Raw genomic sequence first — 254,492 nt, forward strand, 5'->3', positions numbered from 1 at the left:
TAACAAATGAAAAGCTGCTTCATGAACCCACATGAAGACAAATATATACAGAGAATTTTATGTTGATACTAGAGGCCCGGTGCACGAAATTTATGCACTGGGGGGGTGGAGGGGTCCCTCAGCCTGGCCTGTGTCCTCTTACAGTCCAGGAGCCCTCAGGGGATGTCCAACTGACAGCTCCTACAGGGAGTGGGCCTAAGCCAGCAGTCAGACATCCTTAGTGCTGCCATGGAGGCAGGAGAGGCTCCCGCCACTGCTGCTGCACTCACCAGCCCTGAGCCGGGCTTCTGGCTGAGCGGCACTCCCCCTGCAGGAGTGCACTGACCACCAGGGGGCAGCTCCTGCATTAAGCGTCTACCTGCTGGTGGTCAGTGCACATCAGAGTGAGCAGTTGAGTGGCCTTAGCATATCATTAGCATATTATGCTTTGATTGGTTGAACGGCCAACTGAATGACCAGACACTTAGCATATTAGGCTTTTATTATATAGGATAATAAAGAGGTATCAGATTATGTAATACAAGCAGAAATAGACTGCCATATAATAAGGAGAACATACAGAAGGGATAGGTAATAAATGTATATTTTTTTATTCAATGGAAAGCAAATGTTCTGTGATAATTTCTTTCCAAATGAATGAATATTATTATGCAAATTCAGCATATCTGACTGCCCTGAATTTAGCACTCCATAATAACTTTACTCTTTGCATCTCATTGAGCACATCAAAAATCTGCATGTCTTATATTTGCAAAAATATATAATAGTACCACATTTTTTAACCACAGGAGTTTTCAAGAGTTCATTACAACTCTTTTCCAAACTTTTTATTATTAAAATTTTTATTATCAAATAACACAGCACTATTGTGTCCACTTTTAAATAAAAATGCACTGGAATATTTATCTGTGAACTCTTCATAAAGCAAGGAAGAAGAATTTGTTTAATCTTCCGCCTGACTTTACTAGTATATAACAGTTTCTACACTGTTGCATGATGGGAAAGGGCCTGACCTGCCAGTTCTTTATCCATATGATTGTGGTAAAAGCAGACATAACATTATGGCTCAACAGAACAAAGATGAGCATACAAAGTACATGGTTTAAATAATTCCAGAGCTTTTGGACACAGATCTCTTTTTTCAAGACACGAATCTCATGTAACCATAATCATGATTGGTGGTGGAGAATTTTAAAAACAGAATCTCCCCTAAACCCTCCAGACTTAGTTATACCACAGCTAAATCAGGTGATTCCAACACATGATTCACATCCCACAAAAAAATGGAATGTTTACAAAAGCAAGGCTCCCAAAGGACAAAGTAGCCTTTTCTCAAAATCCATCCAAATTTTAAGACAATATTTCTATGTTTTGACATAACTACCATGTTTCCTATTCTAAAATAAAAGGTTCATATAAACACACAGTTTTCACATCTAAGTATCAGGGTTCTGACATACATTAAATGCAACTTTGCCTTAGTAGATTAGGTCATGAATCAAGTCTATTACTATAGTGATGTGTACATACATATAATTTTTTATTATAGAAATTTTCAACTATACACAAAAATGTCAGAAGAAATAGTATAACAAATTCCTATGTACCAATCACCCAGCTCCAAAATTAATAGAGATGTTAGGGATTATGTTTTCAAATACAAAGAAAAGATTACATACCATCCTACCTTGTCCTGCCTACACCTGCAGCAAACAATAAACATCACCACCCACACTGAATGCTTTGCAGGATATGAGCTATTGATCTGCAAACATATTTAATTCCAACCTGAGATGAATAGGGCTAGTAGCTGCACAGAACAATTCTCCTAACTCCCTTGTATAATGCAATTGATGCTAAAAATTCATGTTGACTATTTAAAAATCTGATTTTTAAATGTTTTATTTTACTATTACAAAGCTAATACATTTTCATTTTGTAAAATTGGCAAATATAATCACAAATTTGCATATGCATAGATATTTTATTATATTATAAAATAATTGCTTATTTTCTTTATTGTGATAATGGCCTTTGGGTAAGTAGGAATATTACTTTATTTTTAGGAGATTCATAATGAAGTATTTGGGGAGAAATACTATAATGTCTGCAATTTGCTTTCAAATGGTTCAGTAACATTGTGTGTGTGTGTCTGTGTGTGTGTGTGTGTGTGTGTGTGTGTGTGCAGATCCTGGGTTGGCAAATTATTTTCTGCAAAGAGCCAGCTAGTAAATATTTTACACTTTGCAAACCAAAAGACAAAAATCAAAAATATTCTTTAGATAGCTGTATAACCAGTTAAAATGTTGTTGTTTAAAAATTTAAAAACCCTTCTTAATTGGGTCTGTACAAGAACAGGCGATGGGGCGCTGGCTGGGTAGCTCAGTTGGTTAAAGCATCTTCCCAATATGCCAAGTCAAGGGTTTGATCACCACCTGGTTAGGGTATATACAAGAATCAACCAATGAATGCATAAATAAGTGGAACAACAAATCAATGTTTCTCTCTCTCTTTCCTCCAAATAATTAAAAAAACAAACAAACACGTGATGGCCCAGATTTGGCCTTGGTGATAGTTTGCCAACTACCAATGTAGACAAATGGATAGACAGACCATCCTTATCCCAGCTCTGTGGAAAATTCACCAAAGTTGCTTTGGATGTTTTCCTTTAATTCTACTGCCCTCTAGTGTGGAGGAAAAAGAATTCTGTACTCCATAAAAAAAAAAAAAGAGAGAGAGAGAGAGAAAGTGAGTATGTACTATTTGCTTACTTATCTGGATTCAAAGTCTGTTTTACTGCAGAATAAACTTTTGAAAACTATACCTACCATGATCTTCTTGCTTTACTTTGGATGAAGTAAAATTTCTAATAAAAACGATATTTTTATCAGTCTTCACCTGGAGACTATTTTGCTAAGTGAAATAAGCCCATCAGAGAAAGACAAATATCACATGATCTCACTTATATGTAGAATCTAACAAAATAAACTGATGAATAAAATAGCACCAGTGGCATGGAAACATGGAATCTCAGAGAGAAGGGGGGGGTGGTTAAGAAGAGATTAATCAAAGAACTTTTATGCATATATGCATTGCCCATGAACACAGACAATAGGGTGGTGAAGACCTGGGGGGGTGGAGGTGGGAATTTGGTGGAGGGGAACAATGGGGGGAAGTAAGGGGGACATCTGTAATATTTGCAAAAATAAAGATTTTTCTAATACTTCAAAAATTAGACTGTATTTCACATTACCCTGAAAATAAGCTAGGTGATAAGGCTTGGCTTTCCCAGGGACCCTCTCACAAAGGATTCCTCCAGCTGCTCCTTTCTCTACAGTTGAGTACTCAGGTCTTTGGCAACGTGTGACAGGTTAGAAAAAGGGGGTTAAAAGAGGAAAAGAAGCAGAAAGTCAAAGGAAAGAGGAAGAGAATAAGACAGGGGTGTGTGTGGATGATAGAAAAAAATAATAGACTAAAAAATGGAGTACAGAACAAGAAAAAAAAGTGTAAAAGAAAACCACTCAACGTTAGAATAGGAAGTCCAGGAGTCAAGAAAGAGAAAAACAAGGGGGGAATGTCAAGGATCCAAGATGAAAAGAGGAAAGGAAAGAAATGAGAAGGCAATGAGTTGTGCTGGTCAGTTGGTTGTTCATTGATTCACCTGAGGAGGAACCACCAGGCCAGGCCCACACACCTTGGGCAGTTTGCTCAACCCTTCCAGTCCCCACATCCCACCCCACCCACACAGCCACTGCTCCCCACCCTATTGTGTTCTTTCCCTGATGCTCACAGCCTCCTTTTTCACAGGATAATTGGCTTATTCGTTATACAAAAATGTAAGCTCCAAGAGGGCAGAGAATTTTGCTTTTTTCCCCGTTTTGTGCACTGGTGTATCCCAAATGTCCAGAGCAATATCTTGCACATATATGACATGCATTTAATAAATATTTATTTAATAAATGAAGAAATGGTGAGGGCACCTGTAGAAATGGACCAGAAGATGTATTTGCAATGTTTGTTTTGCTGTGTGTTAGGGTCACCGAAGAAGGATCACATGAGGCCAAAAGGGGTAAAGTATTATAAATTTACTAGAGGCCCAGTGCATGAAATTCGTGCACGGGGGGAGGGGGATCCCCTCACCCCGACCTGTACCCTCTCGCAATCCGGGACCCCTTGGGGGATGTCCGACTGGCAGTCAGACATCCCTCTCGCAATCCAGGACCACTAGCTCCTAACCACTCACCTGCCTGCCTGCTTGATTGCCCCTAACCACTATGCATACCTGCCTGATCGCCCCTAACCACTCACCTGCCTGCCTGATCACCCCAAACTGCTTGCCTGCCTGCCTGATCACCCCTAACAACTCTGACTGCCTATTTGATCACCCCTAACCACTCGCCTGCCTGCCTGATTGCCCCTAACCACTCTGCCTGCCTGCCCGATGGCCCTTAACTGCTTGCCTGCCTGCCTGATCGCCCCTAACCGCCTCTGCCTCGGCCCCTGCCACTGCAGCTTTGTCCAGAAGGATGTCCGGAATGACGTCCAGAAAGTCGTTTGGCTGTCCGGTCTAATTAGCATATTATGCTTTTATTATTATAGATTATTATAGATTATTACATCTGCTAGCAGAAGGACTGAGACCAAAATGGCATCTGTGGGGCAGAGTTGGAGGAGTGGGATATTTATGTGTCTTGTAAGGGTCAGCCAAGGTAACCAGGTGCAGGTGGAGGCCAGGTGGAGGCGGTCCACTGGAAACTAGGTGAGGCAGTTTAGTGGAAGCCAAAATACAGGACAATTGCCAGAAGGGGCAAGAGCCCCAAGCAGAGCATAATGGAGCCTAACACTGTGTGATTATGATACCTTTTCTCCTGTGCACAGCACATTTTCATTTGCAGGCTGCCACCAGTTTTTAACATATATTTCTGACTATAGACTGAATCTTGTGTCTCCCCAAAATTCATCCATTGAAACAAATACCCAATGAGATAGTATTAGGAGACGGGGCCTTTGGGAGGTGCTTAGGTCATGAGGTGGAGTTCTGAAAATGAGATTAATGCCCTTATAAAAGAGACACCTCAGACAGAGACCCCTTGCGTATTCCACAATGTGAGGACACAATGACAGAGGGCCCTCACCTGACCATACTGGCATCCTGATCTCAGACTTCCAGCCTCAAGAACTGTAAGAAATACATTTCCATTGTTTATAAGCAATCCAGCCTATGGCATTTTGTTATAGCAGCCCAATTGGCCTAAGACACTTCCCTTCTGAGGAGACAAGCACTTCTTAGAAATCACTGGTTATAGTTCCACTCAAGTCAACATTGCTTCTGAAAATCAGATTCTGAAATCAGAAGCAAAGATATCGATAGGAACCATGTAATTCTACAATCAAATCACTTTTTAGAAACCACAAATCAAATTACAGAACATATAGATCCTCACTTCAGGCTAAATCATGGAAAGAAAGTTCTAGAGCCAAATAAAGCAAGTTATAAAAGGTTGTTTTCCTTTCTTTCTATTGCCTTTTCTGTTTTCCATCTCAAATGATGTTCCACTCAACCTTCAACATTACCAGATATTTTACAATGAATATCCAATGACAGTGTAAAATACTTCAAATAATACAAAGGCAGCAAAACAAAAATGCCCAAATTTTAACATGAACTCACCTCCATGATTACATTTCCAAAGACAGGCTGAAATCCTTTGACCTTGGTCAATTAACGTAGGAAGACATTAAGATTTAACATTTTCTCCTCAGATTTGCTGTATCAGAGGAATCTTCTTCTCAAGTACATAATCCTGAAAGCAGAAAGACAGTGGATTGTGGATCCAGTAGCACAAAAAGAACTTTTAGGAACAAGCCAGAGGTTTGAGGCACCATCAACAAGCAATGCTTCCAATGGAGGAGCCATTAAAATGGTGCCCAGTGACTGACAAGCACTCCTTCTTGAATGCTATAACTGCTTCTCACCTAAGTAAAACAATTTATTCTACATTTTCCATTCCCCAACTCTGTGCTCAGGAAGATGCTAGGACTATCTATGCATCTTCAGGCCATTCCCAGCACTATTGGTGCAACAGGTACCAGCTGCCACATTGAGGCTCTAAAATTAAAGAACAATCAGTTAAGGAGAACCATGATGGCGGTGTAGTCAAACGCCTGAACTCACTGCCTCCCACAACCACACCAAAGTTATAACTAAAATACAGAACAACCATCATACAGAACAACCATCATCCAGAACTGGCTGAATGGAAGTCCTATAGCTAGAGAAGTAAAGAAGAAAGCACACTGAGACTGGGAGGAGAGGCAGGGGCACGGAATGGGAGGGAGATTTTTTAATTGGGAGGGATATTGCCTCTGCAGAGAGCACCCGGAGGAGCAAGTGGTCCCAGCCCCACACCAGATGCCCAGCCCAGGGTCCCAGAGCTGGGAAAAGAAGTCCCTGTGGGCAATAAGAACTACAGGCTGTAAAAACCAGTGTGGATTGGGGCTCAGTGACACCAAGGCTGCTGGAGACCCAGGTGCTCCTCTTAAAGGGCCAGCACACAAACTGAATTGACAAGGTCCTTCTTCCTCTGAGCTCTAGCACCAGAGAGAGGCTCTGGGAGACCCAGACACATGCAAGGAGAAACTGGACTGTCTGGCATTGGGACAAGAACTCGGGGGCACTTGTAGCAGTCATTGTTTCCATGCTGGGACCTCCCCGGTTGCAGGGCTGACTGGAAGCCATTTCTGTTTGCTCCACCCTGGTGATTCCCTGAGACCCTGCCCCACCCAATTTACAACCCTACCCAAGCTGTGGGCAACAGCTTTGGAATATGAATGGCCTGTCCTTTCTCAGGCTAAAACCTGTCAAACAAGCTACAGCTGGGTCAGGGAGCCCCAAACCTATCAATAAAAAGCGCAAGACCCAGCACTAGCACCAGCCTGCCTTACTTCACAGCTGGGCCTCTTCTGGGCACTTCCAAACACAATACAAAGAGGAGGAATCTGCAGATCTCTCTGAAGCTCCTGCTGGGTGGCTCAAGGAGTGGCTGACTTTGCACCTCATTGGAGACCCAAGAGCCAGTGTTGCCAGTGGTCAGTGTCAGACCATATCATATTACAACTCTACACATCCATAAGCGACACACTCAAGGTGCAGATTCAGTGAGCACCAAAGCCCCAATGAAACAAGTCCTGCTCCATAAGGATGTCTCCTACACAGCAGTCCTCCCACTATAGGCTCAGATGGTCCCCTCAGCCAATGGCCTGAGTAACACCAACAGCAATCAAGGCTCAACTACAACAGTAACACCAACAGCAATCAAGGCTCAACTACAACAAGACTGTGCACACAGCCCAAAAAGGGGTGCACCTAGAGTAGCGGTTGCCAACTGGTGGTCCGCAGACCACTGGTGGTCCATGAGGTCCGAAAGGTTCACGACCGCTGACCTAGAGTGTCAACCTCAGGTGATTGGGGAGGCTGAGCCACTGGGCCCTATAGAACACCTACTACACAAGGCCACTCTATCAACTCAAGGAGATTTAACAGCTCTACCCAATACATAGAAACAAACACAGGGAAGCAGCCAAAATTCAGAGACAAAGAAACATGTCACAAATGAAAGAAATGGAAGAAAGCAAACTACTGAATATAGAGTTCAAAATCACAGTTATAAGGTTACTCAAGAATCTTCTAGAAACCTCTAAGGGTCTTAGTGAGACTTTCAAGGATCTTAGTGAGAATGCCAAAAAAAATGGAAAAGGACCAGACAGAAATTAAGCATACACTGACTGAAATAAAGAATAATATACAGAGATTCAACAGTAGACTATAGGATCCCAAGAATCAAATCAATGATTTGAAATATGAGGAAGCAAAAAACACCCAACAGAAGAGCAAAAAGAAAAAGAATCCAAAAATATGAAGATAGTGTAAGGAGCCTCTAGAACAACTTCAAGCATACCAACATCCAAATTATGGGGGTGCCAAAAGAAGAGAGAGCACAATATTGAAAACCTATTTGAAGAAATAATGACAGAAAACTTCCCCTACGTGGTGAAAGAAATAGACTTGTAAGTCCAGGAAGCACAGAGAACCCCAAACAAGAGGAACCCAAAGAGGACCACACCTAAGACATATTATGATTAAAATGCCAAGGGCAAAAGACAAAGAGAGAACCTTAAAAGCAGTTAGTTACCTACAAGAGAGTGCCCATATGACTGTCAACTGATTTCTCAACTGAAACTATGTAGGCCAGAAGGGAGTGGCAAGAAATCTTCAAAGTGATGAATAGCAAGAACCTACAACCAAGATTACCCAGCAAAGCTATCATTTAGAATTGAAGGTCAGATAAAGAGTTTCGCAGACAAGAAAAGGTTAAAGGAGTTCATCACCACCAAACCAGTATTATATGAAATGCTGAAGGGTATTCTTTAAGAAGAGGAAGAAGAAAAAGATAAAGATAAAAAATATGAACAACAAAGTGGCAACAAATACATATCTATCAACATTTGAATCTAAAAATCAAACGAATAAAAAATCTGATGAACAAAATAAACTGGTGAATGGAATAGAATCAGGGGCATGGAAATAGAACAGACTAACGATTCTCAGAAAGATAGGGGTGTCGGGGGGGGGGGGGGCGGGAAGAGATTAGACAAAGATCTTATATGCATGTATGCATTACCTATGGACACAGACAATAGGGTGGTAAGGGCCCGGGGTGGGCAGGAACTGGGTGGAGGGAGACTATGCGGGGGAAAAGAGGTACACCTGTAATAATCTCAACAATAAAGACTTTTAAAATTAAATAAATAAAACACTGTTCTAACCAAACACTGAATCTGGAGGTTTGATCCAGCCCAGAGGCCACCAGTTTCAGCCTTCTGCCATCACTACCCTTGGAGATTATTTGGTTTCAGTGACCATTCATATGTTTGACACACAATTCTCTCTCTTACTCTCTCTCTCTCTCTCTCTCCCCCCCCCCCAAACACACACACACACTTCCACACAAAGAACAATGAGCAGTTGAAGTATTTGCTGACAGCGAAGTATAGTGAGATGGGCAGTGGAAGAAAGTAGTTATAAATCCCAACTACAGCCATGTGGCCAGTTGCAGAGATGAGAACTGTAATAATTATGAATATTTTTCTTACTTTGTTATGGGTGTGTTTATATATGGATAGTAATCAAATTTTTTTGTTTTCTTTTTTCTCTCTTATTCCTTTAACACCTAACTTAAGATGCATGAGTAATAATTACCTTTATATCACAGCATTGAAATCATAGGACATCAATGAGAAGAGTGAACTTCATCCAGGACTTCACATTCTCTTGTGGGAAATTGGTTAGCATGTTTCAGTTATATGTGGGGAGAAGTTGTATGATATTAGTATGCCTTTTATTTTCTTTATTTGGAGATTAAGTATAGTTTAAGATGTATCTGGTGCTAAGTTGACAAGGGGTGGTCTATGATGGTCTTTTTGATATGCCAACTTGGCTAGGCTACAGTCCCCAGTTAACCAAACATGAATCTAGGTGAAGGTATTTTGCAGATGTGATTAAAAGCCACCAAATTTTAGGTAATCTGAATGCAACTCATTCAGATTAAAAGTCTATAAAGGAGGAAGGGGAGGAAGAAGGTGGAAGAGGAGGAGGAGGAGGAGGAAGAGAGGAAGAAGAAGACGAAGGGAGAAGGAGGAGGACGAGAAGGAGGAGGAGGAGGAGGAGGTGGAAGAGAGGAAGGAGAAGACGAAGGGAGAAGGAGGAGGACGAGAAGGAGGAGGAGGAGGAGGAGAAGAAGAACAACAACAACAACAACAACTAGTAGTAGTAGTAGAGGTAGTAGTAGTAGAGGAGACAAGAGAAGGAACGAAAGGGAAGGAAAGGAAAATCAGCCTAACAAGAAAAAACAACAACCATGCAATAGCACATCACATCAGTGAGAGAAATCTAAATGAAGAGTAACTCAAAACAGTGGCTTAGAACTCTAACTTATACCAGTATAGCGTTTTCAAACAAAAACAATGAATTTCTATAGAAATGACAGGGCAAAGGAAAGCAGTTTTAGGCTTCCAAGGATTTCAAACTGTGGGAAGGTAAATCTATGAGAGGAAACTAATGAAGTAAGGTTTGCTTGCAGATTCCTCTAGTGTCTCTGGGTTAGTAAGACTCTATTTCCAGTAAAAGGAAAAGTTATACTATGCTTTTAGGCAAAAAAAAAAAAGGGGGGGGGGGGCTTTTCCTGCATTTTCTGCTTCTTAATTGTTTTCAAAATAATTTTTTTCTGTCAAAGAGGCATAATTTGGAGTAATATATTCTGCTTTCCTTCACAGAAAAAGGGGTAGCAAAGAAAGGATTGAGGATAAGGGTTTCACTCCCCACAAATTGAATACATTTTTTTAATATATTTTATTGATTTTTCACAGAGAGGAAGGGAGAGGGACAGAGAGCCAGAAACATCGATGAGAGAGAAACATCCATCAGCTGCCTCCTGCACACCCCCCATTGGGGATGTGCCCGCAACCAAGGTACATGCCCTTGACTGGAATCGAACCTGGGACCTTTCAGTCTGCAGGCCAACGCTCTATCCACTGAGCCAAACCGGTTTCGGCTGAATACATTTTCTTTATATAAAATTCACGTCCCTCTTTCTTTGTTTTTCACTGTATCCAAACTGATGAACATTTCCTATCACCAATCCAGGAACTTGCATGGGAGGAACATATGAGTATTCCTTTGAAGTCTTTTTTTTTTTGCTCTAAAATTTCATGTTGCTAATACTGTTGCTTCTGTTTCCACTTCTCCCAGAATCCCAGCAATTTAAAAGCTAACAGAAGACTGGAGTGAATGCTTTGTACAGATAAAAACTTGACAAATTAAAAAAAAAAAAGGCCTTTTCTCCTGTGCCAGGTAATCCAGGAACTCATCTGACCTGAAGTTCCATCTATTTATCTGAATCCAGGGTCTGCCTGGACTGCAACATTCCTATGTGGATGGAAGAAAAAAAAAAATACCAGGAGTGACACAGCCCAGGAACACACTGCACCAATAATAATTTTGCAACAAGCTTCCCATATTGTTTTTACTTCATGAGTCTGCCTGCAAATTCAGGTTTCTCTGGTTCATCTCCTTTGTGTTAGTATTTATTTATTAAAGTGAAATGATCACATCTTCATTTTTTTTCATGCCAGGATTAAAGCTCAAAGTTACATTGAATTGTCTTCACTTCATGTTGTTCTCCAGGTATCTGGGTTCATCAGAACTCATATATTTCTCTGAGACTCATTAGCTCACTCTCTCTACCATGCTCCCAAGCAGAGAGAGAAAAAGAACTCTGTGTCCCCACCCCCACATAAAAAGCCATTTTCTCTTTGCAAGCAACTGCTGTATTTTTTCAGCTGGCATGTCCTAGATTATTCTAAAAAGAGCAGCAGCATGAGAAATATAAGAACAGATCATTCAAAGACTCCCTGACAATGCACAGCTCACAATTAGAAATGCAGGGGTAGGCGGAACATCTGTATTCTGAGTCATTCCAATTTTCTAGAAAGGAGAAGGTCCTTAACCCTCCTTCTGCATAAGCTTTTGTGGTCTATAAGCAGGCTCCAGAACTGGTTCACTGTGTGCTGTCTTTTTTTTTTAATCCTCACCTGAGGCTATTTTCCATTGATTTTTGGAGGGAGGGGGAGAGACAGAGAAAGTAACATCAATGTGAGAAAGACACATCATCGATTGGTTGCCTTCCACAGGTGCCCCGATCAGGGTTGGGAACCACGCCTGTAACTGAGGTACGTGCCCTTGACCAGAATTGAACCTGGGACCCTTCAGTCCGCAGGCCAACACTCTATCCAGTGAGCCAAACCAGCTAGGGCAGGTGTGCTCTATCTTGAGACTGCAACAGACTCCCTCCCTACTCTCACACAAGCTCCATGTATTTTGAAGTCATCTTAAATATTGATTGCCTGCAACCAAGAGTTTTAAAGTACATATTTGAGTAATGAATAATGTCTATGCAAAAGCAACGTGTGTGTGTGTGTGTGTGTGTGTGTGTGTGTGTGTGTGTGTGTATTTGGGGGAGAAAGAAGTAAATAACCTTTAAAATCCCATATTGGTTTATGACCTTGGTTCTCTCAGGCCTGGAATAATACAAATTTAAGAGATATTCCCCTTTGTGGGAAAAGGTCCTAGGAAAAAGTGAAAAGGGAAGTAGATATTTTTTCTAGAAAACAGTAAAAACAGCTATTCCAAAAGAGAGCTGGTTGATTAATGAGTAACAAAAAGATGCTGACAAAAGAACAGCAAGACATTGACGAGTAAAATCAAGAGCTCACAGCAGTTAAGTCAGAGCCAAGTTCACCAAAGTGTTTTTAGGAGTTACTGTTTCTTCTTGTGTAACTCCAATTTCACTGTTTATACAGAGACATGTCAACATATCTGTTGACTTAACAAAACACAGATTTTCATTCCTCACCCTTCCCCCCCGCCCTACCAGCCATGGTACACAGTCTGACATTTAGGCTCATGGGCTTTGGTGTTGAGTCAGAGGTTCAGATCCTGCTCTTTATAGCTGTGTGTCTTAGAACAAGCTTCTTACCCTTAGTCCCAGTTTCCGCACCTATATGATGGGGATGGTATGTCTGTCCATCTGGGTCAAAGGGCAGTTGTAAGTAATGATGAAATGATGCAGGTAACCACCACACAACAGCTCTTGGCACACAAAACGAGCTCAGTGACTGTTGGTGTGGAGTGGGATGGCAGACTCACACTTAGGAACACCTGGTACAGAAACCAAAGCTCTCAGGGTCTGGACACTAAAACCTCAAACTCTAAAGTGACAACATCATCATGTGAAATCTGTACAAGATTGCTTTGGGTGGAGAAATACAACAAAGCCTGAAAAGAACCAAGGATGACAGAAATACCCACTTTGAAAACTTAAGACACACTTAACTGCTTGTGAAAGAAAGATGACATATTAAGGTCAGGACTCCTTGAACTGATCCTACCTGGTAATTCCAGAAATTCAAATGCCCTGCCCTGAATCTGATTTTGTCCAAGTGTCCTCAGAGGAACTCTTGAGAATGGTGTAATTGCTTCTGTTATTTTGCCTAAGGGTAGAAATGGGGAGAGAAGGGAGTGTCTGGAAAGTAATTTTAGGACGGACATATGCTAGGACTGCAGTAGGAGAAATGCATCTCAGAGCACAGAAAGCATGTCGTTATTCACACTTCCTCTCACCCTCCCTTCCACCAATCTCTCTCAAAATGGCATGGGCCAGGGCACTGGACATCCTTCAAACTTGACCAGAAATTATCTCACTCTAAGATAAGATAATGAAACTGTATCCTTTTATTATTACTTACTTTAGTAACTGCCACTAGAATTCTTCTTGCACAAGATTTATCCTTATGGGGAAAAGACCTGGGTAAGGACCACTTGGGAAAGGGGAATACCTGTGGGGTCATGGATGTTGACTGGCACCATGGATTCTACAAAATCACCCAGTGTAGGATGAGTTGCCTGCGACACTCCTGAAGAAGAAGAGGAACAAGAGTCAGGAGGGAGAAAGAGAGAAGAAAGAAGAGCACATGAAATGATGGGTGGCTGTGTTGTGATGGAGGAGACAACTCCTCAACTTCTCACCAAAACCCCTAAACTCATGAAGCTTAGAAGTGGGTTGCAAGTATGTGTGGGGTTTGTGTCTGAGTTGACAGGTTACCAAACAGAGGATATACATGCAGACCAAGGAGCTAGAGAGCAATGCAATCAAACATACATCTACTAAAGGCTCCAAATATCATAAGCAGATACAGAAAGGTGAAAATAAAACCTACTGAAGATGCTAAGGATGAAAGTGGCCTGCTGAGCATAGGAAACTGCCTGTGCTCAGGCATGCATGCAACCACACACACCAACACTCATTATAAATATTGGTTGAACTCCTACAATGTGCCAGGCACTGTACTAGGCTGTGGAACACCATGGTGAGCAAAGCCAGAGTGTGGAAGAGACAGACATTGATCAAGTAAGTGCACAAACATGTGTAAAGTTGCAATTGTGAGGAGTGCTATGAAGAAGGAGTACATGGTATTATAAGAGAACATAAGAGAGCCCTAGCTGGTCTGGCTCAGTGGTAGAGCATCAGCCCGAGAACCAAAAGTCCCGGGTTCAATTCCGGTCAAGGGCATGTACCTCAATTGCAGGCACCTCCCCAGCCCTGGCCCTGGTCAGGGCTCATACAGGAGGCAACCAATCAATGTATTTCTCTCACTTTCCCTCTCTCTTCCACTCTCCCTAAAAATCAATGGAAAAATATCCTCAGGTGAGGATTAAAAATAATAATAATAATGAGGAGGAGGAGGAGGAAGAGAAGGAAAAATATCAGAGAGATTGGCCCAGGCAGAGAGACCATAGCTTCCCCAAAAAGCGATGCCCAGGCAGAGAGACCATAGCTTCCCCAATAAGTGATGCCCAGGCAGAGAGACCATAGCTTCCCCAATAAGTGATGCCCAGGCAGAGAGACCATAGCTTCCCCAATAAGTGATGCCCAGGCAGAGAGACCAGAGCTACCCCAATAAGTGATGCCTGAGCACAGCACTGAGAGATGAGAAAGGTTAAAAAAAAAAAAAAAAAAAAACAAGGAGAGAAAAGCAGCCCAGGAAGAATGTGTGTAACAGCCCAGGATGACAGGTTTGAGGACTGAAAGAAGGCAAAGTGTGGCTAAGGCAAAGACAGCCTGGGGAGAATGGGCAACATGAAGGTGGAAGGCAGGGAGGGACCAGGCTCCTCAGAGACTGTGGACCCCAAGATGGAGTCCGTCTTTATCTCAACAGCAGTGGGAAGTCATTGAAGGGAGACTGACAGGAACCCCTGCCCCGCCCCGCCCTCCCCCCCCACAGAGAAGCCTGAAAATGGTAAATGAGACCCCTGTTTACACTTTATCCCCACTTTTCTAGGCATCTCCATTGACTATCCATCTGGCTTAGCCTGAGTAACTGAGCCCAAAATCAGGGAAAAAAAACCACAACAAACCAACATTTAATAAACACTGTTAACTCAGTTATTTTATTTAAATAATCAGTATTTTTAAATGAATTTTCCATCAGCATACAAGAAAAACAACACCACCACCAATTCAGACCCACCATTGAAACACAAATGCCCAGTGTATACTAGTAAATTTATATTAATTCAGTATTTAATGTTTAGTTACTTAAAAAAATACTGGATTAGGAGTCAAATAGCCTGAGATGTAATTCTGACTCAGCCACTTGCTAGTCACGTGATCTTGGATAAGTCTCCAAACTTTAGTCTCATGTATAAAAAGGGGTAACAACTTTTGCCCAACAGATCCTACAGAATTAAAGTGAGAGCCTTGTCCAGCTGGCCTGGTTCAGTGGTTGAGCATCAACCTATGAACCTGGAGGTTACTGTTCGATTCCAGGTCCGGGCACATGCCCGGGTTGCGGGCTCAATCCCCAGTGTAGGGTATGCAGGCGGCAGCCAGTCAATGATTCTCTCTCATCATTGATGTTTTTATATCTCTTTCCCTCTCCTTTCTTCTCTGAAATAAACAAAAATATATTTTTTAAAAAATAAAGTGAGAAAAAAATAAAGTGAGAACCTTTTATAAGAGCAAAACAGCAAATAAAGATATTATTATTAACTTTCCTCTAAATTGCAGAGGAAAATACACAACATATTCCATTCAGATAATGTTTCTTTTAACGTCACATATCTGTTTTGCAATATTGTTACAAAATAATGCTTTATCTTGAAAGTCACTGCCCTCTAATCCATTATAAAACTACTTCTTGTGTACATGAAACCACCCAGAGGGAGATTCTTTGAAAAAGATTTTTTTGTTTCATTTATTTTAGCACAGATAAAAGATTCAGTTCAAGTATTATCACCAAAGTTTTATATTTACTTTTTAAAGGAAAAGGACATATGAAATATGCTCAATTCATAAAAAGAGAAGATAATGTTAAAACAGTATGAGGTGCTATTTTTCACCCATCACATTAGCAAAACGTAAACTCCTGTAGAAACAATCTGTTGGACAGATTTTTGGAAAACAAACATTCTCATTCACTACTGGTGGGTACAAAATGGAGAGGAATTGGGCTGTATCGAGCAAAACTACATGTGCATTTCCCCTTTGGCCTAGAAATCCCACTTGTAGGAATTTACCCTAAAAATACACCTCTGACAATACAAGAAAGCACAGGAATAGGGTTATTCATTGCAGCATTATTTATAATTGCAAATACTGAAATATTCCAAAGGCCCATACATAGGAGTTTGGTTAAATAAATTATGGTACATTTACTTAATGGAGTACTAAACAGCTGGAAAACTAAAAAACAAAAAACATTTCCATGAAATGACAAATTGATTTCCAGAATATATTATTAAGTGGGGAAAAACAAGATACTAAAGATTATATGTAGCATGCTAGATTTTGTATATATTTACATAACTGTATAAAATATATACTCATTTATTTTTACAAAACACAGAAAAGATAAACATAAAACAAATTAATCTGGTTACCTAAGGGGGTTGGGGAAATGGAATAGAAGAGATAGAAAGGGGAACTGTTTGAATATAATATTCTATATAGCTTTGGATTTTGAACCATGTTAGCATTTTACATATTCAAAAAATTAAATTAAATCAATAAGATTGGGGGTAGGGGTGGAAAGACCTACAATTGCAAAGAAAAAAGAATCCAAAAAACCTTTTGAACATAAAGTATTCTGACTATACACTTTCAGTGGGATATATTCTAAGGACAAAAAAAATATCTTGAACTTTACTTGGTAGGTTTGTTTTGGGTAGTAATGTGGTAAGGCAATTCTGAAACTGCTTTGTGTATATTGCAGGATTGAGCAAATGAGTAGACATACTGATGTTTTGAGGAAGCAGAGAGTTCATTGTGGCAGAACAAAGACACAAATATGGAATGGTGCAAGGAGAGGAAGAATCCTCTCCTACTGAACTGGGTATCAGTTAGAGCTATCATGAATTAATGGTTTTTAAAACATGTTCCCTAGTTCTATCCATTGAGAGAACCTAAAAGCAATTTTAGCCTAGAACAATGAGTACACATGGAACCCAGGTTTCACTTTCTAAACAGTATTGGGAAAATGCCTATTTTAAGGTCAACCTGGGATATCTTGTGCCAGAAATTAGGGAAGCACTCAAAACTGAGGAAGATATAAGAACCAGTTTAAGGGGCTTCCTCTTGCCAAATTTGGAACAATTGGAGCATCAAAATAGATACTGACTGGAATGGATTATAACACACTTAATAAAATAGAATCCATGAGCTCACATTGGCCTTAAAGAGAAACTTTAAAGAAAATGGGAGACCCATGCCCAGCTCAAATCGGGACCAAGGTAACAGACAGAGACTTGGCCGACAGCAGCTGCCCTCTCACTGCAACAAGACTTGTTTGAGTTGTCTTGTACCCATGGTGTGGGGAAGTGGGTTTTTGATATCTAAATCCAGCCTAGCACCAGGAATGCTCAGGGCCTACTCAAGAAGGCAAATAATCCTTTCCACTAATATTTACAGGGTAAAATAAGATTGTTGTTAGAGTATTAAATTTGACAGTAAAATAGTAGTCAAGTTTACAGAGTAATTTAAATTGGCTAATTGAAATAAGCAAATATTCTAGAAAAATTGATTGTACTGGACAAAAAGCTGTTCCTAAAGTATTAACAAAAATTTTTATTGGTAGTTCATCTCATGGTAAAATTGCATAACATGTAATGAACCTAAAGCAGACATATTTTAGCGCAAAAAATTAAAATTTAAAAGCTATCAAGACTACATCATAAAATTTCCAAAAGCCTCCTAATACTTAAATAAAAAAAGGGGGGGGGGATAGTAGAAGAATATCATGTAAGGAAAAATATCCTGTAAGTAAATTACATTCTAGAAAATTTTTACTTTATAAAATTAACTTTCATTTGTAATGCTAACAGCAAGACACCCATGAAAAACACACATGGTGTCAAAACAAGCCAAAGGAAAATCGTTTGGGCAAAAAATGAAAAAGGATCCCAAGTCAAATTTATAGAAAATATTCCTTTATTAACTTTTGGTCGAGAATATGTATGTATATTTTCAGAAAACAACTCCAAGACCATGTGGATTCCTGCAACAGAGAGGAATTGACAGGACTGCTCCAGCCATGAAGACAGAAGAGAAACAGTCCAGAGATGGAAGACGCTGACGACGCCTTGCCATACTAGCAGACAGCAGCTGTGTGTCGCTGAAGGTTGCCCAGGACCAAACCAGAGAGGGTCAGACCTGCATCACCACCATTTGTCCACCATCCAGAACTGAAATATCATTGCTGACATGTACACATAAGGAACTGTTTGACATTGAAATTGGGACTCAAAAGAACTGTTGGCCCAGAAAGAAACTCACTACAGACTGATTCATTTGCCTCTCAGCATAACCATTATTGCTTGTCTCATTTTCGGCTCTTATAAGTGTATTTCTTGTATCACATGATCTCACTTATCTAGGGGAAATAATGAACAACATAAACTGATGAACAAAAACAGACCTGGAGGAAGGGAAGCATCGATCAGACTGTCAAACCTCAGAGGGAAAGTAGGGGAGGGTGGGGGAAAGGGGGAGAGATCAACCAAAGGACTTGTATGCATGCATATAAGCCTAACCAGTGGTCATGGACAACAGGGGGGTGGGGGCATATGTGGGGAGGGGTTTGGGATGGGAATGGGGGGATGAGGACAAATATGTGATATCTTAATCAGTAAAGAAATTTTAAAAAAGGAAAAGAAAATGGGAGAAAGTGAAAGTCCTCCTTTATATAAGAATGCCAAATAATAAACACAGGAGGGATGATAAAAATAGAAAATCGCCATTTCACAACTACATAGCAATATTTGATTTCAGGAGTTAATCATTAATGGATGCTAAAACCATTGGGAGAAAGATGGGGGGACAGAATATTCACACAGCCCAAAGTATCACAAGTTATTTATTAATTTCAAATGAAAAAATGAATGTTTATTAATGGAGAAATATGGTAGATATTATCTTAACCAAGTGATCAAACTTATCATTAAAAAAACATTGCCACCTCATATGTCCTCTGCTGTACTACACTGAGATGTGTGATACAACATCACCTATATAGTATTCCTGCCAAAAAAATGTTTAATGAAGTCGAACCATAGGGAAACAATCAACTGCAAAAGAATGGGCCCAGACTCTTCCAAAATGTCAACATCATGAATGGGGAAAAATTGGCAAGCAGTGCTACATTAAAGAACACACACACACAAAAAAAAATGCAATGTATGAATCTTGCTCAAATCTTCAGTAAAAATAAGTGTTAAATTAAAAAGTATACCATTATTGGGACAATTGCAGAACTGCATGTTAGGAAATAATACTGTGTCATGTCCAAATGTCCTGAGTGTGATAATTACATTTGTGGTTGCATAGGAAAATATTCTCAGTTTTGAGAGATATACATTAAAGGTTGGGGGGTTTAGCTATCTAGATGTCTGCAACTCTCAAATGGTTCAGCCAAAAAATACACACATGCACAAAGGAAGAAATGTGACAAAATGTTAAAATTGGTGAATTATGTAAATAGTACATGGAGCCAAAACCGGTTTGGCTCAGTGGATAGAGCGTCGGCCTGCGGACTGAAGGGTCCCGGATTCGATTCCGGTCAAGGGCATGTACCTTGGTTGCGGGCACATCCCCAGTAGGGGGTGTGCAGGAGGCAGCTGATCGATGTTTCTCTCTCATCGATGTTTCTAACTCTCTATCCCTCTCCCTTCCTCTCTGTAAAAAAATCAATAAAATATATTAAAAAAAATAGTACATGGATGTTCCTTGTATATTTCTTGAAATTTTTCTGTAGGTTTGATGTTTTTTCCAATACAACATGGGCGGGGGGGAGGAGAAGAGGGAGCTGTTTACCAGTATACAGTCACTGCAAGAAGACAGCACAGACAATCTGACAAGCAGCCAATATAGCTGTTGGGTGGATCCTCACCAAGAGTACAAGCGCCAGCAGAAAGGTTCCGGGAGATACTGCAGATAGCCAATTTGGGCAACATTATTCGTTCATTCACTCATTCATTACAGGGTGCCCAATTAAATTTGAATTTCAGATAAACAACAAACAGTTTTTCAGTGTCTCCCCCTGGGAGGCACCATGGACTGTTCCATACCCAGGGGACAAGGGACAACAGGACAGTTCAAAATTAGAGCCATTTCTATTCCTACTTACTATTTTTATTTCATCAAATTCCACTCTGTTTACTTTTATTTTTTTAATCTTTATTTTTGAAAGTATTACAGATGTTCCATTTCTCCCCCCATTGACCCCTTGTAGCCTGCACCCCCCATCCCTCCCAGCCCCCCATCCCAAGGACGGTTGGCAATACCTGAGGATATTTTTTATTGTAAGTGAGAAGGATGGGATACAGAATAAAATTTAGGTCCCTTTAGGAAGGACAAAGGTGAGAATGGATAGCAGCCAACAACATCATTCCACATCTATTAGGTTTTATATCAAACTCAAAGCTGTATGCACCCTAACTGACTCAAGGAAGTATTCTAACTCAATTATTTGAGAATTGGGGCGGGGCGGGGGGGAGATTGGGGAGAAGAAAGCCATTGTGAGGATGTTGAAAACTTTAGGCAGATAGTGAAAGAGGAAAGAAGGGTAGAACATTTTAAAGTTTCTGAGTTTATTTTTCATATATATGTAAAAGCCAAGCGACCTGAACAACAGAACAACCAGAATGACTGGTCACTATGACACACACTGCAGCAGCCAACTGTCCCATCGGGGCCCTGATCAGGCCCCCCTAACCACCCTCTGCTCCTCCCCCTGGCCAGTCCCACCCCCAATCGGCCCCCATCAGGGCGGGCCAGCCCCCATTGGGGCAGGTCGGCTGGACCTCACCCGTGCATGAATTGGTGCACCGGGCCTCTAGTCCTCTAATAAAATTAGACCTCTGTCAGAGTACTAATACACCGTAAGAAGAGAGGGGAATCAAATGTTAATGACAAACTACTGCTGTAGAGCCTAGTTTGTCCTCCTGGATGAAAACCTAACCTGTAATAAACCTAACCAAAGGAACCTCACAGGGTGATCTGATCACAAGTTCCTAACAGAGGAGGTCACAGTAGTTAATCACATCCCAGGCCCATAAAAGGTTTATCTTTGCCTTAAGCAAGCCCTGTTCATTGTTTTTATGCATCTAGGTCAGTGATGGGCAACCTTTTGAGCTTGGTGTGTCAAACTTCGCCAAAAAACTGAGCATAACTCGGGTAGTGTGTCACTTTGAGGAAAAAACATTATTTCGCAAATGTTTCATCCTCAAGAGCAGCAAATGTTTCATCCTCGGCATGCGGCCGCCTCAGCGGCCGCGTGTCATCAGAAATGGCTACGCGTGTCAGTGCTGACACGCGTGTCATAGGTTCGCCATCACTGATCTAGGTTAACACACTTGAAAAGCCTCTTTTTTAGACCCCTGTGAAGCATAACCACCCTGAAGAGAGAACATATTCTTATTAACTATCCTGTAATCCAATCATAGAGATTTCCCTGCCTTACTTTTCCTCCACATTCATGTACTAATCTTCTTTACCCTCCCTCCTTAATTCCAAATGTATAAACGGAACTGCAAACTGTCATTCTGGGGAGCATTTTTCTCCCTCTGAGGAGAACTTGCATCCAGATGTATCCTCTGCTTGGTTCAAATAAACTGTTACAAAAATTCTCCAAAAGTTTGGATGTTCTTGCATTGACATCCTGCATCTTTCATTCATTCCACAAATATTTCTAGGGAGTCTACCATGAGCCAGGTAATGTTCTAGGTCCTAGAGGATATAATGATAAAATTGGCAAGTCTCTGCCCTTGTTGAACTTTTCTTATGGAGTAATACAGGCAAGAAACAAATAATCATGACAAATCCAGACCAAGTGGGGGGAAGGCAGAGGAGACAGCAATTTAAATGAGTGGTAAGAATTGCTCTCATTGAGCCGAAACCGGTTTGGCTCAGTGGATAGAGCGTCAGCCTGTGGACTCAAGGGTCCCAGGTTCGATTCCGGTCAAGGGCATGTACCTTGGTTACAGGCACATCCCCAGTAGGGGGTGTGCAAGAGGCAGCTGATCAATGTTTCTCTCTCATCGATGTTTTCAACTCTCTATCCCTCTCTCTTAAAATCAATAAAATATATTTAAAAAAAAAAAAGAATTGCTCTCATTGAGAATGTGAGCAAAGGTTTGAAGGAGATGGAGGTGTGACCAATACAGACACCAAAGGAAGGGAAAGCTTTCTAGGCAGAGGAAATAGCCAGTGCAAAGCCCTGGCATGATGAAGGAATTGCAAAAAGGCTAGTATAGCTTGGGTGGAGTGAGTCAGAGGAATAAAGAGTGCAATCAGCTGAAACCGGTTTGGCTCAGTGGATAGAGCGTCGGCCTTCGGACTCAAGGGTCCCAGGTTCGATTCCGGTCAAGGGCATGTACCTTGGTTGTGGGCACATTCCCAGTAGGGGGTGTGCAAGAGGCAGCTGATCGATGTTTCTAACTCTCTATCCCTCTCTCTTCCTCTCTGTAAAAAAATCAATGAAATATATTTTTTTTTTAAAAAAGGAGTGCGATCAGAAATAAAAGGAGGGGCTTTGTAGCCATTTTAAGGACTTTGGCTTTTACTCCCAGAGAACTGAAGAGCCACTGAGGGATTTTGAGTGGGAAACAGTAATCTGGCTCAGATCTGAGCATGAGTTTTCTGGCTACAGTGTTGAGAATAGATGAGGAGGGCAAGGGTGAAAGCTGATGATTGCAACAATGCATCAGAGCCATGGTGGTTACTAACATCAGGTTGGGAGCAGTGGAAGTGGTGAGGAGTCAATGGACTCTGGACATAGGTAAAGGGGGAGCCAATATAATTCACTAAAAAGGTGAATAAAAAGCACTAAGGGGAAAAAATTGGCTGACAAAGCTATGAACACAACCTCTGCACTTCTGACTCCATGCCCTACAGGAAAAACAGCACTGGCACAGTGTTTGTTAAAGGTTAACTTGTCAAGAGGTGCCACAATGTTAAGCTTCTGGTTCAAGAGAGAAGACACATTATAACATATGAAGCAATATTAATGTCCTCTGAACCAAACAGGCCCCAAATTTCTGCTCCAAGTTGTTGGAAAAATGTCTAGACTGTGACGCAACCACACAAAGAATCTGAAAAACTCAATTCCCTCTAGTAACATTAAAAAAAAATTTTTTTTAAACCAAACTTTTCAACTTAATTTTAAGAGTCCCCACAACCAATGTAAATTGCCATTGCAGTATAATATAGACAGAGGTATAGTAACTGTCAATAATCTTTGGTTAATATTGCATCTTGTTTTAGAGAGCCTCATTTATCCTCAAGATGACTCTTGTTAAAGAACAAAATTCAACTGAATAAATCTGAAGGTCTAATTGGTTTATTAATTGATTCATGAGTCAGTCAGCATCCCATCTAGCAACTAGAAGGGCACCTCAAGGAGTTGTACAAAATGGAAGGTTGGACAAGACAGAAAGATGGTAGGTAGGACAAGAAAGGTAAAAGAGTGGATTATTTCAGGCAAGATCACCTTCCCTTAGGGAAGGGCAGGGGGGTCTTACTGGGCATATTACTTCCTTAGTGCTGATCAGGAAATTTCAAATTGAATTAAAATTCCACTCCTGGGAGAGGCTGAAACTGAAATTAATTTAGGTATTAAGTCTTGGTGGGGCTTACCACAGTGACTGCATTTTGGGTCTGCTATTTCTTTTTAACAAACTTCAAAGCAAGTTTAGAATAAAAGTTAGGTTTTTGGAGATGCATTGAAGAAAATGCAAGTAAAAAATATTTTAAAATCCTTAAAAAGATGTATCTTCTATTGCTCCTCTAGAACTTTTCCTAAACCAGGTCTTGTGTGCAAGAATTACTCCACTGGGTGAGGCAACGCTACTGTCCCTTAATAAATGCAATCATGTATTACCAAGCTCCCTTTGGACTCTAGGAAAGGCACTGTCCGCCTGTCAAACAGATAACTGGCTTGATTCCCATGTATTTTTCAGAACCAAAGCATTTGGATATGGCATGGATTAGATGACTTAATATTTGTAAAGCCCCCAGACCAGTTCCTGGCAGGAGCCAGTACGTATGGGTTCATAATGAAGACCAAGGCCTCACAGGATCTCGTGAATTTAAGTTTAAATGTTTTAAAGCAGAGCAATCAAAGCTATCACATTTTCTCAACGCTCTGGGGTGTTTGCTAGCTCCAGGTGTGCAATTTTCGTTCAAAAATTCGAGTACATCTCTTGGGTCATCTTTTTAGATTACACGTATTCTTAAAAACACCGTTCTGTGTTGTTTTTGTTTAAGTAGAACTAATACGTACCCAATCTAAGAAAAGAAGCAAAGCATTTCCCTCGACCATACTGAGAGCTGGGTGAACAGCGGATGCTTCAACAGGATAGGCATTCCTACAGGACCGGCAACCAAGACCTCCTGGGACGTGACATCACTCGGAATTACCGGGAAAACATCAAGAGCACTATGAGACCTCAGACCCAGCAACCAGGAGCCTCCAGGGGCAAGCCGAGCTTCCGAGCCTACCCCGGCACGCGGCACGCGGCAGCGGCCGACCGCGGGCTCTGCGTCTCCCTCGGAGAACCAGGGCTCTCCTTCCTACGCTTCCCGCGTAGAGAGGAGACCTGGGCGAGGAGGGACGGCCCGCTCTCCCGCGAGTCTGCGCGCGGCGGCGGCGGAAGTGGGCGGGGCGCTGCGGAGGCAGGAGGGGCGGGGCTGAAGGCGGGCGGCCCTTCGGAAGGGCGCGCGTTTCCGGCGTGAGCGGCGGAGCTCTCCGGCGGGGGCGGCCCCCGTCTCCCAATCGCGCACAATGAGCCAGCGCTGAGCGCCGGAAGTGGGGCCGGAGGAAAACACAGAGAGGGAGCCCGGCCGGGACCGAAGGAGGCGGAGGAGCGCCGCGGAGGTGGTGAGTGTTTCGGGCGTCTTCTCCTCGCGTCCCTCCCCGACTCGCCTCCGGGGTGAGTCTCCGATAGGTTCTCCGGAACCCAGACTGGAGGGCGGGCTCCGCCCAGGAGTTTTACGTTGGCTTCATCCTCCGCTGGCCTCGGTCCCTGTTGCCAGGCCAGCGGGGACTGAGCGATCAGGTTCGAGCCCCTGTCTTCACTTTCGGTCAGACCGTGCGAGGGCCGCGGAAGGAGGGATTTCGGGGGAAGCACTCGGCCTCGGCCCCCTGGCCAACCTGGGGGACCTCGGAACCCATCGGGGAGGTAGGTCACTTCCTGCTTCCTGGTACCCGCGGTGGCTTCGTGGCCGGGAGTGCGGGGACGCTTCCTCTTTCTCCGCCTCCGGTCCCAAAGGGTGGAAACTGAGGCAGATCGGGGGGTGGGGCGATCAGATGGGGATCGTCGAGGGGAAATTGCAATTGGTGACCAAAAAAAAACACACACACACAAAAACACAACTTGTTTGGGGTGGGGAAGGAGGTCGGGGAAGAGTAGCTGGAGTTGTTTCTTGGTTGGAAACCCAGCCCCTTTGACTGGAGCGGAGCCTCGGTGCGGCCCCCGTAACCCAAGCGATCGAAGCCATCGTTCTGAATAGTGGCGGGGAGGTGAGCCGAGGTCCCGGGGCGCGGAGGAGGGACGGGGACGTGGAGTTGTAAAGACTGCTTCGGGAGTTTGCTAACAGTATGGGCTTGGGATGAAAGGTTGTTTTTTTTGTTTTTTTAAGAGAAGCGCTTTTGTCATATAGGTAAAACTTGGTATGAGTAACATTTTTTAATGCTACAGTTCTCGAGACTATAGGGAGCTTCCCTTAGTCACAGGTTTAATCTTCATGTTACAGAGTAGGTACTAATTTTCATGATGAACATCCTAGGATAAGCCTCCTAACTTCTAGTGTAACACACTGATTATTGGAATGTGATGGAAATTAGGGGGGAGGGGGGAGTTTCTTATGGGCTTTTGAGCATCTGTGCAATGCATGGGGTATTTTGTACACTAGGTGTGATACCTTGGTATAGTTTGATTTTCCCCCCAAAATGCTTTCTTTCAGGTGCAAAGTAAGAAAAGTGAAGTCAAAGACCATGGGAGATGCACCAAAACCTTATTTTGTGAAGCGTGCTAAAGACCGGGGAGCTATAGAAGATGAGGATTTCAGAAGGGGTCACCCTCAACAAGATTATTTAATAATGGATGATTATGCTAAAGGCCATAGCAATAAAATGGAAAAAGGCCTTCCCAAGAGAAAAATAACACCAGGGAACTATGGGAATACTCCTAGAAAAGGACCATATGCCGTTTCCAGCAATCCATATGCATTTAAAAACCCAATTTACAGTCAACCCCTTTGGGTAAATGACAACCACAGAGATCAAAGTAAGAGATGGCTATCAGATGAACTTGCTGGTAATTCGGAGAGTTGGAGAGAATTCAAACTAGGACCTAGAATTCCTGTTATGAACCGACCAAGAAAAGAGTCCTTTCAAGAAAGTGAAGATGGATATCGGTGGCAAGACGGAAGAGGCTGTAGAACTGTAAGGCGACTATTTCATAAAGACCCAACAAGCCTGGAAACAATGTCAGAAGTGGAAGCAGGAAGCCACGGTAATGTGTTGCAATTTGTCAAGTTAACAACCCAAAGTCAGCAAAGTCTTGTTTCTTTTTCATCCAGATGAGTTTTATTATTTTCAGCAATGCAGTTCAAGTTTTTCATAGTTTCTGCTTATTTAATATAATTATTTTAAGGATTGCAGTTGTGATAAGTGTATATATTGGTCCCTTTAAAAGTTTCCTTTGCCATAATGCTCATTTTACTTTAGTCAACATATTTCCTGTTGGTGCTTTTTACATAAGAGGGTGAGCATATTCTCCTGGAGACTATATCATAATTTCTGAGTGTGTGTATATAATTTCTAAATCATGTATCACAGTTTTGTATTTGAATAATATAAATGACAGACTGTGAAGATTTTAAAAATCTTATTTGATATAAAAGCACAATATAGACTGCACAGAGGGATAGGAGGGTAGTCCAAGATTTTTTTCCCCTCAAAAGTGAGCTTTACAAACGTATTGAGAGATATTAAGTTTAGAAGTCAGAAATACACATAAAAGCTTTACCTTTTAGTTTCAAACCAGAAGCCTATTTGGGTGCCCTACATGTTTGATAATAATTACCCCAAAGCGATTATACAGTTTTCTAAAAGGTGAATAGATTTTGTCCATGTCCCTGTGATATCTGTAAACAGGGAAATTGTTTTTATCTAATGGACAGTAATTACTAAAATGAAGTGAAGTCATACATTTGTAGAAAAAAAATAAAACTAATATTTAGTCTGCAAATGCAAAGTATGCTCAGAAAATTATTCTTGGAAAAATGGGCTATTAAGTTTGTTGACTTTGTTGTTGTTGTTAACGTTAATCCTCACCAAGGATATTTTTTCCATTGATTTTAAAGAGAGTGGAAGGGAGGGGAGAAACAGAGAGAAACATTGATGCAAAAGAGATACATGGATTGGTTGCTTCCCACATGAGCCTTACCAAGGTCAGGCCAGGGATCAAGCCTGCAACCAAGGTGCATGCCCTTGACTGGAATCGAACCTGAATCCCTTCAGTCTGAAGGCCAACTCTAACCACTGAGAAAACTGGCCAGGGCTGTCTGCTTTTTTTTTTTTTTTTTTAAGCAACTTAGTTATGTTCTCTTCCCCTTTTGAATAAGTTATGACCTACTAATTTTACCACCAAATTTATTCCTATTAATTTTACTACTGAAATCTGTCTTCTTTATATTCCCAGTCTGTAATTCTTCCTCATCTCTACTACCAAATCAGCCTACCTAAACCCTTTGCCTCCATCATCACTACTGGTTTGCTTCCTATTAAAAAATATATACTCAACTATGCCAATTTCTTCCTAAAAACTTAAAACACTTCCTGACTGACTATAAAATAATGAAAGAAATGGAGTGCTGGGCCTGGCGGGGAGTGAGGGAGAGGCAGTTGACACTTTTTAAATAGACTGATCAAGGTCGCCCTCACTGAGGTAGTGAGGGAGCCAGCACTGGGAATTTTTGAGGAAAACGTCCTCCACTCCCACCCCTGTGTAAAGGCTGTGACAGAGCGTGTACATTCCAGGAAGAGCAAGGAAGCCCGTGTGGCTGAAGGAAAGGAGGCCATATAGAATGAGTTGCAAACGAGCTAGCACTTTTACAGGTTTTGGTATTTTTTGTGTGTGTGTGTGTGTGTGTGTGTGTGTGTGTGTTTTAAACCTGTAGGACATTTGTCACCTGTACATTTAGAAGTCTTAGTAGGAAAAACATCATGTTCTATCTTTAGAGGGTCTTATGAAGGTATAAAATGGGAGAAAAGGTGTTATTTTATATTTTTTTTAAATAGGAAAAGCAAAAGAAAATGCTTTGAATCAAATAGCCAAAACAGAAAGAGGTATTAGGAATCAAATGGATGGGAGAGATCAAACCTTAGCCTCGGAAATCTTGAAGCTGTAAAGAACTTGAAGGAATTGTCCGTGGTGATATACCAAAGGTAGAATCACAGTTTTACAAAGCAGGAAGTTGTGGCTCAGAGAAGTTAAATTTATCCAGGCTTGTTGATGTAGAATGGTAGATGAGGAAGTGAAACTGAAATCTTGTACCGTGCTGCTCTGGCAGCTAACTCGGCATCGCTGGACGGGAAATCTGACAGGGAAACTGAACAGCATTGATGATGTCTGGACTTTCAAGTTGTGTTTTTCTTTTTAAAAGTTTGTGTGATTTTAAATATTTGTGTATTTCTGTGTCTGTGGGACATGGACATTTTATTTTAGTTACCAGTAGTTGGTCTTTTAGAAAAGAAAATTTGATGTTGAGCAGCATTATGAAAAGAAAGACTTATAGATCCATAGTTTGCAACCAGAAAGATATTAAAAGGGATTGTTTACATACCAAAAACCTCTTACATGTATTTGTGTTTCATTTTAAAAGAAGTTGATTTTAAGAGGTTTTGAACGGGAAATACATCTTCACTGTCTTTTTATTGAAAGCTCCCGTGTTTTCTCTCTGTGAAATACAGGTGTATTCTTTCACAAATGCTAATTAAAGGTCTTTTCAGTCTCCTTTTCTTGAAAATCTTCATACAGGAAATATTAAGCTTTGGTATAACATTGCTCACTGTAGAGAGAAATTTAAACTTTGCACTACACTCAGAGATTCCTAAAAAGGATTTCATTAAAGGAACTGAAATTTTCCTGAAATCAAACTTGTCTTAATAAGGAAGGGTCTTATTAAATGATGTGAGAAAATGTAGTGAAATTATCTCGAGTTGCTTTGTTTTTAATACTGTCTATTTTTCAGTTCTCCATTACCACTCACACTTCATCTCTCAAATATCCTAGGTTGCCAATTTATAGTATTTGGGACAGTTCCATTTTAGTAATCTTAGCTGGAAAACATCCACTCAAATACACATGTCCTTTATGAATGGAACAATGGTTCATATGCAAGTAAAATATGGGAAACTTAGAATACTGTATATAGAGAATGCATTCATATTACCAAAAAACTTGGGATAAGCCAGGTAGTCTAAGTAATTATGGAAATTTTTTTTAGCAAAACCCAGCTTTGCTTTCCTGATTCCCAACAGCTAGATTTTATTTGATCATTTTTACTCTGCAGGCCTGTGAGGTTCATAAGGTTATATTATCAGTACTGGTCTGTTCCAGTTGTGAATGAGTATGCTGCAAGAAGGGATTTTAATTAGTTCTTTTTAGTTTGTATATTGTTACAAGGCTGAATTTAAGAATTTCACCTATGCTTTAATCTCTTTTTCAAATCCCTTTGCTTTGACTTAGTCATGTGTCTCTGCACAAGTCACTTATTTTCCTGGACCAGCATTTCCCCCATCTGTACAATGGGAGTAATTTTAGCATCCATGACAGGATCACTGTAGGGATTAAATGAGGCAATGCCATATAAACTGCTTGCATTGCATCTGTTGCATAATAAAATACTCTGTAATGGTAGCTGCTGTTATCATCAGCATCAGACAAAACTTCTGCAACCACCTACTTCTCTGTATAAAAACAATAAGGAGTTAATTGTGTTCTCTGGAGGGAAATTGAAGTCATTCTTTCTAGAAAATGACAGCAAATATAGTTATATTTAGCAGTCTTTGTGAGTAGGAAAGAGAGGAGGGATTAAAAAAAGGAATTTGGTTCTATATCACTTAGTGTTTTTGACTAATATGGACTTTCCTAATGGGTATTGCACATATTGGTGTAAATCTCTAATGAGTGTTTGCCTAAGTGAGAAAGTTCTGTCCTGAATACTGAAATCAGATGCAATTTTTTAAAGTTGGTAATGACAAGCAAATTAAATGAAAATAGACATACCTTTAAAGTAAAAGAAGTGCCTATCCCAAAAGTTTAGGGCAGACCAAGAGTACTGTCCTTAAAAGATTTATATTTTAATTGGGAGTAGGGGGAGTATTTAAAAGCAGGTATTAAGGTGTAGACTGATTTTTTTCTTCCAATGAATACTTTTTACTATTTTGTTTGGTCTATGTTGATTGCTTTTAAAAATAAAACTGTATTTGTCCTAATACTTCTTTAATTTTGTTTAATTGCCACTTACTGTAGTACAGAAATTGTTGGCAGAATTTCACTCTATTCATCTTATGGTAGTTTGAACACAGTGCTTGCTGATTTCCCTTTAGAACTATTGGCAGGTAGCTTTTGTAAAATAAAGGTCCTATATCTCCCTTTTCTGATAATTTTTTTTTCAATTAACTGATTTATTGTACCTGCTATACAAGTAATAAGTTCCAGTGGAAACTTGACAGGAATTGCCTTATGCAGGGCATTGCAGGTTTCTATTTTCAGACTAGTTATTGATAAGCCATTTAGAAGCTCTATTTCCATTCAAGTCATTCAATCCATTTATCACAATTTTAATTGGAGAAATGAATTTAGCTTTAATTGCATGTGTTACTAATAGTTTCATTTTTCAGAACTTAAGGGAAGTTATGAAAGTTATTTAAGACAAATTTTTCATAAAGCAATCTCACAATCACCTTTAGTTTCACAAGTTAAAAGTTACACATTTTTTTAAAAATGACAGATTCATTTATTATAAGGATTGTAGAACAGCACAGTCTGTAAATAAGTGAGAATTAGTGTATACTTGCAGAAAATTTTTAGTTCAGCTGCTAATTGTTTCTTCCTTTGAAATGTATTCAGTGTGCATGCCATTGAAGAAGTGAAAATGAAAGTAAAGATAAAATGGGAAATGGTTGTCCTCAGTAAATAAAATTTTGGCTTAAACTTCTTGATATTAATGTGGGGGTACAATTATGTGAAGACTGAATTTTCACTTCAGATAAGAATGTAGTTGATTTCTGAGATCTTTGGAAATATATTTATTGTCCACCTGTGCTCTTAATATTGTTCACTTATGAAAATGAAAGTAAATGTGGATAGTTTTCATTAGAATAACAGGTATATTTACAAGTATCCTATATAATAAAGAGCTAATATGCAAATGGTCATCGTGCCCTCATGCTGGGGCCGGGGGACCTGAGGGCTGTGCCCCCCGCCCCGCGGGGCTTGATGGGGGGACCTGAGGCCACGCCCCTGGCACCAGGCCGGGGGACCTGAAGTTGTGCCCCCCTCCTGGCAGAGCTTGATGGGGGCGACTTGAGGCCGCGCGCGCGCACAGACACACACACACACACACACACACACACACACCCGCCCCGGGGCCAGGGGACCTAAGGCTGTGCCCTCCACCTGGCAGGGCTTGACAGGGGAACCTGAGGCCCTGACTCCTGGGGCCAAGGGACCTGAGGCCTCATCCCAGGGCCAGGGGACCTGAGACTGTGCCCCCCAGCCCTGCGGGGCTTGACAGGGGTAGAGCTGGCCAGGTCTGGTTCTCACGCAATTTCGAGGTGCAAGCAGTGTGTGGGGACTTGACTCTGGGTCCCGCGGCGCACCCCAGACTCTTGACAGGAAGGAGATTTTCATATACATTTTACTAATTTTCTTTTATCTCTGACACTTCCATTATAGGGAAAGGGCAAATAGCAATATTAAAATATTTCCTCTAATTAATTCTCTTTTAATGTGCACAAATTTCGTGCACCAGGCCCCTGTTATTAGAATATAGTAGGTACATGTATATTATGTATTATGATGATATATTAGGTATATTAGAACAGGTATACTCACCTTCAGAGGATACTTTCAGCAATATACCAAAAAGATGATAAAATCAAATTATTTGATTGAAGTAGAATTCCTTTTAAGTTTAAAAAACACACCTATTTCTATGGATTTATGTATCTAGATGAGGTGCTTAATGAATATTCAGGCATTCTATCCATGCCTATCCCTTTCCTTATGCTCTGTGTTCAGTTGTCATTCAGATATTATACGATTTCATTAATAAATATATAAATTCTGCTTTTCAGTCAGTTCTGTTATTTAATATCACCAATAATATTTTTTTCCTAACTTAAGAAGACAAGAAGCAGAAGTCCAGACCTAGGAAGCCACGGAGGACTAGAAATGGGGAAAGTGACCTGGACGGGGACTTGGAAGGCCCTGTGATCGATGAGTCTGTGCTTTCAGCAAAGGAGCTCCTGGGTTTACAGCAGGCTGAGGAGCGATTGAAAAGGGACTGCATTGACAGGCTGAAAAGGGTAACATCTTTTATTTGTTAGTTAAAATCCTTGTTTTGTTTAAACTGTGTTAGTAATTGGGGATATGTGCTTTGATGAATTAGATATCCTACTTTGGTTATTAGTATTGAAGCACTACAAGCTACAAGTGATAGTCAGTTTGATTTAATGAGTTACTTAAATAAAAATGACTATTAGGATAGTGATAGAGTGACAGTAACATACTAACAATTTTAAAAGTGGAGGGGAAGTCATTTTCTGCCTAATTTTTGTTGACTATAGTTTTGAGGATATATATCTATAAATCTCTTTAAATTATAGCGACCAAGAAACTACCCTACAGCAAAGTATACCTGCAAACTTTGTGATGTTTTCATTGAATCTATTGCATTTGCCCATAAGCATATCAAAGAGAAGAGGCACAAGAAAAACATTAAGGTAAGTTTAATGTAACCAAAACAAATGTTTATCTGTCAGTTGTTATTTCTTGTCTTTGTGACTTTCTTCTCCTTAATAACTTTGCTACCTATATTATTGAATTTACCCAAAATACTTTATGCTGCTCAGACATGTTTTGCTGGATAGTCTTATGAATTTCCTTAAGGACACTATGAAGATGAACAAAGTCATTGATAGGACTTAAGTATATGTCGTTATGCCAGTAATAAAATAATTTGTCATTGCTGTTTTTAATATTCTTTTTTAGCACTTTTTTCTTATTCCTGTCTTCCCTCTATTATCACTTTATGTGCATGAAGAAATGTTTGATAACATGAAAACTAACACAGCTAAAGTAAAAGGGAAGGCTAAGAATATTCTATAGTGTTGTCTTGGTAAATGGTAGAAGGTTAAAAACGTGTGTCATTTTTTAATCTCAACATTAATCTTAAAAGGAGAAGCAGGAGGAAGAGTTGCTCACTACATTACCCCCGCCTACGCCCTCCCAGATAAATGCAATTGGTATTGCCATTGACAGAGTTGTACAGGAGTTTGGGTTACTCAATGAGAACTTGGAACAGAGACTAGAAATTAAACGTATCATGGAAAATGTGTTCCAACACAAGTTACCAGGTATTTTCTAGATTTGTTTTTCTATTTAGCTAGCTAAAGGTACTTCAGTCATTTTTCCTACTAGTAATAATTTTCACCTAATAGAAATTGATTTGCCATGTCTTTATTTTTTGCCTGTTTTTGTTTTTCCTGACTTCCCCTGCGGAAGCAAAGACTTTTTACATGCATTGTCATTAAACCTGTTTTCATTACGAATTTCATTATGTGCATGTACTTTAAATTAAATACCCCATGTTAGTGGGGCACTATGGGACTCTTGTGTATATATTTGTTTACCATTCTACCTATTTAAATTGACAAAATATTTTGAGTTAAAGTAAAGAGAAGTATGTTGGAGTCAGTTTCACGTATCTGTGTCCAAAAAAGGTTCTATTTAATCACACTTAAAAGACTTATAATATCTAAAATGAGTTTTGCAACCTAATATGTAATAGATTTTGTGTATTGGTGAATTCATTCTCCATATTATGTCTGTGGAACCATGGGAAACTATTTTTTAGAATGTTCCTCAAGTGATTCTAAAATATAGCTAGGGTTGAAATCACTGTTTTAATTATTACCGTATTACCCATAGAACCATTTGTTCCACAGTAAGATCATTACATATAGTATATCATTCATATTCATACATGCTTTCATAAAAATAAAGGGCGAGAATCTGCTCATTTCATTATATAGGGACCTCATTCTTTATGTTGTAGATAGTTCCTGAAAAGTCACTTATAATTTTGATGTTTTTTGCCATAGACTTCCATTGTAAAATTGAATGTATTTTTTCCATGAGAAACTTTTAAAGCCCAAAGAAATCACTTAACTTAACCTGGGGGGAAAAACCACTAAGTTTCCTGATGAGAAAGGATAAAATTTTGGCACAATAGTGGTAAAACATTGAGTGGTAAATATAGGCCATATACATACTTTTCTCTTAAAAGTGAATCACATGTTGCCTACTGTTTTAAATTGTATCAGTTATATAATTATTTTTCAAAAAATTTCCTAAAGGGATTATATTATGTTAAATGCTGCTTGTTTATAATATGAGTATTCCTATTAAAAAACTTCAAGCTGAAGGTCATTTTTATGATTATTGGTTTATAGAAACACAATCTTTATAGTAAATTACACCTATGTGGCCTTTCTAAAAGGGGAAGTGTTTGCGTTAACTCTTTAGTATACTACCAGGTTTATAAATATAAAACAAAGTTAGCCATTTCTTTTTCACTTTCACATTTAAACATGTAAAAAATGATAGCAAGTATTTTTTGCACAAAATGTGAAATAATAATTTAGGAAATTTTTAAATGTTTTACAACTGAAAAAAGTAGCCCTTATGCTAAATCACTGTCAATGCAGTCTTCCATATTACATAAAATAAAATAAAATAAAATAAAATAAAATAAAATAAAATAAAGGAAGAGCAAAGAGTCACCCTTGCTATCCTTTGTTTATGCCAGACTTGAATAGTGTTTTGCTTTTGTGTATAGTTTTAATTGATGGTCCTATTTCTGAAATAACAGTGCTTTGTTATAACTTTCAAGAAATTTTACCTTATTTATGACTTTTATTTATTTACATTTTTTTTTTTTAGATTGTTCTCTAAGATTATATGGGTCATCCTGTAGCCAATTGGGTTTCAAAAATTCAGATGTAAACATTGACATTCAATTTCCAGCCATTGTAAGTACAAAATTAAATGTTGGAATTTTCATAGAGTGGTATGAAAATTCTTTTTTTCAAATGTGAGCTATATTTCAAATATGAATATAGTTTAGAGATTTTCAGATTTGTTTAAGTGTAATGGTGGCAGCTTTTTTTCCAAAAATTTCTATTTCTGTGTTCTTTTGCCTGTCTTCAGTTTTAGGGCATTATTTCAAATACTATATAGCTTTTCATACTTACTTTACTCTTTAGATCTTTCATACGTCAAATACTGGTATTCTTACCATGTGAATCTTATGGGGCTATTTAGGTTCAGTTAACTTGAAATGATTAAATTACCTTGGTAAAGTCAACTTTCCAGTGCAGGAAAGAATTTTAGATGTTAAGCAGTGTTGATATATAACTTTTATGACCTGAAAGCTTAATTTGCTTCTGGGTTTCCTCTTTTATACACCTACTTTATTAAAATAATTATGCTCTTTTTTTTTATTTTATTCCCTCCTATTATCTCCAGCCACTCAAAAATAATTATGCTTTTGAAGAACCACACCTGACCTAGCTTTCTGGTTTATATATGACTCAAAAAACTTTTGATGAGTCAGAATTTTAAAACTGGAAGGCACTTTAGTAGATTATACATTAATCCACTGGTGGTTACCATAGCCCAGTGTGTAGATGGTTTGTGTCAATTTAATTTACCTGGGTTGCTAGTTCAAATACAAATCCACCCACAGATGTTCTATTTCATAGCCTCTTTCTTTGCCATCCCAGGTACTATTGCTCCATGGTCAGCTGACCAATAGATTTTACTATTCTTTTAATCTTAAATTATGATTAGTAATTTATCAGCATAGCTGTTATTTTGATTCATTCATTCATTTAGCAAATATTCACTGAGTCTCATAGAGAGAGAGAGGTAATAGTGTTTACAGTATGTCAACTTCTAGCCACAACTTTTGAGATTTGCTGAGAGGCTAAGTAACTCAGGAATTAATTTGGAGTTAACTGTGTAGTAGGTCTCCTTTGCCCATATTCATCCTCGTTTGGTGCTCATTTCTCTGTCCCTAACCAATATAGTGATTAATTTCTTTACTCTGGTCGAAATGTGCTTTCTAATTTGGATAATTTCAGATGACTGTATATCATCTCAGTGAAGCAAAAGTACTTACAGATAATTTAATGTATTCATTGATCTATTTTCTAGATGTCTCAGCCAGATGTTCTCCTACTTGTTCAGGAATGTTTAAAGAACAGTGGTAAGACCAAATTCTTTCTACATTTTGCTTTTAAATGTTTCTTTTGTCTATAATTTGAATATATCATTTCTGAAACTTTGAAAATCAGAAGTCATTATTTAGCTTGATAATAATGTCACAATTTGTAAAGATTAAATGAACTTTAGACCAAGTCTAAGAAGACACAAAATATGTAAAATTTACTCTCGAGGGTAAAACTAAAGGGTAATCTGCTTTATACAGTGGTTTAAATTAATACTTTCTAATGGCAAATAGGTGTGACCCAACCCTGATTAATGAATCAACAAACGTTTGTTCCCAGATAGACTTGTCAGTTGTCCATATTTTAGAAGCTTTTGCAGCAATTTTGTTTGAATAGCCTACCCATATTTCTAATTATGTTATTCATATAACATTTAAACAGTCTAATTCAATAATATAGTCATTTTCAGTCACACATAGTTTTACAAAATAAGGGTTTTAAATTAACATGATTACTTAATTCTTGAATGTAATACTTTCTCCTTTTCAAATCATCTTGGAGCTTTACTTAATAATGGTTTTGAAAAAGGCTGAGCAGATAAATCACAACTGGAACTTGTACTTTATCTAGTTCTCTAAACAAAAGTATAATTAACCTACTTAACATTTTTGTCTTCTTTCCTCAGATTCTTTTATTGATGTTGATGCAGATTTTCATGCTAGGGTGCCAATGGTGGTGTGCAAAGAAAAGAAAAGGTCTGTTTCTTTAAGCTGTTTATATATTAAATATCAACTTGCCGAAAGCACGTGTATTTCACTAAATCTTTTTTTTCTATACTTCACTAAATCTTACGTCTAATTTCTAGAATGATAGAGTCCTTGTGTTTAATTTCATAGGCTTACTACAGCTTTCTCCCTAAACTTTTGGCAATTGATGCAAAGGAAACATTAATTTTGAAAAGAATAAAATTTTTTAAAAGGAAAAAATAGAGGAAGGAAGCATTTTGACCCATTTCAACATGGTAAAAAACAACTTCATCGGTTACTTGCTCAGATCACCTTTTGCCATCTTTTTTAGCAGCATTTTTAGCACTGCTAAATAGCAATTAGATGACTTCACCCATGTATTTCTCCCTCCATCTGGAAGTACTATCAGTACTATAAGTGGGTGGTTTATAGGCTGTAATGATTGTTTAGTAGGCAGATTTCTCCAACTCTTGGGAGAACACTTTTATACTTACAGATAGGAATTCATGCTCTCATTTGAAGTATTTTATAGTATTCCCTTATTTTCGTTTCCACACAAAATAGTTTTAATGTATGAAAGTACATAGTTTTTAGTTCTGAAAATAAAATTTACTCAGAAAGTGGCTGCCCTATTTTATTTTTATTTAAAAAAACAACAACAACACACTTTCTTAAGTGACCCATAAAGATTTAGTGAGTTTTGGATTTTTTTTAAACTTTATTTTTAAAGTACTTACTATCAATGTAAATTAGTTGTTGGCATAAAAGATACCTATATAACACTTTTTAATCTTTCTCTTTTTCCTCCCCATCCTCACCCCTGACCCCCACCAGTGGTCTTTTTTGTAAAGTGAGTGCAGGAAATGAACATGCTTGTCTGACAACAAATCACTTATCTGCCCTTGGAAAACTAGAACCAAAGCTGGTTCCTTTGGTGATTGCATTTAGGTACTGGGCAAAGGTAGGTCTAGTGCTTAAGTTTGTGAATACATTCTGTGTATGCATAAGCAGTATGCTTTGATTTTTGTATGGTTAATTTAATCTTAAATGTTTGGATGCATATTTATAAACACGAAGAGAGTAGGCATCTGAATATTGCAACAGAAATTTTTTAAAAAATATATTTTATTGATCTAAGAGAGGAATAGAGAGGGAGAGGTAGAAACATCAGTGATGAGAAAGAATCATCAATCAGCTGCCTCCTGCCTGCCTCCTACTGGGGATCGAGCCTACAAACCGGGCATGTGCCCTTGACCGGAATCGAACCTGGGACCCTCCAGTCCACAGGCCAATGCTCTGTCCACTGAGCCAAACCAGCTAGGGCGGAACAGAAATTTTAATGTGCACAGAAAGGGAAATTCATTGTTTCTGTTTCACTGTATAGTAGTATTGCTCAAAAGATTTATAGTGCATATTATAAATCAGATTTGTGAGTCAAATCCCAGAAGATATGGCCCAAGAATTTACATTTTAACTAGTTTGTGTTTTTTTTTAATATATTTTATTGATTTTTTACAGAGAGGAAGGGAGAGGGATAGAGAGGTAGAAACATCGACCAGCTGCCTCCTGCACACCCCCCACTGGGGATGTGCCCGCAGCCAATGTACATGCCCTTGACCGGAATCGAACCTGGGATCTTTCAGTCCGCAGACCGACGCTCTATCCACTGAGCCAAACCGGTTTCGGCCATTTTAACTAGTTTTATGAGGTGATTATAAGGCACAGGAAAGTTTGAGATAAAGCTTCATTTCTAGTAATATACCCAGAGACTCCAAAAAATGAAAGCCACTATCTGGCCTTGCTTACATTTTCATAATGTTTTAAATACAGTATCTCAATTAAAATGCCAGTAGAGCATTTAACATTGTCCCAAAATGTAAGGTCCCATCATGACTACAAAAATGAGTTGCTCTGCAGGTGCTTTATAGAGAAAAATCCAAAGCTTTACTGATTAATATATAGCAGTAACAATGCATATAGCCCTAACCAGTTTTGGCTCAGTGGATAGAGCGTCAGCCTGCAGACTGAAGGGTCCCAGGTTCGATTCCAGTCAAGGCCATGTACCTTGGTTGTGGGCACATCCCCAGTGTGTGTGTGGGGTGTGGGGGGAGGTGCAGGAGGTAGCTGGTCAATGTTTCTAACTCTCTATCCCTCTCCCTTCCTCTCTGTAAAAAATCAATAAAATATATTTAAAAAAAAAACAAAAAAAAACAGTGCATATAGTTCCTGTAGCTTGTGTCAAGGCTAAGCAGAGAGTTCCCCACTCTTAACTGGGTAAGTTGATAACTACAGTATGCCTTTTTTGAAAGCTGCCTCTTGCTTTATCACAAAATAGTCCATCCTTTTTATTTTTATTTTGATCCTCGCCCGATTACACACACAGAGGAAGGGAAAGAGAGAGAAACATCAATCAGTTGCCTTCTGTATGTGCTCTCACTGGGAATTGAACCAGCAACCTTTTGGTGCACAGAACAACGCTCAACCAACTGAGCCACTCTGGCCAGGCTAGACCATTGCTTTTAAGTTGTTTTTATTAGTGTTAATGAATCTGCCCACATTCTCTCCCCTGATCACTTATGTGGTCAAGGCAGTAGGTTAGGATGATGAGGGCTTGCACTTGGAATCGAACCATCGTTTTGATTTCATTAAGTGTTTTAACCAAGTGAATGGATTACTGTGGATGTGAAAAAAATGAAACAGCAAATGGTATTTTAGGATCCTTTACAAATATGTGTAGTTAACAAGATTAAAATGTTGAAATTAAAGCTGTTACTCAAAACCACAGTATGTGGTTGCTCCAAAAGTATAAGGACGTTTTACATTTTGTCACTGTGGTGTTTTATTTGAGGAGTAAATCATGTAATACAAGGAAAAGAAGTGACAGGTTTTAGACCAAATTATATAACAAGTTGGTACAAATGAAAGCTTATCCTCTTTTCTCTCATTTGTAGCTTTGCAGTATAGATCGCCCTGAAGAAGGAGGTTTGCCACCATATGTGTTTGCCCTGATGACTGTTTTCTTTCTTCAGCAGAGGAAAGAACCCCTTCTGCCTGTTTATCTAGGATCATGGGTATAAAACTTCAATATTCAATACCTGTGCATAATTTCAAAATCTAAAAATCTACTCAGAATTGACATGAATTTATTTATCCTATTGTGAATATTCATATATTTGCTGAAATGTTAATGTATTTGTTTACAATATGCTGCTCTATCCTCTTCTGGGAGAACTATTCTAAATTGAAGAAAACACTTGTGAAACACATATGATCCTAAGGGTTTCGAACAAGAGAATGTGAACCTGTAATAAATTTATCATTTGGTACACACTGTCTCTGGGTATAGTTTTATAATTTGATATAAGAATTGCTACTGATGCAGAACTTAGTAATCACCTCTTGAGTAATACTTTGGTACTATCTTTAAGAACAATTAAACTCTCTTTTAATACCGAGGTATTTATCTTAAAGTCTGTGTACACTTACTTTATAGAAAGTCTCACTTGGTGAAAAGCTAACTTTGGCACATTGGATATTTTAACTACCTTTCTTCTTACCATATGTAGAATTCTCATTATTTAAGGAACATTTACCAGAGTAGTAGTTATTTACTATGGATACATAGAGGGGCAGGGGGTAGTTTTTTCTTTACTTAATAGATTGAGAATAAAGCAGCATCCTTTATCTGCCAAGACCCAGGAATAAAGACTGAAGCAGAATAAGCCCCTTATAAACTCTGTCCTGGAATAAGGAGTTTCAGTCCACTTTGTGCCAGGTTGCCTAAGGGAGCTCTCTTTGTGCTTCTAGTACTAAAAGGAAAGAATTCAGGGCCTTGAGAAGGTATCTTTGCTAGACTGCTCTTCTCTGGTGGGAAAAAGAATGAGAGAACAAAGTCAACTCTTAGTGAATAACGCTTTCTGTCACACCCAAGTCTGAAATTCGAATGACTTGCCCCAGTTAAGCAGTTTCCCCCAATTAAGCAATTCATTGGAAGAAAGGAAAGTCTTCAACAATTGATCTTGGGAAAACTAGAGATCCGTAAATGAACATTAAATCTTTGCCTTACAGCATACCCTGAAATTAACTCAAAATGAATCAGAGACATACATGACATGGTTAAAACTATAAAATGCCCAGAAGAAAGCCTAGGAGAAAAATCTTTGCAGCCTGGAGATAGGCAAGGTTTTCTTAGGTAGAAAACTAAAAGTGCAAACCACATCTATAGAGAAAAATATTGATAAGCTCTTTAGAAATGTTTTACTCTTCAAAACCCAACAAGAAAACAAAGACATAAGCTACAGAATTAAAGAAAAACATTGAATATATAAATCTAACAGTCACCGCACCTCGTATTTTCTATAAGAGTGGTTTGTTCTTTCAGTCAGTTAGCAAGTCCTTATTGAGCATTTACCTGTGCTGGGCAGTGTTCTAGATGCTAGAGTTAGAGCAGTGAACAAAACAACATCCTTGTCCTCAAATTTCTTTATACAGTGAGGTGAGAAAGGTAAATAAGTGCATATCAAGTGGCAGTAATTTCTCTGAAGAAAAATAAAACGGGAAGGACAGAAAGTGAAAGGGAAGGATCTATTTAGAGAAAAAGATATTTGAGCAGAGCCTGAGTGCATTGAGGGAGAGGGCTACCTGATTGTTGGGGAAAGAACCTTCCGAGCAGAAGAAGTAGCAGGTATCAGCTGTGAGTCAGGAAGATGGGTCAGAGAAGAAGCAAAGAGCCAGATTATGTGGGCCCTCTCTTGGCCCTGGAAAGGGCTGTGAATTTCATTCTGAGTTTGAAGGAAACCATTATAACTGGGAGCAACATGATTTCTCTCTCTCTCTCTCTCTCTTTCTGGAAGGATTACTCTGCTAAACCAAAGAAGTAGTCCATTTGATACGGAGATACATTTGGGAAATAGTATACCACATCACCCCACTCCATAGTCATTGTATACATTAACCTGTTTCAAGGCTTATGATAAATCCCACTGTACACTCAAGAAACCTGTTCAGATTTGTCCACGTTTCTTAGACCTTTTTAGCCCAGACTTTTCTTTAGCAATTTGTATCTCAACAACATCAGGAGAAACAATTTCTTACATTTATTGACATTTACTCCATCCCATACCTGTATCTGAATCCTTTATTTCCATTATTTCATGTCACAACTATCCATGAAGGAGGTTCTAGTGTTACCTCTTTAAACAGAAACCTGAGACCTAAAGAAAGTCATGAGGGAGCTGAGATTTTTTTTCACTTTTTTTTTATTGGACTTATTGGGGTGACATTGGTTAATAAAATTATGTAAGTTTCAGGTGTATAGTTATATCATACATCATCTGTATATTGTGTGTTCATACCCCAGGTCAAGTCTCCTTCCATCACCATTTATCGCCCCCATACCCTCTTCTACCTATTCCCAGCTGAGATTTTATCCCAAACAGATTTACTGCAGAACTTGTGGCCTTGGGCCTGGGCCGTTTTGCCTTCTCTTATTTACTAAAGAGTTATTTCACAAAATCATTTATTTTGCAAATCAAAACTTTATTTTTTACTTCAAAAAATATGTTTTTAAAAAATTTATAAATATCTTAGAAAAATTTCATAACTGATACCTTTTACATTTTTAATGAACCATAGAGTGTTGTTATCTTTTCATTCCTTTCAGGATTAATGTGTTCTGATTGATATAAAATTGTTTCTACCTTATAATAATGTATGTCTAATTTTTCTCTAGATTGAAGGATTCTCACTAAATAAACTAGGCAACTTCAACCTAAAAGATATTCAGAAAGACGTTGTGGTCTGGGAATACACTGATAATGCCACAGGGGATGCAGACACAGCAAAAGAAGAGGCACAAAAAAAAATACCTGTTAAAACAGGACAGGTGTGTTCTCTTATTTTTAATTTTACCATCTCTTTTTAATTCTGTCATTAATTGTAGAGTTCATTAATTAATCAGTCCTCTCTTCTTTCCTCAATTATCTTAACTGTTTCATTGATGTTTCATTTCCTAGTCTGTGCAGTCCTTTGAATAGACGAATAATGAGAAAAGGTAAAATTCACATTAGATTTACAGTTATTGATGTAGTTCTGTGTGCAGGGTCCTATGGAAGATACTGAGAATTCAAAGCTAAAGCCTACCTATTCTCAAAGTACTTAGGTCTTAGATGGTATTATGAGGTTTAAACAGATGAAAAGTTAACCTCAGATTATTAAAATAACAATGAGTAATTATATGAACTTGTTTCCATCCTATTAGGGGTGGGCAGGGAAGTTTATGCACAAAGAAAGAATTGCCATTTGAATTTCCAACAAAAATCTGAGCAGTATAACTATACTAGTAATAAGAATAGGATTTCAGCCCTTGCCGGTTTGGCTCAGTGGATAGAGCGTCAGCCTGTGGACTGAAGGGTCCCAGGTTTGATTCCGGTCAAGGACGCATGCCTGGGTTGTGGGCTTGATCCCAGTGGGGGACATGCAAGAGGCAGCGAATCAGTGGTTCTCTCTCATCATTGATGTTTCTATCTCTCTCTCCCTCTCCCTTCCTCTCTGAAATCAATAAAAACATACTTTAAAAGGAAAAGAATAGGATTTTGCCCCAAATTGGGGCAGACCCCACAACCATATAACCCTTGGGGGTGACATAATAATATCCACAAATTACTTCTGAGACCAGGATTTTAATCCCAGCTTTACACCAGTAGGTCATGTCACTCTTCTAGTCCATGCCTAGAAAGAGGAGGTAATGGTGAATCATAGATACTCCAGTTTGCTTTCTGTAATCCTGGAGGGGTGAAGGGAAGGGGGAACCTGTCTTTCTCTGCTGCCACCAGCACAGCAACACTTTTATCTGTGTCCTATTTATGGTTCCAGTAGTGGATAAGAGCACAGGCTGTGGAGCCAGAATATGTGTATTTGTATCCCAGCTCTCCCACTTCCTAGCTTGTGTGTCCTTGAGCAAGTGATGTAATCTTTCTGTGGGCCCCAGTTTCCTCACCTAAAAATGGGGGTGATATTGGTACCCTCTCATAGGGTCATTGATTTATAAAATGCTTAACTCAGTGCCAAAAAAGAAAGTGTTCTCTACTTTAAAAAAACAATAATAACAAAAAAACCACTGAAGTACCACTAGTTTAGATAGATGAAAGGTCTCTTTAAGTTCCATAGTACAGTATTACCAAGTCATTTCAGTGAGATGCTTAAATCCTTAGTAATGCTGAATAAGCCATATGGATGAAGAGGTAAAATTTTATAAGGCTTTCGATTTCTGGGGGTTTTCTTTGAGTCCTCAACTATATAGAGTTTGGGACCTAGACAACTTCCTTTTTCAACCAGGTCTGCTTTGTAAATCCACCGGATGACTTTGTCTTATTAGATAGATCCTGTGTGGTTGAGATGTAGTAGGTATTAAAATACTCTACCACTTGTTTTGAAGCTTGATATAATAAAGTGCAATCGGGAACAAATTTATACCTTAGAAGGAAAAGCTATTACTATAAGTCCAATTAAAGACTGTATCTTTACATTTTTATGTTATTTGGAGAGAGTAATCATGCTGCCACTTCTGAAAGGGATATCTAAACTGTCAAAATTGCTTAGTGTGATTGAAATAGCACTGTACTGGGATTGGAGACTGTTCTCATTCTGCCACTGACATGCAGTGGGACCTTTGACAAGTCACGTAAACTCTCTGGCTTCAGTTTCTTCTCTTGTAACATACGGGAGTTGAACTAGATTACTTCTTAACAGCATCTTACAGTTGTGACTTTATGTTTCAGTGATAAATGGATTTCTTGTACTTAAAGATTTTATCTAAGTGAAAAAATACAGAGAGCAACCACGTCTGCTTTCCCTTGTTTCTGATTTAATCCTCATAACTATCCTGTGTTATAGGTGGTATCATCCCTACTCTGCAGATAATGATAGCGACCATTTTTTGAACATGTGTGCCAGGCACTGTGCTAAGCTCTTTTCAGACACTCTCTCACTCAATCCTCCCAACAACCCTATGAGGTGGGTACTGTGATCCCCATTGTTCACATGAGGAAACTGAGGCTTGGACAGCTTATATACCTTGACTAGGATCATGCACAGCTAGTATATGGCAGAATGGGATTGCAAACCTAAGCGTGTCTCATTCCAAAGCCAGTTCTCTTAGCCACTTTGCTATACTGCCAAATGAGAATGAAGAAGCTAAGTCACAGAGCAGTTAAGAACTATGAAGTGGCAGAATTAGTATTGGACACTTTTTTTTTTCCTATTCTAAGTCCTGTGTGCTTTCCAATTAATTACATTACAGTGTGTTCCAACTTGTCAAGAGTCTGTGAATGTAAAACTAGCAATAATAGCTGATATAGAGAGTTATTTGGCTTTCAAATTAATTTAAGATCACTAAACATTCCGTGAGCTTAAGTAGCTTCTCAGAGCAAACGAGGGGAGCATTTTTCCTTTTGCTCTATGCTTTTAGCTGCCGCCCATTTCTGTGTGTAACATTGTAAAGGTGTCCTCCAGCAGCAGGAACAGGGAGAGCTCTATGAAATTGATGCACAGTTCTCTCCACCTGTCATTAAAACTTCAAAACTAGGAGTACTGTCATTACATACAACTGCCTGTCTATTCCTATGATGATGACAAGGTTTTAAAATACTCTAATCCCAGCAGTGTAGTGAAAGAATGCTATTTTTCTACAAGCAAAATTAAAACTAGAATGCGATTTATCTAAATGGTTGTCAAATTCATATCTTTGCTAAGGTTTTTAAGATTTTTAAAAATTTCATGCTTTTGAATGCTAATTTTTCAAATTGTGCTGACATCTGAAATACCTGTGTTTTCTCTTTGTGATTAATAGGTATCATTAATATTTGATTTAAAACACCAGCCTTCAGTGCCAGTTGGGCAGCTCTGGGTGGAATTGCTTCGATTCTATGCTTTAGAATTTAATTTGGCTGATTTAGTGATAAGTATCCGAGTCAAAGAAATGATATCTCGTGAATCAAAGGATTGGCCCAAAAAGCGCATTGCCATCGAAGGTATCCCAAAATGTTTTATCTTTAATTCCTTTTTTATTTTTTAAGGTATCTGTCTAACAGCATGCTTTTTATTTCAGTCTCTTTTCAGTTCCTACATGTAAGGTAGGCCTGACCCCAAAAGTGAAATAGATAGGATCTTGGATGCATTACAGTGGTCATTACAAGTAACCAAACTTTTTGTTTTGAAATGTATTTTTTAAGTGAAGCAATAAGTGCATCTTAATTACTTAAGCAACTAAAATAATGGCTGGCTGAGTCCTTGCTTTCTTTGTAAATTTCTTAAAAACTTGAGCCCTTAAAAAGTTTTCTCCCAGTGATGTACGAATCCCCTTTCTTCTTTTAATGTCCTCATTTCTGTATTTTTTTAAAATATATTTTATTGATTCTTTACAGAGAGGAAGGGAGAGATATAGTTAGAAACATCGATGAGAGAGAAACATCGATCAGCTGCCTCCTGCACACCTCCTACTGGGGATGTGCCTGCAACCAAGGTACATGCCCTTGACTGGAATCGAACCCCGGGACCCTTCAGTCCGCAGGCCGACGCTCTATCCACTGAGCCAAACTGGTTTCGGCTCATTTCTGTATTTTTTAATTGAGTCATTTCATGAATTGTTGATGTTGTTTAGTTTTACAGAGGTTGAGGATAATACTTTTTCTCATGCAAAATAACATTCTTTGTTAGATTCCTCACCACAGAAAAGATAAGTTATTTTTAGAATATCTGCAGTAACATTTAGAACTTACTAATGAAAACACTTTTTCTAGTGAGGCTCATTTAATTGAAAACATTGTTTAAAAGACACACTGATGTGGCCCTGGTCGGGTGGTTCAGTTGGTTTGAGTGTCATCCCATACACCAAAAGGTTTCGGGTTCAATTCCCGGTCAGGGCACATACCTAGGTGCAGGTTCAGTCCCTGGTCAGAAGCAACCGTCGATGTTTCTCTCTCACCTTGATGGTTTTCTCTCTTTCTCTCGCTCTCCCCGTCTCTCTATCTCTGTCTGTCTTTCCTTACCTCCCTCCTTTCCTACTTTCCTCCCCTTCTCCCTTTCTCTCTCTAAAACATATCCTCAGGTGAGGATTAAAAATAAATAAAATAAAATAAAAGACACACGGATGTGCCCCGTAACTTCATTAAATGGACTAGCTCTTCTCAGCTTTTCAAAGTCAGGCAGTTGAAACCTCTCTAGAAATCTTAATTCTCCTCTTTTAAATATTTTAAAGAATCTCCTAAATGGAATTCTCTTATTTTTGCTTGATTTTTTTTCAAGCTTTATATTGCATAAGAGGGCTTGGGGTGTTTTTTTGTTTTTGATTTTGTTTTTGCATTTTGCATAAATTCTTTGTACAGTCTTGGGGATCTCACCTTTTAAACCCTCCCCTGCAGTTTCTCTGGCTCAGCTCTTCTGGCCAATTGCCTAACCTGCTGGAGTCTAGGGGAGGAGAAAAGATTGAGAGAAGTGGTGTCTCCTCCTGGTGCCTCCCTCTCGCCCCTGAATTCAGCTCAGCCAGTTCAGTGATGGGGCTTCCCAGGGCAGAAGAGTGGAGGTAAGCTGTACAAACCACACAGCCTGGCTGAGTGGGGAGGCAGAGCACTCAGCAGAACCTGGTAGAAAGCCCTCACTTCCCCAGGCACAAGAGCCACACTCAGGACATATTTTTTACCTCCGTAGTCACAGAACAAAATAGAGAAGGGGTACTGGTTCAGAACAGAATGGGTTCTCTTCATAGAGCAGATATTTAAGAAAACATTTCTTTTTGTTCTTAAACTCTAATCATCTTACTCCCCATCTCCAAGTTTTTAAAAGCATAGATAAGATACGTGCTGAATTTTATAATTATTCATTTGTTGTCTAATTTTATCTAGAGCAGGCTAATTTTAAAAATGTGTAATACAAATGTATGCAATGGATTTTTTTTTTCATTCCAGATCCCTACTCTGTTAAAAGGAATGTGGCAAGAACCCTAAACAGTCAACCTGTGTTTGAATACATACTTCATTGTTTAAGAACAACCTATAAATATTTTGCTCTTCCACACAAAATTACAAAACCTAGCCTTCCGAAGCCTCTGAGTACTGTTACATGTTCAGAACATTCTGAAGAAGTGGCAAAGGATGATCCGGATTTACAAGCAAAAAATGACAAACTAAAAAACTCAGTTGTTGTTCAAGGTCCCAGTGCTCCCAGTTCAACTGCAAATACCTGCAAGGTACAGCCAGTTACTCTTAAAGAGACTGCTGAAAGCCTTGGAAGCCCACCAGCAGAGGGAACAGGAAGCACAGACATCAGTGTCCAGCTGGGAAACTCAGATTGTATCAAGGTAGAAGTTACTTGTGATGATCATGAGGATGTTAATGTACACCATGGAGAAACTGGAAGTAAAGCTGAGAAAGAAAAAATTGGAAGGGAGGGCAAGCATCCTTTGACTGCTGATGCTCAAGATTTAAGCAGTAGCAAACATGGAGAGCCTCTCACCTCTGGTAGCACAGGAAATACTGAGACAGATTGCACTTTGGGTGTAGAAGGTTTCCAAAGCTCTACAGCTAAAGAATGCGATGGATTTGCTACTTTAGATAATAACATAGATGTTGATGAAGAAAGCTTAGATGTTGATGAACTAGAAGACTCTCTAAGCCACTTTGCCCCTTTAAGACGGGGCCAGACATCAGGAGTCATTCACTCTGATGAAGAGGAGGAGGAGGGCGTTACCCGAAAAGAAGAGGAGGACGATGGTGCTAATGAAGATGGGTTAGACAATGCCTACACCAGATCAGGGGATGAGGATGCCCTATCTGAAGAGGATGAGGAGGTAGGCGAGTCTAAGTATGAAGACTCGAAAGAATGTGGAAAAGATGTGGATGGAGCTCTACTAACAGAACTTAATAAAATCAGTCTTAAGGAGGAAAATGTATGTGAAGGAAATTCAACCATGGATCCATCTAACTTCTATGAATTTAGTAAGCTCACCTTCACCAAAGGCAAGGTAGGTAATCAGTGCCAGTCTTAGACATAGAACTGGGAGACTTGAAACAGTTGTAATACATGTGATTACAATTTTATATACTAGAACAGGGGGCTCCCCATTTGGTAGTGGTTAATGAGTTGGTCTACAACTTCAGCACTGGTCCACTTCCCTCCTTAGTCTCATGGAAATTTGCACAGGAGAAAGGGAATGCTGTTGGTAGTGAAAATGACTGCCTTTTCCTCTTGAGTATGCCATCTGGGTGTCCCCATCTCAGATAGCTTGGAATGGCTGCACTTTTTATTTTCACTAGAGGCCCGGTGCATGAATTCATGCACCAGTGGGGTCCCTCCGCCAGGCCTGCGGGATCAGGCCGAAACCAGCTCTACGACACCCCCCAAAGGGTCCCAGATTGTGAGAGGGCACAGACCAGGCTGAGGGACCCCACCGGTGTACTATCAGGGCCGGGGAGGGACCGCAGGAGGTTGGCCAGCCAGGGGAGGACCGTGGGAGGGCTCCAGGGCATGTCTGGCCCATCTCGCTCAGTCCCTATCAGCCGGACAGACCCCAACCGCAAGCTAACCTACTGGCCAGAGCATCTGCCCCCTGGTGGTCAGTGCACATCATACCGAATGGTTGAGTTGCCTTACCATATCATTAGCATATTATGCTTTGATTGGTCGAATGGACAACCAGATGACCAGACACTTAGCGTATTAGGCTTTTATTATATAGGAGGATTCCTGTGGAATGTGAAGAGTAGACTATGTACTTAAAAAAAAAAAAAAGATTTAGGGCCCCTTTATTTGGCAAATAAAAGTTTTATCTTAAGTCTTGTTTTGCTTTGCCCTCCTCCTGCAGTCCCCCACAGTAGTGTGTAGTTTATGCAAACGAGAGGGTCATCTAAAGAAGGACTGCCCTGACGACTTCAAAAGAATCCAGCTGGAACCTTTGCCACCATTGACACCCAAATTTACAACGATCCTAGATCAAGTTTGTATCCAGTGTTATAGTAAGTTGTTAACATTTCTTTTGATTTGTTAAATTTATGTTTTCTCGAGAGTCACCTGAATCACTAACCTTCTAGCTTCTTTATAGGGACTAAGTCTGTTCCGTTCCCCATTGTGTCCAATGTTCTTTGTCTCCTGTTCCATTTGGGATATATAATAAATAATTGTTAAAGACAGGAAGGAGGATCTTTAAAGGCTTAAGATTAGAGTACTATCATTTCCCAAGTGGTGTTTCTTGAAATGTGTTTCTAGGTACAGTTAATAGTGTCTTGTGATAAGAAGTATTCACGGGTCAAGTAGGGAATAACTCTACTTATTTACTGTTCCCTCAGAGAGCACAGGGCACAGTAGCATAATAAAAGCTTTTGATAAATGTTATGGTAAAGAATTTATTGAACTCTTTAATCCCACATTTCCAAAATTGAGCATAGAATACTTTTGGTTAACAGTAATTAGTAGCCTATGTAACAGCACTTTAAGAAGCATTGGTTTGGGGAAGCACTGGTGTGCAGAGGTTTAAATTTCTACTAAGAAGAATCTTTTAAAAGAAAGGGATGCAGCTACTTAGAGGAGAACTGGATGCATCACGGTGCTACATCTTGAGGTGTCTGTGTGCTAAAAGATGACCATTCTTAACAAGTGATTTACTTTTTAAGCCTTTTTGGATTTTATAACCTATGAAAGGAAATTGTAGGTTCTCCTTTAATATATATATATACACACACATACATACATACACACACACATGCTCACAAACTCGTGTGTGCGCCCTCTGGAAGAGTTCCCTGAAGGCTGCCCTTTAGAGAACCCTGGGTCTCTGAAATGCAGTATTTCTCAGATTACTTTCCATTTCAGAAGCAGTTCTTGGTGGTAGAATCTTTTTTTAAAGGCATCCTCTTTATTTTACATGTTTTCTACTGAGAAGACAAAAATTTAGGGTGGTTTTTTTTTCTGTAAGCCTATTAGGTTTCATATAGTTTTCAGAGAATGTGAACATCATTTTTTCTGAATGTTTCTCTTTATTTTAAACAGAGGATTTTTCTCCAACTATTTTAGAAGATCAAGCTCGTGAACATATTCGGCAAAACCTAGAAAGTTTCATAAGACAGGAGTTTCCAGGTAACTAACTTTTTACCTTTAAGAAAAGAAGGGTAGCGTGACCTTCCTTCAGAAAGCGTCCATGTGTTACAATCACATTAATTTTGAGAAAGAGAACGTAATCTTGCAGTGATGGGGACAGGGCTTCAGTGTGTGGCATGCCTAAGGTGGCCATTGTTCGGCTCAGTCCTAGCTTCCCAACAGAGAAGACAGCTGCCTGTGGGATTTCTCTTAGCAGATGCCTCGAAGTGAATTTCATTGAGGACTATGTTTAGAGTCAAAGTTCACACCTCTAAAAAGTCTATTTAGAAAGTGGTAAACTTACAGTATTAAATATGTTTAGGAGATTCAAATTTTCCTCAAAATGTCCTTACATTTTTTATTTTATTTTATTTTTTATTTTATTTTATTGATTTCAAAGAAGAAGGGAGAGGGAGAGAGAGATAGAAACATCAGTGATGAGAGAGGGTCCTTGATTGCTGCCTCCTGCATACCCCACACTGGGGATCGAGCCTGCAATCTGGCCATGTGCCCTAACTGGGAATTGAACCATGACCTCTGATTTATAGGTCAACATTCAATGACAGCCACCCTGACCAGGCAATATCCTTACATTTAAGAATAAAGTGGCACTTGGTAATCTTTCATGCCATGTAGAACTTGTATTTATTTAAGGTAAAGTTTGAAAGAAAAATATAATAAATGACTGATTAATAAGGACATAATTAGGTGATTAATATAGGATAGTTAACTGGGTATTTTGATTTATGAGAGGGACCTTTTGATCCAAAAATTAAATGTAATCAGGTAATTAGTTATTACTTTTCATATATCCCTAACAGGAACTAAATTGAGCTTGTTTGGCTCCTCCAAAAATGGATTTGGGTTCAAACAGAGTGATCTTGACGTCTGTATGACAATTAATGGACTTGAAACTGCTGAGGTACAGTGACCACATAAACTTCCATTTGCTGTGGCAGTGTGATTTGATAACTTTGACTGACAGTGTAGCTCGATGTTCTCCAAATTTATCAGGACACAGTCTGTTTGACCAAATATAGTAAGAAGTTTAGAGTGGATGTAAGGGTTAGAAAGTCTTATACTTTCAACCTGGAGTACAAAGTGAATTTGAAAGCAACTTTTGGGAATTCTAGAAAGCCAAGCCAGCCTCTCCAGTGTCCCATTGGCATAGCAGCTAGGCTTAGGTTAGAAAGCAGTAATGTGGGATAATGACAAGAGTACTGAACTTGTAGTCCAGTGACCTGGATTCAAGACAAACTTGGTTTTATCAGTCCCTATACATGTGGTCTTTGGTTGATAATCTGCAAAATGGAAATGGTAATTCTGGTCCTTTTGCTTCAGGAGATTGTTATGCACATCAGCCTGGATCATGTATGTCAGGAGTCAGCAAACGCTGTGGTCCAGAGGCTAAATTCTGCCCACTGCCTGTTTTGTAAATACAGTTTCATTAGAACACAGCCACACCCCTTCAGTTATGTATACTCTACTGCCACTTTCACTCTAACTGCAGAACTGAGTAGATGCAACAGACTATATGATCCACAAAATAAAAGGTTGGCCAGCTCTGGTGAAGATGAAATAAAAATACTGTGAAAGGTATAAAATCTGAGAAGTACCAAATCCCTACTCTTAAAAAGATATTTAGCAACAGTCCAAATACTGTATATCCACATGAGTGATGCTGCTGTTGCCCAAGATATTTTTATGCCTTTTCTTAGTTTCAAGTCTGTCTTTGAGGATGTATCTGATTTGGGAAAATAGCTACGTTATCTAGCCCAACTTTAGTGAATAAGGTAGATAAGTAATACTGGGATCGATACATAGAATGACTTTAATGTACATCATCAAGATGGAATTTTTACATGATTTATAAACTAGTTTTGAAGGCATTTCTAAAATAAAATTTCAGTGTATTGTGGGACATATATATCCTTCAAAAAAAAAAAAAAACCTATGTTGGAAAGGGTCAGCAGAAATATTTTTAAGTATGATCTATTAGAAATATTCATATTTGCTGTATGACTTTCATTTTGTACATTATATTTTTGTCTAGTCCTATGGAAAAATAATTTGAGCTTAATCACTCTCCATAGCAGTTCATCAGCTCTTAATGAAACTATAATGAAGGGCTACTCAGAATGAATTAGGGCATAGAAGCTCCCTCTTATTTATGCTGGCACATAGGGTACTTCTTGGTGACATAATTACCCAGAGGGTAAAATGGAGGTCCTCACTGGTTCAGAGACTTTTCTGGAGGCTCCAATTTCAGCCTCTATTGAGCCTCCAAAAGCAATTAGTAAGTAGGCTGTATTTGGGGGAAGGAGGTGTATCTTTAGGATATTTGCTATGTATACTAATTAATGCTCACCTAAAAGGGAAAAAAAAAAAAACGAGTTGAAATTAATTTCATTATTTCTGAAGGTAATAGAAACTATTTATAACCGCATTAGAAACCTATCTTCCATTTTTGGTTCAGTACTTTATGCCATTTTTGTTACAGGGGTTGGACTGTGTAAGAACTATTGAAGAATTGGCCAGAGTCCTCAAAAAACATTCAGGTATCTCTATAATTTTTTTCTAAATATAAATATAGATATAGAAATAGATTTATTTATTTACAAGCAAAAGTGTATTTAGAAAATCACAGAGGAAGAAATGAGCCATGGAGGAAGTGAGTTTAGCTGGGCTGCATGGGCTCAGGAAACAAGCTACAGAGGCAAAAGAATGGCCGTTGGAGCTTAGGAAAAGGAAAGAAAGAGACACGCCTAAAGGAAGAGGGCGCAGGCAGAGAGAGAGGAAGAGAGTCCTAAAAATATTTTCGTCTTTTTTTTTTCTTTTTTAAGAACCGACACCCCCCCTTTTTTTTTTATTCAGAGAGGAAGGGAGAGGGAGAGAGAGATAGAAACATCATTGATGAGAGAGAATCACTGATTGGCTGCCTCCTAAACTCCCCCTACTGAGGATGGAGCCTGCAACCTGGGCATGTGCCCTTGACTAGAATCGAACCTGGGCCCCTTTATCCGCAGACCTATCTATGCTCTATCCACTGAGCCAAATCAGTATTTTGCATAGTTAGAATTTACTAATGCCAATAAAACAGCATCATAGCTTATTTATATTATACTTGCAGAATTGGTGTCTTACTAATATTAGTAAGTATTAAATAACTTCTGAGGAGAGAGTGGGAAATTGTTGCATAGGAGAGGTTTGTGGAAAAGATGGGCTTGTTCTGATCTCAAATGATGACGAATATGATTTGAAAAGAATAGGAAGAGAGAGGTCTTTCCTTAAAATGGAATGTAGTATATTTTGGAGAACAGTGAGAAGATTGATACATTTAGAGAGGAGTTTCAAGTGGAAACTATGAGGAGGTAAGGTAAAGTCTGTAGATATTAAGAAGCCACTCAAGTTTCTGCAGGAGAGGAGGAACCCAATAAAAGCATAACTTGAGAGCTTTTTAGGCAACTAGCATTGTCTCTGTTGGAGGGTATAACCTAAGTGACAGAGCAGAAAGACCTTATCCAGGTCCAAGTAGTCCGAAAAGGAAAAGATCAGAGATTCCAAAGGAAAATGTCTTAGATTTGGTACCTACAAGTAGGAAATAAGGGTTCAGGCTGATGTCTGGGTATTTGGGAAATGGGAATATTTGCAGAAAACACTAGTGTGGAGGTGTTTAGTTTGCCATGAAAGTATAATCTCCAAGAGGTAGCACTCTAGTAAAAAACTAAAAATATGGAGTTGTCAAATCAGGATTGTAGAACAAAATAGAAGTTTTGCATTGAAAGCCTTAATGAGAGAGAAGTAGAGAAGCCAAGAAAGAGAAAGGTAGAGAGGCCAAGGGAATTGTTGTTCAGAGAAGCTGAGGACTACACTTTAATTTCTGTGTGTAGAAATGAAGGAAGGACACTGAAAAAGGAGCCATTGGGATAAAATAAACCAGGATGATGTGCTGTGAATAAGTCCTAGAGGATGGGTTTCTAAGTGTCATTAAGGTTAACAGTGTCAAGTTCTAGAATGGGAAGTAGGTGGAGAAAAGACTGTCTACTTTGGAGGCAGTATAGCAAAGTAGTTGGGGGATCTAGAATCAAACTTTCTGGTTTTAAATCTTGGCTCCCCCACTTGCTGGCTATGTGAGCTCAGAAAGTCACTCAACCTCATTATTAGCACTCAGTTACTCATCTGTAAAGTGGGAATAACAATAAAGTTAAGTTTACATCCATAATATATTGATAGCCTATCTAATAAAAGGGTAATATGCAGATTGACCATCACTCCAACACAAGATGGCTGCCCCATGTGGACACAAGATGGCCGCCACAAGATGGCCAGCAGGGGAGGGCAGTTGGTGGTGACTAGGCCTGCAGGGGAGGGCAATTGGGGGCCATCAGGCCTGCAGGGGAGGGCAGTTAGGGGTGACCGAGCCGGCAGAGGAGGGCAGTTGGGGTGACCAGGCCTCCAGGGGAGGACAGTTGGGGGAGGGGGGTACCAGGCCTGCAGGGGAGGGCAGTTGGGGGGGACCAGGCCAGCAGGGGAGGACAGTTGGGGGCAATCAGGCCTGCAGGGGAGGGCAGTTGGGAGGGACCAGGCCTTCAGGGGAGGACAGTTGGGGGGTACCAGGCCTGCAGGGGAGGGCAGTTGCAGGGGACCAGGCCAGCAGGGAAGGGCAGTTGGGGGGGGGGCACCAGGCCAGCAGGGGAGGGCAGTTGGGGGGGGCACCAGGCCAGCAGGGGAGGGCAGTTAGGGGTGACCGGGCCAGCAGAGGAGGGCAGATGGGGGTGACCAGGCCTGCAGGGGAGGGCAGTTGGGGAGGGGACCCAGGCCTGTAGGGGAGGGCATTTACAGGCAATCAGGCTGGCAAGGGAGCAGTTAAGCGTCGATCAGGCTGGCAGGGGAGTGGTTAGGGAGTGATCAGGCTGGCAAGCAGAAGCAGTAAGGGCCACTCAGGCAGGCAGGCAGACAAGCAGTTGGGAGCCAGAAGTCCTGGATTGTGAGAGGGCTATCCGACTTCCCCCTGGGATTGGGCCTGAACGGGCAGTCGGGCATCCCTCGAGGGGTCCCAGATTAGAGACAGTGCAGGCTGGGCTGAGGGACACCCCCACCCCGTGCACGAATTTCGTGCACCGGGCCTCTATATATAAAAGCCTAAGCAACCGTTACAACCAGTTGCTATGATGCGCACTGACCACTAGGGGCAGACATTCAACACAGGAGCTGCCCCCTGGTGGTCAGTGTGCTTCCACAGTGGGAGCGTCACTCTGCCAGAAGCTGGGCTCATGGCTGGTGAGCATGGATGTGGCAGTGGGAGCCTCTCCTGCGCAGTGGGGCTGGGATGAGCGGAAGCATTGCCCGGCCCCAGCTTGGGCTATTCCCCGGCCGGCTGCTGCTTCACACACTGCTGCGTCCTTTGGGGGGCATCAGACTGCTGGTTTCAGCCCAATCCCCATAGGCCCCATAGGTCCGACATCTCCCAAGGATTCCTGGATCGTAAAAGAAAGCAGGTCAGGCTGAGGGACCCCACCAGTGCACGAATCCGTGCACCGGGCCTCTAGTGTTCACATAATAGCTTCCATGCCCAGCTGTATTTAATGATAGTCTCTTTTTTCAACCTAGGTCTGAGAAATATCTTGCCTATTACAACAGCAAAGGTGCCAATTGTAAAGTTCTACCATTTGAGAAGTGGTCTGGAAGTGGACATCAGTTTGTATAACACATTGGTAAGATATACCTTCTAAGTGGCTTCTCTAGAGAGATTAAGGGAAACAGATATCTCTTAAGCCATTCATTCCATTGCATTCATTCTTTCAGTAGTTATTAGTGCTTGCTCTGTGCCTGGCAGTGATCTGAGGCTGGGGGTATAACAGAGAATTAAGTTAATGTTAATATTCATTTAAAATTAGGTCAGAGTGGCAGGCGCTTTTGTTTGGCTTGAACTTTTTTAATTTTGGAGTGTGTGTGTGTGTGTGTGTGTGTGTGTATCTGGTTTCACACTTGGTTTGTTTCAGGGCTTTATGGCACCTCTCTGGCCCCTAAGGGCAATGCCAGGGCAGGTTGGGGGAATCATCCATCAACTTATTACAGGAAACTTTTGTTTTATTTAAATTTTTTATTGTTGCAAGTATTACATATGTCTCCTTTTTTCTCCCATTGACCTCTCCCCAGCTGCTCCCACCCCTAGCACATGACCTCACCCTCTCCCCTACTGTCTGTGTCCATTGGTTATGCTTATATGCATGCATATAAGTCCTTTGGTTGATATCTTAAACAAATACACACACACACACACACACACACACACACACCCCTTTTCCCTCTGAGATTTCACTGGTCTGTTCGATGTTTCTATATCTCTGGATCTATTTTTGTTCATCAGTTTAAGTTGTTCATTATATTCAGGAAACTGATTATTTTAATAGCCCTTATTTTTTAGGAATGTCCACAGAAAGGACATCCTATCTAATAAAAAAATAATATGCAAATTAACTGTTACTCATCACAAAGATGGCGGCACTCAGTCCTCTCAGCCCCGCCGGAGTCCCCAAGTCCTGGGGGGAGGCCACTGAGAGCAGGCTGCGTGAGCGGCCTGGCAGAATGCTTGCTTCGTCACCACAGCAACGAGGCAAGCGTTCCGCACCTGGCCGCGGATGGGCCTCTGGGCCGTGGAAAGCCTCTGGGCAGCTTGCGCAGAGCAACCAGGCCCCACAAAGAGCTACTGGCGCACAGATTTGTGCACAGGGCGACTAGTCTATATATATATAAAACTCTAAGCGACTGTTTGACCGGCCGCTATGATGTGCAATGACCACCAGGGAGCAGATGCTCAACGCAGGAGCTGTCCCCTGGTAGTCAGTGTGCTCCCACAGCGGGAGTGCCGCTCAGCTGACTGACAGGCGCCAGATGCCTGGCTTATGACTGGCGAGCGCAGCTTCAGCGGTGCAAGCCTCTCCCGTCTCCACAGCAGCGCTACTGAGCGGTAGTGGCAGGTGCAGCAGGGCCAGGATGAGCAGGAGCGGTGCAGCGCCCTGCCTGGGTTTGGGCTCCTCCCCGGCCACCTGCCGCTCTGGGCACTACTACATCCCTCGGGATATCGGACTGCTGGTTTCGGCATGATTCGCGAAACCCAGTCAGACATCCCCGAGGGTCTCAGATTGCAAAGAGGGCTCAGGCCAGGCTAGGGGACCCCACTGGTGCACACTGGGTCCTCTAGTATTAACATAATGGAAATCATAAAATCAAATGTCATTTACAATTCTTAATTATAATCTCTTAAATTATTGAAGCTTATTTGGGGGGAAGAAATACTAGTTTTAGTCTAAGTATGTTTATTCTAAAATGAATTACAGTATAAGCCTTTTCAGAATATTCTAGCTTAAAACTTTTTATTCTAAATGATAGCCTTATAGTATCATTTTCTTTTTAACAGGCCCTTCATAACACAAGGCTCTTATCTGCTTATTCAGCCATTGATCCCAGAGTGAAATATTTATGCTATACCATGAAAGTTTTTACAAAGGTGAGTATGCTTTCAGTTTTACCTTATCAGGAAATTTTATTGCATCTTCAGACCTTGTTGAAAACATGTCTCTCTTATTTTAAAGACTAGCCATGTCAAAAGCTTCTTTTAACTATTTGGGAAGCCCTACTCTGCAAGCTAAAATTTTGTCTTAAATTTTACATGATTATCTGATCTTGCTATGACTAATTGTTCCACTACTTTGTTGGGTCCTTTGTTTTATTTGGGGTTGGTTGTTTTTTTTCTTATTTGGTTTTGTTGGCATATTTTAGCATTTGAAAATGTAATTATTATATTAATGCCCTGTAGAAGCACTTACTTTTAGTGATAATAGAGTAGCTACAAGCAGAAAACATTGGTAATCTTTCCTTTGTGCTCGTTTTCCTTCCCTCCAGATGTGTGATATTGGTGATGCATCCAGAGGCAGCTTATCGTCATATGCATACACACTTATGGTGCTATATTTTCTCCAGCAGAGGAATCCACCAGTCATTCCTGTCCTTCAAGAGGTATTAATAAAGTAAATTCTAGCCCTACCCGGTTTGGCTCAGTGGATAGAGTGTCAGACTGTGGACTGAAAGGTCCAAGGTTCGATTCCGGTCAAGGGCATGTACCTTGGTTGCGGGCACATCCCCATTGGGAGGTGTGCAGGAGGCAGCTGATCGATGTTTCTAACTATCTCTCTCCCTTCCTCTCTGTGAAAAAATCAATAAAATATATTTTTAAAAATAAAATAAAATAAAGTAAATTCTATTTCTTATCTGTAAAGCTGGGTGATATTTTGAGCCTTCTTCCTTCTCAAAAATTCTTTGGTTGTAGCCTAGCCAGCATGGCTCAGTGCTCAAGCATCGACCTATGAATCAAAAGGTCATGGTTTGATTCCCAGTGAGGGCACATGCCCAGGATATGGGCTCAATCCGCAGTGAGGGGGTGTGCAGGAGGCAGCCAATCAATGATTCTCTGTCATCATTGATGTTTCTATCTCTCTTTCCCTCTCCATTCCTCTCTGAAATCAATTAAAATATATTTTTAAAATATTCTCTGGTTTTGTAGTTAAAATTTCACCAATTTTTCTAAAAATTTTTGTATCAGTGCATTAAGTTTGTAATCCATACTAATAATTTAAAAATTAATTGCAGATATACAAAGGTGAAAAGAAACCTGAAATATTTGTTGATGGCTGGAATATTTATTTTTTTGATCAAATAGATGAACTGGTACGTATTATAATAGTAAAGATTTTTTTCTTACATCCTTGACTAAAAGTTAGCTATACTATGCTGTAGTATAGAAAGATGGTCAACAACTATATTATCATTTGCTATATTTATTTATATTATGCTAGTAAAAAAATAACAGCTACCATATACAGATGCTTCCTTTGAAGTTGAAAACATTTTTAAGCCAGGTGAGTTTTTAGGGACTATATCAAGGTTCTTTAATGCCTAATAATTTCAAATAATTTGATAGTTTTTTCCAAATAAACGAATATTTGCTCTGTGATTTTTGTACACAGCTTGGAAAGACTTAATTATCACCAAGGCTTTTTTAAAGTTTATTTCAAGATTCTTCCACTAATATGCATTCTGAGGTTTGATATTAAAACCCTGAGCTCTCCCTATCTCCAAGTCATAGGCTGAAGATTAATAAACTCATGTAGGTGGTATTTTAAAATGTAAAAGAAAAGTTTGTAATTACATATTTTGTGTATTTAAACTCTAGTTAATTAAGAATAAGTCCATATTTACGTCATAAGATAAAAGTGAATGATGACATTAACACTTTACTATAGGGCATGATATCCCTTGTTTTCTTCTGTTTCTAGCCCACCTATTGGCCAGAATATGGAAATAATACAGAATCTGTTGGGCAGCTCTGGTTGGGACTTCTTCGTTTCTACACAGAGGACTTTGATTTTAAAGAACATGTTATTAGCATCAGAAGAAAAAGCCTGCTTACAACTTTTAAGAAACAGTGGACCTCAAAATACATTGTTATTGAAGGTACAAATAAAATCAAAACTTAAAGTTACATAGAATGTAGAGTTTGAATGAGGAGGGCATTGTTCTTCATCTCTCCAGGAGGGCAGCCGGAGCCACTGATTTTCAACCTTTTTCATCTCATGGCACACATAAACTACTAAAATTCTGCAGCACACCAAAAAATATATTTTTGTTGTCGATTTGGCAAAAAATAAATTGGTATAATTTTGACTCATTCACATTGAATGGCTATTGTTGTGTTGGCGCTGTTGTCATGTTTTTATTTGACAGTCTCAGGGAAAAGAGATCAGGCCCCCTGACTAAGACAGGTATTGCATGTTTTAAAGTTCATGTGGCAACACATGGGTTGAAAATCGCTGCTCTAGGTTAAACTTTCATCTACCTATTGATAGTCTTATAATGTGAAAATATGTAAAATGAAAATCAAGTCACAATGGGTTGACCCCTCCCTCTCCCCCTCCCCCCAAAAAAGATTTTTGGAGTGGTTTTTGTTTTGTTTTGTTGTGTTTTTGCTTTCTTGAATATGTTTTTAAGCATTTACAGGAAATAATTAAATATCTACACATTAGGTTTCACTTATGAATTATCATGCGTGTAAATTTATTTTAAATCATTTATAAAGTATTTTGATTTAGAAAGTATGATTTATCCCCATTTATTTTATGAACCAGTTTATTCAGATCCCACATATATCTTTGACATCAGCAGCTTTCTATCCTTCCTACCACTTTCTGGATCATCTAACAAATACCGTAGTGTTCCAGAACACAACAGATATCCACTCATCTAAGATGTTTGAGTGGAAATATTTAAGATCGTATGGGAATGCTTATATGAAGCCTTAACTAGAAATTGAGATCCAAGTAGCTATTGCCTGTGTGTGTTTTAATTTATCACGTGAATGCGTTCTGTGATATCCATGATGAATTATTTTCTAAAGTAATCTTTAAAAAGCTTGTTAATTGGCGGGAACATTTAATTCTAAAATGTTTTAAATATATTTGTGACCTCTATATGCCTTCAAAAACTAGCATTAAAAAATGTCAGGCTAATGTTAGTCTTCTCCAAATAGTGTTTTCTTGTTCAAAATAAAGCAACTCCTCATAATGTGAAAGATTTTATAAGAATTCAAATATAAAGCAACACCATCTTTTCTGATGGACACTTTTGAGAAAAAAACTTGCCTTACAGTTAGGAATATATGTTACCTAACTATATAACAAATTTGAAGATCATTAAAAAGGTAGTTATTTAATACTTTTAATAATGATAAATTATGTAACACTTTCTTATTATATAAACCATTTATTGTATGAATAGTAGCATTTTCTTTTTGGTTATCTTATTCTCATTTTTTTTACTTAGATCCCTTTGATTTGAATCATAATCTTGGAGCTGGATTATCAAGAAAAAGTAAGTTAACTTTGTTTATAAATATTCATGTAATCTCTTTTTAATTCACCTACTTGAGCTCTTATTCTTTGCTTTTTAGTGACCAATTTTATAATGAAAGCATTTATTAATGGTAGAAGAGTATTTGGTATTCCAGTCAAAGGATTTCCAAAGGACTACCCCTCAAAAATGGTAAGCATCTGTTGGACATAAAAAAATAAAAACAATTCTGAAAGCCCGTATTAAACATTTGATTTGTACACATTACTTCAGTAACAACTTAAATACTCTGAATATCTGGTGAGTCTAGCCACCAAGATGAACAATTACAACACAAATCCCTAAAAACCCTTTCTAAAACATCCCACCTCTGAGACAGTTCATCAGGAGTACGGGAGAAATAGCCAGAGGTGGAGTTTGGTTGAGAAAATTTATAATTTTGGTGCTGCTTTTCCTTGGTAACACATATAGGTGGCATTGCTGTGCCACCAACATTGAGCTCCATGCCAGTCTCAGCCAAGCCGTTTGCACATGCCTAAGGGCATCCATATGAAGTCTGGACTTTCCTTTGTTTATTACTGTACTTGCAAAGAGTAATACATCCCTGTACTAGAACTGTCTGTTCTCATATAAACTAATGCTCAGGTTTCTATTGAGCCGCATTCATTAAAAACAAAATTGCATTATCAAGATAACATGTTTCAGTGAGAAAAAAGAGGGTTAGAAACTAGAGGGTTTTTTAATTATTATTATTATCCTCACCCGAGGATATATTTTACTGATTTTAGAGAGGAGGATAAGGGGGAGAGAGAGAGAAACATTGATATATGAGAAAAATATCAATTGGTTGCCTCCTGTCTGAGTATCGAACCTGAAACCCAGGTATGTGCCCTGACCAGGAATCGAACTGTCAACCCTTCAGTGCATGGGATGATGCTCCAACCAACTGAGCCACACCGGCTAGAGCAGAGCTAGAGGGTTTTATGTTTAAAATAAAGTTATTATTTTTCTGCATTAATCTTCTGAATACACTTTTAATGAACCTTAACTGTTCGGTGTGTAGCCATATTCAGCATTTGATTACATGTGTACATCTAGTTGTAGATATTGCTGTGGTAGTCTGTCAGTGCTTCTGAAACTTGTCCAAACATATCACTTGGGGATTTTGTTAAATGCAGATTCTGATTCAGGAGGACTTTGCATTTCTTTTTCTTTTCTTTTCTTTTTTAATATATTTCTTTATTGATTTCAGAGAGGAAAGGAGAAGGACAGAACGATAGAAACATCAATAATGAGAGAGAATCATTGATGGGCTGCCTCCTGCGTGGACAGCCCCCACTGGGGATCAAGCCCGCAAGCCAGGCATGTGCCCTCGGCTGGAATCGAACCTGGGTCCCTTGGGTCCGCAGGCTGACGCTCTATCCACTGAGCCAAGCCCGCCAGGGCATGACTTTGCATTTCTTACAAGCTCCCAGGTGATGCTGGTCCCCCACCTTAATTTCACTGGTAAAGAGACTAAAGTCCAGACCATTGTCTTTCCTTTCTTCTGATATTTCCCTCCAGAAGCCACTATGAAATAAAGCACAGCACATAGCCTCTTTCTTTTTCTCTATAATCTGTATATGCAAATCATGTTCCTCAGTTCATTAGGTGTTAGCTTTTCTTTTTTTAGAGCAGCGAAGCCTTTGTACCTGGACTCAGCTCCCCCCAAGTCCTGGGGAGCTGACTTCTGGGGAATGTGATGCTTTATTTAGAAGTGCTGGGGCCGAAACCGGTTTGGCTCAGTGGATAGAGCGTCGTCCTGTGGACTGAAAGGTCCCAGGTTCGATTCTGGTCAGGGGCGTGTACCTTGGTTGCGGGCACATCCCCAGTAGGGGGTGTGCAAGAGGCAGCTGATCGATGTTTCTCTATCATCGATGTTTCTAACTCTCTATCCCTCTCTCTTCCTCTCTGTAAAAAATAAAATACATAAAAAAATAGAAGTGCTGGGGAAAAGCTACCTTTGTGGTTAAGGATAAACAATGCTGCGTGATGAAAAGGACTACATAAAATTGGAGTTTAGGTAAAATTATCCTGATTTGACCTCATAATGGTTTTAGATTTGAAATTAATCAGTATAAATAATATTTACTAAGTTAATGATAATGTTGATGTTGAGATATAAGATACCTGATTGCTGTCGGGTTAGTTTTTGTGTTTTGATCTCATAATAATAGTTCATGTTTGTATATATTTATGTTTTTCTAGGAGTACTTTTTTGATCCAGATGTGCTAACTGAAGGAGAGCTGGCCCCAAATGATAGATGTTGCCGAATTTGTGGGAAAATTGGACACTTCATGAAGGACTGTCCTTTGAGGAGAAAGTAAGTAAATGTTCGAAAGTGGTGGTTTTGATTTTATGCTCTTAATGTACCAGTTTTTAAATGAGGTTCTGTTGTGACAGAAAATAAACTCATAGGAAATTCAGCAGTTCTCACATAAATTTAAGGTTTTTTATAATGAAAATGAGGTGATTTAAAATATGGCCTTACATACAGATAATGAGAATTGACTCCAGTGTAACGGTGACAGTCTCTCAGGCTTGGTCCCTTTTCCTAATTTTGGTCATGGCCCTAATTATTACTCAGTCATTTGGTTATTGGCCTCTCCAGCTGGGATGGAAGAGAAAAGAGGACAATAAAATGCTTCCCTTTTACAGCGGTGAGAAGTTCAGAATCATTTCAGTCAATGAAAGGTACAATTGGTTCCTTCAGGATGTCAATTACACTTCTAATGTACAATAACTGAGGTGTGCCACGTTGGGATTGGGACTCACTGACAGCGTCTCAGACTCTAAGACCCTTTCACTTGTACATCTTAATATTGCTATGGTGACCTACTCAGCTTGGTGACCATGCTTTCTTCTCTTTGCAAGAGGACAGAGGGACAAAGTGGATGCTCACTTTGAACATACTGTTTAGGGTGGTAGTACTTTTACTTGGATGATAATATGCTCATTTAAAAACAGGTTATCATCTCCCTGGCTGGTGTACTCAGTGGTTAGAGCATCGGCCCTGGCACCAAAGGGTCGTGGGTTTGATGCCCGGTCAAGTTCACGTACCTGGGTAGCAGGTTGGATCCTTGGCCCTTGTCGGGATGTGTATGGGAGGCAACCAATAATGTGTCTCTCTCACATCGATGTTTCTCTCCCCCCACTTTTCCACTCTCTCTAAAAATCAGTGGGAAATATATATTCGGGTAAGGATTAACCAAAAACAATAACAAAAATAAAACAGGTCATCATGTGGAATTTAAGGCTCTTATTTAGTACATATTTGTTTTTTACTCAATAATAATAGTCACTGGTCATAGGCAAGGAAGAAATGATTTTAATATTTTAAGACCCTAAATCTCCTTATATAACCATCACTTGCTTGTGAACCTATTTCCTTCTAGTCCCTTTTTTGGGCATGTGAATGAATGTATTTAAAGTTTCACGTCTCAAATTTCCAGTGTCTAGTAAAGAATGCTAAGCAGGCCAGAAAGGTTCTAAAAATCACCCCAAGGATAAGTTTCATTACATCAATATCAAGGAGTTCCACTAATTGTAAAACTGGTTTTAGAGCACTGGAGTAATTGTGAAAATGAAAAGGAAAAACACCCTTAACGCCCTGAGGTTGCTTCTTAGTAGAAAAGAATAGATTTAAGTTTGTTAAATTCTGCGGTTGCCCTCTAATGCCCTCTGTTTCTCGTTATTTCCTAAACCTGGAGTTATCTTATTTTGTTAGAATTCTGTTTGGATTTTTTTTCTACCAGTATTATGTCATTTTCTACAGAGTGAGGCGACGGCGAGATCAGGAAGATACCCTAAACCAAAGATACCCTGAGAACAAAGACAAAAGAAGCAAAGATGACAAAGAAGTTCAAAACAAGTGTGCAGAGAGGGAGGTGTCATCAAAAGAGGAGAGGCCCGTGCAGTACACGCCTCAGAAAGCCAAGCCGGCGAAGGCAGTTGTCGATCTGGGGAGAGAGAAGATGCTCAGGCCACCGGTGGAAAAGTGGAAGAGACAGGATGACAAAGACTTGAGAGAAAAACGTTGTTTTATTTGTGGACGAGAGGGGCACATTAAAAAGGAATGCCCGCAGTTCAAAGGCTCTCCAGGTATGCACACCAGTCACACTTTGATGTTCCCAATCACATCTCAAGGGAAATCTCCTTTTTAGAGTTCTGTACTATTAATTTCTTCAACAAATCTAATGACTCAAAAAGGTATTTTTTAAGAATGTGAGATTCCCTCCCCTCCTTTAATTCTGATCTTTTATAAGTCTTAAACACTTAATTCCTGGTTTTATTTAGAAGCTTATAAAAGTAATTTGGTTGACTTTTTAAATAAGATTATCAATAAAATGAAAACCTGGTCATCCCCAGTACCTAAAAAATGTAGCCTAAGTGACCATAAAACAAACTGTAACTTGAGCTTCGCTACTCAGTGTGGGCACTTTTGAAGTTGAAGCACTGCCTAGCCATGGAGGAGGCATCCGGTTATCTCAGGATGCCAAACTGTGTGTTCACTGAGCCACATGTATTTTTATTTAAATACATAACATGCACATGCGTGGAAAAGGGACTAGAAGGAAATAGGTTATACAGTTAATAGTGGTTCTAACTGCAGAGGAGAATTATGGAGGAGTTTCTCTTTGGATTTTATCATTAAATATTTTTCTGCAATATGTATGTTGATTATTATGATGCGGAAAAACACAAGTCAGTAGTTCAAAATCATCCATTATCTTGCCTCTTTAAGTTGTTGGATCTGAATTAACATATTATCTTAAATGGCTCAAATATCCATTGAAGGTACCTTTTTAACAGACTGGTAAGAGTAAGGGTGCCTTTGTGTATGTATAAGCAGTTTATACACTCACTTTTTTAGAACAAACCTGTGAATGTGGATGAAATATGGTTAGTTTAGAAAAGAAATCTGAGACCATTTTTTTAATTAAAATAGTACCCTATTTCTGTCCTCAATTGTATATGTTTGTGAATAGCATACAAAAGTTAGCACTGCTGATAGTTTCCTTAAAGTGTTCATTCCAGTGTTTATTGTTCCTGGAACACTAATAACCTCTTCCCCACTTCATTAAATCAGCAATATGGTGTCTCTTTCCTTCTTTTTTGTCTCTTTCTTTTTAAGACAAGAAAGTTATAGATCACCTGTACTTTCTTTTTCCAAAAAGAAGCTTTATATGCAAAGGAGTAAATTAATTATTGATTTTAAAACAGAGTTTAAAACATTTATGAAAGATACATCTTGCCCTACTTCTAAAGAATTCAGACAAACTCAAGCTCTTTTGCCCTAATGTGGGACAAATGCCAGAATAAAATGATTTTCTTTTTTTTTTTTTAATATATTTTATTGATTTTTACAGAGAGGAAGGGAGAGGGATAGAGAGTTAGAAACATCGATGAGAGAGAAACATCGATCAGCTGCCTCCTGCACACCCCCCACCGGGGATGTGCCCGCAACCAAGGCACATGCCCTTGACCGGAATCGAACCTGGGACCCTTGAGTCCGCAGGCCGACGCTCCATCCACTGAGCCAAACCGGTTTCGGCTAAAATGATTTTCTTTTATGATTATATGAGATAAATATAATTAAAAGAATTTAAAATAATAGCAATAACTAACATTCATTGAGTGCTTAATATAGACCAGGCACTATTTTAACTACATGGGTAATTTCATGTAATTTTCACTACAGCCCCATCAAATTGGTATTATTGATATCCCCAGTTTACAGATGAGGAAACTGTAAACAGTATAGATAAGATGTAATAAAGTTTTGCCACCGTTATTTTTGTAGGCCACCCTTCAGAGGAACTCAAGGTCTGTGTTACTAATAACTCGAAGCACATTGTCATTGTGTTCCTTTTTGGTACAATGCAGTGGTGAAGGAATGCCCCTGTGGTCCTCAGCATGATGGATTACTTCCTTCTAGCTAGTAGCAAGTTTTACGTTATCTACTAGTGAAGCTCTCAAAACAGTTAGAGCAGTGATTCTGTCAGGCTGGGACAGCAGCAAATCAGAGGGAGAGGGGACATCCTGGGGGGAGGTGGGTATAATCCAACCAAAGCAAAAGCTTTAGAGTCTTTACTTCAGAATGCAGTATGTACAGTTTAAGTCAAGTAGTCATATTATAAAAGTAAAATCAGAAGGGAAGAGTGGGGCTGGAGTGAGGTGAATTTCCTCCAGTAGCAATGAAAAATAATTAGCTGCTGCTTCCTATCTAAGAGTTAAGCTGCTCCCTCTCGTTTCTGCAAATACATTATTATTTTGTCCACACAATATATTCAGTGGAGCTTCTGTCATATCAACAGACAATCTTTCTGTGCACGTTTGAAAACAGGGCTACTGCTTTCAATTTAAAGTAGGAACAAAAAGTGCCGATTTCTTTCTTAGGTATGTTTAAGTCACATTGGGTATGTGGATCCCCTTCTTCACCTAGTACTTTGAGACCAACTGAAACATTTGTTCAGGTAAACCTAGCTCAGAACTAAGCAAGAAGGCCTTGCAGCATCTGTCTATTCAGCAAACCTTTACTGGGTGCTAGCAGCTCTGTGCCGGGTCCTCGAGGTGCTGGGCAGGCCCAGGCCCTGACTCCTTCCTCTGGCTAACCCCCCGGCTCCCTCCCTCTGCCCTCAGCACAGTGTGGTGAGGAGGCTTGCTGTGCCGGGGATGGCAGGGCATGCTTTAAGGATCCCTGCATATGTGTCTTGCTTTTCAGTAACTTGCAAAGTTCTGCCTCCCACATGCCTAATTTCAGCTCTCCTTGGATAAGGTTGCAGTTTTAAAGCTCTTTCGGATGCTATTCCTTTCAATTTTGTAAACCAGTGTATTTCATTTTTTAGGCAGTGCTTTTACATGAAGACAAAAAGAAACAAAAAGCAACTATATTTTTGAGTCCCCAGTCAGGTATGTGGGTTAAAAACAACAACAAATGTGTGTTATTTTACTTACTGCATAGTTACCACATGCCTTTTGAGACACTTCTTTTGAATAGCGGTTTTAACAGGGATTGGACATCAGAATCAACTGGGGAACTTACCCTGCCCCACCTTCATCTCCTAAGTCAGATTCTTCAAGGGTTAGGCTTGGGCCTGTGTATTTTTTTAATTTATAGATGATTCTTATACCATCCCTGAGAAGAAACCATAGTCTTGAATTATTTGTTCCTCTTCCATGCTTTTTGTTTCTGCTTTGAAATTGCCACTGTGTTGTCAACAGTGTAATCCCTTCATGGAGATTATTCACTGCACCAAAGTAAGGAAGGAAACTAATTGTCGGTCTGAACTCCACTCTCTCACTAAGTCATTTGTTCATTCCTTTAACAAATATTTAAGGCCCACACCCGCCCACCTGCTAAGTGCAGGGCATGGGTCTAAACACTGAGGATCAGCATTGAACCAGCATAGCCCCTTCTCTCATTCTCGTCAGAGGAGATACATAAATATTTCATGTGGTGACAGGTGTTAAGAAATATAAAGCAGGAAAAGGGAAACAGAGAATGTTGGAGAGGGAGGCGGCCTTTCTTATAAAGTCACTTCTAAATTGAAGCAAAGAATCAAGGAAGGGGCAAGTCATAGGAAATTGGAGTTCAACTGTTACAGCAGAACTACAAACAGTTTTTGTCCTCCAGGGTCACTGAGTGGAATGAGCAGGAAAGGGTGGTAAGAGGTGAGGTCAGGGTAGATGGTCTGGATCAGGTAGCATCTTCAAACATGATTTTTGAAGGTTGGATGACAAAGTATTAATCAGAGATGACACTATGATATTTGGCCTGAGCAACTAGAAGAATAGAGATTGAATTTTCTCTGCTGAAGAGCAAATTTGGGGGGGGGGGGGGGGCAGGCGGGGGGTTAGTTTTAGAAACCTAAGTTTAAGAAACTGGCTAGATATCTGTGTAGAGATGCCAAGTAGCCAAGTGGATATCCTACAAGCCTGGCCTTTAGAGCAGAGGTCCAGGCTGGAGAAATAAATTTGAGTATTATCAGTGTGTAATAGTATTTAAAGGCCTGGGTCTGAGTGAGATCACCTAGAAAGGAAATACAGATAGAAGAGAGAAGAGCATTTAGAGACTCTGGTAGAAAATAAAGGAGACAAAAAATGGTGATAGAGCAGAAGCAGCAAGAGAGCTGGGTCCTAGAATTCAAATGGAGGAAGTTCCTCAAAGAGAAGGGAATTGCATGAATTGCTGCTCATAGGTCTGCTGCAGCTGTAGACTGAGAATTAAGCACTGGACTTGGCAATGCAGAAGTCACTGGTGCCTTTGAAAAGAGCTGTTTCTTTGGCGTGCAAGGGAGAAAAACGTGATTACAGGGAGTTCTGGTGAGAAATGCTGGGAGAGGAATTGTAGGCAACATGACTTCAGCTACGGCGAAGTGTCAGGGCCGCAGGTCTGTGGACAGGTGCTGAAAGGGAGGGGACAATGGAAGGCTCTGCAGGCCTTTTTCTGGAGTTTCAGTCGTGCTTTTGAGTCTTGAAATGGAAGGGAGGAAACTGAGACAGAAAAGAAAAATAAAATAACTTTAATATACTAACTTTTTCAGCATTTTTAGTATGAAGGGATGAAACTATAAATTTGATGCAAACATGCTGACTTCTGGCCTGTTGATATCCTTAGTAACTTTACTTAAAAGTGCCTGTCAGTCTTTCACCTCTCTCCTTTCTCTCTCATCTTGTTCAGTAAAGTCTTTTTAAAGGAGGGAATTTATATAAGCATGTGTAGTCTTTTGAACTTGATTGTGTACTTTATGAGAAACGTTTTTGAAATTTTAAAACTTCATTAAGGTAACCTGACATTTTTGTACATCATGTCAACCCACATTTTGTATGCTCAGTTTGTATGTGTCATATTGCTAATGCCCAAACAACTGTTTGCCTTTAGATTGGAGAGTGTGAAGAGTCTAAGCTATCTCCCATGTATGTCAGTGACTGAGAAGTAGCACTCTCACGTCCTCAGCAGCCTCCTAAGTCCTGCAGTAAAGAGAGCTCTTCCCTGCTTCACCAGCCGGGTGCCAGGGCACAGTGATCTCACCTGGGAAGGCTAAGAAAGCTCCAGTGAGGAATGTTTGGTTGACTGTTAACAGGAGAAAAGTAAATGGAATTGTTATTTAACTATTTCCACTTCTGCCAGGGCCAAGGTCAATTATCTCATATAAAATAATCTAAAAAGAAATAGGCATTTATTTTTATGATCCGTGAACTTGATAGGTGGTGGGTTTTTTAATAGCATCAGAACTTTTTACATTCAAAATTTCAAAGGCATGGGGATTGAGGTTGGTACACAGAGTGAGGTCAGATGATTCAAAGAGAAGCACAAAGCTTCAAAGAATTGCCACCCTTACCCAAAAGAGGACTGGGATGCATGAAAGGTAAAGACACAGGAGGCTCAGTGAGAAAATTCAGGAGCAGCTGTTAGCTGGGAAGGTTTTGTAAGTGTTCTCAGTAGGATGCTTGGACTTATAAACCAAAAAAGTACTACTGGGAAAACCCCCAAAATCAAATAGAAGAGAAATGAGAATGGAGCCTATTGTGAGATGATCTGATTGACAAGGAGAGCAGCCATGAACGAAGGCTAAGGACGTTGACAGGCTGCCCCTGGAAGCAACTTTGATTCAACAAATGAAAGCCTGTGGGAAACAGACTCCACTGCAGTTTATGGGTTGTTTCTCAGAGATCCTCAGAGTTTGAGGGTCACAAGGTTAGCATATGTAAACAAGCCAAGAGTTGTTTTTATAAGGGTCAGCCTTGAACAGACATTTCCAAAACATGTTACATAGGAAAAACACTGATTCTTTCTTAGGTTAGATGTTCATTTGGCCAAAGATGAAATGTCTTAAGAACATCAGCTCTGCAGTCAGATTGCATGGTATATTTTCTAGCTTTATAATGGTGAAACACCTGCTTAGCCTCCACTTGCCTCAGTTTCCTCATCTGTTCTAAGGGATAATAATAAGAGAAATACCTGACTTGTAGGGATGTTGAGAAATCCATGTCAAAGCACTTACAACAGCCCCTGCATACAGCAAGAACAGAGCAGAGGTTTGTGGTGGGTGGTGATTCATTGGTATTTCTGCAGGGCTATGTCAACATTGCTCCTGCTAAAGGTTTTACACATCTTCAAAGTAGAATTTTATTATAATTTTTTAAGTGCTGGAGGAACACAGATGTTAGACATTATAAAATAGCATTACTGATTGACAATAAGTTAGGATTTCTGTAACTATCTTCTAAGTAAGAAACTGACACTTATAAATCTTTTGAGCAACTGTACTAGTAAAACTTAAATTTACTACAGAAAAAAAAAATTAGTGTGATACCAGAAAAATACAAATAACTGTTATAGGTAGCTAAAATCTATCCTTTCCAATAAATTAAACTCTTCAAGTAAGTACATGACAGCTGTTAAGACTACCAAACTTATTCATGATAAACTTACCCAAATTATATATGTTGTTCTGAATGTGAAATGTCTCAATTATAAGTAGTGTTAAATTTCCCCAAAGCTCTTCCTTCTCACCAGAGCCTGTTGATATGGACAGCCCCTACTCTTGCACATTAGCTGTGTTGACCTTAGGCAATAGGTTAACTTCTCTGAGCTCCAGATGTCTCGTGTATAAAATTGCAGAAGCACCATTTATCTGGCTGGGTGCTGAGAAAATGCACCCAGATTATAGTAAGCACTCAGCCACGTTCCCTGTCCTCTCCTAACACCTGTCTCCATTCTTTTTTTTTTTCAGAGAGGAAGGGAGAGAGAGAAACAATGATGAGAGAGACTCATTGATCGGCTGCCTCCTGCACACCCCACACTGGGGATCAAGCCCGCAACCTGGGCATGTGCCCTGACCGAGAATTAAACCATGACCTCCTGGTTCATAAGTTGACGCTTAACCACTGAGCCACGCCAGCCAGGCGATTCTTTTCCACTAGGCTACATATAGTTCTTAACCTCCTAAACGAGATAGTATTGAATAGAAAATTTCATGAATTTCCTTGCTCTTCATTGTTATTTCCCTCCCCCACATACACACGGCCAACACAGTGCCTTAGATGGTCTGTAAATTGTATTGATTAGAGGTATACTCACTTCGGAGGAACAATAGAGTGCGAATGGCTAAGAACATGAGCTTTTAAAGTCAGACATACTTGAGTTTGAAATCCAGCCCAACTATTTACTGGCTGTGTTACCTCAGCAAGTTTTGAACCTCTCTTTGCCTCAGTTTCCTTATCAGTTAATTGGGACTAGCACCTTACAGGGCAATAAGGATTAATTTCATATATGTAAATCCCATAGCACAGTATCAGGCACATACCACTCAATAAATTATCACCGTTCTTATTACTGTAATTAACAGGAGGTATCAACCTTGCTGTAATTTATCTTACAAATACTCTTATCTTCTTAATAAGATAAGAGTATTTGGAGATTAGAGAATCGTAGTTATAAACTGACTTTTTTGCATAAATTAATTACTCTGGCATAATTACGTATAACAGTTTATTCAGTCTGTGAATCTCAAGAATCTAACATATTTCTGATCCTTAATCCTCCCCCATTTTTCAAAGGAAATTACTTTTCTAAAGGAACTACCTGTTTCTTCATTTATTCTACTTTAATTCCATGGTTTGAAATCTTAAAAATTAAAGATGCTGTACTAGTAAATAGATTAATGGGTATCTTTTCTCCATCATGATGATGTGTACTTATACAATTTTTTTCTTTTTAATATATTTTTATTGATTTCAGAAAAGAAGGGAGAGGAAGAGAGAGAGACAGGAACATCAATGATGAGAATCATTAATGGGCTGCCTCCTGCACGCCCCACACAGGGGATCGAACCTGCAACCCAGGCAGGTGCCCTGACCAGGAATCGAACCATGACCTCCTGGTTCATAGATCGGTACTTAACCTCTGAGCCATGCCAATATTTTTTGAAACAGTGTGGAGAGATCTTGTTATCCGTGAATGTAAATCATCCTTTTAGATATCCAGTATTCTTGCTATTCCATTGTATCACTATATTATTATTTCTTTAATCATTCCTGATTAAGGGACTGTTTTCAAATATATAATATATCAATGTCTTCAGAACATTTTTTGATTTCATAATCTTTCACAACATATTGAAAGTTCATATATCTCCTTTATATTTTTAAGTTGATGTCTAAATTTTTCATCATATTGCAAAGCTTTTGTAATTTTTTGGGGTGTGGGGGATTATAAATACTGGCATTATAAAATACAACTTTTAAATCAGCCTTATATGTATCAAATGAAATATAAATATTATTGCAGAAACTTTACATCATTTCATTTTTTTCCTTGACTACCTTTGTTTCACTTCCACAGAATTTTATATTAAGACTGAAGGCCTAGTGCATGAATTCGTGCACCAGGTGGGGTCTGGCTAGCCCGCCCCGTTCAGGGTGGGGGGGCCAGTTGGGGGCAGGGCTGGCTGGGGGAGGGGCTGCAGGTGGTTGGCCCCACCCCCAATGAAGAGGGGCGGTGATCAGGGACAGGTCTTGTCTGCCCTGCCCCCTGGTCAAACTGCTGGTTGAGGGGACAATTTGCATATTAGGCTTTTATTATGTAGGATGATATATTTTTATCATATAATTCAAGCATTTTATTGATCACTCTATCATACTTATCTGAAATAAAAATATTTATGTAAATTGGAATTTTAAGCTTTTTCTTAAGTCCCAAAGTATAAAATTTTTTTCTAAGTTGTTTTTTTTTTTAATTCTCTATTGTTTAAAGTATTACATGAGTCTCCTTTTTTCCCCCATTGACCTCTCCCCCGCCATTTCTAAGTTGTTTTTACAACCATTAGAACAATGTGATTGATCAAAGCAAATGTTACAAATTTGGATTTAAAATTACTTTTTATGTTTACATACTAAAAATGACTGTCATTTAATGAGCAGATGGGATTTTTGCCAGTGCATTTATCTGTCTATGGACCAATACGACTTATTGCAGTAATGAAAATAGTGTTCTTTATCATTATTATCTCTAATTTTTGTATTTTTGTTTTTATGGTTGGTAAATATTGAGAAAACTTAGTAGTCTTTATGATAGCAAATTAAAAATAATACAAATTCTTTTGAGAGTTTGGGAGTGGAAAATGTATTATAACAATGACTCTTAATTATTTTTCATTCATTAAATGACCAAAAACCACATAGTAATGTAATATCAGAAATTATTCATGATGATCATCAGCTATTAATGTAATTTTACAAAAAACTAAAACTTTGGGGTTTTATTAGAGGCATTTGTGTTTATCACAAACCATCATTTTCTTTGCTTCCTTGCCTCCAGGTTTTTCCGCTCCAGGGCAGCATACCACTTTAAGATTTGGATGGTTAGGAGATATGCCTGTCTTTTGTATTATAGTGAAAGTAGGAAAAAAATTGTGAAAGGGGGTTGGAAAGAAAAATTGGTGTGATCTCTAATAACCTGCTCAAAGCCTTAGCCATGAAGGCATTCTCAGGAAGAATTCAGATAGAAATTGAGAGGCTGCAAGCAATTCTCTTAACACCCCTTCCCCACTTGTCTTGTTAAGTCAGCTCGGAAATACATATACCCAAGTTTGAAGATCACTATGTATATAAAACCCTATAAAGGATATTTGCCTAGGTATATATCCTCAGGATAAATTCCCAGTTAGAATGATGGGTTGAAAAGTATGTACCTTTCAACAGTGGTACCAGTAAGGCCAATTTATGATTGGCAATCCCAGAGAGTCATTCACACCCTCGCTTCATTGAGATACTCTTTTTTGTCAATCTGCTTGAATTTCTATTATACCATTGAATTCAACATTTTGTACATGTTTTCATTTGTATTTCTTCATGTTATATCTTTGCACTTTTTATTATAGTAGTCATCTTTGTTTTTAGTTCTTTCTACATAGAAATTCATTCATGCTTTGTCAAAAGTGTTACGTGCTTCACCACCTCCACCCCCAGTTTATTATTCTTTCAGCCTCATTTATGATTTGTTTTGTCATACAGACATTTGTTTGCTTGTTTGTTTCTTTTGTAGTTTGATTTCAAGCCAACTTTCCCGTATTTTCAAGTCATGCTTACACAATTTATGAATTTCATGGTGTTCATTTATATTTTACTTCTATTAGTTTTAAAGTATCTTCAGGTATGCTGAGATTTATGTTTATACTAGAGGCCAAGTGCACAAAATCGTGCACAGGTAGGGTCCCCAGCAGCTGCCTTTCATTCTGTGCTGCCCCCTGGTAGTCAGATCACATCATAGCAAGCAAGCAAGCAAACTCCAGGTCAGTCAAACTCCCAAGGGGACACTTTGCATATTAGGCTTTTATATAGAGAGATAGGAGGTTACATGTTTAGGTAATACATGAATAAAACTATTAGTACTATTAGAAAAGAATGGTTCTTAACACTTTGGGAAAAACAAAGACACACATAACAACTACCCATCTACTAGAGAAGTAGCATCATTTTATTTCCAATCCTTTTTTTGGTTAATTCTCACCCAAGGATATTTTTCCATCGATTTATTTTTATTTTTATTTTTTTGCCAGGAATTGAACCTGCAACCCAAATACATGTCCTTGACTGGGAATTGAATCTATGACCCTAGGTGCTCAGGCCAACATTCTAACTACTTAACTACACTGGCCAGGGCACATTTACAATCTTTTTTTAAATAAAAGATTAAAATAGTGAAAGTACCCTTTTACTACCACCCCCAGGTCGTCATATCCCCCTCCATCCTAGAGGCATCCATTATTATGAGTTGAGGGCTCCTTCAGTTCTTTGTGAAAGGTCATACATATGTATCCTTTAACATATTACCCCTGGTGAATTTTTAAATTTACATGGCATCATGCTGTATAAAGTGTTCTGCAACCTGCTTTTTCATATCTATTTAACAAAATGATTTTTAAATTTTAAACATATTGCTGTATTTTAAACATATTGCTGTATATAAATTTATGGTATTTTTTAATAGTATTCCATCATATGAATACAGAATATTGTATGTATCCATTACCTAGTACATGAGCATTAAATTGAGTCTGATTTTTTGCTGTTATAAACAATGTTGTGCACATTCTTGTGTGAATGTCCTTGAGTATAGGTGAGAGGTTCTATAGGGTGTGTGTGCTCAGAAGTCAAATTGTTTAGGTTATAGCATATATTATTAACTGTTCTATGGTATGGTTTTAATTAGTAATCCTCCTTTCTGAAACTATTAAAATGATGTCACTCTAGCGACTTGTCTGCATTTAAAAAGACTTGGACTAGGCTTATGTTTAATAGATCATGTTTCATATGCTGTAGACTTTTTTATATCTAGCCTAATTACTTAATTCAAAACAAGTGACCATTTCCAGTGTGAAAACTTTCCATGAATAATTAACCATAAGTAGCAATGTTACAGATTTCTTGATGAAGTGAGACTTATTTCATTTATGTTGGGTTTTGTTTCTTCCCCTCCTCTAGGTAGCCTTTCCAGTAAATATATGACTCAGGGAAAAGCCTCAGTGAAGAGGACCCAGCAGGAATCATGAGGGAAGGAAAATGCAGCGCTCTAAATGGCCACTCAGGCATTCCTAATCACTCTGAAAATTAGGTTCATTTTACAGGACTCAGCAGCATAGATCAGGCTTCAACTTAACATTTAAGGGAAATGTCAGATTTTTTTTTAACTGAATGAAATTCATAATAAGGAAAAAATTTTTAATGTAGTCTTACCTACCACAAATCCTCATAGATTTAAGGATTTTAATAGAAAGCCATGGTGTATGTATTTAAGCCAGGTTTAAAAAAAAAAGTAACGATGGGCCAGTATTCAGTGAATACAATTTCATGGTTTTTAATTCTTTCAAATCACACTAAAATGGTGTGCTGATAAACCCCAAGAAATTAATTCTTTCTTTCCTATAAATCCCTTTTTTGTTTTGAAGAGGGGAAATTATATTTATTGTTGTTTACTGAATTCTGTGTGAAAGTGTGTCAAATACGTGTGAACTGCTACTACTGTGTTTACCATTTACAAACCTTATTTTATTGATATTTGTAGAAGAAGTGATAACATGAACATGATTACCTGTTTGTGTGAGTCTTCCATGGATGAGCAATGCCAATGAGGGGCTTTTTGGTATTTTCCCTCTCTAATTTTAATTAAGTTGACATATATCTACTATGCTCCTAAAAATGAAGTGAGGAAAACAAGTAGTCTTGTTTGCTGCTAAAAACATTTTCAAAGGAAAAATGACAAATAAAAGTGCTTTTTACTTTTTATGATATTCAGAAATTAGGGTGGAGAACTTAAAAAAAAAAAAATCCCTGCAGATTAAAGAAGCCATCTCTGCCAATTATAAGTTTGCTTGGTGTCATTTTGGGTCTGACTGGAACCCTTATGGAACTGTTTCTGTAACTTCACACGCCTTTCAATAGTAGTACATGGTCAGAACTATGTTTCAGTTTGATTTTGAAATAAAAGCAAAATTTCAACCTGTAATTTTATCCACATCCCTTTCTAGTGAGAGTCCTAACCTTTATGAGGAAACTAGATCGGGAGTAAGGGCAGTACAGATCTGAGCCTCTTTATCTCGTGCTCCCTTTACTTGTGCTTATACTACTGGTGTTCATGGACACCCACTGTGTGGCAAGCACTAGGAATGCACAACTAGGCACAGATTTAGGAGAACAAATACGTAGAGGGAGGTACCAGAGGGTTTTGCTGGGCAAGCATTCCTAGATAGGGGAAAACTCAAAACATATATACCCATGGCCCTTCTTTAAAACAAATAACTTGAAAACATTCCAGCTAAAGGAGAATCATGTAAAAATTAACTTCAGAATTGTGATAGAAAGAATTAGTGATCATTCCTTACTCAATTTGAATGAATACAAACTCGTAAATTAAGTGGATTATGCAACCTGGGCTGAAACTCTGCTCTACAAGACCTTCTGTGGAAAGCCTATTGACGCTGCTGTCTTCTGGCATTATAGCAGAAGTCTGAGGCCAGCCTGATTTTTATTCCCTTGCAGGTTTTATTTTTCTGCTTTGAAGCTTGTGTGTTTATTCCTATATATTTTGTGTCAGTGACTTTTTTCTCAACCAAACCGAATCCAATGTATCTCCCTACCCAAGTTGTTTTTATTGTTGTTTTTTTATCCTCACCCAAGGGTATTTTTTGTATTGGTTTGAAAGAGAGAGAGAAACACATCCAGCTTCTGTACATGCCCCAAACTGGGATCCAAACCCACTACCTAGGTTTGTTCTCTGACCAGGAGTTGAACCCACAACTTTTTGATGTACGGGGTGACACTCCGACCAAGTGAGCAACTTAGCCAGGGCTTTTTTAATATATATACTAGTGGCCTGGTGCACGAAATTCATGCATTGGGGGGGGGGGGGTCCCTCAGCCTGGCCTGCACCCTCTCCAATCTGGGACCCCTTGAAGGATGTCCTACTGCTGGTTTACAGGGATCGGGCCTAAACTGGCAGTCGGACATCCCTCTTGCAGTCCGGGACTGCTGGCTCCTAACCACTCGCCTGCCTGATTGTCCCTAACCACTCTGCCTGCCAGCCTGCTCGCCCCCAACTGCCCCCCATGCCAGTGTGTTCACCCCCATCTGCCCCCCCCCATGGCCTGCTCACCCCCACCTTCCCTTCCCACTGGCCTGCTTGCCCCCAACTGCACTCCTGCTGGCCTGCTGTCCTGATCACCTCCAACTGACCCCCACTGACGGCCTGCTTGCCCCCAACTGTCCCCCCCCTGCTGGTTTACTTACCCCCAACAGCCCTGCCCCCCAACAGCCTGATCACCCACAACTGCTGTCCCATCCTGGCCTGATTACCCACAACTGCCCTCCCCTCTTGGCCTTTAACCGCCTCTACCTCAGCCCCCGCCTCTACCATGGCTTTGTCCAGAAGAACATCCAGAAGGTCTCCTGGAAGGTCTCCCAGTCTAATTAGCATATTTACCCTTTTATTAGTATAGATATTGATTTCAGAGAGAAAGGGAGAGGGAGAGATGGAAACATCAATGATGAGAGAGAGTCATTGATCAGCTGCCTCCTGCACTCCCCCTACTGGGAATCGAGCCCGCAACCCAGGCATGTGCCTTTGACCAGAATCGAACCCAGAACCTTTCAGTCTACAGGCTGACACTCTATCCACTGAGCCAGACCAGCTAGGGCTTAATCAATTTGAGAAAGTATCTATGTTTGTTTGTTTTTTCTCAAAAATCCTTTTGTCTTAATATTCCTCTCATCTTTTTCCTTCCTGCTAGGAAAACTTCTCAAATTTAACCTCCACATGACTAGCTTGATTTTTTTAGTGTCATTCTGCTGTTTGTTGTTTCTAACTAAATTTTTTCATTTCACTTCTAATTTTCTTGACTTATTCTCACCCATTTTCCTTTTCCTCTCATTTTAGCTTAATTTCATTGTCTTCCTTTTCATAGAAACCATGTTTTCTTACATCCTTTTAAGGATGTTGAAAGTTTCCTGCATTCTATTCTGATTTCCAAAGTAGACTCTACCCAGTGTACTATGCTTTTAGTTTGATTTTGAGCCTTCCTACTGGATCAGTGGGACAGTGACCAATATTTGCCAGCAGACCTGGAAAATTGATTGCCCTTGGGTTTTTGCTCCCTTCATTTGGATGCCAGTGTTAGCCCCTTCTCAACGCCCCTCAGGGACAGACACATCTGTCCCATATCATGTTCAGTTCCCTGAGGGTGGCTATCTTTTGAATGCAGCTGGCCTCTCTCTTAACAGGCTCTACAAATGCCCCACTACTCGGGTTCTTTTCTCTTTCTCTCAGGAACAAACAAAAATATGAAATCCATTTTTATAACCCCAATCAATACAAATCTCTTGCTCAGTGTTTACAGTACCAACAATGTGCACAAAGATGTTAATTGTTCTGAGATAACTTCAGTTTATTTTTTCATCTTAAAATGTATTTCACAAATGGTTCTGGGTTTTTTTTAATATTTCTCAAGTGGGAACATTTGTGAGTAGATAGGTCAAAAGGGTTCATCGTGTTTCAGGCCAAAAAACATTTTTTTTCGAAAAGCAAATAGAGAATTTAACAACCCCCCATAAAACTGTAAAAATGTGCTCCGTGCTTTTTACTTTGAAAGCAGGTGTGTATGGGCAGCAGTCAAGACTTGAGCAAACTTCACTTTGTGAAATTCTAGACTTAAAGGGGGCCTGGCTCTGCCAGTTTTCCAGCGAAGAGTGTGGCACTCCTCCTAACCTTTTGGCAGTTCCATTTCCCTGCATATAAAGTGGGAATCGTTCCTGCCCTTCCACTGTGTAGTGAGGATCAAGCGAGGTCTTATTAGGAAAAGACATTTTTAAATGTCTAGAACCCTGAAACTAAATCCTGAGGTGCATTATTGAACATTTCCCTATTGAAAGTTCTTAACCTACTAATAAACATCTAAAAATGGTTACAGCTTGCAATCTCCTTTAACAGTTCCCACCCCGCCTAATTTCCACATCACTGAGCAGCTCCTGCTCTGAGATAAAGGAGTGCACATATTTCCTCCTCATGAAAACTCTCTTAAATCCAATTTAAGGGACCTGCACCAGTTTTAAATAACATTAGGTATTACTGAACCACTGACAAATAGATTTTGTGATTTAGCACTTAACATGCAAAACACATAACCAAGTTAAAAACTAAGTAGTGTGTCTTAAAGGAAAGAAGGCTGTTCAATGTACACAGGGTCCTGAATCAGAAGACTTAGAGCTAAAATTTTAAAATAGCATCTGGTGAATTATATTAAAAGACTTGGAGTTTAAAGCATTGCTTGTAAAATAGCCGAACCAACATTCCTGTCCTATACAGCTCAAAGTTGTGAGGCTACTATGACAGTGTGCTAAGGGTTCTTTTAAAAGCTGTAATTTATAAAAATGGTAACAGGTAATCAGTTTTTACATTTTAAAGGGAGTTTACTTATATTTTTTAATAGATTGATTTTTAGAGAGAGGTAAAAGGAGAAACATTGATTTTTTTTTCTACTTATTTATGCATTAATTGGTTGATTCTGGTAAGTGTCCTGACTGGGAATTGAACCCTGAAACCTTGGATATCTAGACAATACTCTTAACTGAGTCACCTGGCCAGGGCCTTTTTTTTTTTTTAAACATTTTTATTAACTTCAGTTTTTCACAGCAAAATTGAGCAGAAAGTACAGTTTCCATAAGCCCCGACAAGCCAACCTCCCCCACTATCCATATCCTGCACCAGGGTAGGACATTTGTTACAATCCAAGAACCTAAAGGGACATACCGTTATCACCCAAAATCCATAGGTTACATTAGAATTCATTTTTGGTGTGGTACATTCTATGGGTTTAGACAAATATCTAATGGCATGCATCCACCATTGTGTCACACAGAATAGTTTCAAAATGTGTGGCATCTCTAAATATCCATTATTAATTAGCAAGTTTTACTGGGCACTGCAATGTGCCAGGCACTCCTCTAAGGGCTTTTCATTTGATCTTCACAATACCTGTAGGAGGAAGGACATGAGAAGTAAAATACCTTGTTCCTAAATCACCCAACTACTATCCCACCACACTTCTGTCTCCTAATCCCAATTTCTTCTAAGCTTTGGAGGTTAGGGAAAAAATAACTTAAACACTCTCTTATTGTCAGTACAATTGCATTTCGGTACCAGGGAGAAGGAACTATTTAACAGGATTTCTAACCAATCCTGTAGGCTCTAGAGCAGTGGTTAACCTTTCTAATGCTGCGACCCTTTAATACAGTTCCTCATGTTGTGGTGACCCCTAACCATAAAATTATTTTCATTGCTACTTCATAACTGTAAATATCTGTGTTTTCTGATGGTCTTAGGCGACCCCTCCTAAGACCAGTTGAGAACTGCTGCTGTAGAGCCTAAGACCATCGGAAAACAGATATTTACATTACGATTGATTAACAGTAGCAAAATTACAGTTATGAAGTAGCAACGAAAATAATTTTATGATTGGGGGTCACCACAACATGAGGAACTGTATTAAAGGGTCACGGCATTAGAAAAGTTAAGGTTGAGAACCACTGCTCTAGAGCAAGCATGTCAAACTCAAAAGCTAACACGGGCCAAATAAACAAGGTTTAAGTTTCTGTGGGCTGCAAAAAAAACAAAGCTTCAATTTTCATAGAAACGTAGGTTTATTTCAGTAGAGACATACTGAATACAAAGGGCTGAAATAAAAGTAATTAACGTGAAATAGAACATTTTAATAAAAATTAATATTTTCTTGAACATTAACTTACCAGACACTGAATAACTGCATAAATTAATAAACGTAAGGCAAATAAACCTATTTTTCTTGTTCTTCAAACGTGAAATATTTCCTGTGGCACACACCAAACAAGTCAGTCCAAGGCTCATGACGTGGCAATTGGCTGCTAACATATTCGCTGCCATTATTAGTGGAGAGAAATGGTGTCCCTACACGTAAGGCACGTAAAGGAAATGATTATAGCAACACGATTATAGTAATCAGTCATTATCAAACGTTGTAGTTCGTTATTAATAACTATAGACCCGGTGCGTGAATTCGTGCATGGGTGGGGTCCAGCCGGCCCACCCCAATGGGGCCAATCGGGCTGGGCCGGTGGGAGGAGGGGCCACCTCCCCCCCCCCCCAATGGGGCCAGTTGGCTGGCCGCAGTGCACATCATAGTGACCGGTCATTCCGGCATTCCAGTCACTTGGCTTTTATAGAGAGAGAGACCGAGTGCACAAAATTCGTGTACAGGTAGGGTCTCTAGGCCTGGCTGGCAATCAGAGCTGATCAGGGCCTTCTGGCTGCCAGCCAGAGTTTTCCTTCAGTCCACACTGCCCCCTGGTGCTCAGCGCACGTCATAGCGAGCAATCGAACTCCTGAGGGGACAATTTGCATATTAGGCTTTTATGTGTATAGATTATGTATAACAGGCAATGAGAGGAGATCAAAAATGGTGGCAGAGTAAGTGGATGCAGCACGGACATGCTCCCAGGAACAAACTGGTATTACAAGTAAAATACAGAAAAACTTCCTGATCAGTGGAAAACTCGCAGGAGAGAACCCTGATACCCGAGGACCGAAAGTGGAGACCGAATAGAGACTGGTAGGAGGGAGGGGTGGAGGCTCGAAAGGGCTGGCTGGGCACCCACAGACAGCAACTGAAGTTCTGAAGAGATATCTCAGGTGTAGGGGGTTGCCACTGATAACTCTGGGATCTAATCCCCAAGCTGGGTCTCCCAACAGAGATCACCAAACCTGAGGAGGGTAGCCATATAACATCTGGCTGTGAAAAGCAGCGGGGTGCTGTCTGCCAGGGAGTAAAAGCTGAAATCTTAGGCACCCCCTGAAAGGACCAACACACAAAATTCCCTGTGGAGCCACCCACCTTGTGCTCTGGCAGAGGGAGGGTGAAGTGGACTGGAGCCGTGAGAGCAGAAGCCAGGCTTGGGAACTCGGGGGATAGAGTTCAGAAGGCAGACACCCCAAGTTTCCTGGGCTGAGTCATTCCCTCACACAGTGGAGGACATCTTTCCCACATAGACATCTGCCTTGCCTAGGGGGAAAATAGTCCACACAACCTATTGGATAACACCTTTCCCTGAAGCCACTTAAGAGATGAAAAATAAGAATTAGTCTCCAGCCGTAACCAGTTTGGCTCAGTGGATAGAGCATCGGCCTGTGGACTGAGGGGTCCTGGGTTCGATTCCGGTCAGGGGCATGTGCCTTGGTTGCAGGCACATCCCCAGTGGGGGGTGTGCAGGAGGCAGCTGATCGATGTTTTTGACTCTCTGTCCCTCTCCCTTCCTCTCTGTGAAAAATCAATAAAATATATTTTTTAAAAAAGAATTAGTCTCATTAGTCTCCTGCAGAAGAAACTGCCCCACCCTATTGAAAATAACTTTCACCACACCTGGGGGGGGGGGGGCAGCATTTAAAGTTGGAATCCTATCAGTCTGTAGGCAGGGGCAGTCTCTGAAGGCTTTGAGTCTATGCCTGATCTAATTAGTCAGAATCAGTCTTGAACACTGTCCTGCACTAGAGATTGAGAGATGTAGAGGATCTACTTAATAATCACAAACCCAAAAAGAAAGCCAAAATGAGGAGACAAAGAACCTCCAAATGAAAGAACTAGAGAATTCTCCAGAAGAAGAGATAAATGAAGCAGAGATAAGAAATTTATTTGAATCAGAGTTCAGAGTAATAATGGTAAAAATACTCAACAGCATAAAAAAAGATATAGTAACTGAAAAAAGAACAGTCTGAAATAAAGAATGACACATCACAAAGAACACATTGGAAGGAATACACAGCAGAATAGTATAAGAGGATATTATAAAAAGTTATGAAATTTTTATTAAAACGTTTCTTACATACCATTATATTGGCTGGGCCACAAAAATACTCGTTGTGGGCCCCATGCGGCCCACAGGACGCAAGTTTGATATGCTTGAATTAGAGCATTAAACTAGGCTGCAAACACACTGCCCCGATTAGTTCTTTCCACATCAAAACCCTGAGCAAGAATCTATCCTCCCCAGCACCACTCCTCTTTCCCCTTTACTTCTAGCACTTCCGTGAGACATGGCCGTCTATCCTGATGTTCTCCCATCTGCTAACCGTGCTGTACGTCAGTCCTACCAGGATATCTCTTTCTTCCCTGGGCCCTCTGTTTACCAGGCTTCCTGTTAGTGCCTGGTGCCCAGGAATATTTGCTGAATTAACAGGCAGAATTAAAAGGCAGGGCCCCTCAGCAGCCACGATAAGGTCTGACAACACTATAAATGTGCGTATCCACAGAGCTGCCCAGTCACATTTTAGGATACGGTAATGTTCCAAAATCAACACCTGAAGCGAAAATTGCATTAGCTCCACCCTTCAACATCCCAGGCAGTCCAGCACGCAGGTTCGGGGGCTCTTTATTTACCCCGCGTCTCTGCGGTAAATTCTACGCTCCGAAAGAACAAGACATTCTTTCAAATGGAGAAACATCTGGTCCAGCTGTGCCGAAAAAGGAGACCGAAGCGTCTGGAGCTGTTTGGGTCTCGGAGCCATCCTGCCTGGAGAGCACCAGCTCCCGAGCTGGGCTGACTGCTCGGCGGCGTCGAGTGGTGGCGCACCCGGCCCAGTGGCAAGGGCCCGGGGCCCCGCGCCTCCGCGTCCTCAGTCCCGCTCCCACACCACGCCCCGCGCCCTGGCGGCGGCCACCTGTCTCCGGGCCCTGCCTGCCGAGTCAGTGCCCACGGCCCGCCCTCCGCCCATCACTCAGGCGTCCTGCCCAATGTGGGCGGGGCGGGGCGGGGCGGGGCGCGGCCTGAGGCAGCCAGCGGCGGAGCTTGTGGCGTCAATGCGCCGCTGTGTCCATGGAGAGAGGCTGAGGCGTCTGAGCTGCGGCCCAAAACATCAGGGCACCGGGACGGCCAGGATGTCGGCTTCGTTAGTCCGGGCCACCGTCCGGGCGGTGAGCAAGAGGAAGCTGCAGGCCACCCGGGCCGCCCTCACCCTGGTGAGTTTTCGGGCGCACGGCCTGGCCCGTGACATTGGTTCACCTCCGCTCCGCATGGGGAGGTCGGGGCGGCGGGGTGCACTGCGGCCGGGCGGCGGGGCCCCAGCCCGCTCCGCAGCTCTGCGCCCTCCACCCCTAGGCCGCCCCCCCGTCCTTGCTGGGAAAATAGATCCGGGAGGGGCTGCCCCGCCCGAGCCGGCGCCCCCCGGTACTACGTTTCCCATCGGGCCGCGCGCCGCGTGGGGGGGAGGGGCGGTGTGCGTGCGTGACCCCGGGGGTCGGGTCGGCGCGGCCTGCCTGCCGCCCAGGATCCCCCTGGGGGGCCTTGGGGGTGCTGTGCTCGAGGTCGTAGGTTTAGAGGTCGCACGGGACAGGCGCGGGGCATAGCTGGGTGCATAAAAGCAGAATTTACCCGTGAGGGGCTCGGGGAGGACGGAGGCTGGCGGACGGAGCTCAGCGTAAGTGTGTGATTGGCAGTGAGAGCGCGTTCCCCAAGCCCACCCCCTGGCTCCGAGGGAGGCTGCAGGGCACCGAGGGCTACTTCCTGGTGTCGGGGCGAGCGGAGGCTTTTCGGGACACCCTCTGGGTCCAGGCCGTTCTAGGCCTCTCACAGAGAACAAAGACGGAGCACGATCTCCACCCTGAGTTTGTTGACAGCGTTTTCTGGGTGAAAGGTCTGACACGCGCGGAGGGCACCAGAGGACAAATTCACTCAAAAGAACGGAGCGTTCCTGCCGACCCCCGACGCTGGGTTTGTTTTAACCCAAGGAAAACTCGCGTAACATGAACCATTTTAAAGTGGTTCCATTCGATGGCACTTGGTACCTTCGCAGTATTGTCCAGCCATCATGTCTGTGTAGTTCCAAAACATTTCATCCCCAAAGAAAACCCTGTCGTGTGCATTTGCAATTTGGAAAGATGCATTCCATTGGAAAGCTTATGATCGGCGTCCTTCTCACACACATCTCCCTCTCTTGGACTAAGGAGAAGACTTGGTTCAAGTATTGATCACCTAGATCCTAGGAAAATGGATTACTGTATTTAAGTGGAATCATGGATTCCAGTCAGTATAATGCCAGAAACCAGAAAATTCGTTGTTGCAAAATAGAAGAAAGTCATGAACAGGCAGAAGAATTCATTTTTATGATGGATTAATATTTTACACCATATTCTATATTACTTGTTTCCATACCACCAAGTCTGTGTTCATGTTTCAAAGATATACTATCGATTATTCGGATTGTCTAAGGTTTTGAAATCACAAGAACTAGAGGACATGACTCATACTTGGTGTCTCTTTTGAAGGAAACACAGTATTGAGAATGAAAAGTTTTTGCTACAAAGGAGAGAAACCCTATGGCATTGGATAAAAGTATGTTGCTGTGAAGTAGGTGAAAAAATGCATCATTTACAGTTCCTTTTTCCATAATTTTAACACGAAAAACAAACTGGAAATATTTTTCTAAAAGGCCAAACTATCTCACTCAAAGATGTTCCTTCACTTGAAAGAATGTCTTGTTCTGTGATATACGTATGAGTAGATTAAAAACCATCGTTATATTTCATTGAGTTTTAAGAGTCTCAAGGGTTTTTTTTAATTTATTTTTTATTGTTGAGAGTATTACAGATGTCCCCCATTTCCACCACCCTCCCTTAAGAATCTCTTAAGTTTTAATTCACTAACCAAATCTCAAGTGACCTAGTCATTAATTATACATACATTTCTTGGAAAGGCATGGGGTTCTTGAGAAACGCAGTGAAATGGGAAGACTGCTAGCTTGCAGCCTGTTGTTTAGTTGAAGTTTTTATACTATTTCCCAGGTTGATTTTACTTAAGTGCAGAGTTGCTGAAGTATGCAAATAGATTGAGAGCAAAGTGGGCCCCTTAGCTTCTGCCGGGAAGTTTTCTTCTAGTCCCAAATGTTCCCTGTTGAGTCATTCTGACTTGTTCTGGAAAGTTACAAGAACCATATCTTTCCCCTTAAATGAGTACTAAACTAGGGCACCCGTCATTAGTAGCACTTCTCCCAATGGAGTATATTTGGGATTTGCCTGACACAGAAAAATTGAGGGTTCCTCTTTTTACTAAGAGTTGAGAAAAAAAGAAAATATATTATTTTGTAAAACTAAATTAGGTCACTTCGAAAGTCACTTGGAGATAAAAAAAAAAAACCCTTGGGGCTGGTTGACAGCTTAGTGAACAGACCCCTCGCCTGAGTTTTGTTTACTTCATGCAGTGGTGCGTCCTCTACACCTTTGACCCACCAGCTTTAACCAGGGTTATACCTTGGGTTGTACTTGCAAAGAATATTTCCCATGGCTGTGCCTTTTTTGTGTAATTTGTCAGCTATCCTTTGCTTTTTGACAGTAATTCGAGTAAGTTCTTCAGGCCTCGTGGGAAGTATGACCATAAAAATTATGCAGGCTAGTTTTTATTTTCAGTCATTTAGAAGGGTAAATGAGCACTTCAGATTTTTTTTCATTAATATTTCTGTAACTGAGGTTGGAATGCTATGGTTTCCAAAATCAATAAAAGCCATAATTCTTCTCTTCGGCATTTCCTTCTTTCTCCCCCTGGGTACTATTCCCTGTCTTGTTGAGCTGCTTTCTTCCTGTTAGGATAAAATCGTGAGAAAGGGCCTTTATGGACACTGGTAGTGATTTGTTTAATTTTTTTTTTCAATGACATTGGTGATTTATGGACACTGGTAGTAATACGTTTTGTTTTTACAGTGACACACAAATATATATATATATATATATATATATAATATATTAATAACTGAAATCAAAGTTTCACTGCACTTTTAATTTTATCAACTGCAATGCATTGTTTTCTATTTTATGTTTGTTTTCTGTGTTTTAAAAATGCTAGTTTCGACCTTCTGAATTGGCTTCATGACCTTTATAATTTGGGTGCAGACTTTGCTTCACCATCCTCATCTGGCTGAGTCCCCACGGGGCAAAGCCGAAGAGCATACTCTGGGGCCATCCATTGGGTCTGCTCCCTCGGCACAGGCTTGAGCTCTGGCCAGAGCTCCTGCCCCGTCACAGGTCATTATGTCCACTCTCTGGGGTTTCACAAACCATGAAAATGTCAGTACAAAAAACTGGAGGACCAGCACAGCATTGCCAGCTATTGGAGCTAATAAAGTAGGAAGGACAGGATTTCATCGTCATAACAACAGCTGGCTTATATTTGCCACTGCTCTAAATGCTCTTCATGAATCCTGAAGAAGAGCGACTGTTATACCCATTTAAGCCAAGTAATGGGCTGGGACACAGCTAGGAGGTAGACCAGGAATGCCCAGGAACAGAGTTTGTCCCTAACAGCCTCCTCCTCAAGAAAGTGGAGTCGGTGATACACATGCAGTACGTTGTGATGTTTTTCTTATTTTGAGGACCGCTGGACTAGGTTAAAAGCATTTCTTCCCCCAAAACTCCTCCCTGTTCTTGTTACTATTATTGGTTAGCTTAGATACCCTGAAATACTGATGTAAGCCAACTTTAACATTGTTTTTAATATATTTATTTCAGAGAGAGGAAGGGAGAAGGAGAGCGGGATAGAATTATCAACGATGAGAGAGAATCATTGATTGGCTGCCTCCTGCATGTCCTCCTACTGGGGATCCAGCCCACAACTTGGGCATGTGCCCTGACCGGCAATTGAACCGTAACCTCCTGGGTCGATGCTCAAGCACTGAGCCACACTGGCCGGGCAAGCCAACGTTAGTATCTGAACATTTGGTGGGACTGGGATGCGAGACACACTCTGGGTTATTTGATGATGGTAGCACTCTTTCATCATCTAGGTATGCATTTTAATGGATTGAAACAGATTTGGGGTAAGCAAAAAGAGCAGTGGAGTTAATAATCAACAGGGAAAATGCCTGAAAGTTGGCTTTCCCAGGAGTTAACTTGATTCATTCATTGGCTTGTGAGCGCCTTCTGTGTGTCAGGCAATGTGCTTATTGCTGAGCATACAGTAGGAGCACAAAATAGATGCTGCCCAGAAAGATTGCATTTGTGATGTACGTAGATAGTACCATAGAGATTATGACAAGGAGTGGACCTTTACTGGGGGGAGCAAGATGAAAAGGCTGTTGCTAGAAGACATTTTAAAAATAAAGAGAATGATTGAGCCCTGGACGGTGGCTCAGTTGGTTGGAGCATTGTCCCATACACCAAAGGTTGCAAGTTCTATTCCTAGTCAGGGCACTTACCTAGGTTGTGAATTCAATCTTTGGTCCAGGTGCATATGGGAAGCAACCAATCCATGTTTTCTCTCTCTCTCTCTCTCTCTTTCTTTCTCTCTCTCTCTCTCAAAATTAATGAAAGCATATCCTTGGTGAGGATTAAAAATAAAGAAAAATAAAGAGAATTATTTTAATTAAGTACAGTTCATATGTTTGTGTATAAAATCCACAAGGTACCCTGGTGAGAATGGAACAAGACTAGAAAATACATAAGGCTTTGAAGAATGCAAATTTTGTAGCTAAAAACTTAACATTTTATTTTTCAGACACCTTCAGCAGTAAACAAGATAAAACAACTTCTTAAAGATAAGCCTGAACATGTAAGTAAAACCAGTCAAATACTTAGTAAAAAAATGAAGTTGTATTTTCACAATGAATTTGTCTTGTGATAAACAGTATGCTTCTGTTAATTAGGGGTTAGTTTATTTGAGCCAAACTGACAACATATGCCAGGGACCAAGATCTCAAACGCTCCCTAAATAAATCACATAATACAGCAGGATACTCAATGAAAAGGAAGTCACTCTCCCTTTTAAGAGGCAACTTCTTAGTGTCCTTTGGAGATAATCTGTACGTTTTATTTACCTAGACCAGGGTTTCTCGGCCTCAGCACTGTGGTTTTGGGCTGTGTAATTCTTTTTTGGGTTTAGATTGCAGGATGTTTAGTGTCATCTATAGTCTCTGCCAGTGACTCCACTTCACCCCTCAATTGTGACAACCAAAAATATTTCCCTGAGGGGAACCACTGGCCTCAACTCCGCTGTTAAGCTTGTGTGTGTATTTCTCCTCCTACTTAGGTGAGAGCATACCATATATGCTGTAGTTACACTTTGCTTTTTGCCCCTAATGAAATAGCCTGAAGATCTTTTCATATCTATCTATCTATAATAATAAAAGTGTAATATGCTAATTAGACCAGATGGCCAAACAACTTTCCAGACGAAGCCGGGGCTGCGAGGGCCAAGCCCCTTGCACAAATTTTGTGCATCGGGCCTCTAGCATATATTAAAGCCTAAGCAACCAGAAACAACTGGCTGGTAGCTATCACGTGCACTGACGCAGACCTTGCTGTTGGGGCCCAGACAGCCCCGAATCTGGTTCACCCGCACCTCAGACCCAGACAGGAGGGAGGAGGGAGCCCAATTCCTCGCAGAATCGGCTGTTGGTTAGCTTGCTGCTGGAACCAATCTCCGCGGTTCCTCGCCGCGGCCACCCTCCCCTCCCCCATCAGCCCCGATCGCCAGCCAGGCCTAGGGACCCCACCCATGCATGAATTCGTGCACCCAGCCTCTAGTCTTTACATAAAGATCCACCTCATTGTTATTCCTGGCTGCATTTAATAGTACAATCCATTGAACAAGTTTGATTTATTTAACCGGTTCCCCCATATTAAAGGTTTTTTGGGTTGTTTTCATTCAGTGCTGCCACAAACATCATTCAACAAATATTTAGTGTCTGTAGTATACCAAGCCCATTGTTCTAGGCCTGTAAGCGTAGCTTAGTGCATGTACATAGGCTTTATTCCTAGATGTGGAATTGATGAGTAAGGGGTGTGTACATAATCTTAATCTTACTGCATTACTAATTGCCTACAGAATACTGTAAATTACTTCCAAGACTGTTAACATTTACTGATTAGACTATAGAGTGGTTTCTAGATGCCATTGTACAACGTCCCATTACAATGGGAGTTCTATCACCTTCCTCCTATGATTATGTGCTAATGTATGTCAGTGTTCCAACTCCCTTTGGATACACTAATGACTAGAGTAGAAATTGACCAAATAAAACAAAAAATTAACTTTGTAGATTTGTTCATGGTGACATGAAAAGGATTGAGCAAGCACTTCATCAGGTGTCACTGTGGCAAAGTCAATCCCTTTTCCAAATTCCAGTTACCTAAAGCTGTACTTTCACATGCTGTTTAAGTGTCTAGATCCATTCTGATGGTTGGACTTCCTGCTTGCTAAGTTAAATACTTACGACTTGAGCTCCAGAACTTCAGCTAGACAATTTATTGTGTATTTATCATGCTGAAGATGTTAAACTACCTCCGAAGCTCTCTAAGCTGACACTCGGAAGGTGAATAAATCCGTGGCTCTGTCTCCTTGCTGTTGAGGACAGAAGAGACTAGTCTGAATGTTTTCGCTCATTAAAACTCCCAGGCAGCTTGACATTCTAACTCACACTCTTTACCAGTGTCTTCCTACTTCATGATCACTTTCCAGAAGCAAGCACATGTTGCTGCTTTTCCGAGAATCAACATCTGCTTAGTGAAATAATACTTTTTATGATGATATTTTTGTTATATACATAAATGAAAAAGCAGATAGGATCCAAGCATAGAAATTTTGTAGACATTGTTAGAAAATTACATTAAGGTAGACATTGGTATTTTAAAAGTGTTCTTTGGTCACTTTTTAAATTTCTTACATTTCTGTTGGCATCAGTCTTTTGCTTCGTGGTATTTGAGAATGTTGACACAGCTCTGCCATAGAATTAAGGCCCTGTTAGAGGCAGCATGATTGCCAGGCCTGTGGAACTTGGCGAACCTAACCATAGGGACACTTCCTGAGAACATCTCACAGGATGAGGTGGAGCAAAAGTGTTTTTGAGCAAGTCCATTTTTTTTAAGTTGTCATCTCTGCCATCAGATACTTTTCTTTTTCCTTTTAAAAAAAGTGATTCTTCTTCTTTTTTTTTTTTTTAATTAAAACTCCTTTACAATGTTATTCCCAGTGACTATAGTTTGGGTTTTCCCCTCTGTATTGTTTTCTTTGTACATAATTAATTTTGATTCTTTTGGGGCCACCCCCCAGTGTCATGATGATTTTTTTTCCTAAGTAAAATTTTAAAATACTTGCTTCCCATTCCACTTACACTTGCTAAAGGGCTATTTGATAGTCAGGAATCTAATATATATCTTTTAGCTTATGAAGAAGTGAATAATATCATATAGCCAGGACTTTTTAAATGTGATTGTTTAATCTGTACTATTTTAAAATTGAGTTTATATTTACAATTGTTTTTCAGGTAGGCGTGAAAGTTGGTGTCCGAACCAGGGGTTGTAATGGCCTTTCTTACACTCTAGAATATACGAAGACAAAAGGAGATTCTGATGAAGAAGTTGTTCAAGATGGTGAGTATTAAACTTTTTCTGGGCACTTTGCTTTGCCTAAAATGTTTCTCTGTATATAGCACGAAGAGTAATAATAATAGTAGGGATGGCATATAAAATGTTCACTATGAGGTAGACATGGTTTGAGAGACTTTCCAAATGAAAATGATACCATATTGTCCCCATTTTGCCAGTAAGAAAAACTGAGGCATGGAGAGAGTAAATAATTTGCATAGGGTCACAGAGCTAGTAAGTGGCCTAATGAACATTTGAATCCAATCAGATTCACGGCAGAGGCTGTGCTATGGTAGGTTATTGGATAAATGTGTTTATTTGTTTCAATTATGAAAGGTTATTCTGTGCAAAAAGTTTTTAAGATTATAAAACTTCAGAATGAACCAACTGCTTTTGTGTGAAGTCGCAGTTTTACATATATGTCAAATAAGTAATGTCATCTCATGCTTTTGAGGACTCTATAGTTTCAATTTTAATTTCCACATTAAAATTTTCAGGTCTTTAATTATATTTGCCCCCACTGCCTGCCCCTATGCAATAATCTGATTGAGCCTATTTGAAACAAATAGTGCTACAGCTTTGGGGGAACTTCAGTGCACATGGGTTTTGCAGTGATGGCTTTGTGCATCAAAAGTGTGCTGTTGGCTAGCTTTCCTGGATTCCTAGTGTGAGTTCATTTTATTAAATTGAATTTACTAACCAAGAAAGATACATGTTAATATTTTATTTTTAAATCAGTACATAAACTTAAACCCTAAATTTTCATCTTAATGAAGAGGAGATCTAATAAATATATATATGGTTATATTTAAATAATGACTTAATTTCTTATAAGAAAGAAAGCTTTCTTAAACTGATTGTATTTATGAAGATGCTGACTTCTGCCTACATAATTACTATGGGTTATGTTATTACTAGTTTTCTGACACATGCACAGAAGAACAGAATTGCTGCGTCTTAAACCAGACCACTCTGCACAGTCTTTGGTGTGTCTCTAGGTGTGGCAGAGTGTCGTGTGTATAGATGGCATTGCAGGGTTTTCATAAATGTATCGTCTCCATCTTTGCAAAATTCACTGAATATACACATTTTCTTTATGTTGCAAATTTGAAAAATGGGTGAAATATAGTGCAAGGCAAATTCTAGTTTTACATAGACTTGTCATGGAATTTGCTTGGGTACAACTTTCTGACCTAATACAGTTGTTTTTTACATCGGTTATTGTGTAGAAAGGGGACAGGAAACTCAGCACTGAATCCCTAGGAAACAATGGGAGATTCAAAAGCGCCCTGTTTGGGTTTTGTTAGTGTTACTATTTAAAGCTTACTTGAGCTTTGGCTCGGCAGGTTCTGTTGGTGTGCAGGCTTTATATGACATGTGTTTTCTTCTCCCCAAGGAGTCAAAGTGTTCATCGAAAAGAAAGCACAGCTAACACTTTTAGGAACAGAAATGGACTATGTTGAGGACAAACTATCCAGTGAGTTTGTGTTCAATAACCCCAACATCAAAGGAACATGTGGCTGTGGAGAAAGCTTTAATATTTGACTCCTCAGGACTGCTCTGGCTGTAAGCTCCAGGAAAGCTGTGGAAGAAATCGTGACTGTCACGTGCTTAAGGTTGACAATGCATGGCTGCCTTATGAGGAAAATAAACTGATGCATTTTGAAAATGAAGCCAGTGTGTTAGATTTCAGAAGTGGTATTTGTCTTCTTTTTAGGGGACAGAATATGAGAAGCCATCACTCTCTTTGGGTCATTTTTCTGATCTGTAAAGAAAAATAAATCCTGCCCTGTACTTAATTCTCTTGCATCCTTTCTGTTAGAACCAGTTTTACGGAAGGTGCCGGCCTGGGTGGATTTCGGGAAACACATTCTTAATAGGTGTGCACTCTGGATCTCCGTTGAATGGCTTGAATGTGCATCTCTAGGCCAGGTTGATGGTTCTTAAAATTCAGAGGCAGAAAGTCCTGACTGCTAGGTTGACATGGTGGTGCGTTGTTTTTCTACCCAAACTTGGCTCAGCCTTTCTCCATTTTTATCCAAAATTTAATTGTCAGATGCCTCATTTCCTTACCCTTTAGCAGCATCAGCCATTAGATGAAAGTGTCAAAGATTTCCTTGAAATACAGTGCAGAATGGTTTTGAGTGATGGCATCAAAAGGTAAGAAATACTTCGCCCACCATTTTTCATCCATTTTCTTTGCCACTCTAAACATCTGCTGAAGGTGGGATCTCAAACTGACTTAGATTCTTTCATTTGAAAGGTCTCCTACAAGCCATCTAGCCCACCCCCTCAATTCTATACCTTAGGAAGCAAAACCCCAGGGAAGGAGGAGGGCTTGTGCCCGCCTGCACATACAGAGCGGGGACCACCACATCCCCCCTTCCGTGCAGGTGACAGGCCAGCCCTGAGTGCCGAGGCAGGCAGCGAAGGTGAATGGGCAATCTGGCTTTCTAGCTGATTGACGTTTCGATAAGATTTCATATTTTTATTTTGAGTGAGAAGGATCTTATTTGTAAACCCCTCTATGTGAATGACCATGTTGCTTCTTTCGAAGTATGAAGCAGTGGTTTATACCTGCAGGGAAGACGTCGTAACCCAGAGCGCCCTTTTGGAATGTAGTGCATGTAGCAAAGCACAGGGGTCTCCCAAAGTTCCCAGGATGCAAATACTTTCTGGATCCTAAGTCCAAGTGCTAAAATTTTTAAATCTTAATATTTTAACCCAACATTTTTGTCACCAATTTTTCTCTTTAACAGTGTTCCTTTTGTAATTTAATTCTTAATTTTCCTGAGCTTGACATATTGTTTTATGAGATGCCATATGCTTTTTTTTGAAAGCCAAGTCTTATGAATTGAAGTAGCTAAGTTCCTTGATGTTTGTCGTATTTACTGAAATACCTGTCACAAATTGCACCAAAACCTAGAGCAGTTGCTTTATGCTCATGAGTTTGTATTAATATAATTGTCAACCCACTTATAATTTGTGCAATACTGAATGTATGTAGTGATTTGAGTTGTCAATAAAAAAATGTGGCCTCTTTGTGATCATGAAATTGCCTTTTCTTTTTAAGGAAGACGGGTTTGGGAATAATAACTGTTGTAGCTACTTATGAATAAGTGCCATACTTTTCTAACTAGTCTCCCTGCGGTCAGAATGTTCTCCACCTGATGGTGTTGCATTTCAGTTGCTGTGTTCTCCATGCAGTCCTTGACACAACCATTTCCAGTTGCTCTTGGCTCCACAGTCCTCAGCATTCCCTTCTTCACGCTGTCTTTCTCCTGGTCTCACTTTAAGGATCATCCACGTCATCAAAGCTGCTTCTCCAGCCTCCCACACAGATTTCTTTCAGACATTCTCGTGTGCCATCGTCCCTACCTGGAATGCTTTTTCAGGTCTGTCTTCCGAGTTTTGTGTTCACCTCCAAAAAGGAGCTTAACGGTTCACTTCAGGCATATTCATGAGCACCTGCTCTCCACTCGCCCTGAGGTTTCACAGATGACCAGAGACAGTCAGTCTCTGACCTCAAAGATCTTCGAGTTGACAAATAAGCCAGCAGACACCAATAAAGAAAATACGGTAAGTGTTGCTAATAGCTAGCGTTTATTGCAGACTTGCTACGTGCCCAGAATTGTTCTAATAGAATCTTCACAACACAGTGAAGTAGGTCTGACTTCTGTCTTTTGCGTAGATGAGAGCCTGAAGCACATCATAGATAAAGTAGCTGGCTAAGGTAACACAGTACGAGGCCAAGTCGATGACAGCCCATGGCGTCTGGCTCCAGCCCCGTGTTCCTAGCAGCGAGGCCACATTGCATGTCAAAACAAGTGCATTTGGAAGTATTAGCCGGACTGCCCCGTGGAGCTTGAAGAAGGCTGTGTGATGAGGCAGAGCGCAGGAAGCTACTGCAAAACCAAGCAGGACCTGAGCGAGGGACCCGTATGAGGAAGGCTAAGGTGAAATCAGTGGGACTCCATTAACAGACCAACCCGACAAGGCCATGATTTTGCACCTCTTGGCTACCCACACTAGCAAAACTTGTACTGGTGTTTTTTATTTTGGTTTGTCTCTTGCACAATATTGAAAGGATCTTGACACGAACTCTATAATTTTCTTTGCTATTCACCTAACACCAGGCACATCCTAAGTGTTTTGGCAAAATGATTCCTATAGCCGTTAGCAGCCATAACGTGTTCTGTGTCCTATTCATCCAAGCTCCACTCCAGACCCCGGGCGTCCTGTGTGACAGGTGGACCATCAGCTTTGTGGAGGGTTCTTGACGCAGAAGCAGAGCCAGAACCGATGGATTACCACAATTAAAAGCCCACGCTTCCACATCAAGGTGCTAACTGGACGGCTCGGGCCACTGTGGCTAACTACCCCGTGAAATGGTGGGGTGCTGGGCCACACTGCCACAGAGCGTGCACCTGCCCTCTGTCTCAGGACCCACAATGATTTTTTTTTTTTTTTGGCTTAAAACGCGTTTATTATCTCACATGCTGTCGGTCAGTGCTCTGGGCCTGGCTAACTGGGCACTCTGCTTCAGGGGCTTCCACAGGCTCAGTCAAGGTGTCAGCTGAGCTGAAGTTGTCTTAACACTCCACAGGGGAAAGGTTTGCTTCTGAACTCACGTGGTTCCTGGCAGGATTCAGTTCCTCATGGATTGTTGCACTGAAGGCTTTCCTTCTCCACTGTCTGTTGCACACATTTCAAGAAGCAGCCTGACACTTTCCCAGGTGCCATGTTTAAAAAATATTCTTAGTATACTGACAATCCAAAAATCACAAAGTGCTGACATTTCTCCAGGTGAAAAGTAAAGCTATGGCTTATTTTAATGTTGGCAAATTGGAGCCTGATTTTCTCTTCTTTAAGAGAATTTGTCAGGCAGAATGGAAGAGCTGAGGTATTGATTTGTAGAGCGGTTAACAGACAGCAGACCTGAAATACTAGTATTTATCCACTGTGGTCATTTCTTCCAGGAACACAAACTCCCTTGCCCACCTAGAGGCTTGTAGCAAGTCCAAACAAATTTAATGTTTCCATTTAATCAAGAGCTGTGAATAAATATTAGCATTTTAGGCCTGTTACTGAAATGGGACTTAAAATTGTCAGAACTGCCTTTTGGTTCCAGAATGATTTTTTTTCTCAACAAGGAAAGGGTGGAGCGGGGTTGGAAAAATCCCTACAAGATCAGATGTTCCTCACATTTCTAGGTTTCACTTAGCAGGAAATACCTTTAAAAAAAAAAAGCTTCTTGTCTCGTTTTTGGTGCCTCAGAGATCAGGAAATGCAAAGCCTGTGATGTTAAGCCGCCTGGCCCTTCCCTGCCGTCGAACAGCCTACAGAGCTCTTTAACCGTCAGTGCCCTGTGTGGCCCGGGCCGGAGAGACGGCATCAGCCTGCAGTAAGTACAAATTCGGCCGGCCTGCTGCAGGTCATGGGAGGCTGGCATGCAAAGGTGTAGGTCTGGGAGGGAGCTACCCCTGAATTTGAACCGTGGGTTCTGCCACTTTGTAGCCTGATGACCTGGCACAGGTGAGGTCACTTCTGAGCCTGCTTCCCTTCTGTAGAACAAGCTCAGAATGTGGGGAGACTGGATGAGTTAAGAGCACAGTACAGCATCCAGCTTAGATACGTTGTAGTTTACCCATGGATTGTCCATCAAAGCGAGAGTTTACGGAAATGAATCTCCACACAATTAGCGAGTTATTGTCCCATATTAAAATCGGGGGGGGGGGAATTTGCTATATTTCTTTCCAATGACTACAGTACTACAAATACAATCGTACAGAGAAATTGTATTCTCTTTGTAGCTGATTAGAGACTTCCTGTGGAGAGAAACCTGCCTTAATTGAGCCAAATCCGTGGGTCCGGGTGGACCGCACCAGACCTCAGAGGGAGAGCCAGGCTGGAGGTCTGCCCTGCCCTCAACTTCCTTTGAGATGCTCAGCCTAGGTTGGGGGTTAACTGTGGGATGGATGAGGTCAACTTCCTCCCTGGCTCTCCTGCGAAATCCTGGTTGAAGGCTTAGTCTGAGGAGTCTTACTAACGGTGGCTTGGGATCCAACATTCCCCAAGGCGAGAGCTTACAACCCTTATTTTTCTTATGGCCTTAGTACGTTACTTCATGGTTTTACTTCCAGGAACGAGTAATTCTCAAACTGATCACTGTAAAGTACCCACTTCTCCAGCGTTAAGGTGTAAGTAAGTCACTGGGGATCCTGTTCCAACATCCCTGATTCCAGGCGTCTGGGCGGGGGGCGGAGGATGTGCACACGCAGCCAGGCCCATGCTGTTGCTCTGCCCTCTGAGTGCCAGGGTTGCAAAGTATTTACCTCTGGGAGAGAGTGATTGTGTTACGTGACCACTTGTGCCCTCGTGGTGTTCAGGGTTTCTGACCAGCATGACATACCCAAGTTACCATCCTGAGATGACACCTCGAAGGCCAGGACCGGGCGGCTATAGCTCTAAGGGCTGATTTCCCCTAGGTGTTCTGAAATACTAAACATCTCGGGGACCCCATTTCCACTTACTAGCTTCCTTGGGGCTGGGGTCCCCAGCTCGGCCACCACTGCTTGAGCCTGCAGAACCAGGCGACCTGGAGGTCCCACCAGTCATTTTTATCCCAATGCTTTTGAACCAGAGTGTTTTCAAATGGAAAGACTGAGTTTGACACCTCAGGGACACAAAAGAAGGGAAAAGCCTTGCATGGCCTTCTTTTGACCGGCCACCTAAGGTAGTTGTTTTGGCAAAGTGTTTAAATGATTGCCACAAAATCCTCGAAAGGGGAGCCATTTAAGAGTGGGGTGTGGTGCAGAACACGGCTGCTGGGCTCCTAGAGCGTCAGCATGGCCATGCAGCCCCCCACCCACTCCCAAAGGGATCATCTGGGCAGATGCCGGAAGCACAGCTCTGTCTCCTGACTGATTCCCTCAATTTCTCCTTTGCACCTTGCCCCTATCTATAGAAGAAACACCTACTGATTAGAAATTATATTCACAATTCAGCTATTTAATGTTCGCTTTTTAAAATACATTTTTATTGATTGCAGATATAAGGAGAGAGAGGGAAAGAGAGACAGAAACATCAATGATGAGAATCATTTATCAGCTGCTTCCTGCACACCCCACACTGGGGATCGAGCCCACAATCTGTGCATGTGCCCTGACCGGGAATTGAACCATGACCTCCTGGTTCAGAGGTCAACGCTCAACCACTGAGCGATGTTGGCTGGGCTATTTAATATTCACTTTTTAAAAAAATTACCTTTCCATCCTCCACTCTCTACCCATTACCCTCATGCAGGAAGATAATCCCCTGACCCTTAATGTTACACAGCTGTTTATGTGACTTTGAGGATGTTCAGATGTCACAATGGACAGGTACTCATTAACTCAAAACTTAACTAAGCATTAGGGAGATGTCAGGTACCCTCCTAGACCATGAGGCTACTGGATGAATGGAACACAGCCCCTGCTCCCAGGCACACAGATTCATGAAAGAGATGGCCACATAAACAGATGATTATTAAGCAGGTGGTAAGTGCAGTGGTGAATAACGGGCATAATGAAGTGAAAAGCACAAAAAGTGAAGAGGAAGCCAGTATGGGCTGGGCAAGGAGAGGCGGGGTGAAGTGGGCAGTGGAGAGAGAGACAGGAAAGGCCAGAGCCAAGAGAGGAGATGGTGGCTGGGAGACCGTCCTTCCTTCCAGGAGGTCCCAGAAAGCTGACCCAGCTGGTGGGGACTGTGCCTGTACAATCTCCCTCTTCCTTTGGGGCCTTCTCCACTACCAGCCCCGCCTTCTCCCTGCATTTCTGTGCCTTCTTCCTTCCGCACCACATTCCCACAGGTGCGTGGCCCTGGCTTGGCTCTGCTCTCCCCACGCCTGGCGTCCTTCCTCCTTCTCCCTACATCCAGCCTTGAGCGCGTACAGCCTTGGAAAAGATTAGAGTCCACACGAGGAGCAGATGGAAAAATAGTAGAGAGCTTCCTCTCCCCCTCCCCAGAACCAGCGCCTGGGGACAAGCAGAAGAGCGCAAGATTTCTTCACACTACTCAGAACAGCACGCAGTTTAACGCATGAGTTGTTTATTTCTGGAATTTTCCGTTTACTATTTTTGGACCACTGTTGACCAGGGATATCTGAAACCATGGAGAGTGTGATCTTTCAATATAGAGATTAAAGTCTTTAATTCCAAGAAAACCTTCTTGAATTTTAATTTTAAATTTTTTCTTTTCCAGGATTTTGTTTTCCCCCTCTTTGGGATATCCAATTAAATATGTTTTATCTCCTTAGCCCAACCTTTATACCTATCATTTTCTCTATAAATAATTTTAAACATTTTTATTGAGAAATAATTTATATACCATAAAACTCACCCACTCAAAGTATACAGTGCAACCCACTAACCATCACCACAATCAATTTTAGGACATTTGTATCACTCCCAAAAGAAACCCCATACAATTAGCAGTCATTCCCCATTCCTTTATGCACCCAGATTCAGGCAACTACTCATCTACCTTCTGTCTCTATAGACTTGCTAATCCTATATATTTCATATAAATGCAATCATACAATATCTGGCCTTTTGTGGATGGCTTCTTTTACTTAGCATAAATTTCCAAGATTTATCATTATGGCAACAAACCATTCATTTCTTATCACTGAATAGTATTCTACTATATGGATGCACCACATTGTGTTTATCCATTCATCCGGTGGAGGACACTAGGGTTGTTTTCACTTTGGGGCTGTTATGAATAGTGCTGCTATGAACAGTCATGTACAAGTTTTTGTGTAGACATGTGATTTCTCTTAGATGTATACCTCGGAATGAATCTTCTGGTTATACGGCAGCTCTACGTTTGACATTCTGAAGAATTGCCAAACTGTTTTTCAAAGTCACTGCACCATATTTTATTCCCACTAGTAATGTATGACGGTACCAATTTCTCGAAATCCTTGCCAAAAACCATTATTATCTGTCTTTATTATAGCCATCCTAGGGAGAGTGAAATGATATTCGACTGTTGCTTAAATTTGCATTTTCATGATAGCTAATGACGTTTAGCACGTTTTCATGTTTTGTTGGCCATTTGTATATCTTCTTTGGAGAAATCTCTATTCAAATCCTTTGCCCATTTTTTAATTTATTTATTTGTATTTTTACTCTTGAGTTGTAAGTGTTCTTTGTACATTTGAATATGAATCCTTTATCAGATATATGGCTTGTAAATGTTTTCTCCCATTCTGTGCATTGTCATTTTCACTTTCTTCATGGTGTCCTTTAAAGCACAGAAGTTTAATTTGATGAATCCCAATTTATGTATTTCTTTATTCTTTTTGCTTCTGATTTCGGTTGTATATCCAAGAAATCCTTGCCTAAGCCAGATCACGAAAGTTTATTCCTATGTTTTCTTCTAGGAGTTTTTTTAGTTTTAACTCTTCTATTATGGTCTAGGATACATTTTAAGTTAATCTGTGTATGGATTAGGGTAGGAGTCCAACTTCACTCTTCTACACGTGGATATCCAATTGTCCCAACACCATTTATTTAAAAAAACAACAACATTCTTTTTCCCATTGAATTGTCCTGGCCACCTTATTTCTAGTTCCTGTTCCAATTTTGCTTTTGTTTGCCACAATAGCTAATTACCATTATGCTTATTTCCATTTTCTCTTCAGTTCTATTATGTTCTTACTTAGACTGACATAAAAGGGATATTAAATAAACATTCTGCTTGATTAAGTGGGGAGTCAGAGTGAACACAGATGCGATGAAGCATGCATATGAGCACAGAAGATTGTTTCAGAAAAATAATGAATTGCCCCCACTGGCTGAAACAGAGAGAACATGTATGGCCTTGTGATGACATAGAAATATGATTTGTAAATGTTTGGAATGTTTAGAAGCAAATTGTGGATAGTCTTTGTAAGTCTGGTCAAGAAATTTACATCTTATCCTAAAAGGAATAAAGAGCCAAGTTTGAAGAATAAACTAATGAATGGCTGGGTAAAGACATGATTTAGGATAGATTACTACTACTGCTGCTGTTACTACTACTACTACCACTAACAGCAACAACATGCAGGCAAGAAAACCGGTAGGCGATCTTTGTAGCAGTTCAAAGATGGGGTCAGTTAGGCTTCTTATCAGAATCATTGCAATGAGTTTGGAAAGACTAGAGAAGATACTTTCTTAAAATCAATTTCAAAATGAAAGGTTAAGAGTTAAGGTGGATAAAAATGAAGGCTGTGAAAACTGCATCAGAATTGATCATTGAGAACTCACTGTTATCTCCAAGATTTCAATTTTGGTTCATCAGTCAGGGTAGAAGCTCAATGTTGTTATACTGAAGATTAGATTATGAGAATATAAAAAATAGCAAGTACAGAGGTAAAGGCAAGCGTAATACCAGCCCAGAGTCAAATGTGGAAGAGGACTTAGGTGCCACTTATTGATGAGACCAATTGTATAGATTTTATGGCCATTTTTAACCCCTCAAAAAGGGATTAAACATAATTCCATCTGTAAAATGCCTGCAATCATTTGTGGCCCAAAGCAAATAATTTCAAAATGTTAATTATTGTTATTATTATCGTTTTTCTTCCAATTAAAAAAAATACATTTCCTGGGTAAAGAAGTGTAAGTTTTTCTTTAAATTACCTGGAAAATCAAAAATATGTAAGACAAACAAAAATCTATATGGGATTCTTTGAACTAATAATAAATGCCTGAACATATGTGTCATATAAGAATTTGAGGTGTTTCACAGAAAATATTCCATTGAAACATGATTAATTGGGCAGACCTGGAGTAAGGAGAAAACAAAAGAAAAATGGTAATGGTATAAAATTTAAAGTGTTCCACTTACAAAGTTTAGAAGATTTAAAAAGTGCTTCCCTCACCCTTGTTGGTTTGGCTCAGTGGATAGAGCGTTGGCCTGCGGACTGAAGGGTCCCAGGTTCAATTCCGGTCAAGGGCACATGCCCGGATTGCAGGCCCGATCTCTAGTAGGAGGCGTGCCGGAGGCAGCCGATCAATGATTCTCTCTCATCATTGATGTTTCTATCTCTTTCTCCCTCTCTGAAATCAATAAAAATATGTTTTTTTTTAAAAAGGTGTTACCCTATCCTTTGTATTTTATCTGACTTTTGCTCTTTCATTTCATCTTTCTTCATATTGATTTTTTAGGAATTCAAGAGTAAAATCCCAGCACAATGTTCACCAATACAGACGCTGATCCAAGTAAAGATGATGTGGAGGCCGAGTTTCCCAGGTGTTCGGTATGTCCTTCTAATGCTATAATATGCACAGGAGACTGTGCTTTCAAGAATTAGAAGAAGAACTATTAAGTACCCGGTGGCATGCCGTGGATGGGGGGCAAAGAGAACACAAACATTTCACTTCTGTGACTTCCCTTTCTTGGCACAGCAAAATACAGCTCCTCTGTGGGCAGGGGATCCTGAGTGCTGACTTGTGTTTGTGCTGTTGGTAATGCATTTGAAAGAGCCATTGACCAAGTCGGCCCACTTCCTATTTGTTGCTCTTGACTAGAATTGAAGGGAAACTGCACTGGGCTAAAGGACACAAGTTTGGGCTCTCACTTTGGCCTTTTTGGCCTTCCAATTCAATGACCTAAGAAACTTCTTGGGAATAATGGGATTAGCAGGCAGAATGCTCTAGAAAATAAAATTTTATTCCTTTAATACAGGATTTTAGATAGAGAAGGGGGACTCTCAGGGGACATTTATTGACTTTTCTGCCAACAATTCCTCCCAAACACTCCACAAATGTAGCCATTGGCTTTGGTAAAATATTCCAGTTAAAAAGGACAATTACAGCTTCGTCTGCACAGTGTTCCTAAGTATGCCAAGCCCCTCGGTCACCAGGATGAAGCTTTGATATCTAGATGATCTGGCTCCCTTTCTTCTTTAAAAGAAAGGTAGCCTTACCCAAAACAGACTTTGCAAACCCCCACAACTGCATCTCTCCATGGTAAGTCACAGAATTTTAGAGTGGAAAGATCTTAAAGACTTTGGAAACCAGGCTCATTTTGCAATGCAGCCTTTCAGTGATGTGTCTGAATACTACCCCTTTTGGGGAATGAATCTGAGACTTGTCCATCTGGTCTCTTGCCACCATTGACTGGGCTTAGCTAGGCAATAATATCTTCCAAAGATAGATGCTTCTGTTTGCATGGTTACTTGTTACGCTCTTTGTTTTAGGGTTTGCGGATCTGCCAGGCAATCACCATTCATCAATCTCATGACTTCCCACTTTTTTCCCATAGCTGCCAGAATTATATGCACTGGCTGAGAATGTTAATCAGGAGAGCAAAAAATCGAATCACCTAAAAACTCTTGGTATTTCACCAACTGAAGCACGGAAAATACTTAATCAAACCCTGAATATCATGTCACCCACTAGCAGAACAGATTTGGGAGAAGTTTCCAAACCTGTTTTCAAGCTCAAGGTGGTTAGAAAAGAGGAGGAGAAGCCACCATCGCTGACTGATCTCCTACACCGCAGCTTACTGACCGGCTCACCCTCTCAACTAGACAGGCTGGGGGAATCCCAGCAGAGACTTGCTCACTATGGGATCCCTCCTCCCATGCACACTTTTCCCTATGAGATTATCCTCAGTGACACCAACTTTTCGGGCGTCGCACGGAAGAAGTTTTCGAGTATCGGGAAATTATCCAGAATGAGCATTTCCAAGGTGAAGGCAGACAAGTTTTTATTTGAAGATAGAATTACTGAATACTCAATAATTGAACCAGGTATGCTAAACATGGTGGGAGGAAAAAGAGTGGAAATCTTACTAGAAAATTTGCCTAGATTTCTAGAGCTGAAAGTATCAAATATTGATCGGTGGGAATATTGGAGTTCCGGTGCTCTGCTGCATGTAAAAGCAATGGGAAATGGAGAACAGGGATTTATCAAACATTCCAGGGTCAAATCTCAGACTCATTCCCAAAACGGTGTATTTACACTTTTCTAAAATGAGCCAGTTCAGCTTGGACTCTAAAGCACCCATAACTATTTGTTTATTGTTTCATGAAGTTAGTCAAGTATTTACTGAATAATGACTTATGTTTCTTAAATATTTTGATTTTTCCTTCAATTGAGGGTGGGTTTTGTTTTTAGATTTTTTTTCATGAACCTTTATTTTTTCCAATTGTTACATCTCTACAAAGAGAAGGAAACTCTCCAGTTCTGATACTTTAATAAGGAAGTACCCATAAAAGTCCAAAGACCATATGGAGAAAGTCAATAATATGTAAAACATATGTTGGTAAGTTATAATGAAAAGAGCCATAGGTGACCTTCTCAAATATCACCAAACAGGGAGGATGGTAAAATTACCCATGAGAAATAGACCTGCTTGCTTGCTTGTACCAATTATTCTCTTTAAACTCCTCAAACTCATTTTGGCTCTTTGGCCTCTGGTTTTACATTCAATCCCCTGCCTTAGGCCTTGCTTCCCCTCCCCCGCAACTCCCCCAAGTTTACAATTTATTTAGTCATGAAAAGAATTGAAGGGAAGGGAAAGAGAAATGGCTGCTGAGTAGGGGAATATGCAGTGTATCTTGGCTGTGGTTCATTGGCTTCTTGAGGAAATTGCAACTACTAATGACTGTCCACACTGGTAGGTCTGAAAGAGAAGGGGAAAGAGCCAAATTTTAGCTAAGACACTGTACTCAGGGCTTATACCAGCATCTTGGAAGAAGTGACACTAGCCATGTAAACACTTCTCTTAAATCTTCCTCCTTGTTTCCACCACTCAGGAGGATCCTGCCCCCTGTTGACCTCAGTGCTCTGCAGGTCTCTCCACTTGCACATTCTTCATTTCCAAGCACCAAATGAGACCCTTGCTCTACCTGTGGTGACCCTGCAGGTTCCTTTCCAGCCCTGCTAGCCGGACCCACCCAATACCTAAGGTGGGCACCATAGGTTCCCCCTTAGTTTATAAAAGGCTTTCTACCAGAAGGGAGGAGACTCAAATTAATCAAAGGTTTATTCTGTCATGAAACACCTCTGAATCGCTGAAGGTGATTCTTTGAACATCTGATTCTTTTCAGAAAAACAATTCTTGGATCTAAGGGATCTGGAGTGGAAATATTACAAGGGGATCACAAAGTGGAAACGCAAAACTTCAGATGCATTTGCAAAAATACAGTACAACAGTGAGAAGAGGTTTGTAGAGAGCAAGGAGACACCTGGTATTGTTTTCCCACCACTAGTTCGTAGGTCTTTGGTCATTTATCCTCAAATTGATTTCCCACCCAATTTAACTTCTTAAGTGAAATATGTAGCTTATTGAAAATATTTTGGACGTAGATTTTGCTCTTAAGAATTTTGAATTTACACACAAAAATTTAAGAAGCAGATGCACCATGGAACATAGACCTGATTCTATATGATATGCACCTAAGGTCCAAAATTAAACCACTAATATGGAGTAAAAGATCCACGCTGACCTTCTAGGGTGTATATGAAGGAGAACACAAGTGAGAATAGCTCTATAAAATTTTTAAGCGCATGAAAAAGTCCACTATCATAAAAATAGTTGGTAAACTCAACAAATGGGAAAATTAATATGTGAGGCTATAGAGGCAATTTGAGAACTTCAAAATATGTTAACAGCTCAAAGACATGAGGAAGGAAATAGCATCTATGAAACAAGAATCAGAAGAGTTTAAAAAGAACAAGTTGGAAATCTTGGAAGTGAAAAACATAGTAATTGAAAATAAAATAATGACAATCCTCAATAAATTATATCAATGGTATACTGGATCTATCTGAAAAGAGAAGGGATTAATGAGTTGGCAGGTAGCACTGAGAAAGAAGTTTCCAGATCACAGCACCGTAAGATAAAGGAGGAAGTTATAAAAGAAGTTAAGGGTAATGGAGGGTAGAATGAGAAGTTCAGAAATATATCCAAGGGAAGTTGCAGAAGAAGATAAGGAGAATGGAGAAAAGATGACACTTGAAAAAAAACAAAGATCACTTTCTAGAAATGAAGAAACACATGAAAACTTGCATTGAAAAATCTCACTGAGCGATTAGCAAGAAAATAAATCTACACTTAGAAATGCCGTAGCAGAACCGAAGAGCATTTAGCAAAAAAAGAAAATATAACCTACAAAAGAGAGAAGATGGATGACAAACAAATGACAAAATGATGGTGAAACTCTCACTAACAACAGAAGTCAGAAGGTGAAGGTTTTATATACTCAACATCCTGAGGGAAATAACTGTCGATCTGGAATTCACCAACCAGCCAACTCTCTTTAAAAAGTAAGGGTAAAGTAAATACTTGTTAAAACATAGGAGAGCAAAAAAATTTTATTACCCTTTACTGAAAAAACTACTAGCAAATATAGACATTAGCAAGAACCCAGAGGGAGTACAAGAAAAAGGGGTGAGCAATTAAATTCTTAATAACATGTGATTGTGATTGTGTCGATATTAGAATATATTTCTAGATTCTATTTCCTAATATTTTTAAAATTCACCTCTATATAAGAGAAGTTATTCTGTGGTTTTCATTTTTTGCACCAATTTCAAAAATCAGATTTGGCTTCAGCATAGTGGATATCTTCAGCAGAAGGTACTGTCTAGGAATTGGTCTGAGGGAGGTTTCTGGGTTCTCACAATATTCTGGGTTTTTTAAATCTATCTACTCAAGTATGTTCAGTATGCAAAAATTCCTCAAGCCATACATTTAACAACTGTGAAGTTTTTTTTTTAATATATTTTATTGATTTTTTACAGAGAGGAAGGGAGAGGGATAGAGAACCAGAAACATCAATGAGAGAGAAACATCAATCAGCTGCCTCTTGCACACCCCCTACCGGGGATGTGCCCGCAACCAAGGTACATGCCCTTGACCAGAATCAAACCTGGGACTCTTGAGTCCACAGGCCAATGCTCTATCCACTGAGCCAAACGGACCAGGGCAACAACCGTAAAGGTTTTTTTTGTTTTTTTTTAAATATATTTTATTGATTTTCTACAGAGAGGAAAGGAAAAGGACAGAGAGCCAGAAACATCAATGAGAGAGAAACATCGATCAGCCGCCTCCTGCACACCCCCCACTGGGGACGTGCCCGCAACCAAGGCACACGCCCCCGACCGGAATCGAACCCGGGACCCTCCAGTCCACAGGCCTACGCTCTATCCACTGAGCCAAACCGGTTTCGGCGACAACAACCGTAAAGTTTTATCGTGCATGTTATACTTCACCAAAAAAGGTTTATAAGTTGTGTTACCTTCATGAAATGAATTGGGGCCCTAGCCAGTTTGACTCAGTGGATAGAGTGTTGGCCTGCAGACCAAAGGGTCCCAGGTTTGATTCCAGCCAAGGGCACATGCCTGGCCCAGGCCCTGGTCTGGGCTCATACAGGAGGCAACCAATTGATGTGTTTCTCTCTGTCTCTCCCTCTCTCTTCTACTCTCCCTAAAAATCAATGGGAAAATATCCTCGGGTGAGGAATAAATAAATAAATAAATAAATAAATAAATAAATAAATAAATAAATAAAATGAATTGGGGAGTTTTCATCTTTTTATTTGGGGCCATAGCCTTTTAAATAACATTGGAAATATTTTAAAGCTAGATCTTTAAAGTCTAGCCAGAACTTAGTTATAAAATCATCTAGTCCTGACATTTTTCTTCCTATTTTATTACGAAACTGTTTAAACTACATTCAACACTTAAGATTTTACCACACTCATTTCATCTATTCCTATTGTTGTGTTTGCTGTAGATGCTGAATTATTTTAAAGCAAATCTTAGGTTTCGGATCTAACATACTATCCTTACATACTTTGGTGTGCATCTCAGAAAAGTATCGACATCTTTCATAGCCACACTGCCATTTTTATACCAAGAAAAATTGTAAATCCTTAGTACCATCTATTTATCCATATTTGAAGTCCCCTTGTTGTCTCCAAACTATCTTTTTTCCAGTTGGTCTGTTTCAATCAGAATACATGCAAAATTAAGGACTGCATTTGGTCTCTCAAAGATTTTTTAATCTAGAGCAATTCCTCACTTTTTTTTTCTTGCAATTGACTTACTGAAGAAATTGGTCCATTGTCCTGTAGAAGTTTCCACAATCTAGATTTGTACCTCAGGGGGTCATTTAACTTCTTCTTCTATCATCCATATTCCTTGTAAATTGGATGTTTGCAGTGGCTTGATTACATTCAGGCTCACCTCTTTTTGCAAAGAATAAATTCACTAGGTGATGCTGTGTACTTCAGGTTGCCTCACCATAAAAGGCAAATTATATCTGGTTGTCCCTAGTTTAGTGATTGTAAGACTGAGTAATGCATCCAGGTGGTGACAGCCTGGTGCCTTTTTATAAAGTTCCCCCCCAACCTTTCATCTAATGGCTTTCATCCACAGATGAAAATGGTAGCACCCGCTGAGAGGCTCCCAGAGATCCCCACCTCCTAGTGGATACACCCTTGTGTCCCCTGAGAGTAGGCTAGACTTACGACTTACTGCCATGAAAAGAATGCATCATAGGTGATAGGATGTTACTTCAAGATTAATCTACAAAAAAAATAAAAATGTGCAGCCCTAGCTGGTTTGGCTCAATGGATAGAGAGCGTTGGCCTGCGGACTGAAGGGTCCCGGGTTCCATTCTGGTCAGGGGCACATGCTTGGGCTGTGGGCTCGATCCCCAGTAGGGGGCGTGCAGGAGGCAGCCGATTGATAATTCTCTCATCATTGATGTTTCTATCTCTTTCTCCCTTCCTCTCTGAAATCAATAAAAATGTGTTTTTAAAAGCACGTGCATTCTATCTTGGATGCCTTCTTTTGCTCTCACTCACTTGCTAGCTCCTAAGAAAGCCAGCTGCCATCGTCAGAGATGCCTTTCGGAGATGTCCATGTGTCAAGTAACTGTGGCCAATAGCCAGCAACAAGCTGAGATCTGCCAACAACCACATGAATGAACTTGGGAGCCCATCCTCCTCCTATACGCCTTGAGATGACTGCTGACACCTTGACTCTGACCTTGTGGGAGACCCTGAGCCAAGAGCACCCACTTAGGCCAGACCCAGCTTCCTCATCCACAGAAACGTGTGAGATAATAAACATTTGTTATTGTGAGCTGCTACATTTTGGGGTCATCGGTTACAAAGCGATAGGTAACTAGTACAATCATCTTTGCCTGGATCAGTTATTTTCATTAGGGTTTACTCACTATGATTTTCTAATTTTATTGCTTAGGATCCCCTCTTTAGTTGCCATTTTTCAGATTAAGGGGTTGATGTTCTAGTCACGTCCAAGGATGGACAAAGAAGTCTTTCTCTTTTTGTCTTTTACAAGTAGCATTGTGGGTTCATTGGTGTTTGTTTTGTTTTTAGTAAACTTGATTTTTAAGTATAATATCATACAGAAAATCGTAAGCTTGATGAATTATAACAAACTGAACATACCTATGGAACCACACCCAGGTCATGAAATGGAGCACTGTCAGCAAGCCCCTCTCTTGCACTTTCCTAAATTTTTACCCTCCTGTAACCAGTACTGACCACAGGTTGGTTTTGTCTATTTTTGCACTCTTTTATACAAATGTACACATACTGCACGGACTCCCTTGATCTGGCTTCAGTCAGCATTATGTTTGTGAGATGCGTTGATGTTATATATGTAGCAGTAGTTATTTATCCTCATTGCTGTTTAGTATTCAGTTATATAAAAAATAGCCTGATTTATGTGTCTGTTCTGCTATTGACAAACACTGGGTCATTTGAAGAAGAGTTCTAAATTTTAACTTAAATTTAAATTTGGCCTTCCAAGTTGTCATGAAGAATTATTGGTGAATAGCACACATTTTATTCAATGATTTGTTGGCTTAATTTATACTTTTAACTATTTAGATATCCAATGTGCGGGCCTCCATTTGTACTCCTCTGAGTCCTGTAAACGTTAGGGGATGGGTCTCTCTTTATAGAATTAAAGTACATGAACGCAATAGCACATAAGTTGGCTGGAGGTAAATGGAGTGAGAGGGTCCTAAGATAGAGTGAACTAATAGACATTGGTTTTCAATAAGTTGAGGATGTTTGCTGTAGTATGGAGGGTATCCACTAAAAGAACAGGGAGATCATGTATAATTAACAAGCAAATAGAGGAGGGAAAAGGAATAAAAAATATTTAATCAATCCAAAAGTAGACAAGAAAGTAAAGAAAAGGTAATATAGTTCAAGTGGGAAAAACAGAGTAAATAGTAAGATATTAGATATTGATATATCAACAATTAATTTAAATTTGAATGGAATAAATACTTCTATTAAAAGCCAAAGACTGTCAATCTGTATAAAAATAATTTCAATGGCATGCTGCTTACAAGAAACATAAGCTAAATATAATAATGAAAAAGGTTGAAGGTGCCGAAACTGGTTTGGCTCAGTGGATAGAGCGTCGGCCTGAGGACTGAAAGGTCCCAGGTTCGATTCTGGTCAAGGGCATGTACCTTGGTTGTGGGCACATCCCCAGTAGGGGGTGTGCAAGAGGCAGCTGGTCGATGTTTCTCTCTCATCGATGTTTCTAACTCTCTATCCCTCACTGTAATAAATCAATAAAATATATTTTTTAAAAAAGGTTGAAGGTGCAAAGATGGAAAAAGATGTATCTTCTAAACAGTAACTGAAAGTTGTTATATCTATACTACTATCAGACAAAGCCAAATTTAAAAAAAAAGAAGCATCATTAGAAATAGAGGATTACTTATTAATCATAAAAGTTTTATTCATCCAGAAGACATGATTGTCCACTACCATCACCTTTTTTCACTTACCTCCTCAACTCCCCTATTGGTCTGTTTTCCCCACTAGGAGTCTTGTCGTTCTGTTTGTCATTCTATCTCCAGTGCCTAGAATACATCTTTTTAAAAATGGTGTTGGTTTTTCATTTTCTTTCTTTTTTTAATATATTTTTTTATTGATTTCAGAGAGGAAGGGAGAGGAAGAGAAGAGATAGAAATATCAATGATGAGAGAGAATCATCGATTGGCTGCCTCCTGCACGCCTCCCAGTGGGGATGGAGCCCACAACCAGCTAGGGCGTAATTTTTATTTTTCAATTACAGCTGACTTTTAATATTATTTTGTATGGTTTCAGGTGTACAGTATAGTGGTTAGATAATCATATACTTTTTAAAAATATATTTCATTGATTTTTTACAGAGAGGAAGGGAGAGGGATAGAGAGTTAAAAACATCGATGAGAGGGAAACATCCATCAGCTGCCTCCTGCACACTCCCCACTTGGTGCCTGCAACCAAGGTACATGCCCTTGACAGGAATCAAACCTGGGACCTTTCAGTCCGCCGGCCGATGCTCTATCCACCGAGCCAAACCGAGCAGGGCGATAATCATATACTTTACAAAATGTTCTCCTGTTATTTCCAGTACCCACCCGGCACCATACATAGTTATTACAGTATTATTGAGTATATTCTCCATGCTGTACTTTACATCTTGTGACTATTTTGTAACTATCAACCAGTACTTCTTAATTCCTTTACCTTTATCACCCAGTCCCCCAATACCCCCCCCTTCTGGCAACCACCAGCCCACTCTCTATGTCTATGAGTCTGTTTCAATTTCGTTTGTTTATTATGTAGAATACTTCTTGACACAGTAAATACTCAATAATTTTTTTGTGGAACAAATAGTGAATGAATAAAATAATCCTACATATTTACTGAATGAATGAGAGCATCTCTATGGAACTATACATTTCCTCTTCACTACACAACGCATTTTCTCTCCTCACAATCATTTTCCCAGAAATTTTCCAGAGAAGATAAAATTTTTCCAGCTATTGAAGTGCCCACAGAGAGTTCCAAATGTGGCTACCAACCTCATCGTGGCAGATACAAGGACTCATGTGTCAAATTATTTTGGAAAGTAAAAAATTTTAAAAATATATGTTTTATTGATTTTTTTACAGAGAGGAAGGGAGAGGGATAAAGAGTTTGAAACATCGATCAGCTGCCTCCTGCACACCCCCTACTGGGGATGTGCCCGCAACCAAGATACATGCCCTTGACCGGAATCCGGACCCTTCAGTCTGCAGGCCAACACTCTATCCACTGAGCCAAACCGGTTAGGGCGGAAAATAAAAAATTTTAAATCAATCCTTGAATAATCCATGTGTTTCACTATTGAAAATGGGTCCCATGAACTCAATTCTATTTAGGGTAGTAAGAGATGAGTTTTCTTTGTTCTAGACCTTCAGATAAAATTATATCTCTTTAAGGGCTCTTGAACTTTTCCCACTTATGATAAATTGCCTCCAAATTTAATGCATCATGAAATTGAGAATCTGTTGTGCCAATTTTGCTTCTAGTTTTCCTCTAATTTGTATCTGTTTCCAGAATGGTAATAAAATCAACCTAAATCATATTAAAAAAATAAGATTAGGGTTTGCAGATACACATGGATACACAGCTTCATTAAAAGAGTATGTAACATAATCAGGATTATGAGATAATAAAAATATAGTAATCTGCAAAATTATTATGAGAAAATTAACGCTTGAATGATACAATCGCATGATGATAAAAAGCATACTAGTTTTGAATTTGTGTGACTTCCTATTAAGAAATGATGATTAAGGGGAAATGGGACAATTAAAAAGCAACTGCTGGGGTCTCTTACCAGGTCCAAAGCCAAGACAAATGATCTAATTACTGTCATGTCTGAAAATAGAAATAGACATTGTGATCTTGAGAAAGGGAATAATTTATCATGTCACCGGAGGCATAGGGTGCTGGTAAACCAGACCTTTGGGTGACACTAATTAAAGCATTTGGGATGCACCTGGATCAAAGGCAGAAAGGAAAAAAGGAAGACATCACAAACCTTTTGTGCCGAACTCCGTCTGGAGGCTTTGAAAACACGGAACAACCTTAGCTATTGGGCTTTATACTTATGAGGTGGTAACTTATTTAGATCCGCCCACCCTTAATGACCAGGCTCTGATTGGTCCCTATCTGACAGCACGCCTTTGTGGGCTCTAGGCAGTAGTAAGGGTGATGCTTATTTGTTTAGAGTTTCACCATTTATAAAGCATGATCTCAACTTACCTCACTTGAGATACTATATTAAGACAGCTTTTTTAAAACTGTCTTTATTTACTTCAGAGAGAGGAAGGGAGAGGGAGAGAGTGATAGAAATAGCAATAATGACAGAGAATCGTTGATTGGCTGCCTCCTGCATGCCCCCTACTGGGGATTGAGCCCACAACTGGGGCATGTGCCCTGACCTGGAACAGAACCATGACTGCCTAGTCCATGGGTCAACACTCAACCACTGAGCCACACCAGCGGGCTGTGTTAAGACAGCTTTGCTGCTTATGCAAACAAATACACTAGGTGATGGACACAATATTTTATTCACTTATATTTCCCCCCTCACTGTAACTAAGAGGATACCACTACGAAGCGACTATTCCATTAAAGTCAATATGTTCATTTTTATTTTTTAAAAAGATGATATGGTCTAGAGTAGTGGTCGGCAAACTGCGGCTCACGAGCCACATTCGGCTCGTGAGTCGCGGTTTGCCGCTCTGTTGACTAATGAGTTTGCCCACCACTGCGTAAGGCATTACCCTTACCCAGAAGTTTTGACTTCAGGTTAAAGACATTAGTACATTATTAAAATGTTTTTTTAAGTGTTTTTCCCTAAGGCAGTGGTTGGCAAACTCATTAGTCAACAGAGCGGCAAACCGCATGTGGCTCGCGAGCCACAGTTTGCCGACCACTGGTCTAGAGCACTAGAAGGGGAATTATTACTTAGTATAGCTTTCTGGAGGGCAACTTGGCAATAAGTATGAAAGTCTCAAATCTCTTGGAATGTACATACTCTGAAGATACATTACCAACAATATGAAAATACATGTAAGCATGGAGATTGGTTAAACACACGTATTTAATTTAAATTAAAACAACTGAAACTAAAATTTTCCATTAAACATTTTATTTCATGTAAAATATTTCATTAACATTTTATTATATTAACTAGAGGCCCAGTGCACGAATTTGTGCACCGTTGGGGTCCCTCAGCGTGGCTTGTGGAGATCCAGCCAAAACCAGCAGTCCAACGCCACCTACCGTATCTGCTCATCCTGTCCTGCTGCACCTGCTGCAGGCTCATACCCAGTCAGTCCCGATTGGGAGAGGCTTGCGCCGCCACAGCTGTGCTCATCAGCTGTGAGCCCTGTGTCTGACGCCTGCAGGTGAGCTAAGTGGCACTCCTGCTATGGGAGCGCACTGACCATCAGGGGAAGCTCCTGAATTGAGCATCTGCCCCCTGGTGGTCAGTGCATGTCATAGCGACCAGTCGACAGGTCGTTCAGTCGCTTAGACTTTTATATATATAGATTACATATTGAAATGATAATTTACTGGATATAGTGAGTTAAATAAAATACATTAAACTGATTTTCACTTGTTTCTTTTTACTATTTTTTAAAAAATAAGTCTATTCTCATTAAATTTGGTCTAATAATTTGTGTAAGTGCAGCAAGAATAGGGATTGGCTATACAGGTTCTTTTAAAGTGTTCTTTGCTGGAACTTTTTTTTTCTTTTCTTTTTTTAAATATATCTTTATTGATCTCAGAGAGGAAGGAAGAGGGATAGAGAGTTAGAAACATCGATGAGAGAGAAACATCGATCAGCTGCCTCCTGCACACTCCCTACTAGGGATGTGCCCGCAGCCAACGTACATACCCTTCACCGGAATCGAACCTGGGACCCTTCAGTCCACAGGCTGACTCTCTATCCACTGAGCCAAACCGGCCAGGGCTCTTTTTACTATTTTTAATGTGGCTACTAGGACATTTTAAATTACATAGGTGGCTTGAATTCTATCTCTATATGACAGCTCTGTTCCATGCCCACTTTCCATATAGTCTTTCCTGATTTTCCTAAATAGATATGACTTCTGTGTCCCCCATAGCTCTTTGAATTTCTCTTAGGATATTTGTGGGAGGACATTTGCTAGTTTTTCACCTGCCAGCATCCTACCTCCTTGGGGGAAAGTCCTATGGTGCCTGCTTTGATGAAAATTAGTGGCCACGTCCCGTTAGAGAAACCGGAGGGGTTGTTCCTGCTAGCGCTAGGGAGGAATCAAATTCCTCCAGTTAGAAGCTCCTTCCTGACAATGTGTATCCTGAGCCAGTGTTACAAAGGACTCGTTGAAGGCCCTGTTTCTTAAAGCTGCTGCCGAGTGTGGAGATAAACCACACCCACTCTTCCTGCTGTATCACTTTTGCAGTGTTTCCTGCTGCCTAGGTTTTCCAAATGGATTGGAAATCAATCAATATAATGACAGTAATTCTCACCATTGATTCTGTGAGACACTGACATCTGTCTAATCAATTTCCCTTTTCCTTAAAATGAGAGAGGTTGTTTCTGTTGTCGGAAACCGCGTGTTCCGATACCACACTGATGCTGTTCTGTGTTGTCTTACATTTAATCCTAGCAAGCTCTAGGCTATGGGGAACGTCTAAGGATTGAAGGACAAATTGAGGAGTCAAGCAGGAGCCAGCCCTGCAGGTCTAGGGAGCCATTACGGAGGTAGGTGCATATCAATACTTCCAGTCCTTGGTCATCCCTTTGTTCATTCCAGAAACAGAGTAAAGGACCAGCCTAGGTTAGGGGTCTGTGGGAAGGCTGACACATGGCCCTCCAACACATTCACGCCTTAATCCCTGGAACCTGCGAAGGCTACCTTACACGGCAAAAGGGCCTTTACAGTTGTGATGAAATTAAGGACCTTGAGGTGGGGAAATTATCTTGAATTATTTGGGTGGGACCAATATGATCACAGCGTCCTTAGAAGTGGAGAACCCTGCCCAGCCGGATCGGAGAGAGGTGACCAGAGAAGCAGGCTGAGAAAGATGCTACTGATTTGGGAGATGCAGGAAGGGGGTCACAGCTGAGGAATGCAGGCAGCCTCTAGAGGTCCTAAAAGACAGGAAATGGGTCATCCCTAGAGAGTCCAGAAAGGAATGCAGCCCAGTGAGATTTCTGACCTATAAAACGTGGTTTTTGACTGATTTAGGTTTGTGGTAAACTGTTGGGGCAGCAAATAGAAAACAAATACAAAGTGCCTTCTCTCCTCGCCCCCTCCCCCCCACTCCCTTGAGATTGACAGTCCTATCAAGGCTGCATCCCTTGGAGAGTAGGGGGGAGGTTCCTGTTTGAAAAGCAGGTGCCATTAGCAAGTGAGGGAAGGATACTGAACAGGCAAATCATGCTGCTCGCTGCCACCAGCCACCACAGCCCCTGGCACTTTTTTTTTTTAAATATATTTTTATTGATTTCAGAGAGGGAGAGGGAGAGAGATAGAAACATCAATGATGAGAGAGAATCATTTGATTGGCTGCCTCCTGCACGCCCCCCCCCCCCCCACTGGGGATCGAGCCCGCAACCTGGGCACATGCCCCGACCGGGAATCGAACCGGTGACCTCTTGATTCCTGGGCCGACGCTCAACCACTGAGCTACACCCGGCTGGGCTGGCACATCTTAATCAAAATATGTCCAGTTGAGTCTTTAGGGCCAGCAACTGATTAGGCTAAATACTGTGGGTAAGAAGCCTTGACAAAATAGAAAACGTAAGGAATGTAAATCCAATATTTATATATGCAATATATACTGTATTTATGTTATATATATATGTTTAGATATAACAGCATCGTAAAAATTCCAAATTCTGTCATAAAGGTTCTCATGAAACTTGAAAAGGACTGATTCCTCCTCAGTAAAGATGTAATTAATTCAGCCAGCTGCCCTAGGACTTAGACATACGGACCTGTTCCATAAAAATGATCACTGGCTGAGTCATTGCTGACTAATTAGTTGCAGATAAATGGAGACCTACTTACAGGCAAATGAGATGAAATTTTGGGGGTTCCAATCTAAGAGAGCCAAAGGAGCAATCAAGGAAACTCACTCTATCTGTCCCAAACCTGGATATGGACACTAAGGCCAGGAGAAGAGCGAAGTGATGATACAAGTCAAGTCCTTGGAAAAGCCAAGCTGATGTCCAACACACCCTCAGCTTTTGGACATTTGGTCTGACCAGGTGGCAGTCTTAACAGTGAGTAATTCACTTTGGAATATGGTGCAACGTGACTCTCCAGGGGTCATTATTGTCCGCTCATAATTCAGTGAGGAGATTTTGGCTCATAAAGGTCTTTTCTGGCAGTTAAGGGGATCCATGGTCAGGAGGTGTAAGGTTATCATGGTCACTTTCTTCAAGGTGAGTCTTGGTTCAGGGTGAAAACCAGTTTGGCTGTAAGCATTCCCTTGGGAGTTTGTGTATTTCCTTGTTGTTGTTGTTGGGATTTGGGAGGGGTGAGAGGAAGGGTTCCTTTCCCAGACAGCAGAGCGAGGTAGGTTCCAAAAGCGATAATTCTGGGAGAAGGTTTCTCAGTCTGGCCACCTGTTAGAATTACCTGGGAAGCTTTAAAACAAACACAAATATCAACATTTGGCCTCACAACTCCAGCGGTGGGACCCTAGCCCCTGAATATTCTAAAAGCTCCCCGATAATTCTAACTCCGCCCCGTGCGGTCAGGGTTAGGAACCGCTGCTGTAGAATTTTCTAGTGTAGGCACCCTAGAGGACCCTAGTTTTGTGGCATCCCCTCTGGGAGGTATGACCTGACAGTGCTTTCCAAACTGCGTGCGCCCAGGAACCTTCGTTGTATCTGTCGCAAGAAGTCGGAGTGCCACAGCTCCAAAAACTGGGTTTGAGAGATCACAGTCCAGGGGGGATTAGGGCCAACCCGGAATGGATGTGGAATTAGAAAAAAAAACAAAAAGCCTCCTCCCCCGCAAACATCCACTTTTCCCTGGCTCCTCCACCCGGAGCAGTGTGGGCCTGGGCCACTGAAGGAGACCTGAGTGTGGCCAGGTGTGTGGCGCCGGGCGTGGCTGGCTCAGCTTTCCGGAAAATTCCCTGGAGTCCAGGGGGCGTGGGAGGAATTGACTCTCCAGGTCCCTTCGCTCCGCCGCCCGCCGCGTCCCCCCTCACATTTGACCGCTCACATTTGCCCGGGGCCCCGGGAAGAGAAGGGGCGGCGGCCGGGCGGCCAGGAGGGGCGCTGCGCGGTTTCCCGGCTCCCGCCGAGGGGCGGCCGCGGCTCGGGCGCGCGCACCGTGTGGCCGGCGTCCGGCGCGGCCCCGGCGGCCCCGGCCCGGCCTCCGTGCGCTCCAGGCGCCGCCTCTTCCCCGCGCCGCGGGCGCTGCCGGGGGCGGGGACTCGCCGCTGCGGAGGCCGGAGGCGCGCGGCGCGGAGCGGGCGGAGCGCGGGGCCGGCGGCGGCGGCGGCGGAGAGCGGCCGGGGGACCTGGGAGCCGGGCTGGCAGCGCCGAGCGGCCGCCCGAGCCGCGGAGGAGGTGAGTGTCTGGCGCGCGTTCCTCGGCGCGCCCTCGGCCGCCCGGCGCCCCGGCTGCTTCCTTCTCTCCGTCCCTCCTCCGCCCGGGGTTCGGTCCCAGGGACTCGGTGCGGCCCCGGAAGACACCGGCCGGCTCACGCCCCGGCGGCAGCCTGCTCCCGGAGTCGGCTCGGCCCTGCCCCGCACCTCCCCGCTCCGGAGCCCTCGCCTCGGGGCTGTCGGGACGCGCCAGGCTCCGTCCCCCGGCGCCCAGGGGCCGAGCGAGGATTGCCGCCCCTGCGGAGGCCAGTCTGGGGCGATGCGGGCCTTTCTTTGTGTTCTTCGCCTGGTCACGCGCGTCAGCATCCAATGCCCAAAGCGTGCGTCCCCCAGAGTCGCCCCGGTGCTTGTCTCGGGGGCGTGATGGGCACGAGGGCGGCAGGGAGGGCCGGCGGCGCCGCGCACCTCGCCTCCCCGCCCTCCCGCCACCTCCCCACCCGGCGCGCCCGGCCGCCTCGGGTGCCCACGTTGGCCGCGGTCGTGTCCTGGCAGGTGACCGGGTCCTCGGACCGCGCCGCCGGAGCCCGGGTTAGGGGTGCGCCAGGTCCCCTCCTGCCTTGTCCACCTTCGGCCGTGTGAAGGATCCACAAAACTTTTGCTCTGCTGTAAAGAGGGTCTTCGGGGTTTATATACTCTATATTTACACCCAGTTTAATATTTTTAATGTGTGTGTGTTGTTTTTTCTTTGGTAAAGCAAAGTGGGGAAGATAATCTATTTTGATAAATGGTCTTTTTAGCGGATCTTAAGAATCATTATTCTATTCGGAATGCCATGGTGATGCTAGCCACTTTGCAGATGTCCCATTTCTACATTTGCCTCAAACTTGTGCGTCTTTCGACCTTTCGAGATGTCCTTTGTCTGGTTGGGGTCTCCGAGGGCCCACAGCCTGACATTATGCAAACGTGGAGGGACATTCCTAGGGGCGGATTACTAACATGTCCAACAGCCGGATGAAATATTGAACAGCGCTGGAGAGTGACGCGGTGTTTGGCTTAAGGCCATCCCATTGACTCCAGTTTAGGCAGTTTTAGTATTTCTGAATTTTTTCGGAGCATGGGACCTGGGGAGCAGTGTCATTTCCAGGAGGTCCTTGTGGTAGCCGGGGCATTCTAGCTCCTCCTCCTCCTGTCATCCCAAGATTAAAAACTTAAGCTCATGCTATTGGGAAAGAGGAATGTTACTTTATTTGTAAATAGAAACCAGCAACTTGCTAACACTGTCCTTAGGCCAGAACTCAATGTTTAAGGTGTCACCCGGTGAAAAAGACACTGAATTCTTAAGATGCTTAAAGGGGAAAGGTTAGCTCTTCAAGACATATTTTGTTCTCCTATGGAGAGGTGATCACATTTTTTTTTTTTTTTCATTGGTTTTGCTCAACCAAAGATGAGAGGAAGGAGTGCTGGGGAGCGAGGGAGGGGTCAGATTGCAGTGAGGTTGCTGTTAGGAGCTAACGATGCCATCTGCTTTCTGACTGCTGGTCCAGTTGTTGATGGGGAATGCAAAGGTTTTGCATTTATATATTTTTTCGGGGCGGGGGCGGGGGGGGGGGGGCGCCCGCAGAAACCGCAGTGAAGATGGTTGACCTGGTCAGGCCCAGGGCCACCTTGAGTCTATTTATGTGGCCACCTTCCCCTGGCAGGGAGGGCACTGCTGACAATCCTGTGCCTGTTCCGCTGGGTTTCTGCATCTGCATCTGAAGCTCGCAGGGTAGCCGGCAGGGCCTGGGGAACCGCCTCCACAGGGGACAGTTGGAAGGTGGAGTGTCACCACCCAGGCCGTGGTGAGCAGAGAAGGGAGGCTCCTTGATGGCACTTGAGTGAAAGGGAGCTTGAAGGCCACCCCCTGTCTCCTCAAACTGCCTGGGGTGACCAGGTGGGAGGAGGGAGACTGGGGTGAGGGCTGAGAGCCCCTGTGCCCGGGGCTTTAATTCAGTTGTACTATTGTTATTATGTTTATCTTTAGAAAAAAATAAGTTGCCTGAGGAAAAGATTCATTTCTTTTTCAATGACCTAACATGAGAAATAATATCCATAATTGGGGTAAGAAAAAAATTTTGGGGGGTAAACAACCCCTTGCCTCCCCCTCCAGAAAAAAACCCCCACTTTGTTAACTTTTTTAAACATTTGCAAAAGGAGAGGAATGGTCTTCATAGGCCTTTGCTCTCACCTTAGGAAGGTGTGAGTGGTATTTCATTTGCCCCCCCAAAAAGCAGTCTTTGATTGTGATGGTTTTTTAGACTTTCAAGTTACTGATGAAATACATTAAAAGAGAGACTTGGCTTGAAGTTAAAGAAGTGTTTCCTAAATTCCCAAAGAGTCTGCTTAGCTTCACACAGAAATTTCCTATACTTTCAGAAAAAAAAAAAAAAATGCATGCCTTGTCAGATTTTTACATTTTGATCTTATTTTTCTTTCAAACCCTACAGGGTTGTGTTCATAATACTTCTTCCAACTAAGATCTTTGAAGATTGATTAGTGCCTGACAGTAAGAATATATATGTAAAATACTATATAATGATACATTTTTGTAGTGTGCTGTGATTTCCAAATTTTTTTTATCATTCTCATTAGTAAGAAATGTTTAATACCTAAAACTTATATATGTTACTAGAGGCCCAGTGCATGAATTCGTGCACCAGTGGGATCCCTCGGCCTGGCCTGCGGATTGGGCCGGATTGGGCTGAAACCAGCTCTCCGACATCCCCCGAGGGGTCCTGGATTGTGGGAGGGTGCAGGCCAGGCCGAGGGACCCCACCGGTGCATGATCTGGGGCTGGGGAGGAATGCTGGAGGTTGGCCAGTGGGGAATGACTGCAGGAGGGCTCCAGGTCATGTCTGGCCCATCTCACTCAGCCCCGATGGGCCCAACCCCAGCAGCAAGCTGACCTATGAGTTGGAGTGTCTGCCCCCTGGTGGTCAGTGCATATCAAAGCGAGCGGTTGAGGGGCCTTAGCATATCATTAGCATATTACACTTTAATTGGTTGAATGGCCGACTGGACACTTAGCATATTAAGCTTCTATTATTATACTAGAGGCCCGATGCACAGAATTTGTGCAAGAGTAGGCCTTCCTGCCCTAACCGGTTTGGCTCAGTGGATAGAGCGTCGGCCTGCAGACTCAAGGGTCCCAGGTTCGATTTCGGTCAAGGGCATGTACCTTGGTTGCGGGCACATCCCCAGTGGGGAGTGTGCAGGATGCAGCCGATTGATGTTTCTCTCTCATCGATGTTTCTGACTCTATCCCTCTCCCTTCCTCTCTGTAAAAAAATCAATAAAATATATTAAAAAAAAAAAAAAAAGAGTAGGTCTTCCTTACCCTGGCTGCTGGCACCGGCTTCCCTCTGGCACCCGGCACCCGGGCTTCCCTCGCAGCCCCACCTTTGTCCAGAAGGATGTCTGGGAGGACGTCCGGTCTAATTAGCATATTATGCTTTTATTAGTATAGAGGATATGTCAGTTTTATCTCAGTGAAATAACCTTTAGCTCTCCCCATGCAAATACATGTACTATTGCCTTGTATCTCAAGGCCCAATATACACTTAGGGCTGGATTCATTGTTAATGACAGGGGAGGTGAAACCCCATTTCAGATACTGCTTCTTTGAATTTTGAGTGTGTGGGGCCTGTTTCTGGTCAGGCCAGAGTCTTTGACTTCATGATGTGGCTCAGGCAGAGCTGACTCTGGGCGAGAAGCATGGACCTTCCAAACCGGGCTTGTGTTTGCCTGTGCTTGCGTTTATGAGTGTAACCTAATTTGTGCTTTTTATAGGGATCATAAAGTTTCATATCCTCTCCAATGTTTAGTTGAGTTATAATATGCCAATCCACTTCTCTGTGCAAGTCCTGACGGCAAAGGAGCACCTCAGGCACTTGCGAGGGTGGGGGCGCGTGACCCGGACAGAGAGCCTCAGTGAGGAGGCAGGGCCAGTTTCTACTTTTATTAGCAGCTAGTATTTTGCTGTAGTGTAGTAAAATTAGTGTCATGTAACCGTATAAAATAACCAGCACAATTAGTACATACATAGTATAATTTAAGTTATTACCTGTCATACTTGTACCACTAAAACATAGCTGCTAGCCTACTGTTTGGGTAAAAATAAATGTAACTTCTGGGATTCCCTTCCCCAGCTCTGGAGCATCTTCTGCAACCTCAGGGATGCCCGAGTCCTGCTGCAGACAGCCGCTTTCTTATTTTAGCCTCAGGTAATTCCTTCATTTGCTCCTCGGAAGAACCCCGTTAAGGCAGTACAACTGGTCTTGCCCCCCTTTTTAAACGAATACACTGAGACTAAAAATGGTCATGTGTTTACTTGGTGGCAAGTGAAGGATGGCATGTAATTTTCACACCTGTCGTGGGAGACAGACACGAAGGTTACCCCTTTACAGGCGATTCCAGAGGGCTGGGAGTAACTGCCAGGTGCCCAGGTAGAAACGGAGTCTCACCCTGCTCTCCAGCTCCTCTCCTTCACCTGCCCGAAGCTCCAGGTGGGGACCCGTGTCTTCTCTGTGTCTGTCCTTGGAAGCTAGAGCTCTTTCTTGCACCTTGGTGTCCCCAGTGATGGGTTCCAGCTCAGAAGAGAGCCTTGGCATCTGTTTGAATGAGTTCTGTTTTGTTCTCTAACTCATGACATACATGTGGTGTAATCACTTTGTTTGAGGGGAAGCTGTAAAATACCACGATTTAATCTGGGAATGCCAAAAATACAGCTTCTAAACTGGCTAATAGTACCAATGTACTGTATATCTTCCTTCTTAATTAAAAAAAAAATATTTTTATTGATTTTAGAGAGGAAGGGAGTGGGAAAGAGAGAGAGAAACATCAATGATGAGAGAGAATCATTGATTGGCTGCCTCCTGCACATCCCCTACTGGGGATGGAGCCCGCAACTCAGGCATGTGCCCTTGATCAAAATCGAACCTGGGACCGGAATCAAACCTGAGACCCTTTAGCCCGCAGGCCAATGCTTTATGCACTGAGCCAAACCAGCTAGGGCACATCTTAATTTTTTATTGTTATTATTTGGCTTTTGTATTAAAAATATGCTCATTGAGGAGAAAAAGATTGTGAAAAATAAAAAATGAAAGATTCATTTCTACGCTTGCTTTCCTCTGTACATTCTATTCTCACCATAGCTTGTATGTATCATTCCTTTTTATATTTTGGAACTTTTTTTACTTGAGAGTTTGTGTTTTTTAAAATATATTTTTATTGATTTTAGAAAGAGAGGAAGAGAGAGGGAGAGGAGAGAGAAAGAGAGAGGGAGAGAGAGGGAGCAACAGAAGATACGGATTTGCTGCCTCCCACATGCACCCTGACCAACTTCAGTCTACAACCTGGGCATATGCCCTGACTGGGAATCAACGGGGTGACCTCGAACTGGCAACCTTTCTGTGCACAGGACGATGCTCAACCAGCTGCGCCACACTGGCCAGGGCAACAGTTTGTATTGTGATTATCTATTGTTCTGTAACAAATCACCTCCAAACTTGAAACTGTCATTTTATTATTGCTCAGGGGTCTGTAGGTTGCTTGGCTCAGCTGAGTGGTTCCGCTCCATGTGACATTGGCCAGTCTTTTGAAGCTCAGTTGGGTTGGAACTTGGGCTATTACCAGTTTTTAAAAGTATTGTCTTGACAAATTTTAGAAGAGACAAAATTATATACTAACTAGAGGCCCGGTGCATGAGATTCGTGCACTTGCGGGGAGGAGGGTGTCCCTCAGCCTGGCCTGCACCCTCTCGCAGTCTGGGAGCCCTCGGGGGATGTCCACCTGATGGGGAGCGGGCCTGAGCAGGCAGCAGGACATCCTTAGCGCTGCTGTGGAGGCGGGAGAGGCTCCCACCACCACCTCTGCACTCGCCAGCCATGAGCCCGACTTCTGGGCTTCTGGCCGAGCGGCACTCCCCCTGTGGGAGCGCACAGACCACCAGGGGGCAGCTCCTGCATTGAGCATCTGCCCCCGGTGGTCAGTGTGTGTCATAGCGACCGGTTGTTCAGTCGTTCAGTTGATTTGCATATTGCCCTTTTATTATATAGGATGAGTGATTTAGAAAAAAAATTAAGTACAGTTCTCTGATTTCAGTGCTATCAGAACTGGAGAGTCTAGCCTATCACATCTAGATCTCTGTCATTTCACATGTCACGAGTATTATTCTTTTGATTTTCTTCCAGCCATTTAAAATCTAAGCTTTCGGGCCTTACAGAAACAGGTGTTTGGCAGCATTCAGTCCTCGGGCTGCATTTTGCTGACTCCTGAACTGAAGGGAAAATGTGGGCGCTCTTGCTGAGATAAGTCTTCGTGTCCAAGGGGGAGGTGGCCTTTCTTCAGAAAATCCCAAGTGCTGGAAAAAAACAGGATGGAATTTGGTTCCTTTCACTCATCCATCTTTCTTTTTGGTATTTCCACTACATAACACTAAATATGCACATTAATTTCTTTAAATGGATTTTAGAGGGGAAGGGAGAGGGATAGAGAGAGAGAAACATGGATGTGAGAAACATCAGTCGCTGCAAGGGGGGTGGGTGAGAGGCTCTTCCACCACTGCTGCCCTCGCCAGCCATGAGCCCAGCTTCTGGGCTTCTGGCTGAGCAGCGCCCCCCTGTGGGAGTGCACTGACCACCAGCGGGCAGCTCCTGCGTTGAGTGTCTGCCCCCTGGTGGTCAGTGCACGTCATAGCGACCGGTTATTCCACCGTTCAGTCGATTGGCATATTAGCCTTTTATTATATAGGATTGCGGACCGGAAAGTGAGAGGAGGAGATTTTGTTTTTAAAGTAATGTAAGGAGAACACAATGGACTTGGTCATTAACCCTCATAGTTTGGAGCAGACATTGACAAACTTTCCCTAATGGTCCAGATGATAAATACTTTAACTGGTTTAATCCTCATAATAACCCTAAGAGATCTCTGTCTCAGCTGTTCAACCTCTGCCTGGCAGTGGGCATGGCTGTGTTCAGTAAAACTAGATTTACAACATGGGCCAGCTGTGGCGCCTGGGCCTTGGTCTGCTGACCTGACTTGGAGACATTCTTGGGACAGGGGAGAATAATTTTAAACTCTCAAAAATGTGTTGGTGAGCAAGTACTGCACCAACCTCTGGGCGTATTCTCAGGTCTGTTTGCTCATACCGTGACTTCTGAACCTCCAGGGGAGGCCGTTTCCTGAGAAAGAACAAAGGTGCAGGCCCTCTGCAGCCCCCCCCCCCCCCCCCCCCCCCGGCTTGGAGAAGCCCAGTTGCCCTGCCTTGGTGACGTGGGTCAAACAACTAACCTGATCTGCTTGCTCCTTTCTATTTGCCCATACGGTTAAAAACTCCTCTGTGAAAACAGGGAAGTGAAAGGAAAAATATTTCACTAGGAGATTCAAGGGGCTGATGCATTTGGCAGGTTGCCCATTTTCATATGCTTTTTCTTTAAAAAAAAAAAAATCAGAGGTCTCTGTTCTCTTATAAAAATTTTTGTCTTATAAGCCAACAATAATTTTAACCAAATTTAGACCAAATTTTTAAAATTACGCCAGTCAGAAAGAATCTGCGGTGTTTATGTGCCTTTTCCAATTTACCAGGGGACTTTCAGTGCAGCAACACACACTTCCACTGCCGGGGAGCCGGGGGTCGCAGGGGTTAGTTAATCAAGGTTAATCACTTTTTTAGTGTGTTCAGATACCCGTCATCAAATACGAGACAGTACACAATCTGAAGGCTAAGTGACAATGGACATGAATATCAGCATATCTCCCATCCACTTTCATCGCTGCCTCGGTGCCCGAATATTTAAGGTGGGGAAAGGAGACTGTTTATCGTCTTGGACAGCTGTAAACCCTGGCTCTGAAGTCCTGCCTGAAGTCCTCTCGGTCTTTGTCATGTCTCACCTGTGTCTGTCCCTTCCATTCCGCAGCGGTGGCTACCACAGTCCCAGAAGTCCGTGGTGGAGCACCCGCAGGCCTGACGCAGGAGTGCTGGGCCTGCCTTCCTCAGGGCCCCTTCGTCCCTGGGCAGCCCCGCGTCCGTCCGGAGCCCGGGCTCCCCTGACACTGCCCTCGGGCAGCTGCACGCCTTCCTGGGGTCACATAAGAAACATCCAAACCTGTCAGTAGCTTCTGTGAGCTTATTTGAGCCAAACTGTTGACAGTTGCTGGGAAACAGAATCTCAAGGAATTAAGATAATGCTCTGGAGAATGGTGGTTTTTCACCTTGTTTTATACCAGTGATGGCAAATCTATGACACGCGTGTCAGCACTGACACGCGTAGCCATTTCTGATGACACGTGGCCGCTGAGGCGGCCGCATGCCGAGGATGAAACATTTGCTGCTCCTGAGGATGAAACATTTGCGAAATAATGTTTTTTCCTCAAAGTGACACACTACCCGAGTTATGCTCAGTTTTTTGGCGAAGTTTGACACACCAAGCTCAAAAGGTTGCCCATCACTGTTTTATACATTACGATCCAAAGAGGAGACGTTAGTGGGTTACATGAAGGCCATTGGTGATAGATTAGGGAGGTGGGAGAAAGCAAAGCAGGGAAACCTCTGGGACTGGATAAAAAGTGAAATGATAGAGAAAGACTTCTTTTACTGAGGTGGGTGCAGGATAGTTAACAGTTAATTACCTCAATAACAGTGAGGGGATTTATGGTCTCCTCAGAGCGGTGCCTGTGCTTGGAGGGGTCTGAAAAAAAGGAAAAATTACTTTGACATTCCAACAATAGATTATCAGAGATGCAAAAAGACAACAGGCTCAGTTAAGGTCAAGATTGGTCTTTGTCAGGGAAGATACCGGCCTAGGACATGGCTACCCACCATAAGTGCTTTTAGTTAAGAGTTTTAATTTCAGACCTTTTTTTTTTAATTTTTTTATTGATTTCAGAGAGGAAGGGAGAGGGAGAGAGAGAGAGAGAAACATCAATGATGAGAGAGAATCATTGGTAGGCTGCCTCCTGGAGGCCCCCTACTGGGGATCGAGCCTGCAACCCGGGCATGTGCCCTTGACTGGAATCGAACCTGTGACCTTTCAGTCCGCAGGCGGACACTATATCCACCGAGCCAAACCAGCTAGGGCTCAGACCATTCTTTGTGGTTACTTTCGTCTCTGAGTTTGCAAGGCCACCACAAAGGCTTTCCTGAGCTTGTCAGGTCAGCATGTGGCCCCTTTCGCCCACACCAGCCAGCAGAGCCCTGGGCCACCGAGAGGGGCTTCTGAGGCGGCACTTGTGTCCGGCCTCCCCGAGCCCCCCTTTTTCATGTGATGGGCCTGGTCTGGGACGTCGGCTGCTGCCGGGGCGGCTGTGAGTCAGCCCCAGGTGGTGGCAGTTACTGCAGCTACAGCGGACAGAAGAGTCGATAGGAGGAATGCGGGCGGCTGGTTCCTATTAAGTAGGTTGGTTGTGGAGGAAAATATTCTCGTCGTATAGGAAAAGACTAGATCTAGAAATAATTTGTTACTCATCTTTCCTCCTTGAATAATAATAATGGTCAACATTTATTGAGCAATTACTGTGTGCCAGAAGTGGTGCTAAGCACTTCTCATATCATAACTCATTTGATCCTCCAAAACCCGAGGAGGACAGTGAGGCACAGATGGGTCCTGCAGCTGCTAAGAGGGACCAGGACCTGACTCTGGCCATTGGGCTTCAGCATTTGTTCTCTTAACACCACCCTGAGCTGCCTGGTGCTAGCGCAACACCTGACTCATCATGGTGGTTGTGCAATAAATTTTGTATTGATTGGCGAAAGGACGGAGATTATTAAACAGTCATCTGCACACTTCCCTTGAAGTGAGAACTGAATCCAGAGTCTGTTTTCAGACTGAAGGTATACCCACCCACTGGCATATCTGCTGGAATAACAAAAGGTCATTGAAGGATCCCATCTAAAATGATATTGTTAGGGAATTAGGTATATGGCCATGATAGCCTTTCAAGGCACTAGATAAAAATAGATTCTTGCATAAAGGGCACTGAAAGAACTGGCTAGCCATTACAAAAACACAAAAACAAAAACAAAGCCTTATTCTTTGTATTTCCTTACTCCTTACATTAAAAATTCTAAGTGGAGGAAAGATCCTATATAATAAAAGCCTAATATGCTAAGTGTCCAGTTGTCCCCTCAACCAATCAAAGTGTAATATGCTAATGATATGCTAAGGTCACTCAACCTCTCGCTATGACGTGCACTGACCACCAGGAGGTAGACGCTCTGACCGGTAGGTTAGCTTGCTGCTGGGTTCTGGCTGATTGGGACTGAGTGAGATGGGCTGGACATGAACTGGAGCCCTCCCACAGTCCCTCCCCAGCTGGCCAACCTCCTGCCTCCCTCCCTGGCCCCAATAGTGCACCGCTGGGGTCCCCAGCCTGGCCAGCACCCTCTCGCAATCAGGGACCTCTCGGGGAATGTTGGAGAGCTGGTTTCGGCCCAATCCTGAAGGCCAGGCTGAGGGAACCCACTGGTGTGAGAATTTGTGCACTGGGCCTCTAGTTTAAATATAAATATGAAATCACAGATATGTTGAGAGGAGATATGGTATATGGGTAAATATATTTCAAAACTCAGAGTAGGAAATACCTTTCTAAATCTAAAAAATCCAGAAGCAATAAAAGATGGACAAGATTAGGTTATTTTAAAAATACCAACAGCCAAAAACTATGGGCAGAAAATTTCACAAAGTCAAACAACAAATGAAAAATTGAGAAAAAAATTAAATAAGACCAAAAATTAGTTTATCTTTAATATACAAAGAGCTCTTACAAATCAATAAGATGAACACTCCAGTTTAAAGTGGGCAAAGACTATGGAAAGGTATTTTACCAAAATGAATGTACAAATGGCCAGTGAATGAAAAGATGTTCATTTATGCTCATAACTAAGGAAATGTATTTTAAAAATATTACTACTAGTAGGTTAAAATAAATAAATAAATAAAATAAAATAAAAATATTACTACTAATGAGATTACCAGACACTAAAAAGTTTGTGTGTTATTATGTGAGAAAACAGATATTCTCCTACAAGTGGTGGGAGGGTAAACTATTGGAAATAATTTGGAAGCCAACATGGTAAGATTTTCAAAACATTATTAGAAATTTAATTTATAAAAGAGTTGCAAAAATAGTACAGGTGGTTCCCTTATGTATTTCACCCATCTTCTCCTTATGTTACCCTCTTACATACTCAGAGAGTTTATCAAAATTAAGACATTAACCTTGGCACTATCTTACTAACCGAAGTACTTAATCTATTTGAATTTCACCAGTTTCTCTCCCTGATGGTCTTTTTCCGTTGTAGGATCCTGTGCAGGATCCCACCTGGCACTGAGTTCTCATGACTCTGTAGTTGTTAAGTCTGTGGCCGTTCCTTCGTCTTTTCTTTATTTTTCATGATCTTGAGAGATTTGGAGAGTGCCGGTCCGAGTTTTATAGGATGCCCTTGAATTGAGTTCCTCAGAATTTTTCTCCCGGTGCATCATATCAGGCGGTCTGTGATGTTGACCTAAGGGGGAGTCGTTAAGATTCTCCAGTATAAAGCTACTGCTTTCCTTTCGTAATTTGCTAAATGTTTGAAAGGAGCGAAGAGCTGTCCGTGTTAAACGCATACGTGTAGGCCCAGCAATCCCACTTACCGAAGTTTATGCACAGCTGTCTGGGATCTTTCAGCTGCTGCAGCAGGGGTGAGACGACCCCTCGACCCCTCGACCCCTCGACCCCTCGACCCCTCCACTGATGGGGGATTCAGTGAGGCCCTATTGGAAGCTCTTGGTCAGTGCCTTGCACATAATGAGCTCCCTGCTGGGTCCCCCTCCCTTCCCAGAACCCCTGGAGGCCGGAGGTATTTGGAATTGTGAGTTCTTCCAGAATTCAGAAGCTAGTAGGATGCATTTATTGTATTTATGTGGCAGCTCTGCAGCAGCACCCCATAGTCAAACACGGACCTTTCTGCAGCATGAGGTATGGCCCTGCCTGTCCCGGGACTTACACATGATGTTTGGCCGGAGGAAGGTAAAGACAATTTTTTAGTAGCTTCAGGTGAGTTCTGGCCAGACCTTGGTCTGATTTCAGGTCAGGTTCTGTTGCCGGGTGAGTGATTAGAAATCCCTTTGGGGTTTTAGAGCATCTTGGATTTCAGAATTGTGGGTAAGGGATTGTACCCCCGCATAAGAGATGGCAAACAGACGCAGATGTCGAAGAGCGCTCGAGGCAGCGGTGTTGGAAATAAGCCTAGAAAACCCCGCTGGCCCTTGGCAGGAGGTTGGCTACGTAAATCCTGGTTCACTGAGGTGCCCGAGTCTGCCCTTTAGAAAGAATGGAGCGAGCCATCATGTGCCACCAGGAAAAGGGTGACTAGTGTATGGCTAATTGACTCAGGACATGTCCAGGAACTCAGTTCAAGAACATTTGCTTGTAAATGCATCCAGAAACATCGAGAATGAGGTCGAGAAACGTGGCTGCTCATGAGAATCACCGGGGGAGATTATAAAACACCATCACCTGGGCCCAGCCTTACGTACGCACGTTCAGAATGAGAAGCGGAGGCCTGGGCCCAGGTCTCAGCACAGGCACACCGCAGAGCCACTGCGGGCTCAGTGCCAGGCCACCGCAGTCAAGCGAGTCGTGTAAGTCAGCACGTCATCATCTTTTTGCCGGTGGAGGGCCTTGCCTTCCATTTGTTAAAAAGGCAACACCTATGAACTTCAGGAAACAGACTAGCAGTACAATAAGGTTTGCCTGTATTAAGGAGGAGGACATCTCCCAGGGACACACTTAGAAGTGCCGTAGGGTAAGCAGGCCCCGTGAGCTCTGCTGTGCTCTCACTCACAAGACCTTGACCTCAAAGGTGAGTCCCTGGTGGGTCTTTCCCCCTCCTCCCCTTCCTCTCTCACCCCTCTCCCTCCTCCTCCTCCTCCTCCTCCTCCTCCTCTTCCTCCTCCTCCTCCTCCTCCTCCTCCTTCTCCTCCTCCTCCTCCTCCTCCTCCTCCTCCTCCTCCTCCTTCTCCCTCCTCCTCCTCCTCCTCCACGGCTGGCCCCACCTGGCATGAACGCCGTTACTGCTTGTTGCCCGCCCTCTGATAAGGTCCTGTTTTATCTGGCTCAGCAGAAGCCTTTTGGCAAAGTGAACTTTTCCTTGTCCCTGGTGCCCAGTGCTGGCATCGGGCCGGACCTGGTGTGGGGTTGAAGCCCACGAACCAAATGGATGGCTCCTTTCTTGTCAGCCGAGCCTGTGTTTCTTTGAAGAACGCGGCGCTCTCTGCAGCTCTCCAAGCCCTCGCTGCTTGGCTGTGCTGTGCGCTCCGCGTGCCGCGGTCCCGCAGATGAGGGAGAGAAGCTCGGGAGCTGGTGCCCGCCTCGTTTCTGCCCGCAGGCCCTGCCTGTCCCGGGACTTACACAGGGCGAGTTCACACTCCTCACACTCCCCGTTGCTCAAGAAACACTTCAGCTGCGTGCCCTTAGTGATCCCGTCCGCATTTTACAGAAGAGGAAACCGAAGCACGAGAGAAGTGGTTACTTGCCGAGGTCTGTGAGCGAGCCCGGGAGCCAGCCACGCTGCCCGCTGCGGTGCTGCCTACTTGTTGTCTCTCCGCAGCTCCGCGTGTCCAGGAGAGGACGAGGACGCCAGTCGTGCTTTGGGGCTGGACGCCTTCCGTTTGGTTGTGACAGTGGACGTGGCCTGCTTCGGCCGTGGATACCAATATTGACGCTTGCTTATCTTTGCATTTATTTGGCAGATTCTCAGCCTGGCCTGTGAGATGATGGGACTGGGAAACGGGCGTCGGACCATGAAGTCGCCGCCCTTCGTGCTGGCTGCCCTGGTGGCCTGCGTCATCGTCCTGGGCTTCAACTACTGGATCGCGAGCTCCCGGAGCGTGGATCTCCAGGTGTTTTGCTTGTTCGTTTTGTTTGTGTGGCTGCCGTAGGGTATTTCACGGTGCTGGGTGGTGGGGTCCGAGGGGTTTGCATGTATCGCCCCCTGAGGCGTTGCTCAAGGGTGTGTGCTCCTTGTAATGCCAGTGCAGGCTCTGCTGGTGCCTCCACATCGGACCAAGCTCCTCCTCCCTCATTCTTTAAGCCCTCCGTCTGCCTTTAGAGAATCCTGTTGGCCCACTTAGCAAGAACCCACTTCTAGCAAGGTGTCTCCTTCTGATGCTTTTCCATGTCTTGACCCCCTCAGTCTGTTCTTTGGCTGTAAATTGCTGCTGACTTTGCTGTATTCAGAGTTGAGCATGGTTTGTCTCTCTTTCTCTCCTCCTCCCGCCCCAATCATGACCCTATGGGGTAGTCTTGAATAAAATTTTCCCTACTGTGTTAATAAGCATCAGAATAGTTTTTCTTGAACTGTGGATTGTATACATCATCATCTTTGGTGCACCACTCTACAAGGTTGGGACTTCATTCTTCCCATTTCACAGGTAGGCAAACTGAAGCCTAGGGAGGTAAAGCACCTGGGGAACTGGATTCCAACCCAGTCTGTCTGACATCAGAGCTTGGGCTCTTAGCCCCGGAACTTCGTTGCCCCTGAGTGTTTTGTCCTCCTCTCCTGCTTGCCCGCCAAGGGTGTCGAGCCTTTGTCTGAGCCCTGTTCTCTGCACACATGGGCTCTTAGGATCCGGAGTTGGAGAACTGAGTCTCTTTTTAGAAATCTTGTCTGATAAGGAGTCCTTAAGTGCCCTTAACGACTTAAGTACTTAAGTGGGGAAAAGGAACTAAATACTTGAGCAGCATCTCACACCTGGTAAGGCATGAGGCATTTTATGTATTTATTTAAAGCTCACAAAATCCCTGTGCAGGGTGTGGTGGCGTTTCCATGGAGACGTGCAGTGGAGTCAGGGAAGCTCATAGCAGTGAATGCCGTTGCTTGTAGAGAAACCTGCTGTAGCTTCTACACAGTGACTGCAGATTGAGCCTTGGGCACAGCCTGTGGGTGTAAGGCAGCTGCTGGCCTTGGGCCCCGGGTTGTCTTTGCGCAGGTGGTCTGGTCTCCTGGGTGGCCTGACATTTGCCCTCACCCTGTGGTGTCCTTGTAGACGCGGATCATGGAGCTGGAAGGCAGGGTCCGCAGGGCGGCCGCCGAGAGAGGCGCGGTGGAGCTGAAGAAGAACGAGTTCCAGGGGGAGCTGGAGAAGCAGCGGGAGCAGCTGGACAAAATCCAGTCCAGCCACAACTTCCAGATGGAGAGCGTCAACAAGTTACACCAGGACGAAAAGGCAAGGCCGGCTTGCGTTCTCTTAATGTGGTCTAGACACGAGCTCACACGCTGCTGTGCAGCTCTTCTCCATGGGACGGTGAGCGGTTGTGTGTGTATCTATGGAATTACCTGAGATTAGCCTCTTGATGGAGCCTCTGGATGGGCTTCTTGTAAAACCCTTTGCAATGGTGATAAATGAGAGAGATGAAAAGAACTATCTTAGCATCACATTATTTGCCTGTTGGCTTTTATTATTATTTTTAAATCTTTTTTATTGTTTAAAGTATTACATATGTCTCCTTTTTCCCCCGATTGACCCCTCCCCGGCCACTCCCACCCCCCAGGACAAGCCCCAGTGTCCGTGCCCATTGGTTATGCTAATATACATACAAGTCCTTTAGTTCAGTGGTCGGCAAACTCAATAGTCAACAGAGCCAAATATCAACAGTACAACGATTGAAATTTCTTTTGAGAGCCAAATTTTTTAAACTTAAACTATGTAGGTGGGTACATTGTTATTAACTTAATTAGGGTACTCCTAAGCTGGCCTTTGCTAAAAACTCAAGGGGCCAAATTGCCGCATGTGGCTCTTGAGCCGTAGTTTGCCGACCACTGCTTTAGTTGATCTCTTCCCCCCTACCCCCTTCCCTCTGAGGTTGGACGGTCTGTTTGGTGTTTCTTGGTCTCTGGATCTATTCTTGTTCATCAGTTTATGTTGTTCATTATATTCCACAAGTGAGTGAGATCATATGATATTTATCTTTCTCTGACTGGTTTATTTCGATTAGCATAATGCTCTCCAGTTCCATCCATGCTGTTGCAAATGGTAAAAGTTCCTTCTTTTTTACAGCAGCATAGTATTCCATTGTGTAGATGTACCACAGTTTTTTAATCCACTCATCTGCTGATGGACATTTAGGCTGTTTCCAAATCTTAGCTATTGTATATTGTGCTGCTATGAACATAGGGGTGCATATATCCTTTCTGATTGGTGTTTCTGGGGATATATTCCTAAAAGTGGGATCACTGGGTCAAATGGGAGTTCCATTTTTAACTTTTTTTTTTAATATATTTTTATTGATTTCAGAGAGGAAGGGAGATGGAGAGATAGATAGAAACATCAATGATGAGAGAGAATCATCGATCAGGCGCCCCTTGCACACCTCCTACTGGGGATGTGCCCGCTACCAAGGTACATGCCCTTGACCGGAATCGAACCTGGGACCCTTCAGTCCACAGGCCGACGCTCTATCCACTGAGCCAAACTGGCCAGGGCCATTTTTAACTTTTTGAGGAAACTCCATACTGTCTTCCACAGTGGCTGCACCAGTCTGCATTCCCACCAGCAGTGCACGAGGGTTCCTTTTTCTCCCCTGTTGGCTTTTTTTCTTACTGTCTTCAAACATGTGTGAAGTCCCCGCTCTGTGCCGGGCCTGTGCTGGGTGTTAGTGTCTCAAAGAAGAGGAACATTTGTGCTCTCTTTATATCTCACGGATTGGAAAGGTTGCAGACCTCTAACTAAGAGAGTAGGGCACTCAGGGATGCTGGATTTTAAGTTAAAAAAACACACACGTTTGATCATTTGATTTTGAGGCCACAGCTGACTCTTGGGGATTGAACTGTCATTCTGTTTTTCTTTTCTTTTTTGCCTCCTTATCTGTTGCAGAATTAGGTATGTTTATGGTGGCTTGATACATAAATGCAATTATTTGAGTTCATCTTGTATTGCTACCACTTGGTGGAAGCCCTCATATACTGTAGTTGTATATAGAAGAGTTATACAGCTTTGTTTTGAAACAGAAATGATTGTGTATAAGTCAACCTTAAATAACTTTCAGAAAAGTTGTCTTTCTTAATTATCAAAATATTGTAGTTTTTAAAATACAAAAAAGAAATTTAAAATCACCTGCAGTTTCATCACTCAGAGATTAACCACTGAGAAGCACTCACCCCTGTTAAACAAAAATAGATTACATCTAAGCTTTTCTAAATCACTGTTATATTCGAGCTTTTATAAATGTGGGTATGCCATGAAAATTATAGAATGTAAAGGGGGCTCTTGAAATGATAAATACATTTGCACACATCTGGTTTTGCACATCATTTAAAAAGACCTAGAAACTCTCGGCTTATTATGCATTGTTATTTCAGGGGTGTTGAGGCAACCACATCAATGATAGAAAGTCAGGAGTATAGTTCGAGATAAGAGGATTCTTCGTAAACGTGTGCTGAAGGGAACTGGAGTAGATTCCCTTGACGTCTGATTGGCCGAGGTGACTAGGTTTTGGACATGAAGATCTACATTTGATTCAGGTGAACAGGATTGCACATAACACGTGCTATTACTTCTTAACAAATTACCCCAACACACAGTGATTTAAAACCATGACAGACAACGTGTATTTGGCTCAGGTGTCTCTTTTTGGCGGGGCTTCGTGGGGCAGCTGTATGTACTCTGCTCCACACTGTGTCCCCGTCTGGAGGGCCTCCAAGTCTGGGGGCAGAAGGTGTCCTCACTCGTGTCTGGTGATCGGTGACCAGAGGCCTCGGTGGGGCCCGGGCTGAAGCACCGGCCGCCTGGCTGCTTGCCTTCCTTTAACTGTGGAGGCTGGGCTCCCAGGCCAGGCATCCTGACGGAGGGAGGGGGAGGGGGAGCCAGGAGGAAGCTGTCGCTTTGTCTGAGTTCCCAGGTCTGTCGTAACAAATTACCATACACCGAGTGGCTTAAAGCAACGAAGATTTATTCCTTCATGGTCTGGAGGCTTGGAAGTCCAAAATCAGGGTGTCACAGGACCCAGGAGGTTCCATCGGAGGGTCCTTCCTGTGTTGCTTGCAGCCTCTGGCGTTCACTGGCAGCCTTTGACATTACTTGGTTTGCACTTGTATCACCCCGATCTCTGCCGCTGTTTGCCCAGGGCGTGTCCTCCACGTCTCTAGCTTTGCCTGTTCTCTTCTGTCAGATCGATTTAGGACCCACCCTCTGGACTTTAACCTAATTACAGCTGCACAGACCCTGTTTCTGAATAGGCTTTTCATAGGTTCATTTACAGGTTCTGGGTGGACATGCGTTTTTGGGGTAGAACCCACGGCACCTTTTTCGTAGTCAGCAGGGCCTTTTCCTCTGCGGTGGCTAGAAGTGCGTGGCCGAGGCCAGCCCAGAGGGAAGGGGAGAGGGAATCAGACTCTGTCTTTGTCAGAAACCTGAGGCCACATTTTAAACCGCCAAGTTGGTGTGGTTATAAATAATCTTTACGCAGCCAGCAGTGAAATGCTATTTTCTTTTTAGGTTTATATGTGTGTATGTATAAAGTAAGTGTTTAGGGGGCCCCGGGAGAAAGAGGCCTTCAGGTGTTAGTTTTTGGCAAAAGCTGACGGAGATTCGCTGGTAAAGGTCTGCACTAGCGTCTAAGGACGGCACAGGATGGTTCCACTCATTCTTTTACTGGGTTGTCGGAAAGCTGATCAGTCCTTTTGGGTCTGAGATCTGGGGTCCTCGCCTGGCCCCTGGCTGCCTCACAGCCGCACAGTGGCCCTGGAGGCACGCGGGGGACACATGGCCTCCTCTCTGAAATGCCTGGGGAAGAACCCGAAGACCCTGAGTTACTTAGTAGCCCTTCATCCAGGGAACACCCAGCTTCCTGCTACTGTGTTCATTTTTGCTTGCCACCAGTTGGAGTCAGAAGTAGCTTCACTTTCTACAGTTTTATTTGTGATGCTCATGCTAGGCTGGTTTCTTGCAGCCACTTACCTGATGTTGAAATTGAGGCTTTTCATTTGTTGTTAAAATATGTAAATGAGAAAAATATGTGAATGAACAGTGCAGTGGGGAGTGCAAAGCAAAGCGTTTGAGTACATTTCATTTGTCATGGAAACGCAGTACTGTCCTGAGGGCCAGCAGTGACCGGATAAGAAAGATGGCCGAGTGGGAGACCAGAGGAGGGCTGTTGGGGATCGGTTAACTCCTCTGTGTCCAGAGGAGAAAAGCTCACAGGCAGAGCCACGGGGAAGGTGGAGGGGGGAGCGGGCCTGCCATTCACCTTGCCGCAGCCTCACCTTCGTCACTCACGGTGTGGCCGCGTCTGCTTTGAGGTGGCTTCAGTGAGCTTCCAGGTTTCTCCTTTCTTGCCCGGTAACTTAAAAGACCCTTCACACTGGGTCTTTTAAGCCACTTACAGTTCGGACTTGAGTTGGAGGACAGGGGAGCCATCGTAGGGTTTAATCTATGGATCAAGGTCATCCGATCAGGTCTGGGGGTTTAAAAGGTGGGTCCTGGCCCTGGGGAGTGTCCTTGGGGCGGGGCGGGGGGGGGGGGGGGTTAGGGGACAGGGCAGAGAGGAGGCAGCTCTTGAAATATTTGAAGCAAAAATGATGTGCTGAGTTGAGGTAAGAGTAGAATGAATTCTGCCAAGTGAGCAGATTCGAGAGAGGCAGCCAGCTGGAGGAATCGACAGGCCTGGGTGCGGTGCGTGAGGAGACTCTCAGGCCTTGTTGGAGGGGGTGTGGCATGAAATTACCAGGTTTCAGAGTCAGTGACGGGTGAGTGGGTTTCCCTGGTTGCTGGGCGGGGAAAGCAAGGAGAGCCGAGATGGCTCGTGCTGTGGGTCCTCGTGTGGCCTCGGGCCTGGGCTGGGGGCTGCTCCCTTCGGTGTTTGTTCCTGTGAGTGGCTTCTCGGGAAGATTCTGCCCCTTAAAAAGGACTTGACTAAAATGAAGCAGCTTGGTCATTTGTCCTGGCTGAGAGTGCTTTCACACAAGCACACGTTTAACTTCTCAAGGGGCCGACGATGGGGGGTGGGGAGGGGGGCGCGGGCGGGGGGTGCGGGGAGACAGGTGTGACCTTTGAGATGGAGGCACAGGCTGCACCCTGAGGTCGCTGGCTGGCTCCAGGGCCCTGCAGAGGGGCCGGGCGGCCCAGGCTGCTGGCTCCACCATTGCCTTCCCTGCGGCCCGACACGGCTCTCGGGGTGTTCCAGATTCTCTGCTCCGGGTCGGCTTTTCTTGTGCACCTGAGAACGGGGTGCTTTTCTTCTGGAGACGTGCTTTTATTGTTTGTTTGTTTTTGTTTTGGAGGCCCAGCGGGGACTTGTGTAGAGCACTGTCCTTTTTTGCTTTTTATCACCTCTCGTCCCTGTGACTGATGGAAGAATCAAGGCTTCTAGAAAAGCTGTTCTGTTTTTATCCCCATTTATTTTCTGTGTTCAGTTCTGTCCGCTCAGGATGCTGCCGGCACTGGGCTTGTGCCCCGTGGGGACCAGCTGTGCCTGCTGGCTGTGCATTTCCCATTGAGTGCTGCAGGAAGGTGAGGGAGTGGGTCTGTCGGAGTCAGCATAGGCAGAAATCACCCCAGCTGTTGGATGCAACCACGGTTTGGTGCAGGCAGGTAGATGCCGATGGGATGGTGGGAAGGGCCTGGAGGAGCAAGCGTGCTGGGATGGCTCACCTGTCAGGACCAGCCCCAGGGCCCGACTCAGAGGCTGAACCGGGAGGCTGCCGCGGGGCCTTTGGCCTTCGCTCAGACACCACACTCCTTGCTCCATTCTGCGCCTCCAGCCTCTGACCCCGTTCAGCATTCCAGTCTCCAGGGAGTGTATCTGATCGGATCTAAGTCCCACTGGGCGTGAGTGTGGAAAATGTACTTTAGCTTCCACGCCTCTTCAGGAAGGCACAGTAAGGGTCGTGTGCCACAGATGCCGACCTGCGTCCGCCACCAGGCATGTGGGGGGGGGGGGGGGCCTCGGGGGGCGGTGCCCAAGTGCTGTGGGAGTCATAGGAGAGCTGTCCTCCACTGAGACTCCGGGAAGCCTTGAGGGCGTCGGGGTGGGAACAGCACCTCGTGGCTGGGTGTGAGGCTGGTTTTTATCTCCATTACTTTTCTGTTTTTATCCCCATTGATCTTAGGGCCGTACAGGGAGTACACAGGAGCACAGGGGCCCCTTCGCACAGGGTCTTTTAAGCCACTTACAGTTCGGACTTGAGTTGGAGGACAGGGGAGCCATCGTAGGGTTTAATCTGTGGATCAAGGTCATCCGATCAGGTCTGGGGGTTTAAAAGGTGGGTCCTGGCCCAGGGGAGTGTCCTTGGGGCAGTGGGGGGGGGGGGGTTGGGGAACAGGGCAGAGAGGAGGCAGCTCTTGAAATATTTGAAGCAAAAATGATGTGCTGAGTTGAGGTAAGAGTAGAATGAATTCTGCCAAGTGAGCAGATTCGAGAGGCAGCCAGCTGGAGGAATCGACAGGCCTGGCGGCAGGTGCAGCACGGAGAAGGGGAGAGAGAGGCTGCTATAAATAAATACTGGGCCCTTCTCTGCTCCTGGGACGCTCTCTGTCCTCCCTTCTTGCTCTTCAGGGACTGAGCTGTCCCTGCCAGCACGTGGCTGTTGAGCACTGAACATGTCCCCATCGGGATGTGCTGTAATGAGAATGGGTTTTGAAGGCTTAGTGTGAATAGAAAGGCAAAATACCTCATTGATACTGTTTTATGTTGGTTAGTTACATCCGAGATCAGTCATTGAAGTGTTCCTTTTCTTTTTCTGTTTGTTTCAGCTCTGGCGTTCAGAGGGAAGGTTTGATCACTAGGCGAGGTGGGAGTTTAAGTGTACCGGTCATGTTGTTGTACAAAAGACCTCTGGATACTTTTTATCTGGCAACACTGAGACTCCATGCTCATTCAACCCTAACTCCCCTCCCCGCACCCTCAGCCCTTGGCAGCTGTCCCCGTTTCCACTTTCTGTGTCTCTGATTTTGACCGCTTTAGATCCTTCATCTGAGGGAATCATGTCGTTTTTGTCCTTTGGTGACTGGATGGTCTTACTTAGCATTCTGTCCTCCAGGTTCATCCACACTGCAGGATGTGCATTCTTTTTGAAAGGTGGCATAATAGTCTACTGCGTGCACATGTTCTTCACCATCGAGGGACACTCGGTTGCTGCAGCGCTTGACTCCTGTGAATAGTGCTGCTGTAAAACACAGGGCTGCAGCCCTGAACGGTTTGGCTCAGTGGATAGAGCGTCGGCCTGCGGACTGAAGGGTCCCAGGTTCGATTCCGGTCGGGGGCATGTGCATTGGTTGCGGGCACATCCCCGGTGGGGGGTGTGCAGGAGGCAGCTGATTGATGTTTCTCTCTCATCAATGTTTCTAACTCTCTTTCCCTCTTCCTTCCTCTCTGTAAAAAATCAATAAAATAGATTTAAAAAGCACATGGGGCTGCAGATACCGCCTCAAGATCTTGCTTTGAGTTCTTTCAGATAAATCCCCAGAAGTGGGGATGCTGGGTTACGTGGTCATCTTTTGTCTTCTTAGCTGAACGGGTGCAAGCCTTTGCTGAGAGGAGCAGGAGCCGCACGCTGGGTGAATCGGATTCCCGGCTGTGCGAGTCCTCCTGTCACTGCTGGCTCTCTCCTCTCCGCTGCCCGCATGGAATATTTCTTGTTGGCGTAGAATGTCTATAAACACCCCTCTTGATAACCTCTCCCTGAGAGAATAATTATACAGTATATTATCACTGTGGCTTCTTCCCTGTTGTACCAGGAAATGTTCCTTTGCGCTCAGCTCTCCCAAGATAAACACCAGATCAGTCTGGCCAGATTTCACTTCTGGGTGCACACCCCTGGATTCATAAACACCCGACTCCAGAAAACTCTGTGCAGGCCAGAGAAAGAGCGGGGGCTGGACAGAGAGGGCCAGGGGAGAGCCAGAGGCACAGAAGGGGGAGGCGGGGCGGTTGGCATCATCACCGGGAGCCAGAAACGGGACAGAAATGTGTCTCCAAGTTACGGGCGGCCTTTTCCAAGCTTCGTTGATGCCGCAGGAAGAAACTTTCCCAGGTGGCCCCGCGCACAGTGTGTGTGTGCACAAAGCGGTGCTTTCCAGTGTGGCGTGCTCTGATCTCTCATGTTCTAGTCCCGCCTCTTCAGGTTCCTGCTTGCCTTTAACGCTGGGTGCAGTCCGCTGGGTTGGTGTCCTGCTGGGGTTTAGACCCAGTTTGGCAAATAGTGATGGAGTGCCCGCTGCTCCCTGGAGCCGGCCGCTGGGGCTCAGGCGTGGCTTTGCCTGTTGGCTGTTGAGCGAGCCACTGGACTGAGCTTCCTAAGCAGCCTGTGCCTCAGGTGAGGGGCTTTCTGCCCGCCCGCGCGGCTGGGTGAGGGGAGTGAGCACCTGGATGGGAGCGCCTGCTGTCAGGTGTTGACTCGGCACGCACAGGCTGCTGGTCCCGCTCAGCGGCACACTCACTCCTCCTTCTCGTTGCTTTTCTTACATTGTTGCCCTGAGTCCTGTGCGGCTTTTCCCTTTCCTGTTATCAGCGTTCCCAAATCTGTGTGACCAACTGCGTGTGAGGCCCGCACTCCCCAGGCTGGTAGACTGTGGACGGGAGGAAGAGGCCAGAGGTTAAAACGACTCAGGATGCTGTGCTGGTGGAGGGGTCCCCGGGTTTCCTTCTCTTGGCTCTGTTAGCCGGCCTGGCGCTCGGAGTTTGATTCTGAGCGAGGGTCTGACTGTACCCAGCTCCCCCAGAAGAAAAGCCAGAGTTGGGATTCAGCCAGGCATGGCAGGGGCCTTGCCCAGCGGAGGGTCCTGTCCTGGAACTCTGCGAGAGCCAGGGACCGGTTCCTCTTCCTCCGGTGACAGCTGGTGTTGGGCAGGCAGGACTCTCTGTGCGCGAGTTCCTTTTCTGGCTGTGGCCGTCAGATAGTGCAGCAGAGAGCTGCCCGCCCGGGCCTGCCCTCCTGACCTCTGCGTAGGGTGGGGGAGGGGTGCACCCTTCCTTTTCCCCACGTGTACGTCTTACTAGGGTGGGTTCTGGTGTTTCATTCTGCGTTTATCTTCCTTTCAGGCGGTTTTGGTGAATAATATCACCACGGGTGAGAAGCTCATCAGAACCCTGCAAGGTGAGCTCCCCTCTCCTCCTCTCCTCCTGACACCAGGCCTCTGGGGTCGGGGACCCACTTTCCTCTTGTCCTTCTGTGGGTTGTTGATTCTAATCTGATGTCCGGTGTGATTATGAGTGATTGAGTAATCTTTAATTCTTTTTGCCTAACTATATTTCCTTAAAGAGCTTTTCCTTTAAAAATGTTACTGAATACACTGTAAGCTGCTCTAGAAGAATTCACACTCTCATTTTTTGATATGTTGAAAAGAATATACATATGTGCTCACACACATATCTATGATATGTATGTGATCTATTTTTTATATATGGTATATATATAGGGTGGGGCAAAAGTAGGTTTACAGTTGTTTGTGTGGAAAATACTACAGTAATCTATACTAATGAAAGGGTAATATGCTAATTAGACTGGATAGACCGGACTTTCTTCCTGACAAAGCCACAATGGTGGGGCCGAGGCAGGGGCAGTTAGGGGCAATCAGGTAGGCAAGGGGGAGCCGTTAGGGATGAGCAGGCAGGCAGGCAGGCAGAGGTGGTTAGGGGTGATCAGACCGGCAGGGGAGAGCAGTTAGGGGTGATCAGGCCAGCAGGGGAGAGCAGTTAGGGGTGATCAGGCCAGCAGGGGAGCAGTTAGGGGCATCAGGCCAGCAGGCAGAGGCCGTTAGGGGCAATTAGGCAGGCAGGCAGAGGGGTTAGGGGCGACCAGGCAGGCAGGCAGAGGCAGTTAGGGGCAATAAGGTGGGCAGGCAGAGGTGGTTAGGGGCAATCAGGCGGGCAGGCAGAGTGGTTAGGGGTGATCAGGCTGGCAGGGGAGAGCAGTTAGGGGTGATCAGGCCAGCAGGGGAGCAGTTAGGGGCATCAGGTCAGCAGGCAGAGGCGGTTAGGGGTGATCAGGCAGGCAGGCACAGGGGTTAGGGGTGATTAGGCAGGCAAGCAGAGGCGGTTAGAGGCGATCAGGCAGGCAGGCAGGCAGAGGCAGTTAGGGGCAATAAGGTGGGCAGGCAGAGGTGGTTAGGGGCATCAGGCGGGCAGGCAGAGTGGTTAGGGGTGATCGGGCAGGAAGGCAGGTGAGTGGTTAAGAGCCAGGGATCCTGGATTGCGAGAGGGTGCAGGCTGGGCTGAGGGATCCCCTCCCCCCCACCATGCATGAATTTCGTGCACCGGGCCTCTAGTTAATACATAAGAAGAAAAATAGACTCTGTTTCTCATACTCACAACTGCAAACCTAGATGGACAGCTCATGTCCATCTAGGAGTCTAAGAATGTTCAGAGGGGAAAGGCAGGGTTACACAGAGTTAAGTGAGTTCCTTGGTCCCGGGGGCTTCTCAGAGCGTGTGATCTGCTGATGCTCCTGGTCACACACCAGGAAGGGAGGACGGTCTGCAGCCTTTCCCAGGCGGTCCTGTGCTGCTTAACGACCGATAGGTTGTGAGACGTGTCATTAGGCAGTCTCGTCATGGTGCACACAGCATGGCGCGTACTTACCCACGTCTAGATGGTGTAGCCTGCTGCACACTGAGGCTGATGGTGGCCCACTGTCCTGTGTGTGGCCTGTCACTGACCAGCACATCGGGAGCAGCGCATGGCTGTACTTAGTATTTTTAAACAGCTTTAATCAGGTGCAGCTGACAGAGTGAGTGACACTTATTTAAAGTGCGGAGTTGGACAGGTTTTGACATAGTGTGCATGTCAAGAGACCACCACCAAAACCAACACAGGGACATGTCCATCCCCCCGAGGTGTCCTTGTGCCCCATGGTAATCCTCCCCGGGAGCCTCTGATCTGGTTCCGTCTCTGCATTTTACAGGTTTATATACAGGGAATCAGACAGTATATATCCTTTTTGTCTGGCTGCTTCCACTCAGCATACTTGGAAATCCATCCGAGCTGTTATAGATGGCCATACTTCATTCCCTTTCATTGTGGCGTAGTATTCCGTTGCCCATGCTCAGTTTGACGATGGAGTCTTTTTTTGAAGGTTAGGTAATGGTGCTGTAACTTACACACAATCGAGTTTGCCCTTTGCAGTGTGCCTTTCTGTACGTTGTGACAAATGCAGAGTGCCCCAGACCGCCACAGTCACAGTCAGGACACGGCTCGTGTCCATCGCTCCAGGATGTCCCCCCGCAGACTTCCGTGGTCAGTCTCCTGCCCCCACCTCAGCCTCCGGCACCCACTGAGCCGTTTCCCACCCAGGCGATGACCCTGACCTGACCCCAGCCCGGTTTTGCCTTTCCGAGGCCGTTACCTCCATGTGTCTGAGATGGATGGATCCATGTGGCTGTGTGCAGCAGCCGTTCCCGGAACCCGTCACTTTCACTTATTTCCCCCTAGAGAGCCGGGCAGGTCTAGAGCTGTGAGGACAGCCTTGGGGGACTCGGGTGTCTGTCCAGAGCTGTGTCCTGGCCCTGCTTGCTGCCGTCTGCCCGCTCTGCGGTCACCTCTGTGGCAGCTTGCCCGCCCACCCCCAGCTTGGCGCTTTGTCAGCTGCTGCTGTTTTTCTGTAGAGCTTTTACAAATTTTTCCCCCCCCAGTGTTTCTGTAGCATCCCATCCATTTTCTTTTGCAGTTCTTACCAGACTTGTAAATACCAACTTAATTTCTGTTTTTCCTACTGTGTTGCCTTTATTTTTTTATTTTTAAAATATATTTGTATTGCTTTCAAAGGGGAAGGGATGGGGGAGAGAGAATCATTCATTGATTGGCTGCCTCCTGCATGCCCCACACTGGGGATCGAGCCCACACCCTGATGGAATCAAACCGTGACCTGGTTCATAGGTTGATGCTCAGCCACTGAGCCACCGCGGCTGGGCCTGTGTTGCTTTTATGAGCCAACTCGTCAGGGCAGCAGGGATGGGGCTGATGAATTTCCTCAAAGAAAGCTGCCGTTTCCCAGATAAGAGGGCGAGATGATTATATGAACACGGGGGCCTCAGAGAGTAGCTTGGCTGTGAACAGCTGACTGGAGAGTTCCCTGGCGGAGCCTGGCAGCCAGGGACGGGGTGGAGGGAAGAAGGGTTACTTATCTGATAAGGTGTCAAAATCAGTGGGGTACACCGTAGCTTTTGTGACCTTGTAGGACAGACAGCTCAGGGCTTATGATGTCTAAGAAAGAAACAGGCATTTTCAGGGTTGGAGGTCAAGAAGGAGATTTAAGAGAGAAGACGTGTTTGGAAAGGAGCAAAGTGCCGCTTCCTGTAGGGCCATAGATCTCGGAGGGCCGCTTCCCTGGCTGGGGCGTTGGGGGTGCTGGGAGGGGCCGTGCGCTCACCCCTTCCTCTTTCCCTCCTCCTCCTCCTCCTCTGGTGTGCCATGCCACTGTTCTGGTTGTGGGTTTGGATGTGTCCGCTGTTGTCCTGACGCCGTCCTGTGTGATCTCCCGTCGTCCTCGCGGCTCAGACCAGTTAACGGCCCTGCAGAAGAATTACGGCAGGCTGCAGCAGGATGTCCTCCAGTTTCAGAAGAACCAGACGAACCTGGAGAGGAAGTTCTCCTACGACCTGTAAGTGTGGCTCGGCACCAAGGGCGTGCACTCGGGGCTGCCGAGCTCCAGGCCTCGGGCAGCAGCCGGGCCGGCATAGTCGCCACTCGCCCTTCCTTTTAGGGAGCAGACAGGGCTCTCCGGGAAGGTCCAGGCCCCTCCGGGAGCCAGGCCTTCAGAAATAACGCATTTGATGTTGTAAGTGTTAGCCGAGCTTCAGAAAGCCATGGGAAGGTGTTAGCCAGTGGCTCGTAATACCAGGTAAATAAGAGGGCAGCTCTCCGAAGCAGGAAAGACTTGCTCAGCGTGCTTGAAACCGTGATGTACTTCACGCGCTGTGAAGCACAGGTGAACTGGCTACGTCGGTACATCTAAAGCCTGTAAGCGTGTGTTCCAGGAGTGCTCAGATATGACTGACCTACGTCCACCTCCCAGACAAGGGGCAGGTAGATCTCTGAAAGGACGTTGGCCACCTGCGTGGTGACCAGCAGTGTACAAGAACAAGTCTCCACACACCGATTGCCCTGGTAGGGAGTCTGATGTCTTCCAAGCAACTGTGCACCGTGACATCTTCCTGATCACTTTAAGACCAAGTACAACCCAAAATAGGCGCCCCCCCCCCTCCCCAGTACATAAATAGACAAAGGACATGTGTAGTCAATGCAGAGGGAACAGTAGGGAAACATGCATATATGGAACCTTGTTCAGCTCGGCCAGGGGTTCTCAGTGGGTGGCATTGTGCCCAGGGAGACTTTTGGTGGACATTTTTGATGGTCACAACTTGGAAGAGGGTGCTACTGGTATCTGGTGGGTAGAGAACAGGGACACGGCTAAACATCCTGCAAAGATGGGGCTCCTCCCACAACGAGGTTTTACCTGCCCCCAAATACCACAGGTGCCTAGTTGAGAAACCCTGAGCCAGGCTGGTAATCAATGAAAACTTTCAAACACGAAGGGCTCCAGTCTTACTATTATTCATCCTTGAAAAACACCTTAACGCACATATTTCCCGTCCATTGACTGAAATACAGTAAGCCGTTAATGGCCTCCCTGGGTATATTTGACCCAGAAGGTTTTAGCTGGACATCAGCCAGGGCCCAGCGACAGGGAGGCAGCTCTGCCTCCGGGATCGGGGCATTGAGACAAGCAGTGAGCGGAATGTTCTAACCCGGGTTGGCCATGCGTGCGGGACGCACTGTTTTTCTCTTAGGAGGATGATAGAAGGAAAACTCTGGCTGAATACACCTGTGCCATTAGTTGTGTCCAAAGCCCTGAGCCAGATACACGAGGATTCCCAGGGATGATGCTCATGGAATGTTGAAAGCTGGAAAGAGTTAGTTGCTCTTACCCAGGCGTCCTCAAACTACGGCCCGCGGGCCACATGCGGGTGTTTTTGCCGTTTTGTTTTTTTACTTCAAAATAAGGTATGTGCAGTGTGCATAGGAATTTGTTCATAGTTTTTTTTAAACTATAGTCCGGCCCTCCAACCGTCTGTGGGACAGTGAACTGGCCCCCTGTTTAAAAAGTTTGAGGACCCCTGCTCTTACCTGTCTTTGAATTAGAGACCCTTTGTGATTGTCTGATAAAAGGTAGGAACACCGCCGAAACCGGTTTGGCTCAGTGGATAGAGCGTCGGCCTGCGGACTGAGAGGTCCCAGGTTCGATTCCGGTCAAGGGCATGTACCTTGGTTGCGGGCACATCCCCAGTGGGGGGCCTGCAGGAGGCAGCTGGTCGATGTTTCTCTCTCATCGATGTTTCTAGCTTTCTATCCCTCTCCCTTCCTCTCTGTAAGAAATCAAAATATATTTTTAAAAAAAGGTAGGAACACCTTGTTAGCCAATTTATGAATGGACATGTACACAGCATTGTGCATCAAGGTCCCACAAATTCAATGCACAACTTTGTGTATATACCCACTTATAAATGTGCCCATCGTCCATTCAAACACCCTCTCTGGCCTCAACATTTTACAGAAGGCAATGCTGAGAATGCAGAAGCTGACGGAAAGGCCAGGTTTCCTGATAAACAAGTTTGTGCTCTTTCTTCAAATTTCGGAGTGAGCGTACATCCCCACTTCTTACTCCTCCCCTGTGGCAGACATCACTAAGCGATCACTGTGCTTGATGCAAGCACAGCCTTGCATCCCCTCCCCAGAGCCCCTAGAGCTGGTGTATGAGATGAACTGCCCGCCATCTCCTCTCCATGCCATGAGGAAGCAGGCTGGTGGAATGTAAGCAGTAACACTCTGATGTCAGCAGCCTGGATAATCAGATCATCTGCCTTGATAGATCCCTGTACTGAGCACATTCTGTTCGTAGTCCTCCGACCATCAGTTGCACCAGTTAGGGCGATCTCTGGGGGCCCAGTCTTGTATGTCTCTACATTTGAGCTCCAGTTAATGCCTGAACAGTCACCCTGAAGGTGTAAGAAGAAGCCAGCCTGCGGCCTCCAGGAAGTAACACTGTCCCGATCTCTAGGACCTGCACGTGAGCTTCGTTCTGCAGTGGCTCTTGTTGCGGTTGAGCGGGAATGTGGAAAGCTGACCTTGATCCGCAAGGCTGACACACACAGGCTCTTTTCTTTGTACTCAATTTTGGCAGGGCTGAGAGCCGGCGAAAACAGTAGTTCCTTTTTGTAGGTTTCAAGGTCCAGCTATGGCCCTGCACCTGCTCTTTGCTAATCCTGAGCTGCTGTGAAGTTGTTGGGTAACAATGAATTGGACACATCTAGTTCTTTCCGTATACAGAGGTCTTCCTTCTTGTTCGCTGTGCTAAGCTACGGGGCACTGGTCTACCACGCGCGGCTCGCGTGTGTGAGAATTTTATACAAGCGAATTTTCTCCAGGTCTTCTCTTGATCTGTAAGCTGTGCCAGGTTAGGATCTCTGTCTTTCATTATTTCTAACGTACCTGATGTCCCTCTGTGTGTGTGGTTGAGATCCAGTAAGTCCTGTGAACTGACCAGTACAGTACAAGAGTTAAGAGGTCAAGTGCACTTACCCCTGGCTCTGAAATGGGTGTGACTCGGATGAGGCAGCCGTGCGGTAGCGGGAGCATTGCAGTCAGGAAACCACAGTCTGGCCTGACTTCAGCCTTGTCTCTCTCTCTTCTCTCTGCAGCCCTGGGTGGTGTCAGTCAGGTCACCTCTTAGCTTCCTCATTTGTACAAGTGGCTAATTCTCTCAATTACTTTATAACAGACACTTGAGTTCCAGGTACAAAGCTGAAGTGATACCTCAAAGTGTCTCTGCTAATTGGGAGCTTGGGCCGAATTAGATTCTCCATCAGCAGTTCTCTCACACCTCCAGTTCAGTTCAATTATTTCCATTTTTTAATATACATTTTGAATTTTAGATTTATTGCTGAGATAGTACAGAGTTCCCGTGTATCCCATACCCAGTGTCCCCTATTGTTAACACTTTACATTAGTATGGTGTATTTGTCACAATTAACTAACCAATACATACATTACTATTATTTTTTAAAAATATATTTTCATTGATTTCAGAGAGGAAGGGAGAGGGAGAGAAGGATAGAAATATCAATGATGAGAATCATTGATCAGCTGCCTCCTGCACACCCCCTACAGGATGTCAAACCGCAACCCAGGCATGAGCCCTGACAGGGAATTGAACCGTGGCTTCCTGATTCACAGGTCAAAGCTCAACCTCTGAGCCTTGCTGGCCAGGCCACAGATTATGTTTTAAAAATTGTTTTTTTCCTAACCAGTAAAGTTTACCTGTTCTAGAACAAGGTGACATATTCTTAGAAAGTTTCAATTGACTACAGTTTTCTTGTCATTTAATGAAAGCACGCATTGTCCTGCCTTACGTATTGTCTTTAGATGAAGTGCGTGGGGCAGGAGAAAGTGTCTCCTGTGGATTTCAGTCACTGCAGGGACACACTTGGGTATAGACACCCTGTGGGTGTTTGTCCTTTCCTTCTGTCCCCAAAGGAGCCAGTGCATCAATCAGATGAAAGAGGTGAAGGAGCAGTGTGAGGAGCAGATAGAAGAAGTCACCAAAAAGGGGAATGAAGCTGTGGCTTCCAGAGACCTGAGTGAACACAAGGAACCAAGCCAGCAGGTAATTCTGGATTTCGCTGCCAAGGGTTTCCAGAAGGTTTTCCTACCCCTCTCCGGGCATTTCGTTCCCTCGTCTGCTGTCAGGTTTGCTCTGTTCTCTGCTCTCCCCAGGGGGTTTGCTTCCCTGAGACACACGGCCTGGTCCTGGGGTGCTGAGTAGGCTGGCCTCCAGGCCCAGGCCCTGTGCTCCGGGCTCTGCCGGGATGACTTCATGTGAAGCTCACAGCCGCCTTGGGAGGGAGTGGCTGCTGTTTCCATGTTCTGAGGCCCATGGTGATGGTTAAGTGCGATGGCCAAGGTCACACTTACCTGGTCAGCGGTGGAGCCGATCAGAGCCCATGCGTCCAGGCTGTCTCCTGTGTCAAGCACATCCCATGAAATTGCTTCTGGGAGTTCTTCGTTTTTGTTTTAAAATCTAGCAGCTTCATTGAGATATCATTTACATACCATACAATTCACCCATAGAGTATTTGCAGTTTTTTGGTTTTTAGTATATTCACAAAGTTGTGAAACCATCATCACTGTCAATTTTAGAACGTTTTCATGACCAAAGGAACCCCATACTCATTAGCTCACCCCCCACTTACCCCAACCCCCCGAGCCCTAGATAACCACCATCCCATTTTTTATCTCTGTAGAGTTGCCTGATCTGGACATTTCATATCAATGAAATCATTATGTGGCCTTTTGTGTCTGACTTCTGTCACTTAGCATAATGCAGTCAAGGTTCATCCATGTTGTAGCTTTATTTTTTTTTTTAATGCCTGAATAATATTCCATTATATGACATACCACTTTATTCATTTGTCCGTTGATAGTTACTTGGGTATTTCCAGTTTTTTGGCTATTATGAATAATGTGGCTATGAACATTCATGTACGTATTTTTATATGGGCATAAGTTTTCATTTCTCTTAGGTATATACCGACTGGGGAGTGGAATTGCTGGGTCTTTGTAAATTAATGTCTCGAGAAACTGCCAAACTATTTTTGGAAAGTGATCGTATCATTTTACATTCTCACCAGCAGTTTATGAGGGTCCCAGTTTCTCCACATTCTTGTCAACTCTTGTTATTACCTACCTTTTCAATTACAGCCATTCTAGTGAGTGTGGAGTGTTTTCTTAATGTGATTTTCTTTCCTAATCACTAGTGATAGTTGAGCATCTTTTCATGTGCTTATTGGCCATTTGTATATCTTCTTCAGAGGAAATGTTTATTAGCTCCTTTGTCATTTTTAAAAGTTATTTTTTATTGAGTTGTAAGAGTTTGTAATGAATTCATACATATATACAGCTATTGGACATGATTTGAAAATATTTTTTCTCTCTGTGAATTTTTACTTATTGGTGTTCATTGAAGCAAAAAGGTTTTACTTTTGATGAAGTCATGTTTATATATTTCTTGTGTTGCTTATTCTTTTGATGTCATAACTAAAAATACTTTGCCTAACCCAAGGTCATGAAGATTTACTCCTGTATTTTCTTTACACATTTTTTATTGTTTAAACAATTAAGTACATATATCTCCTTTTACTCCTGTATTTTCTTCTGAGAGTTTTATAGTTCTTCACATTTTGTTCTTACATTTAGTCCTATGCTCCATCTTGAGTGAATTTAATCTTTGTAGCTGTTGTGTGGGTAGGGATCCAACTTCAGTCTTTTGCATTGACTGTCTATCCGGTTGTCTCAGCACCACTTACTGAGAAAAATAATCCTATTCTTCCCCCACGGCATTGTCTTGGCACCCTTGTCAAAAATCAGTTTGCTGTAAACATGAGGGTTTACTTCTAGACTCTCACTTTTATTCCATTGTCTATCCTGTCAGTACCTCACACATAGGCTTGGTTACTGTAGCTTTATCGTAACCTCCCATTTTGTTCTTTTTCAGGATTACTTTGGCTAGTCTGTATCCATTGACTTTCACTCTGAATTTTAGGATCAGTTTGTCAGTTTCTTTAACAAAGCCACGTGGGATTTTGAGAGATTACATTGAATCTGTAGATCAGTTTGGGGTGTATTGCCCCCTTAGCAGCATTAAGTCTTCCAATCAGATGTCTTAACATATTTAAGGGATGTCTTTCCATGTATTTAAGTCCTTTAGAAATCTCTTTCAACAGTGTTTTATGGTTTTCAGAAGTCCTGCACTTTTTTTGTTAAATTTATTTCTAAGTATTTTTGATGCTATTATAAATGGAATTATTTTCTTAATTTCACTTTTAATTTATCTTTTGCTAGTATACAGAAATACAGTTCATTTTTATATTGATCTTCTAACTTGAGGATATTTTTCCCAATGATTTTTAGAGAGAGTGGAAGGGAAGGAAGAAGGGGGAAAGAGAGAAACATTGATTGATGTGAGAGAAACACATTGATTGGTTGCCTCCTGCACGGGCTGGGGATCAAACCTGCAACCCAGGTATGTGCCCTTGACTGGGAATCGAATCTGAGACCCTTTGGTGCACAGGCTGGTGCTCTAACCACTGAGCAACACTGGCCAGGGCTACATTTGCCTGCCATAAGCACCTATAGACCAACTTTAAAATCATTTTTTGTGAGAATTTTCAACTGAAAATATTCAAGAAACCCTAATTGTGAGTAATATATTTATTTTTATAATATTCATTGCAAATTGATTTTTTTAAAAATTAAATTTAAAATATCGTGGCATGTGGGGATGGTTTCCGTTTTGGATGCATGGCAGTTAACTCGTTAATTGAGTTTTAAATGTTAAACTAACTATGCATTCTCAAGATAAATCCCTTGGCCATGGTATATAATTCTTTTATGTGTTGTTGAATATGACTTGCTAATATTTTGTTGCCTATATAAGGGATATTGGTCTATAGTTTTATTTTTTTGTAATGCCTTTGACTGGCTTTGGTATCAGGGTAATACTGGCTATAAAATGACTTGGGGGGTATTCCTTCCTCTTCTCTTTTTTTTGAAGAGTTTGTGAAGATTTGGTATTGATTCTTCTTTAAATGTTTGGTAGAATTTACTAATGAAGCCATTTTAGGCCTGGGATTATTTTGTGGGTGGGGAGAGTTAAAGGGGTGTAATTTTTAAGTTACTAATTCAATCTCTTGTTTTAACTCTACTCAGATTTTCTACTTCTTGAGTCAGTTTTGGTAGTTTGTCTTTCTAGGAACGTGTCTATTTCATCTAAGTTATCAATCTTGTTGACAAACAATTCTTCATAATATTCCCTTATAAATAATACTTTTTATTTGTGTATGGTTGGTATTGTTGTACCCTTTCTTTTTTTATTTTAGTAATTTGAGTCTACTCTCTCTTTTCGCTCAGTTAATCTGGCTAGAGGTTTGTCAGTTTTTTTCATATTTTTAAGAACTAACTTGATTTGATTGATTATTCTCTATTTTTCTATTTCTTATTTCATGAATTCCTTCTCTAATCCTTACAATGTCTTTCCTTGAGTAGGTTCAGTTTGCTCCTGTTGCACCATTATCTTTACCGTGAAAGATTATGTTACTGATTTTTGAGATCTTTCTTTTTCTTAATGTAGGCCCATAAATTTCCTTCCAGGCACTGCTTTAGCTGCCTCTCATAAGTTTGGTATGTTGTGTTGTTTTTTTGTTTTAGTTTTTCTCAATACTTTCTCATTTGGCTTGTGATTTCTTTGATCCATTGGTTATTTGTGAATTTCTCAAATTTCATTCTGCTATGATAATTTCATTCCACTATGGTTGGAAAACATAGTTTGTATGATTTCAGTAATTTTAGATTGGTTGTGGCTTGTTTTGTGGCCTAGCATATGTCTGTCCTGGTGAATATTCAGGGTACACTTGAGAAGAATGTTTATTTTGTTCTGGTTGGGTTGAGTGTTCTATTAATGTCTGTTCTGTCTAGTTTCCTTTTCCTTATTGATCTTCTGCCCACTTGTCCATCCATCATTTTATTTTTCCATCCATTATTGAAAGTACTTTTGGGGAGATCTTGACTCAGCCTCAGATGTTCTGATTTATGCCGGGTGAAAGGGCACGATCGGGGTAGATGATGGCATTTCTCAGGGTCTCCGTGTTCTCATTTGTCAGAAGGACGCGATGACCCATCGCATCGCTCAGGGTTGTTCTGAGGTTTCTAGTGATGGAGCCCTGCCGTGGCTGTCCTGTGCTCCTGTTTCAGCTCCGAGCTCCCAGCGAGCCTCAGCCAAGGGTGCAGGAAGCAGGCCTGCCCCCGGCAGAGGTGCCACACACGGAAGGGAACATGCCCAGTAACGGCGAGCCCCCGACGCCAGTCCCCAGTTCTGAGGCGGCTGTGGATTTGAGGAAGGAGGGTGAGAAAGGTAAGTGAAGCTTGGTAGTAGTTACGTGTTTAAACTCCCGCCAGAGCCCCATTCAAATAAAAGACGGTGCAGTTCAAGCCCTGCACTCCGAACAAACACTCGGAGGGCAGAGTGTGCTGCTGGAGGCGTCAGCGAGCTCGATAATGGGGCTGCAGGTGGCAGGTGTCTCTGGGCACCTGGATCTGGTGCTTCTCGATCTTGTTGGTCTCATCCCTGTAAAGTGCGTGCCTGCTCTGTGTTCTGTGTACAAAGGTCTAGGCTGTGCCTTTCTTCAGGACAGGGTGGGGCTGGGGATCACAGGGCGGTAGCTGAGTCCTAGGCACCTGCCAGTGGCTCCCAAGTACTTGTCTCCACCATACAATGGTCAGATAATCCCCCGTTTGTAGGTTGTCACTGTAAACAAGATCACTTAGTCCAGGTTTTTTTTTTCTGAACTACTTCCCCCTTGCTCATGGTTCTGAAGATGAACTGCAGGTCATGGTTCTGAAGATGAACTGCAGGCCCCGGTTCTGACAGGACTGGAGCCTTCTGCTGAGGTCACGAAGCAAATTACCCAGCTGCCCACCCCGTCCTCGGCTCCCCCATCCACAGTCCTTGGGAGGGCTCTGGGAATTGAGTGGTATGAGGGTTTTTGTTGTAATGAAGTTAAATGCCAGGGGGCTCACAGCTAACATTGTTCTGTGCACAGAGGAAACCAATGACATCCAGGTCATCAGCGAGGAGGCGCTTCGGAGGGACAGCCAGGCGCTGCCACAGGAGCCAGACCACAAGCGGGCTGTGGAGGCAGACAGACATGCGGGCGGAAGAGGCATGGGAGATGCTGGAGACCTCGGCCAAGCCCCACAGGTGCCAGCCACCCTGCTGATGAGCCTGGAAAACCAGGAGGTGGAGGAGCCTGAGCGGGACCAGCTTGTGGTCCGGGATGGGCAGGAGGAGGAGCAGGATGCTGACGAGGAAGGTGGGTGAGAGGCTCTGTGGGCTGCCTGCTGGCATAGGAAGGGTCCCCCTGAAGTTTACCGAACAGCAGCCCATGATCTGGTGGTTCGTTTATTCAGTATCCGTTATCAAGTAGGAGGCAGGAGGGAAGAGCAGTACACTCCCTGGCACCTGGAATTTTCAGAAATAATATTTACAGGGTGTGAGGGGACTTTTCAGGTGGGAGACCTTTCTGAAGAATGTGTCCTCACAAGTTCTCAGTTCAAGAATTGAAGCAATAAAACTCAGGGGGCTGATTCGGTCGGTGGCTGTCCACTAGCCGTCAGACCACTGAGCAGCTGGTCACGTGTAACAGCCTCCAGGGGCGCGCTACTGCAGGGCATGAGGATGCACCTCCTTCCAGGTGCATGGTGATGATCCACTTTGTGGAATGAAGCGACAGGGCACTGGCTTGTGCTTCATGTCCACGTCAGGCAGCGAGTGCTGAGAAATACAAATAGAGCTGACTTTTCCAGGTGTGCTTAAAAAAAGATTTATTTATCTACATACATATATGCTATGTGTAGGTTAAACCCTGTGACTGTGTCTGTGAAATGCATTTTGTCCTGATCTTCCTTTCCGGTTGCTGTTCTTTCCAGGGATGGATGTAGTGATGAATGATGGAATTCTGTAGGTCTGATGGGAAATTTTATCCTTTGGCTCACGGCAGCCACTCCGTTTCCTTCTTTTGGAGCAACGAGCTACTCTAAGGAGATGCCATTATCCTATCTAATAAAAGGCTAATATGCAAATTGACCAATTGGCAGAATGACAGGTCTCTATGATGCGCACTGACCACCAAGGGGGCAGATGGTCAGTGTAGGAGCTGCCCCCTGGTGGTCAGTGTGCTCCCACAGGGGGAGCCCTGCTCAGCCAGAAGCCAGGCTCACGGCTGGTGAGGGGTGGTGGGTGGTGGTGGGAGCCTCTCCTGCCTCCATGGCAGTCGAACATCCCCCGAGGGCGTCCTGGACTGTGAGAGGGCGCAGGCTGGGCTGAGGGGGACTCCCTCCCTCAGTGCATGAATTTCGTGCACTGGGCCTCTAGTCTATAATAAAAGCATAATATGCTAATTAGACCAGATGGCCGAACGACCTTCTGGATGAAGCCAGGGCTACGAGGGCTGAGTGCCTTGCATGAATTTCGTGCATCGGGCCTCTAGTTAATTAGAAACCTGTTATTTCCAAAAACAGTGGAAACAACCTCCAGTTGATTGTCTCTTTAAAAAACTGGGATTTGGGTTTAGCTAGCTAGTTAGTTCCCCATATTATATAGACTCAGAGTCAAAGTGGAATACGTGAATAGAGAACTCCTACACGGTATGTGTACTGGCAGCAAATACACGAGTCCCTGTCAGTTCTGAGATGTGGCAAAAAGATCTGTTGGTAAAACCATGGTTGGAAGAACCCAGTGTCTGGGCTCTGTTGTGTCTCTGGCACCAAGAGAAATGATGGAGTTTATGCTTTATGTGTTGTCTGTGTTAATGTTACAGGGAGAAACGAGCAAAAAGTGGGAGGAGATGATGACTACAACATGGATGAAAATGAGGCAGAATCTGAAACAGACAAGCAGGCAGCCCTTGCAGGGAATGACAGGAACGTAAATGGTAATGACTGTGGTGGGTTTGCCTCGTTCTAGGCGCAGTTGTAACGGTCTACTCTGTAAGCTGAAGACCTTCTTTTCTTCAGAAGCCTTCGAATTAGGGGCCAGGAGGGAGGTGCAGGGTTGAGGAGTGTGTTCATGGTGCTCCAGGCCTTGGGAGTCAGCCGGAGGGTGGGTCTTCAGTGACACTTAGGGATTTCCCAACAAAATGGCCAGGTCACCGCTGATTATAGCACCTATCAAAAAGCCCTGTTACAATGCACAGCGCTTCCAGGCAGCTTTTTATAGTAGCGTTTTGTAGTGTTAGGATTTTGAATTTTTGGTGAGTCCAGGCCAGTGGGATGGATCAGGTCTGGGTGTGTCTGTTTTGCTGTGATTGGATTCAGGTTGGGCATTTTTGCAGCTGCCGTGTGTTCCTCTTGCTCCACACCAGGAGGCACGGATGGCAGGCTGGCAGCTTGGTGAAGGCAGTGCGCTCCAGGTCTCTCCCTTGCCAAAGTCCATTTTCCATATAACTAATTTGTCATCTGGGATGCCTTTTTCCATTTTTGAGATAGAATTGACATACAACACTGTGTGTTTAGGTTGTACAGCATAATGAGTTGACTTATGTATATCGTGGAATGATTACTACAGTAAGTCGAATTCACATCCATCGTCTCATTAGGGATACAAAGTGTATTTTTTCCCTTGTAATGAGAATACTTAGGATCCATGCTCTTAACAACTTTCATACATATCATAAGGCAATGTTAATCACTTCCATCATATTGCACATTCCATCCCCGTCGGGGCAGGGGTCCTTTGCAATGGTTTGGCTTTACCATCCATTGGAACCCATTGTCTAATGGTGACTTTTCTGATCCTGTCACCTTCACAGATATTAGCTGCCATGTTTTTTGTTTTTTTTTTTTTTTAATTTTTAAATATTGATTTAGAGAGGAATGGAGAGAAACATTGATGTCAGAGAGAAATATCATTTGGTTGCCTCCTCCACGTGCTCCAGCTGGGGATCGAAACCACAACCTAGGTATGTGTCCTGACTGGGAATTGAACCTTATTGTGTCCAGGACGATGCTCCAACCACCTGAGCCACCCAGCCAGGACTAGCTGCCATTCTGTAGGGACCTCCCTACTCCCACACACACTCATACACTCACACACACTGATTTGTTTTAGTATCATTATGAACTTACGATTTCCTTTTAAAATTTTTATTTTTTCAGATGCTTGGTGTTTTAATTCTGTTTTTAAGAGTCTGTGTGTGCTGGACACATTGCTCCCTATCTGTGAAGTTGCAGATACCTTCTCCCAGTTTGTCTTGATTTTGCCATGCACATGTTTCTACAGTTTTTGTATCTTTTATTGCCTCTGGGAGTTGGAAGGAATGTACGTTTTCATTTAGTATGCTTACAAAATTTTCCTGTTAGGAAGTAAAACAGATTCAGAAAAACCACACAAAGCAAAGTTTTTAGAAGATGAACACCTTGTAACCACCCTCCACGCCCACTCACGAAATAGAATGTGGCCCGCCCTCTAGAAGCCCCTCCCTGTGTCCTGCCCCAGGCCCAGCACCTTCCCTCTCTGTAGTAGCAACCCCTCTCCTGACAGATCTAGTAGGCATTTTCTTACATTTCTTCATGGGTTTATCGCCCAAGTGGGCATCCCTGGACACCATAGTTTAGTCTTGCCTATTTTCCTAAATTTAGTATGTTCTTTAACCAGTAAGTCCCCGGGGCTCCCTTCCCTTTTTTTCTTTGTAGTCTGTTAAAGAGCCAGAGCCAGTTGACTTGGAGTTTTCCGCAGTCTGGATAGTGCAGTTTACTATGTTCTTCTTTCTACCTCCTGCAGAGACTTGATAAGACTCAGGTTCTGGTCAAGCCTTTGGTAAGATGACAGTGTTATGTTCTTTCACCAGGAGGAAGGTGATGTCTGGCAACTCTCTTTTTGTGATACAAGCAACAGTTGATGCTCAGTGCCTTTATTAATTCACTGGGGTTATTCTAAGTCAGCCATCTGTGTGTAATAGTTGTAAATCAGGCATGGGTCTTCGGTCTTATTGGTGACACGTCTTTTGATGTTGTCTGTGTGTTCCAAGGACAGAGTAAGGATGATGGAAGACACAGTCCATTCCCACTCTGTAAGGGAAGAGCTTTGGAGTAGCGAGAGCTGACCAAGGCTGCCAGGGCTCTCAGGAGGCATGTGCTTCCTGTTGCAGGTGCACTAAGAGGTGTTGATGAGGATTGTGACAGCATCCAAGTTTTCCTGAGAGTACATTTTTATTACCCATTTTATAGGACATGGGACATTATTTCACTATTTCAAATATGGCATTTTCAGATGTGTGAGATGTTGTAATGGTACCTGTTGGCCAAACAAGTGGTCTCGTTTGCTATCTTGTCCTCAGAATGCAATTCCCCATTGCAGTGTTGCCATGGGAGATAGTCTTTATGACAGTTTCTAAAATATTTATGTCAATGGGACCTGCCAGGCTGGTTTCTCAAAACATTTAATACTTAAAGTATTATGTGTTTTTTTCCTTTTTAGTTCTTAATGCAGAAAATCAGAAAAGAGACGATAAATTTACTTGATCAGCATGAAAAGAGGAAACCCACAATCAAACTGGAATCACTTAATTTCATGTCAGGACTGAACAGCGATAACTACAAAATATTCGCGAGGGATTGAATACTGTGAAATTTACTAAGTAACATACACACTTAAAGATGATTATTGTGGAATTTTAGTATGTCAGTGGGGGTTACTTTTGAAGCATCTGTATTAAAGATGTTAACATGTGTTGGCTAATAGGTATTTCATGAGAAGATCAACACCAAAAACAGAATACAAGTTCTCCAGGATAGGGACAGTGGCACTTACCATCCTGGGATGTACCTGTGTTTAAAATAAAATCCACAGGAAGAGTCCATCTTCTGATGTGAAGGAGAGGCCTGCTGCACGTAAAAAACACACACACACCTCTTCTTGGTTCCTCCTGGAGTTATTCTCTTCTCCAAATGCGGTGGCAAGTGAGGGCACCAGCCCGTCATTTCTGTTCTCCCTGGTCAGCACCGGAATTTACGGGTTTCTGCTCTACTGTGCTCATTCCTGGTTCTGACACTCAGAGGCCTGGAGCACTGACTGTAACGCTAACACTACTGACAGCATTGTAAACTCGTTTAAACACCAAGGTGTTTGGGGGAGAATTTTTAACGACCACTTGTATAATAGCCCTTGTCGTTAATGTTAAGTGGCTTCTAATGTGAAAACTTGTGATCTGTACTTACTTTGCTAATGTGTGTAGGCAAAGCAGCATCTTCTGTAATGAGTGGGCATCACCAAAAAGAGCTACAAGTGGATTAGACTTGACACAACAGGGGCCAGAGCAGAGGTGACCCGGGTGCCCGAGGGCGACACAGTACCATGGGGAGGGTTTGTTGTGGACAAACTGCCTACTTTGCTGGAGGAAAAGAGAAAGTTGGTATTGAACAGTATACTGTTGTAAGTTGGGAAATATTAGAAAAGGGAGAGAAATGGCATTGTGTCATAGTTTACATATTTAGCTGTGGTAAATGCCTATCAAAACTGATTTAAAAATCAAGTTAATGTTCATTTGAAAATGACTAATCATAATTTACATTGATAAGTGATAGTTTTGGTTTTAGTTGGTCCTTAATATTTCAAGAAAATAGGCTTTTGCCACTTGTGAATAACTGGCAAAACCACACCAATGGCTTTCAATGAGGCTCTCTAATGGCCAAGTGGGTGGTGCGCTGACTAAAATATATTTGGAGCTACAGGATGAGATGCAGTCTCCTCGGGTCATCTGGTGGGACTCCCTCGCTGTGAAAGGAAACTGGCCCAGAGGAGTTGGAGCATAACCTGGCCTCACGCCAGGGGGACTTGCTGTGCCCCTGGCAGTCACTGAGGCAGCACCTGCTTTGCCTTCTAACAGCTCTACAACTTGGATGCTCTTCATGTATAATTCCCTTTTCCCTAATTGCTAAGACTGAACTTTCCCACACAGAAAAGGCACATAAGAGTATAAAAGTAGCTCTATAAGATTTTATCTAAGTCCGTGTCCCACTCCCTTAGTCTTAGGCTTGATTTCGCAAATAATTCATCTCATGTTTAGCTAGTGTGCACAGAGTTGCTGAGAAATGAAATACTGTTAGTCCAGCTTTTAAAACTTCCAGTTTTCCCTTCATCCCCTATTTGATCACTAAAGAACCAGCTTTTAAGTTGTGGAGATGAGATGTCAACATAAATGAAAAGTAACCCGTGATGATTTCATCTTCATTTACAGAGGCCTCAAGGCCATTCCTCTAGGGGGTGTGCCCTGTGTGGTTTCTCCAGGCAGTCTGCTTTAGTACCCCTGGCTTCCTGTGGGATCACAAGCACCTAGCCCACGGCACCATTTAGAGGTATTATGGCTGTTAAAAAACAAAACACACACCTGTGTTAATAAGCATCAAGTAGATACCCTAGCCTTGGTCTTCTGCTGTGGTCCAAATTAAATCAGCTATTCCAATCTGTAATCGGCATAAACTAATTCACACCTGTCCTCTCTATTCTCAAATGGTGTGTGGGCAGGAGAGATGAGTCATTTTATCTTTTCTCCTGCAGATCAGACTGCAGGTGGATTCTAAGCAACCTTGGATTAGATTTGTATTTCCCGAGGAATCTAATCACAGCACACACCTAGTGTGTACTTTTGTGTGATGAAACTTGAGAAATAAACCTCTCACTCCCTGTTAAGTCAGTATGTTGTCATTAAATAACTAGATAATTAGCATGATTGTTTTAATTGGTAATCGCTGGTTATCCATTCATAGAACCTGGCATGGTGAAGAGAATTGTGAATTCATGGTCCTGGAGGTTAGTTTTACTACCAGTATGTTTTAGCCTAAAAGATTATTAATTACAAATAATAGTTATTCTAATACTTGTCTTTGAAATGAATTTTAGAAAAATTTTTAATGGCAGAGGTTCTATTAACTGGGTTATATTAACTTCCTTTTTGCACATATTAGCTTAGATAATGAATATGTTCATTAGTGCCTGAAAGTTGGGAAAAGTTTATTTTGATTGTGTATTTAAATGTTTGTGTATTTGTATGCTATTTCTCAGCTCAGAGAGAAACGCTTTCTTAAAGTGTACTAAGCCATTGTTCCTTAAAAACTGGTTTCTAAAATTCTGATCATGTGTACATTGAAGGATTATTCTAAAATACGTTTCTTCCCATGCACTTAAAACACACAACTGAACGGCTTTACTCTTACTGGTGTGCATCTCTGGGAAGAGTTAACTGACTTTCGATATTATCATCTTTAAACTATACACTTCAGATAATGAGTTTTACAAACCAAGGCCCTAACCAATTGAGACAAATGCTTATTTTCTATTCTTACTCCTGAATTGAGTGACATTGAACGTAAGTCGCCAATATAATTTATTCCCCTAGAGAGTCTAGTACTATGCTGGGTGCTTCGTAAATATTTTACTGTTAAGTCTAAATAAATGATTGCAATTGATCAGAGATGTCCTAGATAGATAACCTACTTTTCATATTAACTGAAATTTGTCTTTTAGAAACATTTAAATGAGTAGATGCCTTTTTGTATGAATGTTAAACACATGGGAATTAAGATGAAAACCCATTTGGCTGTAAGAGGTAAGCCGGAGTTTTTGTGTTAGTAGCTTGCTTCTTATTAATTTGTCTCTGAAAACTGTAGTGAACAGCAGTGATGGAATCTCCAGGGTGATGTGCCACATCCGCTTTTATCCAGACTCTTTTAAGTTCGCATTTAAATAGTCACCTCAACATTTTCACTCACACTCCAAAAAAGCTGCTGCATTATCGACATTTAACATTTTTGTACCATTTAAAAAAGTAGTTCTGTGACTTCAATCAGCAGCCTACAACTGGCAGTGTTTTGTGTTTTGTTTTTTTTCCAGAAAAGGACAATCTTGCTCTGGTTTTTTGAGATAGGCTCATTAAAAAATTATTCTAGAACTCATCAGGTGACATATCTGTGATCAAAACAAAGTACAACACCTTCCTTTAAGCTTGGCTTAATGTTTGAATTGTAGACAGAAGGTTTCAGAGTTGTGTAATAACTTTACATGATCCTCCAAAAGCAGATAAATTCTCTTTTTAAATGGAAGGCATTATTAGCAGAGGACTTAAGGAAAAGAAACCTTATAATCTTACAATGTAAATGAATGCATAGGTGGACTGGTTCAGTATCTCAGGTCATTTCATCTCTTCAAAATCAATTCTAAAACTCTTTGGGCAGCTGTAGGATGACAAAAATATTCAGTCATCTCAAGTTCTATTTTATGGCTCCTTATTATTTTATGGTTCCTTATAAGCAAAAGCAATCAGTTCTGATTCCCTACTCTCCTTAAGATTTGGAGGTATTTGATATACCAACTTGTGTGCTTGGATTGATCTGTAAATACCTGACAAATGAACCAACTTTTATCAGCTGAAGCAAACTGTTAAGCGCAAGGACCAGACTCCAACTTGCTACTCCAAATTCCTCTGCACTTCCAGCCTTCCTGTGTTCCCACCACCAGTGTTTCTTTTACTAAAGAAAAAGCAGTCAACCTACTGCCCTAGGGACCTTTTTTTACCTTCTCTACTCAGTTTACCCCAGAAGAGCTCAATGCCACATTTAAAAATTCCACATTCCATTAATTGAATGAGCAGGTTCTAGAAAGATTGTCACTATACTACAGTTGGGAAGATAGAACTACTATTTAAATTACAACTAAAAGTGCTAAGTACTTTTAAGGGGCTTGGTCTAAATGTTAATCTTTTAAAAGTAGCAAAGTAATAGTTAAGGACATTTTAAAAAACATCTACATTCTTACAGGTATATAATTTGTCATGACATGGAATCATAATGCCCATATAATAGCCTCCCTACATAGCTTAGACTAGGCCCCTTTCAAAATGTATTTTGCCTAAATCCCTTGATTTGAAACATGTTTTAGATAATTTGCTTGAATTACTCAAATGTTAAACAGTAAACACCTTCAGCTCTCCACATGTACCAACAAAGTACTATTGTTTTATCTCCAGTAATACATTTTGGTCATATTTATTAACCTTTACAAACACTATTTTCACTCAATCATTTATAAAAAATGATTTATGATTAAATCTGTAATAAAACCATATAACGTTCATCAATGCATTCAACAAGATCAGTTTCATCCACGGACATAATAAACCACTTTAAAACAGCAGTTTTCATTCACATCATATAAGGCTGTCAAATTAAAAATTCCTCATAATGGGTTGTTATCCAAGAAATCCATGTCACTTCATGTTATATGGTAAGACTGATGAGTGGGTCCTAAAAAGGAGAATCTGAAAGTAGATTTTACCCCTTTATGATCACCTATCAGTCTCAAACAAGTTTCACAACGGGAAAATATTTGTGAGCAGAGAAATCAAATTCAGGAGGAACCTGTAAAGAAAATCAGAAAGTCAATGTATCTAACAAATATTCAGACAGTAAACAAAGATTATTTTTATTTTAGAGTATTTTTAAAGACAAGGCAGTACAAGAGAGATTTTTTAAAAGCTGGTTAAGTAGCAAAAAACTAAGGAACTAACCTGGGTTTATGAAGATCACTAGAAAACAGGCTGACCATCTATCTTTTGAGAATAGTTAAAGGAAAATGGATTTAAATTACAGGAAAAAGTCATGGGTCAGCAAATTTTTTAGTTTCAGGGTCACCGATAGTACGGAGCAATTAAATTAGAGTCACTGGTAAAGCCAGGCAGGAAAGGAGATAGAAAAACAATGGGAGTAAACAAATAGCAGTACATATAATGGGCAGATGCCACCACAAATGCCTCAGCGGTTGGCTTCCAACGAGATGCAGAACCTCTGTGTTGAATATTTACATAGCACTGATAAAATATTACCAAGGAAGCATCCATCTCCTGAACCATTAAAAATATCTTATTATTGAAGCATCCACTTTTCTAAAGACAGGTGACTTTTTAAATACCTCTTCCATATATGTATGTATACACATTTTCTTTTTTTACCCCAAGTCATTCAGTAATTTGCAGAGTGGGAAGGAAGGGAATGAAAGGCAGGCAGACTTGAAATTTTAAGTTAACAACCTATGTTTCAAGTCAAAAAGGCAAGCTCTAGTTTATTTTCTGTTTTCTGCTGCTTCTGATCCTCTTTTAGGATGATTTTTCAGTGCTTAATTTTTTTGGAATGAAACATCTTGTTGAAAAATGTGAAGTTCTATAATAATTTAGGACCATTTATTTTCCCCACAATGTACTTAACTTACCTTTGATTCCTTTTTGTGTCCTCCTGCCAGTAACTTCATAACCACAAAATTGGGTTTGGCAACCTTTAAAATTCTGTTGACCTAAACAATGAGCAACATTAAGCTATCAAAACATAAAATTTACAATCAAAATGTCTTAATAGTATAGATACTAATAGGAACTTCGCACATGTAAGTGTTGATATTTTATTAAATATAGGTAATTTAAAAATAGATTTCTTTTAGTAACACAGAACCCTATTTTAGTCCATTTTGTAAACATTAAGGGGTTACTGTAGCTTGCTTTTATGAAAACAAAAGAACACTGAGCTGCAAAGACAGCACCATGGAGGGGGCCATGGACTCGAGTTAGGCTGTCTGCTTACAAATTCTAGCTTTGCCACTTACTAGCTATGAAATCTCTGGCAAGTTCTCTAACCTCTCTTCCTCCGTTTCTTCAACTGTTAAAAAGGGGGTAATAATTTTCCCTATCCCTTCCTCCGTTTCTTCAACTGTTAAAAAGGGGGTAATAATTTTCCCTATCCCACCAGGATCTGTTGTAAAGATTAAATGAGTTCGTATATATTATGACTTGAGAACCAGGCCTCACAGGTAGTAAGTATCCTGTAAGTGTTAACTGTTATTTCTATCACTGTCTAAAAAGCTTCACTCCAACACATGAATACCAATGGGATGTGCAACTTGAAGGGACAAGTTTTGTCATCATCTTGCTGACCTCTCAAGAAACACACTTCACCATAACTTTAAGAAACACTCCTCCTCAGCTCCAGATCACACATCCACCTGCCCTGATGACAGCTCCATTTAGGTGGGGTGTCCAAAACAGCTCAACATCCCAGCTCTGCCTCCCTCCCCTGCTCCACCTGCATCTTCCTCAAGTGACTCCATCCATCCAGGTGTTCAGGCCAAAAACCTCGGAGTCATCCTTGACTCCATATCCAATCCATCAACCAACTCTGCAGGCTTGACCTTAAAATACATACAGAATGTGATCACTTCTGATCACCTCCACTGTCACCACCAACTCACCCGAGATACTGCTGTGGCCTACGACCTGGCTCCCCTGCTTCTGCTGGCCACACTTTCAGCAAAGTGACCACAATGATCCTTTGAAGACAGATCTGGCCACTCCTCTGCTTGAAACCCTCTAACAACTCACCGCTTTTTTGCCCCTTACATCCGTCCTGGCTGTTCTTCAAATACTCGAGGCACACTCCTGCCTCATCACATCTTTACACATGTGGATCCCACTGCCTAGAAGGCTCCATGCCTACCTGGCCACATGATTTGTTTCTTCACCTTCCAGGATTTGCTCAAAGGCCACCTTATTAAAAAATGCCTCACCCCCTCTTCCTCCTATCTCCTGTAGCAGTCACTATCCCATTCCCAGCCTGATTTTTTCTTTATAATACTTATGATCTAATATACTATTTTACTTGTCTTTTCATTTATTTACTTATTGTCTGCAACCCACCACTCTCCTCAACACTGAGGAGGGCTGGGATTTTTGTCCTTTTTTCACTGCTGGAATCTACCACAGTGCTGGAGGCATAGGAGGCACTAAGGAAATACTTGAATAAGTGAACTCCACTAATAGTAAAAGAAATACGCTGTTTTTTATAGGTACCTTCCTTCCTCTAATTTTTATACTTCCCTCCTTTTTTTATTACATGGATATACTAGTATGTGATAAAAAAAAGTTGTCTCCTTCCCATCCCTGTTCCCTGACACACCCTCCTCTCAAAAGCACACACTGTTATTCTAATTTCTATTATCTTTCCAGAAATATGTTATAGAATACTTGCCCCCTTTGACTGAAATGGCAACATACTATAGTTTACTACCTTGCCTTTTAAACTTATTGTATTCTAAAGAATGCCCATTACAGTACATAAAGGTCTTCCTTGTTCTTTCAAAAGTTGCATAGTATTTCATTGTATGACGTGTCTTTAGTTATTTTACAGTCCCCGGTTGAAGAACACTACTTTCTTCATTTTCTTGCTATTAGGAATCCTGCTGTGATGAATACTCTTGTATACTGGTCACTTCCCTTTCTATCCACGTGAGCACATTTATCTGTAGAAAAACCCTAAGAAGCAGAACTGTTGAGCTACCCTTCCATGGAGGTTGTACCGAGATATACTCCCCCCCCCACATAGTGTATGATACAGGTAACTCTCTTTACAGAATAAATGCATTTCAATAAAAGTGGGTATACAGCAAATTGTGAAAATTATGAAAACCTAAAACTTAATATGTACAAGCTTTGTAAAATGGTATTTTAAAATAAAGTCACCAAAAATAATAGTCTTTATTTTATATGGTCAAGGGGATAAGGTGGTTTTCCTGTGATAACTAACCAGATCATTTTTCAGATTTAAGATTTATGTGATATTTGAATATAATAAACTATAGATTAAAATATTTTAAACATTAACATTTCTAACAAGCCAGATCTTATTTCTATTCTTCACAGTTCTAAGTCTTAATTTCTCCTTGCATTGATTTATAAATTTACCCATAGAAGGTATTTACATCACCTCTCATCAAATAATTAAGTCTGACAAGGTTAGGTTAAAAAAGCCATTTGAAATCTGGGGCAGAAACATGACAGGCTTCCTTTATGAATACCATGAAGTCACTTTTACACGAACTGTCATCCAGGGGTAAGATTTGTACTCCCGACCGTCTTTCCCTGTAGAGTCACTGAGACTGAGCCTTACCTCGTGGTCAGGGTTCGGGAGGTTCTCCAGGATCATTTTGGCCTGCTGGAAGTGCTTGCTAGCTGCCACGTACAGTTCTGGAGACTGGGGGGGAGGGCTGTATTTATTGAGGTCAGACATTTCCTAAAAGGGGGAAACACTATTGTTCAAAACATGTTTAATACGAACAACTCAAACACCTTTTTAAATTATTCTATATTGACTATCCATTCCTATATAGACACCTAAGCAAACACTCAGCATGTCCCTATTTTTTCCTAGGTAATATTAAATCCTCAACCTTCAAATACTGCCTCATATTATTCTCATTCTTAAAGAAATGTTAAACATGATAATAGTATCCCAAAAAAGCCAAATAATTTTGACACTATTGAAATTGCCATTTTCTTACTTTGTCCCATTAGTCCAACAGTCTGATTTCAGTATTTTAACAAAGTGGCTAGGTACAAACATCTCTAAGAAGGCCTAAGACTAAATATTTTACAGTGACTTTAGTGAGCAGGTTCACCTTGAATTGTAGATAGTGCACTGGGGGTGGTGTCATTACACTGTTGAATGGAGCAAATCTGTGCTCATATCGAACTTGTTCACTATCCAGCTCAAACTTGGGTTTTCGTACTTTGCCATCCATGTCAAATGCTACCATGGTCTACAGGAAAAAAGAGAACGAGGAAATATATATCAATATGAAAAAGTAACCATTCTCATTAATTCAGAATAGAAAACAAGAAACAGCTATTTACAGATATCTAAAACAACTTAAGGCTCAGAAGTCAGAAACAAGAAGAGAAAAACTGGCTTTCGTGTTTATTTTTATGTCATGTGCCATCTTTTATATAAAAGGTTTTCAAGGCCTAGTGTTATATTACTATTTTTCCCAGTGAAATTATACCATATGCACATTATTTTTCCATGCTTCATGCTTTACAATAGTTTTGAAAGCTTCAAGTAAAAGTTTCTGAAAAAACATGGAGGCATATAAATTTTTATAAGAAAAGGAGTCCATGTTCTATATATTTTAATGTAAGTTTCTTGTTATTACCATTAAAGTGAGGACTCAGTACTCTACCTCCTTGAAAATGTCTGTTTGTTTAAGCCATTCGTTGTGGAGCCCGCTCCTTTCCTAATACACTCCTAAGAGATCCAAACCCCATCTCTTCCAAGAAACCTTTGCTGATCATCGATCAGAAGTAAACTCTTCTCTGATTATCTGTGTCACACATGTTACCTGGCCTGTCATTAATAAGGCACCTGAGACAAGGATCACATCTGATTAGACTTGGTATTCTGCAAGGTATTCACTACAAGATATCTGGCATACAACCTGGGCTCAAATATTTGGTAAACAACTTAATGAAAACAACTAGACTTGGAAAAAAGGTTTCAAGCAGATGTTTAACATAGGTGAAATTAGAACCCAGAAAAAAATCACAAAGAGAGTCAATTTTAACTAAACTACATGACAGCAGTGTAATTAAAAAGCAAAAAGAACTTTATTTTCAACAACTTACCTTAAACATTCCAGCACACATGTTCTGATATGCCTGGCTCATTGTGATTTCTCGGCTCAAAGGGCGAACTGTAATTAGAAAGAAAATCACTTGTACTCTTTCACCCTCCTCTTGCATTACTGCAGGAGAAAATCTAATTTTTAAAAAATCTTCCATGTTTACTAAATTAAAATTTCGAATAGTTTGTTCCTACAGGCTACATTTTATTTTATGGTCCAAAACTACAAATAACAAAATATAACTTAAAGACTAAATAAAAATTATGTTCCTTGAATGGAACACCAAAGAATTCTAATGTAAAGTAATTTTAACTTCTGAATGCATCATACAGAGATTTAACCTGTTTTTTTCTATATATAATATGATATGTTTAGTCCCAAATGCTGTGATAAATGATGTTTCTTCTTTTTTTTAATTTTATTTTTTCAATTACAGTTTATGTTCAAAGTTATGTTGTATAAGTTTCCGGTGTATAGCATAGTGGTTAGACAATCATATACTTTACAGAGTTCTCCCCATATTTCCAGTACCCACCTGGCACTACACAAAGTTAAGAGACTTCTTAAAGAGGAAACCCATGAACGGTCATTTAATAGCCCACCCAAACTATTAAAATCTGATGGAAATACAAAGAAATATTTTGTAATGATTGTAGCAATATCTGTACCCTTCCACGAGTGACTAATGGGGCAGTCCCTTTGAAACACTTCTTTCTCCTCGTGGTCCCTGAGTGGTGTGCCAAGGTCCTAGTCATCCTGTGCTGACTCTTAAGAGCACAGCTCCAGATCTGCCTCTCTCCTGAGCTGCCAGCCTCTATCCAAAGATCAGAGGCTTGCTGTCTTGCGCCTTATCTAAATTGCTTGCATGGTCTATGTGCTACTTCTTGTCTTAAGGTCCTCTGACACATGGAATTGTAAAGAAAGGAACCAAAAAGCCTTGTATCATTAATATTGGGACTCCGTTTCTTATACTTCTGAAGAGAAGATGAGAATTAAAATATTATGACTAATTCATCCGTTACAAGGGACAGAAGTGTCTCCAATATTGTTTGTTTCTTAAGTTTAAAAATAATCCACGGCACCTTTCTTCTTTTTCTTTGTCTTTTTACTGCTACGGCCCTTCTGCTGCTCTTCCATTATCCGTTCCTCTGCCATTTGAGAGCCATCAGCTCGACTTAATGTCGACATCAACCATGCATAAAGGAATTCAGACAGATACCTTATAGAATAAAAATGTTAGTTAACAGTGGGTGTCTAAATGAGATAGCTTTATCAACACATGTATTGATACTGATAAAGAGATATTTTTCATAATGCTAAAAAAGTCTTTTAAAAATAGGTTATCCAATTAGATAATTGATAGATCTTAGATGAGATCAATTAGATTAGAAATCAGCATTACAAGTGATTAACTTTCCCTTTCTTATAGCCATCTATGTTGCCACACAATACTGGAAAATTTGTTTAATTTCCTACAATGACATGCGTTTTACAACTTTACAAAAGATTTCTTGATAATGATGTGTATATGTAAATCGAATTAATGCCCATTACATTGGTTTTACTATATCAGGACACGTTCACCTCAACCTATTAAGTAAATATTTTTCCCCCCGTTAATTACAAAAGAAAGCAAGTAAGTCCAAGCCAAGAGCACAAGAGCTTCCAATCAGCTGCCTCAAACCACAAAGAAAGAACTTGAGCATTTTCTCCTATAAACTGTCTTCTTTGTCTACTATTAGCTAACAAAATGTAACCCAAGTATCTATACCAAGACCTTTTGGTAAGAGTTATCTACTGAAATGTTGGAGAATATACTAAATCATATTTTTCTCATATCACTATAGTTGATGCTCAAATTCCATTTTCATAGTCAAGAGCTTTCGGTTAAAGAACCCTTAGCGCCATGATAAAAAAATACCATGTCAGCTGCATGGAAGAGAATTACTTTCATTCCTTCATAGAGTTACTCCAAGGAATATACAGTATCTTAATTACAAATAAAATAATTTGAATGAGTTAAAAGATGAACTATATTAAGATTTAATATACTAAACTTAGTTGTTTGTGATGAGCAATAATAGATTATTACTATTTTAAAATTACCACCACAATTTGCCAGACTAAGAAAAAGATTTAAGATGACTCAGACTCAATTCATTAGCTTGCAATTTTCTCTCTTTTTCCCACTCCCATGTGTCCAGAACATGAATCAGGCATGGGCACGGACCAAAAGCCAAACTGGGATAAACAAGGAGTGACTATGTCACTGGCTGAAATTCTTCACTTTCTTCTATGACAGTTTCCCCATGCCTAAAATATTCTCAAGCATCCTCTTACTAGCTTTTGTTATCTCCAAGTGAAAGCAGAGAACTACTCTGCTGAGGATCATCTCTCATCAGCTGCTTTATACCACCTGAAACAAGTCCTCAGGGACGCAGTTTGAAAACGATAATCTCAGCCTTGATTTCTTCTCAGAAGAAAGATCTGGTTCAAATTCTGAACTTTAATTCTGATAAGTACAATACATAGCTAGTAGCAACCAGCATCACTGAAATTAGGCCAAAATGTGTATTATTTTTTCCCTTAGAAATAGATAAGAGCTCTTCCAATTGTCCCAAAGCTAAAGTTAAAATACACAAATGAAAAACAACAACCCTATAGTTATATTCTACAGATGCTCTCTCAGATCTTTTCTATCCCCCACACTTACCAATATATGTAGTAGTACTCATGCATGCTGTAGAGCTCCAATTCAAAGCCACTGAGAAGATATTGTATCATAATTCTGAGGTTATGGTAAAGGACCCAGGTACCTAAACAGGCCAAATGTTGCCTTTGGGGTTCCTGCTTCAACAGCATGGTGTGAAGAGCCGCATCAACCTTCTCTGCCTATCAGAATGAAATATCGTAACATTTACTTTCTTTTTAAGTAATGAGAGAATTTAAAATAAACTGCTAAAAACAGCATGAGCAGAAAATGAAAATCTTGCCACTAAAAGAACTCATAAAAGTAGTTTTGGTTAAGTTTATATCCAAACTTTTCATTTCACAATGGATAACATATAGCTAAATAGTCCTTAAGCTAAAAAGACATCCAATTAATAGGCCAAAAATAAAAATAATTGACTTCAGGTCTTTAGTTATATTTTCAATTAATATTGCTGCTGCTCACCAATTTACTCTAAGATTAATATGTAATACATTTTTATATTAATGTGAACTTGCTGTAAAATTATAGTTATACATATATTTTATAACTTACCCTGATTACCAAAGAAATAATTCAGTTTGAATTATTGTTCTGTTTCTTTTAAAAACTATATAATTTTTTTAAATTGATTTCAGAGGAAGAGAGAGAGACAGAAACATCACTGATGAGAGAAAATCACTGATTGGCTGCCTCCTGTACATCCCCTATTGGGGATCAAGCCCGCAACCCAGGCATGTGCCCTGACCAGGAATTGAACCATGACCTCCTGCATAAATGGATGCTCAACCACTGAGCCACTGCGGCCTGGGCTTGTTCTGTTACTTTTTGCAAACTCTTACTTTGGTATATGAAACTGTTACATTGTAAGTGAAAAGAGAATTCATCATAGTGAAAAATTAAATAGTCAAAATACTGTTCCAAAGAATTGTTTTAAAAGTCTGGTCAAGTCATACGAATTGCTGAATTTTAGAAGGAAGGGCTACTTGTTGGCTCTTACCTCATCCTGCAAGGTAGCAAATTCCTCAAGAATATGACCGAGCTTGTCTCTCTGTCGAGCCCTATTATGCCCATGGATCTGAATAAGACTACAGAAAGGCTGCAACACATTAAAATTTGTTAACTGTCAACATGAAATTTCCTGATACTATAGAAAAGTAACATTCCAAGTTTCCAAAATCCGGTTTAAGGAGAAAAAAAATACTGTGTATGTAAGAAACATGCCTATGTGTATTTTTTACACAGGTGTTTCTTTTTGAGGAACTCAACACCAGGATTTATCAATAGCTAGAAATAAGTGGCTGTTTATGAAACTTGTTTGCATAGGACAAAAATATCTTCCTTTAATCTTCAGATGTCATTCCACAATTTAAAAAGGAGTTTCTTTTGTGCTTATTTCAAGGCAAAAGGCACTGTTCAAGGCTGACACTTCTGTACTGCTTTAAATATACCAGAATGCCTAATAATTGTAAGACTTGGCAATGGTTAATAACTATAAGCTCTAAGGTTGTTCTGTTCCTAATCTATACAGTAGCCTATATAATAAAAGGCTAATATGCAAATTGACTGAACCGCGGAACGACTGGTTGCTATGACGCACAGTGACCACCAGAGGGCAGATGCTCAACACAGGAGCTGCCCTCTGGTGGTCAGTGTGTTCCCACAGGGGGAGCGCCACTCAGTCAGAAGCCGGGCTCACAGCTGGCGAGTGCAGCGGCAGCGTTGGGAGCCTCTCTTGCTTCCACGGCAGTGCTAAGGACCCCTTGGGGGATGTCCACCTGCTGGCTTAGTTAGTCCTGCTCCTCAAGAGGGCACAGGCTGGGCTGAGGGACCCCCCTTCCCCCAGTGTATGAATGTGGTTCACTGGGCCTCTAGTCCTATATAATAAAAGCCTAATATGCAAATTGTCCCCTCGACCAAGAGTTCGACCCAGGGGAGTAGGGGTGGCTGGCCAACGGCCTGCGGCCCCTCACCCCAGCTGGCCCCCCCTCCCTGATCGGGGTGGGGCCGGCCAGCAGCCAACCTCCCACATCCCCTCCCCCTGGCCAGCCCCCACCCAAGCACAAATTCATGCACCGGGCCTCTAGTTCTCATGTAAAATACTGTAACATTTCACTAATCGGGCAACAGACATGAACAGTAGGATGCTCTGATTTAAGAAGTATGACTCATTAAGATTCAAGTATAATGTTATTTTAATATGGTATACTTTGACAGATTATCTCATTTGTCTATCCTCTTAAGAGGTACAGAGGTAGAATTAACATGGCACATTTTAAAAATCGGGAAATTTATAGAAAAGTGATCTCCCTGCTAATAAAATATATTAGTGATAAAAATGAAATCTGGTTTCTTTTGACCATACCATGCTGTCTTCATATATGTATATGTGTGTGTGTGTGTGTGTGTGGTTTAGTAATTGGAATGACTAAAAAGAGCTCTCTATAAAGAGATTATAATTAAGAATGGCTTATAATAAACTTAATCCACCACAAGAGTTGTATGTTTTCTTAACTCCTTGAGATCTGAAAAAAGTTTGTGATCTCATCTAAATTAATAATTTTACTATAATCCTGTTCATTAAGATAGTATGAGGATATGTGCCTGGGGATGTTACAAATATGCCTAGTTTATAAGGTCAAAAAGAAGTAAAGATTTTGTGTCCATTTAAAAAAACACACCAAAAAACAATGTGAACTGCTGTTTTCCCAGATGGGGTAATAACCCGTTTCTGTGGTTCCTGAGGGTAGTAGTAAGAGGGCATCCAAAAGTGCCTCTGAACCTGATAACCTGCCAGAAACACAATAGGTTAGGATGCTATCAACTCAAGCATAAGAAGAGACAGAAACTTTCTATGTAGTGAATATGAATAAGAAATATTAGATGGAAAAATAGCAAAAATTAATGCTCCTAAAGGAATTATACCCCACAATTTTTAAAGTTTTCATCACAACGTTCCAAACTGTAGTTCTTACCCGAACACAGTGAGTAACAAAGGAATCAATGCAATCCTTAGCCTGGTGGTTATTATATAGGCAGCACCTGTAAGATAATATCCATGTCATGAAAATCAAACTATTTGGGAACTACCATCAGAGATAACTATAGTTTAATAGGAACTAGGTGTGGCAGACAGAAAGGAACCTAGCAAGGTCTGTTCAATCAAAGGCCTCTCTGTGTCCTGTTGTTAAAGATGGCCCAGCAAACACCTATCAAACATTTGCTTTTCAATCTCCATGTGAATTGCCTTCGTCCTCTGTGAAATCCCAAAGCTCTACCTCCCTCTCTCCTTAGCCCAAGGTGGCACATAAAATAGAGAAAGAAATGGAGTATTAGACCTTGGGGGGCAAAGAAGAGAAGGTTGACACTTTAAAAAAAATGTTTTTATTGATTTCACAGAGAGGAAGGGAGAGGGAGAGAGAGAGAGAGAGAAAAAAAGAGAGAATCATCAATTGGCTGCCTCCTGCATGCCTCTCACTGGGGATTGAGCCCACAACCCGAGCATGTGCCCTGACTAGGAATTGAACTGTGATCTCCTGGTTAATGAATCGATGTTCAACTACTGTGCCACACCGCTGGGCAGTTGACACTTTTTAAATAGACTGGTCAGGATAGCCCTCACTGAAGTGATACTGAATGGACCTGAAGGTAGTCAGGGGGCCAGCCTTGGGAATTTTTGAGGAAAATGTCCTCTAGTCCCATCTCTGTGTAAAGACCATGAGAGAGCGTGTATGTTCCTGGAAGAGTAAGGAAGCCAGTGTGGCTGAAGGAAAGGAGGTGCAGGGAGGGCAGTAAGAGATGAGGTCAGAGGGGCATCAGCACAGGGGTCTAGATAAGAGCATATGGGGCTTCAAAGGCTCAGTTATAGATTGTGGCTTTTACTGTGAATGAAGTGATGCACATTAACCAGCACCGGGGATGCTTGGGAATTTACTTCCTCCCAGTTAAGACGCAGTCCTTAAATGAGAGGTGTCTGGGTAAATTCTCAAGTTCCCTTGCCTGAGTAGGACAACTCTGAGGTGTCACCCACACTGTCTCCAGAGCTCCCCGACAGGACTGAACCGGAGGAGTTACTCTCCATGGTATACCCTATAGAAATATCCTATAGTTTTTCCTGGGAACACTTCATAATTACATGTACATGAATCTTTGTCTCAGGGTCTGCTTCTGGGGAATCCAACCTAAGAAAGAAAGCTACTAGAAAGTTTTAAGTGGGATGTGGCATGATTTATTCAAGAAATTGGTTGCTGAACCACTAACTGTTTTTATCTATATATATAAAAGCCTAAGCAACTGTCTGACCATCTGGTAGCTATGACGCGCACTGACCACCAGGGGGCAAATGCTCAATGCAGGAGCAGAAATCACAGGCATGGAAACATGAAACAGACTGATGAATCTCAGAGGGAAGGGGGAGAGGGCAGGAAAAGATTAACCAAAGATCTTATATGCATACTAGAGGCCCGGTGCATGAATTCGTGCACTGCTGGGGTCCCTCGGCCTGGCCTGCAGGGATTGGTCTGAAACCGGCTCTCCAACATTCCCCAAGGGGTCTTGAATTGTGAGAGGGCACAGGCCAGGCCAAGGGACCCCACCGGTGCACGAATCTGTGCACTGGGCTTCTAGTAATATATAATCTCATACACCCAGTCTTCATACACACTGGTTTCTTTGTTAAGAAATAGGCTCCTGCCCTAGCCGGTTTGGCTCAGTGGATAGTTTGGCCCACAGACTGAAGGGTCCCAGTTTCAATTCTGGTCATGAGCATGTACATGGGTTGCAGGCTCGATCCCCAGCCTTGGTCAGGGGCCCTGTGGGAGGTAATTAATGGATGTCTCTCTCACATCAATGTTTCTGTCTCTCCCCCTTCCTTCCACTCTCTCTAAAAACCAATGGAAAATATATCCTCAGGTGAGGAATAACAAAAAATAAAATAGACTCCTTTCTTCCCTCGGCCATGGAAAGCTCTCCTTATTTCCAAAATGCCAACTCAAATGATGATCCTTCTGCCTGAAATACTTTCCAGCCTCTTATAGCAGCATATTTTTGGGGCAGTGACTCTGTCAGAACATAATTTAAGAATCAATTATCTGCATTTTCTATTTCTATCTAGACTCAGCTCATTGAAAATACACCTCATCTTGTTTTTTTTGTGTAATTATTTCCCAAAGCACCTAACAGTGCTTTGCATTTAGTAAGGGTCAATGCAATTTACTGAATTTCTGATAAGTCCTTGGAAATTTTTCTTCTCATAATGGACCTAATGTCAACTTCACTAAAACCTCAGTTTAAATCTAAACATGTATCATAAATCTATTTTAACATGATCGAATTTGTTGTTTTTTTGATATGGATACTTGATTCCAACAGTTTTAATGCCTTGGTTAAAAAGGAGATGGTCAGGCAATTTGGGCTTTTAAAAAACACATAGGGCCCTCGCTGGCTTGGCTCAGTGGATAGAGTGTTGGCCTACAAACTGAAGGGTCCTGGTTCAACTCTGGTCAGGGGCACATGCCTGGGTTATTGGCTTGATCCCCAGTAAGGGGGCATGCAGGAGGCAGCTGATCAATGATTCTTTCTCATCATTGATATTTCTCTCTCCCTTTCCTTTCCTCTCTGAAATCAATAAATGTATATATCTTTATCTATAGATATAATTTCTTTAAATCGCCTTTCTTCTTTAAAAAAAGAAAAAAAAGAAAGAAACATGTTATAAAACTTTCTATGATACTTACTTTGGAGAAAGCACTGGAGGACTGACAAAAGACCGAAGTGCATCTTTCACCATGTCTTGCATGAGGTGAGTTCCAAAGACCTTTTTGTTATCCACCAAGAAAGTGGTCTTAAAACAAATGTTATATATTAGTAATACTGCCACAAACTTGTTGTTGATCCATTGCACCTATAGCTGCCATTATTGTGACATGAGCATAATTTTTAAAAATACCACAAAATAAAAAGAGATTAAAATATTGAAAGTTGGTGGACAATTTTTATAATCACTCTCCACAATGGATATTACTTATTAACCCCTACTTAAGGTGTATTTGATGCAGGAGAATAAAAAAGTCTTTCAAGTCAAAAGTAGTAATTGCGAATTGGTCAAATTAACTGACTAGTCTAAATATGTCAAATGAGCTAACATATAAGAATGAGCGTCATAAATTGTGAAATAGTAAGTGGCTATACTTATTAAACTAGTCAATAACCTTTATCGCTAATGAATGCTTTAGAATACATACAACCTTTCCAAAATTGGATGAAGCAATAGATTATTAAAAAGTACATTATTAAATTTAAAATATTTAATAATTTGTATTTAATTTTCTCCCCTCAACCTCAATGCACTTTAATATTTACTATATTGTCCCTTACTTGCTTTCCTAACACATCTGGGTTGTTTCCAGTTTTTGGTGATCATGAACCAACAGTATAAATATTCACATACAGGTTTCCAGAACATCAGATTCTACTTCTCTAGGGTAAACAAGTAGGAGTGGGGTTTGTATATTTCATTTTATAAGAATGTGCCAATTGTTTTCCAAAGTATTTGAAGCACTTCACATTCCCATCAGCATTACATCCTTACAGGCAGCTGATATTCTATTTTTCTTTTTCTTTTTTTAAAAGATATTCTGAAAGGTGGATAGTAGTTCATTGTAGTTTAATTTGCATTTCAGTAATATTAATGATGTTAAATATTTTACCATATTGAAGTGTTCAAACTTTTTGTTCACTGGATTATCTGTTTCTTTATTGTTATGCTTATAGAGTTCTTTATATGTTCTAGATTCAGGTCCTTTGACAGTATTTACAAATATTTTCTCCCACTTTGTAGAGGCTCTTCATTTTCTTAAGTGTCTTCCACAGAATTACTGTAAAGTTTTAAATTTATCAAATTAAGGATTATGCTTTTAATGTCACATCTGAGCATTCTCTGCCTTCTCCAAAGTCACAGAGATTTCCTCATATCCTTTCTTCTAAAATTCCTATAGTTTCACATTTTACATTTAGGTTTATGATGTATTCTGAGTCAATTTTTCCCCCATATGCCTGTCCAATTTGCACCACCTGTTGAAAAAGACTACCATTTCTCTATTGATTTACCTTTGTGCTTGGTCAAAAATTTACCATATTAATTTTATTTTCATTCTAATTTAAGATTTCCTTTTTGATCCATGGGTTCTTTAGACATGGATTAATTGCCAAATATTTAGAGAATTTTCCAGGTATCTTCCTGTTACTGATTACTCATTTAATTCCAAAACAGAGTGCATACTTTGTATCATTTTGTTTTAAAATTGAAGTTTATTTTATGGCACGGGTATGATCTTGATGAATGTCTAACACTCTAAATCAATGCTTCTAATAAAAAATGTAACATTAACTGTGGAATATCCTATAGCAAGAAGTATCTACCTTTTGTTCCATCAATCACATAATTTGATGTTTAAAGAAGTATTTTCAATACTAAGTGGAACTTACTTGTAACAGAGATCTTGAAAGAACACAAGGTGATTGTTCACTAAACTCACAGAAAAAATCCTAAGAGAAACAGAGAAAAAGTAATGTCAATAATGGGTTAAATAAAAGCAGAAAAACATCTGCATAGAGAGTGTAATTTTTACTAGAAATATCCTACCAGAGTCAGAATATGTTCTCTAAATTGTTTAATTGTACCAATAAGATTTTGGATAATTTTAGAGCCTCAATTTTTAAAAACAAACTGACCAATAATAGTATTGTGTGGATACTCATATTAAATTTGTACACCATGAAAATAACAATAACAGTAATAATTTACTAATTAATGACAGGTTTACTTCCTACTTCACATAAATAAATACCAAGTTAAGTAGGCTAATTGGATTCATATTACCAAATGACTGTTCCTGATCTTAGGGGAAGACCAAAAGATATGTTCAGAAAACTATAGATGGGTTTATACACAGATAGGAAAAAAAGATAAGAAAGACACTGAAGCCTGGCTGGCATGGCTCAGTGCTTGAGCATCAACCTATGAACCAGGAAGTCACAGTTTGATTCCAGGTCAGGGCACATGCCTGGGTTTCAGGTTTGATCCCTGGTGTGGGGTGTGCATGGTTCTCTCTCATTACTGATGTTTCTCGCTCTCTCTCCCTTTCCCTTCCTCTCTAAAATCAATAAAAATATATTTTAAAAAACAACAACACTGAAATGTTAACATCTGTAGGTTATAGGATAGTAGTTATTTATCATCTTCATATTTTTCTGCATTTTGCTGGGTCAAAGTATGTACATTTTTAAGATGAGAGAGATAGCCACTGGAGTACAGTAGAATGACTATTTCCCTTTAACAACATTAAAATATTATTTTACTTATCAATCTAATTGTTGTAAATTTAATTTCTATTAAGTTTGAGTATTTTTAATGTTTATTACTTTTTAAATGTGTGTGCTTATGTCCTATCCCAATTTTACATTTTGTTGCTTATCATTATCTTACTGATATGTCTGCATTCTCTATAATCTGTCACTTCATCCTAATAACAAGCTTCTTATGCAGATCCAGCAGACCATTTGGTCCCTTATCCTTCCTCACTTTACTCTTAGCCTCTGCCACACGCCCCCACTACCATTAACTATTCCTCTGTCCCAAGCCTTCCAGGGATCCAGACTTTTCTCTGACTATGTTCTTTTCATGTCCAGTGGCAGCAGTTCAGGCCTAGCTCCCCCAGCTCCCCTCTATTATGGTATGTCATTATGCATTCAGCCCTCTGACAAGGTAATCCACAATCTCCTGCCAGAATACAAATTCCAACTGTTGCATTATATTTTCTGATTCCAATTCACATTGATCTTCTCTTTTTCTAAAACCCTACAATTAATCTGGTGAACACAAATAAGTACCTATGTCACAAGGATCAGAAAAGTAGATAGAGCAGAAGAGTAAGAAAATCTCTATTAACCAGATAAGTCAATAACCAATCTAATTAAGTTACAATGAATTACAACATGAATTGGCTTATCCCTGTAATCGTTTCTACCTTTAAGATTCATGATTCTTAAGGACAGACTATTATAAAGTAAACAAATACAACAGGAAGTAATAAAGGCATAATCAGTGAAAGTTTCACTAAGGAATGAAGACTTAAGCTGGGCTTTAATGACAAAGAATTAGTGGAAGGGAAAATAAAATTATTATAAGACAGAACATAAAAGCACAAATCTTCATTGACCATCAACTGTGTCCCATAATTGCTGCTTAATTCTAGGAATGTAAACTGGTTAATTTGTCATCTCAGAAAACACAGATACAGAAGAGACCTGGAACCAATAAGGAAGACTTCACAGAGGAAATGACATGGGGGTAGAAATTTATGTATCTCAGCATGGAGGGGGAACAAATGCATATGTATGCACAGTCATGCAAAAGAAATTAGTGTAATTATGCCTAAATATCAATAATATTATTTTGCATATTTTCTACTTACCTACTAAACATAAATATCACTACAACCTTACCAACAAAATTCCACCTCTGAATGTTTTAATATTCCCAAAATAAAAGTATATTTTTCTGTATTTAAATCCATAAAAAAGATTAATCAAAAAACTGTCAACTTAAAATTGTACATACTCTTTTACCCAGCAACCTCACTGTTTAGGATTTACCTATAAAGATATCTGCCACAAATATTGTTTATAATAGTAAAACATTGAAAAAGACTTACATGCAATTCAATATGAATGGATTGAAAACAAACAAAATACCTGATATATGCTTACAGTGGAATGCCATGTAACCATTAACATAGAAATATATGTATTTGTTGACATGAAAAGACAGATATTCACAATATAAAGATTAATAATTAATGAAAAAGTTTACCAAATACCATGATACAATTTTTATATGAAAAAATATTGGTGCACATGCATACTTAAAAGCTTTTGAAGACAGAATCCAGAGTTCAAACTCCCATTTCTAAAACTTGGATGAATTACCTAAATACTCTAGACTTGAGTTTCTTAATTTCTAAAATGAATAGTTATATTCTAGAATAGAGATTTGAACTTACCAGGATACAATGTAAATTTGTTAAATTGACCACCTCACAGACAGTTTTTATTCTATCTATTAATCTTGCAAAATAGTTGACCATTTCTTCCCTTTTAATTATTTTTGCATATCGAGGGAAGGTAGGTGGAAGTAGCCTCTGGTTAACAAGGGGCTCAAAGCCCATCATAATTGGATGATCTAAAAAGAAGAAAAATAAAATTTTCAATGTTTCTCAGAATTTTAAACCTCAAATACTACTAAAAGTAAAAAAGGCCAGTTTCAAAAACATCTCCAAACAAATTCTAATCACATTCTCTAAATTTCATATTTTACAATTAACATATCTATACACACATATTTTAAAGTAGATAAGCATATTTAATAACCTAAAATTGTATTTCCTATCTACATGATGTTGTTAGTGGTGACAGAGAGGGGCTTCTACCTTCAAGCCAAGAATGGGATAAAATAGGGTTAATATAGTCCCTTTTTCTGACCACAATATATGAAATTAGAAATGGAAAATCTACAAATATGTGGAAATTAAACAACAACACAGTTATGGACAACTAATAGGTCAAAGAAGAAATCAAAAGGAAATTAAAAATATATCAAACCAAATGAAAATTGATACATAACATACCAAAACCAATGTGCTGCAAAAGCAGTTGTGACAGGGAAGTTTATAGCAATAAATGCAGATATTAAAAAATTAGAAAGATTTCAAATAAACAATCTAACTTTATACCTCAAGGAACTAGAAAACAAATTAAGCCCAAAGTTAGAAGGGAGGAAATATAATGATTAGAGTGGAATTTAACACGAGAGACCAAAAAAACAACAGAAAATATTAACAAAACCAAGAACTGGTTTACCAGAAAGATAAAAAAATTTGATAAACCTTTAGCTACACTCTTATATGTCTACTGACTGGAGAATTTAGTTTACATTTAAAGTAATTGTCAATAGGAATGGAAATACCTTTGTCATTTTGTCAATTGTTTCCTGGTTTTGTAATTCTTTTTCCTTCTTTTGCTCTCTTCCTTTGTTATTTGATAAAGTTCTGTAGTGGTATGCTTTGATTCTGTTCGTTTTATTTTTTTTCTATATATCTATAGGCTTTTGCTTTGTTGTTACCATGAGGTTTGCATAAAATACATTTGTAATAGTCTATTTTAAATTAATAACTTCAAACACACAAAGCTACACCTACCACATTTTGTATCTGATGTCACAATTTGCATCCCTCCCCTTTAAAAAATATAGATTTTATTGATTTCAGAGAGGAAGGGAGAGGGAGAAACATCAATGATAAAAGAGAATCATTGATCAGCTGTCTCCTGCATGCCCCCTACTGGGGATGGAGCCCACAAACGGGGCATGTGCCCTTGACAAGAATTGAACCCGGGACCCTTCAGTCCACAGGCTAACGCTCTATCCCCTGAGCAAAACCAGCTAGGGCACAATCTGCATCTTTTACATTGTATATCCATTAACAAATTATTATTATTATTATTTTTAATATATATTTTATTTATTTTTACAGAAAAGAAGAGAGAGGGATAGAGAGTTAGAAACATTGAAAGAAATATCTATCAGCTGCCTCCTGCACACCCCCCACTGGGGATGTGCCTGCAACCAAGGTACATGCCCTTGACCGGAACCGAACCCAGGACCCTTCATTCACTCTGCAGGCGGATGCTCTATCCACTGAGCCAAACCGGTTAGGGGCATTAACAAATTATTTGAAATACTTTTTATCTTTTAACCTTCAGACAAAAATTTTAAGTCGTTTACCCACCATCATTACAACATTAGAGTATTCTGAACGAAACTAGTTGGCCCTTAGTATCTACAGGTTTTACATCCATGGATTCAACCAACAACAGATCAAAAACAGGATTCAGCCGTAACCGCTTTGGCTCAGTGGATAGAGCGTCAGCCTGCAGACTGAAAGGTCCCAGGTTTGATTCCGGTCAAGGGCATGTACCTTGGTTGCGGGCACATCCCCAGTAGGAGGTGTACAGGAGGCAACTGATCGATGTTTCTCTCTCATCGATGTTTCTAACTCTCTATTCCTCTCCCTTCCTCTCTGTAAAAAATCAATAAAATATATTTAAATATATATATATATATATATTATAAAAACAAAAAAACAAAAAACAACAGGATTCAATACATACTTGGGAATCTGCAGATACAGGTTGACTGTATGCATTGTTCTACACTATTTTATATGTGCATCCATGGAGGATCCTGGAACCAATCCCTTGCTGATACAGAGGGATGGCTGTGTATATTTACTTTTAACAGTTTTGTACTTTTCTACGTTTTCAGCCCAGCCCAAGCTCCCTCTCAAACTTCTGTGATTGTCCATACCTCCTCTACAGTTCTTAGAAGTAGCTTAGATTGTGCCAACACCCATCAGTGTCCCAAAGTCAGCATCTATATGTAGGCCAATTAGAAGCTAAATCCTAAGGTAGCAGCTGGAGAAGTATATAGTTAAGCCCCTTTCCAGGCAGAAACTGGGAGATGGGAATTTTTGTTCAATTCTTCTGGGTGTATACCATGGGGGAAGGGTGCTCCCACACCTGCTAACAACTGTTTCTTAGTTTTATAGTTCCGTGGGTTTCCTCAATGCAAGCGCAGTTGGTTAGTTGGGCCAGGTGATCAGGGCTCATCCAATGACTGACAGCTGCAAAAGCTTGAGCACCAGCTGTGTGCAAGCTCCTTCCTGGGAGATACTGGTAACTGGGTTTTATTACTGCAACAAGTTGAAGTGAGAAGTTGGGAAAGATGCCTGCTGGTTTTCCCAGTCTCAGGAAGATCTGATCTAGGCCCTAGACGTCTGCTAAATTGGAAGCCTGATCCTCAGGCAGCAGCTCTTACAGTATGCAGGAGAAACAGGGAGGAAACCTCTGTTTCTAAACAGATTTTAAACTAGTTCTCACGTCATTAGCATAATTATCATCCTCATTTTCTGAGGTAGCTGGTATATAAAAATGGGGCTCTTAAGTGAATCCACAGTACAAACTGTTCTGTTCTTGACTTTCCTTATCAGTGGGTAAGAATTCAGTTATTTGGGGTCAGCTAGATCAATGTCCTCTGTTTTCCAGCTTCTAAAATTTTGTTGCTATTGTCTCCTTTCCCTGTTTATTCCTCTTTATTGAATATGCCTGGTTGGGTCAGGGAAGACTTTGTAATGGAAGTGATGATCTCTTAAAGAAGTAAAGGGGAGAGGTGACTACAAGGAATGTACTGCTGACATCACAGCATGGTCACCAGACAGGGTAAATACTCAGAGCACAAACAGTCAGATACAGTACTGCTTTTGTTCTAGAAAAAAATTTAAAAGGAGCATAAATACTTTGTAAGTCTATGGAGCAAAACATTCCAAGGCCCAGAGAGATTTAATTAAATAAAATTTTAGCAAACATCCATATGACCCAAAGCAATCTGGATGGGAAAGAATGAAAAGAGTAGGAGCAAAAACAGACAATTACCTCCTTTTGTAGTATCATTCTGAGCCTGGATGCCATGATGCAATGAATTATGAATGGCAGAAAGAAGATCTGCTGCTTGAACCATCAATTTTTGAGCTTCTGCAACAGCAGTGGTCTAGCAAATAAATCACCAAAAACATTCTTACATATTCTTTCACTGAAAGATATACATTGGATAGGAAAATCCTATAAACAATAATGAAATCAAGTGCTTGTTGTAAAGACATTGGTTTTCATGAACTATTCACTTAATACAGGATGTCCAGACCCTGTTAGGATAGAAATTATTTTTTTATAATTTTGTAGGAGCCATTAAAAAACAATAGAAAACATTTCTAGTTTATTCTATTAATATTTTGTATAAAAAGAGTGATGTAGCCAGCTGGAAAATTTCAACTCTCATTCATCAAGGTGAAATTAAAAAAAAAACACAGAAAAAAAATAGCATTGTAAAACTATGGTAAAAGTTGGCCCTTTACTCACCACTTATTAACTATTCACTAATTTTCTTGTAATTCACACACACACACACACACATACACACACACACACACACACACACACACACACACACGCAATCACCATCTACCATCTAGGGCTTACTTTGGTGTCTACACAAATCTAACAGCTATTTCCTAAATGAAAGAGGACACCCTAAAATTCTCATTTTTACTTTCTCCTTTCAATTCACAAAATCTGACTGCTATTTTTATGTCAACAACAGATATGCATATGTTATATGGAGCAAAATGTAAAATTCATGTGACTTTTTGAGAAAATCATCAGGGCTACTCTGGTGTAAATATACTGAATGTTCAGTGCTGTACATGTGCAATCGGGGCATATCAATGGAAAAGTCTCAGAACTACTTCAATAAAGCATTCTATCAAAACAAAACAAAAAACAAACACAAAAAACTATATACCACTAAATAGACAGATGATAGTAAATACCCTTACCTCTTTCTTAGTAAAGGCTATAAGCACTGTCAGTAACACTCGAGTAAATTTCATCCTGCTGAATACTGCTAAACACTGTTGGTGCTAAAAAAGAAATATATATATTACTAGAAGTAGCATATGTTAAGAGTAGTGTTCTACTTGTTCTTACTAGAAGTTAAAAGATGCGAAGTCTGTCAAAAGAATTTCATTTTAAAATATGATATTTTAAGTTCTAAATCTCAGTGTTAATACTTAACTATATTACAAAAACCTTCACTCTTTAAATGCCTGAAAATCGAAGCTGCAGGAAACATAGCAAAGCTTACTCTATTGAAATAGAAAGCTTCTGTATCAAAACAACTGATTTTTCCCTAAGACAAAAGTTACACTATCATCTCAAAACTGATTTAATCATAAATTTAAAAGGATTGTGAAAAAACTACTTTAAGTAGAGTCAGAAAATTTAGGGCCTCAACTAAGGTTGGGCAACTTTTGATTCTGTGCAAGTTCTTGAGTTTTGCCAGGTTTTGATGTGTCATCTGTAAAAAGTCATTTTTTCTTCCTTCCTCGTAGGAATACTGAAGATTCAGTTTTGAAATCGTATGTGAAAGAGATATATTATCATTCTATCAAAATAAATACAAGGGAAATAAAAATCCCTTGCAATGTCCAATTTGTAAAGAAATACCTTAAAAAGGGCTACCACAAATTATAACACATAAAACTATAACATTAAGCGGTTGACTTCTCTGATATTATCTACCAGAAAATAAGTTCAATTACTTCTAGTTCAACTTCTGGATCTCTTTCTTCTCCTTGCCGACTTCGAGTACTCTAAAATTTTAAGAAAGGTGAATTAAAACAAACACAAGCCTACAGAAGCATTAAATATAAATATACAAGGCAAAGCACTAAATTAGTTTATTGTAAGAATATATTTTTAAGAAAAATATTGGAGAGGGAAAATAAGCTGTTTTTAGTATTTATTTCCTCCTATTAATACTATATTTAAAAAGTTAGTTTTACAAAGATCATATAAAAGAGTAAGGTATTAAAAGCAGCAAAAGCAGAACAGTAAAATAATATAAATAAAAGCACATGGTACTTCTTTCTTTTAAAAAATCTATTCTTTGAAATTCTAGATGCTTTCAAAACTAACCCTATTGGAAAAAAAAAGTAATATTTTCAAAACCACATCATAAAAATAAAGTCACATAGTGAATACTGATCTGTTCTGCACTAAAATGCAAGCCATCTTGTTAATACACGAGTAATATATGGTTAACAGTTTTGACAAAATTCTAGGAAGATCTCATAAAAGAGCTGGTTTCTAGCACTGGAGCTCCCACCGACTAGTGGCATGCCCTAGTGAGACTCAGACAGGTTATTAAACTCCTTTGAACTGTATTTTCTAAATGTGGGGCACTGTGTGCATTTTATTGTCTAATTCAATAAATAATTGTGAATATCAAATAAAACAATGTAAAATTGCTTTGATAACTATGCTGTGTTATACAAGTGGAAAAAAATAGTAGAAATATTAACCTTTTCCCTTTTTTAATCTCTATGAGACCCAAGTCATCACGGTCATTTGGCTGAAGGATGCCATTCATAGAAGATATTTACCAGATTTGGGATACCATCATTTACTGAACTTTTCCTCTGTTTGTAGACACTATCCTAGCTATTAAGGGTACAAAGATGAAGACAGTCCTCATGTTGGAGGAATTTCCAATTCTATAACATATGCTACTCTTAAAATAGCATACAAAAATTCTAAAAAATTGGCCCAAAATTGAAAAATTGAGAGGGTTTATTTTTCAATACTTGAAAGTGACATTAACTTATCAGAAGCTCCTGTAACAAACAGCCTTCAAACTCATTACCAAAAGGCACAGCATATACAAAGGAAGTTGATGGCCTATCTACACCAGTTATTTGTACTTAAAGTTAACCTCACATTTAGAAATAAAGAAAAATCCTACACCAAAGAGAGAGAGAGAGAGAGAGAGAGAGAGAGAGAGAGAGAGAGAGAGAGAAAATATATATACCTTTACTCTTCTTTGCATGTCATCCTCCACATCTTTTAGCATGCCTAAAAAGAAAGACAATGGGGTTAAAAAAGAAACAAATCCAAACAATAAACTTGTGAATTATCTTTATAGATGGTGTTACCTGTAACTCGAAGATCTGTCACATTGTTAGCCATTTTAAATCCGTAAGTCATTGACTGAAAATCTTCCTATACAAAAAAGGAATAATTAGGTCCTTGAGTAGTAGCAAAACCTTTCCTTATATTTATCTTACAAAATCACAATTTGCTAGTAAGAAAACAGTAATGGAATGTCAAGCCTGCTTATCTTAATATTACTATCAAACATCCAAGCTTTTCTTATCCTTGTAGCCTTAAAAATCCATATTCTAAGGCTCTCCGTGTCCTTAATTTCAACTGCTTATCCTTAAGCAATTTAAATATACTTGCATTTAATAGGTTCATTTGCAAAATAAGGCTAATGGCCCTAACTGGTTTGGCTCAGTGGATAGAGTGTGGGCCTGCGGACTCAAGGGTCCCAAGTTCGATTCCGGTCAAGGCCATGTACTTTGGTTGCAGGCACATCCCCAGTAGGGGTGTGCAGGAGGCAGCTGATCGATGTTTCTCTCTCACGATTTTTCTAACTCTCTATCCCTATCCCTTCCTCTCTGTAAAAAAAAAACAATCAGTAAAATATATTTTAAAAAACAAGGCTAATGCTTATGATAATATTACAAGGCAATTCCCATTTACAAAGTATTCTCAAATTCACAGGTGAATAGTAAATATGTAGTAATTACTGTTTGATTATAAGCTTGCAAGATTTAAATAAGATTCTTACTTCAAAAGCCTGTTTCACTGTTAGGATAACAAAGATTAAGCCTTACTCAAAGTGATAGCAAAACCACATTCCCCTTTTAGCCCCATTCCAAAGAAAAATTATTCACATATGGATTCCCATCCCCAGAATAATTTAAAACGCTACTGAGGCATTAAAAAATTAAGTGGCTTGCTGACTTGCATTGAAGACTATGAATTTAATATCATCTGGATTATTTAACAAGTCAGAAACTCTATTTAAGGAGTGTTTCTGTCATATTACAATTCTTATAAAATGTATATAAAAGCCTAATATAATGCACTAATAGTATTTACAGCAGGGGCCAAACTATTGCAAAATTTCTGAATTCTTAAAAAAAGCAACAGAGACCACGCAATTCATTTCAGGTATTACTATCTTACAGAAAGAAAACAAACATACATTATGCCCCTGGTCTCAAAAATCTCAGAGGTATTATATCACTCACAGGATGCAATACTTGAACATCAAATAGGATTCTCAAAGTTTACGTGTCTGAAAAAATGAACTCTCCTAATGTTTATCACATTGCTACGGTGCCTCCATCTATCCAGTTACTCAGGCTGAAAACCTGCACTTCAGCCTTCTATAACTGTCTGCAGACAGGTCCCCCACCTTCCCATACTTATCCCTGCTATAATTTGCCATCAGAAGTCAAAGGGATTGTTTTAAAAATAAGTCATTTCATAGCACTTTATACTCAAAACCTAGTTTCCTTCCTCATAGGAAAATCTAAAAGCCCAGGATGGCTTCTAAAACCCTCCACCATGTGGCTCTGGTCTCCCTCTCCAATCTCATTTCCTACCCAACACTCTTCTCCATGTCCACTGTACTGCAGTCACACAGGCCTGCTTGTGTACTTCAGACACATTGAACACATCCTCTTCTCAGGACCTTTGTACTTATCGAGCCTCTCCTCAAAAGTATTTTCTTCAAAAGATTTACAAAGCTCCATCCTCACTGTTCCAATGTCAATTCCTCATATAGAGATTTCCCCTGCGCATTTTCTCTAAAACAGAACCCTCTACCACTTTCTATCCCCTTCCCCTGCTTTACTTTTCCTAAAATTAATCACCACTTAACATATATGTACTAGAGGCCCGGTGCACGAAATTCATGCACTGGGGGGGGGGGGGGAAGGGAGGGGTCTCTCAGCCCAGCATGTGCCCTCTCACAGTTCGGGAGCCCTGTGATGGATTGCCCCCGCAGAGGGAGGCCCTGCCCACCTTCCGCAGTCTGCTGGTCAGTGGCCTGAGTGCCCCGATTGATTGATTGCCCTGCCGGCCGGTGGCCTGGGCCTCCCTCTGCAGGGCGATCATGGGGCGATGGCCAGGCCCCTGGCCAATTGCATCGCACCCACCTTGGCTAGCATGGCACCAGTGGGTGTCATAGCATGGTCATCTGGATGGTCGTTCCACTGTTCGGCCGTTCGGTCAATTTGCATATTACGCCTTTATTATAGATTTCCTTATCCAACAGAATGCGTAATTCATGAGATCAGGCTTTGCTTTATTTACTACTTTATTCCAGGACTTAATAGTGCTTAGCTCAGAGTACTGTTCAAAATATATTCATTGAATGAATGATAACTTACTTTAGGGCAGGGGCTATAAATGTAAACAGGTGGTAACTTTCCTGAGTATATCAGGCTGGTTACAAAATACCTTGGAGAATGGTGGAGACCGTAGCAAACCAAGGAACACACACCTCATCTAAAGGAAGTCAGCCACTAGTTACCCTATTGTGGCCATGAATTAATGTAAGACTAGTGTGGTAAGATCTAATTTTTCAAAGCAAAACCTAATTTAATGTAAAATTTTCCAATTTTTAAATGTTACCAATTTTTAAAAAATTAAGTAGGCCAACATTGTGAAGACAAAAAATAAATAAAAATACAAAACACCTGTAAGCCCTCTCAGTGAACTGTTAAGTTTACCTAGAGGAGTCTAAGGAAAAGCATTTGTCTAGGACTGTGGTCGGCAAACTGCAGCTCGCGAGCCACATGTGGCTCTTTGGCCCCTTGAGTGTGTCTCTTCCACAAAATACCACGGCCTGGGCGAGTCTATTTTGAAGAAGTGGCGTTAGAAGAAGTTTAAGAAATTTGGCTATCAAAAGAAATTTTAATTGTTGTACTGTTGATATTTGGCTCTGTTGACTAATGAGTTTGCCGACCACTGGGATAGGAGAATATCTCAGGTCTGTGTAATAAATACAAACCTCAATTACAAGAACCTAATCTAAGTCACTGGAGGGCTGAAGCAGAGGATGCTGCTAAAGATGCTGCCATTAAAGATCACTCTAAAAATTTTGCAGATTTAAGGAGGACAAAAATAAAAGTGAAACCAATACTAAACACGATCCAACAGTCCAAGCAGGAGCTGATGGTGATTTGGATTGAGGTTATAATTAAGAGTGAGAAGTGGTTGAAATAGGTATATATTTAAAAGGTAAAGCCAACATGATGTGCCAATGAAATGAAAATGGGGTATGAGGAAACCTGTACAATTAAGAATTGTTTTTGGTCTGAGCAACTAGCAAAAGATGGTACCAATTACTGAAATGGGGCACATTTATGGAAGAGCAGGATTAAAGGCAGAAATGGAATATAATTTTGCTTATATTATATTTGCAATTTCTTTTGTCAACCAAATGAAGATTTCAGGAAGCTACTTGCTTAAATCTGGAAGTCAGGGGAGGAATCAGAACTAGAGATATTAATTTGGGGTTCAGCAGCATAATGTTGGTATTAAAAGCCACAAGAACTAAAGGAAAGCAACTGAAGAAGTTATAGTGAAGAGAAAAAGCTTAGGAGTATTCCAGCAGTTGGAAATGGACTCAGTGAGGAAGACAAATCTAAGATACTGCTGTATCAGGAAGATGAGGAGAAAGTATTTCAAAGAGTAGTCAACTGGGTCAAATGATGCTGACAGGTTGAAGAGGGAGGGGTGAGAACAATGGATTTAGCAATTTGGATATCATTAAGGACCTTGTTAACACCAGTTTCTGTGTAGTGGTAGAAAAGAATGTCCTGTTGGACAATGTCCAAATGAGAAGAGACTGAAAGAGAAAGTATAATAAGTAAATATTAACAGTTCATTCAAGGAGTCTTTTGTATAGGGTAGCAGAGACATGCAATCTATATATATATAAAAGCCTAAGTGACCATTACGACCGGAATGACCGGTTGACCAGTTGCTATGACACACACTGACCACCAGGGGGCAGACACTCAATTCAGGAGCTCCCCCCGATGGTCAGTGCACTCCCACAACCAACCTCCCACAGCCCCTCCCCCCGGTCGGCCAGACCCCCGATGGCCCTGATGGGGGGGCCAGTCGGCCAACCTCCCACAGCCCTTCCCCTCCCCCGGCTGGCCCCCCGCCCCATAGGCCCCAATTGCCGGCCAGGCTGAGGGACCCTACCAGTGCATGAATTCGTGCACCAGGCCTCTAGTTATAAATATAAGAAGCCATGGGGTCAAGGGAACTGGTGTTTTGTTACTCCTTCCTTCCTTCCTTCCTTCCTTCATCCATCCTCACCAAAGGATATGTTCTTACTGATTTTATAGAGGAAACAAAGAGAAAGAGAGAAACATCAATGTGAGAGAAAATGTTGACTGGTTGCCTCTCAAATGCACCCCAACCAGGGAATTGAACCTGCAACCTAGGTAGGTACCTTGACCAGGAATTGAACCTGTAACTTTTTGATGAACAGGACAGCACTCCAACCAACTGAACCACCCAGCCAAAACTGATGTTCTGTTTTAAATTAAGTGATAGTAAAACATGTTTATATGCCAATAAGTAGTGAAGGAAACACTAATGCGATACAAAGAAAGGATTAATAACTGCAGTAGGCAAGAGGGAATAGAATTGAGAATGATAGTGGAGGGGCTGAGTTAGACTGTCACAGGAATACTTTCAATTTCAACAAGATAGAAGGCAGAGTATATGGGAATCAACACAGGTTAGCACTTGTGATAGTGAGAGATGGGGTACTTCTAATTTCACCGGATTCCAACTAATATTTCATTACAGTACAAAGCAAGCTGATAAAGAAGGGTTGGCATTAGAGGTTTGAGAGGAAATGATGTGGAAAAGTCACCTTGGAGACTGGAAAAGCAAGTCCACTATGGAAGTGTTATGGGGTAGGACTCTCGCTAGTGTTGAGGGACCATCTGAGATTTGTAGTCCTAAAATTAAAGTGAGAACTAGATACGCAGATATGGATTTTCTCAAGCAGCCTTCTGCTGTTTGGGTACAAGCAGCAAGCAGGCAGATGGTTGGGGTTTTACCAGATAAGTGACACATTATGATGAAATGAGAGCACTGGATCAGGGAAATGAGGACACGAGGAAAGTAAAAGAAAAATAAAGTAAAAGCAAACATAAATTGAAGGTTTCCATAGAACTGAAGGATAGTGGGAGTAGGGAAATCAGAGTAAATAAGAGAGTAAGTGGAAGCAATTAAGATTTTTGGAGGTGAATAGATTAGTACGGGTGGACCACACCATTATTAGTCAAACTGGTATACTGTTCAGAGTAGAAGAGGATGCTATTAATAATCACACCAGAACAAAAGGTGTCAAGTAGGACTTGTCCATGCTAACCAATACCTACGGATACCAGCTGTCACAGAAGAATGTGCTGAGGAAGGGCAGAGAAAAACTAAAATCTGAGCAAGTCAGGAGAGTGGGATTCAAGTTTAAAGATAAGCAGGACTGCCCTAGCTGGTTTGGCTCAGCAGTTAGAGCATGTCGGCTCGAGGACTAAAGGGTCCCGGGTTGGATATTAATCAAGAGCACATACCTCAATTGCAGGCTCGATCCCTGGCCCTGGTCAGGGCACATGTGGGAGGCAACCAATCAATGCATTGATGTTTCTCTGTTTCTATTTCTCTCTCTCTCTCTCTCTTTCCCTCCCTCCCTCCCCACTACCCCTCCCTTCTACTGTCTCTAAAAATCAATGGGGGGAAAAAATATCCTCGAAGGAGGATTAACAACAACAACAAAAAAAGATAAGCAGGACTTTGCCCTGAAAAGGTTAGTAAAAGAGAAAAGGCATAAGGAGAATCAGAGGGAAATGTAATTATGGGGAAGGTTCAAGTATATGCAGAGTCGCCGGCTTTAAAGATGGAAATGCAGGAGGCTTCTAGAAGTGGCAAAAGGCAAGAAAGCAGACCATTCGCTAGAGCCTCTGGAAAGGGACACAGCCCTCCAGTACCTTGATTTTGGCCCTGTGAAACTTGTGCCCTCCAGAACTCTTCCTCTGCAACCATGCCTATCAAACCCAACATGTCTCAGATTGAGAAATTTGATATGCTGAAATTGAAGACAGAAACACAAGAGAAAAATCCACTGCCTTCAAAAGAAATCATTGAACAGGGGAAGCAAACAGGCCAATCATAATGAGACACAAACTGCAAATATGCACAAACCACCAATATGCACTGTATATTCCAAGCACTGCCTTCTTATTTTAGCTGTTTAACTTTGTAAGATGCAAAGAGGTTGGACCAGTTTAAATGACTCCTGTCCCTTTTCACATCAAAGAACTACTGACAATGAAGGCTGCACCTGCCTCTCCCATCTGTCTGTCTGGCAGGCAGGGAAGGAAAAGAACTTGCATGTTGGTGAAGGAAGAAGCTGGGTGGGACGACAGTGAAATCTAGAGTAAAAACCAAGCTAATCCAAGGTGTCCTACAGTCTGTAAAATGCAGTTTAATCAGAGTGGCTTTTTGTTGTTGTTGTTAAAATGATTTTAATTATTGGAATGAACAATTTAAAAAATATGGAAATAAAGTTTTAAAACTTGAAAAGAGAGAGCGAGAGAGAGCATTAAGAGCCAGAAGAAACATCTTGTGCACAAGCATGAAATGATGGATGAGAATAATATTAGGATCAGCTGAACAATAATATGCCAGGGGGAGAAAAACAAAAATGAGAAAGAAAATGTAGGCATACACTAGTTTGGCTCATCTGTCATTATTATTTATATAATCACACTAATATCAGCAATATATAATGATTTAACCAAAAACCGAATTCCTATTTAGGGTAGGGGAGGGAATCCTACCTAATAATTGAGTAATATGCAAATTGACCGTACCTTCGCTACACCACAAGCCACGCCCACCAACCATGCCCACCAGGAAACCGTTGCAGGGACGTTGGGGTGTGGCGGAGCCCACGGCTGGGAAAGCCTCGGGCGGAGGCTTTCCCGGCCTTGGGCACCAGCGGGGAGCCTGCACGGATCCCAGGCAATGACCAGGGGGTCGGCTCCTACGATCCGTAGCAGGCACGCTGGGTGCGGCCGAGCCCAAGGCCGGGAAAGCCTCAGGTGGAGGCTTTCCCGGCCTTGGGCACCAGCGGGGAGCCTGCACGGATCGCAGGCAACGACCAGGGGGTTGGCTCCTACAATCTGTAGTTGGGACGCTGGGTGCGGCTGAGCCCAAAGCCGGGAAAGCCTGGAGCGGAGGCTTTCCCGGCCTTGGGCACCAGCCACCAGCGGGGAGCCTGCATGGATCGCAGGCAACGACCAGGGGGTCGGCTCCTAGGATCCGTAGCAGGGACGCTGGGTGCGGCCGAGCCCAAGGCCGGGAAAGCCTGGGGCGGAGGCTTTCCCCGGCCTTGGGCACCAGCGGGGAGCCTGCTTGGATCGCAGGCAACCACGGGGGTCGGCTCCTACGATCCATAGCAGGGAGGCTGGGGTGCAGCAGAGCCAAGGCCGCAGCCCGGGGCCAAGCCCCGACCCTGAAAGAAGGCAGAAGGTGGTGGCCACAGCCAAGGCCTGGGTCCCCGGTGCTGGCAGAAAACTGGTGCAGGCAGCCAGGTGAATGAAGGTCTATTGCACGAATCTTCATGCAAACGGGCTACTAGTAATGTATGAATGCTAAACACCTGCTAAAGATGTACTGATATACCATTGCTAAAAACTGTTAAGTCCTTAAATCCAGAAATTAGAATATAAACCTATTATCCAGAAATATGGAAATAAATAGGAAAAAGCCAAAAGAATATGACAGAATGGGTAAGAAAGAGCAGAGAACCACAATTTCTCACTATAAGAGTTGTGGGCTATTTGACTATGTGCAAGTATTGTTACTTTTATTAAACCACATACCCCAGGGAAAATTTTTATATAGCAAAACTGAACATGACCAAATTACCTACTTTTAAGAGGGTCAAGTAGGGAATGAACTAGAGGGAAAGACCAGGCCAGAAAGAAGAATTCTGCCTAAACCTAAAGCTAACAAAGGCATGAACTAAAGCAGGAACAAAGAAAAACAGTGCCCAGATTCAAGGTATCTGCAAGGTAAAAAGGACCTGGTTATAGAAGGTTAAAAAAAAATTTATCAAAGATAACATCCTAGATACTATTTTGCAAGATACAGAATGCAAGAGGAAAAGCAGTCTAATCGGGGGGGGGGGGGGGGGGGGGGGGGATTATAGTTCCCATTTTGAATGTGTGAGCAAGATATTAAGAAACATTTTTAGGCAGCTTGAAAATGTATCCAGTTCAGGAGTTAAAATAAAACAGACATAATCTGAGAACAAAATACACCAGCACTTAGGAACTTCAGAAACATTATTTCAAACAAAGAAATGATTATGTCATTTTTATTTATTCATTACCAAATCCTTTTTTAAAAATTATCTTTTAAGTAATCTTTTTTTTATTCCTAATTATAAAACTGAGACAAATTTATCTGGAAAATCGGCAAAGTTTGGAGGAAAACAATGACCATTCATATCATACACACACAGTATGTGACTGCCTGTTTTCCCATCCTCATCAACATGGAGTATTATAAAAAAACCAGAGGCCTGGTGCACGAAATTCATTCACGGGGGCGGGGGTGGGGTGTCCTTCAACCCAGCCTACACCCTCTCCAATCTGGGACCCCTCAAGGGATGTCCGACTGCCCGTTTAGGCCCGATCCTGATGGGGCCTAAACGGGCAGTCGGACATCCCTCTCACAATCCAGGACTGCTGGGTCCCAACTGCTTGCCTGCCTGCCTTCCTGATTGCCCCTAACCGCTTCTGCCTGCCAGCCTGATCACCCCCTAACCACTCCAATGCCAGCCTGATTGATATCTAACTGCTCCCCTGCCAGCCTGTTTGCCCCCAACTTCCCTCCTCTGCCGGCCTGGTCACCCCTAACTGCCCTCCCCTGCAGGCCTGATCGCCTCCAACTGCCCTCCCTTGCAGGCCTGGTCCCTCTCAACTGCCCTCCCTTGCAGGCCTGGTGCCTCCCAACTGCCCTCCCCTGCTGGCCATCTTGTGGTGGCCATCTTGTGTCCACATAGGGGCAGGATCTTTGACCACATGGGGGCATCCATATTGTGTTGGAGTCATGGTCAATCTGCATATTACTCTTTTATTAGATAGGATAGAGGCCTGGTACAGGGGTGGGGGCCAACTGGTTTGCCCTGAAGGGTGTCCCGGATCAGGGTGGGGGTTCCCTTGGGGCGTGGGGCGGCCTATTTAAATACATAACAGTGAATAAACTTCAGGGATTTAAATTGCAAATAATGGGTTAAAAAATGGTATCTCTTGAAGCTTATTCACTATTACGTATTTAAATGATTATATGATACATATTTTTGTAACATGTATAGATAAAAACAATTTTTAAAACTAGTGCTATTGCTATTTACATATATATTGGCTAAAATAATCCAGACAAATGGCAGGGGAGGGAGGTGGTTAGAGAGCATCCAAAGGACTTGTATGCATGCATATTAGCATAACCAATGGACACAGACACTGAGGTGGTGGGGGTTTGTCCAGGGTGGGAATGGCTGGTGGGGGAGGGAGGAGTTGTCAAACGGGGGAAAAAAGAGACATATGTAAAACTTTAGACAATAAATAAATTTTTAAAATGGTGTCTCACACTTATAATTACAAAATCTTACCTCTTCAAAAACAGCAGCTTTATTTACTTTTTCCCTTGCAATGTCACAGATTTTCAAGATTCCGAGAGCAAAAGCTTTCATGGCAGGATCTTCTATAAAGTCTGGATTATGAATGTAAAGACATGTAAAGACTGTCTGTGCCAAGGAGTGGCCTTCTAACCATGTTATCTATAAAGAAATAAAAGAATGTATATGTTTAAAGAGCCTGCAAAGTCTAAATTGATCCAACAGTCAAAGACCAAAGTACCACAGACCAAAGTAAATATAATATTAATAACAATATTTAAAAGGTGATTAAAGGGAAGGTCAGGAAAGACAAAAAAGTTAGAATTCACTTTCATTGACTAAAGTCTTTTAAGAGTCATATGCCATAAACATGGTTAGCTAAAATATATAAATATGGGAAGCATCCTATATAGTAAAAGGGTAATATGTAAATAGACCAAATGGCAGAACTGAACAGCCAATCAAAGCGTAATATGCTAATGATATGCTAAGGATGCTCAACCACTCACTATGACGTGCACTGACCACCAGGGGGCAGACAATCAATTGGTTGACCAGTCGCTATGACATGCACTAACCACCAGGGGGCAGATGCTCCAACCGGTAGATTAGCTTGCTGCTGGGGTCTGGCCGATTGGGACTGAGCGAGATGGTCTGGACACGCCCTGGAGCCCTCCCACGGTCCTTCCCTGGCCCGACTGTGCACCAGTGGGGTCCCTCAGCCTGGCCTGTGCCCTCTCGCAATCTAGGACCCCTCAGGGGATGTTGGAGACCCGGTTTCAGCCCAATCCTGCAGGCCACTCCCCTTGGAGGGCACCAGACGAGGGCTCATGGCTGGCAAGCGCTGCTGTGGCAGTGAGAGCCTCTTCCAATCAGGACTGATTGGGCGTGGGCCCGCGGCAGGCACAGTGGGGCCAAAATGAGCGGGAGCAGCAGATAGGAGATGCAGGCAGTGTGGACTGAGGGTTTCAGCCTGATCCCTGCAGGCCACCCAGAGGGACCCCACCCATGCACAAATTCGTGCACCAGGCCTCTAGTTCTTATATATAATTCAGTTTGCAATATATTTGGAGACTAATGAAATTAAGTGTCTCCAAATATAGCAACCAAATGCAATCAATTCCCCAGTCAGTAAAAATCCATAAACTATGGAATTTACAATTTTAGAACTAGGTCCCAACGCACTCATCCAACACTTCTTATCTCACCTAGTATTACCGCAAGAAACATACAATCGTTTTATTGCCCCCATCTCTAATTCAATACCCCCAATGAGATGAATCTTTCTAAAACACAAAAATAATCATTCAACACTATTTTACTGAGTAGTTAAAATGGGCCAGGGACCAGGTGCTCAAACCTGGGAATACATATAGCAGCCAAAACTGAGTAACTATTATGCCCCAAGGGCTATGCTAGGTATTTTTATATATTCTACCTCATATTTCCTAACACTCTGAGGAGAGTGATATTTTTCTCCTTTTATGTATAAAGAAACAAAGAGTCAGAGAGTGTAAATAATTTTGACCAAGTTTTATATAGTTACTAGTGGCCTGGTGCACAAAATTCATGCATGGGGGGCAGGGTGTCCCTCATCCCAGCTAATCTGGGACCCCTCAGGGATAGAGCCTAAACTGGCAGTCGGACAACCCTCTCACAATCCGGGACCACTGGCTCCTAACTGTCACCTGCCTGCCTGCCTGATCGACCCTAACCATTCTGCCTACCGGCCTGCTCGCCTCCAACTGCCCCCCACCGGCCTGCTCGCCAACTGCCCACCCCTGCTGACCTGCTCGCCCCCACCTGCCTTTGCCTCGGCCCCACCATTATGGCTTTGTCCAGAGGACATCCGGAAGGTCTCCTGGTCTAATTAGCATATTATCCTTTTATTAGTATAGATATTTTACATTAAGTCCAAGAATTCTGCAATAGAGCAAGACACATAGTGCTGCATTACAAAATGAGAAATGCACATGAAAATTACTAGAATTAAGGTATGTATTTTGTATTACCAGTGTGCAGAAGATTTTCCAGACTGAAAACCATCTGCCTAGTAAAGGCCAAACTCTTAGATACAGTCCCAAGAATCTCATACAAATAATGGTTGCTCAACTTTGGCAAAAATCCTCCCTCTTGCCTCCATTTGTCCTATTCCACTGGGACTGTAAACTGCTAAAGAGTAAGAAAGACATATATGAGGGAAAGAACCAGCTTTGGGGGAAGAAGGATCAGGATCAAGACTCTGGTTATGCCCCTTCCTAGCAATGTAATCCTAGGCAAATAAGATTATACCATATATTGAATAGAGCTGATATAAGACCTAAATGAAAAATATAGAAGTACATACTGGCAATCAATACTTACTAAATGACCAAATGAATAAAATTTACATATTTCTAAGACAATAATTTAAAAATTTAAAAAGGATGGTTAGAAAGTAAGCAAAAAAGGAAAAAAAGAAAGAAAAGAAGCAGTACAAATGAGAATTTTGCCACAATTAACCAATATTGTTTAGGAAAGACAACTTATCCAGCATATAGAAAGCACTACAAAATTTTCTTCATTTTCTAAAACATGGCCAGTTTAGTACAATTCACTCTAGATTAGGAAAAACATCTCTCCAAAGCCAATCCAAAAGTCTGTTTCAATTCTATGCTTCTTTACGGAAGCTTCCAATTGCAGATTTGTTTCCCTGGGTACCTTGAGAACAAAAAGGGTACTTGGGGTAATAGCTACACAATTATCTTCACTAGAAAGAAAATATCCCCTTTTCCAGAAACTGAGAACTTAAAATAATCAGAGGAGTAGATAAAATGCTATTTCCTATAGCATAACTTGGCTTGTTAATCTTTTGTACATCTTACAAGGCCAAGCATTACATATATTTCATACTCAACATCAGTGTGTATACTATTAAAGATTCAGGTAAGTCATAATTTTAAAATTAACCAATAGTGTTATTTTGATTCTTACCAAACAGCAAAAACACGTATCCATTATCCCTATCAATTCAGGCAAGGTGAGGTCTTTAATTTTAATGGTGCCATCCTAAAAAGGAGGGAAAATATGACATATAAAAAGAAGCTTTCAAAATTTATGTACAGTGGCATTTTGCAAATGCTATATCAAATCCATGCATCTTGGCTTTCAAAAATTAAGTATTTAAAAATAGCAATTCTAAGAACACTCTATCTCACCATCTGATAAAACTAAGATGCCAAATTAACTCTGTATTCTTAAAAATAATGTATCTGAAACAGGTCTTCAGTAAGAAAAATCCAGGCCTTTATTCTGTTTCACTTGAAACAGAATAAAGGCCTTTATAAAGAACTGAATGAAAAGCCAAACTAACAAGTATTTTAAAAGCAGTTCAAGCATTAACATGAATAATTTTAATGAATCAAAACTTACAAATAAAATAAACATTTAAAAAAATACTTCCCTTAAGTTGGTTAACTATATACTACTTATAAATTTTGTTTACAATATCCATTTACTTAGCAAATTTTTTCATAAAATATGCAAAATTAAACTCTGTGGTAACTATGAATGAATTTCTAAATCAATTCTCAATGAGTAAATTTCAAATTCACTGCCACAAGCATTTTACTTAATATATACCAGATAAGTTATGGGTTCGATCCCTGATCGGAGGGAGTACGGGAGGCAACAGATTGATATTTCTCCCATTGATGTTTCCCTCTCTCTTCCTTCTTTCCCTCTAAAAATCAATAAAACCATATCCTCAGGTGAGGATTAAAAAATATATAATAAAAAATAATAAATATATTAATAGATACAACTTAATCCTTAAGCCAATTACCCTGATATTTGAATATATGCTGGAATGCTTTAAAAAAATCAATTTTTATAATGCACACACAAAATTATAGCAAACTTTTAATGAAGCCCTTAAACAATTTTCAGATTTCAATAGAAAGAGATAACTAAAGTTTATAAATAACTCTTATTTATATATCTGAGATACTCTTAGAAAATTATACTTGAAGTAATATACTAAGTTTCATTCCCATTACTAATAAAAAATGTTTTAAAATATGAATAACAAATAATAAAACACAGAAACCACAATGATGACTACCTGGATAGCTTGTTCAAAATTGAGAACTTTTCGATTAACTTGGTTTCCAATCATGCCAGCATCCATCTTGGGATCCATCATTTCAATGGCAGACATGGCTTCAAAAAGACCAAATCTACAAATAAAAAAATTGACCCCACAAATTGTTTTTGAACTAGTAAGCTTATCCAGATCTCCACGATGGTAAAAATTATAACAGTACTTAAAATAACTTCATTATTTTATGTATTTAATATTTAAATCATTCCAACTTGCTAACACTTCTACTTCACTTAAATAACCTTCCTTTAACACAAAAATTCTTCTATGTACTTGTCAATGAAATTACTTTACATGCACTGTGGAGGAGAAAACAAAGATGATTTTTGCACTTCTTTCAATAAGCATTAGAAATTTTTAGAAAAGACATCAACTGATCTATAATAGATTCCAGTTTGCCTTCTTTTATTTTTTTTTCAACTTTATTATTGTTGGTTTCTTCTTTCAGCACTATGAACTTGAAAAAAAATGAAACTAGGTTTTATAAATTAGTAGTCACATTTAATATTTGGACCACGTTTTAGTCTTGGGTGCTCAAAACACTAGAGCAGCAATGACCAACAGAAATATAATGTGAGCCACATAGATAATTATAACTTTCCTAGTAGCCACACAAAAAAAGTAAAAAGAAACAGATAAAATTGATTATAATAATATTTTATTTAACTCAATATGTCCAAAAGTTTTATTTTAATCGATCCTTAGTATTGAAAATTATTAGTGAGATATTTTGCATTCTTTTTTTCATATTAAGATTTTTATTCCAATGCATATATTATGCCACATTTCAATTTGGGCCAGTTGATAGCCATGTGTGGTTACTGGACAGCACAGCTCTGGAACTTTGCTTCTAGCAACATCAACACTTCACCTAAGGTCTCTACGATCACCAATTTTCCTTCTTGCTGCTTCTTTAAATTTTAAGAAAGTAGCATCTTAGAGAATTAGAACCTGTATTGACATTTAAAAATAAACCAGTAAACAAACAAACAAACAAACAAACAGAACCAGGAGCCTCAGATTAAGTCTAATTTCACAGGATATCTAAGTGGAATTTTGTTCAAATATAAGTGAAAACAAAATCTCTTGCAGTCATGACATTTAGATATAACAATTATAGCAATATTTCATAAAGGCTTAGCCCTAAGCTAGAATCATTCTTGTCACCAGGGCCTTAAAATCATTTTTTGGAAAGACAGACATGCATATATGAAATAATTAAATAACCAAGCAGGGCAAATATTTAGCTAGGCAAAGTAGGTAAGGGAAAGTAAGGGTGAAGGGAAAAGAGTGTACAAAGGTATAGAGGCTGGAACTGGCTGGGGTAAAGGGAGCACACAGTCACCCTCAGGAGTTCCTTGCTCTGCCAGCTTTCTCAGTGTTGGAGACCTCCTATGAGAAAGAGGGGAAGCAAGATGTAAACTTGCTTTACTCCAGTAAAGGAAGGGTCTATTTCAAATCTCTCTGGTGCCCTTCTATTCTACCGAACTGTGCTTCAGCACAATATCTATATGATGCAGTTTGGGGATTTAAAAAATTGTCTTCTGTACATACAAATTAGTGAGACTGGTTTATTTCTGAAACTGTTTTAGCTTAATCCTATGGCTGGCAGTCTGGAGACCTTTACCAATTTTACATGCTCAATTGAGAGTCCTGAGAATGCTTAGTGTTTATGTTCTCTAGTAGTTATGGCCTCTAGAGAGCCTGTGCTATTTTTGGTTTATGAATGCACAGTGAACAAATATATGGGACTCTGTAATCCAGGTAATGTGCCAAAGTACTTTTTGTAGAACATTAGTCCTATGGAGATTCCATGAAATAAAGTTTCCATGGTCAACAGCATTTTGGAAACTCAATACCAGAGGGACTGGGTATCCTCTCTAATAAAATGGTAATATGCAAATTAACCATCACTCCGCTACATAAGCCATGCCCACCAGCCAATCAGGGCGAGTATGCAAATTAACCCCCATCCAAGATGGCTACAGCCACAGAGAGCAAGGTTACCCAGGTAACAGAGGAAGCCAAGCTTTCCATAGCCGTTGCAGGCCTAAGCCTCCACTCAAGCTACAAAGTTTCAATTATAGAAGGTAAACAAATTCAAACAAATGGCGGCAGAATGGAGCTTGAGAGAGCAGGCCAGGGTTGCTGGCGGCAACAGGGGAAGCAAAGCTTTCCGCACACCCTGGCCGGGCTCACCCGCTTAAGGCTACAAAGTTTCAATCGTAGAAGGTGAATTAACTGCCACAAAAATGGCTGCCGCCCCGGAGGGAGCAGCAGGCTTGGCTCTGCTCCAGGCTACAAAGTTTCAATTGTAGAAGGAAAATAAATTCCAGATACCAGGGCCTCCCCTTGGGTTGCCAGGGGGTGTGGCCGGCCTGCAAACCACCACAGGCCCCTCGCCCAGGCCGCCCCACGCCCCAAGGGAACCCCACCCTGATCCGGGACACCCTTCAGGGCAAACCAGCTGGCCCCCACCCGTGCACCAGGCCTCTATCCTATCTAATAAAAGTAATATACAGATTGATCATCACTGCAACACACAATATAGCTGCCCCCATGTGGTCAAAGATCCTGCCCCCATGTGGACACAAGATGGCCACTACAAGATGGCCGGCAGGGGAGGGCAGTTGGGAGGCACCCAGCCTGCAAGGGAGGGCAGTTGAGAGGGACCAGGCTTGCAAGGGCGGGCAGTTGGAGGTGATCAACCCTGCAGGAGAGGGCAGTTAGGGGTGACCAGGCTGGCAGAGGAGGGAAGTTGGGGGCAATCGGGCTGGCAGGGGAGCAGTTAAGCATCAACCAGGCTGGCAGCGGAGTGGTTAGGGGGTGATCAGGCTGGCAGGCAGAAGCGGTTAGGGGCAATCAGGAAGGCAGGCAGGCAAGCAGTTGGGAGCCAGCAGTCCTGGATTGTGAGAGGGATGTCCGACTGCCCGTTTAGGCCCGATCCCACCAGGATCGGGCCTAAACGGGCAGTCAGACATCCCTCCAGGAGTCCCAGATTGGAGAGGGTGCAGGCTGGGCTGAGGGACAACCCCCCACTGTGCACGAATTTCGTGCACTGGGCTTCTAGTATTAGCATATTAGCTCTTAGAGTCTTGCAGGAAGTTAGCTTTTTACTTAGTTTAATCTAGCACTTTCAAATCAATTAATTTTAGAACACAACACACCTTCTCCCTTAACACCTTTAACATCCTTGTCCTGAAGATCTGGATTCTGATTATTTTGAAAGTTATCTGACATCTCTATGACATCTTCATTGTCTGCATTCTGCATATTCACATTCTTGCATTTTATTACATTTTAAAATAATTGGGTGACCAGTCATTGTCTTTGAGTAGGATGGTTTATTTATTTATTTTTAATTGAATTTATTGGGGTGACATAAATAAAATTACATAGTTTTCTGGTGTACAATTCTATAATACATCATTTATATATTGTATTATGTGTTCACCAACTCAAGTCAGTTTGTCTTCTGTAAATAATTCTGTCTACTTAATGTTTAGAAGTTATGCTTGCAATAATCATTATTAAATGTAACTTTTAGAGTTTTACATTTTCTTTATATCTTGAAAGTCCAATAATCTGGCACATTACACTCTATACAATGCCCAAAGTTTTAGAAAGTATACAATGAAAAGTAATCTAGAAATGCCAACAGCCTAATATTTGTGGCTTATTAGCCACAAAAGCAGATAGCTGTGATGCACTGTGGACTCAGTAGTATTTCACTGACTGAGACAGGCCTCAAGATATGGCGGAGAAATATAAAATATAAAAGAAAGTTTGTAGCTATTTTATTCATTCAACAAATACTGAGTCCCTTCTATGTGCTAGGCACTGTGCTAGGAACTTGGGACATGAGTGAGCAAAACAAATTTGCCTATCTTATGGAGTTTACATTCTAGTGGAACAAAACAAACAATAAGCAATAAAGACAAATTACACAGTATGTTAGAAAACTGAATATGCTAGGGAGAAAAAGGATAGCTAAAGAAGATATAAATTGAAAGGATACAACTTGAATAGATGGGCAGGGTAGGCTGTTGTTCCCTGGACCGAGCCTAAAGCCTTGGGGAAATAAAAGAAGGCTAGGTTCCTCTACCTGTGCTCTCTCAAATCTTGTTTTACAGCTTTTCTGCATCAGCTTGCAATTTTGCTTCATTATATTTTTCCTATAATTGCCTGCAACATCAAAATGATGACATACAGTGGTTCTCAAAGTGTGATCCTAAGATCAGCAGTATCAATCTCACCTGAGAACGTAATTAAAAATGCATCTTCTTGGGTCCCACACTAGACCTACTCAATAAGGAACTCTGGGGGTGGGGTCCATCAATCTGCTTTTTAAAAAGCCCTTAAAGTTTGAGAAGAACTAAATTTGAGATTCTACCCCCCCCTCCTCAAATGTTCAATCTTACTTACTAATTTAAAATTTCATATTCCTAACCTTACAAATTGAGCTTGGATGTAGCAGTATGGAAACTGGAGTTATCTATGGGAGTATAAATATAATTAAGCATTTCCCTTTATTTTACCTTTCCAGGGACTGAAAAATCTATGCATGTAGTCACCTAGCCTCACATCTGACATACAACCAATACCTTTAAGACATTCCACATCCTGTACATTTAGCCACAAGGAAAGGACCATAAGTCACACTTTTACTGATACAAACATTTCTTTTTTGTTTGTTTATCCTCACCCGATAATATTTTTTTCCATTGATTTTTTTAGAGTGTGGGAAGGAGGGAGGGATTGAGGGAGGGAAGGAGAGAGAGAGAAACCACCATGTGAGAGAGACACATTGATTGGTTGCCTCCTGCATGCACTCCAACCAGGACTGGGGATCGAACCTGCAACCCAGGTACGTGCCCTTGACCAGAATCAAACCCGAGGCCCTTTGGTCCATGGACTGACTCTCTAAACACTGACACAAACATTTCATACCACAAAATAGGGTCCGCTGCCCCAATATAGCTAAGGTTAAAGTTATATTTATAATTAGTTTTATTTTTATAGCTTTGAATATAAAATTACTCAGACTTCAAGGAACACTACTGCACATGAGAAAAAACAAATACTTAGTGCACAATATACTTACAGCTTATCATGAAGCAGTTCTCCCAACTTTAATTCTAAAAGAAACAAAGAGAAAAATCCTTTGAATAATATTATATTTATACAAGAGGCATTGCACACCCCTCCCACCCACCACGCTTGCAGCCAGCCTTGCCACGCCCACCTGCCTGCCGCCCCAACCACCCGCTGGCCACCAGCCTTGCTGTGAGCCTGGGAGCCGCAGGGGAGGGTCCAGGAGGTGCTCCATGCACCTCATGGTGACCAGTTGTTTGGTCGTTTTGGTCATGACACCTCTTGGCCTTTTATTATTATGATTTAACTTTAAATGCTAAGAAAAAAATAAAACAAAATACTAGTACCTGAAAAATGTACTTGCATTAGTTTTCTAAGATATGGTTGTATTATTTCTACTCAATTACTAACTCAATGCCTTCTACACAGTGATCATTTATATACTAACCATAAACTAAACTTTTAAGAATTAACAAGCAACCCATCAAGGGCCAAAATAATCCAATTAGAATTACCAACCTCATTTAAAAAAAAATCACTAGTGTTCCCTTAAATAAACATTTTCATAGAACTGACTGCTATTTCTCAAGTTGTTTTTAAACCAGTTGGTGTCAATCTAATGTCTTTTGTCTTCGAAACAGTGTTAAAACTATTTCTTTAAATTATATTTTAGTTAAATAATATAGAAAACACTTGCATAAACAGCTAATAAAAACACTGCTCATCCCCTATAAAGCAGTTCTCAACTGTAGCTGCCTATTACTATCAACCAGGGAGCATTTGAAAATTTCAAAGTCTAAGCAGCACCCCAAACCAACTAGTGGTGGGGCTTATGCAGTGGTTTTTAAGTACTCCAAGTAATATCAATGAGCTGGTAAGGTGGGAACTAAGCCATCAAAGAGAGTAGAAAATGGCTCAGTGGATAAAGCTTTGGCCTGCAGACTGAAGGGTCCCAGGTTCGATTCCAGTCAAGGACACATGCCTGGGTTGTGGGCTTGATCTCCAGTAGGGGTTGTGCAGGAGGCAACTGATCAATGATTCTCTCTCATCATTGATGTTTCTATCTCTCTCTTCCTCTCCCTTCCTCTGCAATAAAAATATCCTATATAATAAAAGCATAGTATGCAAATTGTCCCCTCAACTGGGAGTTGTCCAGGAGTTTGACAAGGGATTGGGGCCAGTCAGGGGAAGGGAGGGAGTACCCGACCGGCAGCTGGCAGTTGCTTACCGGCAGCTGACCTTACCAGTGCATAAATTTCATGCACTGGGATATATATATATATATATATATATATATATATATATATATATATATATAAAACCTTAATATGCAAATAGACCAAATGGCGGAACCACTGAACAACCAGTCATTGACCTGCACTGACCACCCAGGGGCATGTGTGGAACATGGCGGGTGTCGGCTGTGATGGGATGGTGGAGCAGGTGAGTGGGGGATGCCAGACCAAGGCGGGGCGCCAGTCACTATCATCAGGGCGAGCCTCTGGTGGTTACTGAAAATTCTTTGCTCCCGCATGCCGCGGTCCCACCCGGCGCTCACACCTGCTGCCGGTGCTGGAGCTACTGCTCGCACCCACTGCCGGCACCCGGCGCCATCAGCAGGTGCAAGCGGCAGCTGCCAGCCCCAGTAGCGCCTGAGGGCTTCTCCACCTCCCCCTGCTCCTGAGGGGCAATCGGGGCAGCAGCCACCGCTCACACCTGCTGATGGCTCCGGCCCCAATCGCTCTGCGTCAATGGGTGCAAGTGGGGATGGCACTGTCAGCGGAGGGAGTGGGGCTGCTGGCAGACAGGGGACCAGAGGCTGCGGTGGGAGGGACCGGGTGAGGGCGCGGAGGATGGGCTGAGACCCACCCCTGTGCCCACTGCAGCCTCGCGGCCACAGTTCCTTTCAAGGTGCACTAATTCATGCACTGGGCCTCAAGTATATATATAAAAAAAGAGAGAAGGAAATGGGATGAGAAATGGGTCCATATCCTCCTAGTCTAGAGCTTAAAAAGACTGGAAGTAATGTTAAGCTGACCATGACTTCTAGACATCATCCTTGGAGAGGTTTCTGGCTATCCAGACAGCATGGAAGAAGGGAATGTGGTAGGCAGAAGAAGAAGGAGCAATGTATATTTTATGGTTATTTATGTTTAAGTGAAATTTCTAAGTTGTGAGTTTGTAATTCAGAAAGCACCTAAATATAGATAACCAAATGGAATATAAAAAACAGAAACTATTTTATAGGCAGCAAAATAGAGTTTTAATTAGGCAAGGTTTCCTAGAGAAAGAAAGCTCAGAGGTGTTCTTTGGATAAATAATTTATTATATATCAGGCAAAATAACAGTGAGGGCACCAAACAATCAAAATAATTTGGAAAGAAAAAAACAAGAGCCTCAATGTTGGTTATAGAAAATGTGGATGGAATGTATGCCATCTGCCTAATAGAAAATAAAAGAAATGAGGAAAGTTAGAATTTTATCTAGAGGACTTTGAAGAGCCACTAAAAGAATAAGTGGAAATGTACATGAAAAACACTGCCATCCATATGCAGATAATTTTACTGTACAAAAAAAAAAAGTACAACAAAAAAAAACCCCACCAAAATCTAGCCAAATGCCATCATACTGTCACCAAACAGGAGAAACCATTGTAAGAGTTAAAGAAAAGAATATAATGATGTCTGTTTTATTTATTTCTTTATTTTTCGTTAATCCTCACTTGAGGATATTTTTCTATTGATTTTTAGAGAGTGTAGAAAGGAGGAGGAGAGACAGAGAGAAACATCAATGGAGAGAGAGAGAGAGAGAGAGAGAGAGAGAGAGAGAGAGAGAGATGAATTGGTTGCCTCCCACATGCACCCTAATCAGGGCCAGGAATGAAGACTGCAACTGAGGTATGTGCCCTTGACTGGCATCAAACCGGTGACCCTTCAGTCTGCGGGCAGACGCTCTATCCACTGAGCCAAACTGTGTAGGGCTAATGATGTCTGTCTTTTTAAAAAAAAATATTGATTTTTTTACAGAGAGGAAGAGAGAGGGATAGAGAGCCAGAAACATCGATGAGAGAGAAACATCGACCAGCTGCCTCCTGCATTCCCCCTACTGGGGATGTGCCCGAAACCAGGCTACATGCCCTTGACTGGAATCGAACCAGGGACCCTTCAGTCCGCAGGCGGGTGCTCTACCCACTGAGCCAAACCCGTTAGGGCATGATGACTGTTTTAAATTTAGTTTTCAGAAAGCTGCTAGAACAGAAGTCTAATCTATAATCCAGGCAATGAATCTGATTATTTCAAAAGGGGAAAACAAATCATTAATATCACAGGCTCATGATCTGCCAAAAGCCTTTAGTTCTAAATCTACATGTAAATGACAATTAGTTCTATATCAACTTTTTAGTTTCAAGAAGTACACCTCACATTTGTGCCACTTGAGAAAATGCAAGAGCTAATTATGGAGAAGTTAATAGGATGGTTTGATGTTGGCAACAGAATGACATGCTACCCTCTCTCAATCCACACTGAAGCAGAGATTAAACTATTTCTCCTACTCGAGGTCCTTCCATGAAAAGCAGAATTATTCACTGTTCCTCAAACATAAAAACTATTATCTGACTCTAATGGTTCATCTCAGTCTAGAATAATTCTCTTATGTTCACTTAGAGAAACACAACCATTTCTTTAAGCCCCAACTTAAGCCATATGTACTTCATAAAACCTTTCCCATTTAGATTCATAATAACAGCCTTCTAATATAGATCACTTAAAATCAGTGCAAGATGATAGGTATGATCCACTAATAGTCTAAGATCTCTGAGCACAAAACTGTACTATAACTCATACTTCTCTCTTCCTTAGATAGACATACTAGTACATGGGCAATCACCCAACTCCCAGTCTAATGTTCTTTTTACTCTCTCTCCTAGGCATATTTTAATTGGACACATATTTTAAGAGTCCAAGGGTAAGCACATGATTTATCATTCTGCTTATACTCAACTGGCTCCCTTTCCATCTGCAGCTGCTCCAAGTCTTCTCTCCTCTCCTTAAGAGCACTGTTCTAAAAACACCCTACTTCACCACCAAAGACCTAACCTTGTTCACTAATATAGAAGCCATCAAGGTGTGAATCCCTCCACCATTCCTCTCCATTCACTTAGAAATACACTGAGTGGCCAGATTATCAGATGATCTCTGAACGCATAATAATCTGGCTACTCAGTGCATATCCTATATAATATCCTATATAATCCTATATAATAAAAGGCTAATATGCAAATTGTCCCCTTGACCAGGAGTTCAACCAGCAGGCAGGCAGGCCAACCGCCCATGTCCCCTCCCCCTGGCCAGACCCCACCCATGCACGAATTCAGGCACCGGGCCGCTAACATATATATATACTGAGTGGCCAGATTATTATGTGTCAGAGATCAAAATAATCTAGCCACTCAGTGTATACCTGTATCTTCACATCCTAACCTCAGTTCCTTCTGTCTCATTATGTCCCTATTTTCCCCCATCCCCAAGTTAATTTCTCTACCATGTTTTTGAGCCAATCCTCTCTTATAGTTCAAGCTCTCACTCTTTGTTCCTTTCTCTTATCTTTAATCTCCCACCTCAGTAAGGCTCTTTCCCCTCAAACAAACATGCTCATTTATCCAATCATTTATGCCCAAACATTTATCAACCTTACTATATGTCAGGAAATGTTCTGTGTGCTAGGGTTACTGACAAGATCTCTGCACTCACAGAGTTACAATCCAGTGGGTGAGACTGATAATAAACAATAACTGAAAATGATGATTTATGACAGTAGATAAATGCAATGAAGAGAATAAAACAGGGTGATTTAACTGAGCTGGAGTTGGATAGAAGGGGGTGAATCTGCTCAGATTGGTTGTTTTGACAAGTCCTCACTGGAGAGGTAACATTTTAAGTGATCAGGAAGGAGCCAGCTATGTGAAGACCTAGGGGTAAAGTAATTTAAGGTATGAAAAACAAAATATTCAAAGAAGGAGGGACCACCTTGGAGTGTTTAATGAGATAAGAAGGACTTAAAAGTAAACACAGCTCTAGCCAGTTTGGCTCGGTGGATAGACCATTGGCCAGCGGACTGAAGGGTCCCAGGTTCGATTCCGGTCAAGGGCACATGCCCAGATTGCGGGCTCGATCCTCAGTGGGGGGCATGTAGGAGGCAGCCGATCAACGATTCTCTCTCATCATTGATGTTTCTATCTCTCTCTCCCTCTTCCTTCCTCTCTGAAATCAATATAAATATATTAAAAAACAAAACAAAAAAACAACAACATAAATGAGCCCAGTGGGTACAAAATGAAATCTTGCCCTGACTGATGTGGCTCAGTTGGTTGCAGTGTGGTCCTGTACCTCGAAATATGGGGGGGTTCGAGTCCCAAGTAAGGGCACATACCCAGGTTGTGGGTTCAATCCCTGGTTGGGGCATGTTCGGGAGGCAACCAATTGATGTTTTTCTGTACGCTGATTTTCTCTCTCTCTCTCTCTCACTTACTCTCTAAAATCAATAGAAAATGCTAAGCAAAATAAGCCAGTCGGAGAAATAAATATCACATGATCTCACTCATGTGTGGAATATAAGGAACAACATAAACTGATGAACTAAAACAGAGCCAGGGGAAAAAAATATTTTAGAATATAGTAGAAGTAATCCTGTTATTTGCAGATTTTTAATATTTCCTACAACTTTTGTGATATCATACTATATTAGTACAGTTTTGGTAATATTATTATATTTAAAATTATTTTTTTCTCAAAATATTAATGTTTATGGCATATAATATTATTATATTTAAGATAGTTTTTCTGGAATAATTGGTGTTTATTGCATGTAACATTATTATATTTAAGATAGTTTTTCTTGAAATATTAAAAAATAAAATAAAAAACCCCTAGGCCCTGAGGGGTAAAAAAATAAATAAATAAAATCAATAAAAAAAACATATCCCCAGGTGAGGATTAAAAAAATATATCTATATCTAATCTAATCTAATCTAATCTATATCTATATCTATATCTATATCTATATCTATATCTATATATCTGAGTGGTCGGGCAGGCACCAGATCATAAAGGCCATGGGAAAAAGTTGAAATTTATTCTATATGCAACAGAAAGCCACTGGAGGATCTTAAGCAGGGCATGGCATAATCTGATCACTTTCAAACCTCAAATAGACAACAATACTACTGTCTTTAGGTCAACATATTCCGTTTACACAGTTCAAAATTATTGCAAGATACTCTAACCTTTACTTAAAAAGTGAAGAAAATTTTAATAGAAGAAAGTGCCTTAATATCTTTATTTAACGCTGTATTTTATACATATATGTATATACATACATATATATATTGGCTTTAAATGAAAGTTAAACCTAGAGGATAGAGAATGAATGAATAGTGTGATTAACAAACTTACATAAAGCACACTTATCTACTGATTTGATTTACTCAGACAATGCAAAAATCACAATCAAGATTTTATTTTACCTTTGCCCAGATTCTGAACTTCTAATCCAAATACCCAAACTCACCTCGACAAGCTTCTTCAAAATCTTGAGTTATGTCCACCCAGTTTGCACTGCTTTTTTCCATCTTTTCTGGTATACTGAGCTCCCATCCTGAATCGTCGTCTTCCGCGGACGCTTTCATAACCATTTTGCCTGCGAAATTAACACTGGTGTAAAAGAGAGGATGGAGGTAGCTTTCAGGGGCAGCCTATTTGCAAAGCCACGTGTGTGTAAGGACGGGATGAAAATCTTACCGAAGTGTTTAAGCCCAGCTCTTCTGAGTTTGAGGCTGGTATTGGAAAAACATGTCTTCACACAATTAAGTCTCACCATAATGACCACTTCTGCGGCTCATTTCCTTAGCCAGCCACCTACCAGAGCCCATAAAGAGTTTGCCTTCTCACTCTTTCAGGAGAAAAAAAATCACACCTCCTGCCAGCACTGGCCCAAGCAGAACAAACTCCGGAGCTTCCAACATTCAACTCGGGCCGCAACTGACCCAGGCATTCTTCAGGGTCCCCTCTCCCAACTATTCCCGCCAGGGTGATCGCCCACCTGCCGGGAGACGACCGGCCGCCTCCCCCCAGCCGGCGGGACCCCGGCACAGCCCCGCCGAGAGGCGCAGCGCGCGGGAGCGCCCTGTGGGGTCCCCCCCACCCCCGCCAGGCCCAGAGCAGGGGTGCACCTGAGGCGGGGACGCGCACCCCCACCCCACCCGGGTCAGCACGCCCCGGCCCCACAGGGCGCAAAAGGACAGGGCTATTGTCGCACGGAATGCGGGCACATCTGGGACCGGGTCTTCGCCCTGGGAACACCCGTCAAGGCCGGGCCTCGGCGGGCAGCGGGTACCCGGGAACCCCAGCTCCTACCTGAGGCGCGGCGGTAGGGCCGGGGCCGCAGGGTGACCTGGCGTCCCCAGGATCTGCCACAAGAGCGGGGTCTGAGCGCTCAGACACGGGAGACAGGACGTCTCAATGGCTCCGCACGGGCGGCCCCTACCTACCACTCCAGTGGCTACCGCGCCGCCACGCACCGAGCAGACCGCGGAAATAACGACGCCTCCCCGGCCGCCGCCACCGCCCCCTCCCCTCCACTCCGCTCGCCTAGCTGCGTGCGCGCATGCGTACGCCCGGAGCGCGCGACCCCGCCCCCCTCACTCACTCCCCGGGACTTCGCGCTCCCGGGCCACACCCCTTCCCTCGCCTCTGCCACCGTCAGGCCTACCGCTGCCGTCTTTTCTTCTCGCGTAAATATGGCCAATCGCGAGACCGGAAAACACCTTCCTTCACCAGCGACGGCCCCGTCCCAGGGCAGTGGGCGGGTCCCAGGAGGGGGCGGGGCCTGGGGCACAGCCCGCCCCGCCCCGCGCGGCTCCCTGGGAAATTCTTAGAAAGGTGACGTGAAGGCTCCGGGAAATCGTGGAGGAGTCAGGAGACCCTATCAGCTGCGGTCTGGAATGAAGAGTCCGTAGTGCTGCCCAACACCAGGTTTATGTTTTCTGAAGAGCGCCTGCGGGTTTCTTGAGAAAAAAAAAATAGAAACAAAACATCTGCAGGGTCAAGCCAGCCATTTTTTTTTCAAACTCATACAAAAAATTTAATTAAAATAATCAGTTTTAAAGTGGGGTTACGTGAATAGCCCGGTATGGGTAAGGAACGCATCTTTACCACGACATACCCATTAAACTTTAAAAGAAGATACCAAATGTTAACTAGGACGTGGAGCAGCTGGACCTTTCTTGTTGCTGATGGGAATGCAAAATGGTTGCAACTACTTTGGTGAAGTTTGTCTTTACTATAAAGTTATGCACTTCAGTGTTCCAGCAATTCCACTGCTAGGTATTTTCTTCGGAATAAAAAATGTGCTTGTACATTAATTTTCATAGTTTTATTTTTAACTAGCGGCTCGGTGCATGAAATTTGTGCACTGGAGGGGTATGTCTCTCAGCCCAGCCTGCACCCTCTCCAATCTGGGACCCCTCCGGGGATATCCCTCTCACAATCCAGGACTGCTGGTTCCTAACCACTTGCCTGCCTGCCTGATTGCCCCTAACTGCTCCCCTGCCGACCTGATCGCCCCCAACTGCCCTCCTTGCTGGTCATCTTGTGCCAACGAGGGGGTAGCCATCTTGTGATGCGAGGGCATGAGAATCAATTTGCATATTACATCTTTATTATATAGGATGACAAAAAACTGGAAACAACCCAAATGTTCATCAACTGGTGAACTTGGGGCATAGCCATATGATGTAATTAATAGTAATTATCAACTCACTAAATACACTGAGGCCAGGACACCTGTGGCTCAGTGGTTGAGCATTGACCCAATAAACCAGGAAGTCACTGTTCCATTCCTGATGGCGCAAATGCTGGGGTTGTGCAGGAGTCAGCCAATCAATGTTTTTTTCTCTCTCTCTCTGCCTTTCCCTTCCTCTCTCTCTAAAAATCTCTCTCTAAAAATCAATAAAATAATATTTAAAAAAGAAAGGAAGGAAGGAATAGCCAAATGTCTGTCCCTTATGGCTTTATCTCATTGAAGGAGAAATGATCTTTACTGTGCTATATTACCATAGTGCCAGCAATATGGGTAACATGACACATTGCAAGAAGTATGTTGCTACAAAATAAAACATGTTGGTTGTGGAAACTGCAAACTAAATAGAGAAATTTAAAATTGTCTTCCCTTAAATGTTACACTAAATTGTTACTGTTCAGTAACCTAAATTAGTTTTTAATGTTTGTTAACCTCCACACTAACCTTTAAGTATATTTGTTATAAAACCAATATAAAAATTACCCATAGCCTAGCCAGTTTGACTCAGTGGATAGAGCATTGGCCTTCAGACTGAAGGGTCCTGGGTTCAATTCCAGTCCAGGGCACATGCCCGGGTTTCGGGCTCAATTCCCAGTAGGGGGCATGCAGGAGGCAGCCAATCAATGAACCTCTCTCATCATTATGTTTCTATCTCTCTCTCCCTCTCTCATTCGAAATCAATAAAAAAATATATATATATTTTAAAGTTACCTATACTTGTAAGCCTAATATAGAAATCACCCATAATCCTAGGCTGAAAGAAGACCTTTGTTCAAGAATGTTCAAGATCTTTATTCATTTTTCCATGAATATAAAACATATGCTTTTATTTTGTCTTATTAAAAGTGGGTCCTCACTGTACTTACTGTTTTATATTCTATTTTTAACTTCAAAATGGAGTATGAATATATTTCACATTAATAAAAATTGTAGAAAACTCAGGCACAAATACTTTTCCACTTGGGATTGTGGTTATTTCTCCTTTGTGATTTCTTGTCTTGTCGGTTTTTCACCTTATCAGGCTTGCAAAAAGTTTATGTAGCTCACACAATTTTTTCCCATTTGTATTTTCCCACCAAAACCAGCTTTTTATTTTTTATCCTTTTTGTATGTTTTCTAATTTATTAATTTTTAAATGCTATCCTTATTACTAACTTCTGAGACTCTTTTAATAGTCCTTCCCTAATTTCATAAGATGAATGTTAGTTCTTTAATTTTCATTGTTTGTATTTAATGAGGACATTTGAGATGCTAAAGTTTACTTCTAGAGGTTTTGTTTATAACATTTTTCTATTCCCATTGATTTCTTTATTTCATGTGGAGAGCGGCTACAGCGTTTGGACAGGTTCAAGACAGGAACTAATGAGAGGGCATGGTCCTCTTGTGGCAAAGCCATGAGCAAGTCCGAGCTTGGAGGGCAAAGCCCTCCCAGCACAATTATAGCCAAAGGCTATAGTTGTAAGCTTGACCTTATGGTCTGAACCTGTGGTCCCAGGAGGCTAAGTGATGTGGGCTTGATATAGTTCAGGTGCATGTAATTGAGTAGATTCGAAACTGCGAGAACATTGTAAACATTTTGACCATGCCCTTGCTTTGCCTCGTGGGATCTGACTATAAAATAAAGACTTGGCTTATAGGCCGTGGCACTGTCTCTCCATCCAAGAACAGTGTCCCATCTAGCCCCAGCCTTAATCTCTTGTCTGTCTTCTTTAATCCTTCACAACCCCCGCTTCCCCTCAGGTTCACTCTGGCCTTGCTAAACGCGGCACAATTTCATCTTTTAAAAATTCCTCCTTGATCTAAGGTTATTTTTTTTTTAATGTTGAGGGGCCACCCTGGCCAGTTTTGCTCAGTGGATAGAGTGTCAGCCCATGGACCAAAGGGTTCCAGGTTCAATTCTGCTCAAGGGCACATACCTTGGTTGCAGGTTCTATCTCGACCCTGATCCAATTGATGTGTCTCTCTCACACTGATGTTTCTCTCTCTCTATCTCTCCCCCTCCCTTCCTAAAAATCTCTCTCTAAAAATCAATGGAAAAATATCCGCCCATGAGGATTAACAAAAAATAAAATAAAAATGTGAGGGGTTACCTATTTGTGTATTTTTAATCTTTATTTTAAATGTTATTGGTTAATAATCAAATAGGACCCCTAAGTACTAAGATTTTGTGATGATGTACTAAAGTATAAATCTATTTTCTTTATTTCCATCCTTTTTTCTGGCCATTAAGTGGACCCTTTAAATGTAAAAATACCTATCATTCAGTTCTCAGGAATTTCCTTAAATTGTATTTTATTGTATCCTCCTTTTCCTTTGTCATCAATTTCTAAAAATATTACTATTCAGATGGCAGATGTCTTGAATTGGTCCCTAATTTAAAAAATATTTTCTGTATTTTAAAAAGATTATTTTTAAAAATTAAAAATTGTTTTTGCTTTAACTGGGAGAGCTTTTAGCTTTATCTCCTAAACTTTTTTATCAAGTTTTCATTTTTGCTATCACATTTTTTAATTTCCAAGAGGTCTTTTTTTGTTCTATGGATGTTCCTTACCATAATAAAATATTGTATATTTTCCACATGTGCATTATCTTCTCATATCTCTGATAACATTAATGATATTTTCTTTTTTCCCCTACAGACTTTATTTCTGCTAATTTTTTCTTCTTCTAATTATTTCAGTCTCTGTCTTTTATGTTAGATACTTCTTCAGCCTGGGGATTCTTGGCTAGAAGTTCATACTGAAGCCTGGGGTTTCAAAGAGCAGATCTAAGACTCCGTGTTACTAGTAGGGACTTGTCAAATGTTGCCTTCACTATTAGGAGACTTAGTGGGACCATTCAGGGGGTGAATCTCACATAATTAAGTTTGGGTCTTGTTTCTTGGACTGGTTCCATTTCTCAGGGAAAGTGCTTCTGATCTAGAGCCTTCAAGTACGGCTGTGAAAGCTGGGCACTCACAGCTTCATCGGTGTCATTCACAAACACTGTGTGTATGCAAGGCTCCCCCAGAGCTGTGCAATTTAGCAACTGTGCTCTAAAAATCTGCTGGCTAGACAGCCATTTGGAGTGGAGGAAGAAGGCTGAGGGGTGGAGCAGGGAGAATTGCACATTCATTATAACAGTTTCATTTAACCTCCCTTTTCCTTAAGGTACTCCACTCTCTCATCTGTTCTAGTATCCCTTCCTACCTCACTCTAGCCCCTCCTTGCCAGACACTCTCTCCTTTACTCTTTCCAGTCCTCTACAGGGATTGGAGAAAGGCAGTTACAGCCAAGGAATTGGGGAGATGTCAAGTGCTGGTGCTTCTTAAACACACTCCCTTGTTTTAGATCTCCCTTGACAAGTCCCTACTAGTAACATAGAGCCTTACATCTACTCACAAAGCCTTAGATCTACTCACTAACCTCCAGCTCTGGAGGCATTTGGTCCCACCAGTTCCTGGCTCTCTGGGTGTTTCTATAGCACAAAAATGGGTGGCTTCTTGGCTCTCCCCCACAACTGGACTTTGACCTAACTTTCTTGGATTTGCCAAGTCAGTGTCCCCATACATCTGCTTCATATCTTCCAAGATATTGTTTGTTTTCACTTCCTCCATTCCTTTTGTCATTTTGTGTGCCTTTTCACTTTCATTTTGTGGATGTTATAATACCTTTGTTCACTCCTCCATATATATATTTTAAAATGTATTTTTATTGATTTTAGAGAGGAAGGAAGAGGGAGAGAGAGATAGAAACATCAATGATGAGAGAGAATCATTGATTGGCTGCCTCCGGGACACCCCCTACTGGGGATCGAGCCCACAGCCAGGGCATGTGCCCTTGACTGGAATCGAACCTGGGACCCTTCAGTCCGCAGGCCGACGCTCCACCCATTGAACCAAGCCAGCTAGGGCTCACTCCATATTGAACAAAAAATCTAGCAAAAGCAGCATGAGCAAGTCTCCTGAATATGCTACATCCCAGTGTCCTCATTCATAAAACAATGACTTCACATCACTTACAGGGTTATGAGAATCAGAGAGTTTGGTGAATTGTAAAATTACATAATATAGTTCTTTTTATCAACTTTTGGATGTCTTGGTTGTTCAGTAGCACTTGAATACACTGTCTAGAAGACTATTTATCCAGCACTGAAAGCGAAGTCCAGTACTTCATTTTTGTCCCACTCAGATTCGTGGCTTGCTTATCCCATTTTATAAAGCATCTTGGAGGAAAAGGATCTTCACTTTATATTCCCATCTCTTCAAAAATCTATTTCAGTTACATGAATTTATAAAACGATAAAGGCACTTATGCTTCGGCTTCTATACAAGTACTCAGTGTAGATGGAAAAAATCATTTCAGTTGCCTAAAAAGCAGCCTTTTAGGTGCTTGAAGATTTATATTAAGTCTCTGTGATTGTCAGCCCTGAGGTAAAATGTAAAACTACTAGTATTCTAAACTAAATCAAACCAATATTATAGATTTCTCTTTTTATTCTTTAGACATGATTTTTTAAAGAAGCTATAAATGATCATGTTTACCTTTTATTTTTAAAAAATGAAATGCTATTTGACTTGCACAGTCCCTAAACATCTAAAGTCCTTGGAGAACTCTGTCAAGATTAAAAAAGAAAAGTTTGGACAACTCAAGCAAATGTAGAAAATCACGAAAAGAATGTTGTTATTTATAGAATGGCATATTTCCATTATTCAGTGCCAATTATTCTTAAAATATGCTTAAGTACAAACAAAACAAAATGAGATTTATGTTCATTGGTAATATTAAAAAGTTAAGACTAAGAATATGGTTCGTTCAAAGCTGGAATGCAGTAGCTAAAAAGAATCTGAAATGGAACCTATGCTAGCAATTTTTCTTACAAAATAATTACTAAAATAATTTGAAACTAATCCAGATAAAATACACCAGCAAGTGTGCAGGGGGAGAAAACACCATGTGTTACAGCCTATGATTAGTAACGTTTCCAGTTCTGCTCTAGCCTTTTTCTCCTTAGGACATTCGAGAACTAGGATTGCTGCAGATATACCAATGCATGAAATTTAGAGTTAACTTTATAATACAATGTCAGTATATGAGTGTTGGAATATTTGCAATTATACTAAATAATTTATACTAAATAATTTAAAGAAGTATCACAACTTCTAGGTTCTACAAGAATCTAAGCTAGGAGACATCCTTCTACACACACAAATCACAATGAAACAGACAACTGAAAAGATGTCTGCCATGTATTTGCAGCACTAGTCTTCTTTCATTATTGATCACCCTTTCTAGAAATTAGACCAGGAAAGATATGAAGTGCAAAAATATAGATTTTTTTTTTTTGTATAGAACTTGCATTTCTACACATCCTTTTGTGTTTGGTTAAAAGCAGACTGCATTCATGCTGTGAAATCTTTCTCTACAAAATAGACCCCTAAAAACTGTATTATTCCTTGAATTTTCACATGGTGTTGGTCTCTCTTTACTCCATTTGAGAAAACTATAAAGAAGAAAAATTACCTCTTTCATTGTCAAGCCCGTCACTGCATTCTAAATCCTACTTATTTTTCAGCTCTGAAACTTTTTAATTCATTACTTATATAACTCAACAAATATTTTTAAGCGCCTTAAAAAAACGGACTCTTCTATGCAGTGACAATATCTTAATATACAACACAAACAATCCTGCTCTCACCAAAATTAATATTTAAGGAGATAAGTTATTCTTGTGTTTTTTTAATAAAAATAAATCTAAGCAAATTGGAGGTAATTCAGAAGAAAGAAAAGCAGAAAAAGTAATTCTGCCCAAATATAATTATTGTTAGCATTTTGGTCTCTTTGCTTCCAATTATTTTTTGCCTCTGCTAGAATTTTTTGTTGTTGTTTTTCTTTATGGGTGTGTGTGTGTGTTTGGGGGGTACTATTTAACATATCAGATCCTACATTTCCCACTTATATACATGTGCTCATGTAACTGCATAATCTTCATGACCATCATTTTGATAGTTTATAATACTAAAATATTCACTGTTTCATGACATTGGTGTTTGGGTAATATCCAAAACTCAAGTTTATATATCCCATCCTTAGGAATAACTAGTCTCTATTGGGGTTTGTAAGAAATTCTCCTTATACCCCCAAATCCTCTTCTAATTTCAGGCTTGCTGATCAGAGGTCACTGAGTCTACAATTGATTTACACAGAAAAGAGATATGTGTTTATGCTACCACCGAGTGCTATTACACACTTTTCCATAGAAATAACATGATGAATGAAGCCTCAATTCCCAGGCAAGTCCTGATCATGAAGGGCTTTTTTGGCCTATGATGAACTTAGTATTAAGCTTTATTACATTAAGCTTCATTGGCTTTGGATCCCAGATTTGTTAACTGAACCATTGTTATCATGTTGGCAGTAGGTGAAAATATGTTCAGCATTACAAGTAACTGCCATACAAATACATTTTTGGAATATGACTTATTTATAAAGTGTTGACTGTTATATCAATGCTATCTTTCCTTGATAAAGGGAACAATTGTTAATGGATAGAATCAGTTATGTTTACCCATTTATTTTATCCAGATACAAGGAAGCTGTGTTGATTTTACTTGGGAAACAAAATCTTTGGCTTTAGTGATATTATTTTAAATATTTCAGATAATAGAACCTGGAATTTAGGGCTCAAGTCCAATATACTATATATATGTGCAGAGAACAACCTAGGTTTCTGAGGGTAAACCAAAATAAAGATGTGGCCCTCAATTAGCTCCTGATTTCTAGGGAGGTGATTATTTGTTAACAACTAGCTACAACATGAGCTGGGATGATGTAAGGTACTACAACGGAGGTAGAAGCTTTGAAGAAAATAAAAATACAATACAAAGAATGGAAGACAAAATTTGTATTTCATATGTCAGGATTTGTATATAGAATGTATAAAGAACTATTACAACTCAATAATAAAAGGACAACCGAATTTAAAAACTGGAAAAATATCTAAACACATGGTTCTCCAAAATAAGATACACAAATGGCCAACAAGCACATGAAAAGATACTCAACATCATTAGCCATCAGAAAAATGCAAATCAAAACCACAATGCGATACCACTTCATACCAATAAAAGAGGCTGATAATAACAAGTGTTGGCAAGGATGTCAAGAAATCAGAACCCTTATACATTGCTGATGTGAATGTGAAACAGTCTAGCAGCTCCTTAAAAGGCTAAAGATAAAGAGATCATATGACTCAGATATTCCACTCCTAGGTATAAACCTAAAAGAAATTAAAACGTATGTTTACACAAAAACATGCACATGAATGTTCATAGCACCATTATTCATAATAGCCAAAAAGTGGAAACAACCCAAAAGTTCATCAACTGATGAATGAATAAATAAAATGTGGTATATAGCCATACCACGGAAGATTAATCAGTAATAAAAATAAATAAATGGGAAGAGATTAACTGGGGAATTTATATGTATAAATGCATAGCCATGGACACAGATAAGAGTCTGGCGAAGGCCTGGGAGGGGCGGGTGTGGGGTGGAGGGGATCAATGCGGGGGGGGGGGGAACATAAAGGGGACATCTGTAATACTATCAACAATAAATATAAATATTTAAAAAAAGAAATGAAGTACTGATATATGCTATAACATGGATGTACCTTGAAAAGTTTAGGCTGAGATCCAAGATGGCAGCGGAGTAGGTGGAAGTTACACTAACCTCCTCCCAGGATCAAACTGGAATTACAACTAAAATATAGGACAATCAGCCTGAATAACCAACTGAAAACTAACTGAACAGAAGTCTATTTTATTTTTCCAGAGTTAATACCTTTATTAGAAAAAGATTAATAGTAAAACTTTTCAATGACAGAGACAATCAAACATAGAAACAGATGCATAGAGACAGAGAACGGACTTAACAGCTGTCAGAGGGGGTTGGGGAATGGGTGAAATAGGTGAAGGGATTAAGCAAAAAGAAAACAACCACCACTCATAGACACAGACAACAGTCTGGTGATTACCAGAAGGAAAGGGTCGAAGGATGAGAGCAGGTAGAAGAGGGTAAAGGGGGAATAAAGAATGATGAAAGGACACTTGACTTAGGGTGGTGAACACACAATACTATATACAGACATGCATTATAGATTTGTACACTTGAAACCTATATAATTTCATTAACCAATGTAGCCCCAATAAGTTCAATAAAAAATTAAAAAACAGCCAACATTAGGCTAAGTGAAATAAGCCAGTCACAAAAGACGACATATTATATGATTCAGTGTAGATGAACTGTCCAAAAAAGGCAGGTCTCTAAAGACAGAAAGTAGGTTAGTAGTTGCATAGGACTAGGGGAGATAAAGGATTGGGGTAGGGGTGATTGCTAAGGGGTACAAGGTTTCTTTTTTGAGGTAATGAAAATGTTTTAAAAATGATTGTGGTGATGGTGATGGTTGCTCTGAATACACTAAAATGCCATGGAATTGTACACTTTAAATTAGTGAATTGTATTGTCTCTGAGTTATCTCTATAAAACTATTTTTTTAAAAAAAGCATTTGGGATAGTTGGAGTGGGATTGGAGAGTGACTGCAAATAGTCATGAGGGATGTCTCTGGGATGGTGCAAATGTTCTAAAATGGGATTATGGTGCTGATTTCATAACTCTAAGTTTACTAAAAATAATTGAAGTGTACCCCCTTAAAATGAGTGAAAATTTTGGTATATAAATTATACACTAATATAACATTTAAAAAAAGTATAGTCTCAGAGGGCTTGGAATTTCAGCTTAGAGAGGCAAGAAATATTCTTGGTCAGACTCAAATTCCTGCAACAGTCACGCTCCCTGACGCAGAAGTCACACTCCCTGAATGCTCCCTGTGAGGTGCATTATTTTGTGGCCAGCCTGAGACCGCTGGAGAGATTTGTGGTCACCCACAAGGCCCGAGGCTTTGCTGCAGGCAATAATATTTTACAAATTCCAGTTAGCTAGGCATATGCCAATTTTCAACTGGTTAGGTAGCAAAGACTTGTGAAGCTGAGCATTTCTTTATAGCCCTAGGTCAACCTCTAGAGCACAGAACTCTATGTATATTGGGTTTCCCAGCAGAGCATAATTATCCACGGTGTCTTCTTACACTGGAGATGTTCTTAGGACAGTAGTTATGTAAGGTCACTGGATTGGTTCCTGAAATGGCCCAATAACCCCCATAGAATTCCACAGGTCAAATAAATTGAGGGCAGTGTTCATCTAAACAGCTCCAGAAATCAGAGTTCATAGTTGTTGACAATCAGAGAGAAAGCAGAGAAGTAAAGTTGTACCCAGTCACTGCCTCTGCTCCCTCTCCATTTCTCCCCATGCAGGCAAGAACATGTCCGTATGGCTAGCCACCAATGCAGGAAGAACTATACCATAAATGCGAGATAGGCATGGAGGACCTTGGAGTGGTGGGAGGTCTTCATCTAATTACCTGGTGTCTCTGTCAGTCAGGCACACCGGATTCTTATAAGGTAAAAGCAAGTATCTAGTTTCTGGTCAAATTTGCAACACTGGTCACTATAGCTTAGCTATCCACTGTGGTATTCATGACTATATCCAGAAGGGTCCCACCAAACCTTCCAAGTAGCATCTATAAGCAATGCTGTATATACCAGCCTTGGTCTTAGGCTAAGAACTACCATCCACTGGGAACTAAACTAATGTGGTCCACCACCTGCTACTTCATCTAAGATTGGCACTATAGTTGGCAATAGAAAAAAAAACATGGATGGAAAAATTAACTTGAAGGGTTACATTCTAGGACAGCCCATTAGATTATCAATCTATAGGGGCTGAAGCTCTCAGGCTGGGCTAAAGGCAAGTCCTTAAGGCAATAGATTCTCCAGAGGAAAATCAGGGAAATATAAGTCTGGGGGTCCAAGAGTAAGCGGTAGAGATTGTAGTCATTAAGACTACATGAAACTGGGCTTTAGTTCCTGCTCTGCCATTTACTACCTAACTATTTAAGTCATAAAGCTACTTTTCCTGGCTAAACTTCAAGTTCATCATCTGTAACACCCATCTGTCTTTTAGGTTTAATATGAAATGAGGTCATTTTTTTTCTATACTTCTGAAGCCACAGGAATATGTGAGATACTCTCCACCATTCCCAGGAAAGGCTACAGAATAAGAGGGGAAAAGACAGAAAGATCTAATGATACAAAAGATGGCAAACACTTATGTGAAGTTGAATGTTGTATTTGCTGATAATCAGGAACCAAGCACATTGAGAATATAGGTTAGCAAGATAGGGAAGGCAATTTCTGTTTAAATAAGATGTGACATCTCCATGACAAATTCTCAAGAAAGAAAAAGGCTGGGGGGGGGGGGAACCCTCAGCAGCAATTGAATAATTGTTTTATGAATGGAATATTTCAATGAGTATTTTGAACATGTCTATTTTCATTAAGAAAATTTACTTAAGTTACTTTAAATTGAGATTTAGGTTACTAACTTGCCAATAACCCAATTAGTTCTGAGAATTGTCATATTTTACATTATCTATTACATGCCTCCCAGTAGGCATCCAGAGTTTAGTGCAAAGTAAAAAACAGTGATTTCTCAGGTCACAGAGAACATACTACTTTACTGTATTAATAGGTAGAGTAGAAAGGATGAATTTGGATCCACTAGCCTGAGATCTAATTCTGGCTTTACTATTTACTAGCTATATGAACTTTGCAAGTCACAACATCCTTAAGATTCAGTTTTACTGTCTTGGAAGTAGTCATAACACCACCCATATTTTAGGTTTGGATTAAGATTTAAATGAGGTATCATCAAGATGTTTACAAACGAATCTACAAAATGACATAGCTTTGAGTCATGAAGAAAGATCAGTTATTAAATATGTACTGCTCTTCTGAACCCAGTTTGTCAAGAAGTTTTATACACTGTAACCAGAGGAATATGGGGACTCAGAACCATAATTTAGATAATATTTAGTTCCTAGCAAACTTGGCATGTTCTGGACTCAGAGATTCAACCTTGGCTGCACACTAGAATCACCCAGAGGGCTTTAAATACTAATGGCCAAACCTCCTGTCCAGAGATTCTGTTTTACTTGGTCTGCAGAATGGTGAGGGCAATAGAAATTTTCTAGAAATACTACAAGTGATTCTAATGTGTAGCCAAGCTTGAGAACCACTGCTATAGAAAAAATAACAAAAATATACATTGGGGAGACCAAACCATTGATCCCTACTGTGAGTTTAGCTGATCTAGGTTTAGCCTACAGTAAGGATTATGGTGAAGAAGCATTAATATAATAAAGACAAAGGTCAGGTTTTGTTCCAAGCCTGGTCCATCCTGAGGAATCACTGGGTTCAAAGCACTTTCCTCTTGCTGGTCTCCTCATCAGGTGCCTTCTGAGAAGACTTCATTGGCTAAGATGTGCTGTGGCTGGGATCATCTCTGGTTTTATTAATCAGGATTCTCCAGAGAAACAGAAGCAATAGGATAGTGTGTGTGTGTGTGTGTGTGTGTGTGTGTGTGTGTGTGTGCGCGTGCGCCCGTGCCCATGTGTTCACGTTAAATAATTTGTAGCCCATGTGATTATGGGAGCTAAGTCCCAAAATCTGCAGTTGGCAAGGTGGGAAACCAGGAGAGGTAATGCTGAGACCAGCAGGCTGAGACTCAGGAAGAGCCAATATTTGAGTTAGAGTCTGAAGGCTGAAAAACACTGACGTTCCACATTTGAAAGCAGCCAGGCAGGAGGAGTTTCCCCTTATCCATGGCAGGTGGAAATGGGGATAAGCCTTTTCATTCTATTCAGGCCTTCAACTGATTGGATGGGCCTCCCATTCAGGAGGGCAATCTGCTTTATTGAACCTACCAATTGTTTCTTAAAGTCTTGTACTAGTTTTCCCCTCTCTATACAATCCACTTCTTTTATACTAGAGGCCCAATCCACGAAATTCGTGCAAGAGTAGGCCTTCCTTCCCCCAGCTGCCAGCACCGGCTTCTCTCTGGCACCTGGGACCCGGGCATCCCTCGTAGTCCCGGCTTTGTCTTGAAGGTAGTCCGGAAGGACGTCTGGTCTAATTAGCATATTACGCTTTTATTATTATAGGTTGGAATTTACTTTTCTGACCCTAATTGCTAAAAATCTAATTTTTAAATAGAAGCCTCTCTCTGAACTCTTGCTTTTCTCAAACTCCTACTGTGTGGAAATGAAGCCCACCCTTTTATTTTTATTTTATTTTTTACTATTAATTCTTTTATTTAATGATCATTATTATTATTCTGGCTTTTAAAATGGTCCTCAGAAGGCCCACCCTTTTAGCAACTCAGTTCTTTTTAGAGTAAGGCAAAGTCAGCCGGAGTCTGATAACCTTCTGCAGTAGGAACCAGAAATCGGTTTATTGGGCTGGGGGAGAGCTGTCAGGAGAAAAGGGCAAAACTTATTTTGCACAATCTCAAAAAGAAAAGCAATTGCTCTGAATATCAGTAAGTTCCTTCCAGCTCCCCAACCCAAGACTCCATTATCTATTACTTCATGTAGACAGTGTTCTCACAAGCACGCTCCCTATACCACTAGCTTCAGTCTCACCTGGGAACTTGTTAGAAACGTGTTCTCAAGCCCCACCTCAGACCTACTCAATTAAAAGCTCTGGGGTGGAGCTTGGAAATCTGTGGTTTCACACGCCCTCCAGGTGAGGCTGATGCCTATCTTTGTGAAGCATTATGCTGATCAAGAAATTTAGCTTCCTGGGTGCTTGCTGACACACATCCACACAAACTCATCTCCCCTCTCTTCCAGCTCATTCGGTGGAACAAACAGTTTCTTCCTCTTTTTAAAAAAATATATTTTATTGATTTTTTACAGAGAGGAAGGGAGAGGAAGAGGGATAGTTAGAAACATTGATGAGAGAGAAACACTGATTCAGCTGCCTCCTGCACACTCCCCACTGGGGATGTGCCCACAACCAAGGTACATGCCCTTGACCGGAATCGAACCCGGGACCCCTCAGTCCACAGGCCGACGCTCTATCCACTGAGCCAAACCGGTTTCGGTGGAACAAACAGTTTCATATCCCCACCTGTGGGCTCTCTCAGTGTCTCACGCAAATGACCAAAACATCAGTTGACTCCCTACCTGGATTTCTGCACACACAAGTGGGAAGAAGGAAGGCATAAAGAAGCACAGGGCAGGAGAAAGATCATCAGATCAGAAGCACATACATGTGGTCCCGATGGAGGAACTGTATAAGGGGAGGAAGTAACTAGATCATGGCCAAGAACGTTTCGAAACTGCTAAAAGACACAAAGGAAAAATAGGAGGCAGTGAGTAGAGAGAGTCCCTAGAGGAATTTTGCTAGAAAGTGAGGAAAGAAATCGCGTGGTTGATTGAGGGGCATGTGGCGTCAATATGAAGGTTGTGAATGGCCCAGCCAGGTGATTTCTTCATTGATTCATCTATTTTTCACCTAAATATGATTCCTGTGAAAATACTTCTCACACTTTGGAATATTTGTGTGTGTAGTTTTGGCAATAACTTAGTCAAAGCAAGTATACATTTGAGTTTGGGAGTGGAAAAGTTTCAATAAGCTAAAGTTTGTTGAAGGCCAGACACTTTACATACATTTATTCAAGGTTTACAGGTTTATAAATTAGGTGTTACTATCTCAATTTGATAGAGATTAAGTAACAGGCCCTAAAGTGAGAGCTGGAATTTTAAATTAGGCATTCTGACTTCTCATGCAGTTATTTCTACACATACCAGGCTTCCTCCTATAAAATATACAGAGTTTAGAAGACTCAAATCAAGATCTGATGTTTAAAGGATTTGTATGCACTTCGGCAGAAGGAATATACATACTGAGACATACCATTTCCATTGACCAGGGAGATGAATGAAGGTCAGAAGAAACATGTTATGATTACATAATCACAAAAGCTCAGCTATCAAATGTCATGTTAAGTGACAGTAGCATGGCTGGCTAAGCCTTATCTCTGCCACTTTTTTTCCTTCAGTAAATGCAGAAGGAATCAAAGGATTTATGGGGTTGGATAATGGGTATTTTTTTTAATCCATGGAGAGAGGGATTCCTAATGGATTTTGAGGTACCAGACAGATCCTCTTTGGTTAATGAGTGACTTGTATATTATTTGCACAGGAAATCTACTAAAGCAGCTACCTGCATGATTAGCAAAAAGAACTGGTAACAGATATCAGAATCATGAAAAACAAAGTAAGACTGAGGAATTGTTCCAGATTAAAGAAGACATAAGCAACTAAGTGTTATCTTAGACTGAATCTTGGGGAAGCGGGGGGGGGGTGGGGAAGGGAGTACGGTTGCTACAAAGGATATAATTAGGACAATTGTCAAAAGTTTAATATGGACTTGGATTAAATAATATTATTGCATCAATGATAATTTTGCTGATTTTGATTACTTTAATATAATTGTTTAAGGGTTATCCTTGTTCATAAGAAATAAACACTGAACTATTTAGGAATAAAGAAGCATGCTGTCTGCAATTCATTCTCAAATGATTCAGAGAAAAAATGTGTGTGTGTGTGTGTGTGTGTGTGTGTGTGTGTGTGATATACAGAGAAAATTATAAGGCAAACAGGTCAAAATGTAAGCAATTGTGAATCTGGTTAAAAGATTACTAGTAAAACTGGATATTGAAATTAGCAATTTCTACTTCCTTTAGTCCTCAGGGACATCTGCTACCGACATCAGAGTATAGCATCTTGAAGCAAAAGCTAAACATGTCCATACTTTGTATGACAAAATAACACCTAGAATTATAAGTATTTTGTTGTAAATGTGACCATTTTTTCAGAAAAACATGTTTTTGAGCACCAACCAACTGTAAGGAATAAGGCATTATGTTAGTACTGCAGTATTCCTTTATTTATATTATTCATATTGGAGTGAGTGAAGATTGTTATGCACATGGCTGCCTCCCTTGCATCATTTCTGTCTCAGATCAAAGACCTCTCTGATCAGTTCATATTGCACTTGTACGTTACTCTCTGTTATATCATCTTGTCCCATTGCCTTATCACTATTTGAAATTACCTTGTTCATTCATTTGCTTAGTTATTTCTTGCCTTCTCCCAAGAATGATATCTCCCCAAAGAGAAGAACTGTACCCATATTGTTCACTGCTATATCCCCAGTGCCTAAAGCAGTGCTTGCCTGACACATATCAAATCTGTTGAACAAATTAATTAATTATGAAGTATCAAAGGGATAGTCAACTAAATTAATATATAAGAAGCCAAGTAAGTCTCAATGTTTCATTGAAATATTTGTATTAAATTATTAATTTTTTAAAAGTCAACTTGCAATTATTTATAGATTGCAATGTAAGCATCAGATAGATATATGATCTTTTATAACCCAAATTTCCATTATTCAAATATGTTTTGTCAGCTCCTGTGATAGCTTTCTTGCATTGGATAGCTAAATTTGGAAAAAATAGCAATATTTGTATGCAAATACAGCATTCTTCCTGTCTATTTCTTAGAAATTTATATGCCATCCAAAGATAGGGAGACTAGACAGAAAATATGTGACTTGAATGAGAGTTGCTTCAGTTCAAGACAATTTATATTCATAGTCAACAGAAGTTATACACTCACCTTACTCTATAAATGAAACTCTCCTCTCTTCAATCCTTTTATCTCAAAAGAGCAATACACAAGACTGAGACAAATGTACATGTCTAAGAACATTGAAACCATTCCATGGTAAAATCAATATTTTATTTTCAGTAATTCATCTAACAGTTTCTCTTTTTAGCATGCATGGTTAATTTTAGTATATGTGATAAATTAGGTGCTCAAAAATAATTCTCTGTTTTCGAAACAGCTCAATAACTAAGAAACAAACAAAGGAAAAATTATTGTCTATATTATATAATTAGCTCTTATATAATGATCAAAGATAAGGATAGCACACAACAATGAAATCAATACACCATTCCTCAGTTTATTCATTAGTTTTAGCTTCTCTTCACGAAATCCATATTTAATGGCCAATGAAATATACTAGTAAAGTCACTGGCTTATGTTTTACCATTTGTTAAAATAGGCTAGGTTGATTTCCACTTAGAAAGGTACCTGGGTATCCTTCCCCTTTGGTAGTCTTTCTGCCACAAGCTTCCCAAAGAAAAGACAATCTTTTTCTCAAGCATCATATTTGTGGAACTAGTGGTATTCCAGTCACCTTGGGCCTCTATTTAGAATTCAAGAACTACTAGTGTATTACCACTCTGTTGTGTTGGTCAGGGACTTGTGAGACTATAAATAAAAATCTAACTTTTGTGCCATTGGAGTCTTGGAAGGAGAGAGAGGGTGGGCTTGAAAAAGTATTCAAAGGAATAATGGCTGGAAACTCCCCGAATTTGATAAGGCACATAAATCTACAGATTCAAGAATCTGAGTGAATTTCAAACAGGATACACCTAAAGAAATCCATGCCAACACATCAGGATCTAAATATATTTATAGAATACTCATCAGGATCTAAAGACATTTATAGAATACTCCACCAAACAGAATATATATTATCTTCAATTATTCATAGAACATATATCAAGATAGACCATATCCTGGGCCATAAACTAACATAAACAATTTTAAAATATTTGGAATCATACAGAGTGTATTCCTTGACCAGAATGGAATCAAACTAGAAATGAATAGCAGAAAGATAACAGAAAAAAATCTCCAAACACTTAGAAACTAAATAACACATTTCTAAATAATCCATGGGTCAAAGATTAAGTTTCAAAAGAAATTTGAAAATGCTGTGAACTGAGTGAAAATGTTAGTATCTAAATTTGTGGACATAGCTAAAACAGTGCTAAGAGTGAAATATATAGCAAATGCATACATTAAGACAGTAGTCTCAAATCAATCATGTAAGCTCCCAAGAATATAGAAGTAGAGCAAAAGAAATCGAAGAAAGCATAAAAAAATAAAGATAACCAGAAATCAATGAAATTAAAAAACAGAAAAACAAGCAAGAAAATAAAGGAAATAAAGAGCTGGTACTTTGAAAAGATCAATAAAATTTATAAATTTCCAATATTAGAAATGAAGCAGAGGATATCACTACAGACCCTGCAGACATCAAAAAGAACACTCCCTCCCTCCCCAGACTGGAAACAGGAAAAGCATGTCTGTTCTCATTATTCTTATTCAACATAGTGCTGGAATTTTGAGCCAGTGCAATAAGACAAAAAAAAAAAAAAAAAAAAAAAAAAAAAAAAAAAAAGGCGGGGCTGAGGGTGGGAGGGAGACATAAAAGGCATACAGTTTGCAAAAAATAAAACCATCTTTATTTGCAGATGAGATGTTTGTTTATATAGAAAATTCTAAAAGATATACAAAAATGCTCCTAGAATTAATAATTGTGTTCAGCAAGGTCAATAGGATACAAGAATACAAGACAAACATACAAAAGTCAATTGTATTTCTATACACTAGCAGTAAACATAGACACCAAAATTTAAAACGCAATGCTATTTAAAATTCCTCCAAAAAAAGAGAGAAATGCTTAGGTGTAAATAGACTGAAAACTACACAATGCAAAGATCTAAACAAATTGAGAGACATACTTCATGCACTGGAAGAGTCAACATAGTAAATGTGCTAATTCTCCCCAATTACATTGGGGAGAGACAGATCTTAGTGCAAAGATTTCAAAGGCCCTCAGCAAAACCTCGTGACTAGCACTCAAAGCTTTTCCCCACAGTTTGACTTGGCTCATTTATGTACTTTTATGAGACGTGTTTATTTCTTTTGAGGGAGAGAAACAGAGCGTAGGTCCAGCTTCAGGTTGCTTGGGTAGAGTTGAGGAAGGAAAAGGATTTGTGTCTGTGTGCCTTTGCACCAGCAGTTGAGGTTCTAAAACAAGAGAAAATGCATCCCCACAGATGTTCGGAGCGTCCAGTGAACGGATTTTCACTCGGGCATTCATCCTCCAGGTGGCAGCAGCCCCTGTGACTGAAGAAGGCAACCTTGCCTGCCCCGGTTGTGTAGCTCACCAACAGTGGAAGCAAACTCACTCTTCCAGACGCAAATCGTACAGAGATGCTCGCCTAAGTTCTAACCTGAACAACTCTCAAACCTAGAAAATCGCCTCCCAGATAGCTGTAATTATGAGTGGTTGTCTGAGCTGATTGGCAGGAACTGCTAGCTATTCATAGATACTGTCATGTGTCACTTAAGGACAGAGGGAGATACATTCTGAGAAGTGAGTCGTTAGGCAATTTCCTTTGTTGTGCAAATATCGTAGAGTGCACTTACACAAACCTAGATGGTATAGCCTTCTACACACCCAGGCTACATGGGACAGCCTATTGCTCCTGAGCTATAAACATGCACAGCATGTTACTGCACTCAATACCATAGGCAACTGTTAGACATGGTAATATTTGTGTGTCTAAATATATTTAAACACAGAAAAGACAATAAAGATATGGTATAAAAGAATTTTTTAAAAAGGACACATTTGTCTAGGGCACCTAGCAGGAATGGAGCTTGCAGGGCTAGAAGTTGTTCTGGGTGAGGCAGTGTGAGTGGTGAGTGAATGCGAAGGCCTAGGGTGTGTATCCTACTACAGATTTTATAAATACTGTACCCTTAGGTCAGTGGTCGGCAAACTCATTAGTCAACAGAGCCAAATATCAACAGTACAACTATTGAAATTTCTTTTGAGAGCCAAATTTTTTAAACTTAAAATTCTTCTAACGCCACTTCTTCAAAATAGACTCGCCCAGGCCGTGGTATTTTGAGGAAGAGCCACACTCAAGGGGCCAAAGAGCCGCATGTGGCTTGTGAGCCGCAGTTTGCCAACCATGGCCTTAGGCTACACCAAATTTATAAAGATATTTTCTTTATTCAGTAATAAATTAACCTTAGCTTACTGTAATTAGCCTTATTACTGTATACATTTTTAAATTTTAAAACACTTTTGACTTCTGTAATAACAGCTTAAAACACAAACACATTATACAGCTGTACAAAAATATTTTCTTTCTTTATAACCTTAGTATAAGAGCTTTCTCCTATTTATTTATTTTTTTGCTTTTTTTAAACTTGTGTGTTAAGAACTAAGATACAAACACACACATGAGCATAGGCCTACACAAGGTCAGGTCTTCAGGGCCAATAAAACACATGTAGCTGTCACCTCCATAACACCTTCTTCTGGAACATCCCCTAAAGGAACTGACTGAGGCCCTAGCCAGTTATCTCAGTGGATAGAGCGTCGGCCTGCGGACCAAAAGTTCCCTGGTTCAATTCTGGTCAAGGGCATATGCCCGGGTTGTGGGCTCAATCCCCAGTAGGGGGCGTGCAGGAGGCAGCTGATGTATGACTATCTCTCTCTCCCTCTCCCTTTCTCTCTGAAATCAATAAAAATCTACTTGAAAAAAAAAAAAAAAAGAACCTGCCTGAGGCTCTTCTTGAGGAGCTCTCACTCTTTTCAGAAATGTGGTTATGGTGGTTTGCTTGGTTTGTTTCTTTTCTCCCATCATAGATTTGCTTGTAAGCAGATAATGCAGAATGAACATTTCTCTCTATGAATGAAAACCTTTTGGTTTGGTAGTCCTGGTTATCAGATTGACTGTCATGGTATCACAGTGCTTGCATTCAAGTAACCCTTATTTTATTGAATGATGCCACATCCACATAACTTTTTTTTACAGTATATTATTATCATTGTTCTACTTTATTATTCACTACTAGAGGCCCGATACACGAAGATTCGTGCAAGAATGGGCCTTCCTTCTCCTGGCTGCCAGCACTGCCTTTGCTCCGGCTGGAGCCGCCTTTTTACTCTGGCCTAGAGCTGCCTTTCCACCTTCCCATGCTGTCTAGAGGCCCAGAGCAGCTGGGGTGGTGCGGAATGCGTGCATCATTGCCATGGCGATGACACAAGTGTCACACCCTGCCCCTGGCTGCTAGGTGCCTGCATATGCAAATTAACCTGCCATATTTGTTGGGTTAATTTGCATTCTCACTCTTGATTGGCTGGTGGGTGTCATGAAGGTACAGTCAATTTGCATCTTACTCTTTTATTAGTGTAGATTGTTAATCTCTTTCTGTGTCTAATTTATAAATTAGACTTTGTCATAGGTATCTATGTAGGAAAAAACAATATATGTAGGATTCTGTACTATCCACTATTTCAGGCATCCACTGGGGATCTTGAAACACATCTCCTAGTGATAAGGAAGGAGTACTGTATATATACAATATTTAATTAGCATATTAAAGCATTTTATTTATTTATTTATTTTTAAAATATGTTTTTATTGATTTTTAGAGAGAAACACCATCAATTGACTGCCTCTTGCAGGTCCCCTACTGGGTGTCGAGCCTGAAACCCAGACATGTGCCCTGACTGGGAATCAAACCAGTGCCCTCTTGGTTCATGCCTGGACAATCAACCATTGAACCACACTAGCCGGGCAGTGTTTTAGAGAACTTAAAAAAATTTTTTTTTATTGATTTCAGAGAGAGGAAGGGAGAGGGAGAGAGATATAGAAACGCCAATGATGAGAGAGAATCATTCATTGGCTGCCTCCTGCACGCTCCCTTTTGGGGATTATGGTGCCCTGACCATAATCAAACTGTGACCTAGGTCGATGCTCAACGACTGAGCCACATCAGCTGGACTTAGAGAGGACTTTTAACTAAACTCTGTTTTGTTTTTTTATATTAGAACCTAACTTCCATGTATAAACCCTTCTACTGTACCTATTTTTTAAAAAGTACCATTACCAAAAGAATACTGAAGCGTGGCAGCTTTCTGAGAGGTATAAATAAACTTTGATAATATTTTTAAAAGTTTGCATGTTATAGATATTTTAGTTTTATAATCTTTATAAAATAATTTTATATTTACTGAAAACAAAGTCTCTTAGCTGTCTTAAAGGTTAAACATTTAATTATCTAAGGGACTCTGGACTTGTTTCAGCTGAATCATCTTTATCCCCCAAAGTGTGAGAACATTTTCTTCTGCTGTTTAGAGAGGTTTCTTGCCAAGAGTCACTATTTTAATTCCCCCCCCCCCCCAAATGCTTTTGGATTAACTACTCCATTTTATGATATATTCAACTTTTGAGATACTATTCCAATTCTATCACTAATCTATTTTAAATCCACATTTTCAGTTCAAGGAGCAATCACCAAGTATTTTTCTATGAGTTGCTGTGCTTAGGAAAGAGAGAAAAAATAAGCCATGCCTCTGCCTTTATTGTCAATAATAGTAATGGATGAAATGCATGGACTATATACTAAAAAGTAACATGATGCCTCAGTCAGCACAGGCTGCTATAACAAAATACCATAAGCTGCATGTCTTATCAACCACAGAAATTTATTTCTCATAGTTCTGGAGTTTGGAAGTCCCAGAACAGGGTGAAGGCATGGACAGAGTCAATGAGGGCTGTCTTCTGGGTTGCAGATAGCTGACTTCTTATTGTATCCTCACACACTGAAAAAGAGGCAAGCTAACTCTCTGGCCTCTTCCATAAGGGCACTAATTCTATTCATGAGGGCTCCACCCTCATAACCTAATTATCTCCCCGAGGCCCCCACCTCCAAATAGCATCACTTTGGGTATTAGACTAACATACTTATTTTGTGGGGAACACACCATTCAGTGCATAATACCTGAGAGATAGATTATCAAGAATAGTTAATCCCTACCCGGGAAATATGTGGAAAGACTTCAGGGAGGATGGTGAATTTGATCTGGACACTGAAGGGTAATAGTGGTGGTAAGCCTGGATTCTCAAACAATACAATCAGGTGTGTGAAAATTTAACTTTTATTTTCCTAAAACTGAACTTAACTTCTATCTCAAGTCCCTGTTTTTGTCTGATATCAGAAAATTTAATCTAAACACTTCCAGATAAACTCAGCTAAATGTAGAGATTTCTTAAGAATTTCAGTTGAAATTCAGTCAAGCACAGCCTTGCTAGTCAAGGTATAGCTAGTGGACCAGCGGCATAGATGGCCTGATTGCTTGTTAGAAATTCGGACTCTTTGCCCCGCCCCATATCTCCTGATTCAGAATGAGAAATTAGCAGTTAACAAGATTCCCAGGTGATTTGTGTGCACATTAAAACATGAGAAATCCTGAGATACAATTATTTGTCTCTCCCTTCCTTTCACGTTAAGGCCAACTCCTGAATCTCTGCAGGTTGCCAAACAATCTACCCTTCAGATGGTTGAGCCCTCCACTGTGGTTCACCTTAGATGAGATGAAAGCTTGTCTCCATTTGATCTCCAAGCCTCCCTTTCTCTGCTTTACTGTGGTTTTCCCTTGTCCTGGCTGCAAAGCCTTTAAGGATCCTCCATCTCTCTCTCTTCACTAATCTCACATTTCTCGGGCTTTTTGAAAATTCGTCCATTTTCCCAGACATTTTTTGGCTTGCTTGGTTTCTGTGGAATCCTGTTACCCCAGGCACCTGACATTCAGTCAGTCAATTACCAGAGATATACGTAGAGCTGGCCTTCTTGTGATTGGGGATAAATTGTACAGGATGTGTTTGTACTTTGCTGAATTCATAATAGACAATAAATACTGGGGGGAAGTCACATTTAAAATGAGTGTGGAGCCCTGACCGGTTTGGCTCAGTGGATAGAGCGTCGGCTTGCGGACTGACTGGTCCCAGGTTGGATTCCAGTCAAGGGCATGTACCTTGGTTGAGGGCACATCCCCAGTGGGGGGTGTGCAGGAGGCAGCTGATCGATGTTTCTCTCTCATCGATGTTTCTAACTCTCTATCCCTCTCCCTTCCTCTCTGTTAAAAAAATCAATAAAATATATTATAAAAAATAAAATGAGTGTGGAGTCACAAATTCTTCAACAGATTTGTGTTTGTGTTTTTTTCAGACTCTACTGATTTAGAATATGTGTTAGTCCATACACGGTCTGGGATGATGGTTATTTATCTGCAAGATGCTCTAATTCCTACCTAGAGTTCTTTCTAGCTTCAAGATTATTCATCCATCCTCATAATTAACTTATTAGTTATTGAGTGGTTAATATATGTCAGACATAAGAATTAGGATTGAAAAGATTATAGTCCCTGTCTTCAAAAAAATTTAAAAAAAAGTATATAACATTAGTTATGCATCAGGGAAATAATGGGAGCAGACTATAGGCACATAGGTTACCCCACAGTGAGGGTCGGGAGAGAAGAGGCAAGCTTGTGACCCTAATAAAACTACAAAGAATGTTAGGCATATATTAATAAACAAATTGCTTTCATACAGTGTTCAAATCCAGTTACATATATTGTCCTACATTTTTTGTAGTTGTTGTTAATCCTTACTCAAGATTAATTTTTCCCATTGATTTTTAGAGAAAGTGGGAGGGTGGGGGAGAGGCAGAGAGAAACATCAATGTGAGAGAGACACATTGATTGATTGCCTCCTGCAAGTGCCCAAGCAGGGCCGGGGATCAAGCCTGCAGTGAGATACGTGCACTTGACTAGAATTGAACCCTTTCAGTCCACGGGCTGATGTTCTAACCACTGAGAAACTGGCTAGGTCTATTGTCCTACTTTTACTAATTATTATCTGTTAGATAAAAGTAATTCCTTGTTAAGTCAAAGAAGACATTATTAGTGCAAACTTGGTCATTTCTTTCCTAATTCTAAATATATGAAAGATATAAAACTATTTTTAAAACTATCTAGTTCACAGTTTTTATTATTTCAAATTGGTCTTCCAAATGGATAAGACTTTATTGCTAATGTAATAAAATGACATGGAAAATAAAAAAACATAGAGAAGACAATCAGTTGCTACAACATAATGACTAGATTCTCTTACCTAAAAGAGTAAGGCTATTAGTGACATACTTTTGTTTTCTAGAATAAGAGTATCCATAAAAATGAGATCCTCAAACTAAACAAAGTCTTACCATACAATCCAACAATCTCACTACGAGGTATTTGCCCATTTAAGTTGCACAAAAATAGTTATACTACATACATACAATGGAATATTATCCTATACTAGAGGCCCGATGTACAAAATTTGTGTAAGAGTAGGCCTTCCTTTCCCCAGCTGCCGGCACCGGCTTCCCTCTGGCACCCAGGACCCACCCAGGCTTCCCTCCTGCTGCCGGAAGGCACCCGGGATTCAGGCTTCCCTCGCAGCACCAGCTTCGTTTGGAAGGTTGTCCGGAAGGATGTCCTATCTAATTGGCATATTATGCTTTTATTAGTATCTTACCTTATAATAGACAAATATGCAAATTGACCGCACCTTCGCTATGCCCAAGCCACACCCACTAATCAAGCCACGCCCACCAGGAAACCGTTGCAGGGACGTTGGGGTGTGGTGGAGGCTTTCCCGGCCTTGGGCACCAGCGGGGAGCCTGCACCCATCGCAGGAAACCACTGGGGGTTGGCTCCTGCGATCGGTAGCAGGGACGCTGGGTGCGGCCGAGCCCAAGGCCACCGCCTGGGGCCAAGCCCCGACCCTGAAAAAGGCAGAAGGCGGTGGCCACAGCCAAGGCCTGGGTCCCCGGTGCCGGCAGAAAACTGATGCAGGCAGCCAGGTGAATGAAGGTCTATTGCACGAATCTTCGTGCAAACGGGCTACTAGTAGATAATAAAAGGCTAATATGCAAATTGTCCCCTTGGGAGTTTGACCAACCTGGAGTTCGACTGCTCACTATTACGTGCGCTGACCACCAGGGGGCAGCACAGAACGAAGGAAGGCTCCAGCCAGCAGCCGGCAGCTGGGGGAAGGAAGGCCCTGGCTGGCGGCTGGAAGGCCCTGATCGGCCCTGATTGCTGACCAGGCCTAGGAACCCTACCCGTGCATGAATTTCATGCACTTGGCCTCTAGTTCAGCAATAAAAGGAAATAAGCTACTGAGGCACAATAAGACATGCATATTAGTAAGTGAAAGAAACCAATCTAAAAAGGCTACATATTTCATGATTCCAACCGTATAACATTCTGGAAAAGGCAACATTATAGAGATAGCAGTAGAAAGGTCAGTTGTTTCCAGGATGTTGGGGAGGGGGTAAGAGTAGGTGGAGCACAGGGGACTTTTAGAACAGTGAAACCATTCTTAGGATACTGTGATGGTAAATACAAAACATCATGCATTTGTCAAAACCTAGAGAACTGCCCTAGCCGGTTTGGCTTGGTGGATAGAGCGTCAGCCTGCGGACTGAAGGGTGCCAGGTTCGATTCTGGCCAAGGGCACATGCCCAGGTTGAAGGCTCGATCCGCAGTGGGGGACGTGCAGGAGGCAGCCGATCAATGATTCTCCCATCATGTTTCTATCTCTCTCTCCCTTTCCCTTCCTCTCTGAAGTCAATAAAAATATTTGAAAAAAATCAAACCTAGAGAATCTATAACACGAAGAATGAATAGTAATGTATGCAAATTTAGGAGGTCAGGGGCTACCAGGCAAAAATGCAGACTCTGATAAGAGAATCTAACTGTATTACAAATGTGTGAAACAACCTTACTGAAGGGAGTGGGGGTGGAGGGCAGTTGTTGATCTAAATAACTTTGGACATGAGTGGAGTCTGTTAGATAAAAGGCAAAAAAAAACAAAAACTGCACAGAGTACTGTACTCTAGATGATAAAATTGTTTCCTTTGGGGGAATGGGAATTCTGATACTGCCATGCCTGTGTACTGGACTTGAACAGTAAAGCAAATTGATGACAGATGCGGGCGCCAGGTTTTTCACAGTTGAAGTGGGAATTTTACGGATCAGCTAGAATAATCCGTATGCTCTGATGAAATACTCTCATAACTGTGCTTTTGTTTTGGTGGTTGTGATGAAAATTCCAAATAATTTATGTAGATACTCCATCCTAAAGGAGGAGAGACTCCTCACTCTTTGAGTGTGGGCTGTGTGTAGTGACTTCCGAATAGGACAGTATGGAAAAGGAGGAAAAAGAGTATGACTGTACAGTGGAGAAAGCTGACAAATAACTAGCTCAGCCAGGTGATGGTCAGAATCGATACACCGATACACGTGATGAAAATGACACTCCACCTTGGAGGTTTTCCTCCCTTAAATATCCTAATTATCATGATAAAAACACCAGGCAAATTCACATTGAGGGACATTAGACAAAACACTTTGCCAGTGCTCCTCCAAACCGGCAAAGTGAAAAACAAGGGAAGTCTGAGAAACTATCACAGCCAAGAGGAGTCTAAGGAGGCATGACAGCTGAGTGTGATGTGATAGTATCGTGCTATCCTGGCGGGGACTCTGGAACAGGAAATGGACATGAGGGCAATACTAAGGAAACCTGAATGAAGTATTGACTTTAGTTAATAATAATGCATCAATGTTGGCTCATTAATCGTACCAATGTACCACACTAATGTAAAATGGTACTAACAGGGGCAGCTGGGTGCAGAGGTATGTGTGAGTTAATGTATTGATAATTTTCTTGTACTATATGGTCAATTTTTGTGTAAAACTGTCCCAAACATAAAGTCTATTGATAAAATAATACATTCATTACTATAGTAAGTCCTCACTTAATATCGAAGATAGGTTCTGTGACTTTAAAGCAAAATGACAGATAGCTCTGCAGGCATGGCTCAGTGGTTGAGAATCGAACCAGGAGGTCACGGTTCGATTCCTGGTCAGGGCACATGCCTGGGTTGTGGGCTCGATTCCCAGTGGGGCGTGCAGGAGGCAGCCGATCGATGATTCTCTCTCATCATTGATGTTTCTATCTCTTTCTCTTCCTCTTTCTCCCTTCTTCTCTGAAATCAATAAAAACACTTAAAAAATAATAAAAAATGACACATAATGGACAAAACCAATTTTACCACAGGCTAATCGATATAAATAAGAGTTAAATTCCTATGGCATCTTATAAATGTTATTTGAGGACCTGCTGAATTTTTACTCTCTTCAAGAGTTAGCTTTTAAATTTTTTAAAAAACATATTTTTATTGATTTCAGAGAGGAAGGGAGAGGGAGAGAGAAAGAAACATCAATGATGAGAATCATTGATTGGCTGCCTCCTGCATGCCCCTTACTGGGGACTGAGCCCAAAACCCTGGCATGTGCCCTGATGGGGAATTGAACCGTGACCTCCTGGTTCGTAGATTGATGCTCAACCATTGAGCCACACCGGTTGGGTTTTTAAAAAAATTTTTATTTAAAGAGCTTAACTTCCTAATCAGCCCACTCCGTCGGGCAGTACATGTGCTCTGGGTCTGGAGTGAGCTGCAAATGCCCCCTTCTTCAGCCACCTGTGTGGATTCTACCCATTCTTAGGCAGGATCTGACGCCTAGATCCCATGCACATATACTCTCACACATCAAAGTTAGCTGGCCAGAAAGCTGAGTTCTTTAAATTGCCAAAAAGGAAAAATAAATGAGCAGATTATGGAGAAACTGAAATAGTAATGAGGATGGTCATTTTAAGGTCCTAAATGCAGACAGTGTCTGGATTTAGACTACAGGGCATAGTTTGATGGCCCCTGATCTAGTACAAGGCAGTCATGATATTCAAAAGGTATTTAGTAGTATTGTAATAGCATTAGTATTATCATCTATTTCCGTTATGCTTGTAGCAGCTAGAAAGTGAATGTTTATAAGATATGCAATTTAGATTTATAATTTCAGTTGTAATTTGCAATGACCTCCTTTAAAAACACCAAAATGATATCTTCCTATCCACAGACCCCATATTTTACAATGACAGACCTTGGCATCCTTAGCTTTCTAAAGGGCTGACCACATTGAAAAAATCATTTTGCTTATTTTTTAGTTTCTTTCCTAATTATGAGGCTTTAGAAATAAGAAATGAAATAAAAATTATTTTGTGAGTGTTTTTTTTTTTTTAAATAGATCCTTCATGAATCTGTTTCGACCAGCTTTGTTTAGAGAAGGTTCTCTGGAGATTCTAGTTCAAAACCTCAGAGAGAAAACAGCTGCTGCTCTGGGGAAATATTACGTAAGTCTTTCTGACAGCACGGTTAGCCTGTTTTCCCCTGAGCTCTATTCACAGTGGGAACACCATGTGTTGGAGGGAGCCGTCATATATTACCTTCTTGCTATTACCCCACACAGGAATGTTGAAGAACTGTGGTTATGGTTTTACAGAACCATCGGTATGATCCTAAAGTCAGAAGGCCGTCTTTCAGCAATTAATCTGAAGACAAAGAAGCAGAACCATTTTCACTTATTTGCAAACTCTGGTTCAAAGTCTTACATTTGCTGAAGCTTCCCAGAAAATACAAATTCTATGCAAAGTAGGACTGTTTCCAAGGAGCAAAAATGCTGGGGGTTCGTTGAAGTAGCGTTTGAAAAATCCACTTGATAGCCAGTTCCTCGAGCCAGACCCTGGGTCTTGTCTTTTGTTGTATCCTCCCTCCCCACCCTCAGCACCTAGCAACCACGTTCCAAATCATATGTGCTGCGTTGTGGAAGTGAATAGCAAATTCATATTCATTGAATTTAGCTATTGGAGTGGAACCAAGAAAGAATGGAGGAGCCTGAGCCAAACAGCAGTTGGAAACAAGTGTTAGATAACCTACAGCGCGTCCTCCATCTTACAGAAGGCTCACTCTGATATCCTGGCATGCCTATGTACCTCTAGGTGATGGCTTGGATGCAAAACGTGCAAATTGCCTACGTCTTTGTAATTCTCAGGGGAGGAGGATCACATCCCACTTGAGAATAGGTCCGTAAAGAGGCTGGATGGTACACTTCCCTCTGGAAGCCCCTGGCATAATGCAGTCATGAGACAAAGAAGACTTCTCTAAACTATGAAGTCCTAGGTGAGTGTAAAACTTAATAAATTTCTCTGATTATCAAGCAAAATGATTTATGTCATCTAAAATTACTTAATTGATTTAAAGTTACCTATAAAATGGAAGGACAAAGCATTACATTAAAAAAAATAATAGAATTCCCAAAGAATGGAGACAGAAGTTAGACGTTTTCAAATATATTTTGTTCATATATTTGATTCTGGAACCATGTACGTGTTTTTACATAATCAAAATATAACTTTAATGTAAAATTACAATATAAACAAGTGAACTTAAAAATAGATCCAATTGATGGCATCACTTCAGACAGAGTAACATTTATTTCAATAATGACACGAAAGAAAAAATACCATTGGTCATCTTTGGAGGATGTTAGGGAATTAACTCATTATGGTAAAAATTGGTGTATACATACCGTATGCCAAGAAAAATGGACAGGGAGGTTTGTGGGTGGACGTGGCACAGGCAGGGCTCCAGCTGCCCCAAGGGTTGAGGGGTTCATTACCTCTGCATGCTGGAGTGGCCACACAGGGGCAGCCAGACGACTGTCAGCTTGCCCATAGGCCGTTACTTAATGTTACTTAACACACTTGCTTGGCATTTACTAGTTTAGAGGTTGTTCAGCCCAGCCCCTCAGTTTGTTAATTTTCCAGTCCTTCAGTTTCAGAAAAGAGAACGGAGAGCCACAGAGGTATCCTGACTTACCCAGGACACACACTGAATTGGAGTTTCTCCCACCGACTCCATTGAGAGATGGCCCCTCTTCATCACTGTAAGGTCCTTTCACAAGGCGCTCCGTCCAGGGTCCCCAACTTCTTCGTCCTTTGTTTATGTCTAGGAAGCCCATCATTCCATTTCCACTTCCATTTCTTCCTCCACCCTGGGTGATTTCTATTCACCCTTCAAAGCCCTGATTTCTATTCCTTTACCTCCTTTGTCTAACCTTCCTTAGCCACCTTGGGCAACTAATCACTTCCTCTTATTCATTCCCTCTCCTTGTACCATTGCTTTATTTTTTTAAAATCAGCTAAACAAGACATAATTTCCATACAGTGAAATGCACCCATTTTTAGTGTACAGCTCAATGGTTTCTTTTTTACAAATGTATATACTTGTGTACCCACTGCCTATATAGAGAATATTTCTATCTCCCCTGAAGTTCCCTCATGCTCTTGTCAGAAAGTTGTTCCCCACCCTGCTACCCAGCCCTAGGCAATCACTGATTAAGTTTGTGCTTTCCAGAATTTCGTGTAAGTGGAATCAAACACTATGTACTGTCTTGTCTCTGGCTTCTTTGGCTCAGGGTAATATTTTTGAGATTTGTTTATGTTGTCTGCATCAATAGTTTGTTCCTTTTTGTGGCTGAGTAATATTCCAATGTATGGATAAACCACAATTTAACCATTCACCTTTTGATGGACCTTTGGATTGTTTCCAGTTTTCTGGCTATTAGGGATAAAGCTGCTATGCACTTCCACAGCACTTTACATTGACTTGTACTACAGAGCATTTCATATTAATTATATAGTTTATATATAGTGCAAAGAGCACTAAAGCCAGAGCTGAGCCCTAAGAGTCTTAGAAATGTGTGTAAATTGTTCAGTACAGTTTCAGCATATGATAAATCCTTAATAAATAATAGCTATTATGGCTGCTGTTCTTTTTAGCTGTGTGACCACGAGTCAGTTACTTGCCCTTTCTGAGCTTCAGTTTCTTCAAAAGTAAAAAAAAAATTTCCAGGATCTTGCCCACAATGCTGACACACTGTGAGGGGTATCAAGCAATCAATCATGTAGGGTGTTGGTGGGGGGATGATCTCCCAGTGGCTGATTAAATAATGGAGGGTATAACTTAAGATTTCTTGGGAGAGATATGCTCAGGCATTTCAGGAAGAGGGATGCTTATGGAGGGATATAGAAGACAAACTAGACTGTGCCTGTGAAATAAGGATATCCAGCAGAGAGGCAGGGGGAGCAGGGGAGCGGGGGAGGGGCTGGCATAGGGAGCAGTAACAAAGTTCATGGACTGTTACCTGCAGAGAAACAGGATGTGAGACAGAGCTTTTTTTTTTTTTAGTTTCAGGGAGCTTATCCAGGATGGCCTTAGGTGCTGAAGCAGTGAATTATGATGATTCTCCCAAAATAACTTTGCTTTAGAGCTAAGAATATCCATCCAGGCTCAAGGTTGCACAAGGTTTTTTTTTTTTTTCCCCCACAGCCCTTTGCTAATTGAATTAAACCCTTCTTGGCAATAAGAAAGTCTCCCAAAGAGTGACTGGAAGGATCAATTTTGCACATATTATGATTTGGCTTTCCAGTTGCTCCAGGCTGCATGCCCAGCTCAAAGTCTTCTTTTAGCTACTGGCTCCTTTCATCTTCCTGTAATCGTTAGTGATACCTGATCCCGTTACACGCTGGCGCCCTTTCAGGCGTAATCTGTTGACTAATACTTGTGATTGCTGCTAATTCGTAGAGGAAAGAGCCATGTACTGGGCTGCGATGTCTTCCGAGTGTTCTCATACACTTTTCAGTTTCAGCTGCAGTGGAATGCTGTGTTTTGATTTTTAGAATAACGTATGTGCTGGAGTCAAAGCCAGCAGTAGAAAAAAAGAAAAGTCATAGAATTAAAGTCTATCTTCCTCTCCCTCACCTGCTATGACCGTGGCTTTCTAGTCACTTTCAAAGCAAACTGTGCCTCTCTGCCCAGAGCTCCCACACAGCAGTCTTCAAGCTCTGAACCCTCCTCCCACCCCTTTGTGATAATCTCTCTTTGTGGCCCATTTCCTTTACATTAAATTCACAAATATCTAAAAATTCTGTCTCTTACTGCTAAGGCATCTTCCACATAGATTAAGTATTTCATAGCTATAAGTTCTTTTGGGGAGTTATAATTTCCTCAAATGAGTGATGCCTAGGCTGAGAATTTCAGGTACCCTGATGTACCTGCCGTTGGATATTTGATAGGCAGTTATTTTAATGCTAGCTCGCATCGCTGAAGAAATGAATAGAAATATTTTTACAGTGGTTGTGATTCTGCTGAAGAAATGAATAGAAATATTTTACAGTGGTTGTGATTCCGCACAAGACAATAACCTTACGTAATTGTATGAAAAACTGAACCAAGCAGCTACTTTATCATGGAAGGCAGAACTGGTCACCCAGGTCCTCAGTACCAAAGTAGAACGTATGTATAATAAACACTAGAAAGAGACTAACCTGATTATTTGTTCAGGTCCAATTCTTCCATGGCCATCCAAACACGCATTTATTAAAAACTGTCCATCTCATTTCCAGGAATAAACAATAGCATGATTCATAAGGGCGGAAAGGGTCTGTAAGGTATGAAATCATCACCAGGCCAAAGAGATGACTACAATTTGTCAGAATCACTGCTATCAATAAAGAGTGGGAATTTGGTTGCCCTCTGAACAAAACCACAGGGCAAGTAGTTTTGCCTTTTATAGAAACCATCCAGAAATGGTTTGTAGATATGTGATTGCTAGAGTTTCAGGACATCCCTAACTTTTACAAAGGTGATCTAGATATATAATCAAGATAGGAACTTCATCAGAGAAGGCGATAGCCTAATAAGTTATATTATAACCCAAATGTGTGAGCAAATAAATAGCAGATCATGTTCTGTGCACTCACGCACACACACACACACACACACACACACACACACACACACACACAGCAGTATTCTGCTGGAGTCAGCAGTACAGGCTTAGAACTGATGCTAAATAATCAGGAATTTTGCAAGCTGTTGTTAAATTCTATAGATAGTTTGAAATCAGTCACGTGGGAGTCTTTATACCATGGAAGTTGGCAATTGCTATAGACCAGGGCTTTTGTTTTGTTTTCAGATAGCTGGTTTACCAGTCTGCCACTGACTATGCTGTTGAAGGCAGAGAGAGTCTGTCAGGAAAATGGATAGTCCATTCCTTGGAGAGGGTCTGTGTTGTTGTGGAACTGGAAAAGGTCATCAGACACTTCCCAGAGCTGGATTTAATATCCCTTTAATTCCTCTCGCTTCTGATCTACAGACCAGTCATGTGAGAAAATACTCATGGTGTAACATTTAAGGAAAATAAGATGAATTCCAATGTTAGATTTGGCAGGAATATTTAAGTCCCATTTCACAAATGCTCAATAAATAACCTGTTGCTTATTTGTTTGGCACCAATAGATGAAGTGGTGTTAAATGATATTCTTTGAGGTCCCAGGGATTCTAAGGAGCCCACTTAAGGGACATCTAGGGAGGGGAGGAGAAGGATCACACGAGCCTGAGTAGGTCCTTCAGCTGTCTGCAACAGAGCTGCTTCGTTTTCTGTTTCACATATGTCCGCAAAAATAGAAAACAGAACAGTCGCTTGGAGAAAGCATACCGCTGCTGAATAAACTTTTGAAAGTAGTAGGCCAGAGCTCTTTGTTCACCAGAAAAGCAATCCTTATTGTCAATAACTTATTATTCTGGGTATAATTCAGCTGCTGTGAGTTTAGTTAAACTCTGTTAGTTTCCTATCAACTGATAAAGCTGGGATATACTGACTGAAAATTCAAATTTCTTGACTAACCATGTTGACGACCAGACCTATTGGTGAGGAATTGCTCTTCTGAGGTTTTGATCAGTGTGGTCAGCAGGCCTCCTTTCTGATAGTTCTCTTTTACACGAAGCAACTGGCTAACTTTCTCTTTGCTACTGGAAACTGGAAAAGGAGTCAATCATGTGAGCTGGGCTCAAGTGAGGGGAAGTTTTTGTCTTTTAAAAAGGCTCCTCTGCCCTAGCTAGGTGGCTTGGTTGGTTGGAGTGTTGTCCCATACACCAAAAGATTTAGATTTCGTGCCGAAACCGGTTTGGCTCAGTGGATAGAGCGTCGGCCTGTGGACTGAAAGGTCCCAGGTTCGATTCCGGTCAAGGGCAAGTACCTTGGTTACGGGCACAACCCTGGTAGGGGGTGTGCAGGAGGCAGCTGGTCGATGTTTCTCTCTCATAGATGTTTCTAGCTCTCTGTCCCTCTCCCTTCCTCTCTGTAAAAAAATCAATAAAATATGTTTAAAAAAAAAAGATTTAGATTTCGGGTTTGATTTCTGGTTGGGCACCCCCCCCCCCCACCTCTCCCTTTCTTTCCTCCTTTTCTCTCTAAAATCAATAAAAACATATCCTTGGGTGAGGATTAAAAAAAAAATAATAAAATGGCTCCTCTTATAATTACGAAAGTGACCCTGATGTATCCAATAAAAATTTAGGAAATGACAAAAGCAAAAAGAAGAAAATGAACATCACTTTATTCACCATCTAAAGACAGTCACTCTTACTTATGGTATATATTCTAGCTCTTCATACAAACACATCTGTTCACCCATATACACATAACTTTATTTTTATTTTTTTTAAAGAGGAGTTTTGAAACTTGTGAACACAATGTAATGCCTTTGGTTCTCATCATAGCACCTGAGATAGGTTTTATTGATTTTAGAGAGGGAAGGAGGGAGGGAGGATGGGAGGGAAGGAGAGGGAGAGAAAGAGAGAGAGAGAGAGAGAGAGAGAGAGAGAGAGAGAGAGAGAGAGAGAGAGAAACATTGATATGAGAGAGAAACATCGGGAACCTTTTGGTGTATGGGACAA

The 254,492-nt window shown here is 41.2% G+C and overlaps 6 protein-coding genes across 20 annotated transcripts; 5 read left to right on the forward strand and 1 right to left on the reverse strand.

Moving 5' to 3' along the window:
* Positions 1-24,920: 24,920 nt before the first annotated feature.
* Positions 24,921-82,662, forward strand: TUT7 (terminal uridylyl transferase 7). 12 transcript variants are annotated; one of them, XM_079789720.1, is made up of 29 exons: positions 24,921-25,047; positions 26,133-26,683; positions 32,588-32,769; positions 33,070-33,186; positions 33,642-33,819; positions 35,408-35,496; positions 36,683-36,734; positions 37,382-37,451; positions 38,277-38,403; positions 40,394-40,513; positions 43,174-43,326; positions 46,291-46,471; positions 48,404-49,458; positions 50,299-50,449; positions 51,480-51,566; positions 52,388-52,488; positions 54,067-54,124; positions 57,177-57,280; positions 58,987-59,076; positions 59,472-59,585; positions 60,216-60,293; positions 60,902-61,079; positions 62,445-62,492; positions 62,572-62,663; positions 64,719-64,834; positions 66,287-66,612; positions 68,911-68,987; positions 69,360-69,423; positions 78,001-82,662. In XM_079789720.1, exons 2-29 carry the CDS (start codon positions 26,164-26,166, stop codon positions 78,066-78,068), a joined length of 4,596 nt encoding a protein of 1,531 aa, XP_079645846.1. In that variant the 5' UTR covers positions 24,921-25,047; positions 26,133-26,163; the 3' UTR covers positions 78,069-82,662. The 12 variants fall into 12 exon arrangements, with proteins under 12 accessions (XP_079645846.1, XP_079645847.1, XP_079645849.1 ...); XM_079789721.1 differs by lacking the exon at positions 78,001-82,662 and adding an exon at positions 71,396-73,657; XM_079789723.1 differs by lacking the exon at positions 68,911-68,987.
* Positions 82,663-86,843: 4,181 nt separating this feature from the next.
* On the forward strand, positions 86,844-97,481 carry ISCA1 (iron-sulfur cluster assembly 1). Its single transcript, XM_079789988.1, has 4 exons — positions 86,844-87,050; positions 91,573-91,626; positions 94,340-94,445; positions 95,836-97,481. Exons 1-4 carry the CDS (start codon positions 86,892-86,894, stop codon positions 95,982-95,984), a joined length of 468 nt encoding a protein of 155 aa, XP_079646114.1. The 5' UTR covers positions 86,844-86,891; the 3' UTR covers positions 95,985-97,481.
* Positions 97,482-99,489: 2,008 nt separating this feature from the next.
* Positions 99,490-115,096, forward strand: LOC307110841 (uncharacterized protein C9orf153 homolog). Of its 2 annotated transcripts, XR_013814504.1 has the most exons (5): positions 99,490-99,843; positions 105,638-105,729; positions 106,737-107,226; positions 108,529-110,423; positions 110,671-115,096. XR_013814504.1 is itself a non-coding variant. In XM_079790288.1 (4 exons), the coding sequence occupies exons 2-4, from the start codon at positions 105,664-105,666 to the stop codon at positions 108,747-108,749; spliced, it is 777 nt and encodes a 258-aa protein (XP_079646414.1). In that variant the 5' UTR covers positions 99,490-99,843; positions 105,638-105,663; the 3' UTR covers positions 108,750-115,096. The 2 variants fall into 2 exon arrangements, 1 of the variants encoding a protein (XP_079646414.1); XM_079790288.1 differs by having other exon boundaries at positions 108,529-115,096.
* A 6,650-nt stretch (positions 115,097-121,746) lies between these two features.
* GOLM1 (golgi membrane protein 1) lies at positions 121,747-168,717 on the forward strand. The gene is made up of 10 exons (XM_079789728.1): positions 121,747-121,882; positions 135,633-135,782; positions 136,929-137,108; positions 145,918-145,972; positions 149,371-149,473; positions 153,406-153,535; positions 157,678-157,837; positions 158,526-158,795; positions 160,302-160,415; positions 162,959-168,717. The coding sequence occupies exons 2-10, from the start codon at positions 135,654-135,656 to the stop codon at positions 163,000-163,002; spliced, it is 1,185 nt and encodes a 394-aa protein (XP_079645854.1). The 5' UTR covers positions 121,747-121,882; positions 135,633-135,653; the 3' UTR covers positions 163,003-168,717.
* On the reverse strand, positions 167,505-218,842 carry NAA35 (N-alpha-acetyltransferase 35, NatC auxiliary subunit). 3 transcript variants are annotated; one of them, XM_079789726.1, is made up of 23 exons: positions 218,629-218,842; positions 217,784-217,912; positions 211,227-211,260; positions 206,084-206,198; positions 204,955-205,029; positions 201,976-202,143; positions 192,344-192,410; positions 192,220-192,263; positions 190,952-191,002; positions 190,187-190,270; positions 189,228-189,342; positions 185,744-185,922; positions 183,168-183,227; positions 181,418-181,524; positions 178,658-178,724; positions 176,683-176,781; positions 175,686-175,864; positions 174,055-174,191; positions 172,974-173,041; positions 171,971-172,111; positions 171,463-171,585; positions 168,740-168,820; positions 167,505-167,892 (listed from the first exon to the last, which is right to left on the reverse strand). In XM_079789726.1, the coding sequence occupies exons 2-23, from the start codon at positions 217,905-217,907 to the stop codon at positions 167,833-167,835; spliced, it is 2,178 nt and encodes a 725-aa protein (XP_079645852.1). In that variant the 5' UTR covers positions 217,908-217,912; positions 218,629-218,842; the 3' UTR covers positions 167,505-167,832. The 3 variants fall into 3 exon arrangements, with proteins under 3 accessions (XP_079645852.1, XP_079645853.1, XP_079645851.1); XM_079789727.1 differs by having other exon boundaries at positions 218,763-218,819; XM_079789725.1 differs by lacking the exon at positions 218,629-218,842 and adding an exon at positions 218,014-218,120.
* On the forward strand, positions 198,031-199,358 carry LOC307110419 (thymosin beta-4-like). The gene has a single exon (XM_079789533.1). It carries the CDS (start codon positions 198,334-198,336, stop codon positions 198,463-198,465), a length of 132 nt encoding a protein of 43 aa, XP_079645659.1. The 5' UTR covers positions 198,031-198,333; the 3' UTR covers positions 198,466-199,358.
* Positions 218,843-254,492: the final 35,650 nt, after the last annotated feature.

Source organism: Cnephaeus nilssonii (assembly GCF_951640355.1).
Source record: "Cnephaeus nilssonii genome assembly, chromosome: 14".
Taxonomy (NCBI): Eukaryota; Metazoa; Chordata; class Mammalia; order Chiroptera; family Vespertilionidae; genus Cnephaeus; species Cnephaeus nilssonii.

Bases quoted from the DNA above. Each gene is read 5' to 3' on its own strand.
- LOC307110841 (XM_079790288.1), top strand. From the start codon at position 105,664: ATGTTCACCAATACAGACGCTGATCCAAGTAAAGATGATGTGGAGGCC. The intron at 105,730-106,736 runs GTATGTCCTTCT...TTTTTCCCATAG, and splicing joins CCGAGTTTCCCAGGTGTTCG to CTGCCAGAATTATATGCACT. The intron at 107,227-108,528 runs GTATGCTAAACA...GATTCTTTTCAG, and splicing joins ATACTCAATAATTGAACCAG to AAAAACAATTCTTGGATCTA.
- GOLM1 (XM_079789728.1), top strand. From the start codon at position 135,654: ATGATGGGACTGGGAAACGGGCGTCGGACCATGAAGTCGCCGCCCTTC. The intron at 135,783-136,928 runs GTGTTTTGCTTG...GTGTCCTTGTAG, and splicing joins CCCGGAGCGTGGATCTCCAG to ACGCGGATCATGGAGCTGGA. The intron at 157,838-158,525 runs GTAAGTGAAGCT...TTCTGTGCACAG, and splicing joins GAGGAAGGAGGGTGAGAAAG to AGGAAACCAATGACATCCAG.
- LOC307110419 (XM_079789533.1), top strand. From the start codon at position 198,334: ATGCCTATCAAACCCAACATGTCTCAGATTGAGAAATTTGATATGCTG.
- ISCA1 (XM_079789988.1), top strand. From the start codon at position 86,892: ATGCGCCGCTGTGTCCATGGAGAGAGGCTGAGGCGTCTGAGCTGCGGC. The intron at 87,051-91,572 runs GTGAGTTTTCGG...TTTATTTTTCAG, and splicing joins CCCGGGCCGCCCTCACCCTG to ACACCTTCAGCAGTAAACAA. The intron at 91,627-94,339 runs GTAAGTAAAACC...ATTGTTTTTCAG, and splicing joins TTAAAGATAAGCCTGAACAT to GTAGGCGTGAAAGTTGGTGT.
- NAA35 (XM_079789725.1), bottom strand. From the start codon at position 218,092: ATGGTGAGACTTAATTGTGTGAAGACATGTTTTTCCAATACCAGCCTC. The intron at 202,144-204,954 runs GTAAGAATCAAA...ATTTCTTTATAG, and splicing joins ATACGTGTTTTTGCTGTTTG to ATAACATGGTTAGAAGGCCA. The intron at 191,003-192,219 runs GTATATATATTT...TTAAAATTTTAG, and splicing joins ACATGCAAAGAAGAGTAAAG to AGTACTCGAAGTCGGCAAGG.
- TUT7 (XM_079789712.1), top strand. From the start codon at position 26,164: ATGGGAGATGCACCAAAACCTTATTTTGTGAAGCGTGCTAAAGACCGG. The intron at 33,187-33,641 runs GTAAGTTTAATG...TAATCTTAAAAG, and splicing joins GGCACAAGAAAAACATTAAG to GAGAAGCAGGAGGAAGAGTT. The intron at 33,820-35,407 runs GTATTTTCTAGA...TTTTTTTTTTAG, and splicing joins GTTCCAACACAAGTTACCAG to ATTGTTCTCTAAGATTATAT.